Source organism: Sphaerodactylus townsendi, linkage group LG07 (assembly GCF_021028975.2).
Source record: "Sphaerodactylus townsendi isolate TG3544 linkage group LG07, MPM_Stown_v2.3, whole genome shotgun sequence".
Classification (NCBI taxonomy): Eukaryota; Metazoa; Chordata; class Lepidosauria; order Squamata; family Sphaerodactylidae; genus Sphaerodactylus; species Sphaerodactylus townsendi.
Window position 1 is genome coordinate 28303546 of NC_059431.1, and position 245283 is coordinate 28548828.

Sequence of the window (245283 nt, forward strand, 5' to 3'; positions counted from 1 at the left end):
CTTCACCACTATGTGATCTTGGAATTTTTCTGTGGACCAACTATCATTGCTTTGGGAAATGCATGGAGTTGCATGCACCCTGTTCACCAAGCTGGAGACATGCAATAGTTTTCAAGAAAGTTGCCAGAGCCAAGGCATTGTTTTCTGTTTTCATCCTAGCCTTTGTCCATGACTACTGTTCTAGATTCTGGAAACATTAATCATTCTCAATGGAGAATTAATTAAGTGCAAATTTATGGTTGCATCCAAGCCAATTAGGCCATAACATAATAAGGAATCTTGGCCAAGTTTAACTGATTTCCCCCACTCAGACTAATTTTATACCGTGCTTAGCAAATAACGCAAATGAAAAGATATGATTGAGACATGAATGACTTCCATGGTCATTGGAGAGCCAAATGTACTTTCCATTGTTCAGCCTGTGTTTTGCGAATGGCAGTGATGCATGCCCATTGTTCCCAAATGGAGCTTTTTAGTGTTATAGCCGGAATACTTAACATCGAATATTGAGTGTTCTGTTCCTTATACTTGAATCCCCTTTGTGTCTCATGCCAATGGGAGTGTGCTGTTCTTCACTAAGTCTGTCAATATGCAAACAGAAACTTGTACTGCAGTTAACAAATTTGGGTCTTTTATGGCAAGCTTACCTCACCTATTTCTTTTTATAGCGTTCCAAGTTTCGACTTCTTATGGATTTGACTTTTTCCGTGTTGCTTTATTAATTTGCTGCAAAATAAATGTGTTTAAATGCTACGTGGTGATATTATTTTTAATAGTTCTAACAGTTAGCCATGAATATTCACCAGCCAATAAATTAATATAAATAAATACATTACAGCAACCAGTTTTTGCAGGGAGCAGGGGCTGATTACAACCACGTAATTCCAATGTATTTTTGCTGTACTATTATTCTATTGTGCTGTTTTGGAGAGATGTTCTTCCACATTAAATTGCAGCAATCCGTGCACTCAAAAATATTAATTGCAGTTTTCCCAGTCAGTTGACCATGCCTCTGTGTATTGACCAGGCAGCCATCAGAAACATCATATCTACCATCTTCCAGAATGTGTAACATTATACATCCATGACATGGATGGTCTAAAGGCAAAATCATGCCCAGGAATAGTACACTTATTACAGCACAATTCAGAGGGGAGACCGTTGCAGTCAGATAGGGATGGCACAGCAACAGTGCAGCTGAGCCACCTCCTAAGCAGTTTATTGTGCAGTGACAAGCTCCAAGACAGCAGAGCAAAAAGTCAGTCTGCAGACCTGGAATGGTGGCATAGAGAGGGGGGGATGGACAGGATGGCAGCCATCAGAGAGATGGTGGGAGAGCCAATGAAGCCAGCCCAGGGGAGAGGCAAGAGTAGGCTGAGGAGTTCCCAGCCGTCATCCAAGCCCCATGCCCTGAAAGGATGAGCAGAAGGCTGAGGAACAGTCCAAAACCTAAGGAAGGGGGAACCAAGTCCCCAGAGAGAGGCACCCGTATCCCCTTGATAGCTAACCCTCCCTGTGGAGGGTCCTTTCCCACTGCACATCAATCAGTGATTTCAGAAAGGAGTGGCATTGACACAGGGAGCACCCCCCCCTCGGGGAAAAGTTCTGCCAGGCACTCATAGGCAGCCCCCCTCCCCACCCACACCAATGACAAATTCCCACCCACCTCCCTGATGGTGTGGGCACACCCACAACAGGGCAATGCGGACAGTTCCAGCATTCACATGTGAAGGAGTTCCTGAATAAAGAGAAAAGGCAGCAGCACTTCCTGTGGTTTGAACTTCTGCTTCCCATGAGAGTATTTCAGAGGTCACCAGGTGCCAGTGCAATGCACCAATCATGCACACTGCAAAAATACTACCCGGGTTGCAAATCTGATCAGATGGCAGTTCCTTCAACCATGTAGGTCCAGGGTGGATCCTCCAAGCTTGGATGACACCAAGCTCCAATATGGGATTGGATAGAGTAGACCAAGCACGCCCTGAGCCCCTGATCTGTGTTCATGTTAAGTCCCATGTTCCTCCATTCTTGTTTTTAGTAAATTGGTTGCGATGCTACTGATGCTGCCATTTTTAGCTTTGTAACGGTTAGAGATTTTAGTCACCACCTGTGTTTTAAAGTATTATTTATTATATGATTGTTGTTTTATATGTTGGAAGCTGCCCTGGCTGCATGAGGGGAAGGGTGGCATACAAATTAAATAAGGAAATAAATAGTGGTAGTGGTAGAGACAGGCAGACAGACAGATCCCCCTAGAGCTGCAAACAGTATAAAAGCAAGGAAGAGGTAATTAGTGTAAAGAGGGGCAGAAGGTCCAATTTCCCATGGTATATAGGTGCACTGCCTTAGATTTTCCTAATCAGCAGATAGGAAGAATCTAAATAGCGTACACGAACTTGAGAAAAGAGGTAATTTCTATAGTGAGCTACAGAAATTTCTATAATGATCCTTAGTCCATATTGGGTTTGATAGTAATAGCATCAAGTTGGCACATCAAACCAATTCAGAAGCAATTCCAGATCGACTGCTAAATTGAATTTGATTTGCAGATTTGATACTAATAGACTTGGATTAAATATGAACTGGAGTGAAGTTAAGTAAGCTCGGCATCATTTGTCTATGTATTATTAAATACCTGTTGATTAATTACACATAAGCAATACACTATGAAGTCTGACTGATAACACTGCAGTGTGATTTTTAAAAATCTACAAAATGATCAATTTAGAAAAGGGGGGAAAGTCAGAGGGCAATGTGACTTATTATAGATTAACAGGATTAACATTAATCTTTCACCTTTGAAGGGGAGTGTTTCTTTTAATTGTGTGCTCTTGATATTAGTCAATTATTCATGTGCGCCCAGGTGATATCAACTTAACAATGCCCTGTCCCTATTCAAGAGCTACCTGCACCTTGCAGGAAGCAAGGCCAATGAAAATATCTTTCTTATTTGTTCACTTGGCTGGAGGAAAGGAAATAACTGGAAGAAATGCAATAGTAGAGCTTTAACACAATACAATAAATTAGCCATGACATTAAACATTCTTAAATCAATAAAATTATATTCCACTGTTGCGAAAACACACCTTTGCAAGTCTTAAGAATCCAGCAAGGTTTAGTGTGGAGAAGAAAGCCCGGATTCAAGTGGTTTTAGTACAGTGCTGTTCATCTGTTGTTGCATCTTTGTATTTTTCCTCAGTTGTATCATCTGTTAGAATGGAGGGTGTCCTAGGATTATCACTGTAATTCTATAGCCTGGTCTAACTCTGCTGGAAGACAAATGCGTCTTTCAATGGTGCGTATGTGCATTGGGTGGGGGGGGGGGGAGGACGGGACTGTCCCTAGAGCAGTGATGGCAAACCTTTTCGAGATTGAGTTCCCAAATTGCAACCCAAAACCCACTTATTTATCGCAAAGTGCCAACATGGCAATTTAACCTGAATACTGAGGTTTCAGTTTGGAAAAAACGGTTTGCTCCGAAGTGCGCGTTACTCGGGAGTAAGCTTGGTGAAGCAACCGTGCAACGCTTCGAATGGGTAAATCACGACCCTAGGAAGGTTTACTCAGAAGCAAGGCCAGCCTAGATGTGTGTGAGGGTGGGGATTTTCTGTTCACCCCACATAACGAACTCTGTGCACGCGTGCCCACAGAGAGGGCTCTGAGTGCCAGCTCTGGCATGCGTGCCATAGGTTCGCCACCACTGCCCTAGAGTCTTTTCCAATTATTAAAAAAAAACTTGGACACAATGCACATACATTGTATGGAAGAATCAGCATATGGCTTAATGGAATCCTTTTCCTACCCTCTTCTCAACCCCATGTTGGTCGTCATGCACGCACACAACACTTCAAACCAGCCACAGCAGGCAATATGGCTGAAGGCTATGTGGTTGCAATGTTTCTCCCCAGGGTCCTTTCCTAGTCTGTGTATGGCAACCCCCACATGTCTCATATTAATGGGGGGGGGGGCCTAAAAACAGATTGAATCTTACATAGAATAGTAACGGGATGTGGGATGGCTGCTACATCAGGATCTATTGGAGTAGGATCATTATAGTGTAATCCTAAACAGCACTATACCTTTTCAGATCTGCTGTTGTCTTTAAAGAGGAAAAATGTTTTTTGGGATGGGACTGTAGTTTCATCTTTTGCTTAGAAATTCTTTATTATACCATCATTCATTCATTCCTCTTACCTTGATAGCTTACAGCAGTGATAGCTAACCTTTTCGAGACGAAGTGCCCAAATTACAACCCAAAACCCACTTATTTATCGCAAAGTGCCAACACGGCAATTTAACCTGAACACTGAGGTTTTAGCTTAAAAAAAATGGTTGGCTCCAAGGCGTGCGTTACTCAGGAGTAAGCTTGGTGGTAGTCAGTGGCTTTGATTTGAAGCAACCGTGCAACATGGGTGAATCACGACCCTAGGAAGGTTTACTCAGAAGCAAGCCCCATTGCCAGCAACCGAGCTTACTCCCAGGTAAAGGATCGCACTTTAGTTCTTCGCGTGAAAATCAGTGGGGTTTAACAGCGCTTAACAGGGTTACCTACACTGCTTCCCCAAAACTAAGTCTTAGGTTTAATGCTAATAATCGAGCCAGAGGCCCAGGCCAGCCTAGATGTGTGGGGGGGGGGGGGCACTCTGTTTGCACGTGCCCACAGAGAGGGCTCTGAGTGCCATCTCTGGCACCCATGCCATAGGTTTGCCACCACTGGCCTACAGGCATATTTCTTGTTTGTTGTTTGACCTGAAAGGAAAATAAATAGATTCTCACTTTGCTTCCTTTTTCCAATGATATGATCTTTCCTCATCTTCATGAGAAGACCTAGTCCAGAGATTTATCACAATGACTTAATTACATATTTGAATAAATGATTAGGGACTGTGGACTATACTCCTGTATATCTTATAGTAAGCAAGATCCCATTTATGCAGTTTCTGTACTGTTTCAGTTTCTGTACACTTTAATGTACAGTCATGTGAATACAAATGCTATAATTCAGTACAATACAGTCATGAATACAGATGCTAAGCTTCAGTTCTTTCTGGTGGTTCCAGACTTCTAAAATCCTCATGCATTGGTTATAGAATGTCCTGATTTGTCAATTGTTCTGAATCGCCACTTGCAATCTGCCTTGAGAAAGTTGCACTACAAACAAAATTAATAGAATTAATACATTAATAGGATTAGAAGTGAATCAGGCTTTCCCTTTTGCATTAGGACATGTGAACTGCCTCCCACTTGTTTCTGGGTCCTCTCCCACAGGGGGTCTGCTGAATCTATCCAGGCATGACTGCCATTGAATTAAATATTCAAACTAATGATTAAACTGAAAATGTAGGGAAAATTTGAGCTCCTAAGAATCCAGTAGAATGTCTACTAATGTCCCAGACATTCCAACAGTAGCTTTATTGAGTAAATTCAAGCAGGGCTTTCCCAGGTACTTTGATTTTGTCTGCATTTGTTATACATTTGTAGCACATCACCCAACCATCTTCCCTTGAAGTTGCATGTGTCTTACTACAAGAATATCGGTGGGCAACTTCACTGCAGAAGCACAGGGGGGAGAGAATAAGTCTTTTTACAGGAGCATTCCAGACCAACTATCCCATGGATCTTCCCTCAAGGGTTTCATCAGGCATCAGCATTTCTGCAGAAGAAGGTGGAAATAGATGTCCCTTCTTCTTCTTCTTCTTCTTCTTCTTCTTCTTCTTCTTCTTCTTCTTCTTCTTCTTCTTCTTCTTCTTCTTCTTCTTCTTCTTCTTCTTCTTCTTCTTCTTCTTCTTCTTCTTCTTCTTCTTCTTCTTCTTCTTCTTCTTCTTCTTCTTCTTCTTCTTCTTCTTCTTCTTCTTCTTCTTCTTCTTCTTCTTCTTCTTCTTCTTCTTCTTCTTCTTCTTCTTCTTCTTCTTCTTCATCATCATCATCATCATCTCCATCATGCTAAGTAGCATATTGGGCACAAGTGCTCTCCAGCATTTCCAGTCTTGAGCGAGTGTTTCAGCCTCTTCCCATGCAATAGTGAATGCATTCAGGTCTTGCTCAAATCAGTCGTCCACTTTGGTATAGGGCAGGGGTGGCCAACCTATGGCACTCCAGATGTTCATGGACTACAATTCCCATCAGCCCCTGCCAGCATGGCCAATATAGCGTCCATGTTCCAATTCTTTTAAAGTTTTTGGCAGAGGAGATTGTTTCTGACATCAGGTACCAGACACCCGTGCTCATGGACTGCAAGCACATGGCCAGTACAAAGGCTGGCCCCATCCTTTATAGGTTCAGGCAAGCCTCTTCCATGATGACGTTGCGGGGCAAGCACCACGATGCCCGTTTGCCCTGCCATGGCACCCTTACCAGGGCTGAAGCTGGGAACTCCTCCCTGCCCATCCTGAGCAGCAACTGCGGCCACACCAATTCACAACCGCTCTTTCTGTCAAATTCTTCATCCCATATGAGGCTTAGCTTTTCTAAAATCCCCACCGTTAAGACCAAGGCCAGGGCACAACTGGGTCTGAAAGTCATTCTGGCTCCTGCTATAACAAAGCCCAACTTCTCACAGCACATCAAGGCGAGACATTCTCATTTGTCCCACTGATTCTTTCACCTGTTTCTTTTCATGCGTTGGATCATGAGAATTATTTTTAGCAAAGTGAATGCTATACATTTATTGATCAGTGTACTGTGAATACAGGATGAAAATAAAATGTGATTGTTATTCTTTCCAGATTTCTCCTTTTCATAGTTACTATTTATAAGGGAGAAGGATTTTAATACAGTTTTAATGGTTGGCTCAAAGGCGCACAGTGCTGAAAAGATTAAGAACTTCTTCACTGCATGATCAGTAAGACATTTCCTTGTTTTGACACAGAAAACTGTTCCCATCATGTCTAATTTGAACAATGACTATTTTGCACAGCGCAAAATTAGTGTAGAATGGACAAAAGACGCCAGGCATGTGATTGTATGTGCGAGTGCTTGTGGGTGTGTCCCATCCCTTAAAATATAATATCCCTGCTGAATTCCAAGCTTTTGAAATGTAAATGTTTAGCCACCCAAGGAAGAACAATCCAACCACCTTCCCTTTTTGCCCAACGAAGTTTCTAAAACATAAAAGAACATAGTGTGGGCCTTTAGATAATAGTTATTTAATAAATGCACCTAGAAGTAGCATAAAAAAGCTATGTTTCTGGCATGGAGTGGGGGGAGATCTGTTGAAAAAATCAACTGTTCGCATGTCTATTTTTTTTCTCCCAGAACTGCCACGTCCAAATGACGACGCTTGAGGCTGCCATGAAAAGAACATATAGGAGAGTACATTTAAGAACTTTCAGGTGGTTGCAACAAATAGTGAAGGAGGTAACACTTTGGTTCCTTGCTTTGCCCTTGAAATAAACCAAGACATGTTTGCATTTAGGAGCACTGGAAGGAGTGACTGATACCAGACTATATGGGTAAATACTCCATCTTAAGTGTCTTGAGGCACTAGATGAAAATTGTGTGTAGGATGAAGAAATAAGAACAAGCAATGGTAAGGGGTCTGTAACAGGGAAAGATTTAAATGGTCTTCACATTTAGATTTGGTAAAAGGCGCACCTACCTTTGGAAGAGAGCAAAAATACAGAGTTGCTTTCTTTATCATGACAGGGATTTTGACTAGCCAGACTTTTCCCATTACAGCTCGACCATTTAACTGGTACCTCCATAATGCCACCAACGTTCACATTGCCATTGTCATCATTGGTGTTCTTCTTCCTCCTGAATAGAAAGTCAACAGAAGCCTGAAGTTGTTACATCTGTCCTTGTTGATGCACAATGATTTCTAAAATGTAATTTAAAAAACCACCATAGAACAGTCTTGTGCCTGCATAATGCTCTGTGATAATCTGAGAACTGTTCCATCAGAGTAAGTTTCATATAATAATAATGCTTTCTGGAGTTCAAATTTTTTTTTATCTGTTACGCAGCATTTTCTCAAACATCCTTATAATGCCTAAAGAATTAGGCTGGCAGAAGGGGGCAGAGGAGAAAACAGGGAGAATTTGAGAACACATCGGATTCAGACTAGGAGCTTCCCAATTCACAGTCTGCTACATTGTACTAGTTCTTATGGTGTATGTTAGAAATTTCAAAAGTGGGCCCTAAGAATAACACAGCCTTGTTTAGGTTGTGGATTCGTTTGTTCGTTAAACATATAAATGGTAGAACGTGAACAAGTCTTAGGAGCTGCTTCAAAAAATGGAAGGAGTATACATTCCCTATATCTGATAACATTTTATTTCACCAGATTATATAAGAAATAGCAGTATTTTGGACTTGTATTAAAAAAATCCATGGCAAGTGCAAGCTACTAGCAATGATAATTATGAATCAAAGCTGTAATTGAGATTATCTTGTAATTAATATTAGATTTAACGCCATAAGAATATTAAGCAATGTTCACAAGAACACACAGACATGGGGATTTCCAGGCTGTAAATGTTCCAGTGGTTTGTTTGATTTCCCCAATGTGTTTCGTACACACTGTAGTTTAAATGTTTCATAACTGGCGTGCTTGACCCTGGGCAATCATACCATTTTAACGAAATTGTGCGCAACAGCATAGTTTATTAATACGTGCTGATGATATAGGAAGTATTAATGCAGTGATTTCTATTACGGTTGCAGCTTTTCTTTCATTGGTTGGTCAGCTTTTTCATTCCATCTCCCCCATTTCCCCACACACTCTGCAGGCTCTTTATACCATGAGGCTTTTGTACATGATCCCCAGTGTGGTTTTCTTTAGCAGTCAAAGGGAACCATTCCTCCCTTTTTTAGCAGGAGAAAAGTTGGCTGGATCCACTGGCAAAAATGTTGTGAGAAGGAAGCACGAAACTCTTCCTTCCCCGTCACAGCATTTGAAATCACATGGGTCAATAAGTATATTTTTAAAGGTTTTTAAAGACTTATCCCTGATCTAATGCTTGACTACAAGTCCAGCCAGGCACCCTTGTCCTGACACGTGTCAAATGTAACACGCTTTGGCCCTTGTACTACAACAGCTTTGCAAACAAGTGTGGTATGAAAAAGAAAGAGATATTGCAAATATCAATTGCTTTGGACAGCGCAATTTCTCTAAAATATGTTTCTTTTCTCAGTTCCTTAAGTCTGGTGAAATAGCTTTCCTGTACATTTGCCCATACATTTGAGGAAAACCAGATTCCTAATAGTATTAAGATACATAGTCCAGTTCTATTATTAAGATCCAATTCAATTTTCCCTTTGTGTGTAGCTGTTATATCCTGGAAGAAAAGTAAATAGAAAATGAGGTGAACTTTGCTTTTTATTTAATAACTGCATGCATACCAGAGGTTGCAATTTAAACTTCAGTGCTTTGATTAAGTATGCATCCATTGTTGGAAGCGCATTCATAAACTTTCTGGGCTTATGTGGTAACTGCTGACTGAAAACAGTGTAACAATCCAGTATAGGTGAGTCTCAAGTACAGTAAACAAGTTAATCTTGGCTGAATCTCAGTTTTAGGGCTGTAACCTGATTTTTTCTAATTCTTTATTTAAACAGCTGTATATCGTTTAATAAATTGAAAGGCCTTTTTTTGCCACAGCACTTTCTATTAGCAGGCTAAATCTACAATTGCCACAAAGGATTATCCTTTATATAACCACTGACTGATCAGGACAGCCTAGCGTTGCACAGTTACCCCGTTGGTGCACAAAATCACTGTAATGAAGGACACTTGGACAGCCACATTGAACTAATATTCACACAAATGGAGGATAGCCGCTGCAAGACAAACTAAACATGATGCTCACCTGCATGTAGTTTTTCCCCTGACACTTAAAAAAAACCCCACTTCTATTTATTTAAATACTAGCAGTAGAGCCCACTGTAGGGTAAGAATTACAGTGAGCCTAGCTAGGGTGGGGGGTGAAGGTAGATAGGGCCCAGGATGGCTTGCTGGGGGTGAGGGGACGGGGCTTTTGGAGTCCCAGAGCAGCAGCGGCAAGGTGCTGCTGCTCCAGGGCACAGATGGAATGTCTGACTACGAACCCTCCACCAATAAGGACTCACTGGTCGATTCTGCACTTAAGTTATCGACCTAAGTTCGAGCTGTGTTCGACCTAAGTGCTCCACACAACCACTGGGATAGACGTGGTTTTGTACCAGCTTTGCCCCGTGTAACGGTCAAATTTCCGACTCCAGTTGGGAACTACTACTTTTTCAGGGAACCACGCTCAAACTCAAATCGATTCCAGTAAAGTGCAGAATCTCGCGTGCCAGGAGACCCCCATTCAGCCAATCACAGCTGAGTGTTTTGGGCATGCGTACAGCTGGAGAACCGCTGCGGCAAAAATCGCGCCTAATTTTTTTCACCTCTTCTTTCTTGCGTTCGAAGCAATGGCTGGTCGCACAAACGGCGCACAATTTCCGCATACCAATGTAAGCGGCCAATCAAAAAAATGCCACCTTCGTCCCTGCATTCCTGTGGCAGTTTTTTTTATATAACGTGTGTGGGGATAGACGGAACATGACCGTAGAACAGTAGCCAATCGGAACAGAGCGGCGAAGAGGCACAGGATGATCCCGCCCTCCGAGCTGGGATCAAGCTGGTTGCAGTGGGGAACAACAATGGCTTCGACCTAGGTTAGTACCCTTCTCAGGGAACTTGGTCGAACCTATTTTACTCATGTGTGGAATCACCCACTGAGTCCTGCTCCCTTATGGGTGGAGGGTTCATCATTGGACATTCCATACCTTAGTGCTTTATTATTGGCAATATTTATACTCAATTTCTTTTCCCCGTGGGGACCCATAGCAGCTTACAAGTTCATTCTTCTCTCCTTCTAGGGTTGCCAGTTTTGTGTTGGGGAAGTTCCTGGAGACTTGGGGGTAGGTCCTGGGGAAGGCAGAGTTTGGGGAGGTGGGATTCAGCAGGTTCGCACCACTTCGGCAGAACCAGTTGTTAAAATGCCTCTTGTAGGGCACTTTGGCACATGCAGAATAATGCACTTTCAATCCTTTCAATACTTCCCATGTACTTTGCAGCTGGATTTTACTGTGCAAAATAGCAAAATCCACTTGCAAACAATTGTGAAAGTGGATTGAAAGTGCATTATTCTGCATGTGCAAAAGTATACAACCAATTGTTCAATTATTTAAATCCCACCACCGGAACCAGTTGTTAAATTACTTGAATTCCACCACTGGTCTAATGCCCTAGGGACCACTCTCCAAAGCAGCCGTTTTCTCCAGGGTTATCTGGAAATCAGTTGTAATTTCAGGAGATCTCCAACTACCTAGAGGTTGGCAAGCCTCATTTGTAGTCACAAAGGCTGAAACTTTCGGCTGTAGGCTTGCAAGGGGATGAGATACGCTCCTGAATCCATGATGGAAAAGCAATTTGGGGAGGCTTTATTTCATCGGAAAATGTGATAAGGAAGCCCGCCACCCTTGCCATGGGATTATTATGCACAGCAATTTATATGGCTGCATTTGATTCATTGAATAATGCCAAACAATTGAATATGAGGTGCTGTTTGTTCCTTAGTGATAAAGTACCTGCATGCAGTCACTGATAGCCAGTTTAGGTTAGGGAAAACCTCCACCTGACAGTCTGTAAAGGCACAGTCAGTCCGCCAATGACTATCCTGAAAAAAACCTCAAAGGTCTCACTGGCCCTTTCCCCACTCACCGTTTGCTGCACGCTACTCTCGCCAAGTAGCGCGGGGTCCAGCGGCACTCCCCACTACAGGGGCGGCGACTACGCAGCCACCCCGACTCTGCCACTCTCGCACCCCCTCAGCACGCATCATTTCTGGCGCTGCTCAAAACGACGCCTTTTGATGACCCCGCGCAGAGCGCAGAGCAGTGGGGAAGCCCGAGGAACACGACCCCCGCACTAAAAAGGTCCTGCACCAGACGAAACCGACGTCATTTTGAAAGTGGGGAAACGGCCACTGTTAAGGCCTTGACATTCACTTAATGAGCAGCTGAAGAAGTTCACATCTGTAAAAGGGAATATGGCATGTTCAGTCATTTGATGGGGGAGTATATCCACATGTACAAAGAACATGTGCATTACAGAGTAACAGCAATGAAACCAGAGTTCTTGACTCTAAGCATCAAACTCAGTCCAGCCAAAATTAAGCATTTTCAATCCCACTGATTTGCATGGAAAAGATTTCAGTGCATGTTTGATTTTTTCCAAGAAAACCGATATGGCTTTCTAAGCATCTAACGTTGCCTCTATTTGTTCATTAAGATAGGGCAGGTTTGGATGCAGCACTACTGTGCTCAAAACAGTTAAAAGCTAAAAATAACAGCACAGTATTTGTAAATACCCTTTTGAGCACCTCCACTGCGCTTGTCACTGGACTTTACTTTGGCTTGGACCCAGAACCCCAGAAGGAGATGGTGTAAAGTGCTACATTTTCGAAGAACTCTAGATCCATTGGTCAACCAAAGATCTACTTATTAGCAAATATTTAATGTAAAATAAATACTTGGCTGGCTGATCCTGATTTTGAGAACACACCTGCTGTGTGATATATTTATAACTTTAAAAGGATTTTTTGTTAGGTGTTCGCGTTATGTGAAGAACTTTGAAGGGCGTTCTCCCTAACCATTGCAGAAGACAGCAGAGCAGCACTTGAGGGACTTAAACTAATATTACAGTTAGACGCTTAGATGATGTTTTTCTGCCTCGCTGGCTAAGAAGAATGAACTCACCCATGGCACCTTGGGCACACACATTGTCTCCTTTAAACTGAGAGGCTCCACATACAAAGTAGCTGACGCAGCATGAGGAACTAGTGCTGCTGCTCTGTGGAAGCAAAGATGGGAAAGAGCAAATGGAGCCCATGCTGTATACCACTACCACCCACAGAAAGCTAGTGTAGCCTCTGCTTGTGGGTTCTGTGGGGCAGAACTTGGAATGAGTTTGCAACAACAAATTTTAAAAACAAAATGGTTTACTTTCTTAACATATAACATATAACATCAACATTTAACATCACACTTCAAGGTCCTGTTCAGGTTTCACTTCAAGTCCTTCTAGTTACAGTCTACTGATACTGCCAAGTCCAATTCTTCCTGTAAGTGGGTTGGCTCCTGAAGACTCCAAGGGCTTGGTGAACAGGATTCAACATGGTGAAGGTTTCCAGGAGAACTCTCACCCATTACAACCACACCAAAAAGAAACCCTGAAACAATAAACTCCAACATTTACAACATAGCAAAAATAAACAACTATCTTCCCAGTAGTTCCCAACAATATTGCAGTTACCTTAACAAGGTGTTAAGGGCTTATAGAAATCAAGGTCGGAGTCTGGTAGCCTTGTCTCCTCCAAAGAGCTCTGCAGCCTTCTGCTGCTTTGAGTCTCCACCCCTTTCTGGGTCACCCATTCTGAGCATGGGGGTTACACTAGCAGCTACAGCAGGGGTGTCAAACCCATTTGTTACGAGGGCCAGAGATGACACAAATGTGACTAGGTTGGGCCAGGCCTAGGGTGGTGGCTCCCTTGCCAGCCTAGAGCAGCTTGGAGGGGAGAGGGGTTGCCATAACTTGCCTGATGGGGTGACTACCTTGGCTTGCAGTGAACTCACCAGCTCAGAACAGCACTGTGGGAGGTGGTCAGCACTGGGCAGGGGAGAAGCGTGCCTCAGCTGGTGAGCTCACAGCAGACTTGCCTGCCCAGATCAGCACTGGGGGAAGTAGTCAATGCTGGTGTGTGTGGCTGCCTTAGCTAGTGAGCTCACAGCAGACTTGCCAGCCCAAATTGGCATTGGGTGGGAGGTGGCGTGACTTGCCAAACCAGATTGGGAGAGGGGTGAAGGGGGTGGTGCTGGAAGGAGAGGGTGCCTGCCTCAGCTGGTGAGCCCACAGCAAGCTCACTAGCCTAGATCAATACGGTGGGGAGGGGGTGGCTGCCTCAGCAGTTGAGTCCACAGCGGGCTTGCCAGCCCAGATTGGCATGGGGAAGTGTGACTCACCATCACTTGCAGCACAGTCCAGAAGATACATCATTGTGTAGGGAATGGTGCTTTAGCATTTGCTCCAAACTATCTGGTTTAACCAAAATCTGGGGTGAATGCTACAGCCAATAGCTCAACGTGATGGTGTTACTTCCAGTTCATGCCAACTGGAATTGAATTTTGGATTGCACTACTTCAGACTGAAAGGGAAAGAGTTCACAAATGCTCTTCCGGCTAAGTGTGAAGAAAACTAGATGTCAAGGAAAAGAATTCTATCTAGGCTGAAGTGTTACTTTTCTAAGTACAGAGAAAAATGAAAAGGAAGAACATTCTATGATGTGAATCCACACCTGCAGACTGAAGTGGTATAGTCCGCCTCAGCTTTTGTCTATGACAGCCAGGCTTCTGTTTTTCACATTTGGTTCTTATACGACCATCTGAGCAAACTTTTTCTGAGCTTATGTGTACTGCGATAGTTCATATTTTAACACAGAAATTTTATCCATGAGCACAACCAAATGTAGCTTTCACTTCCACTTGAAGTAAAATATGTTGTTTCTCATTTTCTGCTAGTCTCATTCTAATACGAGGAAAGGTAATACCAGACACCATTGTTTTTCTGAAGCTGTTATAAGATCTATCCCAATAAATATTATTGCCGGTAACCATGACAATTCAATCCCTTTCTTAATACTAAAGATTCAGCTGGAGGTAGAGGAAATGGGAAAGTGTATTTTAGAAGCATTTTGTGGTGTTTGCTTTTTATGGCTTGTAATAATCAGCAATAGAAGGTCTACTGAGCAATAATCTCATGAGATCTGAAACCAGGGGAGTTTGTGGGAAGAGGGCCACTCCTTACAGGTACTCTAATAGGACTCCTGACCCTTACCTCAGTATTTGGAACAGAATGTCCCTTTGATGAACCTGAGTTCTTTTTTTTTCAAAAGACAAAATTCTCCCCCTCACTTCTATTTTCTGCTCTGTGTATTCACTTTAATCTTTGGCACAGCAAATCTGAAATCACGGGGGTGATCAGGAGGCGGTAACCAATTGTTTTGCCCCTGTGACCTCTCATGGACCTGGTATGTACTCTATTGATCTGTAGCCCTGAGGACTGAGCAAAAGCCAGTATGTTAATTCTCAATGTATAGTTAATTTCTCTTACAGAAAGTTTTCCTGTCCTGAAAAGGACCACGTTTATTTCTCAAATTCTTTCACTAGTTTGAAGAACAGCAATTAAGGATTTTAGCTGTCGAGTCAAAACATCCAAACAGACATTGGAAATCTTTTCTGTAAAACTAAAGATTATGTTCATGAACACAGGAGCATAATGCAGTCAGTGTTAAGAAATTTGAAGTCCATATATTTAAGCATATATTTGAACCCAGCTGAAGCCAATGGAATTCCCGTGTGTTTGACCTTGAGTGGACTGAATGTCTGGTTTTCCTTCTGAGTTTTTGCCAGTAATTATTGTTCTTATCATTAAACAGTGATGTTCAAAATGTGTGTGTTAAGATTATAATCTGACACTTAGTAAACATTGTTAATTGTGAACCAAAGGGGGGGGGGGTGGCTCCCTACTAAACTGAGCAAGTGGATGTAGGCTTTTCCTGACCAAGAATGGTTGAAGAAGGTTTCCCCTTCATTATCTGAGAAGAAAAAATATGACTGCAATTGCAAAATTATAAAAGTTTTCATAGAGTGACACAGAGGATATTTTCTCTATCAAAATTTTAAAACTATGTGTTGGTTGACTGAAGGAATTGGTGCAGGTTCAAAACAAACAAGAAAGCACAGTGTATAACAGACTTCTCTGTGATACACCTCTAAAGATGCCAGCCACAGATGCAGGTGAAACGTTAGGAACAAGACCTACCAGACCACGGCCACACAGCCCAGAAAACCCACAACAACCAAACAAGCAAGCATTTCATGCAACGCATAAGTGACTTACCGTCATATACAGTGATGATGTTCACTAGTTTGGATGGCTTCATAAAAAGGACTAAATAGATATGCTCCATGAATCTATCAATAGCTACTAACCAGTCTGGTGAAGAATGGAACACGCATGTTCTCAAACTGTATACCTTGACTATTAGATGCTGTGGTGGACCACTTGTAAGTATTCTAAAGGCATGTGACTGCCCACAGCAGAAGACAGAGAATTTTACTAAAAGAACATTTAGTCAATGCTTTTTTCCTTAGAATTATCATTAGAGACATTAGGAGCACCAATGCAGTTGGGTTAGAGTACTGCCAAAAACCTTCATTGGAACAAAGGTGAGGTATTGTTCTTACAGTCATATGGAAACACACACCCCATTTCCAATGCAGCAACTGCTAAGGCATGCCCTCTCTCCAGCAGAAGTATGGATTCTCTTTTATGCAAAAGAAAAACTATGCTGTCCCATTCAAACAGAGTTTTATCAGTTGCTTCAAGAATAATTGCTTCACTATTTGAATGGTATAATTCTATAGTTTTGAATGATGAAGCATTCGGGGAGCCACACTAGCTGAAAAGAGGTGCATAAACAAAATAATATCTCAGTCTACTCTCCTTTATTTCCACCTCAAAGCTCAAATGATTTTGGTTGTTACGACTGTACATTTTCAAAACATTCATTCTTCCTCTCACTTTCTGTAACCAGAGCTGGCCTTGTACTCATGGCGTTTTAGGTCTCAGCTTTAGGTATCCTCTAGGAAATGTCTAGACTCAGAAATAAAGCTGAAAGATATCAATGAAGTGACAGCAGTTTTAGCAGAATGGTAGGTGAGGAAATCAGGTCAAAGAGTGCCCAAAACATTAAACAGTGGGGATCTAGAGAATAGAAACAAAGCCTTTTACTTTTAATTATGATGACCATCAAACCCTGACTTGGATAGTCCAAGCAAGCTTGTTCTCCTCAAATCTTGGAATGTAAGTAGGGCCATCCCTGGGTAGTACTCAGATAGGAGACCACCAAGGTAAATCCAGGGCTGCCACATCTCTTGCCTTGGTAACTCTATGGGGTCATCATAAGTTGGCTCTAACTTGATGGCACTTTATATACTCATCATCAAAATTAATACTGACTATTTCCTGAAATACCCAGCTGTGTGAATAAACTTGAAGGTATTTACAAATCCTGATTTCCTCAAAGATTTCATTGAAGGGCATGAAGTAAATATTGGAAATAAGTAGGCATTAGCTAAGAGTTTGAACAGGTGTTTGGTACATGGGAGGCTTGATGGCTGTTCTAGTACACCTATAAATGGCTATGTCACCGCAAACCCCTTCTCTTCATGACCTCACTAGCTTTGGCCCTCTGTTAAGAATGCCAACGTAAATGACCGCAAATGATCGGCAGTAAGTCAATGTTTAGCAGAAATGTAAAGAACTGCTTCTGTCACATAAAATCATCTCAAGATGGTTTGCCTTTCCTTCATGGTTGGCAGCATACCCTGGGTTTTTTTTATATATAGACAGAATTCATATACAGTGGAACCTTGGTTTTCGTTGGTAATCCATCCGAAGAGAATCGATGAAAAATGAAACCGATGAAAACCGAGGCAAACTTTCCCATAGGAATCAATGTAAATCCAATTAATCTGTTCTAGGCACTCCAAAAAACATACCAAAAATACATTTTTTGGTGAATAAACATAGTGTTTAATGCTGAAAACAGTAACAAACAACAACACTAGGACCACCTTCAGAGCCAGTGGACCAATGTCGCACCAGAAAGCTGTCCAAAGAGGTCTGTTTCTGACGCCTCTTTAAGATTTGTCTAAAATGGGTCAAGACATTGTCATTAAACAAGTTGCAGACACGGCCTGCAACAGCTTTGTCCGGGTGATTTTTCCCCACAGACCCCTGCACCTTATTGCAAATCGATGAAAACCGAGGCAAATAGATGAAAACCGAGACAAAATTTTCTCTGAAAAAATAGATGAAAACCGAAACCGATGAAAACCAAGGTTCCACTGTACATGGTCGTGTAGAGTTTAGAGAATTAGTTTAGTATGTGGAAGACCCAGGTTTGAATCCCAACCCTGCCATGGAAGTTTGCTGAGTGACCTTGTGCCAGTCACACACTCTCAGCCTAGTCTACCTCACAGGGTTATCACAAGAACAAAATGGAGACAAGGAGGATGTTGTAAGCTGCCTTGGGTTCTTACTGAGGAAAAATGTTATGCATAAACAAAGTTAATAAATAAATGTCTATGGGAACAGAAAAACCAATAAGATGCCATTTACTTGCAATCAGCTCAAGGGAAAGCACCAAAGCCAACAATTTCACTTTCAATTGCAGCTTTATGTGGAACATACAGAGCATTAAAGGCAAACATAAGCTCCAGTTCACATAATCTAATGCCAAAGCTGTGTATCAGAGTAGCACACCTGGACTTTGACAGGTTCATAGAGACATCAAGAAAACAAGGCTATTTAACTCACCATCTCTCTCTCTCTCTCTCTCTCTCTCTCTCACACACACACACACACACACACACACACACACACACACACACCAAGCAACACAGAGAACAGATGCACCATAGTACAAAAGAATGTATGCTAATTTTAGCAGAAGAAAATCCTAAATCTGGATATTCAAGCAAAGGGGGGGTTTTTTATTGCTCTGATGATTGGGCGTTGTTGTGGAGGTCTGTTAAGGTATTCTAAGATTTATCCTGATGTCTCACAAACATCTGTAGTATCAAATTTGTGAGGTGATCTCGTGGCTCCAAAAGACATTGCCTAACAGCAAGGTGGCGTTTTAATTATTTTAAATTACTGACATATTCTTCTCCGCCAACTCACACACCTATTCCTCTGTACTAGTCTTGCAATCCCAGAAATAACCTTTCCAAGGGAGGTTTGGAACATATTTCAGGAGAACTTTATATCCTGTGCATGGAACGAGATGATACTGCCCACTGTATTCATACTACACACGCAGCAGTGTGCATCTTCCATGGAAAATGTCTCATCATAATACAACATCACAATTTTTATGAATAGCATTTTCCTGAAAATAGCAAAAAAAATAGAAATTCACAAACACCAAGACAACACAAACACCAAAAGAAGAGACTTTCAAAATTAGCAAAGCTTGGCTACCAATACTTAAAAACACCAAAAGCAAACCCCAAGGGCATGCTAAGTTCATGAACAATGGATTCCACCCAAACACAGGATTTGAATTCACCAGTACTGCTGCTGCTGCAGGGCATGAAAAGGGGAATCACTCCCTGGACTGATAAGCCCCACCTGCAATACAATACTATCAACCACATCTTTACATAACAAGTTCCACCCAAACACTTACTGATTGGTTCCCCACCCTGGGACATGGACAATATATACCCCAAACACTTCCTTCTCTCTGGACACAGTGTGTAACAGACTTCCCTCTGTGATACACCTCTGAAGATGCCAGCCACAGATGAAGGCGAAATGTTAGGAACAAGATCCACCAGACCACGGCCACACAGCCCGGAAAACCCACCACAACCAGCAAAAAAAATCAGTTTTTCATATTACTATGTGTCTTTATTATAAAGTGCTGCTGACATCCAGTGTTCTACATCAAATCATAGCAGAATCATAAATAAGAATCTTCAGTGTTTAAAGAATCAATATTAATTTTATTGTCACCTTCATTTTACCAATTTTTAGCAGAAAATAAAGTCCTGTTCTACAATGATTGCACAGCTGTAACATGAGAACATCCCACTTCTATATCAGGCCAGAGAATTGCAATCCCAAATGTAAACCTATAAATTTAGTCCCCATAAAATTGTTTCTCCTCCTTGATCAGATTCCAACAATGTTTAACAACTAAAATAAAAACAATTATACCATATACACACACACAAAAACCAACTAGAACATAATTATATATGCAAATGTATAAAAGCCTGGCTTTGTAAACTTTTAGGTAGTGTTAAAACTGTATTTAGCCTCAAATTTAGCCTCAAAAAGGTTCCTGCCTGTGGTCACCATCTTTCACCATGCTTTCTCAATAAATACCACTGGATACCAAACACCCCTTAAACAGGTGGCACCTGAACCAGGAAGACTCTCTTCATTCCACAAGTAAAAATGGAAAAGCAGTGGTGGGATTCAGCAAGTTTGCACCACTTCGGCAGAACCGGTTGTTAAAATGGTGCTTGTAAACAACCAGTTGTTAAATTATTTGTATCCCACCACTGCGGAAAAGGTCGACAAACCTCAGTTTGTAGACTTGGGCTCATTCCGCACATGCAGAATAATGCACTTTCAAACTGCTTTCAGTGCTATTTGAAGCTGTGCAGAATAGCAAAATCCACTTACAGTTATGAAAGCGGTTTGAAAACGCATTATTTTGCATGTGCGGAAGGGCCCTAAGATCACCTACTAAACAGATGCCTAGTCAAGATTCAGGGGACCTTGCTTGTAAAAGGAGAGCTCATCCACTGTTCCCTCCCTTGTTACTCTTGCATCTTTCCTACCACTTGATAAAAGATTCCCCAGAGGACAAACCCTCCCTACCTCCATCCATGAAGCAGCTCAAATCAATAGCAGCATTAGACCCTTCACTTATCTAAATGGATAGCTGACTCCTTTAGGGTTCTGTCAAGCTACTTAGAAAGAAGCCACATGTCATGAGACCTTTGAATCAAACATGCAATTGGGTACCCTTCCCAGGCACATGCAGGAAGGCCCAGTTCTGATTGTAAGCCTGGTGTACAAATAGAAGAAGCTTCTGACCTCTGCCCCATGCCATTTTCAAGTCCCGAAACCATGCTGAGGAGATTCTAATGGCTCTACAGTGAAAATTATGCACACCCACAGAAGTGCCATAATTTTCACAACCATCTGAGGCAGTTTCAGGACGTGAACACAACACTTGAGGAGGAAAGCTGAGACTGCAGTCCCTTCTCACTGCAACTGCAATGCCCATGGAGAGTCAGGTCCACAAAGTTCAAAACTCCAATCACGTGCCTGATATCAAGACCTTGCATATGTCATGATGACTTTTAGGTTTAAACTGGTCCTTGGACAGAAGGCAGGGACCACGATAAAGCACATTTCAAAGAAAACTGACATGTTTAGAATGTTGTTACTGACATACAAGGCACTTTAATAGTAACTGATAACTATTTACTATAAAAACAGCTATCAAATAATTTCCTATAGAAGTACTAGTCCAAATAGCTACAAATACCAATGCAAGCCGTTTGTAGCAAATCAAACAACCAGTAAAAGAACAGCACCAAAATTGGGGCAGCATGATCAGCCAATATTTACCAGTCTGCCAGTTTCTAGGATTCTGCTGTATCTTGCAAAGGTAAACCAGAAAGCTAAAGCCACTGCATTTTCATCATTCTACAGAAATGCTCCATTCAGTAGCTGTTAACAGATAGAAGAAGCTGTTTGTCATAGACAAACCTAGGTCAGAAAGGACAATGGAAATTGTTTAGGTATTTTAATATCATCACTGCTGACAGCCAGCATGTTGTAGTGTTTAAGAGCAGTGGACTCTAATTTGGAGAACCAGGCTTGATTGCCCACTCCTCTACATGAAGCCTGCTAGGTGATCCTGAACTAGTCAATCCTCTTAGGACTCTCTCAGCCCCACAAACTCACAAGGTGCTTCTTGCAGGGAGGGGAGGCTATTGTAGGCTGCTTTGAGACTCCTTATGATATAGAAAAATCAGAGTATAAACCAACGCTGCTTCTTCTGAAAACCTGAAGTCAGTAACCCCAAGTGGGTGACTGTCATTTGGAGAAGGATCATCAGGAGGCCTCAGGCAAGGATTGGGAGACACACTACAGATGTCTAAGGAAAGTCATTTCTATAGATTACGTGACTTGTACAGTTATCGGGACTGTATGTTATCGATATTGGTCTACTTCAGCAATTCAAGTGAGAAGTGGATCCAAAAGAGTTTCCACACCTTTCAATATTGTCGAAAGGAAAAGCAGCGGTTTTTCTTCATAGAATTCCTAACTTCCATCTTGGCATTACCAACTGGTTTGCATTTGTCAGTAGCAGACAACGTCTGAGGTTCCAGGAGTGCAGAAAGAAACTGTGTTTGAACCCAGGCAGTGCGCTCGGAAGCTAAGGAGAGTGTAGTTAGCTGATTGAAAAAGGAAACAATCAGCTCGGAACCCACCTAAATTTATAGCCCCCGGTGGCAGTCCTGACAGTAAATGCATTGCCTTGAGGAAAGGCCAGTGTCCGGATGTTACAGTGCTCTTTGATCGCTGTCCTAAAGGAGCCCCCTTCTTCCAGGTCACTACCACTCATGTCCAGAGAGCTGCAACTGCTCCGTGTCTGCAACCCATGAAAAGCACCGTACATGCAGACTGTATCGCTCTCTCCACGGGGACGTTTTGGACCTCTGTTTTCATCAATGGACTGCAAGGCCAGATTGCATTTTTCAGATATTTCCTGCAAAATTTCATTCACTTCTGTGTCATCCTCTTGTTCATTGTTGGATATCTGCATGAGGCTTCTCTTGTTGGGGACATTGGTAGTGGAGACGTCCGTGCTGTCTTTACACTGAGGTATGATCAGTTTCTAGAAAAGAAACACATACAAGCCCTGTAAGACTAAATTTTCACATGAAATTTTGAAGTGCATCTCAGCTACGCTCCTGCTGTTGGCGTGAATGTGTTTTAAAAAAACCTGTAGTAGGACTGAAATCTACATGCAAAGAAAGGTTGGGATACAACTGCAATTCAGTCTTCTTACACAGACCTGAAATCCACTCAGAAACCCAGTTTGAGAACATTCTAAAATTACCAGCTTTTCATATTTAACTTTTTGTTTATTTACACCCCTCCTTCCTCCACAATGAGAACTCAAAGCCATATATATCATTCTCCTGTCCTCCATTTTATACTCCTAACACCTTTGTGAGGTAGGATTAGGCTGATATTGTAAGAGTGGCCCATGTTCACTCAGCAAGCTTCCATGGATTTCCCAAATCTTAGGCTCATTCCGCACATGCAGAATAATGCACTTTCAAACTGCTTTCAGTGCTCTTTGAAGCTGTGCAGAATAGCAAAATCCACTTGCAAACAGTTGTGAAAGTGGTTTGAAAATGCATTATTTTGCGTGCGGAAGGGGCCCTAGTCTGATACACTAACCGCTACACTGACTGACGTGTTTCTGGAACTGCCTGCCATGTCTGCTTTTCCTCACACACTCATCAACAGGAAAAAGGCAGGAAAAGCAGATTTACAACCCAAACTTCCTGTACTTCACAAGGCATGTGCTATTTTGGTTTTAAATCATTCCCCAAACCTCTGGCTCGGGGACCATCCTGGAGACCCAGCAATGACTAAGCAACATGGATTTGAAACAACAGCACCCTCTACAGAGCAAACTGCTAAAAAGTTGTCAAGCCTCCACAGTGAACCACTGATTTCTAGATGATCATCCTACGGAGCACAGGCAATCCCATCATGGATCCCTCATGAGGATCCCTCCATACCTGAAGAAGAACGGGAAAATGCAAAGCAGATTTCTAGCTCTATTCTGCAACATCAATAGATCTTCAGCATTTAAGTGTCTGGAAGCTGCATCTCCTCATCTTGAAGCGAAATAAGTTAACAACTGAGAAAGTTATCCTGGCACTTACGTCCAGCACTGATGCTAGCTGCTTGGCTTGGCTGGCCAGCTCCTTGAGTTGGATGTTTCTTTCCTTCAGAGAGGCAATCTCTTCTTGCTTTTGGGTAAGTGTCACTTGGAGCTGTTGGGAGATAAATAGTTAGTTTGCGGCTCCATTAAAGGAGGAAGGCATTAAAGCAGGCCTGTAATACTTGCGAGTTATCAATTTGTATAAAGTTTTGAAAGAGCCAAGCACTTGACAGGTACTCAACGACCACTGTTTTTATAGCTGCAGGAAAACATCAAGGACAAGAAGCTTCTCCAAGTCCTCATGAGCTGTTGGACTGTACATGACTGTTGGACTATACTGATTGTATAGTTGGTCAGAAATTATACAATCAGCATAGAACTACAGAAACCTAAAGCATCCTGACCCGGATAGCCAAGGCTAGCTTGGTCTTATCAGATCTCAGAAGTTAGGTAAGGTTGACCCTGGTTAGTATTTGGAAACAGAGACCACAAAGGAAGACCAGAGCCGTGACCCAGAGGCAGGCAATGGCAAACCACCTCTGAATTCTTCAGAGGTGTATCACAGAGGGAAGTCTGTTACACACTGTAACACATCTGTGATACACCTTTGAAGATGCCAGTCACAGATGCAGGCGAAACATTAGGAACAAGATCCACCAGACCACAGCCACACAGCCCGGAAAACCCACCAGAACCAGTTGAATCAGGCCGTGAAAGCCTTCGACAATACACCTCTGAATATCTCTTGCCTTGAAAACTCCACCAAGGTTGCTATCAGTCAGATGTGACTTGATGGCAAAAACATAAAATATTAAACATGGCAAGTTAAACAATGCGGAAAGTGGTATTGCCTAACTAAAAAAACCAAAGCAGTGACTAGGACAGTACACACAGCAAAAATACTACGCACCAGTGATACAGTTCACAGTCCCACTGCTTTTATAGAAGTGTCTTCCTGAAAGGTTGTTATAGCTCTCCTGAACTACTGCCCTTCTAAACAATGCTGTCTTGCTTAGTTTGCGGAAAGACAGGAGCATGGGAGCCTTCCTGACCTCTGTATTTGTATTGCACTTTATTAGATTTGTATCCCACCCCTTCATAACAAACACCAGGCTCATGTTAGGCCAGTGGTTCGCAACCTGTGGGTCGAACGACCCTTTCACAGGGGTTGCCTAAGACTCTATGCATCAGTGTTCTCCATCTGTAAAATGGATAATTGTTAGGATTGGGGGTCTGTGTTAGGTTGACCATTCTACAAGGCAGGGGCATTGGGAAGGAGACACAACAAAATGCATATGTCATAGGCAGTTGATGATGATTCGGTCTTATTTGCTTAAAACATACACACACACACACACACACATACCTGATTGTTTTCCACAAGAGCATCCCCTAGGGCCTTCTGATTATGATCAGCCAAATCTTTCCAGTACTGCTCAGCAGAAGAGGTGCTTTCTACATTCATCTGAGACAGAAGATCCTCCTGGGCTGGTAGTGGAATACAAGGGGTGTAGGGTCTTCCATCATCCACAGGGAAAGAAAAATCAGCAGAGTCCAGCAGAGGAGGCACTAGAGAGGATGGGTCTAAGAGAGAATGAACAATAAGAATTAAATTGGATACCTGATAGGTTTCACAGCTTTTGTACACAAGGAGGGGAGTGGTAGCATATTCTGAACTGTAATACTAAAATCTAAATTGTATATATAGGTCTGTCCTACACCATGATTAACACTTTCTTTCCCTAAAGATGCTTTTTTTTTGTAACAGTTGCATAAAGATAATAAGAGCAGCTTTCTCCAGGCACAGAGGGAGAAGCTGTACCTGTTGAATTCCTGATTGTTACGCTGCCATGGCAGGCACCTGGGTTCATGGCTGTACACCAAATAAGGACACCCCTGTCTCCTAAAGTCTAAGTTAAGTTGCACACCAGTTCACACAGTTACTGCTGAGCCAGGAGTTTAAAAGCAGCTTCCTTTGAAGGATATAATACTGATGCCTGCCAACTGATGTTTATTAATATTTGTACTGGTTTTAACTTTGCCCTGTCTGTATATGTGTATTCTGTACACCGCCCTGAGCCCTCTGGGGGAGGGCAGTATATAAATCCAACAATTAAAAAAAATAAAATAAAATATGAAAGCATTTGAAAGCTTGATCAGGAAGCAAAGATGCATGAAGGCTACAATTGTTAAATCAGCCAATTATAAATATTTCGGTTTATTAAAAAGACAAACTATTGCTAATCAATAGCAAATTTTAAAAATACTGAATTGTTCAATATAAATAAGTTAAAACTTCACAGAGACATGCACTATCTTAGAAGAGGCACTCCCCCTTTTTTTTCTCACAGGTGGGTGGGGAACACTTTCTCAAAGATGGCTCCATACAGAAATTAGCTAAAAAGAAAGGCTCATTCTGCACATGCAGAATAATGCACTTTCAAACTGCTTTCAGCGCTCTTTGAAGCTGTGCGGAATAGCAACATCCACTTGCAAACAGTTGTGAAAGTGGTTTGAAAACGCATTATTTTGCGTGTGCGGAAGGGGCCAAAGAAGGATTTCGGAGCATAGAATAATTTAAGCACATGTATGAATGCGGATACAATCGCTTTCTTATCAGGCAATAGGCTTCGAGGGCTTGTCCTACTAAACTCAATGGGATTTACTTTCAAGCAATACAGCACAACATCATGAGGCTTGGCTGCTCAATGTTCAAAATCCGACCTGAACTTTCAACAACATGCAATTCTGATCTCTGACGAAACTTGCCAGATATGAAGCTATCGACGGCATCATGAAATTCCTGGAAATCAAAGTCAGGCTCCGCTTGAAAACACAGGCTCTGAAAGACACCAAAGAGACATCACTGGTGAAAAAAAAATCCCTTCCCCATCACACATTGTACCTCTTGGACTAATTATTGTTCAAGTTAACTTTATGCAGGTGGATACATCTGGGAATCCACTGGCCAAGCCGGCAAGGGCAAGTTTGCACTGCCGTTACAGATAGCAAGGGGCGCTAATAAAGCTTCTGCCACTGAACCATTCAACATGGGCACTCTCGAAAGAAAACGTCTAGCAGAAAAACCATTCTCGTGGCCTTTTAACACTCCCCCTTCACTTCTCCTCATGCAATCTGATTGGCTAAGGTCATTTTTGATGCGTGAGCTCATTGTATTGTCGAAGGCTTTCACGACCGGAATCACTGGGGTGCTGTGTGGTTTCCGGGCTGTATGGCCGTGTTCTAGCAGCATTCTCTCCTGACGTTTCGCCTGCATCTATGGCTGGCATCTTCAGAGGATCTGTTGCAACAGATCCTCTGAAGATGCCAGGCACAGATGCATGCGAAACGTCAGGAGAGAATGCTGCTAGAACATGGCCATACAGCCCGGAAACCACACAGCACCCCAGTGAGCTCATTCCTCCAAAATAGGCATTCCTTCAGTCTCGATAAAATTTTCACCAGGATTCTCACCAGGATTGTGCACTACACTGGGTGGAATCATGAAGAGTGAGTGTGAAAAGTTGATTGTGGTTGGCTCGCCACTGACACTAGAGATAGAAGGAACAGTGTCTCAGCTTAGAACAGGAAGCCCCTAGCTAAACTGCTTTCAAATGGAAGAGTGTCATTGCTGGAGATGCAAACAAACAGTCACATAACCCCTGTGGGTGGCATGCAAACCCACCTTAAGCATGTTTAATTGGAAACAAGTGTGCAACTAGGATTACTCCTCAGTTAAGTTTTGATCCAATGTACACTTACCTGGCAGTCAGCTCTGTGGAACTCTGGAGCTGGCACCCATTTATGCGCTTGGTTATGAACTTGTCCAAGTTTGTAAAGTGATGACAAACCAAGTTGTCTCGCCCACGCCCCTCTCCCTTCCCCAAAAACTGCACATATGGCATTCTATGAACTAGTGACAGATGAGCAGCAAAAGTCCAGATGACTGGCTTCATTTCCCTCTATTGGAAGGAGTGGCCCATGAAGGTCACCACTGAATTATCTCCAAAAAGCTGCGGGAAGTTCATTAAATGAAATGATTTGAAGCAAGCTTTCACATTGAGTCTCAATCCTGTCCATAAACAAATCCATCTGAGGGGTTAGAAGGCAGGACCCTCTTTTACTTTGCTCTTTAATTTGACTTCTAAGTGTGTTGTGTTTCATCTTCCAAAGACCTCAGGGTGTTGTACACTACACAGTCCTCACAGTACCCCTAGGCTGAGATCTGGTTCAATCAGCTGAAAATGGGGACCTGGGGTCCCAAACTCCTCCTCCAACATTGTGGTATTCCACATGTTTCTAAGAGTGCATTTGTGACCCTTTACAACCAGTTTTATCATTGGCTTTAAAAGGAAGCAGATTGCGCCCCAGGCAGAAGTCAACTTTTGTTAAATCACATGTTATTCCAAAACTTCCAAGATTTCAGTTACCTGCTGGGTTGGGACAGGGACTCTGGAAGGCTCTTGTTGAAAGACGGAGCTGCAGTCGCCCAAATCCTGCCAGTCGATGGTAGCAAACGCTAGAGGGGGCAGAAAACCAGTAGTCAGAAGTGTGTGTCAAAAAGTGCTGCTGGTTGCAGGTACCAGGGATAAGCCAGATTTACCGTTGTACATCTATGAGTCAGCATGCATAGGACTGCACTGCACAAAAATGATAAACTGCCTATAAAGGGGAGCAGCTAGAGGAGAAACAGTAAGCATGAAAAGACTCGCCTAAAGACAGGTATTTTATTCTAGAATTACTCCAGTTACTCTAAACCAACTATCACCCTCCAGTTCCATAAATACCAATTGCTGACACACTCCCAGTCAGCTTCTCTCTTAGTCAAGCTATTGGTCTAAAGCAGCAGTGGTGGCTTAACTCCATAGTGCATGGGTGCCATAGAGGTGGCACCCCAGAGCCCTCTCTGTGGTTATGCGCGAACTGAATCCCCACAATAACACACACACATACACACATATCTAGGGCTGGCTCCAAATACAATGGGCTTCGATTATTAGCATTTCAAAACCTAAGACCTAGTTTTGGGGAAGCAGTGTAGGTAACCCTGTTGAGCGCTGTTAAACCCCACTGATTTTCATGCGAAGAACTAAAGTGTGATCCTTTACCTGGGAGTAAGCTCGTTTGCTGGCAATGTTTGCTTCTGAGCAAACCCTCCTAGGGTAGTGATTCACCCGTTGGAAGAGTTGCACGGTTGCTTCAAAGCAAAGCCACCACTACCACCAAGCTTACTTCCCCGAAAGCAACACACTGAACCAGTAAACCATTTTTCTAAACTAAAACCCTTTCAGTATTCACGCTAAATCGCCGCGGTTGGCACTCTATGCGATAAATAAGTGGGTTTTGGGTTGCAATTTGGGCACTCGGTCTCGAAAAGGTTTGCCACCACTAGTCTAAAGATTGTGCCATGGTGGTGCGTTACAAGTTTGTGGGTGTTTGGCTCGGTCCCCAACAACTGTCATGCCATTAATACCAAACTGAACTCACCTAAATCTACAGGGTCTGGAACCGGGTCGCAATAAATGGCCACTGGAGTGCTTCTCGGGTGGATCTTCCGTGGAGCCTGACAGCGAACAAAACCAAGCAAAATGGTTAGGAATTGGCTAACAATGAGAGGCTGGGTCTTGTGTAGCATCCTAAAGTTCATTCGCTGGGGCTTACTCTCAGAAAAGTGCATTGTCAGGCTGGTCTCGTGTGCACACCTCCTTGAGAGTAAGCTATATTGAACCTCGGGGGGGGGCTTCCTTCAAAATAAGTCTGCATAGCTTCAGGGATGCTGCGCCAAGCATTGCCTTTTTTTGTGAAGAGTCAAGGCTGCAATTTCACAGCCAGAATTTAGAGGTGATTAAGATGCTGCTGAAAGTCACTGTTTGCCCCAGGATTGCTTCCCCTACTTGCAGACCGACCCATTAAGTTGTCTTTTATTGACTGGAGTATTGCCTACTCTGACTGGCAGCAAGTCTCCAAAGTCTCCCCCCCCCCCCCCCACATTTACTACCTGATGCCAGAGGTTGAGCTTGGGACTTTCCGCAAGAAAAGCAGAAACTCTCTTCCACGGGAGCTGCTAAGGGAGGGCTGGCGGCTGGTAGTCAGGAGGGCACTTTGCGCGTGCTCAGAGGCACTCCTCCCGTGACGCGACCCGTGCCGACCCCTGGCGCTCCAAACCCCACCACCGGCATTTTCCCAGCCTCCCCGGAGTAGCCAGCGCCAGACGCACCTTCCTCTCCCCCTTGCCCGGCTTTCTGGCCAGCCGCTCGGCCAGATCCTGCACCCGGTTGGGGCAGAGGTGGCCAAAGGCTCGCCGGGCGCCGCAGTCCTGCATGGCGCTTCCTCGCCCGACTCGCTGCCCGTCTGGCCCCGCTGCGGGGAGCCCTCCGGGGAGGAGAGAGCCGAGGGAAGGCGGGCCGGCGGCCGATTGAGCGCCAGAGGTGGCGCCTTCCTCGCCTGGGCTCTCTGCAGCCGGCCCCTCCTCTTGCAAGCCGCCTTCTCCCCCGGGGACGCACCGAAGCGCCGGAGCCCAAGCGCCAAATTGCGCCCTTGAGCCGCGCGTTGGCGCCGCCGCCAACCGACGGGGAGAGCTGCTGGAGCTTTCATTGTCCTGAGTCCAGCCGCCAGGATTCAGCTTTGGGTCGCGTGGGGTTGCCTCTGAACATGTGCAGGGCGCCTGCCCTTAAAACGTGGGGTTCTGTGCGTGCGTGCTTGGAACTGAACCCTAACTGCAATTCCTTCGACCCGTCCCCAGTCTGTAACCACTTGACTTGGACATTCTCGTTTGGGAATGCTTTGGGGCATGTCTCGGGCTAGCTGGGGAAGGAAATACTTTACCAGGGAGTGCAAGGCAAATGTTACAGTTTTATATGTTGGAAGGCACCCTTAGGGGAAGGGCAGCATGAAAACGGAAATTCAGAAAGAAGAAGAACATGAGAAGGTTGCTAAATAGCACGATATGGAGACGGAGATTCAGCGACTATGGCACAATCAACAAAGGTTGTCACAGTGGTAATTGGCACCTGGACACCATTCCAAAAACACTCCGGCTGCACTTAAAACACCTTCAAATTGACAGAATTACATCTGTCAGATTCAAAAGTCAGTCCTGCTGGGATCCACACAAATTCTATATCGATACATTACAATGTCTTAGGCTTTTGGGTGAGGCTCAAATTGTAATGAAAGGGCAACAACCATCTAAAGAACAGGGAGTTGCGATAGTAAACAAAAATCATTATCATTTTCATTAATAATAATGATGATGATAATGATAATAAACGACTGGTGGGACCATTGTCCAGAGAAAGCTTTGGAAAATGAGGTCACATTCTTGTCTGTGGGATTTCTGAATCCGAATGGACAAAGCGTTGGCACATAACACACCAGACATCACAGTGATCACAGACCAGAAAGTGACTATCATTAACATAGCAATACCTGATGACAGCAGGGTCGATGAAAAAGAACATGAAAAGGTCACTAAATATCATGGTTTGAAAATTATTGTAACAAAAGGCCAACAACAGCCAGCTAAAGAACTGGCAGCGATGCTGTTAAACAAAATTTAATAATAATAATAATATGAATTTATGCAAGAATTACAACATAAGAACTGCTGAGAACTGGTGGGAACATTGTCCAGAGAAAGTAATGGAAAATGAGAAGGTCAAGATCCTGTGGGACTTCCAAATCCAATTGGCAAAGTGTTGAAACACAATACACCAGACATCACCATGATCGAGGACAAGAAAGTGACCATCATCGACATAGCAGTCCCCAGTGACAGCAGAGTCACTGAAAAGAACATGAGAAGGTCACTAGATACCATGATTTGAAAATTGAGCTTCAGAGTCTATGGCACAAACCAGCTGAGGTCGTCCCAGTGGTAATCGGCATGCTGGGCGCCATCTCGAAAACTCTAGGGCAGCACTTGAAACATCTTCGAATTGACAAAATTAACATCTGTTAAATTCAGAAGGCTGCCCTGCTGGGATCTGCACAAATACTACGCCATACATTACAACTTCCTAGGCCTCTGGGTGAGGCTCGAATTGTAATGAAAGCCAACAACCAGTTAAAGATCTGGCAGCTGTGAAATCTAAAAAGTAAAATTTCCCCTTCAGTCGTGTTCGACCCTGGGGTACCACTGCAAAAAGTGAATTTATAAGCAAGCCCTTTTTTTGTGGGGTAGTTTGCCATTGCTTTCCCAGCCATACCCCTACCTATGTGCTGGCACTCATTTACCAACTAAGGGATGGATGGTTTGAGTTGACGCGAACCAGCTGCCAGAATATCTGACCCACAGGGGGCTCGAACTCCTGACCGTGTGAGTGGCAGTGCAAACACTTAACCACTACGCCACGTGGCTCCTGAAATCTGCCATAATAATAATAATAATGTGGGGCAATTAAGAAATACAAAACAAAATCTCTTTCCTGATTCATGAGACTGTGGATATGAGAAGGAATCTGGGATGTAGCAAGTCTATGCAGGGCAAAGAGAAATAACGCATGGCCTCTTAACTTCTAATTCGTCTGGTTCAGGATATGCAGGCTAGTATAATGTTAAGGCCAGAATCAAGCAAACTCCTCTGCTTTATCCATGAAGCTTGTTGAATCACTTTGATCCAGGTACTCTTTCTCAACCTAACCAACCTCGCCAGGGACTTTGTGAAGAAGAAAGGTGGAATGGAGAACCATCCGTGCTTGTACATCACTTTCCCTCCCTTCACTTGAAAGTTCATGGCACAGTCTTTACACAAAGGCCCCTTCCGCACATGCAGAATAATGCACTTTCAATCCACTTTCACAATTGTTTGCAAGTGGATTTTGCGATTCCACACAGCTGCAAAGTGCTTTGAAAGTGCATGATTCTGCATGTGCAGAAGGGGCCAAAGGGGCAGAACCCTGAGTGAACCATGCCACTGCAGAATGGAGGGGAGGCTACCATTTTTAATGCTGCCTACATAAAAACTTTAACAAAGAGCAAAAAAGTTCTATCAGAGCCTGCATCTTGCTTTGCTAAGTGGTATAGTCCTTTCTCTCCTCAGTCCTAGCTTATTCTGCTGCTTGTGTAGATCATAAGAACATAAGAACATAAGAACAAGCCAGCTGGATCAGACCAAAGTCCATCTAGTCCAGCTCTCTGCTACTCGTGAGTGGCTCCACCAGGGTGCCCTTGGGAGCTCACATGCAGGATGTGAACGCGAATGGCCTTCAAGCACTGTTGCCCCGACCACCTGGTCTGTTAAGGCATTTGCAATCTCAGATCAAAGAGGATCAAGATTGGTAGCCATAAATCGACTTCTCCTCCATAAATCTGTCCAAGCCCCTTTTAAAGCTATCCAGGTTAGTGGCCATCACCACCTCCGTGCAGCATATTCCAAACACCAATCACACGTTGCGTGGAGAAGTGTTTCCTTTTATTAGTCCTAATTCTTCCCCAGCATTTTCAATGAATGCCCCCTGGTTCTAGTATTGTGAGAAAGAGAGAAAAATTTCTCTCTGTCAACATTTTCTACCCCATGCATAATTTTGTAGACTTCAATCATATCCCCCCCCTCAGCCTCTCTCCAAACTAAAGAGTCCCAAACGCTGCAGCCTCTCCTCATAGGGAAGGTGCTCCAGTCCCTCAATCATCCTTGTTGCCCTTCTCTGCACTTTTTCTATCTCCTCAATATCCTTTTTGAGATGCGGCGACCAGAACTGGACACAGTACTCCAAGTGCGGTCGCACCACTGCTTTATATAAGGGCATGACAATCTTTGCAGATCAGGCCTGTGTAAGGTGCTGGTCTACCGTATTTCCCACGACGAAGCTGGGACCGTCCGCACGGACGGTCCTGGCAACAGCCGGGCAGCCGGCGCCGCAGAGCGCCGGCGCCCGGCTGACGGAAGATACCTGGAGGTATCGCCGAGGCCTGGGGACACGCCCCTGGTTCTGCGCGCTCGCTCCAGCGGCGCAGGGCAGGGGGGCGTGTCCCCAGGCCTCGGCGACGTGCCGGAGGCCCAGGGACAAGGTAAGTGCTGGGTGGGGGAGGCGTCCCGAAGCCGCTGCTGTTCGCTCGGCAGCGGCTTCGGGGCGGCGTTTCCCCAACAAGAGCGCTTCCGAGCGCTCTGGGGAAACGCCGGCTTCGGGCCGGGCGGGCGGCGCGAGGGCGGCGCGGCTGCGATGCAGCTGCGCCCCCTGTGCGAATGGCGGCCTGGAGACGGCATTTTTGCTGTCTCCAGGCCGCCATTAAATGCCCGTGCAGAAACGGCCTAAGACAGTGTCTTATATTAATTTTTGCTCCCAAAGATGTGCTATGTCTTATTTTCAGGGTAATGGCCCCCTACATTCAACATATTACCATAGCCAAATACCGATGGGCCTTTTCTAGAGCACGGTTTGACGCATTTCCATCATCTATGCTTATAGGCAGATTTGGGAAAACCCCTTGGCATTTGAGGAAATGTGTTTGTAACTCTGGGGACGTTGATTCTATGATACATATCTTGTTACACTGCATGCTGCATAAGGCAGAAAGAGAGCTCTTTATTTTACCTCTGCTTGTGCAACACAGCTTGATAATTGCAAAGGATCCTGACCAAGAGATTAGGAAAATGCTGTTGGAAGACAAGGATGCAACCATCTCCCAGCAGGTAGCAAAGTTCTGTGCATTGGCGTATAAAAAACGCAAGGGCCTACTTAATCAGGGATGAGCTGAAAGCCAAACATTCATGTAAATGGTTAGCTGTAATAATTGTTGTAATTTGCTGTTGTGAATGTGTGCTGTTGTTTTGTTTTGTCTTTGCTGGCCTTTGGCCGTATTAAACTATCTATTAAACTATTCCTCTATTATATTTTCAGGGGATGTCTTATTTTTCCTGTGTTCTGTTCGTCGGGCATGCTTCCAAACAAACACTTTGCTATGTCTTACTTTTGGGGGATGCCTTATATTTCGCACTTCAGCAAAACCTCTACTACGTCTTATTTTTCGGGGATGTCTTATATTAGGGGAAACAGGGTACTAAGAACATAAGAAAGAGCCTTGCTGGATCAGACCAGAGTCCATCCAGTCCAGCACTCTGCTACTTGCAGTGGTCCACCAGGTGCCCTTGGGAGCTCACATGCAGGATGTGAAAGCAATGGCCTTCTGCTGCGGCTGCTCCCGAGCACCTGGTCATTCTGTTCATTTAAATGCCAGGCCATCATTAAATGCTTCAGTTGCAAAATCACTATCACGTATTCATGGAAATCACCCTTTGAAGGATTTCTTAAGTTTCCTCTCCCACCATGTGTAGCACTAGTGTGGTATAGTGCTTAGTACCAGATTAGGGTCCAAGGGGACCTGGGTTTGCATTCACACTCTGTTCATGGAAGCTTGCTGGGTACCCTTGGGCCAGTCACACAACCTCAGCATAACCTACTCATAGGGTTGTTGTGAGAATAAAAAGGAAGAGAATAATAAGAACCACACTGGGGAGAAATAAATTTCCAGGGTGCGCTGAATCTTTATTTAGAGCTCCTTTCCCTTGCTGTTTAGAAACCAAAGACAGCTCCCAGGCACCCTGACAAATTAAGACAAGATTGGAGATAACATTTAAAGTTATTTTAAAAGTTTGATAGAGTATTAATAGTTTTCTAATGGAGTACTGAATATTTTTAAAGATTTCACTGATGGGGCAAGTTTATGGAGAGAACCACCCATGTCCTTACACAATTTTTAAAAATCTGAGCAGCATCATTAGAGAGTTTCACTACAAGCTATCAATAGATTTTACAGACTACTATGGTATATTATGATTAGAAACACAGTGAACAAGCCCTTCACTGTGTGCTATTATATACTGAAATGGGTATCACAAAAGTGACCATCTGGGTCAAAGAGAACTCTGCATAGCAACTATAAACTTTTTAAAAGTTGCCTGTGCAGCTCTGTAAATTAAAGCAGTATCATAGGATGCTCTGTGATGTGAAATCTACATAGATGTAAGAACTGTGAGTTTTACCATCGATCTCACTATATCTGTTTCACGTTTGCTTTGGAGGTAATAAATATGGGCCAATGACAATATTCTCCTGTGGGATTTCAGCTAATTCCTATCTGCTTGCCATGTTTTCTTCTGAAGCCTTTAACAGAGATGCTGAGGTGAAATCTTCACAAATCCCCCCCAAACATTTAGATTGTATTATCTCCAATGCAAGTTGGAAAGGAGTAAAGAAATTTCTGTAGTCTAATTACTTTATTTCCTTTAATATATTTCCTTCAATAAACAATCCTTCATAGCACATCTGGATAATTCCCTTTTTTGTTTTATTGTTCTCCCATGTTTGTGAGGAACACACCATCTCCCATCTCCATAGGAACTTTCTGTGCTCCTATCTCAGGTTATTGACAGGTGCTTTTCTTTTTACATTAGATAGTTCCATTCATCACCATTAAACATATTAAAGTCTCATATAGTCACTAATATAATACAATATAGTCGCTAATATAATCACTAAATGTAAACACAATTGTCACTCATAAAATAATTATGAAGATTATTTCTCATCCTATGTGTGATACGTAGCCTATTTGCATTTTTGCTAAGTGCAATGGTGTTTTGTTTCGGTGCTGTTGAGCCTTATAGCTGACTTATGTTCAGAGGTGTGTTGTCGTTGCCTGCCTCTGCATCACAACTCTGGTGTTCCTTGGAGATGCCCATCCAGATACTAACCATGGCTGACCCTACTTAGCCTCAGCGATCTGATGAGATCAATATAGCCCGGGGCTCTCCAGGTTCTATCAATTGTACCTAAGTGTACAGGCCGCTAGCCAAATCACCACAGATACTGACTGATAAGCTGGATTGGCCCTGGTTAGTACTTAGATGGGAGGCCACCAAAGAAGCCCAGGGTAACTATGCAGAGACAGGAAATCTGTCTGAACATCTGTCTGAACATCTCTTGCCTTAAATCCTTTGGTGTTACCATGACTTGGCTGTAACTTTACACTACCAACAAGTGTGCAAAACTACTTTCCTTTCCTTGCTGTGACCTACGTTTTATTCACAGAGACCAAAAGCATGACAGGGTATTTATTTTCCAAAGATGTCCTCATGCATGGAAGAAGTTGTAAGGAGGACAAGTAGGATACTGTTTCAACATTCATCTTCCTTCTTGTCTGTTGAAATTGCCCCCATGGCTTTACAGCATTTTGGCACATGCAAATACACACAAGGTCATTCACTACAAAGCATAATTATAGTTAATACAATACTAAATTGCTTCTTTTCTAAATGCTTAACAGCTGTTAAGAACAAAACAGAAGAAAGGGGAGAAAAAAAGGCCATTGCAGATATGTTACCAATAAAAGTTTTATTAGGTAAAAGTATTTACAGTACTGTTGTCTTTTCTATGGCTTAGTAATGAACTATGTTCTGAATAAATAAGTACACAGGCAATATACACCATTTACAACTTCGGTTTGTTATTAAGAATAATGTCAGTGCAACATGGGACAAATCTGATGTGCAAAACAGAATTTGAAAACTATTTTTTAAAAACTGGTTGTTGTGGGTTTTCTGGGCTGTGTGGCCGTGGTCTAGTAGATCTTGTTCCTAACATTTCGCCTGCATCTGTGGCTGGCATCTTCAGAGGTGTATCACAGAGGGAAGTCTGTTACACATTGTGTCCAGTAACAGACTTCCCTCTGTGATACACCTCTGAAGATGCCAGCCACAGATGCAGGCGAAACATTAGGAACAAGATCTACCAGACCACGGCCACACAGCCCAGAAAACCCACAACAACCAGTTGAATCCAGCCGTGAAAGCCTTCAATAATATATTTTTTAAAAAGATTAGCAATGCCACTGCTAACCAGATTTCATTCTACACTGACATCACAGCCTCCACTACGAATAAATATAAATACCATGTAAAAATCACCAATTAAAAAAAACTATCAAGAAAAAGGGCAAAATGAATACTGTTATTTTAGAGGTATTAAAACCATCAGTGAACTTTCTTTGCACTAACAAAAATTACAAGCTTCCAAATGAATGGCCACAAATTGGGCTTCAAGTATAGCTGCCCCCCTCCCCAATTTATCTCATTTATCCACAAGCAGACATTGTTCTGAAATCTCAGGGGGTAACACGAGAGGCAAAGAGTCTTCATTCAAAGACACCAGTAAATGTAGTTTGTCCAGACAATCCTGTAAAATATCTTCTGAATAGTCACTTAAATGCAGGTCCAGTGGTTTCTGGTGGTGTAACATCTGGTCAGCCAGCCCCAAGCAGCAGACGGCTAGCAAGGAAGGCATGTATTTGTTAAAAGCATAGTCAGCCAGGCTAAGTTCAGCTACACCTTTGGCCAGGATCTTGGCATTGTTGGCCTCCCAGGCATCAGCCTCACAAGCTTCCATTCGCACGTATGTGAAGTACTCCAAAAAGAAGTTAATGGTGGGGGCTGCCAAGTTGAAGTAGAGCTTGTTCAGCACGATGCACTCCAGATTGCAAAGCTGCTGGTGGGAGAAAGTGTCACAACAAAGAGCTAAGAGCTGTTTCACCTTCGGGGGGTGCACTTCTACCTGAAAGACACACATGTACAGAAAGCAACGCATGTTATAAACACGAAGTATGTCTGGGAAGCATATCAGGATGTAGTTCCAAAAGTTCTGCATTTTGCTACAAGAATACATTATAGCTGACTGTCACACTCCTAAAGGTAACATACGTCTCAGAACCTAATTGCACATTATTTTGTTCCCTGAGTTTTCCATAGGGTGGTGTAGTCCAAGGGTACTTGCCAGTTTTCCTGCTTGTAACAGTTCCTATGTGCACAGCACCCATTTCAGATTGGGACCAAGGCATTTGAGAAGGAGGGGACCTCAGCTGTTTTCTCAACTAAATCAGGGTGCTGTTTGCGCCACTGGGGCCTCCCATAATTTGCAACTCACAGGAAAACTATTTATTGAATTCATTTACAACTCACCTCATGGCAGGTGTGGGGATTCGAACCTGGGTCTCCCAGATCCTAGCCCAATACTCTTACACTACACTACACCACACAGTCAGTCTGTTAGGGGACATGTCATGGTTTCAATCTTAAATGGGCCCCATGTCCCTGAAAACTGAGTTGCTAGTCAGGAATGAACAAGCACACATACAGACTGCTCCTGAGGCAGTCTCAGAGTTCTGCCTAGGACTAGTTTCAGAGAATAGTCACGCTGGTCTGCAGTAGAAGAACTAGGGTTGAGACCAACAAGATTTTCAGGGTGTAAGCTTTCAAGAGTCAAAGCTCCTTTTGTCAATTTGACAAAGTGACTCTCAAAAGCTTATACCTCAAAAATACTGTTAGTCTCAAATGTGCTAATGCAGTGATGGCGAACCATTTTGAGACCGAGTGCCCAAACTGCAACCCAAACTCCACTTATCTATCGCAAAGTGTCAACACGGCAATTTAACCTGAATACTGAGGTTATAGTTTAGAAAAAAACAATTGGCGTGCGTTACTCAGGAGTAAGCTTGGTGGTAGTCGGTAGCTTTGCTTTGAAGCAACCGTGCATCTCTTCCAACGGATGAATCACGACGCTACCCTGTTTCCCTGAATATAAGACATCCCCGAAAAATAAGACATAGTAGAGGTTTTGCTGAAGTGCGAAATATAAGGCATCCCCCAAAAGTAAGACATAGCAAAGTGTTTGTTTGGAAGCATGCCCGACGAACAGAACACAGAAAAATAAGACATCCCCTGAAAATAAGACATAGCGCATCTTTGGGAGCAAAAATTAATATAAGACACTGTCTTATATTCGGGGAAACACGGTAGGAGGGTTTATTCAGAAGCAAGCCCCATTGCCAGCAACCGAGCTTACTCCCAGGTAAAGGATTGCGCTTTTGTTCTTTGCATGAAAACCAGTGGGGTTTAACAGCACTTAACAGGGTTACCTACACTGTTTTCCAAAACTTGGTCATAGGTTTAATGCTAATAATCGAGCCCAGCGAACCAGGCCGGCCTAGAAGTGGGGGGGGGGGGGGCACTCTGTTTGCACGTGCCCACAGAGAGGGCTCTGAGTGCCACCTCTGGCACCCGTGCTATAGGTTCGCCACCACTGTGCTAGTGGATTGGTATCTGCCAAGGACTGTGTATTGGGATGTTAGGCTTCTGATATACTTGCTGTTGCTGTCTTGGCATAGGGGGCGGGGAGGAGTGCTGACTCATAGGTAACCCTGCCCACATGCCAGCCTAAAGATTGATACTGGCGTTGCAGAGATAGGGAGCCCATTCTCTGGCAATAGCCAGGTCTATCTACAAGTAACCTACAATAATTGTTTTACTGTCCTCATGCTCTTAGCTTGCTTGCCATATCAGCACATTTTCAGATGAATAGCCAAGGAAGAATGTATCCTCAACATGATGCAGTAGCCCTGCTGAATGGATTCTCATTTCCAGCCACAAGTAGACCCCTGATGTCATTGCCTCCCCTGATTATCTTAACCCAGTAGCCCTGCTGAATGGATTCTCATTTCCAGCCACAAGTAGACCCCTGATGTCATTGCCTCCCCTGATTATCTTAACCCAGACTCTGTAACTCACTTCTTCCGACCAATGCACTCGATTGTTTCTCAAACAATCCATCCAGAGACTTCCCAGAGGTTGCTTGACACACCCAGAGGTAGTCCTTTACCCTATAAATATCCTTCCTCCCAAAGGACCAATTGTCCAGTGCCTTTCCGTCTTTGTTACTGAGCCCAACAGTTGCACGCCCCCCTCCTCCCGGAACCAAACGCTGGCCATTTGGCTCTGAACCCTTCACGTCGTCATCAGGTCATATTACCCACATACCCCATACATCTTTCTATTCCAAATCCATTTACCAACCTATCTACTTCTTAAGAACTCTGTGTGTGCATGCTTACTGCATTGAATCAAATGCTTGTGAACCCCTTATCCCTACAATAAAGATTGTCAAATTTGCATTATATCCTTCTCTGTGGATTTTCTTCCAAGAGCTGATCTTCGTATACACTGGTATTAAAGATTCCTTACTCAGCCTCTTGCAACATTAATAAGCAGTCTGCTCGAAGTTAATATTCCCCACTATATTGAGAGACTGTGTCTCCACTTTGGGTAACATTGCTATCTGGAATCCAATAAACACAATTTATGATCCTGTTACATTTAAAGTCTGGAAAAGCCCCAATTTTTAATTTTAAGATGTGATACACTATTTACAGCACAAACAAAAGAGAGGAACAAACTTAACCCTAAAAAACTAGAATTAAGTACCTAGAAGGTCAAGAAAATGTTTACAGGGGCTCTACGTGTACAACTTCTAAATGTCAAAACCACATATATACTTATTACACATTAAAATCATCTGCACAATAGCCTACCTCACACATACAAAATCACACTTACAATACACAGACGGATCCAATAGGATACTTTCTTGATCCTAACAAACAGATGCTTTTTGGCCAAATGGCCTTCCTCTGTGGTCAAAATTAATACAACAATGCAGTGTCAAGCTTCAAGACTACAAGTAACAGTTATAAAGCGTTTTTATGACTGAGACTAATTGTTGAAGAGTTTCTCAGATTGGCACCCAGGTCTTCCACACAAGGTTACACTCTTAGAAAGTGTAAAACAATGTGCCAATCATGCCCAATTCTGCTAGGGCAAAACCTTATAATGCCTCAGTCATAGGAAATCCTTCTAGTCTGGACTAAAAGGATTATAAAACAATTTTTTAAATAAAAGCTACTCTGTTACTAATGTCTTAACTAGACTAACAGCCCAATCCAGAGCCCTAGGGCTGCTAAGGACGGTGACACTTCCGCGCTGCCCCCAGGAAGTTTTTTGGTGGTGCAGGAAGGCAAAATACAACAAAGCCTCCCCGCCACCAAAAAACCATTCATTGATCTCAATGGGCTAAGTCCTCGCCCAGGGCGCTGGAGTCCTGGGAGGCATAGGCGGGGTAAAAGCCAACTAAGGTCAGCTCCACCCCCAGCCACACTCCAGAATGCTCCCACTTCATTGTTGGAGCCACAGGGGCACTGAGCAATTGCCCTTCCAGGCAAAAGTGACCCAGGAAGGACAAATTCCCTGGCGTAGGACCTCATCACCTCCACAGCTCCCTTGGGGTTCCACCCTGAATCAGGCCATTAGAAAACAGTGGGCCACTCCCCACTTACCTCTTCTAAGTGCAACGCCACAGCGACCCCGCGTAGAAAAGCCTCCGTGGCTTTTGACCACGGAGACATTTGTTCCCTACTCATTTGCCATTCAGGAAATAACGTGGGGGAGCAAGAGCAGGAGTTCCGTGGCAATCGAGCGTTCTGATTGGCTGGCACACATGTGCGTCATGGACACGTGGAAGTGGCGGCCAACCGAAGGCGGGCCTCCATTTTGATTGGCTGACACGAGAAGTTGTTTTTGATAAACTCGCACGCACCTACCCGCAGCTAATTGATTGGGCAGAAAAACGAAAGTGAAAATCAGTTTCGGTTTCACCAACCACTCCACAACCCGTCGATAAACTCAGCGGCACTTTGCCGTGAATGGGCGCTGCCAAGCCGCAAAGCCGTAAAGCTCGAGCAAAGGGAGCAATGTTGGCACGTTGCGTTGTGCACACGTCTCAATTTCCACGAGAGTGCATTGTAAAAGAGGATGTCGCCTCGTGTCTACGTCATCACGTAGCTTCATGTCGCGCACTTTCTGATGGGGAGACCCTCCCTAAACAAAATGGAGGATCCTTTTTCCTGATTGGCCAGAAAGCTGTGCGTCACAGCGAATCAACCATGCATAAACAGTCGAGGTTCCCCACCACCCCACGGCAACCGCGGGGTTTTGGAAAATGTTGCTCTTTGAAGAGGACCTAATTTGACGCGCGCCAAGGAAGTGGGAGAGCGGCAAATTCTGGGCAGCTGCGCAGTGGCCGCTGGTGATGTGGGGAACGTCCAGGATCCCCGTGTCTTATCAAGAGGTGACCCCGCGGCTTATGGTGAGTGGGGAGCGGGCCAGTGAGTAGAGAGAGTATGTGAAGTATTATCAGGCAAAAGACTACACAATTTTTGGACAGACCATATGCATTAGAACAAAATGCTAGTCTCTTTGTATCTTGATGAACTAGAATTCAGACTTCCCTGATTAGTTTTGGGGTATTCCCAGCCATCACAGTTCAAAGCAATGTCTCTTCTCTAAGTTGTAAGCTAACTCTAAATAAGCTTGCTGTTCTAAATTCTCTCTCTCTCTCCAGTAGCAAATGCTGATTTCACCACCTTAAAAGTGGAAACCTTTTGGTACCTGTTTACAAGCAATGAAGAGGGTGGTAACCCCTAGGAGTTGGAAGCAGTCAGCTGCCACTGGGGTTGTGGTGAGAAAGCGGTCTAGAGTGTTTACTGCCAGGCATAAGGACTCAAAGGAGAAGCCAAAATGTTTGTGCACTGGTATTAGCCAGCTGATCAGTTTGCACCGGGACTCTGCAGTTACCTGGGGAGCAAGGGGAAACAAGAGGTTAGGAAGCAAAAAAGGCTTTAGAAAGACCTGAAAGCAGCTATTTGCAGCATTAATACAAACAAAAATATTAACATGAAAGTACTTCAAAAAACTCTCTAGTGATATACTGTTCTTGATCCTGATTATTTCACAGTTAAGTGCTGCCTTATGAGTACATAAAGTATTTTAAGGAATAATTAAAACAAAGGAGGAATTCAATGAAGAGGAGTTTTGATTTACACCCCACTTTTCTCAACCATAAGCAGTCTCAAAGTGACTTACAAACTCCTTCCCTTCCTCTCCTCACAACAGACACCTTGTGAGGTAAATGTGGCTGAGAGAGGTCTCTGTGACTAGCCCAAGGTCACCCAGCAGGCTTCTTGTACAGCAGTGGGGAAACAAACTGGCTCACCAGATCAGAGTCTGCAACTTATGTGGAGGAATGGAGTATCAAAACTGGTTCTCTAGATTAGAGTCCACTGCTCTTAACTATTATACCACACTGCACATCTACTCCTTGTGCTTGCAATTATTTTCCTTATGCAGGTCCACTTCTGTCTCAGTGACTTCCAAGGGAAGTTGATGAAGCTTCAGTGAACGGAACAAGACATTATAGCTCCACATTCTGATTAGTTGAGAGAAGTCTATCCATCACAGCAACAAAAAGCTGAGTTTACAGTGCCAGACAGATATGAGCAAAACTGTTTCTTTGAGTGTTAACTACAACCAGAACTGACACTTATATTTAATACTGACAGCATCCAATTCTATTTTGTGTGTGTATCTATAGATTTTTGCTGACAAGTTGCAGCCAACTTATGGTTACTCCACCATAAGGCAATAGATGTTCAGAGGTGGTTTGTCATTGTCTGTCTCTGCGTAAGAAATCCTGGATTTCCTTGGTGGTCTCCCAACCAAATGCTAACCCTGCCTAGCTTCTGAGATTTGATGAGATCAGAGATCTGATGAGATCAGGCTAGCTGAGGCTATTCAGGTCAGGGCACGTTGTGTATATTGGATCCTAATTCTATTGGCCATCCCTTGTACCTCTGTACCAGTTTGTGAAAATAATTCAAAAGTCTGCTCTGCCACAGCAGCTGCCAAATGCATACACGTAGCAAAACACAGATAGAAATGTCATGTATGTTCGTTTCCCTTCATGTGTGAAGTGGATTTAAAACTGCAAGAATAATTTTTGTGGTTCATGGAATCTATCCTTGGTGTAAAAACTGTATGATCAAAGAACGATAAACTCTTTTGGGGGGCAAAAATGCTTAGGTGCCTTCAGAGCAAAAGATTTCAAAGGCATAAAACCCAACCACCCCACATTGTTCACCAGTAACCTCCATCGACCAATTTCAGGAAGCAAGTGAGACTATCTAGTAAACTATAAACAATGGGCACAAAGATTTGTAAAATGTTTAGGTACGCGTTCTCTGAAGATGTTCAGAGGAAAGCAACATGTGGGGGGAAGAAAGACATAAAACATAATGTGACAGACATATATATTACACAATACAAATATATAGTACAAATTACAAAAGAATGCACCAAAGTACAGGATGTATAATAAAAGGCTGCAGAAAAGAGAAGGGCTGTCTGGATTTTAGCATCTACAAATGATCAGATTCTATGATCAAGGGCTCTTTGCCATCTGTAACAACTGTTCCATCCTAAAAAGTCACACCATCCTAAACAGTCACACTAAGTTCAGTGGACTTAAAAGGGGGTTGCTCTACCTAGGATGGCAATTTTATCCCCAGACTGCTTCAGAGGCTCAGATTCCAACCATCAAGGATTCAACTTCCCTGCTGTTGTAAGTTTAGGACTGCAACCTCAGGCAGCAGAAATTAAAATTTCCTGGTAGTAAACTCCATTGAATCACCTGGTACTTAGTTCCACACAAGATTAGGATTGCTCCCTCTGCCTCTGACTATAACTCCCAAATGTCCTTTGTGTCTTAGAGCACTGTTTTAAACACAAGTATATATGCACATATAATTGTCACATGACAGTCAGTATACATGCAGGTTCCTGCACATGTTTTCCTTGCAATAATATATAGTGAAGAAAACCTTAAAGAGTAAAGAAAATAGCAAAACTAGTTCTGGTGGGCTTTCCAGGCTGTGTGGCCGTGGTCTGGTGGATCTCATTCCTAACGTTTCACCTGCATCTGTGGCTGGCATCTTCAGAGGTGTATCACAGAGAGAAGTCTGTTAAACACCAGACCCTGGCCACAGAGCCCGGAAAATCCACTAGAACCAGTTTAATCCAGCCATAAAAGCCTTTGAAAATAGAAAAAGTCTTTTACAAGGAGGTGTTCCTGCCATTTGGATACTGGAATGCAGTAGTTTCTCTCTAAGCTTCATCATTTCATCATTGACCACCTGCTGTCTCTCTGTGGTTTTCTTTACTGTTTCTCTGTGCTCTCTCAAAACCACCTCTGATCAGATTTTGAGAAAGAATGGAAGGACAGCAAGGAAACCACAGAAAGATAGCCCACAATGCTGTGAGGAAACTAAGGGAAAATACCCCTGCAGTTTGGCACCCTAGCCACAGAAGAAGCCAAGGGGAAAACAAGAATATAAAATCACACAGGTGAGCTGTGCACTGTCTGAAGTGAATGGATCCCACAAGGTTAACCAAGTCAGTCCAACAAAATGAAGAATCCTGTGGCACCTGAAAGACCAATATGATAATCAGAGCATAAACTTTTGAGCCCAGGAAACCTTATACAACAATAAATGTAGATCCTTTTATTGTAATAACTCCAGATGAGCAGCTGTCCGGAGCTGTGTCACAAAGTCCAAATCCAACAGCACTTTAAGGGCTAACCATGTTTATTCTGCACTGAACGTTGTCAGCTAAATCTGGCTTCACCAGATGCATCTACAACAGGTTGATGATTATATGTGAATACTAAGGCATCAATAACAGCTAGAGTGAAGATATGACTCAAGAAAGCTTATTTCCTAGCCCTTAAGGTGCCATTGAAGCCCTGTTTTATTTTGTAATAATAAACGCATGAAATGCCCCAGACCGTCTTCTGTTACAAAACTTGTCCACATTGGTATTCAACTTTTTTAAAAACCCTCTTTCGATGCCTCCCAGCTCGCAACGCAGCCGCTTTCGGAAGCCTCCTGCTTACTTGTGGCTGCCTGGCCAGCGGGTCTAGTGGGTGGAACCTGCCCTCCATCTCCTTTCGGAAGCGGTACCAGCTCTGCCCGTAGTCGCGGAAGACCTGCAGCTCCAGCGGGTGCATCTGGCAGGCGCCCGAGGAGGAGGAGGAGGAGGAGGAGGAGGAGAACCGGCCGGCAGTCCGCCTCACCGGGGGGGCCTTGCACTTCTTGACCGGCGCGCGGGGCTGGGGGCCAGCACCGGCGCCGTCCTGGGGCTCGGCCCGCTCCTCGGGGGTCACGTCTTCGGCCCGCCGCCGCTTGGCCGGAGCGCTCTGCTGTCTGCTCAGCGCCGCCTCGGCAGGGCTGGTGGTCACCATGTTGACTCCTCGGGGCAGCCGCTGCCTGCCGGGCAGGCGATGGCGGTGCGCGGAGCCGGCTATATGTAGGCGAGGGCGGCCCCGCCTACTGGAGACGCTCCGCCCCTCCGGCTCCTCGGCTTTCCCGGCGAAAGAACCGCTCTTGGCTGGCAGGGCCGGGTTTCCTCCGGTCTCTCCGCAACCAGGCTTTCGGTCCCCCCAGCAACTGGGGCGAGAGCGGCCCTTCCAGGGTTTCCTTCAACGCCTGAAAGTAGGGGGAAGCCCCCTTTCTGAAGCTGGCTTAGATTTAAAAAAACACACACAAAACAACACACTTTAAAAAGCACAAAAAAGTTCAAAACATCACACTTTAAAAAAGCACAAAACACCACACTTATCAGGGCCTGTCCCAGGGATGAAGAAGAGCCTGACATTTTGGCCTGGTTTCCTTCATCTGGGAAGTTCAGGTCGACTTTCTAGCCAAGGCAACGTGTTGGAATTACACCAGATTATTTGCCACACTTTAACTCCAATAGATATTACAAACATTTTCTGTCTTCTTTTTAAAGTTCTGGTTTCATCGTTTGTTTAGCTCAATGACAGCAGACCTACCACGACCCGTGTCAAAGGTGACATGATGCAACATTTTGGGGACATGCCACCATTCACCCAACAACAGCTATTCTCCGTTTCAGTCGGTTTTGTACTTACTTGGGGTTTCTTTATGGAATAGGCAGAGCAACACATGATTGGACTGCATTTTTTTAAAAAAATTAATGAACATGTAAAGTATTTATTCTTTTTTGTTTGCGGGGAGTTGGTGGCATGTTAGTCGAATTAAGTTAGGTATATCTGAATGCGCCCCCCACCCCCTCCAAGCAAGAGGTGAGAACAGAAAAAAGTCTCATAAACAGGTGTCACTTTAGAAAGAGGCCATCTTCTCCAAGATTAAGAAGTCAATTGTTGATATCCTAACGAACAGCATCATACCGTTGTATTCTTTCTTAAGAGTTCTTTCCAGGGTCCACACTGTAACATATATATTATATAATACTGCATCTGATCAAAGACTGCTGAGCTCCCAAAGGAACATCTCTAGCTCTGGGTTTACAGCTCCATAACATGTTGTTCTGAACTTTCATGAATTTTCTGCGCATAGGGCTTTTCACATTTTGCCATTATTCTGACAGCTGTGGCAGAAATATATTGGCCTGTTCTTTCCAACGCTGTTGCACTTTCCAATATGGAAGGAGAAACAAAGTTCCCAAAATGATGCCTGTACAATCTAGACTACCTGGTGTGAGGAAATGATTTAGGGGCATTGACCTAATTTGTTAAGAGGACTGGATGTGACAAAAATGTGACTTGGTCGACTGGACTGAGGGGGGGGGGGTGCTGGCAAGATCAATATGGAGGTGGGTGAGCCCACAGTGGGGTCACCAGCCCAGAATGGCTCTGGGGGAGGGTGGCTACTTCACCTGGCAAGCCTGCAGAAGGCTTGCCAGCCCAGATCAGCAGGGTGAGGGGGGGCTGCCTCAGCCTGCAGCGGGCTCAGCAGATCCAATTGGGAGTGTGGTGGGTGGGTGGGTGCCTGTATTGGCTCACCCACCGCAGGCTCACCAGGCCAGGTGCGGAAGGGTGTGTGTGTGTGTGCCTGAGCTGGCGAGAGCAGTGCAACAGGGTTTGGATTGTAGAAATCTGAAAACAAGGAGAAATCTGAATCAAAGGGGAAACAGAGCATTAGCATTTACACATGACACATTAACTGAAGCAGAAATTATATATTAGGAACACACTTACAGCAACAGACAATATGCACTATATACAACTGTATGCACTGTATACAATACTATAGTTCACAACCCCTGTCCCTTTACCAAAGCTTCTTTCTTATTTCATAACAATGTTGCTCTATCTTTGTAAGAAAAACCCTCTTGAATAATTCAGTTTAGTATGGTTTGCAGAAAAACAGAAGAATGGGAACCTTCTGTTACCCAGCTTAACAGTGTACAAACTTATTTTTATAGAGCAATGGGGAATTACTCGGTTTGGCAAAGCTGGAGGTAGGCTGGGAGAGGATCTTTTTAGACTATGTATACCAGAAACGGCCTGAAACGTATCCACAGAGAATTCACAAAAGACCAAATTGCAGTTTAAATATGTTTATATAAGTTGTGGTTGCAAACAACCACACAGTGAGACATTAAGGCACATACACACAGTTCCTAAGTATATAGATAGGGAGGAAAAGATAGGTGAGATGATAGAATGGGAGTTAGGGAAGCAAGGGACTTATATGTTACCAAAGATCTGCAGAGAAGTTCCAGAAGAAGGCAAGGATCTCTATGCCAGCATAGGGACCCAAGTGAAGGACGATATATCGTGTCTCACAACAACTTGACCAAGGGAGGTTCAGGTTAGATATGAGCAATGAGCTTAAGGTGAGCAGGACTTTTATAGGGTGGATCTTTGCATTAGGTTTCGTTTCTTGCCTCTATGCTGGTTGCAGGGCTGAGCTAATTAGCAGCTTTATCTATTGTCTCTACTCCCCGGGACAATGGGGACAATTGATCCTAGATTATATCAGTGAAACCTTGAATGGTTTATGCAGAGGTACTTCCTAAAGTCTCTGCCTTAGGTATTCAAATTTGGCTGAGGCTTGAGTGATTTAGGAAGGATCTTGTTGTTAGGGAGATTGTATCTAGAGGTTGAGGAAATGCATGGAAGAAGCAATTGTTTGGAGAAATGGTTTCTCAAAAGCACACTATCAGGAAGTTTCCAAAAAGCATCTTAGCGAGGTGTGGTGCTCAGGAGTTCTACAGACTCCATTATATTAAAGGAGTATTCTGGCAGGACGGGATAATCAAAGATTCATGTCCTCGTTATGAGATGTTCAGATAGTATTGCCTGGAGTAACTCATAAATTTGCAAACAGATTGTTTTGCCTGAGGCTTGCTCTCAGCTTGGACACTCTGCTATCCACCCACACAAACATGGAAACTGGCATTTTGCAGCACACAGTGTAGGGAATAATATGAAATTCAATATTTCATGAGGCAGGGGATGAAGGCCATGCTAATACTCCCTAACCTACTGTTGTCAGCCAAGCTACAAGGTGGGAGAACAAAACAAATGCATGCATCCAGGCAGTTGTTGATTATGCCCTTTTTCAGCATGGCACCCAGAGGTGGGATCCAACCAGTTCTCACCACTTCTCTAGAAGTGGTTACTAATTTTTTCTGAGCACCGAGAAGGGGTTACTAAAGCAACCTCCCTGCCCAATAGGGACTGGAGGTGCGTGTGTGCGGCGGCGCCACTGTTTGAATCCCACCACCATTGGAACCTGTTACTAAAATTTTTGGATCCCACCACTGGTGGCACCTGCAGGAAGCCTTGCTTGGATTATTGACATTATTGTGGAGGAGCATAGAAGAAGGGGTGGCTGTGTAGATTTGAGTGAACTAGGTGATTAAAGGAGTTTGTATGTGATAGCCCATACCTTAAATTTAGCCTGGTGACTGACAGGCAGCCAGGGGGGTTATTACAGAATGAAAGTAATGCATCTGCTCTGCCTGGCTCCTGATAATAAACGAGCTTGTTCCAAGTGTAGCTATAATGACTAATGTTCCTAATCAATTATTGTGAGGAGATGCACACACTGCCAATCCTAAACTTGTAGATGCAAATGTATTACTTTTCCTTGTATTTAAATAAAAAGCAAAATGTAGTAATTATTTATAGCAATGATAAAGAAAAACAAATGAACCTGAACCCCAAAATTGCTTGTATTCAATGTGTTGCTTGAAAGGTCGTTTTCAAGCGTTTTATCCAATTAAAATCTATCAGACTTATCTCTACTTAACAGCTTTTCCTTCTCTTGCTGACAGGTATTCTGGCCCCAGTTGACCCTGGTAAATATAAACTCAGCTCGCTCCTATATGCATAGCCCTGCCCCTTTATTTTGACCACCTAATCTTGACTTCTTTTCTTGGTTACACAAATATATCAAAATTAACAAAATGTAGTAATTAATTATAGCGATGATAAAGAAAAACAGGGCAGCAGTTAGCTGATAGGCGGGCAGCTGACAGGCGTGGCGTTGATGGTAAAACACTGTCTTTGCTACCCTGGACACATTTTTGTCCAGGAAAAGAGAAGAATCAAGCCACACACATAAGCTCCTAATTGAGTCCACTGCAGAGAGCCAGCCACCCCTGGGCCCCAGACCTACCTAACCACATGATCTTAATTTTTCAAGGATTTATTCAGCCAACTCTCACCTAATCAATCCACTATTGAGTCCAAGCACAAGGAAAGAAAGAAAGAAAATACCTCAATTCTGATTCAAAAATCATCATTCTACCAGCAGACAAAGGAAATGCCACGGTAATAATGGAAACAGAACAATACAAAGAAAAAATCAGACAACTTTTGGACCCAACCAACAAAATCACCAGAAAAACCAATACCTTGATTAAGAACTCTCAATTGATCCAATCATATGCCAATGTCTCTGCAAATCTGAAGCTCACCCTCCCAGACTTTATGGACTCCCAAAAATCCACAAGGACTCCACTCCACTCAGACCCATTGTGAGTGCAATCAGATCCCCTACATATGATTTGGCAAAATTCCTAGCTGCACAACTACAAATCCATATTGGACTTACTACACATTACATTAAGGACTCAGCACACTTCATTGAAAAAAATCAGCAATCTTAAACTCAACCCCAATGACAAACTGATCAGCTTTGATGTGGTTTCCCTATTCACCAAGGTCCCCATAGCAGACACCATGGCACTCATCAACCAGAAATTCCCAAAAGACATCACAGCCCTGTTTCAACATTGCCTCACTAGTAGCTACTTCCAGTGGGATAATGAATTCTATGAACAGAAAGATGGGGTAGCCCTCTTAGCCCTGTAATAGCAAATTTTTATATGGAACACTTTGAGGAGCAAGCCCTGGAAACAGCACCAAAAAAGCCCACCATATGGTTCTGTTATGTGGATGACACATTCACCATTTGGAGCCATGGAGAAGAAGAACTAAACAAGTTCCTGGACCATATCAACAAGATCCACCCAAACATCCAATTTACTATGGAAAAAGAAAATGAAGGAAAACTGCCATTTCTAGAAGTCCTAGTCAGCCGCAAACCAAACCAACAATTGGGCCACAGTGTATACAGAAAACCTACACACAGAGATAGATATCTACACAAAAACTCCAATCATCACCCAGGATAAAAAAGGAGAACCATAAAAACGTTGGTAGATCGCGCAAACAGAATCTGTGTACCCCACCTCCTTCAAGATGAATTGAACCACCTAAACCAGGCTCTACAGGCTAATGGTTACTCTTCTACAGACATCAGAAGAGCTGCAAGACCAAGAACAAGCCATATGAACAAAGATAAAGAGCTATCTAGAGGGAAAGTGTTCTTACCATAAATCAAGGGAACCACTGACCGCATAGGAAAACTGATGAAGAAGCATAACCTACAAACAATCTACAGACCCACTAAGAAAATTCAACAAATGCTACGTTCAGCAAAGGATAAGAGGGATCCTCTAGCTACAGTTGGAAACCACACCGCACCCCAATCCTACAGAACTTACAGTATCATAAAAAGCATCTTCTATATGTGAACAAGAATATCCTAAACTAACATTAATAAACCTTGAATCGACTGGAAAACCTTCCTAAGACATAAGCATAAACGTTGGGCAAACAATAAATCCAACACTGAGGGGTGTATACTAAGTCTTAAAAGAAATAAAAGCAAGAAGAAAATCATGTGAAACATTGGCCCAACTACATGTACACGTCCTTTCCAGGCCCTATGGAGACTTTTGGGTAACACTGGTCTCTTTGCTCTGGTCCTTAGCCAGTGCAGTCAGGCGATAGGCTTAGGAAAATATTTTTCATATTTTCCTGGCAGTAACAGAATGAACAAGAAGAGATCAAAGGAAAGGAAAATTAGTTCCCTGCAAAAACATTGCAAAGCAATGATGGCAAAGGGATGAAGATCCAGTTGGTAAAAAGTATGAAATGAAATCACTCCTAAACATGAGGAAATACATGAAAGATTTATCTTCAGAGAAACTAATATTGAGAAATCATTAAAACGTAAGGGAAGCCAGCTAGCAAGATTGAAATGTTCCACTATGGCTCTGCATCTTAAAAGATAATAGACAAAAGCTTTATGTCTTGGTGGTGATATGACCATTCCTGCTTCAATTTCATAGATGGCAATCTGGCAAATTGCTCCCTCTGCTGGATTAGCAAAGCAGATTTACAGATTAGTTCTGTGCATTATGTAATTGGGGGAGGCGCCATCAGATCTCTGAAGCTAAGCAGGGTCAGTATTTGAATGGGAGGCCACCAAAGAAGACTCTGGAGAGGAAGGCAGTGGCAAACTACCTCTACTAATTCACTTGACACCACATGTATTGGGGCAAAATGATCTCATGGTATTTAATCAAATGGGCTTTAATGTGAGTTATGATGATGCTTCAGAAAGGGGAAGAAGAGAAGAAGAAGAGTTTGGATTTATATCCCCCCTTTCTCTCCTGTAGGAGACTCAAAGGGGCTTACAATCTCCTTCCCCCCCCCCCACAACAAACACCCTGTGAGGTGGGTGGGGCTGAGAGAGCTCCAAAGAACTGTGACTAGCCCAAGGTCACCCAGCTGGCGTGTGTGGGAGTGCACAGGCTAATCTGAATTCCTCAGATAAGCCTCCACAACTCAAGCGGCAGAGCTGGGAATCAAACCCGGTTCCTCCAGATTAGAGTGCACCTGCTCTTAGCCACTACGCCACTGCTGCTGGGAGGGGGTCATCTTATATTTGCATACAAGTTACAGTTAACTCCACTAATAATGTACCTTGTATAAAATCACATTGCTTCACAATTCCGGAGTAAATATAGGGAAATCACTTGAACAGCAAGGATGCAAAACACAGCTTATTGCTCCATAAATTGAAATTATTTATTTATTTAGTGCACTTCTCCCCCTGTCCTTTGTCCAAGGAGGTTAGGGTAGTATACATCATTCTCCCCTTCCCCATTTTATCTTCTCAACACTCTGTGAAGCTGAGAGAGGGGGACTTGCCCACGGTCACCTAGCAAGCTTCACAGGGGTTGGGATTTCATTTGGGTTCCATAGGCCCAATTCCAATACTCTAGCCACTACACCACACTGCTATTTAGTCCCTCCTTGCTGCCATATATCTGTTTTGCACTCATCTCTGCACCTCCCTCAACTCAACAGCTCCCTGTGCACCTTGGTCAGTCACCCTGAAGACATGCACAGAGGAAGGCCAGAAATAGTTGGGAGTCTCTGACCATCTGCACATGCTCAGATACAGCCTTAAGTAGAGCTCCTCAAGGCACCGGTAACATGGAAGGCTGGGTTTTAATTTGGGATGGTGGCACAGAGCTCAAAAGAACATGCTTACATGGACATAAACACACTACGTACATGCAAACACACATAGACCTTGGGCATATTTATGACAGCCGCAGGGTTATGGAATGGACTGTCCAAAGAGGTACAAAAAGCACATTCTCTGTCTACACTTTAAAACTCCTGCGGAGCAGTTTTATTTCAACGGCTTCAGTTGATTATTTAAAAGAGACTGATCAGGGCGGTGGCAAGTTCGGCATTGTGCTTTGACTTTTAAATGGATGCAGTACTGCACTGTGGGTTTTAACTGTGCTGAATTCTAAGTCACCTCGAACTGTTAGGAAAGGCAAGGTAGAAAAATTTAAAGCAAACAGATTGTGAAGAATTGCTGAAACCTGAGAGCTGTGGTTGTACATGTCAAACAATCTGAACTGTTTGTTCAGCTCAAGCCTCACAGCCAGCATCCAACCCATTCTTTCAAGAACTTATTCATCATTTCAGGATTAAGATCAAGAATGGCCCATCCAATTAATAGGTTGCATGCTTCAGGGTGACCTTAGGACTCATGGGGCAGGCAAGCACAGCTGTAGCTAAGGGTTAATCAGGATCAGGAAGAGACATGGTTGGAGCAGGCAAACCCCAGGCAGTACCAGAACCAGAGGCATCCCTCCCTGAAAGCAGTGTCTGGCTGATGGGGCACGATCATACAGGCCCTTCCACACCCTGAGGACCAGCTAATGCGGTAAGCCTCTAACAGGGAAGACACCAATAGTGCCCAGCAGGAAGCAGCAGAGGACTGGAACATTCTCCTTCTAAGTCATCTCACGGAAGATGAGAAGTTGCTGTTTCCATTTTTCCCCATCCTGGCAAAGCTTGAAATGCACTTTTCACCCTTCACTTTTCACCCACATATCACGGGAAGAACATTATAACCTAGCTGGGAATTTACGACAGCAGAAGATAAAGACTATGCTTCATGTGAGGGAAAAACTGTGCTGCACGTGAGGGAAAAACTAGGCAAGAGGAACTACTGTATCTATATTAGGCCATCAAACAAGACTGGGCCTTGAGGGATCTGTCTCAGTTGCACAAGGTCTGTAAGACACTTATTCTGCCAAGACTATGGTTGAGGACTGCAGCAGCCCTTTCCATCATCACTGGCCTCCTTTTCCTCATCCCTATTCCACTTTCCTTTCCCATTTTTGTCTTGTTTCTCTTCATTTCCCTAGCTAGAGTGGAATTTTAATTGGGTTTTAACAGGTTTTTCTGTGAGCAGCCCTCAACCTGCCATAGGGAGGGGTGGCATATGAATCAAATAATACATTAAAAAAGGGTAAAGAAGGACGTCTCAAATACTGGTTGCTTCCTTAAGAGTGGAGCACAGAGGGAGCTCTCTCCATGGCTAGCAAGCCTGAATTTTGTATATCCAAAGTCATTATTGCCACCTGGGAGTTTCAAAGATTGTCATGCCCTTATATAAAGCAGTGGTGCGACCGCACTTGGAGTACTGTGTCCAGTTCTGGTCGCCGCATCTCAAAAAGGATATTGAGGAGATAGAAAAAGTGCAGAGAAGGGCAACAAGGATGATTGAGGGACTGGAGCACCTTCCCTATGAGGAGAGGCTGCAGCGTTTGGGACTCTTTAGTTTGGAGAGGAGGCGGCTGAGGGGGGATATGATTGAAGTCTACAAAATTATGCATGGGGTAGAAAATGTTGACAGAGAGAAATTTTTCTCTCTTTCTCACAATACTAGAACCAGGGGGCATTAACTGAAAATGTTGGGGGGGAGAATTAGTACTAATAAAAGGAAACACTTCTTCACACAACGTGTGATTGGTGTTTGGAATATGCTGCCACAGGAGGTGGTGATGGCCACTAACCTGGATAGCTTTAAAAGGGGCTTGGACAGATTTATGGAGGAGAAGTCGATTTATGGCTACCAATCTTGATCCTCTTTGATCTGAGATTGCAAATGCCTTAACAGACCAGGTGATCGGGAGCAACAGCCGCAGAAGGCCATTGCGTTCACATCCTACATGTGAGCTCCCAAAGGCACCTGGTGGGCCACTGCGAGTAGCAGAGAGCTGGACTAGATGGACTTTGGTCTGATTCAGCTGGCTTGTTCTTATGTTCAAAAGCCTCTCTCTTTTCCCCTCTCTCTCTCTTTCTCTCTCTCACACACACCTGCTGTTAAGAGGAAAGCTGGAGTGGAAAAGAAGCTCTCTTATAAATATGTAGGCATGTCTGTGTATCTATGATCTCTAGATTGTGGACTAGAACCTTTTAGTGGTTTAGATCAACAATGAAAAAAATATCTTCACACAATATCTTGTTTATTCAGCTTTACAAATTCCTCATTACTTGTGTTTAATTCCACTTTCTTTAAAGAGTTTCTCCCCTCACAGAACTGAAGGAGGTTTACAGATATGTGGTTATCCCATTCCTCCTCTCCCCACCCCGCACAACAACAGCGTGAGGTAGCTTAGATTCAGAAAGAAAGACAGCGCAAGCAAATGACTGATCATGGCCCTGGCAGGGATTCAAATGTGTCAAGCATAATCCAACATTCTAACCCCTACACCATGCTGTCTCTGTGTTTTAGATGTCCTTGTGCAAGGAATACGTATAACAGATTTCTGCAAGATGATTTCCTAAAGTTGTAGCAATTCATTTAGTGAAGCAACAAACATTTAATTAAGCTCTTCGCTATTATATAGGTTTTTTAAAGAAACCTGTCTGGCTTTGTGTATTGCCGCCTTCCTTCCAGAGTAGAAAACAGTTGTACCTTCTTGTTCTATAATGTTAAACATTTCAGGAACTCATGTTACATCTTCACCAAGGTTTAGTATGTATTAATTTCAGACACAGAAGTGCAATTCTGAAGATGATGGGGCCAAATTTCTGAAACAAAATAGCTTTTGTTCATCTGTAGTTTGTTAACTTAGGTGCTAGTATTTAATGTTCACAAAAAAAACCCCAGTTTCTTAAAATGCAAAGCTTAAAATCACCATGATGAAGATAAAATTCATCTCATAAGAGATTAACACTGTAAAAAAATATTTTGGCAAGTAAAATAACCAAACTCCTCTTATTCCTGCTCATATCTTCATGAAACCAGCTCAAAACAATTCCAGACGGATCTGAATTCTGATGTTGAAAACATCAAGATATTAAATGCATGCAGCGCGCAATGATTATTATCATACCCAAATCTTTCAATTGCTGTCATTTAGACCATTCTAACAAGCGGCACCAAAATGTATTGTAAAATTTTATAATATATTTCCCCCATCATGAAACAGAAAACACACTTATATCCCTATTCAAGCAGTTCCCTCATGATGGCTGATGTAACATCCCTTTCATGAATAATTTTCTTCTTCCTGTTATTGTGGCTTGGTAGACCTTGCTAAATTTGTGTTTCAAACAATGTTTTCTGTTTTTATCAGTTCTTTGATGATGTTCAAAATCTTGTCATCTGAAAGAGAAAATGACAATATCAGAGAAATGCAACCCCATAGTACATCTCAAAGACCTGACTTACAGAGTTTCCCCCCAAATTTTAATGCTCTGCAAACGGTCATACTTCCCTTAGGCTGTTTCCGCACGGGCAGAAAATGACGGCCTGGAGACGGTAAAAACACTGTCTCCAGGCCGCCATTCGCACGAGGGGCGCAGCTGCAGCGCAGCCGCGCCGCCCTCGCTACTACCAGTTTGGTCGGCGCGTTTCCTGCATGCCTAGCGCTCTTTTTGGGGAAATGCTGGCAGTGAAGCCGCTGCCGGAGCGAACGGCAGCCGCTTCACTTCGACTTCACTCCGCATTCACGCTTGGTTCGCTGGGCCTCCGGCGCGTCTCCGAGGCCTGGGGACACGCCCCCCTGCCCTGCGCCGCTCGAGCAGGCGCGATGAAATGAAGCGTGTCCTCAGGCCTCCTCGCGACGCCAGCCGAGGGAGGCCCAGGGACAAGCCGGGTCGTGCAGGCGCCGGCACTCCGCGGGGCCGGCTGCCCGCCTCTTCCCGGGACCGTCCGTGTGGACGGTCCCAGCGTCTTCGGGTCGGTGCGAGAAGCGCCGACCCAGCCGTTTCCGCTGCCATGCGGAAACGGCCTTAGTCTCCTAAAAGCAACAAGCGTAATTGTGAAGCTGGAAACCAACAGGAAGTAAACTTCAGCTCCTCAAAGGTTAGGAAAAGTAACCAACATTTGGTGCATTTTCGTTGGTATTTTTCTAGTTAAAAATTGGAACACAACTGAAAATATCAGCCAGCGTAACCAAGACTGCTTCTGGTGTTATGATTTAATCACTCATCACTGCCAGACACTAATACATCTAAAACTACAAATAAAATAGACCACTGAGAACATATGAGCTGCAGTCTCTAGAGGAGAATTCACGCATTCAGCCCATACATTCAGTTGCTGAAGAGTGTCTCTAACAGCCTCGTTCAAAAGTGGGGGAGGGGAATCTGACTGTGGGAGCGCCACTGCACTGCACCAGTGGATTTGACCTCCCCAGGACACTTACCCTGGCAGAGGGGCAATTTCACCAGTGTGCAAACACTGCAGCTCTTAATAGATGGGGCGAATAAATATAATCAACTAGGCTTCAATAAGAATGTATGCAACACTATCAACTTTGCTATCACAGATACTCACTTAAGCAGCTAAATTTGACTTCATATTAAATTAGCGTTCCCTGCAGGTTCTGTGCCTTCAAAGTGCTTGTTGCAGCTGTGTAAAGTGATTAACTTTTGTGTTTCTTAGGATAACAGAGTGGGAGGGCCATTAGTAGATAGGTTCCCTTTCCCCTCCCCCTAGAGTGGGTGGGTCATGGCCAGATGACAGACCCCATTCGCCTCCTCCCGTGTGGGTGGGCCACGACCAGATGATGGGCCCCCTCCCCCTCTATTTCACATGTGTGTTTTATGTACAACATTGTGAAGATGAAGCTACCAACAACATTACCTTCAAGTGTCATTTTAGGGTTTTCAAGCTTTTGTCTTAAAACAGACTCGATGAGTGCTCTCAGTTGCTTGAAAATGACCGCAATTTTTACAGGGGCCTGTAGAAGTAAATATATTAAACTTTACAAAAATATAAGCTTTTTTTCTTCACCTCCCCGTGTCAAATAGTTTGTTACTGAGATACTACTATTTAAAAACCACATTCCACAGAAAAAGAGCAAAAGAAATCAAGGCCTCAATTCTGTAAGATGTTATATACAGTTCTTTGCATTTTAGCTCTTGAACTGGAAAATACCATTCGGAAGGACAGCATAATTCTTCCTGTCTGGCAAACTCTATATAGTAAAGACACCTTTCATAACTTCCTCATTTTCTCACAAGTATCCTGTACTAATGCTTAGGTATTTAGGCAATGAACAAAAAACACTAGAACAGAACGATGGTTTCCCAGGTGTGTGGTATAAGGTGCATGAAATGCCTACCAGAACCTAAATATACCTGAAAATGGATCCAGCCATCAACAGACAAGAGGCGTTCACGATGCAAAACCTCTATGTCACCCCCAAAAAGTAAAATTGGAAAGGGGGAAATTAAAGTAGACTCCTTCAAGTACACCTTGGCATATCTAACCTGCATGCAAAACACAAAGATAAGTTTATTCAATTACAATACCAAGCTGTTAGTTTTATGAAAAAGTATGCTATTTTTCTGTTTCGCAACTAATGCATGCCCTCTTTAGCCAAGTAGATAAATTCTGGCCTTAAACAGAATTTTTATAAGAATACATCCCACTGTGTATATTACCTTTTCTTGATATAGCAGCCAGCCATAGGTCTGCAGATCCCTGTTCACGGAAGAAGGGTGCACTTGGGCTCTACCCTGAGCAGTCTCCACCATACACGCCAATTTCTCGGTAATATCTACAGACTTGGTGCACATTATCTTCCCCACATTGTCATACAGCCCTGCAGTCAGCACTGCTTTAAGAAGGGCCGTTTCTTGAAGGGAAAGAGAGGGTACATCTCCATGGTGACACGAGGGTGCTGCAAATCCTGCTAACCGCACCACCTTGACTAGCTCTTGTTTCATGTCCTGGAACAGATGCAAGTGATTCGTTTTTTTAATCATCCATTCACTGCTCAAAATAAGACTTAAAAAGGGAAAAAAGAGAAGGAATTCCACTGATCTAGACTTAAGAAACCAACTATGTCAGCTCTTTATTTTTCTAGCTTCTGAATCACACACACTCAAATTCTGAGCCTGTTTACCAAAAAATGTCCATTAATATCTGGAGGGCCAGAGTTGGACACCCCTGCTCTACAGACAATAAAGTTGCACATGCTCTACGATATCTTTGCTATGGGGCACAGATCCTCACCCATTTCTAGACCCCCATAAGCACAACAAACCAATTTCTTTGCAAGATTTTGCTCCATTGGAAATAATACCATGGAAAAACTTCAAGTGTTGCAACTATATTTAAAATTAAAAACACAAAAACCAAATAACTATTGGTTCATTCTATGGAGGGATATACTGAAAACTAAGCCATAAAATGTGTTCCTGCAACACAAAAATAGTGTAAATTGTTGCTGGTACCTCCAGAGTTAATAGGGATGTCCTGTTGAGAAAATTTCTCCTACAGTATGTCATTTCAGCACGGTAACCTCCTTCCAAACGGGCTTTCTTCCACCTAGAAAAAGGATGATCTGTTTTAACAAAAACTCTGAATGATAACTATTGACAAACACAGAGCAACATTATTAACAAGTCCTCCAAAGACCTATTGACAAATGCTATCAGAATGGGAATGTCAGAATTAAGCCAGTTTCAACAACTTTTAAAATATAAATGCCTGTGTACTTCTTCAGAGGGTAACCAGAAGTCTGCAGTAGAAGAGATAGATTTGAGTCCATTAGGACAGGATTTGTGTAAATTGTTTTATATCTTATTGTCAGCATTGTTTTTAATTTTGTAATCCTAGCCTGATAATATTTTTTTATAAATTTGTAACCTGCTTTAACTCTTGGTGAGAAAGGCAGGCCACAAATAAAAATAAATTTTTCCATTACCCTAGATACGCCTTGTAGATTGTCAAATGGTCAGAGCTGGCCAACGCCAGGGAAGATTTGGCAAGGTCTGCTTCGTCTTTCCTTCCAATAGGGGTCGTAAACGGAGATTTTTCTGTCATGACTGCAGCAAGAATGGCCTATGACAGATCAAGGAACATATATTAAGTCTGAACAATGTTATTTTTGGATCAACAAAGTCTGCTTTACAATACAACGATGGACAAAGCGAACTGCCAATATAAGGTGCATACAAACTGAGGAGTGTTTCAAAATCGGCAACTAGTTATTTTAACAGCTGTTTTAACAGGGTTTCTCAGCTTTCATCTTGTTTTTTAAAAGATAAGTGTTTTGCCCCTTTTGTGGAGGAGAAATGTTTTTCTCATTACCTCTCCACAATAACAAGGGCTAGAGACTTGCTTTTTAAATGAAAGCTAGGGATTCAGAGGAACTGATAACACCATTAAGTTTATAAGAATTGCTGATTTAAAAAACAAAAACAAAACCCAAACTGCTCCTCAGAGGTGGAGGAGGAAGTGTGCCCACGGCAGCAGAGGAAATGGTTGCTATGTGGACAAGACCAGAAAACTCAGACTTTTCCCAGCCATGTGGCAGCTATTCAGGGTGTGCAGAGACCTTTCCCAAAACTTTGCAGCAAAGAACGTTTGGAAAAGAACAGAGAAAAGCCTGAGAAACTCTGGGAGGTGAATGAATACACCACAATGCTGCAAGAAAGCAAGAAATAAATCTCATTTTCCAACAGCATCAAACTCAGGACAAATAAACAACATGGAAAAGTCTCAGGCTCATTCTGCACATGCAGAATAATGCACTTTCAAACTGCTTTCAGTGTTCTTTGAAGCCGTGCGGAATGGCAAAATCCACTTGCAAACAGTTGTGAAAGTGGTTTGAAAACGCATTATTTTGCGTGTGCAGAAGGGGCCTCAGTCTCAGGAGTCTCTGCTCCTAGTGTATAAAATCAATTTGCACTGCATTAGCATTTAAAAAAGTGGTGCCCACTACTCTACCCTAGACACTCAATATATTAAAACAAGTTCAGTAATGAAATAATTGGGCTGGCAAAAAAATATTTTAAAATTAAATGAAAAGTTACATCAAACAAGAAAATGTCTAGAAAATAGTGATGTTAATAATACTAATTATATACTAAAGTATTTTTTTGAATTATTATCTTTCTGCTAATTATCTCACTTGTTATATAATTATATTGGCTTTTTACGTTTCTGGAATTGTAATCAAGCTTAGATCCATTCTCTGTTCTTATTGCTCTTATTTTTGTTTCATATTATCTCATACAGATGTTTCTATTTGTTATGAAAAATAAAATAATATTTTTTTAAAAAAATCACTTCATAAATATCAGCATTGCCGAACAGCCCAGGTCGCTGACAGCTTTTGGGACTCCTAGCCATCAATAAAAACATGCTGACACATCAGAACAGAATAATGCCCCCCAAAAGAATGAGACATATTGAATAGTTTTTAGGCCTTTGTTTTGCCTGGGAACGAGGATTCTGTCCCGTGCCCCTCCCCCCCACCTTTGGTCCTAACACTGCCTTATGATAAGGTGGCTTAGACGGAATGTGCGGTGGTTGTTAACTTACCGCTGGATCCAAGCAGCCAAATATAGCACCAAATATGAGCATTTTACCAATCTTTACGTTGACTGGCAACGCTGCGAGGTGTTGGCCTAAAGGAGTCAGTTTGGGCTCACTCAGTTCACAAGCCCCGATCTTCCGTAGAAGGTTCATGGCATTGCCAACTACTTGAGGCTGAGGTGGGTCCAGGGCTTTGGAGAGGAAATCTTCAGGAGAGCCAAGATTGCATTTCTGTAGATGTACAGATAAATGCGCTTAACAAACATAACCTAGAAATGCAGGCTATAAATGCAGTGGAGGATCTTTTCACCAAACTGTCTTCTCCATACCTACGTAGTATTCCAGCAGGCAATCTGATGCTTCTAGTTGAAATTCTGTTTTTTGACGCTCAATGAAAAAGTTACTTTTTTCTGCTTTCAGTAAAACCCAGTCTCAGATATTGTTTACGTCCCGTCAACTATAGGAACTCATTTCTCTTGGAGTTGTAACTGTTCCACCCTGGTCTCGTCGCCCTTCAAAACAGCTCAGCTGCTAGAACAGCTTTTCTTTACATAACTTACGGCCTAATCAGACACAAATGCCCTACACAAATCTCACTGGTACTTTAAAGACACAAACAGCCTACTCTTTGCAACTCTGGCTAAGAGGCTACAGCATTTTTCAAAACCCCAGAAATTCAGAGACCATAGGCTCAGTCAGCTACTGATGCCTTTCTGGCAAGTGTGAGTAATTAAAGCAGAAAGAGCTTACCATTATGTGAAGACACAGTTCTTCCAAGGGCACACGCAGTATTTCGGGAACTGAGTATTCTAAGAAACTTTCAAATCTGTAGAGATCACAATAAAGTCAGACTAAAGCCCACTCCATGCTTCTAAAATTCTTCATATACACAGCTATGTGTTTTGCTTATTGTTGCTACTGGAAAAGAGTGTAGAAGCTAAGGCCCCTTCCGCACACGCAAAATAATGCGTTTTCAAACCACTTTCACAACCGTTTGCAAGTGGATTTTGTCATTCCGCACAGCTTCAAAGAGCACTGAAAGCAGTTTCAAAGTGCCTTATTCTGCATGTGCGGAATGAGCCTAAGAAACACAGAACTATGATTCAGGAAAATGGTTCTATTCATTCTTCCTGAAGAAATGCAAGGAAATATTTCTGGAGAAGAATACACTTACACCATTTAAAAGCTAAGAGAACTAGCAGAATAAATGCTTGCAAGTACCATACTGCACTTCTGCTGATGGCTCTATGTAAAAGAGAAACACACAACGTTTGTTTAGCCTCCAAAATCCTGATGGTCAACATCATCTCACCTGTCTCTGGTGTACATTCGAAAGCAGAAACCATCCCTAACACGCCCAGCTCTCCCTTGACGTTGTAATGCACTCGCTTTGCTCACAAAAGTCTCCTCCAACGAGCTCATCTGACTGCTTTCACGGTACCTGGAAAAAAGACATTTCATCAGGAGGTTTGGAAAATAAGCCACATTTTACCCTTCCTCACACATGCATAATCTGCCATCAAATTGGGTGCGCAGGTCTCAAATAGCTGCTTTTTTCCTCAGATCTAAACACCTATTGAAGCTGCATTCTGGAAAGGACGTTCTGATGTATCTGGCATGGTTATCTCTGCAACCTATTTAACATAACAACATGCTCACACCAAATCTGCCATCTCAGGGTCTCACCAATCTATTTCAACATTACACCACCACCACCCCACTTTACCATATGGTATCAAGCTGGTGAAAAAAGGAAATTTCTTATGGTTAATATTAGACACGTCCCAAAAAATCCTGACTGGGCCCAAAGCAACCGGCAAATCCCATATTGTAAATCACAAGGGAGATATATGGGGCAATTCTGTCACCATTAAGCTGATGTGGGCTTTAAATGGCCATTTGATTAACCAGCCTGCCTATATGTTTGGTGCCTTTCTTTTGATAGTGGGGCAATACCAAACAATATTCCAAAAAAACCTTTTTTTTTTCAGTGCTCAAGAGGAAAATGCACAAAAGCAATTATTTTTGAAGTTCAGAAGTGGAGGTTCCCTATAACAAGTTCGGCTTTGTCACCAAAGTTGTGACAAAGTAGAGACAAATGTTTAAAATTGTATAATCAACAGCAAAAACATACAAACACACATAATTTATTCCAATGGAAGAATCTGTGTTTGTTGAAACCAACATTTTATGCCCCCTGCTATCATTCTTTTCACGTCTTTTTAAAGGTTTAGGCCGCTCCCTTAAAATTATTATTAAGACAGTTCGTGGGGTGTTAGACTGCAATTTACACAGGGATGTACTTTCAGCACTATCTGGACACAGCCAAAGCACAAAAACATTTCAGAACCAACTCAGAAAGTATACATGATAGTAAGTGAACATTACCTGTTTTCCTTTGTTCTCCCAGTGTCAATTACAAAGACAACATCTGGTATAGTGATACCTGTCTCAGCAATATTGGTAGCCAAAACAATCTATCAACAAATCAAAAATATGTTTTAAATGCAAATATTATCAGTCAGTCTCCAAAAGTCCATTTTGGAGCAAAGTTAATCAAGCAGTGGGAGCAAGCCATCTCTGAGGAATTTCAGCTATTATACCAATCTTTTTGGAGCTGAAACTATCTTAGTCTCCCTCTTGGATAGTCTAAGCTGGGAGAAACACAAGGGGAGGGTGACACTGTTGATTCTTTTCAATATTTTAGTGGCTTGTGGTAACAGTGACAATTGTATCCTTCTGGATCACCAGGCAAGGCTGGGGGCATGTGCTGTTTTTACCTGCCCACGAGGACTCAAAACTAAGGCCCCTTCCACACACGCAAAATAATGCGTTTTCAAACCACTTTCACAATTGTTTGCAAGTGGATTTTGCCATTCCGCACAGCTTCAAAGAGCATTGAAAGCAGTTTGAAAGTGCATTATTCTGCATGTGCGGAATGAGCCATAGACTGCTACTCTACATAGCTTGAACACAGAATCTCCCATATTGTACCACACTAGTACAATACAATACAGACTACAGTTCCTCCATAATCTGGTTTTCCACATTATGGGAGTGGGGAAAACTGATCAGTCTCTGTTTTCATACTACTCCTTCAGTGATAACCACAGTGATCGCTACATGAAACCAGACACATCAGCAGGCATATTAAAAAGGATTCAGGCTGGTTTAGGAAGAGGAATTAAAGTTTTTCAAAGGCGGCAACAAGAAATGGGGGCGGGGAGTGGAAAGAACCAACTTTGGGATATTCAAGAAAAATTGAAGTTCCATAGCAGCCATCCCAATACATTTTTAAGAGATCTGAAAAGTTCACATTGGTAAAGCAGTATGTAAGGAAACAAAATCTGCACAAAATGTTAATCAGAGAGAGGCAAGGAGCAGGCATCAATACATGACATATTAATACCTTCCTAATACCAGGAGGAGGTAGTGTAAATGCTGCTGCTTGGTCTTGAGTCGATAGAACAGAGTGTAGAGCAATCAACTGATGCCTGAAAGAAATAAGTACGATACAGTTGAGACAACGGATTTGTTTGGTACCCCTGGGTATTGCCATTTGTGTGCAAACAATCTATATTACATTAATTTATTCAGAACTTGCTGATTTTACAGGCCAAGTTACATCTGGAATGGTCACCTCCCAATCCCTGAATTGTTAAGCAATAAAACTACCTTGCAGTGATGTTAAGTATAAAATTTTTAATGGGGTGGGTTCGGTGACTGAGGGCTTTCCGGCTGTACCATTCCATGCATTGTTTCAAGCAAGCCGAACATGTAATGGGAGGGGTTTGAACCCAAGAACCCCCCCTTACCTACGTCCCAGAGGTAGCCATGTTGGTCTGCATTAGGACAGCCAGATATGAGTAAATAAAGGCAAAAAAGATTTTTGGGATAAAAAGGTAAAGTTTCCCCTTCAGTCGTATTCGACCCTGGGGTACGACTGCAAGCAGTGATTTCATAGGCAAGCCGTTTTTGTGGGGTAGTTTGCCATTGCTTTCCCTGGCTATTCTTTACTCCCTAGTTATGTGCTAGGTACTCATTTACCGACCAAGGAATGGATGGATGGATGGCTGAGTTGACCATGAGCCAGCTGCCAGGATATCTGGCCCACAGGGGGTTTGAACTCCTGACCGTGTGAGTGGCAGTGCAAGCACTTAACCACTACGCCACGCAGCTCCTTTTTTGGGGTACAAGCTTTCAAAATGCTATCACAGATGTCTATCCAAGCAAGTTTAACTGTATCTCACTGTTTGACTTCCAAACCCAACAGCCCATACTAATTACAAAGGGAAACCCAACAAGCTTTCAGATCAGCAAGAAGTGCCCTCTCTCCCAACCAGCCTCTACAAAGCCTTACCATAATCTGAACCACACACAGAGAGTCCTGAAAAGCCACAGTCCCGTGCTCAATGACATGTCTGCCTTCTGGTGTCATCCTAATGGTCTCCTCAGGTACCACCTTAGCAGTGGTACTGGGGAGCTACCCAGGGCTAGAAGCCCAGCCTGATGTCCAACTATGGCCTGGAGGATCATCTTGTTTCCAGAGGGAAGGGACAGGTCTAATTTCCCTCATCCTTGACTAATCACACAAAGCCACCCTCCCTTGCAAGACCGAGTGTGCCCAAAGGTGGAAAAGCCCTCCAATTCTTCTTCACCAATGGATGGATGGTCTTCTATAGGCAAGCCCATTGGTGATGGAAAGTGCTGTTGAGTTGCAGTCAACTTATTGTGACCCTAGAGGATTTTCAAGGCAAGAGACACAGATTGTTTGCCATTGTCTGCCTCTGCCTAGCAACCTTGGGTTTCCTTGATGGCCCCCCGTCCAAATGCTAACTGGGGCTAGCCCTGCTTAGCTTCCAAAATCTGATGAGGTTGGGCTCCCCTGGGCCATCCAGGTCAGGGAAGGAACGCCTGTTAGCCTCCTAATTTTGCACAAATTCTACACACACAAAATACATTTCCCACATTTATCCACATGCAGTTTTCCCAAAAATTATTATTTACCTCTCCCTTAGATTAAACCTTCGGTCAGTTGAAATGAGATCATACAACTGTTGAATGTGAGCAAGCCCAGGCAGAAAAATTAAAACGGCTCCTTCCATGTTTTTGAACTGAGGACTTCTATCTGTAAATGTATGAAAGGAAGCAATTTACAAGACGACTGTAAAGCTTCATGATTTTTTTTTTAAAAAGATGGCAATCACATGCAAATCCTCTCCCCAAATACATTTTTCAGCACTATCCACTGAAAAAGAAAACCAGCAGCTTGTTCCAAATTAAGATTTAAAATCAAATCAAACAAAAACCTAAACATGAAGAAAACCAGAGGGTGTGTTTTTTTTTTAAAAAGAAGCCACATACCTAAAAATGCAAGCAACTCCAATATGAGATCAAAGTTGATCTTATAGGGATTCATGTAGAAGATGGCCTGCTGAGTTCGACTGCTGTATTTTTGGTAGTAGGGACCTAAATCGATTCCTGAGGCAACTTGAACCGGGACATTTTCCTAAAAAGTACAGGGGAAAAAACCCCACTGAGAATAAACTATGAAGAGGATGAAGGAGAGATCTATGTCATTTCATTTTCACAGTGTCACCTTAAACATTTCATGCTGGGTATGAAAAAACATTTACAAACACTTCGTTCCAAGTACTGAGTGAAACAAACGTCAAATGGAAATCAAATGGGCTCGCTTAAAAAAAAATCACAATTTAATTAACAATCAAAATGCTTGATGGCTTTTTGAATTGTACATCCATAATATTTAAGGGAAGGGAAACCACCTAGCATTAAACTTGTCTCACTCAACTTGAATTTTGTGGGCTGGGAGAGGGCAGATAGTGAACTCTAACGCAGCGTTTTCTTGTTGAATTCTCTCTTTAAAATTAGTTTGTAGGAGAACAGTAAATTTTATATGAGCAGAAGAATACCCAGGCAGATTAAAATACTCCTCCCACTGGTCTCTGGATGTTTATTAGTTAAGAAAAACCTTTATACGTATTTTAATTAGATTAATTTTGTTTACCCTATCCCAGTGTAGGGTTGTTGACAGCTAGAATGATATAGCAGTGAGAGTATTGGACTTTGGTTTGGGAGATGCAAGTTCTAATCCCCAAGCTTCCCCAGAATCTTCCTGAGTTATCTTGGGCAGTCGCTCTCTCTCAGCCTTAGTTTTTTTCATAGGGTGATTATTATGAGCATAATCCCCCCACCAAATAAAATAAATAAATAAGGATAAAAAGGGGAAAACCAAACCAACTTTGAGGAAAGATGAGACACAACTGTAATAAATTATAGTTTCATAGTATCTCCAGCTCCCATATACTTGGCTTTCATCTGATAAAGCCTGGATAAGCCATTTATCAGGTTCTTAAAGCAGACTAGGAATCTATTTCCAATCAGTTCTGGTGGGCTTTCTGGGCTGTGTGGCTGTGGTCTGGTGGATCTTGTTCCTAACGTTTCAGCTGCATCTGTGGCTGGCATCTTCAGAGGTGTATCACAGAGGGAAGGCTGTTGCACACTGTATCCAGAGAGAAGGAAATGTTTGGGGTATATATTGTCCATGTCCCAGGGTGGGGAACCAATCAGTAAGTGTTTGGGTGGAACTTGTTATGCAAAGATGTGGTTGATAGTATTGTATTGCAGGTGGGGCTTACTGATTGGTTCCCCACCCTGGGACATGGACAATATATACCTCAAACATTTCCTATATACCCGGAAAACCCACCAGAACCAGTTGGATCCGGCCATGAAAGCCTTCAACAATATATTTCCAATCAATTCTCCTCAGGGTTTCAGAGTTCCAGAACAGGTTTAAGGTATTGACCTTTAAGGCCATAAGCGGCCTGGGACCTGCAAACCTTTGAAACCGCATTACCCCCAAGCAAACTTGAGGTCAGCAACTGCAAACCTCTTTGTGGTCTCTGGTCCTACTACTGTTAAATTGGCCTCAACCAGGACTAGGGCTTTTTCAACTCTGGCTCCCACCTGGTGGAACACTCTGCCACCTAACACTAGGCCCCTGCAGGATTTCATGCAATTCCGCAGGGCCTACAAGGCAGAGTTGTTCCGACAAGCTTTTGATTGAGGCCAAAAACTAGACACTGAAATCGAAGTGCAACTCTATTAGTAACTGCATTTGTTGCTTGCCCAAATTTTAGTTCCCTATCTGCTTAACAGCATCTGTTGCCAGTCTTATTTTAACTTTGATCTGAAATCAACTTTTATTTGATTTTAATTTAAATGCATTTTAATCAGATCGGATTAGGTTTTAATTATTATAACTGTTTAACTGGTTTTAACTGTTTGACTGTGTTTATTGTTTCAATTGTTTAAGTGTTTTAGTTGTTTACTGGTTTTTTAAACAGATTTTATGTACTGTTTACTGCTGCGAGCCGCTCTGATCCCTTGTGGAGAGAGCAATATACAAATTGAACTAACTAACTAAATAAATAAATACATACATACATAAAAGAGACTCTAATAATTCTGTGTTTTTGAAAATAAATTAAACGAACTTTCAAAATAATAGCTGCTTTTGTTTCATTAACTGCCCATATCATTTGTGGAGAAAAATCTCTTACCCGATATTTTGTAATTCCTCCACCTTTGTTGGTGACATTAATTGTTACTTCCTCCTCTTCTTCTAAGAATTTCTGACAATATTCAGAATCTTTTTCCAAAACAAAACCAATTTCCTCTATGACATCTTCAACATGGAAAATCTAAACACATGCAAAATGAATGACACTTCAAATATTATTTTAAATAAACCTGAACAAGGACAGCATATTTCTGAGTAACAAAGAATTAACTTTGCTATGAAGAAAGGTATTTATAAGGCTCAGCTGAAATCCTGACCTTGGCCTTCGTCATGTTAGATTTCTATGAAATCTAACATGAAAGATTTCTACGTATGTAAGTGCATGTACAAGCTGAAGTGCTACAATTTCTCCTCGCCATCTGCCTGAACAAAGTGAAGCACATGGTACCCCACTATCGTTTCCATACGTGCGAGGCATGAACTATTCATTGCTCTTTCTATTGCTCAATATGCAGACTGTTGCTTTGTTAAAAATTACACTTATGTGCTCCGAGTTGCTGTAGCTGTTGTGCTATGGCTTCTGCCAAGTGGAACTCCATGAAGTACATTTTCTTCTGGGCTTACATGTCACTAGATCTGACCTGTTGTGCTGGCAGCCACATCCAATTCCAGCTTCAGGTCAGCAGTCAAGTGCTCTGACATGCCCCTCACTTCCAACTCTATCTCAACCATGAGGAACTGCTTTGTCACCTGTAGCGACCACCTGGCAATTTGGATGCTGAAACAGGCCTGTTATTGTGTTCAAGAGGTAGTAACGACCTTAAGATTTTAAGGGTAAACCCCCTCAAATGACCAGAAAAGAGGTCATGTGGCTTTCACAGTCATGGAGCCAAAATTGTGAAACTCCTTTCCAGGGACATCCGTTTGTTCCGTTCTATCACTGACTTCCACAGTGAAAACTTTTTTCTGTTCTGTCCAGTGCTCCCTTGATGATCTCTCCTACCACCCATATATTTTAATTGTTGGTTTTGTGCTCCTATATATGTATGTTATTTTTATGACGCATTTTAATTCTCTGGTTTCAATTGTATCCCTCAGTATCCCTGATGGAGCAACAAGATGAATTATGAATTTGTTAAGAAAATAAGCCCCAAGTGATTGGGGGTTACGATCCGTTAAGACAATATCTTGCTATATGGTCTACCCCCACAATTTAAGACAGGGGTAGGGAACCTGCGGCTCTCCAGATGTTCAGGAACTACAATTCCCATCAGCCCCTACCAGCATGGCCAATTGGCCATGCTGACAGAGGCTGATGGTGTAGTCGACCCACGTGGTCAGCGCAAGAACGAGACGAGACGCGGAGATAACATCTGGTGGAGATCGCCAGCAGCGGGAGCGCGGAGGTCCGTGTTCCTAGCGAATCTCCCGCGTGCTGGTTCCTGGCACCTTTTATTATGATTCTAATGGGGGCGTGTAGAGGGGCGGGATGGGAGAGTCCGGGAGAGCGGGAGAGCGGGAGATCATCATGTGATGCATGATCTCACCTGGCTGCTACGTGCGGAGAAGAGCCGCAAGCCGCCTGGGCCTAATCCTCACCTGGGGCAGATCATTGTCCCTTTGTCTGGGGCCTTCCGGTGACTATGAGCCAGATAGTTTCATGACCATTCGCGACTCATACGGGTTGAGGTAGAAGTGGGGCGCAAGCGACTAGAAGGCCGTGAGGTCGTCCAGGTGCCAACGTTTCTACGCACGGTGCTGCTGGGTCAGCAGTGCATTACTACACTTCCTCCTTTTACGATTTTAGAAGAGTAATCGAAAATGCTAGGGGTGATTTAAAGGACGCTTATCTCCTCCGCCCGTCTGGCCTAAGTTTCGACCGAGCTGCTTGTGTAACATTAGAACTTGGCTGCGGGGTAAGTGGAAATTGAGGGGCTTCTTTACAATACTACAGGCAATACAGACACACACTGAACGTAAACAGAGATCCATAATCCAGGCATACAATTAAAACCAATGCAGAGCTGCACAATAGCACTCAACTATCCTCCCGGCGAAAATAATAGCCAGCTCCAGAGTGGTCACCACCAATAAGGGCAAAACATCATATTTCAGATTAGATACCACAACTTCTTGCAGCTCACGCATTACTTTCATACTTATGAATCAATTGGGAATTGTCACTGAGAGGTTAAAGCAGCACATACATGTACATTTCACAACCTTGGTGATGCAACAAACAGCAAGTAATCAATAAGCTGAAGTAACGATTATCTAAGGTGAAACGGCTGGATCTGTTCCTGCTGCTCGGAGGCCAGGGCATCCAGAGCGGTGGAGGTAGCAGTAGACGGATGCAACAACAACAAATAACATAACTTCTAAGATTAAAGCATGCAATAACTTCCATGATCAGCTGGGTTACAGTACTCAATAATTCCCTTTGGAGGTCGGGGCCCAAAGGGCATCATGTAGATGGAAACAATAATCATAGCTAAAAACAATACAAAGGCTAGGTGGATGAAAGGAAAAGGGGCAGCCCATGGCTGCATAAATGTCCACAATGCACCTACTCTTGTTGTTTGGCCACCAGCCTATTTAGAGCCGCATGGTAGGCAGAGTCCATGGATTTCTCAAGAACGAGAAGAGTTACTGGATAGTCCTTAGCATTGCAAGTTCAGTGACTCTCACTTAGCAAGGCCATGGTGGGAAGGCATGTCTCGGATAACAATCAGGTGGCTGGAAACAGAGGAGAGTTCCAGCGTTAGCTTATCAAGGAATGTTCCTTGGCATGCAACTTCAAACTTCAGCCAGGGGCCGCAGAGGGAGAGAGAATGGCGGCTGTAGATAGAAGATCCTGCAGGGGTGACCCGATTGCACACCGGGCGGGGGGTAGATTGTTATTGAGTAGCTGCTGATGGCTGTGGAATCTGCAGCGGTAGCACGCGAAGAGGTTGCAACTTTGGGGTTCTTAGGTGTCCTGAGGCGGGCCGGCTGCCGCGGAGCCTTCGGTTATTGATCGTAGCTCTGGCTTTGGCGGATCCTCTGGATCTTCAGGTCGCTCCGGAGCGTTGATTGTGGTCTGCTGAAGCTATGGGACGGCAATTCGGCCTTCGCCCAGCATCGCTCCTCGAGCTGGTCGGACATCGGGCTGGGATCCATAGAGGGCCTGTGGGGAGAGTGACTGAAGCATACCCCCCTTCCCCAGGTTATATGAGGGGGGGCCGTCCCCGCCAGGTTCGGTTCGGGGAGCTGGCGTAGTAGACCTTGGCGCGGGGGGAGGGTCTGACTGCCTGGAAGTGTCTTTCACGGGGTGATCTGTTGCCCTGATGGTAGGGCTTAAAGTTTAAATGATTGATGGTGAAGAGTACTTTTGATACCGTCTGTTGCATGTGGCCTAAATGGGGCTACCCCTTCTTTGGTTTGTTTTGGCTAGAATTTCCTTTGAAGTTAGCGATTTGCTCTCTCAACGCATTGCTTGCCCGGGTGCTGTTGTAGGGAATTCGCAGGTTAGCACGATTCCCAGTTGGTGCAAAACTGGAGCATGGCTGCGGAGGAATATGGGCGATTGTCCGCATGAGGGGCCCTATAACGCTAAGTGCATGCAAAGAGGTGCTGGATGACGGATTGCGGTTTCGCCGGAGTGGGTGGCCCAGACGCACTCGGTGCAGGTGGTATCTATAGCCACGGTGCTTCCAGGGGGCCAGTATGGGTGGATCAGGGTTACGCCCATTTGCCATTGAAGTCGAGTTTGCCAGGCCCCTCGGATTTTACCCGGTCTGACGAGGGGCTAAGGCGGAGCATTGAGCACAAGATTAACGATAGATTTCAGCCCGCCGAGGGATGCCAGGATCAAGAAAGTGCCTTTGCCCCCTGGTGGAAGAAATCGTGGTGGACAGCAATGGAAAAAGAGGGTGGAGATGTGGGTAGCTGCCATATGCTGGCTGGTTCCCTCGGGCTGAGGGGGGCCTGGAAGCGTGTGTGGCTGGCGATGTGGCCCACGGCGCATTGGAGAGGTTCTGGATGCTAGTAGGTTCCGTAATGTCAGGAAGAGACTCATGAGGTTTGAGCTCCATTCGGGGCGACGAGGCTCCCGGTAGGTAATGCATCACGGCGCCACGACAGGGGAATCACCGTGCTGAAAGGTTGAGGGAAGGTTTGAAAGGCCAGAATGGCTGGCGCGAAGTTCCGCCCAAGAGCGGAGGCTTAGCGGCGCGGTAAGCCGGGTCTGCCATTGGCCATTTTGTTGAAAGGTAATGGCGCCGACGCTTGCCTGGCCGGGCGATGGTGGGGGCGCCTTGGAGTGGGACAGAGGCTGCTAAAGGCCGAACGGACAGGGGGCAGAGTGGGAGGAGAGTGAGGCGAGGATCCGGGGAGGTGGAAGAGGATCTCCCCACCTAAACCTCCTCCAGGCCAGCTGAGGGGTGAAGAAGCCGCTCAAGAGATGCTGGAATTCTGCTCTGTTTAGGAGGCATGATTTTTTTCGGGGTCCCACCTCACCATTACCATGGTGCTGACGCCTTGGTTGATGAGATTCATGAAAGCTGGCCCGGAGTGGAGAGATTCTTTCATGGCGGCACGTGAGGTAGGTGGTTTTATCCATTCAACCAAGAAGGTTTAGCGGCGGTCGGGTGTAATCTCCCTAGGGACCTCGCTGGGAGAGGGGGGGGTGTCTGGCAAGAGGAAGAGGAGAGAGGTTGATCTTTGAGGGGGGACCCGGATCCACCCATCGGGCGGGCTAGGGACCTCCCTTTACTGCCCTCGAAGGCGCCTTTTGTGCTTCTGGGTGAGTTGGATCCTGTCCCCTGGGTTTTTAGCGAGTGGGAGTAGCGAGAACAGTGGGCTGAGCAAAGGGGTAGTGAGGGCAAAGAAAGCACTAACCCAGTTGAGGGTTCCCGGCAGCCGCTGCAGCTGGAGGAGGGTGGGTGTGTCTGGGATCTGCATCTCTGGTATGACAGGGGCGGAGTAGGAATGGAGGAGTCTATGCCCCAGATACAAGAATGGCTCGCTCCTTTGCACCTTCTCGAGCCATGTATAGGCCTGACTGTTTTAATGTGCCGCCAGCATGCTATCCACCGCGGGGGATGGTCGGTGCGGTTGAGTTAGGATGGACAATCATCCATGTAATGGATGATTATGTAACCGGGCGCTTTACGTAAACGGGCTAGGGGCTGATGGATAAAAAAACTGACACATTGGCACTGTTTCGAGCATCTCCTTGGGGCAATTTTCCTCCATTGGTATCTGGCCGGGCTGATGATGATTAAGCACCGCAATCGCGGAAAGCCGTTAACGTACTCGGCCTTCGGGAGAGAGGGAACGCTAAAGAAACAATCTTTCAGTGGTCAACAACCAGGACCTGGTAGTCCGAGGGGATGAGGTTGGGGTTGTGGGTAAACCGCGATTGAAGAGGGGCCCATGGGTTGATGTGCAGGCATTTCATCACTGCTCTGGAGATCCTGTAGCAACGCCATCGCCACTCTTCTTTTATCACAAAGACAGAAGCGGTTCCATGGTGATGTTGAGGCCTCAATGTGGCCCTCGCCAAAGAGCCAGCCGTTCCCTCCAACGAAGTTGGTACGGCAGTCAATTTTCTCTGGGCAGTGGCCACTGTTCTACCCATACGCTGGGGTCTTGGCGGCCCAAGTGGAGTGGGAGGGCAGGGGCGGCCTGGCTATTCGCTCCTCGAGCTCTCCCATGGCTTATGGGGAGGCCTGGCTGAGTTGCCGTCCGAAGTTCTGGGGGGGTTTCCGTGGCCCCGCCTCCTTCCTCTTCCCAGGCGCTTAAATGTGCCCCCCCAGCCGTACCGATCAGGCCACCCGGTCACTTCGGCTGGCGATCGCCGGAGCCTTCTGCACCCCTGGGGTTTACCTGGGCCCTTCTTTGAACTGTGTGAGCGGGGCGGCGGATGCCTTTGGGGCGAGGAGCCCTGGCTGCAGCTGCCGCCCTCGCGGAGGTTGTTCTGCAGGACACCGCTACCACATTAGGGTGTGCTGGCCCTGCAATGCCGGTGGTCAGCAGCCCCCGCAATAAGTGGGATAGTTCCTGCTTTAGCGTGGAAAGGGACTCCGGGATCGGACTCCTGGGGGGGTCTTCTCCCTTAGGGGAGACTCCCCGGTGCGGGTTGCAGGCCCCCTACTGGGTAGCCTGGGTAATCTCACGGAGGTGTCCGGACTGGTGGCAACCGAAACACCCGCCTTGTGGGTTGTTTCTCAGCAATGGTGAGAGGGCTGGCGGCTAGGAGGTCCGTGGTAGTGGGCGAAAGACCATATCCCGGCGTTTTTAAGCATGTCGGCCAGTTCAGGTTCTACTCTAGACCGGTGGATTGCTTTATGGCGGCACTCAGCGAGGCGCGCTTCTTGGCAAGATCTTTATGGAGTCCCGCCTGGGCCTCCTGTCAACCTGCCTTTTTTGCAGAGCTTCCTGGAGCCTGCTCTACAAACTCCTAAGCGTAGGGTTCCTGGGTTTTTTAGCCGGATGGTGGAGAAGCTCTGGAGTGGGCTGGCTGGCCGGCATTGGGAACTTTGACAAACGCCTTTAGAAGCGACTCGGAGGCCGCAAGGATGGCCTCAGGTAGATAATCTGATTGTTGGGCTAGTTACTGAAGCGCATCGGGCTGCAAAGCCGCGGTTGTATGGGCGGTGTAGGCGCCGCCGAGGCGTGCTGCCTTGCTGGAAGCACCGCCTGAAGCGGAACTCGCTTCCCAGATCGCAGAATTCGCGTGAGGGGCCTCAGGTGCATGCGAAGGTGGTCTTCCAGCCGTCCGAACTGGTTATGATTCCTCAGCGACTGCCTCTAGCATGCCTCTCACGAGGGGCTGGGTGACTCCTACATCCCGCGACGCTTATGGAGCTCAGTGAGGATGTTATAGCCTATAGGGGCGTACTGACAACCTCGCTTCAACAATGCCACCCTCCCCCTTCGGGTATCTGTGGAAATGGACGGGCAATAACGCCGAATATCGACATCACTCTTCCGCCAGGGTTTCTTTCTTTTGCAGATCGTGGCTAATACGCTTCCATGGCGTAGAGTTTTGAAACCCGCGCCGCATTATTGCATATGCTGACGGAGGTGCGGTGGCTTCCGAAAATGAAGGGCGGGCAGTGGGGAGGGCGGAAGCGGACAAGGAGAATTTGAAATGGGCGGAGGAGCAAGGGGGGTAAAGGAGTGACAGGCGTCCAATTTAGCGTGGATAGAGAAAATTCGGGTTGAAATTGAAGGTGAAAAGATCGGAAAAAGGAGGGCGGCCTACAGCAAGTGGAGCCATAGGGTCTGCAGGCTGATGGCGACATAACATTGTCTCCATCGCCAGTAGCAGTGACATCGCAGCGCAAGCAAGGCGCTCTGCAGCGTAAGAGTGCTCCGATGTTTTCCCATAAGCAGTCCTTAAGATTCAATGTCCCCCCCTTCTGGGTACCATGGACATTGAGCTTCAATCTCTCAAACCAATTTAAGCAGCTCCCTCTTTATGGAGCATTCCCACGCATTTCGCTAATCGCCAGTTCGTTAACGCTTTTGTCATAAGCCCCGCTTTTGGCAAGCTCCCATACTTCACCGGGTGTTCCGGCCGATCGAAAGAGAGCGTGTCCTAGGACGCGCGTAGTCTCTGACGCGCCGATCTAGAGGACAGTAGCTATGTCAAACGGTGGTCCCTGGATGCTACCGATCCAGCTGACTTCTCGGCATCGCTGCCCTTCCCAGGCGACGTGAGCAGGGTGGAGTTCGAGGATTCTCGGTTTCGGCACCAGCTTGTAGCTTCCACTCCACGCGGGTCAGCTTAAGAACGAGACGAGACGCCGAGATAACATCTGGTGGAGATCGCCAGCAGCGGGAGCGCTGGAGGTCCGCGGTTCCTAGCTTAATCTCCCTGCTGGTTCCCGGGCACCTTTATTATGATTCTTAATGGGGCGCAGGTGAGGGCGGGATGGGAGAGTCTCGAGAGCGGGAGATCATCATGTGATGCATGATCTCACCTGGCTGCCACGCGGCGGAGCAGTTAGCGTTGCCGCCTGGGCCTAATCCTCACCTGGGGCAGATCATTGTCCTCTGCCCGGGGACGCACTTGACCGAGCCAGATAGTTCATGACCCGTGACTCATACGGGGTTGAGGAGTGGGGGTGCGGTGCGACCAGAAGGCCGTAGGTCCGTTGGTGTGCCAACGTTCTACCACGGTGCTGCTGGGTCAGCAGTGCATTACTACAGATGGGAATTGTAGTTCCTGAACATCTGGAGAGCCGCAGGTTCCCTACCCCGATCTAAGATTTAGAATCAATTGTCTGATTCCCTTTATTTAGAGCATTCAAAAACTTTGTGTGACGGTTCCTATTCAATAAATGTTTTGGTACTTTTCCTCAGAAGCAGAAAAGTATGTACAAGTCTCAGAATCTCAAGGTCATTCTTGTCAACAAATTGTGATTCCTCATGATGTCTGAATGCATCCACAAAAATCAATGAAGTCATAAGATTTTAGCTTTTTAAAAATAAAAGGATGAAATATTATCTTCGTTTCACTAAAGTATCAAGATTATACAGCATTGTAAGTATCAACATAACTGGATGCTATCTTCAAGTAATTTTTAGCAGCAATTCAACTGCATTAATACAATTGCAAACTTACCTCTACTGGATAGCTCCTTCCTGAAATTCTTAGTATGGGACAGTGAGTGAAATAGCTGGAGAATTTCTCGCTATCTACAGTGGCACTCATTAAAACAAGATGCAGATCTGAACGTTTGTGCAAGATCTCCCGCAGGATAACTAACAAGAAGTCTGATTGGACGGTTCTTTCATGAACCTTGGGGAAAGAACAAAGACACAGAAAATGAGTTACAAACAAGAGCCATTTATAAAATAGGAGCCCAGTCACACCTTGGTAGGTCAACAAGATTTTCCATGTTAGAAATGTCTGACGAAGGGAGCATTGACTGCTGAAAACTTATAACCCTGGAAAATGTTGTTGGACTCCAACTCCCAGACTCCAATTTTGTTCTGTTTCTACAGACCAACACATTTGTCCACCCAAAAGGGTTTATAAAATACGTTGCTCACCTAACTCTAACCACCCGCAACACCTGTGAAAATGTTGCTAACCTCATCTACTATAACGTGAGACACGTTTGAAAGAAGAACATCTTCTTGCAGTTTCCGAAGGAGGACTCCGGTTGTACAGTAAAGCAGTCTAGTGGCCTCGCCTGTTCTGGACTCCATACGGATTTGATAGCCACACAAGGAATTCTAAATGTAACATTGGGAAGAAAAGACAAATTAGTCATCAAAAAGGTGCATAAGATTGAAATTGATTCGTTTTCTTCATGCTCTAGTTAGAATGGAAAGTCTTGCTCCTGGCGTGCTCGTGAAGGCCCCAATTCAAAGGTGTGGTTCAATCTAATCTATTTATCGCAAGGATTTCCTCTACCTTTCAGGGGAGGGTGGTATATAAATTAAATGCACCATACCATGTACCATACCATACCTCCTTCCCAATCAACTTCAGCACAATGCAGGTAAGTACAAACAGTTTTACAGCAAGAACCAGTTTTTGCTCCTAATGTTTTGCCTGGATCTATGGCTGGCATCTTCAGAGGAATATCACAGCCTGGAAAACCCACAACAGCCAGGTGGAAAAGCCTTCAACAATTGTGTATTTGTTTTATTATAAACTGGAAATGGCTAGAGTTTTCATTGTGTCTATTATAGCCTCTAAAAGGCAGGCTTGGTCCACAAAGCCAAATACAGGGTAACCAAAAATAACAACAAAAGATTAAAAAGTCTTACCCTTCCTCCGGGCCCACTTTCACAGCCGAGCTCTTCGCACACTCTGGTTGCCAAACTGACTGCAGAGATTCGTCGAGGCTGGGTACAGACAATATTGCATTTGCTTGAATTTCGCTCGCCGGACAGCAAGTCCTCCAGCAAAAAGTGTGGGACCTGGGTACTTTTCCCACTGCCCGTTTCACCAGCCACGACCACAACGCGATGCTTTTTAAGAGTTTCTACAATGGAATGTCTGTGCTTGAACACGGGAAGCTGTTCTCGCTCCTTCAAAAGCCTCTGGTATCTGGGGGTGCTCTGCAGTTTTTTAAAGAGGGCCCTGGCAGGTTCCAAGTCATCTGAGGCTGGGATCTCGAGAGAATGTCCACTGAATTCCTCTTCTGAAAGTAAGTTCTCCCAAGAGTCCTCAGCGTCTTCTGGTACTTTGGGCTTGCTTTCAAGCTGCTGTTGGGGTTGCTGCTGTTTGAGCTTGTTCAACAGTTTGGCAATGAATTGGTCACGGGGTTTGTTGGTCTCCATCTTGTTTTCTTCCGTTTTTTTCTTTTCAGCATCGCTCCATTCTAGCCAAACCTCTCTGTATGTAGGAGGAAGCAACTGATGGACTGACTGGAGAAGAGAAGACAAATACAACATCAGCTGCAAACAAGGGTTGAAAATATGTTTTGGATCTCAAGACTGAATGGCCCTAGGAAAACTAGTGAAGAGAAGTGTTGGGTTTTTTTGCTGCTATCACTGGGCCAAAAATTCAGCCATATGATGGGTTCTACCTGGTGTCCAAATGGACTTTCTCTACCTGCCCTCTTTATTCCTGTTGCTTGGTTTAGATCCCAATCAGCCCTTGGAGTTTCACTGCCAAAGCTTACAACGATATCAAGTTGCTGATTGGGATCTAAACCAAGCAACAGGAATCTAGGAGATCTCAAGATCAACCAAGGTATCAAAGGAACTGTCAAAGACACCAGGAGAAAAGTCTCCAAACTGCTTCTTAAAATTGATCAGACCCATCAGCCTGCCAAGAAGGACCATAACGGCTCACACTTACAAGTCAACATGTGATGCTTCAGGCGATTAACATACACATACGAACATGCACTTAATGAAGTGATACTCAGGAGCTTGAGAGCCACTTGTGGCTTTTTGAAATGCCACCTGTGGCTATTCTGAGCCCTGTTCTCCAATATGGCACCTGTACCATGTGCAGGAAAGTGGACAAGGCCTTTACCCGAGGGGGGTGGGGGTTCTGGATGGCAGATGGTTCCCACTTTAAAACACCCACCCAAAGAACATAAACCTTTGACCCTCCCTGAGGTGCAGACTTCATGCCAGAAATGAAAGTAAATGCTACTCTTTTGGTTGATGGTAATTGCAAATGCAACTCTCTGCTAGCCATGACCTACTGAAACAATGCATGGTTGGCTTTTCACTCAGGGAAGTGTTTTGGGGGTTCATTGTATGTTAAATCTTACCTGTCCTTTGGTTAAATGATAGAGTGCTAACGTTGCAGCCAGATGTTGAGCCTGCATGCTGTCCTCCGTAAGGATTGTCGGACACACGGCCATGGTGTCCTCGGCTGATTTGATGACTCTTGCCCTTAACAAAACATTACAGCAGATCTATATAAGTACTTTCACCCATAAAGTGGACATTTCTACTTAACAGTAAAAAAAGAAAAATACTGGTACCCTAACAGATCCCAAAGGAGTATAACCTCCCCCTGCCGCCCAATTCAATACTATCAAAGTCTGCTGTTTGTCTATTTCAATGTTTAAAGTTTCATTAAGTCATGGTAAAAGCACAATACTATTTAACACACTAGCTGCCTCAGGGTGATGCTACAATTAAAATTAGTGACAATCGATAACCTTGCTGTATTAAAATCTTTCCCAGTTTGCACTTAGAGAAAACTAAGGATTCTGCAAGATAAAACCAATAATTACAAAATAGTTATCATGCTTTGGTTTTGTTTTTTTATACCATGGATTCAGAGCAGAATTATATATAATGATCAAAGTTCAAACGTTTTAAAACAAGAGGAAAATTAACTTTACTAGTAGTACATACCTACATTTCCAATACCTCCCCACTTGGACTTTTTCAAATGAAGGATTTGGGCACTTAGAATAATGTTTCCTGCACCAATCAATCAAAAACTGTTTGGGAGATTTACCAGTCCAGCTTCTAGCAGTATAATCAAAATTCCTCACATCTGGAGGTTCTTTCTTCTTCACTACAGTTTTCAAAAACAAATATTCACATTGATTTAAAATCAAAGAAAAAAACAAGCACACAGCACACTGTAAAAACTGAACACTGTCTGGAAATTATAAGACTGCAAGGAAGCTTTTGTGGCCCAGCAGGGTTTAAACAAAAGAAAGAGATTTCAGAACAATCAATCTGAAGTTGCATCATCTCTTCTGTAAGATGTATGAAAAAGACTTGGGTATGCAAATGCCTGGTAAAGCCAGAGGGCTACATTTATCTTCCCACTCCCTCCCTTTTGAAAAAAAGTATATTCTTGTGAGGATGAAAAAGTTGGCAGAAACAAAGGAAAATACTTCTGAATATTCCAAAGCACTCAAAAAACACAAGGAAGAAATTATAGTAGGCAAATAGATAAGATTATGGATTCATTTCGGAATGTTGCTCACAGAGAACTGGCATCACTTCCCTGGTCCTGTTAATGTACTTACAGAGTAAGCTTGAGTTCACAGAAGGTTTTATTGTAATCGAAACTAGTTGTGCCATACCTTTCTGTTCCTCGGGAGCTGCCAGAGGTTTTTCAAGCGTCTTCAGATTCAAAGCACCATCAGCTTCAAGGGGGATAGAAACCTTTTTCTTTTCACTTGGTTGGTTTGAAATTTTTATAGCAGGATTGAATACAGGATGTTCTTCCAATGCTGACATTTCTGCCAAGAAGGAATTCGTGATTGGTTATTCAAGGATTCTGAGGGGTCTGAGTAGACAATATTAACCTTGATGACAGTTGGTCTGAGTCAGTATAAGGCAGCTTCATGTGTTCACGTGCATGTAAGTAACAGTGCGATCCACTAGGCCAGTGGTGGCAAACCTTTGGCACTCCAGGTGTTATGGACTACAATTCCCATCAGCCCCTGCCAGCATAGCCAATTGGCCATGCTGGCAGGGGCTGGTGGGAATTGTAGTCCATAACATCTGGAATGCCAAAGGTTCGCCACCACGGCACTAGGCAGAATTACTTCAGACTAATGCAATTGAAATTAGCATGCTTAGAGTGGAATAAACCCACAGAGGATTTCACTATAAAGCAAGTACTAGAGGGGAAACGGGCTATATATTGTGCTAGGGTTACAATACTGGATCAAAGTTCTATTTCTGACATACACTATTATTCTTTACCTTCACCATGAACCTGGACTACACCCAAATACTTTGATATTGCAATTTCAGCTGCAGCTGAGGGTATGTATGGTCTGCGCTACTATTGTTGGTGTGGCAAGAAAACTATGGGAGTTAGTTCCAAGGAATCCTTCAGGAAGGTTGCATAGGAAATAGTCTACCCTGAACGCAAAATGCAGGAAGTCAGGAAGAAGTTACTATTTGGGCTGCACTGACTTACTACAGATGGCTTATCACCCAGTCAATGTAGCTGAGCCCTGAACCACTAGAAATCCTGGTTTTGCCCAGACAAATGGTCCTCTATACTTAAGCAGAGAAAGAGATATACACAGGAAAGGCATTCATTGATACAGCCTGTAAGAAGCGAATGGCTTGGGAGCCATCATCCATACCTGTGAGAAGGTTGACCTGCAGAGGAAAGATACTTATTTAGCTGAATGAGAAAACAATAAAGCCGCAACTATTCTGTATTCTATCTGGCGGAATCTGGGTTTTTGTATTGGTGGGGAAAGGAAGGGAAGCAGAGCAAATTGGCTGCTGGAGGCTGTTCCTGAACTATTTCTTTGTTTGTATTATGGCTCTTTGGAGGGGCAGTCCCTTATCTCAGGTTCTCTCTGCCATAATATCCAAAGTGTCTGATATGACTGATCTTGTCAGCCTCCTGGGACTTCACAATAGAGGACATCTTGTTGGCTGTTCTGTCACTTTGGACCACTTTCTAAGATGAAACTCAAGGCAACATACATGGAATTCTCAGGAGTTTAGGCACTGGTATGTTTCAGACTTGCTCTACTTGTGCAAAATTGACCCACCATGTGCCTTTAGGCCATATTCTGAGCCAAGGCATTTGTGAATGGCTATGGAATCGGAGTTTGAGAGAGCTGTGCATGAAGAAGTCCATTCCCAGTCTACAAAATGGAATATAGATATTGCGTCCTTGGCACATAAGACTATCCCAATTCTACAATGAGAATTTTCAAAAATCACATTAGAGCATATGGTACATGCTGAATATCAGCAGCATTGACTTCATTAGGATTTCCAGAGTTAAGAATTGTAATATTGCTTCTCCTACCTTGCTGAATGCGCCTGATTTTTTCTTGTGCCACCTTTTGGCCTTGCTTGTTTTTCTCTTGCTTGGATGAACTTGCTTGTTCTTTGGCTTCTGAGAGTTTGCCAGCTAGGTGTAGATATCTTTCATTCTGTTCCAGATCAAGTAATTCGTTAGTAAATTTTGCAAGTGTAAATACGTATTTTAGACATGGTGCTATCAAAACAGGTTGAGGATCACTAATATTTTTAAATGGCACTGATTTTTAGGGACATGTGAATCAACCTTGGCTTAGGGCTTTTGGGACATACTGTGGGCTCGTCTCCATGACAGTAGAGATGTTTTGAACCTGTCACTTTCTCTCAGTCTAATCAACATCACAGGCTTTTTGTGGGAGCAAAATGGACCCCCTCCCCCCAAACCTCCTTGGGGAAAAAAGCAAGATAACAAGGGGGCAAGATTCTTACTAATTTCTAGCACCACTTAGCAATGCCCTAACAACAATCCCATGCCATCAAAGGAGGCACTTGCTTTGCCATCTTATGAACGATGCAGAATTCTTTCACTTAAGCGAGTAAAGGAGCTTTACCTGTAAATCTTGCTTAAGGAGTTACACTGTGCATTTATTTATTTACAAAAGTTATATCCTGCCATTTGGCTAACAATTAAAAAATACATATGGCCGAGCAGAGAGTCCATTGGCACTCTTTTATCAAGGTCACATACATAGGTGGAAGTCTTCTCCCTCATAATAAGATATGCTCCGCTATAATAAGATCTTGTTGCAATTACAGAATTATAGAAACAGTAGAGCGTAGCTATTGTAGAAATGAAAAGCAGGTAAAAGAGAAAGACTTCACAGTACTTTTATCAAGGAAAAGATACTCTTTTAATCTATGTTAGCAGGCTTAATGCAGTCAAGACAGTATTCATCTTAGAAATTTTTTTCCAGCTTTAGCTAGTTCTAGTCTTTACAGGTATACAGCACGCTCCCCTTCAGTGCCATTATCTCAAAGACAAGTTCCCAGGCAAGCTTAATTAGATCATGCAATGCAACTCAGGGTCTCCAATGGGAGGAGGTTTTTTGTTCATTCTCCAGAAGATTCCATGAAGGCACCTATATGATTGGCTGTGAGGGATCAGCAGGCTATCCAATAGAGTAACTGTTGCAATGAATTGCCTAGTTCTTTCTCTGCTTCTTCTCCCTTCCCTGCTGCCAGAAAGAAACTCATGCTAAGCTCTAGAAAGTTTAGACTTTATGAAACCAACTACAGTGTCCATAGAATTCCAATCCAATCCAAAAACCTTTATTAGGCATATAATTGAGAAAATGTCAAACATTTCCAGATGCATTAAAAATGGATTCCAGTAAGTAGTTAGCGGGTTAGCTCTGTCAATTTCTTTGCATCCTGTCATTACCAAACTGTGTTCTTTTGTTTTTAAACTTCTTTCTAAATGTGGCTAATAATGCCTTATTGTGCTTGAACGTTGGTATGAATCTACTGGCCAAACCAAAAATGCTTGATTGTATTACTGTACAGTGCCTGGCCTAATGCTACAAAGACTAAATAAAATAAAAATTGCTATTTGTTAGACCTGGGATAACATAACAAGCGCCTTGAACTATGGCAGCTGCTCTAACTGATGGAAGAACTCCTTCCCATGGGAGGACTCTCAGCAGACAATATTTAACCATCTGAAATGACAAAAGTTTAACCTTGGATGACATCTGTTAAAACTTCGTTATAAATGTCAAGTGAACCAGAACAAACTTACTGGGTCAAATTGTTCCTCATCTTCTGAATTTTTTACGGATTCATTTTTTTCTTCATCACTCTGCTGCTCAGCATACTGCAAGATCCATTCCTTCATGCTGATGTCTTTCTTTATTCCTGTGTTAGCCTTTTAGATATTGAAAGAATACATAAATGATGGTAAATTTTCTATACAAATGTGACCAGTAAATAATAATTCAACAGCACAATGCATTAGATGCTTCAGTAAAAGATATTTGTGCCTTCTTTATTGGTAACAGTAGATGGCATATGGGTGTCATTTGAAAGATTCTGGAACCTATTTGTTTCACCCACAAAACAAAAGGATCTATCGAGTACAAAGTCCTCTGTTTTACTTCCTTTGCCTTTTTACTTCCTTTGCTTTGTGAAGTTGTATTATCCTTAGAATGGCATCTTCCTCTCTTACCCAGCCTGAATATAATACATTATAATTAATATATTGCCAGCTACAACACCACACAGCTGGGGGGGCTACAATGGGATTTCTCCCCCCATTCGCCTGGCTCAAGTGTTGCAGTGGCGTAGTGGCTAAGAGCAGGTGCACTCTGATCTGGAGGAACCGGGTTTGATTCCCAGCTCTGCCGTTTGAGTTGTGGAGGCTTATCTGGGGAATTCAGATTAGCCTGTGCACTCCCACACATGCCAGCTGGGTGACCTTGGGCTAGTCACAGTTTTTCCGAGCTCTCTCAGCCCCACCCACCTCACAGGGTGTTTGTTGTGAGGGGGGAAGGGCAAGGAGATTGTAAGCTCCTTTGAGTCTCCTACAGGAGAGAAAAGGGGGATATAAATCCAAACTCTTCTTCTTCTATGTAAAATGGTAGCTGGTTAGTTGAACAATAAATATATATAATTAATCCTAGTTGATTTAAATTGCTTAAAAACCCCTAAAATTAAACTAAAATGAACTACACAAAAACAATTAAAAATGCTAAAACCAATAGCACTACATGGCTGTTGAAGCTTCACAACCAGCTGCCCGATGCCTTCATAAACCCAGCATACAGCTAGTAGCTTTTTATCTGCTTAAATTTAACAGATACAACCGCAAGTAAAATAGCAAGACCAAGCAGACAACAAGCAAAATGCTTTCTCAAAGCAATACCAAAATATACTAAGTTACTTCTCTCCTGTGACGGCCTCTCCTGCCAAAACAAGCCAAAAAACAACAGCTGGTTGGAGAAAACTCCTTTATAGCACACTCATTATCTACCTACAAAGAGTTCTCTCTGCCTCAAAGGAAAAACTCAAAAGCCAGAAAAAGGAATTAAAACAAAAGAAATAAATAGCAAGAACATGCTGCCAACAAATGCCTAGCCCAGCCAACCAGAACTGGAAGTCAGTGGTAGTGATACTGCAGGTAAGGGGCAATGAACCTCCGTCATCCCTTGCAACATTTGAGCCAGGTGAATGGGGGGAGAGATCCCACTGTAGCACCCCCAGCTGTGTGGTGGTGTAGCTGGGAAGGCTGGCCAGCAAGTGAACAGCCCACTGAGTGGAGAGAGAAGGATGACATTTCCATCCTCTATAAATCTTGTTGAGTCCCGTTAGTAACATAAATTACGTAAAGTGTTCATTAAAACGAACAGTTTATATTAGTACTGTGAAGAAAATGCTAACAGAGCAAGAAACAATACAATTAATTCTAAAGTAGAAAAACACAATGGCTTAAAACACACAGAAATTAAAAGATTGTTAGTTCTAAGAGAAAATTTGTTGATTCTGTTCCTGCAAGGAAATTGTTCCGAAGCTTCAAAAACATCTTAAAAAATCACAGACTCATTATGGTCTGTTTTTTTACTTTCTGACAATTGACAACATTAAAATAATAAATGTCCTTTCTGTATGAAAAAGTAACTTTAAAAATACCTTTTGTTCACAGTCACCTTCCTTCTTTTTATTATTTGGCACCTGTGGAGTTTCACATGGTGGAGCAGGAGAATAAAATTTTGCTCTAGTTTTCTGTTGTTCTTCACCAAATTGCTGGCTGAAACCTTCTGGCAGTGCATCTTTTAAAAAAGTCACAACACAGTTCAAAACATGCTTCATATATCAACTGACTCAAAGGAAGAAATAGATAATGTCCTATGTGTTTTGAATCTGACCATAATGCATTCTGAAGACACACATACCAAGACATAAGGTAACATGTAAAAATAAAATCCGGAAGGAGGCAGGCAATGGCAAGCCACCTCAGTCCATTTCTTGCCATGAAAACCCAACTGGTTTGCAAGACAAGATTTGGCTGTGACTTGATAGCACTTTTCTCACACACATTTGAAGTACCACCTGGCAGTGGCAGGTGTACTAGTGTCAAGTAGTTAGCTAGTAGCAAGGGACTAATTTGAAGTCAGAGTTCTATAAACTTTTAAATTAAAACTAACTATACGAAGGAATGATAGATAAAAATATGGGGGAAAAAACAGTTTTCGTTCAAAGTCACTTTACTGAATTTCAAAGTCTCAGTTTGCCTTTGTATTTACCATCTGAAAGGTTTAAGCACAACCAGTCAAGAGCTGAATGCAGATCGCCACCATACAAAATAGTATTTTTCATAGCTTCTTCAATATCTTCAGTCTTAAAAGAAAATCCTTGCAAAGCCATGTATACATCCTGTAAGGAACAGCAGAACAATGTCTGAGATATAGAAGAGATTTTTTTTGTCTCATCGAGAGGCTTTTTCTACATCCGAGAACTCAGAGCAGTCACCATTCATTACTATGTAAGAACAACTGTGTTCCTATCACACTGCATGTGGAGAACCATATCTGATTTTGCAGCAAACAGCAAAATCTACAATCACTAGGAGCGAACTGTGCATCAGAATGCCTCCAGAACTTTGGATCAATTCCAGAGCCCACGAGACAAGTTTGTAAACTACTATTTCAGAGAAAACACAGTACTAAGATGTTGCGTTAACCAGGTACATCCATCAAAAAGAATCGGACTCTATAGTTCTATGCCATAGAATCAGTGAGTTTTCCTCAGATACTCAGGAATTCATATTCCTATCAAGCCTACCAGCATGGCCAATTGGCCATGCTGACAGAGGCTGATGGGAATTGTAGTTCCTGAACATCTGGAGAGCCGCAGGTTCCCTACCCCTGGTCTATGCAAACAAAATATCTCCTTCCATAAACACAGTAAGCATTGAGGTAATCAAGGTATTATTATATACTTTTCCTGAAACCCTTCAAATGCTTAAGCTAAATTCCTCTCCCCAAGATTAAGGTTACATCAGCACCAAGGTTGATCATAATGGGACATGCTAATCGAGATTACTTTCTGGTTAAGATGGAAAACTGACTGACATTTTTCCCAGTTAAAGCTGATACAGAAAACAATGGCTAGAAAAGATAACTTTGTCTTAATAAGGTAGAGATCATTTGCTATCAGTCCTGCCTCTAATCCCTAATGCGTGCAATAAGTCTGAATCAACCCAAAGTTTAATTCAATCACAAAAAAATATGCATCATGGCTTCAAGAAATACCATATGAAGAATGTTCACCCAGTGACAGGAATACTACAAGACATTTAACTTTTTTAATGTATTGTTGACGCCATGAAGCCTTTCATGGCCAAATTCAACTGGCTGTTGTGGGCTTTCTGGGCTGTGTGGCCGTGGTCTGGTAGATCTTGTTCCTAACGTTTCACCAGCATCTGTGGCTGGCATCTTCAGAGGTGAATATGCCAGCCACAGATGCAGGCGAAACGTTAGGAACAAGTTCTAACAGACCATGGGCACACAGTCCGGAAAGGCCACAACAACTAATTTTTTTTTACCTAACTGGATCTCTTCCAGTACATTTTATTTTACAGAAATTCTGTGAAACAGCCAAGCCATATAAAAAACTCCTTCCCCAATTTAGTAAGACCAGTTTTATTTTGCAGGCATGCTGAACTGTAAACAAACAAACAAAGAACCTTTAATGGCATTACAACATTATATACATAGATCCACTTAACCCAATAGAGGGAAGCTAAAATAAATGGACAGGTAGAGAAGGCTGATGTTCAGGATCTGCTCCTAAAGCGTTGTTTTATATACAGGTCCAAAAATTTGGTGACTGCATCGTTTACATCACTACTGGAGCTGTCCAGCAGAAAGGTGATCTTTTGCAAGTCAAAGATGCATACTCTTTTGAGTGGAAGGTAGCAGGAGGTGACAGGTAAGTTTTGACTCTAGGTCCTGTGTAAAGTGGGACAATAAAGTAGAATATGGCATCTATAGAGTTCTACACCGGAAGGTTCTCCATTGCATATGCATAGCCTTAGGTGGTAAGGGGTTTTAATGTATCTCTCCTGTCGACACGGGCTGATGGAAGGAGCATTTACCAGCAGACGGGTTGTAGCATCATTGCTCCTACGGAGCTCTAGTAACGGGTTATCTGGTTACTGCAGGTATTGAGCCCCACCTTATTACCAGTGTAGGTGATGCCTAGAAGCTAAAAGGAGAGCCAGAGTCCTGGAAGCCGCTTTTCGAATGAGAGGTCTGAAAGCGTTCCTGAGATCCAAACAACCTTCTCCTCAGAAGCTGGAAAGTCTCTTTAGAAGGTAGCATGGCCAAGATAATCCAAAGAAATGTAGCCTAATTTGTTGATTTTTGTTTCCTATAATGCCCCACCATTCCGAGTGACAAGAAGTCTTGAGGGCTTTATATGACAAGGAGGCTGCATCGCGGTTGAAACAGATGCGCAGCCAATATTTGAGCGTGGCAAGCCATGCTCTTGTCTCTAAGAGATGTTGCCCGGTTTCGAGGCACAGGGTGGCGTAAGGCACGCAGTGAGGCATGCCCAAAAGTTTAAATAAGAAGTTTAGGATTGTACTTTCGCCTTCAAGCTGTGTTGGACCAGGAGCCTATCCAAAGTGGGACTCCATATAATAGTTGCTGGGCCACCTTGGTGTTAAAGACTTTTAATGCTGCAGGCACAAATTGATGAACTGTAAAAATAAACTTGATACATGAGAATATTTTGAAGTGGCCATCCTTCTCTCTACATATATATTACTGCTGGGGCATTGTGCAGAGGTAAGGGAAAATTTTACATTACCTGTAATTTCTTAGTAGTAAGTCTTCTAGAAATCATCCCCTTGTCACCAGTTTGTTTTTTATGCTCATTAATCACACCAATAATTCTTTTTTCCAAATTATTGTTAATCATCACCTGTGATATAAAAAGTGACAATCAGTTAAAGTTGGCTTAAGTACTTCAACATCTGAACAAAGATGCAATTTATAAGAAAAGAATGCTATATTATATTGGTATGCACATGAGAGAAACGCTTAGCTGGATTTTTTATTCATTCCTCTCACAAACATGCAGCTAAATGCTACTCCTATGGACCACTTCCAGTTAAAAGTAACGATGATGTTGCTTCCTCTCCTTCATGCTTATAGACACACCTACCTTGAGAATGGATTTATCCGCATTCGCAGAGGCACCAGAGTCAGCTGCAGAACCAAAGCTGTAGGTTTTTGGACCTGCATGTTTAAAAAAAAGACTTGAACAATTCCATAAATAGATCGAATTGGCAAAACACTACAGTCATATCTGGCATATGAAATCAATGTGCTAAGACTACAGCAAAGCTGCACAAGACTACTAGCATATGTCATGGAACAACATGGTGAAGAATGTTAACAAAACAGTACAAGTTACAGTGCACAACAACACATGCAATTCCCTAGTGACTACTAGGTATGCCAGAACTGCTCCCCCAGAAAAAAATGTATGCTTTGGAGAATGAAAGCCATGGCATTATACTCCAGTGAGTTCCCTGCTCTGCCTAGGCTCTATCACCAAATCTCCAGGAGTGTCCCAACCTAGATCTGGCAACCCTACCTCCCATCCCTCATCAGTGGCCAACCAGGACCTGACAACCCTGTGTGAAACTGTCTGCCATGAATCTCATTTTAAAGCCCTCTGTGCCATTGGTTGTCACTGTTTACTGATGCCAGCTCTTAGGTGGCACCAGGATATTGACACTGCTTAGTTTCCAATTACTATCAACGTCTTGAGGCTGGAAGATGTCCCCACCCAACTCTTGACGATATCTGGCCGAGCCACGTCAATCAGGTCTGGAGCACCAGCAAACTCGAGGAGCTTGACTCCCGGGCGAGCGGCCCCCCCGGCAAAGCCTCCGTACCTTGTTTCAGGCGCGGCTCTTTGACGGCGGGGCTCGGCCGAGGCGCCGCAGGTTTCTTGCCCGCAGCTTCGCCGGCGGCTCCGGTCTCAGCCGGGGTGGCGCCCACCACCTTGGCTCGCGCCGCGGCCACGGTGGCGGGATGGACCGCGCCAGCCCCCGCCGCACCGCTGCCGCCCTTGTGCTTTTTATTCTTGCCGCCCATGACCGGAGACGCGCGACAAGAGCCGCACAGAGCCGCCGCTGGGTGCTCACTTCCGTGCTTCGGCGGCGGCCACCGTGACAGCGCCTCTCATTGGGCAGCCAAGAGGCATGCGCAACAGGAACAATGAAACCCGAGGTCGAATACTTCCGCCCAAACTACAGAGCCTGAGTTTCCGGTTCCGTTTCATCCCCGCCCCCGCTTATAGAAGAGGCTGCAGTGTCAATAGTGGCTTTAAGCGGGACTTTCGATTTCCGAGTGTAATTCTCTATGCGTGGGGACAAGGAACGAGTGTAAATTCAAAGGAACGAGTGTAATAATGCCATTGAACAAGTCAGAGGAAGGAAATTGTATGTTTTACCGCCCTAGGGCGGGGTATAAATGGACTAAATAAATATACTTTGTCCAGAAACTATGGAAAGCTGGGCAGGATTTTTCCCTCATTACATGGCTTACACCCTTTTGGGGGGAGGCGGAGTGAAACCAACACTCAAGTTTTTAATTATCCTATAAAAAGGAGGAATTGAATAGACTGGGGTGCAATGATGAGAAAGATTTCTTCCGTGCGTGATTTCCCCCCTTTTACATCTGGTTTCTACACACAAGACAAGAGTGAAATGATTATTTTGGGGTAGCGCCCTCTCCCCTTTCTTAAAATCCCCCAAGTGACTCAAGGAGAGCTCTGAACGTTGCTCCGGACAAAGCTGGCGTTATGATGATCTTTACATTATAGTAATTCTGAGTATTTACTGCTATAAATGTGTAACCCATGCCATTTTAGTATTTGCGTTTTGGTTGGGCCCTGGGACAAGAGCTCAATGAGCATGTGCAGTTGGTAAGCTTGCTTACATACCAACTGCAAGAGCCCCATTCTCCTGAGGTGATCCAGCCAGCAACAGAAGGAAGGCCCACAGCTCAACTGAGAATTGCTTACTTTTTTACAGACCCAAGTTGAAGAAAGACCTTGTGTATAATTGAGTTGTGCTATAAATGTAAATGAACATAGAGAAATATTATGCATGTTTTGTCCTCCCTAACGTATCAGCTTTTTCTTCTTTTTTGGAACTCTAAATAGCCAAACTACCTTTTTCCCCCCCACGCTCGCCAACACCCTTACACACACACACCATTTTTGTATAACTCTCTTCCTCCGCCAACCAATGACAGAAGTATTTCAAATTATCCTCTTGAAATGAATCAAAGAGTTGGAAGAGACCCCAAGGGCCATCAAGTCCAACCCCCTGCAATGCAGGAACACACAATCAAAGCACTCCCGACAGATAATTTCAAATCAGGAAGGAAGTTTCCAACCACGTCAGTTTTATCGACATCGCTTGTACTCCTTTTTCCCGTGGCAAATACAGGATTAGGAACCGGAAGTATGAATGGCGAGGGACGCTTGTCCTCTTTGCTCCCAGGAACTGCCATAGAGTCCCGCTCTATGTATTAGATCCTAGACGGCCCACGCTGCGTCCCTCGTTCTGCGGCACGGCGTTACGCGCCTCGAAGGCCTGTGCGCAGTGCATTGTGGGAACGGCCGGCGTGCGCTTGGCGGGGAAACATGGCGGACGCTTTCGGTGACGAGCTGTTCAGCGTGTTCGAGGAAGACTCTTCCGCCGCTGCACCGTCGGACTCGAAGAAAACAAAGGGAGCGGCCGCGGCCTCCGCCGCTGCGGGCAAGGCTGGGTGAGGAAGCGTAGGGAAGGCTGGTTGATTTTTTCTTTAGGGTCCAGCAGGAAGGTCACCGCGGAGGTGGCCGCAGATCGGGGTTTTCTCCTGGGTCCGCAGAAAACGAGCAGTACGGTGGCGTCTCTGGTTGCTGGGTCGTTAATGGGTGTACCTTTGGCTTCTTTGGTAACCTTTACATCAGCGGACCTTCTGGAAGTTTATAGATGGCGCCTTTATTTTTGGCTTATTTTATTTTTGTGTTCAATTGTAAAGTAGGTGGTTGATCACAAAAACAGCTTAAGACTCACCCACACCCACAAAAAGTCCATGTACTTAAGATTCCTCTGGCCTCCTGAACATGTGCCTTCAAATTAACCAAAAGTGTGTGGGGGAGGAACCTATAATTAAAAAAAAATTGGAGATGCATAGAAAGTTGATGGTGTTTTCATTGGTTGTAAATTCTGACCTTTCCCTAAGGAATTCATAATGGCTTAGGTGGTTGTCTGTTCCTATGCTGGGTTTTTTTCTTGATCAAGAACCCTGGGAGGCAGATTTATTTGAGACAGTTTAGGTTTGGTTTCTTTGGTAACTTTTGCATCAGCGGACCTTATTTTATTGTTGTAAAGTAGGTGGTTGATCACAAGACAAAAGTTATTTAAACATTGTTAGGCCACTTTTCCACTCAATATAAGGTTTGCCAGATTGCAAACATTAAAAAGCATTTGGAAAACACAAGCAGGGAGGTGGGCTTGTGTGATTTCATGAAGGAATGCGAAAGTCTTCAGGAGGGCTGTGTTTTACAAGTTGTTGTACATGTAGCCTCAGATACTGAGGGCACCCTAACAGCAGCCACATGAGGCAGCTTAAGATGTGCACACCCGCACAGAATGTCCATGTAGTTAAGCTTATGATATCTGGTTTTTGAAGCACCACAAGTCTCCTTGTTTTTGCTGCAGCAAAGTAAAATCAGCTACCCTTTTGGAATTAACAATGCACAGCATCTTGTAAAGCGAAGCTAGGGGGAACGTACTTTACCATTTATTTCCTGACTTACATGTGGCATTAACATCATTCCCTGCCTAAAGGAATTTACAACTAGGCAGAGAGATACTTCCTAAGATTGTCGCATAACTTTGTAAATTTGTGGGCGCGGACATACCTCCAGAAGAGAGAAGCAGTTCATAAAAAATGTTAAAGAGCCAAATAGAAGCTAAAAGGTATCAGGAAACAATGGATTCATGTGAATGTGCGGTAGTTTCACAGTGTTTGCAAACTGATAATTGGTGTAAGGCAGTTAACCTTTTTTTCAGGTTGCTACACATGAGAATGCTTTGTGTGAGTGGAGTGTGTGATGGACACTGGAAGAGCCATCAGTTTTTCCCTTCTTGAATCTTATTCATGAATAGTGTCGGTAGACCCTATTGTGTGGTGGTATCTGTAGCAATTATAGGCATCAGTGTTTATCAGAGGGATCACTGCACTGTTGTAATTCTACCTGAAGTGTCTTTTAACAGCTTGTGTTGATAAAAAGAAACAGATCCTATCCACAAGATTACCAAGTTGGTGCATAGAATGGAAGGGATGTAGTAGGAGAAGTTGCAGGGAGATCAATTTTACAGAATTTCACAGAACTATGCTGGACCCTGGCAATGATCTCTTACTTGGAAGTGCCCTTATTCTACAGATTAGTAACCGAGTGGGCAGTGTGTGATCCTCTTCAGTTATGCAATTCACAGTTCGCCCTGTCTGATTTTTTTTCTCTATTTCAGGAAACAATCAGATGGCAAACCTCAATCGTCTGTTAAAACTCTCACAAAAGCAAAGAGAGATGCAGAAACCGATAATACAGATATTATCATTTTGGAAAAAAAGCCCAAGCTGGAGGATTTTACTACAGATGATCTCAAGTAAGGAAGAAAAAAACTAGTGTTTTATGTCTGAGAATAGGTACGAGGGTGGTAGTGTGTGCTTGGATTGCTAGGCGGTAAAGGATGAGGTTTTGGAGGTCATTGATTCATTGCATTGTTATAAATCAGAAGTAACAGGACAGCACTCTACACACACAGGTAATATATAGTAGCTGAACAATACAGCAGGGAAGATTTTTATTCAAATCTTGTTCTTGTGGATAGAAGCTGCACAGGAATATTACTTCGCTCTTGTGCTTTTCTGCTTATTTCAGTGAGACTTATGCAAGAGACTTTCCTACTGGATTGTTATCAGAATCTGTACCTTGTTTCCTAGAAGCAGAAACTGTATTCCTTTGATAGCAACGGGCAGATGTTTTTTGTGCAATTACCTTGAGTGTTTTTCAACAGTATCAAAAAGTTTGACTGATTAAATACAATAATTCCACTTTGTCTGCTCAGTTCATGCATTGTACCAGAACCTTACTAATTTTTAAGTATTAGTTTTAAATGTACCAAGAAAAGAGTTATTTATTTACCCATTGTTATGCCACCTTTTCACTCAATTTAGAGTCCGCCAGACTGCAAACATTAAAAAGCATTTAAAAAACATTAATAGTGTTTTTGAGTTAGTGAGGGAATGCCAAAGTCTTTAGGAGATTTCTTTTACAGGTTGCTGCCCATCTGACTTTAGATACTGAGGGCACCCTAACAACCTCTGAAGATGACTGCAGTGGTTAGGCAGGTTCATATAGAAGTAGGTGATCCTTTAGGTATGCTGTCTCTAGTCAATATCAGCACCTTGAGTTGGGCTAACCTGGATACAAATGATGGTCCTCTAGTCCAGAGGTTACCTCAGCAAGGGTAATGTTAAAGTCCAAATCAACAGGTGCCCGACCATGCTAATCTATCCAGGTCAAAAGCTAGTTGCATTCCAAGAAAAGGGCAAAACTGGATTGAAGATTCTTTCCTTTATGCTGAAAGAGGCAGTGGTATTACTTGAAAAAGCCATCATTAGATCCATCTAACTACTGCCTGGTTTCACACTTGCCATTTCTGGATAAGGTAACTGAGAGAGTGGTCATGGAATAACTCCTGACATTTCCTGGAGGACACATCACTGGATTCCTTTCAGTACGGCTTCCAACTTGGCCATGGGGTGGAGATGGTTGTTCTCATGGACAGTTTCTGGAGGCTACTGGAGCTGGGTGGGTCAGCGCTGCTGGTTTTGTTGGATCTAACAGCAGCATTTGGCACAGTTGATTATGATCTCGCAACTCACTGGCTCACCAGCCAACACTGGGATTTGGGGACAGCCTTACAGTGGCTGTGCCATTTTTTCAGGGTTGGGGCAGAAGGAGAGCATTAGGAGAGAGGATTTCACCACAGTATTCTTGGATGTGTGGAATCCCACAAAAGTCAGTCCTCTGTCCAGTCCTCTCCAATGTTACTAACATTTATATGCGCCCTCTTGTCCAGTTAATCTGGAGGCTTGGGCTAAGTTGTTACCAGTACGCTGATGAAACCCAGCTGTATCTTTTAATGGGCAGCCATCTGGATGTTGCCCCCAGATTACTTGGAGGCTGTAGTGAAATGTATGAAGCAGAGTTAATTGAAATTAAATTAATTAAAGACAGAGGCCCTGTGGCTAGTCTAGGAAGATTTGGGTTTAGAATACCAGCGTCTGGCTTTTGATGGTGTGTAGTTGACACCTATGCCAACCATCAGGAGCCTGTGTATAATTCTGGATGCCTTCTTTATTATGGAGGTGCAAATGATGCATGCAGCTAGACTGGCATTTTTCCATCTATGCCAGGCTGAGCAGCTGGCACCCTAACTGTCTCATCCCAACCTAGCCACAGTGATCAACGCAATGGTGACCTCCAGATTAGATTTCTGTAACTCTCTCTGTGCAGGGCTAACCTAGAGACTAATCTGGAAACTTCAGCTGGTTCAGAATGCAGCTACATGGGTCCTCACAGGGACAGTGTGGAGAGGCCATGTCCAGCTGGTGCTCCATCAGCTGCATTGCTTCAAAGTGGAACTCTGACTCAAGTTCAAGGTTCTGGTATTAACCTTTAGAGCTCTAAATGATCTCGGGCTGTCATACCTGTGAGACTACCTCTGCCATTATATCTTCCTGAGAACATTGCACTCTACAAGCAACAACCTACTAGCGGTTCCTAACCTGAAATGTATCCGGCTGTCCTGGACCAGAGCCTGGGTTTTCTTAGCTTTGGGTCCAACCTTTTGGAATGCTCTGACCAGTGAGATCAGAGCACTGTAGGAGTTATCTCAGATATTCTGCCGGGCTTATGGTTGAGGACAGCAATGGTGTTACATTCCACTCTTTTTCTTCTGTCTCTTCTTTCCTTTCCTTTCCTTTTTTTTAATTTTGCTTTTTTGCTTTTTCTAGTTATTTAGCCTTGTTAATAAGTTCCCTCCCTCACTGGGTCTGTGTATAAGGAGTGGTGCCATAATATCAAATTCAGTGTGATGTATGCAGTTGTTTTTGTTGTACATTTGAATGGTCTGAGAGCAGTCAATAAATACGTCAAATAAAATATACCTCACTGTGTACACTGGCATTAGTCTGGCTAACCAATCAAATGTAAGCCCAATGATGTAACCCATCTAGCCATTGGTGTTACCAGATGATATATCCAATCAGATAACGTTGCCTCTCTGATGCCCTGCAGCTGCATCAAATCCAATTAACAAACACCACACATCTTTGTGCTAACCAGATGGAATGTGTAGACCAGAGGTCTGCAACCTGTGGCTCTGCAGATGTTCATGGACTACAACTCCCATCAGCCCCTGCCAGCATGGCCAATTGGCCATGGTGGCAGGGGCTTGTGGGAATTGTAGTCCATGAACATCTGGAGAGCTGCAGGTTGCAGACCCCTAGTGTAGACCCACTTAGGTGGCCTTGAAACCATTGGGGCAGATGATGTATTGAGTACCTATCTTCCCTTATCTGTCCTTCTGAGTTATAATCAACTTGACCTTGGTTCTCAGAGAACAGATACATTTCCTTGTTCTGTAAACCTCAAACCTGAATCACTGTTTCAGTTATGAACAAGAGTCTATGGAAGGAGGTTAGTTTCTTCGAAGTGTATTGCCTTAGGATTCTATAAGTTGCCTCTTCACTTAGTAGCTACATGTAGTGTTTTATAATGATGACGCTTAGATGAAGTAGTTGTAATTGACTAAAATTATTGTAATTGACAGGTAAATCAATAGTATACCAATATATCAGATCTATATTCATAATTCTTTGGTAGCAATCATTACATTTGTGTTTTCAGTTTGGCTGACCTGATGCCAAAAATAAAGGTGCAAGCTGTTGACACTGTTGAAGGTTGTACGCATGAGGTGAGTATTGTGTGAGCATCAGTATTTAATTGTGTATGCTACTACTACTTGAATGGATTTCTTATTTTCTGTAAGATTTTTAAAACTTTGCTGAAATTAAACTTTATGCTGGAAATTTTAAGAAAAAGGAAGAGTTTGGATTTATACTCTGCTCTTCTGTCTTTATTAGACGACTCAAGGTGGCTTACAAACTCCTTTCTTCTCCCCTCCCCACAACAGACACCTTGTGAAGCAGGTGGGGTTAAGAGAGTTCTGTGACAACTGTAACTAGCTCAAGGTAACCAGGCAGGCATCATATGTAGGAGCAGGGAAACAAATCTAGTTCACCAGATAAGAGGACACTGCTCATGTGGAGGAGTTCGGAATGAAACCCTGTTCTCCAGATTAGAGTCCACTGCTGTTAACCACTACACCACACTGGCTTTCAGGTCTAGATTGAAATTTTAGTTTTTTTCCTTAGGATCATATAACATAACTAAGTTTGTGGTGGTCAGGAAAGCCCCCCAATAGGGAAATATTTGAGGGTGGAGTTCCCCATTTTGTCTGAGGTTTGTGTAGTACTGGGAGAAAAACTGAAATATTTTGACTTAAGATATTGTTTTCACATTGAAATACATGTTGTGTGAGAAAGTCTGAGGACTTTGACCAGTTTTTTCCAATGAAGAATTCTGGTATTAAAGGTATTGTTTTAAAAAGTTCCTTGATATTTTTCAGTGAAAAAACCTTGTCTTCAAAGGCTTTTCACTCATTCCAAATGTACAGTAGGAGAAACTGAGGACTTTCCTAATTTTTTTCCAGTCGAAAAATTGGAAAATTTGGGCGGGACACTGGAAGAAACACCAGTATAAAGTACACACATATATTATTTTTTTAAAAAAATGCTTACATGGAAATAAGCTATTTGTACTTTTAAATTCCATAAATATGCCAAGTAGTACAATTTTATATGTGAAGTTATAAATTATACAATTCCATTTTTCCCAAAGTTTGGTTTTTTTTTCAAAATTTCTGGAGCTTATGCAGCTTGTTGAGAATTAAATCACCCCCTTCCCTATATCTATATATCCTTGCCCTGCTTTCTGTTTCTTGACTATACTAGGATATGGCAGAATTGAGGAAGTTACATGAAAAGTAACTAAAGTCCATATAATTGTGGTGGATAATATGTTGATATTCCCCCACCCCTTTCGCTGTGAAAGAAACAACCCTAAATATTTGAACAATAAATCTGTTTTTATTAGGTTGCTCTTCCTGTAGACGATGATTTCATTGCCCTAAAACCAAGAACTGGAAAAGCGGCAAAGGTTGGTAACTTGAAAGTCTTGTCCAATTAATTGTTTAATGCATACAGAGTATTATAGTGGGCGGTCTGGGTGGGAGTAATGAATGGAAGTAGTAAAAGACGGTAAGCTTTTAGCAATGTGGCTTTGTCCTAATCCTTGGGCATATTAGGTCTTGCCATGATTTGAAGGCTACCAGGACTTTTACTTAATAGGAAATTTTTTGGTATCTTTTTGTCAAAAATATGTATTAATAAAAACATTTGCCCCCTTCTTGTTTTCTCCTCAAGTTGGCTTATAGCATCCATCATCTTAAAATAGTGCAATATAAAAAATATAGCAATTTAATAAATAATTACCGTTTTTCCCCAAGAACCTATTGCCTTATACAGAGAAGGCAGTGTCAATCCTGAAGCCAAAGAAAATTGGTAACTGCCTCAAAAAATAAATTGTTTTGCATCTTTTCTTAAATATGAGTAAAGAATTGGCTTTGCAGGATTTTTTTGAGAACAGTCTTCCGCAAAAGAGGATTAAGTGTTAGCAGAGAAAGTTTGACTCCTTGTGTTTGTCAAATTAGTCCCCAATGAAGATTGTGCCTGGAATTTCCACATAGTTTGTTATTTTAAACAATGGAAAGGGCATTATCTGAATGGTTGGGTCGGCTGAACTCAGTTGAGATCCATAGGTGAATGAGTCCCTGGAGTTGATCTTCTGGTTTTGAAAGTTTGAGTTGCTTTGTTTGTGGTTGAGTGCACTATTTTTTATATTGCTGTTAGGTTGTTTAAAGATTGCTGTTATAGTTTAAAGTTGAAACTCTGTTCTGCACAGAAATGGACAAAATATAAACTTCACATGTTGTATTTTTCCCCATTCAGGAATATCCATTCATCCTTGATGCTTTCCAAAGAGAAGCTATTTTATGCGTGGATAATAATCAGTCAGTTTTAGTGTCTGCTCATACATCAGCGGGGAAGACAGTTTGTGCCGAGTAAGTTATTCTGCTGGAGCAATAAAAAATAAATGCAGTGCCTTCATTGTTTACTTTTGCAATCCTTATCGTAACAAAAGTTCATCTGCTTGACTATTGGGAGTAAAATAATCACCTCTAGCAGGACAGATGATCTATAGTTGCTCTTTATTTTTAAAATGTATATACTTTTCAATAGCATTGCCCACAATGGTCAATTTTTTGGTCACTGCACAAAGGAGGAGCATGGTCTGTGTTCAGTGAAATATCAGTGGAGTTCCTCTCCAACTAAGCAATATTTGGTTAATGCAATTATTATAGTGCAAGGGTAGTTTTAAATATAGCAGGATTCTCAGGGATTCTCGTATAGTTATTGGCAGACACTGTAGAAATGCAAGGTTAAAGCTTTTTTAATTATGATGTATACCCAATTATATATCTGTTCTAGATACGCCATTGCCTTGGCTTTGAGGGAAAAGCAGCGTGTGATATTTACCAGTCCTATTAAAGCTCTGAGTAACCAAAAATACCGCGAAATGTATGAAGAATTTCAGGATGTCGGCTTGATGACTGGGGATGTGACCATCAACCCTACAGCATCCTGTCTTGTAATGACAACAGAGGTAAGTTGGGCATTTGTGCAACCTGCCCTTGCACTGACTCTTTGTGCTAAGGCCCTTGTTGTGGATGGGGAAACAAAATGTTCAAATTTGGGCATTAAAAAGTAGTAGTTTTAGGCCTCAGTCCAACCTGCTTTCTTCCATGGACTTAGGAGCTTGTCTCTGAAAGACTTCTGCCTGAACTCAAATTTAACAGCTGGTATGTGTCATTTATGTGATTTCTTTTCCTTTTAGATTTTAAGAAGTATGCTTTACAGAGGCTCCGAAGTCATGCGGGAAGTTGCTTGGGTTATATTTGATGAGATCCACTATATGAGAGACTCAGGTATTGTGTTTTTATTATTTCTGTATTTAGGTTTCTGTAGAAATCTTGTCTCGGAGCTTTAACTGAAGGGGAGAGTGGGCTATAAATAAACAATCCAGTGGCAGAAATGTGTGACGGGGTGCTTGTTCAGTGAAAATGATTCTGGTAACTAGAAGATACCGCTAGAATCAGAGTAACCAAAAGCTGCTGAGAATAACATTAGGCGTTTCTGTACTATTGCTTGCTAATCTGGGTTTGTTGGTCAAATAACAAAAACTGTCTTGACACTTGCAGCGCATTATTTTGCTTACTTGGCTTTGTTCTTCAAGTTGCGACTAACATCTGTAAGTTTCTTCATGTGGGCAATGTGGGCAGTTCTGGGAAGCATTCCTTCTCTCAGTTGTCAGTAAAATAGTGTGATGCTGCCTTTTTAACTTGCTGTGTGAAATTTCTGTTTGTAGAGCGTGGTGTGGTATGGGAAGAAACCATTATTTTGCTCCCAGACAACGTTCACTATGTGTTTCTTTCTGCCACTATTCCAAATGCTCGCCAGTTTGCTGAATGGATATGCCATCTTCACAAACAGGTAGAATTGTTTTTCACTATCAAAGTGCACCTGTAAAATGTGCTGGAGGTCATCCCCCCTGTTTGTTCTAATACTTATAATATTATAACAATATAATATCTAATAATTAAGTAATATAATAATTAAAAAGTAGTACACGTAAAGTCTAATATTAAATAATAAATATGCACAGGTACCTCCTACATCCCACACAATTGTTTTAGTTCTCCAGTGTAGATCTGTCATTGGCCCCACTTGAATGACTGGCAGCATTTCACTGCTATCCATTCTTTTTCCGTAAAGCATCTCCAAGCAGCTATTTAGTCCTTTAAAAGCAAACATTTATATGGAGTCAAGTCCGAATGACTTCATTAGGTCTTATTGTCAAGTAACTGCACCTAGGTTTGCACCCTTAATATGCCAGAGACAGTGAAAATAAGCTCTTGACTTTTAGGTTTCAGCTGATTAAAGGGAGCAAAGTTCAAGGTTTCTGGAAGGATAAATAAAGGCGTTCAGAATTGTAAATACTGTGCATTATGTGAAGAAGACAATACAGGTGCTATAAATGATGGTGTGTCTTTCTCTTCCAGCCTTGTCATGTGATTTACACTGATTATCGACCCACTCCTCTGCAGCATTATATTTTCCCAGCAGGGGGAGATGGACTTCACCTTGTGGTGGATGAAAACGTAAGGGATTTTTTGTTGAGTTTGGGCAATATATGTTAAGTAGCTGAGCGTTCCAGGTGGGTTTGAAGAATAAGGGTCAGGATCGAAATAACCGGTTGAGAGTGATAACTGGTTTAGGTGGAACAAGCAGGTCCTTGTGCCCTGTTAAAAGCTGGTTTGTAAAGTGTCTTTTGTTGGAAAAGTTGATCCCCATGCTTCATAGAGAGGCTGCTGTTGGAAAAAACAAAAATGCAGGTTTTTGTTATTAGTAGCATTTCAAATCCAAGTCAAGGCAATTGCTTCTTTGGCAAAAAAAAAAACCAAACTTTATTTTGGTATGAAACAGCCGTGTCTGTCAGTCATAGCAAAAGACTTCTGCTGTACAGTCCTCTAAAATACCGGATCCTTTTCACATTACCATGTTCAAAAATTTAATGTAAGAAACCTTTGTGAGTTAGGGTCTATGATGCATCCTTAACTTAGCTGTTGTACGGATGTTTCTGGCATTGACTTCAGAATGCAGAGTTTGTAGTTTTCCATAGAAAAGCATGAATGAGAGATCTACTTTTCTCTCTCTATCCACTAAGTTCCCAATCTTCGTGGTTTTACTGAGACAAATTACAAAAATTTGAGGATGTTTCTGTTTCAGCACTTTCAGACAGAATAAATTCCATTGTTTAGAATAGGTGTAGATCCATGTCAGTATAGACCCTCGTTCCCATGTCATTCTGCCTTGAGCAGTAGCGGAGCAAATCAGTCTGAAAAGTCTTAATTTAGTTTGAATCAGCTGTGAAATAAAAAAATAACCACACGGAGATTAAATATGTTACTTAATATGTTAATACTTCCCACCCAGGGTGATTTTAGAGAAGATAATTTTAATACAGCTATGCAAGTACTTCGAGATGCAGGTGACTTAGCTAAAGGCGACCCGAAAGGCAGAAAAGGAGGAACAAAAGGTATGGTCTAACTTTCCCAAGTATAATGTACTGTTAAGTAAACGTATGTGTTCTGATTATGACAGCGGTCAGACACCTCTCACTGTCTTTACAGGTCCCTCAAACGTGTTCAAGATTGTAAAGATGATCATGGAGAGAAACTTCCAACCAGTAATAATATTCAGCTTCAGTAAGAAAGACTGTGAAGCATATGCTCTTCAGATGACAAAACTAGACTTCAACACAGGTCTGTGCTAACCACTGGTTTAGCAGCTTTTAATAGCCAGCTTATCTATTTACTTACATGAGTTATAGTCTGCTTTTCTCATCAAGACTTAAGGTGGATTACAAAGGACAAGTTAATACATTCAACAGGGTGGGACATCCAGTAGATAATGCAATAGGCTTTTTTTTTTTTTGCCATCAAGTCAGAGCTGACCTATTGTGACCCCATAGAGTTTTCAAGGCAAGAGACCTTCCGAGGTGGTTTGCCACTCGTTGCCTGTTTCTATGTCACAACCCTGGTATTCCTTGGAGGTCTCCCATCCAAAGAAGAAGAAGAAGAGTTGGATGTATATCCCCTCCTTTCTCTTCTGTAGGAGACTCAAAGGGACTTACAATCTGTTTGCCCTTCCCCCCTCACAACAAACACCCTGTGAGGTAAGTGTGGCTGAGAGAGCTCAGAAGAACTGTGACTAGCCCAAGGTCACCTAGCTGGTATGTGTTGGAGTGCACAGGCTAATCTGAATTCCCCAGATAAGCCTCCACAGCTCAAGCAGCAGAGCGGGGAATCAAACCCGGTTCTTCCAGATTAGAATGCACCTGTTCTTAACCACTACGCCACTGCTGTAGCTGGGGTCAGGTCTAAGAGTGTGTGGCTCGCCCAGGGTCACCCAACATGTTTCCATGGCAGAAAGGGAATTGAACCAGGGTTTTTCCACATCCTAGTCTGACACTTTAACCATTCCACCACATTAGCTCTCTTTCTTCCCTACTCCTGTTTGTTTAAAGAGATGGGAGTTTTCATCATGAATTGGCTGTCCTTGTTTTCATAATTTTACTTCTTTCAAACCGCCTAGAGCCCTTTGGGGATGAGGCGGTCTATGAAATCCAATATGATGATGATGGTGATGTGATGATGATGATGAAGGCCAACAACCAGCTAAAGATCTGGCAGCTGTGAAATCAATAATAATAATAATAATAATAATAATAATAATAATAATAATAATAATAATAATAATAATAATAAATAGGCAGCATTTGAAACATCTTCGAATTGACAAAATCAACATTGGTCAAATTCAGAAGGCAGCCCTGCTGGGATCTGCACAAATACTACGCCGATACATTACAACTTCCTAGGCCTCTAAGTGAGGCTCGAATTGTAATGAAGGCCAGCAACCAGCTAAAGATCTGGCAGCTATGAAATCTACAATAATAATAAAAAGATCTTTTAATTTCTGTATTGTGCATGATTATCCAGTAAGGGCATTCCAGTTAGAAGGTGTTTAAATAGTTCAGTCATTTACAAAAGTGGTCTCTCCTTCCCACAGTGCAGCAGTTTTATTTGTCATGCCTCCAGGAAAGCTCTAATCTGAAAGCATAATACTACGTCAGAAGAGAACGTGCCAGATGTTTCAGTGACTGCTTTAACAATCCATTTTGTAACGGGAGAAAAACTTGCTGGAATTAGAATTTGATATTGCTCTTTGCATAGAGTTAATGTTTAATTCGTTGTTTCAAAACCTGGTTACAGTCATAGGATCATAGATGCCGGAACTTGATTCTGCATTGTGAGTCTGTCATGAAATGATCCCAGAATAGCACTGAAGCTGCCTGTGGGTTGAAGGTCATCCTATTAGCCTGTATTTGTATCCTGTTTCTGTATGTGTTTATTTTGGGCTGGGTCTTACCAGCCTTTTTGCTGGCACAAGCGGGGAAGGGAAACCTCTTTTGACCCCTGACGCAGTTGTGCTGGGGCACATGAGACCTGTGGGGACAACCAGACCCACAGGTCAGGATTGGTTGAGGTGAGGAGATGAAACAGGTATGATTTCCTCTCCTCCCTCTTTCTCCAGGGGTGAAGCTGGTTGGACCTAACCCTTTGTACTCTCAGACCCACGTGTCCCACCTTTTCTGTTTAAGGCCACTTACAGAATCAAAAGAAAATCACTTCCAATGATGAAATGTAAACAGTTTAATAAAATTATTTCTAGTGTTTTGGCACAGTGGTTAAAAATGAGGTAGTTTTTGTAAAGGAAAGTCTGTTCATTTTTTTCAGACGAAGAAAAAAGGATGGTTGAAGAAGTTTTTAACAATGCAATTGACTGTTTGTCTGATGAAGACAAAAAACTTCCTCAAGTGAGTATTTGTGATATGAAATAGTACTTCTTCACGCATCTTAATGATATAATTTGTTTTCTCGTCTATGAAGTAACCATGGAGCATCAGCTCCTACCTTGTGCTGTAAAAATTGTGCTGAGCACCATCTTTGCTTCAAGTACTGTGATTTGCTTCTAGGAAGTCAGCAGTAATAGAAGAACTTCAATGTCATTATGATGTAAAGCTTAGCTTTTAAACATTCATTGTCTTATAAACAGAGGCTTTCATATATTCCGAGAAGAAGAAAAAAGAATGGAATGGTTTTAATACGGCAGTAAGCCAGCTATTCACAAACAATATACAATATAAATTTACAAATATAAACATATTACAAAATATGTATAAAACACAAGTCAAAATATTACGTTACAAATGAATAAATCTCATAATAGTTTGGGCACATTAATACTTACTCAGCTTCCTTTTTTAACAAACTCTTGCGCTTTTTATATACTATCGCGCAACACTTTGCTACCTGATGGGTGACATAAGCGTCTTTATTGTCTAGCAGAAATTGCCTGACTTCCTGCTCATGATCTTTAATTGCTGAGTTACAATATTCCAGCAATAAAAGTTGAATTAGTAGACTACTTTCTGTTATAAGTGAGAAGAAAACATAAATACCGTAGATACGCGTGTATAAGTCGACCCACATATAAGTCGAGGCACCTAATTTTACCACAAAAAACTGGGAAAACTTATTGACTCGCGTATAAGTCGAGGGTGGGAAATGCAGCAGCTACTGGTAAATTTCAAAAATAAAAATAGATACCAATAAAATTGCATTAATTGAGGCATCAGTAGGTTAAATGTTTTTGAATATTTATTTCAAAGAAAACCAGTAAACTAGCTCTGTAAAAGTGGGAAAAGAGGGGTCCAACAAAAAAACAATATGAGAGTCTCAACAATAACTTTCCAAAAATTTTACAAAAGCACTCCCTTAGCTCAACCAGCAACAAGAGTTAAAATCCTTCAAAACTGGATTTTTGGTCAGGGGAGGAATGTTTATGTTAGCAGTACCAACATTTCAGAGTATCTTTAGGAGGCCGTCCTGATGATGAAGTTTGGTTCAGTGGGTCCAAAGTTATAGACCCTCAAAATGTAGCCCCATCTACTATTAGCTCCCATTGGAAACAGTGGGGGATGGGGACACCCCCTTTGGGGGTCTATAACCCCCTGAACTAAACTTTACCAAACTTGTGTGGTATCATCAGGGGAGTCACTTGAAAAATCCCTGAAATTTTGGTGCTGCTAGCCTAAAAACTGCGCCCCCTGGCGGCCGACAAAGTAAAAACCCTAAAATATTTTTAAAAATACACCTGACTCACATATAAGTTGAGGGGGGCTTTTTCTTTTTTTTTCTTTTTTTTTAAATTTTTTATTGTATCATTTGAATATTACATTTATATTAATGCTTTTCTTCATTTGTTTTCAAACAATACATTTTCCCCTTTTTCTCCTCCCCCCTATATTTTTCATATTTTTGTCAAACAGCAGTAAGTTCATTCTTTGTAATCTTTTCTCCCATTTCTCCTCATTGACTCCAGCTTCTTTCATCCAGTCCTCATATATGGTCCATATCTTCAAGATTTCACTCTGTTTATCTTGCCACAGTTTATTCTTTGTTATTATGTAGAAAATGTCCAGTGTCACTTGTTCCCAGATGTAATCGAACCATTTCTGGATTGTCCATTTTTTCTTTTCTTTCCAGCCTAAAGCTATTGTTGCATGTGCTGCTTTGATCATTATTTTGTACATATAGCTATATTTTTTATCTACCCTTCTATCCTCCATTACACCCATGAACATGAAGTCGTTATTTATCCCAATATTAATCTTCACTATTTTCTCGATATATAACATTACAGTTGTCCAAAATTTTTTCACTTCTATACATTCCATCCACATATGGCTATACATATGCCTCCCTGATCTCCCACAATGCCAGCATTTAGGGCTGAGTCCTTTTAATCATATATATGCTAGTTGTTTTGAGGTGTTTCTATACCACTTCAATATCACTTTTCTGTTCCAATTCCATATATTTCTCTCTAATCTTTATATTTTTTTCCAACTGTCAGATTCTAGATTTTCAGTTTTCACAGGGTGTCCTAGAGAACCTTCAGCCTTTCTCCCATTTTTTGTTTCAATGTTTCTTATCATTAAAAGTTCTTTATCATCAACCATATGCCTATATATGTCCCAAGAATTTTCCGCTTTACCATTTTTTCATATAGTTCTAAACATTTAGCCATTATACATTTCCTCCCCTTATTCATTGAAACAGCGCTTTTATCCTTTCCCAGATGCCCTCAAGGACCGTAAGCCAGTTCTCATTTACCTCCTAACTCTATAAAATTTTGTACAGTCATAATTTCTCCACCTCCTTCTCTGTATCAGATTTGGCAACAGTCCTGAATCCCTTGTCTTTTCAATATTTTATATCGCTTTTTTTCCCACATCTTTTCCAGCCACACTCTGCGCAATGGTGCCTTACATCCAGTGTACCGGGCATCCATTTTCCTCTCCATTTTTTCCCATATATCTAATAACTTGCACCTTTTCTTGGCCCTATTGCCGTGTTTGGTTCCCTCTCTTTCAACTCATTTATTAAAATATTCCATAGGCTCCAATCCAGCTATCATTTTATTTCATTTTCAAATTTAAACCCCATCCTTCACTATTTTCTTCATTTTAGCATGTTCTGCATCAGATTTTTAATCTGGAATGCTTCATAATCACTCTTGCGTGTTTCAGGTAATCCCCATCCTAAATAATTTTTTTTTAGATCATGTAAGAATTATCTTGTTCATAATTCTAGGATTTTTTTTATTAAACACCCAATGCTTTTCAGCTTTCATCTGTCCCATTCCTCAAATTTAGCCTTCTTCTTAATTTCTAAAGGTGAGAGTTAGAAATAGATAAAACATTTTTTGGCATTATACACATTTTTAGTGCTTTGATTTTCCCTGTAATCGATAGTTTTTCTTATCCCATTTCTTTTTTTAATTGTTTTAATATTTTTGTTTCCATCTTTTCCTGCGTAATTTGCTCATATTTAAGAAACATCTTCTCCTTTCTCTCTGTGTTATTATAATACCTAAATATTTGAATTTTCTTTTTTACTAGTTTTTCTATCTAATTTTTCTTTTTTTCCATCTATTAACCCCCCTTACATTATTTCCTGTTTTTTTTCCATGTTTACTTTTAATCCAGAGTATTTTTGAAAATCTTCTAGAATAATTTTTAGTTCTTTTATTGTATCTACTGGGTTCACTGTTATTATTAATATATCATCTGCAAATAAGTTCAATCTTATCTCTTAATGTTTTACTTTATATCCTTTTATCCTTCCATTATTATTAATCCTTTCTGCCAGGAATTCCATTGCCATTATAAACAAATGTGGCGAAAGTGGGCATCCTTGCTTTACCCCTCTTTCAATATTTATTATTCCTGTCCATCCATCATTTATTCTTATCTTTGCCTTTCCTCTTTGATATAACTCTCGTAGAGTATTTATAAATTGTTTTCCAAAGCCAAAATTTTCCAAAGTTTGAAATAGATAATTGTGACTAACTATCAAACGCTTTATATACATCTAACTTTATCATTGCATATTTTTTATTCTTACCATGTTCTATTACGTTTAATACATTCCTTAGTGGGTTGCTTATGTCTCTACCTCTTATAAACCCATGTTGCTCTTGTCCTATTAATTTCGGAAGAACATTTTTTAATCTGTTTGCTAATACTTTCGCAAAGATCTTATAATCTTGATTTAATAGACTTATTGGTCTATATGACTCCACTTGTTCTGGATTCCGTCCTGGTTTTGCAATAGTTATTATTTCCATTTCTCTCCATGTCTCTGGCACCTTCTGTCCTTTTAGAATTTGATTAAACAATATTTGCATCTCAGGAATTATTACTTCTGGAGGGGGGCTTTTTCAGCACAAAAAATGTCCTGGAAAAGTTCGACTTATATGTGAGTATATACAGTAAAACACCCTCGTATCTTTTGAGAGGCGTCTTAAATTCCAAGTAATGTTCAGTGGCTACTGAAGACAAAAAGACAAAAATGGGTTGCCTTTTGAAGGCAAGGGTTCTGACTTGTTCAACAAATCTTAACAGCTGACTGTCACGTTGTTCATTAGTTGATTTAAATTAGCCTTGAATGTAAATTGACACATTTTAGTGGTCCATTTACCCACATATAACTGTAGTAAAAGGGATTAAAGTGAAAGAACCCAGGCTGATTCCGCATGGGCCAAAAACAGCAGTGTGAAAATGGTGTAAAAAGGTTTAAAACAGTGTAAAAGGGTTTATATTGTTTTCACACTGCTGTTTTTGGCCCGTGCGGAATCAGCCTGGGTTCTTTCACACTTTCACACTGTTTTCACACAGCTGTTTTTGGCCCATGCGGAATCAGCCCCAGTTTTTGTAAGCTTTCCTGCTTGATAACCCAGAGAAAATTCTTGTTTGCTGTAGAGACTCTCATGAATGAAAAACTGATTTATATGGTGATCTGTATTTTCATGTTGGCTTTCTCAGGTTGAGCATGTGCTTCCACTTCTGAAGCGAGGCATTGGAATCCATCATGGGGGCTTGCTTCCTATTTTAAAGGAAACGATAGAAATCCTTTTCTCTGAAGGACTCATAAAAGTATGTACTATTCGGCTTATACTGGGTTTGGGTTGGATCTTATAAGATTTTGGCCTGATGTGAAGTGATCTTGACCTCCACAAAAGGCTATGCCAGAGATTACAAGAACTGCTTGGCTAAAAAGCCTTGTTGGGCTGGGCTGCAGCAAGGGGGGGAAATTGGGGCAAGATAGTGCCTCCTGCCTCTGACACTAATGGAAAATCTGAGTGGTCTGATCTGTTCCCTTCACTATGTAATTCTCCTTACACCATCAGGTTTTCATTACCACACAATATACTTTGATAAACTGTAAGGCACTCTTCACCATATGCTGCATTGTGGGATGTAAACTTAGTACCATTCTCTTGTTTGATACTGTTAAATAATTGGCTTTTGGGGAGTTTTATAGATAATGTAACTGGCTAGCTTGCTTTTAGAATATAGTCCGTGTGGGTGGAATGTTCATCTTTGATTTATACTGATTTGTGTTTCATCTGGATACTACCGTAAAGCCCAGTAACATCTTTTTAACAGGCCCTGTTTTGGGAATTGAGGCAAAACTGAAGGGTCAGCGCCTGGGCTCTTCCAACTCACTTCCATAGTAAACAAGACTCTATCAAAGACCTCTTTTTTAAAAAAATAACTGCATTCTCAATGTGAAGAGCAGCAGAGGCTTTGGCTGAGCAGTTCCCTTTGGCCATTTTCGCCATTGTAAACCAAGCAACAAGGTTTCTCCTACTTTATTCCAAGGCTTTGTTGCCTTCACTCTGGCCCAGAGGCTCTTTTTCTTATAACTTGGCTTGGGCGGAAGAACCAGATGAGTAATACGACATGTCAGATCAGAAACTATGCTGCAGACCTGCCTTCATGGTTTTAAGGATCCAGATTGGATCCCTGTCCCCTCCAGTCTTTGCTGCAAAGTCAGATTTTACAGTCAAAAAGAGAAAATGTAGTGGAAATTAACCATATACACAAAATGAGTGCAACGTCAATATCAACTATCTTCGGGTGTTTTATTGGAGATAATGGAAATTAACCAGACAGATTATTTCAGTGGAACTTAACAGTTTTTTTTTTCTGCTCTTAAATCATTGCTGCGTTTACTTAGGCCTTGTTTGCAACAGAGACTTTTGCTATGGGAATTAACATGCCGGCTCGAACAGTGCTGTTCACAAGCGCCCGGAAATTTGATGGGAAGGATTTCCGATGGGTAAGCTAATTTCTACGTCCTGTATGTGAGCCATACCCAGAAGGCAAGAGAGCCAGATAATATAAGGGGAGATCATATACAGATGCTTCTGCATGTTGTCAGTGGTTTGACTACTAAAAGCTAACATTAAAAAAGCCAAAATAAAAAAAATCCCAAAATACAAAGGGTTGAATCTCAACTTTCACTTCCCATTTTAAAAACATAGACAGATTCTCAACACTTATCTTTCTTTAGCAAGTCTTTTACACTGATAATTTAGTTATTAGAGCTACTTTTCAGCTTCTCAAGAGCCAGTCATTTATGGATAGAAATTGTTTTGATTTCCAGTATGACACTACGCTCTGTAGGTCAGGGGTTAACTGTCTTGGTTTATGCTGCAGACAGAGAATGTAAGTAAGTTAACATAGGATACCATGGCAGGTTACTTCTAGTAAGCTTTGGGATACTGGTTGCCAGAAACATTCAATAAGCCCAGTTCAGGTTTAATTGTGTTTGTTTCCTATTATTGGTGCTTCAGAGACTTTGCCGTAATTCACTCATGGTGGCAGTCTGTGGTTTCTGTAACGAAAATGAACCACGGGTTTCTAGGTTCACCTTGTTCCTCCACACAGCATATTTGCCTGTAGAAAGTGGATAAACACAATAACAGTAATATTTACTACTACATTTCATTATATGGTCAGATCTCCTCAGGTGAATACATTCAAATGTCTGGTCGAGCTGGACGTCGAGGCATGGATGACCGGGGAATAGTCATTCTTATGGTGGATGAGAAAATGAGCCCAACAGTTGGAAAACAGCTTCTAAAGGTTAGTGTATAAATACCACGTAGAGCAGGGGTAGGGAACCTGCGGCTCGAGAGCCGCATGCGGCTCTTCTGCCCTTGCACTGTGGCTCCACGAGCCGAGCCGCCAGCCCCATCCTTGCCTGCCCTGCAGGCAGCAGGGTGGGCACACCAACTGCCCGTGGTTGGTTGGGCTGCGCCGCCGGCTTCCCCTCTCACCTACCCCATTGGAGCGGGGCGGGCGCTTTTTTCAGCGGCCGGCAAGGCCGAGCCGCTGGCTTCATCCTTGCCCGCCCTGCAGGCAGCAGGGCGGGCGCATCCATGCGCTTCTCAGAATGAGCGGAGTAAAAGGTAAAAAAACCCCAATATATATAGTGTTATCTTTATTTTAAATGTCAAAAATTATTTGCGGCTCCAAGTGTTTTCTTTTCCTGTGGAAAACGGGTCCAAATGGCTCTTTGAGTGTTAAAGGTTCCCTACCCCTGACGTAGAGTGTGGTTCTTATATGCAACATAAAATGGAATAGTGCTCACTAGTACTAATTTAGGACTTTAGATGTGTGACAGAACGTGAAAGGTTTTCCCCTTAATCAGCTAAATGCATGTTGAGAGTTGGCTTTATCCTTTATTTTTCTTATTGCAAGGTATTCAGTTTGATGTAAAGGACGGAACTCTGTTGCAACTCTTGGGTTACTTTGCAGTACTACATTAACTGAAAATGTTGAACATAAGAACATAAGAAAGAGACTGCTGGATCAGACCAGAGTCCATCTAGTCCAGCTCTCTGCTATTCACAGTGGCCCACCAGGTGCCTTTGGGAGCTCACATGCAGGATATGAAAGCAATGGCCTTCTGTTGCTGCTGCTCCCGAGCACCTGGTCTGCTAAGGCATTTGCAATCTCAGATCAAAGAGGATCAAGATTGGTAGCCATAGATTGACTTCTCCATAAATCTGAGTTGTATATATTCATTTTGCCTGGACCTGGATTGCCCAGACTAGTCTGATCTCATCAGATCTCAGAAGCTAAGTTGGGGTTGACTTGGCAAGTACTTGAATGGGAGATCACCAAGAAAAACCAGGCGGTAGCTTCAAATGTGGAGGCAGTGAATGGCAAATGCTCTCTGATTGTCTTGTGCCTTGAAAACCGCACTAGGGGTCACCATAAGTCAGATATGACTTAGTGGCAAAAAACATTAATTTGTCGGATAGGTATGAAAAGAACCCTGGCGTTGCATCCCATGAACTGTGAGTTTGAGAAGCTTGTGCAAGTGCCTCAGCCTGTTCCTCTCCCAGAAATCCCTGAGGAAGGGGTGATGGTGCCCTTCCTGGACAAAATGACCTTCATCCCCTAACCTTCCTTGACAAAATGCTTTGCAGCACAGGAGAGTTGTAGGAAGGAGGTAGAATTCCTCCTCTGTTTTTTCTGGCCTCACGTCCCCCATTCATAATTTTTCTCCAAAGTGATCATCACCTCCCCAGCATCTCTTTTGGGGGAGTTTCATGGGGCTGCTGGAGGATAGATAAAGGATAAGGGAGGGGATAGATAAAGGTAGAGGAGATTGATATTTTAAGTTACCTTCAATACAGTGCCAGTTAAGATGAGTGATAAAAAAATAGGCAATCAGATACCCTTCCTAGCACTCCACGATAGTGATTTTGGCCAAATTGATTTGAAGCCCATTGAATGATCTTGGTCTAATCACTTTCTTTTGCCTTGGGTTTGTTGTGAGAATAAAATGGAGAAGGGAGGGTTTTGAACTTTGTGGATGAAGAAGGGATAAAACGTAATGGTGTATTCTAGCATAGTTTTACTGCCATCATTGGGATGTGCTAGTAAGTGATCAGTACTTTCAATGGCATGTGTTCAGAACAACTAGTGCAGATCAGTTAGCCTTCAATACATGGGAACCACCCACTAGAACTTAAAATCAGTCTGGTTTAACACTGGTATCGTGTGGCTTCCCCCCTTCTGCTTTAATTCTATTCTTCTGAAGTATGCTATCATCGTAAATATTCAAAGATGTAAAGTTTGGAAATAGGCGGTAGCTTCAAATTTTAATTACAGTAGGATAATTAAAACGGTGTAAGTGTGATCTTGAATTTGTAGGATTAGATAGCAAACAATACAAAGAGCCGGTACTTTATCTTGTAACATAACCAACGTCCATCACAAATCCAAGCTGGAGTTAATGTACTCCAGATCCAAGAAGCAGCAGCACTATCTTTGTTTAACTGACTGCATTTCTAGAGAAAGAAGCCATCTGGAGGGTTTAATTTGTAGTGCTGGATTGCTGTTGGGTCTTGAACTATGTGCTGTAAAGATTTCAACCAAACTAAAAAACATGTCTATACCTCCCTGTTATACCCACCATCCAGAGATCTGGAGTCCAGAAAGGCATGTGCACACATGTGTAATGTTTCCACAGGAGAAGTGGGTTTGTGTGACAGGGGGCCTACTTTTCACTGTGGCAGCAGCTCTTTGCATCACATTGAAAGTTTCTCAGCCTTCAGGAGTGGCTCTGTGGGGGCCACGAGGGCCGGAAGTAGGAACAGTGAGCCTGTGGAGGTTGAATTCACACATAAAGCTGTTTGGATCCTAGCAGTAACCTGTAAACCTTTCTGTGAATTTCCCCCCAGATTTTCCTTTGCAGTAGCTTTATTTTTTTAAAAAAAATGATTTAGGCTGGCATCCTGGACATTATTTCTGTGTGAACTCCTTGGAACCTGGGGGAGTGGAACCTGTTAGTGTGCTCTCAATGATTTCAAGGTACTGTGTGGTTTCCGGGCTGTATGGCCGTGTTCTAGCAGCATTCTCTCCTGACGTTTCGCCTGCATCTGTGGCTGGCATCTTCAGAGGATCCTCTGAAGATGCCAGCCACAAGCATCTGCGTCAGGCGTAAACGCCAGAGAGAATGCTGCTAGAACACGCCATACAGCCCGAAACTCAATACAACAAATGATTCCGACGCCGTGAAAGCCTTCTCGATATCACGTATGCATTTCGCAAAGGTAACTTGCCCGTCGTACCCTTGTGACCAAAACACAGTATCCCCTTTGCCAGCGTACTTGAATCACCAGCTTTTACTATCCGAGGTAAGTCCCTGCCAAGCTCGAGAAGTACTACATCATCCCTCTCTCTCAGGGTCTCTTGAGGCAAAACAACATTCTGCGCTTGTTCACTGGTAGCACTGAGCGCCTTTAAACTTCGGAGAGATTCTTCGGGTCATGTATATGGGACGTTCTGAGGTCCTGTTCACATGTGCAGCAGCTGCTCCTGCCACAGCCGTATTGCTCTCTTGTGTGGAGAGGCTGGGGCTTTCGTGAACCCTTTATGATGAAAGCAACTTTCTGGCTTCCTATTCGGTTTTCCTTTGTTTTACTGCAGTTGGGCTTTCTTTTTTTTCTTAGAAAGAGACCCTGTAATTTCCCATTATTTACCCCTAAAGCTAATTTTTCATCAGAAGCCATCCTGTGACCTCACTGTTTATAACCAGGCAGAGAGACAACCCTTCAAGCAAGCTGCTGGAATGGAATTTGTCCAGCTGCTTGGAGTCTGTGTATAAACATCAGCTGAACAGACCAACTTAATTGCAGGCTTGTTGTCGAGTTTTACATCAAGCTCGTTCACTTGCCTTTCCAGGCATCCACATGTGTGGGCAGGTTTTGGAAAACTTAATGGACTGTCTGTTAAACCTGGCAGCCAGAGTATGCAGCACAAAAGGATTCAAGCTAGGAATGTCTGCAGAGGAATTCAGTAACGATCAGGGTGTTCAGTACATTGGCACTGCTCAGAGCTACACAAGTAGAGAAACTTCAGTTAAAAATAAAACACTTCAAAATAGACAGGCTTCACCTGAAATTCTGCCTGTTGGTATTTAAAACTTCGATTTGGGAAGGTATACAGGTATCTTGTTAGACCTGCAAATAAGTCCTCTGTAGCACAATGACAAATCAAGGCTAGCGGGTCTAAAATCCAGGCCATCTGTCAAATTCAAGGTCCCCAATATCTGGTGAGGCAAGAGCTAAGAAAAAAACTTGCTCTGCAGCCGGCAAAGTAGCCCCTATCAGCAGTATTCAGTCTGGGAGCTCTCAAAGGCTCACCAACTTGAAACACCGTTCCACTGGAAGTTGGGTCTTTGATTCTTATTAAAAATATTCGTATTTTCCAGAGATGTTCATGAGGTAGCTACTAAGCATAGCACTTTTAGAAGAAATATATTTCTGAATATTATTTGGTAGGTTTACATCTCAACCTTGTTCCAGGTTTTTCAGAGTAGCATACTGAGGCAGTGTTCCATCCAAGTACTTGACAGGATCAAGAATCTGTTTACCTCTGCGATTGTTTTCAGGGGCCAAGCATAAATCAGATTACCAGTGCTGAACTTCAAAGAATAAATCCAGACTAATTCAGACATGTTACATGGCTAATCACGCAAGTCTGGTGTTTTGCACAATAGAGATGATGGAAAAAAGATTAACTGTCCTTCACCTGTGCTGATCCATCTTGCTGCCAGCTGGCCTGATTCTTGCTAGATCAGACCAAGACTAGATCAGTGCATAGAAAAGAATCACTGAGCACAATTGATTGGACAATTGTTGTAGAATTCTGGGCATTTACTCTTTTGCTGATGATGTAATGGTGAAAGCATCAGACTAGGACGTGGGAGACGCAGGTTTGAGTACCAAGCCCTGCCACAGATGCTCAGTGGTTAACCTTGGGTCTGTTGGCTCTCTCACCTGACTTCCCTCACAAGATTGAAGTTGTTAAGCTAAAATGCTGCTGAGGGGAGCAATGCTACAAGCAGCTTTGGGTCGCTACTAGGGAGAATTGCAGGGTACAAAATAAACTCATTTAAATATGTTTGTGGGATCTAGAAAAGACAAGAAGTGGGATTACACAAGAGCAATGAAAGCTTGTCTCCGTCTTACAGTCTGTACCTTAAATAGTAACACCTGACTTTGCTTCTTGTGTTGGGAGTACATTGAGCTATTGCTGTTTTTCCTTTTGTTCCCCTTGCCCACTCTGTTCAGGTGTCACCCAAAATGCTGGGGTCACTGTCTGCCCCTTTTAGAGTAGGGGAGGTAGTGAGGGCAGATCTTGCTTAAAAAGAGGCTGGGTAAACTTGAGATCTTCATCATTAGCATTTACAGAGATATGCCTCCACAAGAAATCTGCAGGAGAATGGAGTAAAAGTTTAACAGTTTTGTTAGGAAAAAGTAAAATAATAAAAATACAAGCACATAGTAATCACAGCACACAGAGAATTTACACAGACCTAGGATGTATATAGAGTTGGGGGATAGGTTTGGAACAGCAAGGGAGTTGGGAAATAAAGGCAATAATTACCTTATTTATTTATTCTGCTTTTATACCACCCTCCCCCGAAGGGCTCAGGGCGGTTTACAACATAAATACAAAACAGGTGGTTAAACAAAATAAAGTGCTAAAAAGTTAATACCAATTAAAATTTAGGAGAAAAATGGTCAGTTTAAGCAGAGTCCAGCAACCCGCGCTGCGCTCTGTAGAAGAAGAGAGACAACATTTTGGGGGCACTATTAACAAGACAAAGAGATGTTCAGGAGCATACTGAACACTGGCTGAGGGGGGCTAGTTACAGGGAGGAATGAGCTCTCAAGTTATCCTAAATGACCCAAGATCACACTTTCACTAAGGAACACTTAAGAGTTTGGATACTTAAGTGGTAGATAGTTTGACTGGACAGTTGACTTAATGTTCTAAGCCAGGGAATGTCTGGAGGTAGGAGGAAGCTGACTCAATCACAGCTTCTAGACAATGCCTAATGTAAATCAAGATGGTTTTGGGAAAGATTTGTCAGAACATTGACCCTTTCAGTCTGTTTGGTCTATGATACTAGTAGTAGCCAGGGTTGCTAATGATGGTGACTTGTTAGTTTCTGAAATCTTGTTTGATTTGAGAAGTGTCATTCCTTTTTTGTCAATTGAAGTTGCAACTTGATTTCAGTAGTCTGTTCTTCTTTGAAAATATACTTAAGCCTGAGCTTCTGTTTGTAGATGAAGCACTCATCATTTGTAACTCTGAATGCAGAGGTAGAACAGGAATATATTTTCTTTTTACAAAACTGTATTTGAACTAATTAAAATAAAGCAAGTCTGTAGCACTCTGAAGACTGAAATTTATTTTAAGTACAGCGAGTCCTCTCATATGGTAGTCATGACCCCTTTAGGGGTTGAGCGACCCTTTCACAGAAGTGCGCCCTAAGACCATCGGAAAACTTATATTTCCAGTGGTCTTAGGAACTGAGACACAAATAATTTTATGGTTGGGGGTCATCACAACACGAGGAACTGTATTAAAGGGTCACAGGTTGAGAACCACTGTTTTAGTATGAGCTTTTTGTGGTTCAGAGCTCACTTCAAATACATAAAGAGAAAATCATTGTCAGAATTCTTATAGGGAAAATTGCAGAAGGGGAGGTAGAAGACTTGAGGCTGAGAATTCGGGTGTGAAAGAGTGAGATCTGACTTATGAAAGTTCATACTGAAATGACTGTGCCACTGGATTTTTCCAGTTAGTGCCACAAACTAACATGGCTGCCCCTCCGCAGTTTGAACAGAGTGGTCCATTAGAAATATATAAACTTGGGAGATGGGATATCGGAGTTCTGTTTGGGATCCAAAGTTTAATTATTTTAAGAATGTGGTGCTCGGTGTTTCCTGATCTTACAGAGTTTGTTCTCTGTTGCAGGGATCCGCTGACCCTCTAAACAGTGCATTCCATTTGACATACAACATGGTACTGAATTTGCTGCGTGTTGAAGAGATTAACCCTGAATATATGTTAGAGAAATCTTTTTATCAGTTCCAGCATTACAGAGCTATTCCAGGAGTGGTTGAAAGTAAGTGTTATGCAAATATGTAACCATTTGGCAGTATGCCCACAATGTTGTAGAATCCCAATGACTTACATTTGTGTGGTATTTTCCATGGATTTAGTTAGCCTATTACTAGTTAATGACTGATTAGTTGGCAAGAACTTCAGGAGGAGTTGGGTAAAACAAAAGTGTTAGGGTTTCCCATTTTGATCAGCCTTTCCTTTTACCAAACCACAAACTACTGTTGAAAATGAGGGGACTTTCAAAAAGGGTTTGCTGTGTGGTATGGAGGGGGCTTCTTGCAAAAACACAAGCCAAAAACTTCCTTGGACAAGCAGAGCCAGCCACATTATTCTTGGGGTCTCAGCCACTGAACATAATGGAGTGATTGCAGTGGATTTTCCGGGCTGTGTGACCATGGTCTGGTGGATCTTGTTCCTAACGTTTTGCCTCCATCTGTGACTGTCACCTTCAGAGGTGTATCACAGAGGGAAGTCTGTTACACACTGTGTCTTCTGTAACAGACTTCCCTCTGTGATACCTCTAGACTCTAACCAGATGCAAACGAAAATGTTAGGAACAAGATCCACCAGATCCTCAACCACCTAACAAGCTTCCACCACAACCAGTTGAATCTGGCCGTGAAAGCCTTCGACAATAATGGAGTGAGTTCTTCATCTCTTTTGCTGCTGACTGCCAGCTTACTCCACAGTTATTGCACCAACATTCAAAGCAGTGGCAAATGGGTCAAACCTTGGCTCTCCCAACAGTTCCATCTATCTCTGCTGTTTGTGCCAAATGTAGTGGAAGTTGGGGCTCTTCAGATGGGTCTTTTTCAGCGATTGGTAGGATCTTTGCCTCCCTTCACATGAGCATGCAGATCCCACCTGGTGGAGGCATGATTAGAGAGCCAGAAATGCTAAGGCTGTGCCATTTTGCTGCAAGTTAGGGGCGAGGTCCATGTTTCCAGCAAGGAAAGGTGCTAAGATTCCATATGAGCAGCTGAGGTACTTCTGAAGCTCACGCACGAGGATGACTGTCTTGAAATAAAAGCTTTTTAAAGCCCAGGCTTTTTGCACTAGAGAGCCATGGATTTATTTCTTACACGTTTAAGGAAGCGAAGAGTTATTTCGAACTGAAATTCCGCGACCATTTTGCACAACAGCAAACCTGGATTTAAATCCAAATGTCCTCTGCAGGTGGAAGTGCAGCAGATCCAAAGTGCAGTGGTCTTCAGTGTTTTGAGAGATGGGACCCAAGCTTAATACCCAAGTGATGGCATGGGATTCACTAAGCTGCAAGCTCACAACAGGAAGCTATGTGAGAGGAAGAGACAGAAGTGTGACCTTACTAGTGGGAAAGGGCAGCTCCGTCCTATAAGTATGCGTAGAGCACTGGGCAAGTGAATGGTGATGGGATTTTGGGACGAGGCCGGAGGAGAAGATAGTTGCAGGAAGCAAGCGCAGCTGAAAACATCTGCTAAAAGAATCGCCTTCCACCTCTGGAAGTGACCTCACCTTGCTGTTCTGATAGTCCTTTCAGTGAAGGTTACAATGGAAGCCTACTATGGTATGGCACCGTACGGTGTCTATATGTGCACTACCACCAAAGGTGCTGAAAAAACGGCAGAAATGATATGGCTGCTATTGGTGAAATGCCCACAGCTTTAAGGAATTCGGGCGCTCCACAACCCATCTGAATGTCCCAACCCATCAACTGAAGACCACTCACTGTCTTAGAGTACATGTAAAAATGTTGTATGTGAACAGATCTTTAGAGCTGGTCCTATTCATCAACCAAAATTACTCTTAACGCTTTATGGCATCACCCTTCCATGCATGGGTAAAGTATCCAGAAGAATAACACTTAGGCACTCTTTGGTGTTTGTGGAAGCATTGTGCCATGGTTATTCCTCATCCACCTGGTATGCTGAATGCCCACGCCATGGGCGAGTATGTGGAACCAACATTTTGTTGTGCCTGCGGTGGTTCCTCTGTGGTGTATGTTCTTCTTGAGGGAAGTGACCATAGGTTGATTTACTGTAAATTATCACACCAGAAGACTTAGATCTGTCGGTTTACTTCACCTGAAACATTTGTGTTTGCAGAGGAGTAAATAAGCTTCTGAAACGCGGCAATTTTTAGCGAGATTGAGAATCCCCAATGAGAAGGAGTGTGGTCATTTACTATAAAGATGGGCAACAGCGCTGGGTGGGAGAGGAAATTGAAGAGTACATTCACAAGCCAAAGTACTGCTTGCCGTTTTTGCAACCAGGCAGGCTGGTAAAAGTAAGTAGCTTTCTTTTCATCAGGTTTGTGTTTGAAATCTATATTTTGATAACTGAAAATAGACACTTTTAAATTAGATCCTCATGGTCTCTGCAGTGCCATTGTTTGGTTTCTGAGCCTGTGTTTTTAATATATAGCTATTAATAATAGCAACCAAGATTAATTAGCCTTTTTATATTGAAAACTGCACCACTATCCTTTAAAATAGTTCTCTGTTCAGCATCAGAGTACATGGCTCTGTAGGCTGTCTAGTATTTGTGGTTCTTAGTAAATTAGTGGCAGTTTGTCTCTAAACCAGGGGTCTTCAACCTGCGGCTCTCCAGATGTTCATGGACTACAAATCCCACCAGCCCCTGCCAGCATGGCCATGGGCTGATGAGGTATTAGTCCATGAATTTATCTGGAAAACTTAGGATAACCTAAACAAATGTTCGTTATTTGACAACCACTTTAGCACAAAGTGGTGAGTCAGGATTTCCCTTTGATTGCGGAACTGATTTTATAAAGTATATAGTCAAGAAAGAACTTCAGCTTCCCTAGAATTGTAAGTACTAGATTTGTTCTCATGCCACACCGGCAGCCAGTCGCACCTGGCCACTGTTGCCAGAGACTTCCCAGTGGCGTGGGAAGGCTCAAAAAGTGAGAAAGTCTCTCCGCTTCCAAGAAACCTCCATAGGGCTCAATAGACTTACTCTGCCCAAAAGGGCGGCGTAATCTGAATTCCTGGCCGTTATACCTCAGGCTCAGTTTTATATTTGGGTGTCATGTTCTGTTGTTTTTTTAGGTGAAAAATGAAGATGATTATTTTGGCTGGGGCGTGGTGGTCAACTTCTCCAAGAAATCCAATGTTAAGGTAAAACAATATCCAGTCGCTTCTCCACTGGGACATAAACATATGCTTGAACTTTTTTTTCAAATTGATAATTTGTAATCACATTCTGGTTCTTTTCAAGGTGATCACTCACTCTTATATTCTGAAGTCCTTGTTTCTTAATGACCTTTTATAATTCAAGTTATGTCGCCTGCTCTAGAAACTAAGTCTTACTAAATGTAGTAGGGTTTACTTCTGACTAGGTGTACCAAGGATGGCAGTTCTTGAGTTCCAGGTTGTGGTTTTGTTCATAGTATGTACTAGTTTAGGTCTAACCTGGAACTCAAGCAGTACATATATGAACAAACAACCTGAAGGCTTATCCTGTACATGCCTTCAGTTACTAAACTTAGATTGCTGCGGTGAATTTCTGACTCATCTGAGACCTCCTAAGAATGGTAACATCCAAGGTCCTGAGCACAGCTATTGCAGCTCGATGCAGTAAACTCTGGGGCATGCAGAGTTTAGGAAGAGAACACCGGTGGTTAAGATTGCAAAGAGATGAGAAGAGATGCTCTTCGGATTTAAGAGGCAGATTAATCTTTGTTTTTTCTACTTCAAATAAATGACTTTGATGTAAAAGCAAATACTTCCCATAAGTGAATTTGGGATTTCCTTGAACTACTTATACTTTTACTGTTAAATGCTGATAGACCCTTGAGAAGGAAAGGGGTGAGAATCCTTATTTTACCATGCGTATGCCATTGTTAGCTCTTGGCACTGACATCAACGAGACTGGATCAGCAGGGATCACTAATTCTTGATCTCCTAGACAGCATTTCATTTCATTTCATTTATGTCTTCATCTGGAGTAGGGGTCCCCAAACTACTGCCCGGCGGCCAAATGTGGCCCCCTGAAGGCATTTATCTGGCCCGCCAGGCATGGTGGCGATGGCTCCATTCATGTGCAGTGGGGGCTCGAGGGAGAGGAGGAACCGGCCCCAACGGCTGTTGATTGCAGTTACATGATGGCACCCCCAAATCTCCATGAATTTTCTGACCCAGAGTTGGAAACCTTACATGTGGCAATGCCTGCTCCACCCTTCCCTCTCAGCTACTCCATGTGTTGCTCTCAGGCTTTCTGTTCCGCCTCACTCCCATTGACATCAGCCAGGCTGGCGAATCGCTCGCTGGCTGCTAGGGAGGAAAGAACCCAGGAAGATACCTGATCCTGGGTTAGATGGAATGTTTCAATGGGAAAGTTCTGCTTTTTTTTTTTTTTTTTACAGGGGAAGGTATTCCACAGCCTCCCCAACAATATTTGGAGCCCACCCTGTACTTGACATACTTTGGTCACTATTCTAAAAACAGACCATGACAAAAAGGCTGAGAGGTGAAATCAAACATTTTACAATCATTTGTGCATAGGAATTTGTTCATAGTTTTTTTTAGTCCGCCCCTCCAACAGTCTGAGGGACAGTGAACTGGCCCCCTGTTTAAAAAGTTTGGGGACCCCTGATCTTGAGTGTTTATGGGCGGAAGGCAAGGAGTATATTGAGATAGTATTTTAATGCAGGGATTTCATAGCAGAGGAATCTCCCTTTACCTGGAACATTATCCGTTCTTCCCTAGAAGAGCAAAACACCTGTAGAATTTTTGTATTCATATTTCAAGTCAATGGTGTTGCGTGTTAAGTGCTGTCAAATACCTTCCAACTCGTGGCGACCCTGTGAACCAGTGTCTTCCAAAATATCAGTAACAGCCTTGCTGAGGTCTTGCAAACTGAGGACTGTGGCTTCCTTTGTAGAGTCAATCCATCTGATATTGGGTCTTCATCTTTTCCTGCTGCCTTCAACCTTTCCTAGAATTATTAACTTTTCCAGTGTCTCTTCCCGTGCAAGTCAAAACCCCATGATTTCCAAATGGCCTGTATTTATTTTTCTTCTGCACTCTGGTCAACTTATATAGAGTACCTCCATCTCTTCAGCCCCACCCCCCTTCCCAAGAAAAATTACTGTGTGTGTATGTCTTTTTTATGTCTTTTTTGTGCTGTCTGCCCTAGACAGCAAAGAGGATCTGTGCTTCTGTCAAATATAGTGCATTCTGGCTGTCTTGAAATCCTGCTCCAGCTATTTTTTTTAATATAAATCCTGTTACTGAGCACTTAAGTTCCTATCCCATAGGGTAGACATGACCTCATTCATGTTTTTACCTTTTTCTGTTTTTTGTAAGTACTTCCTTTTACAGCCCCTTTGAGGACTTTGTCAACTGTTGGTTGGCTCTGGAGCTAGGAAAGCAGGCCGTCTTTGTCAGCAGAAGAGCTTTCTGTGTGGAAAGACAGAATCCCAGTCTCCTGGACACGTTCAGTTTTCTCTTCATATAGGAAGTTGCCTTCTCGATGCCCAGAGTTCACAGCCAGTAGAGCTTGCAAGAACTCAGGTGGCTTTTGGCTTTGAACATTTTTGCAATGATTGGGATTTGCCAAAAGGACTTTTGAAACCATAGAAGTTTGGAGCATCCGTTCTGGTATCCCAGTGTTGCCAGGAAGATTGAGAGGCACTCCTCTTTCCCCAGCCTCTGTTTCCTTTGCCAGTTTTAGAACTCACTTAATATCTAATGTAAATTATAACCTGGCGCTAAAATTCAGGTTTGTGTTTTACTTGCCACCATGGGGATTGATCTTCCATTCTGACCTTTTACGCTAACACTTTTGCCCAGATTACTGATTTTTTCTTTTTTAATGAGAAAATGAAGATGCCTGTGCTTTGATGTCTTGGTGATTAGGAGAGTCACGGAAGACCACTGATTTTGTAAATCTTGGCCCTAGCCTTGGTGGGAACTAGTTGCTGTGCCAGGTCAAGGTGAAAATACCCTGCAGGCCCTCCTTCCGGCAACAGTGACAATTCGTCAATGTGACATATATTCGGGGAATTTTTTTTTTACTCCCTCAACTTGTCTACCTGTTGTAGCATGCGGCTGGTGTAGATGATGTAATCCAGCACGGCTTGTTTTGTGTGCCCTTAGAGTATTTTATGCGTATGTCAGCCTGTTTCAGGTTTGAGTAAACAGCACGTGTTTTGAAATGTTGGCTCAAAGCTTCTTTTCCACATATGGATATCATTTTCAAATGTAGTTCATATGACACAAGTAAACAGAAATCTTTAAACCTAAATTAAAACAGCTGCTGTAAATATTTTTTTTAATACAGTATAGAGCAGTATTTCTTGCAACTGTGTTTCATGAATAAATACTTGGATTATTGGGTAATCTAACAATGACCAAGCCATGTGTTTCGGTTTACAGTTGGGCATCTTAAAAATATCTGATACGGTTTCAGCTTTTTGCAGTGTCTTCAGTATTTTGCTTCAAGTCCTGTGTTCTGTAAAGCAATATCATTTTTTTTGCTTCAAAGCAAAGTATAAGAGCACCCCCCCTCCCCCCAAAAAATAGTGGTGTAATAAGAAAAAAACATTTTATCCAGTTATACTGCCTGTGCACATTCTGCATACACTTCTTCTGAGGGATCTGGAAAACTGTGTAGTGAAAGCCGTTCCCACAGTGTCTCTGCGACTGTGGGGATTGCTTTGGCTATGGAATTTTATAGATTCCCCCTGAAGAAGCATATGCAGGATGTGTGAGGCAATGCAGAATAAAACTTCCTGCCACTACGTTGCTGCTGTTTTGCGAGGAGGGGTTTGCTGTGTCTTTATTGTGGCAGTCTTCTCCTGTATCAAAACAAAGTATGCCACAAACGGCCTAAAATAATGCCACTTTATTATATTTCTCTGATCTTGGCTTCTTGAATCTGGACCTACCACCATGAAGCTCTTACTCTATCCCCTACTCAATTGCCATGCACCACTGGGTATCTAGGTGGCTACTGGTGACCACCCGTCTTTCTGGTGCCCCCTCGCCTACCCTGTTCCCCAGCGCAAATGCGAGCTTCTTCTCCCTGAATATTTCCTTCACTGTGTTGGGTGGTAGTGCCAAATTCAATTCTTCTCCTCATGTTCTGGAAGATGAGTAGGGGGCGTCAGCAAAGTAAAATGCAAGTGGGGGAGAGCACCGGGTTTAATTCTCCCCTGTTACTTGCTTGTTCTTTTGTTTAAAACAAATGTAACACACACACACACCCTTTCCTCCAGTTGAGATATGAGGAGGCAGGGCCTGTGTATAATAAAGACTCTTGGACAGGCACAAAGCGAACAATCTCTTTGACTCTCGGAATCAAGAAGGAGGGGTCTCATTGTTTGAGTGCCTCCCAAGCTTGGAATGAAGTGAGAGTGTGACTAATCTGCTGAGATTTCTGCTCATGTCAGTGGACCCGGGGCGGGCAGTAGTGAGGGGGGAACCATAAATAATTGCTGGCTATTGAGGCCAGCCAAACTATGTGGATCGCTGTTGGATCATTTTAGGAAAAGCGGCCAAGTTCTGGCCTGCCTGTTTTCTTTCTCCAGTTCCCTCTCTGCCTGTCTCCCATCTAAACAAACAAACAAAAAGAGCAACTGTCCATTTATATCAAGAGAAAAGCTGCTTAAGAAAAAGCAAACCTCCAGATTTCCAGTGGTGTGCCCCCTCCCTCAACTTGGTTTCTTTTGCTACATTAAATCAGAATATGAGGGTTGCCACAAGTCTGCTTCACTGGGTTTGGTCCTTCCGCTCCAAGACTGGTAAATGCCACACATTTATGAGAGAGTGGCTAGAAGCTCAAAGCTGCTCTGGCAGGAGGGTGGGGGAGAGTACAAGCTGTGTGGTCTGCATAACAATGCCACATACCCTGAGGCTCCAACTGTGTGCACGCTGAGCTTGGGAGTAGCATTGTAGTGTGAGAATCAAGTCAATAACTTTTTTTAATACCAGCCCACTGCCCCTCAACCCATTGTTAGGGTAAAAGCCACATGGAAGCAGTATTCAGATGTTGCACAAAATCTGTATTGATTCATGAGAAGAACTAAGCAAATTTGTCCTGGGACATGTGCACGCTCTTCATTTTCTCCTGCTGTGTGCATGGTGCACAGATTGAACACTTCCTGTTTGAAACAGTATGTTTGTTATATCCTCATCTGGTGAATTGTAAACCAGGATTAAACTGAAATTTAGGGTCCCAATTTGTCAGCAAGAGAAAGAACCACCGTTCTTATTTTCACCTGATTTGCGTGTCGGAACAAGCTGTGGTTGGTTCCAAACCAGGAAGTCTTTGGTCTGAGCTGTGCATGGCAGAAGGGGAATGAGCGTGCAAACCCAAGGACTTCCTAGGACTTGGGTTGGCATGTTCTTGTCACAAGGACTAGGGCTGACTTGTTCTTGTCGCAAACAAGGTTTGCTCATTATGTTTAAATGAAACCATAGAACTTAAAGACCTATCTGAAGACCTAGTGGGGAACTACATTAAATGGTTTAATTCTGTGTAGGAAAGAAAGATATGAATACAAAGATACAGAGGGTAATACCGTGTTTCCTCAAAAATAAGACAGGGCCTTATGTTAATTTTTGCTCCGAAAGATGTGTTAGGGCTTATTTTCAAGGGATGTCTTATTTTTTCCCCCATGATTTTGCGCCCCCCATGTGACCAGATCAGCTGCGCTGGGAAATCTGTAACTAGGGCTTATTTTTCAAGCATCCTCCAAAAATCCCGAAAAATCATGCTAGGGCCTATTTTCGGGGTAGGTCTTGTTTTCAGGGAAACAGGGTATGCTTTGGTCTGGGATTTCACCATGCTTTGTCAAAAGAAGCACATTGGGACCCCAGTTTCATACTTTTCACTGAAAAAAAAAACGGTTCTTACTGAGCTGTTTTGTTTTGGGATTTTATTTTTGTTTTGTTCTTTGCTACCCTTGCAGCCTAACTCTGGTGAGCTGGATCCACTCTACGTCGTAGAAGTCCTCCTGTACTGTAGCAAAGAAAGTTTGAAGAATTCTGCTACCGAGGCTGCCAAGCCAGCCAAGGCTGACGAGAAAGGAGAGATGCAGGTGAATATCTTTTTTTTTCAATTCGTTTTCTTTTCAAGAGCCGAAAACATACGAGAGTATAAGCGTGTCTTGAATATATTGGCGGAAGTACGGCTTTTTAGCTCACTTAAGGATGTGGAAACAGATGAATGGATAAGTACAGTTCACATTCTTGCGCAGCTGGCAGTTCTCAGCTCGAGGGTGTGTTCTTTTCATTGATACATGATTTGTAAAGCTAATTTATGGCAGAGTCCAATGGTCCGGAAAGCGTTTGGAAGTCTTGTGGTTGAAAGGCACTTTCGGTAAGCTCAGTGAATATATTTTGCGGCATTTTATATATGTGCTGCATGCGCAAAGAATAGCCAGAATGAAGGTCACGCGTTTTCTCAGGGAGAAAATCCTCCCCTCTTTCAAGACCGGCTATTCAGCTCTTGCAGTGAGGTGCGATAGCAGCAGGATCGATCTCGGCTAACGATGGAAGAATGTGTTGAGGCCTTTAGCTTGTCCGGTTTGAGTAGCGAAGTCATGAGAAACATTAGGAGCAGCACAGCCAGACATTTATACATGCACCGTGTGCTTTGCTGCACTTTGGCCTGGGAACGAAGAAGACCTGATAAAAATGAGGTCATTTAAGATCAGGCCTAAGGATTGGGAGAACTGAACTGCCGCCAGCCGTCATTGTTGATCTTTCAGTAGGAACCAAGTAGCAGTTGGATGACAGAAGAATGTTGGGGCTCCTTCTTAGCTCCCCCTGCTCACGCAAGCTGGGTGACCTTGGGCTAGTCACAGTTCTTCTGAGCTCTCTCAGCCACACCTACCTCACAGGGTGTTTGTAGTGGGGGGAAGGAAGGGAAAGGAGTTTGTCAGCCCCTTTGAGTCTCCTTACCAAGAGAGAAAGGGGGGATATAAATCCAATTCTTCCTCCTCTTCCTCCTCCTCTTCCTGTGCTAGTGCAGGGCTCTTCCTGGGGACTCCCAGTGTCTGGAACGTTGGTCTTTATCTGATAGCTTAAAACTGAGTTGTACCTGCAGTTCCCTCAGTTTCCTGGTATGAGGTGGCAGGGAAGAGAGTGAGTGTCGCTCACACAGGGGAAGAAAGAAGATGTATGAGGGAGCCAGAGGAGCATTGGCAGCCCATCTGCAGAGGTGACAAGTGGCCAAATCATATCTGCAGTGCAGATGGGAAAGGATTGCTAACTGGTAAGAGTAGTAGGTAGTCAAGACTTACCTATGAGTGAGACAAGGAGGCGGGAAGCAGGCATGGCTGCCAAGCAGTAGAGAAGAAGGAAGAGCAGGGAAGGGCCAACCTGGTGGCAATTGGACCTGTAGGAAAGCAGCAATCAAGGTCAGGGGGCTTTACAAGCCCAGGACTATGGCCTAGAGCCATGGTGGCGAACCTTTGGCACTCCAGATGTTATGGACTACAATTCCCATCAGCTCCTGCCAGCATGGCCAATTCGCCATGCTGGCAGGGGCTGATGGAAATTGTAGTCCATAACATCTGGAGTGCCAAAGGTTCGCCACCACTGGCCTAGAGTAAGGGTGGCCAACCGATGGCGCTTCAGATAGTTATGGACTACAATTCCCATCAGCCCCTGAATTGTAGTCCATGAAAATCTAGAGCTCCATAGGTTGGCCACCCAATGGTCAATGACAGGGTGAACCACCTGGGGCAGTTAATGGGGAGCCCCCACATCCCAGCTTTGGAATATGACACCCCACTTCTAGGTGGATATAAAAATTCCGGAAGACACCCCCCTCTCCGTGCAAGCTATCCTGGTAGTTAAATGTAGTGAAATGTAATTATTCTTCACAAATGTAGTGAAATGTAGTGAAATGTAATTATTCTTCACAAAGGAGTATCAAATACTATCTCTAGCTAGCATGTGGGGCCTATGAACTCTTCAACAAATAACAAATGAAGAAGAGGCTAAACTACCCCCTCATACCATGTTTGACATTATTTTGGGTGAAGGAGGATGGAGCTCTTTAGAGAAGCATTGCCCCGGGAGAGTGGAGACTTTACAGTGAATGTGGAAGAAAAATTAATTTGCCAGCTATACATAGAAAATGATTCCATAATCTCAGGTCCCAGCTGAGTTAGGAGAAAGTCAGTATATGTCTGAGTTATGAAACATTTGACCCACTCACTTTGCACAATTACACGTCTGGGTTTACCCAACTGTCGGCACATGCATCTGTCCTTTGAGGAATGCAATATCGCACCAGTCCTTTGGGGAATGCAATATCAATGTGCGTTTGTGAAAGAGCTATTACAAAGCAAAAACCACTCACCCTTCTTACTTTCTCCACCAAATGCTTTTTCTGTGGAAGCATTTGGCTTCAAATAATTGAGTAAATAGATATTAGCAGCTTCAATGATCAATGTGCATGCATCTGTTCCTGCTTTAAGAATGGTCCAGACATGGATGAGGCTTATGAGTTGTTTTTATGGTCATGGTGCACAGCCAACTAGGGAAACTAGTGTAAACCCTGCCGTGCACGTGCCAAGTGAGGTCTAAAAACGGCTAGACCGCCCATCCAAGAACCTTCTCTAAAAAGCAGCAAAGCGGCATGCAGTGAAATGCAAACAGAATAAAACATAGAAGGTTAGTTGCTGTTTTATATAATATAGAACAATTTGGCTTAACTTTAAGGTGAACCTAGAAATATTTGTGACTAAGTAGCTCGAATCTATACCCTGGTTTATTTTATTCAATTGAATATCAGTTTTGATTAAATACCACTGAACATTCAGGTACTGAGTATCTAGGTCAGGGGTAGGGAACCTTTAACACTCAAAGAGCCATTTGGACCCGTTTTCCACGGGAAAAGAAAACACTTGGAGCCGCAAATAATTTTTGACATTTAAAATAAAGATAACACTATATATATAGGGGTTTTTTTACCTTTTACTCCGCTCATTCTGAGAAGCGCATGGATGTGCCCGCCCTGCTGCCTGCAGGGCGGGCAAGGATGAAGCCGGCGGCTCGGCCTCACTGGCCGCCGGGAAAGCACCCGCCCCGCTCCAATGGGGCAGGTGAGATGGGAAGCCCACGCCGTGGCCCAGCCGACCGTGGGCAGTTGGTGCGCCCGGCCTGCTGCCTGCAGGGTGGGCAAGGATGGGGCCGGCGGCTCGGCTCGTGGAGCCACAGTGCAAGGGCAGAAGAGCCGCATGCGGCTCTCGAGCCACAGGTTCCCTACCCCTGATCTAGGTGGATTCTTCTGCATCCACAAGTAGATCTGTCTCATTTGCCTTTTCTTTGCTTTAGTCATTAATGGGGGGAGGGAGGGTTGCCCTTGGGGAAAACGCATAAAGGAGATGTATAAACAATGTGATTTAGGACTCTGGCTGTAGCTGTCTAGCTACAAAAATTCCCGAGATTATTCAAGCTTAGAGCAGCATTTATCATTAAATCCCAGATCGGCCTTTCACAATTCTGTTTACCCCATTTTCAAGCAGTTTCTAAGAGTCTGTTAAACTATTTCTTGGAGTAACTGGAGAAAGTTCATATTTTCCCCCTACATTCAGCCATTAAATATTAAAGATGTTATCCCTTTTTTTCATTCTTGTACACAGCTGACAACTTCTTCTGAGAGCTTTTTTAAAAAGTGGGGTGTTTTTTTTTTTGCTATAACTAAACTGTTCCAGTTGGCCATATGTTAGGCACATTCTGTCATTCAACGTTACTGGAAGACAGTAGCTAAGTTTGGGCCCACTGGAGACTTCAGTCTGTGAGGCCACGGTTATAAATATTAAGTAATTTTCTAGAATTCATAATTTATCTAAAGTATCTCCAACTGAATGGACTTGCCTGTACACTGCCATTTTTTTCTCCAACCCATGAACCCCAGCATTCATGGGGTTATTTCAGTTACTTTCACAGTAGACCTTTGAGGTAGGTTAATCTGGGAAAAAAAATGTGATTTCCTAAAAGCAGCATAGTGATTTTAGGTCCAAGACCTGTAGCATCTGAGACACCAACAACATTTTCAGGGTATGAACTTTTGGGAGTCAGGGCTCCCTTCTTTTGTCCTCTGAAGTTCTCTTCGTGGCAGTGATTTTCGTTTATAATAAACTAGACACTCCTTATTTACTTGCACAAATGCATAATGGGCATTAAACCTAACTTTGGGTAGAAAAGAACAATGAGTATTGTTATTTGGGGTGGGGGTTACATAACATCTTGTACTCTTGAAAGGTCTTCAGCGACTTAGGACATGTTTAGCAAATCAGTGGGAAATGAGTTTTGCAGAAATTTGGATTTAGCAATCCAGCAGCAAGCATTCTCTCGCACTGGAGAGAAACAGCCTTACTCCTTAAGTGATTTTAATTTCTGATGGATGAGTTGCTTTGGTAAACTCATTCCACTTCATCTGTGTAATGCAGTTTAATGCCACTGCTGCGTTGTTGCAGATTCCTAACAGACGTAGAGGATGGGTGTGTAAAGCGGGCTCTTGGGAGCCTGGTGCTGAGATGCCTTTCGGCTTATTGTAATAAATTTAAGACAGGCTCCAGGGCAGAAGTTTAAGAAGTAGAGTTCGTAGGGTCCAAAGAATACACTTTAAAGGACTTAGTACAGGCAATAGCTGGCCTGGGCAGAAACCTTGTTAAGAGAGTAGTGGGAATCTCTTCTTTGTGAGATGCAGACCTAATGAAATGGAACTTGTTTGTTTAGATTCTTGTAGTCTGTTTTTCTCCCCCATGGAGACACAAAGCAGAGATTCAAACCTTGGTCCTTCATATCGCTTGTCTTCCAAGCATTCCACAGTACTTTTTTTCCAGTAAGAAAATATTATGCCAACTAGCTGAAGTTAAAGCTGGTTGCTGAAGATTTTCTACATTGAAGATTAGCTTTGTGGGAAAAGCTCTTTGCAAAGCCAGTCATTACTGAGAAATAGGCTGTCGTCTGTTTCACCAAGAGATTCCAAGAGATTTCTGAATTAATCCGCCACTTCTTTCTGGATCTCCTGTGCAGTGGAATGCTGTGCTGTGGTCCTAGTGCCTACCTAGTTCTTCCCCTCCCCCTTCTGATCCTCTAAAAGCATTAAAGAATCTTTTTTAAGCCCTGCTGTTGTCAAAATCATTATTCTGTGCACTATGAAACATTGAACTTTGATAAAAGAGCATTTATAGTGCATTGGACGACTTCCAGAAAGACTTGCCTTTTTGTATAGTAGGGATTGCCATTTTCTACCCCATTCTGGAACCTCTGTGCTGCCGTGGCCATTTTAAGAATCTTCCCAGTAGTTTCCCCTTCTTGCAACTCATCTGATGGGCAGTTCCATGTAAAAATTAGGTAAAGTTTTGTCAAAGGCTTTCACAGCCGGATTCAACTGGTTGTGGTGGGTTTTCCGGGCTGTGTGGCCGTGGTCTGGTAGATCTTGTTCACTTCTCTGTGATATACCTCTGAAGATGCCAGCCACAGATGCAGGCAAAATGTTAGGAACAAGATCTACCAGACCACAGCCACATAGCCTGGAAAACCTACCACAACCAGTAGATAGTTTGTTCATCGTGGTCGGTCGGTCGGTCGGTCGGTCGGTCGGTCGGTCGGTCCGTTCTTTCTTTCTTTCTTTCTTTCTTTCTTTCTTTCTTTCTTTCTTTCTTTCTTTCTTTCTTTCTTTCTTTCTTTCTTTCTTTCTTTCTTTCTTTCTTTCTTTCTTTCTTTCTTTCTTTCTTTCTTTCTTTCTTTCTTTCTCTCTAATTAGCAATATTCAAAGCTTCGCAAATCATGTATTAGAATAGCAACCACTTGGAGGACTGCTCTACCTCTTGTGAAAAAGCCCTGGTAGAAGCCAGGTCTACCTGCGATTGAAAGTAATGAGGCAGAGTATAGTAAGTGGCTATGCTTTTGTGACCACAAAATAATCACTAAACGGTGCTTATATATAACCTAATACCTTTAAGTATTCTCAGTGTTCAGCAAAGGTCTGGAAGGTTAATTTCTTTGGCAAGAATATTAAAAAAAAACTTTGCTCCTTCTTAGAAAATCTGTAATAGAGCAGTGAACTTTTAAGGCCACTCTTGCAGGAAATAACTAACAATGACCATAAAGCAGTCCCCAGATTTACAAACATGTTTTTAACCTGCTCATTTGTGTCTGTTTTGATAGGTTGTTCCTGTTCTGGTGCATCTTCTGTCTGCAATCAGCAGTGTTCGACTTTATATACCAAAAGATCTGAGGCCTCTTGACAATAGGCAGAGTGTACTGAAGTCAATACAGGTAGGGTATTTCTACTTTGACTATTTTTAAAAGGCAGGTAGCACAGAGCTTCTTCCTTAGCCATATAAAATTCATTATTTTTAACTTTTGCATAAAGTTGGTCTTTCTCTGCAATATAGGGATGTGAGGGTCACTCCAGAAACTGGTGAGGCATTGCCATTTACAGGAGCTGAATGCTGAAGTTTTTATTTCCAACTCTGTCATTTTGCCTGGCAAGCTGCTTTAAAAAAATGCACATATATTTTTTCTTTCTCTTAAGGAAGTACAAAAACGTTTTCCTGACGGCGTTCCATTGCTAGATCCCATTGATGATATGGGCATCAAAGATCCAGGTCTGAAAAAAGTAATCCAGAAGATTGAGGCCTTTGAGCACCGTATGTATTCTCATCCGCTTCACAACGATTCTAATTTGGAAACTGTGTACAAACTTTGTGAAAGAAAAGCACAGGTAAGAAATGGCTAGTCTAGTGCTTAAGGTAAAATTGGTTAACAGTGGGTTGGATCTTACGGAGGAGGTTGGCTCTTTCTGTAGCAGAAGGCAGTGGTAGGATCCAGCCTAGATTGTCATTCCTATGGACACTTTCCCATAGGCTTTTTTCTCTCTATAGAATTTGTTTTCCTGGTTGATTTGTCTATATATTTTCTTTGACAAGTGTAGTGGCCTGTTAGAAAATCTTCAGATGGTTTTTGGCAGGCAGGTCATTTGATCAAATGCAGCTGGTTTTTTTAAATTTTTTGACTTTGTTAATCTGCTTCATTGTATTGCATTTACGGGGGGTTAGACTTGATGGCCCTTGGGGTCTCTTCCAACTCTATGATTTTATGCCTTGCCTCATGCTCTGGACTCTATGGTAACTAAGCCTTGTTAGACCAGAAAGATCTTATTCAAAATCCCATGAACTGTGCATTGACTTTCATATTGCCAGTTTTGGCTTCTATTAATTGCACAGTGTTCTCAAATGCTGCAGTGGAAACTGCTTTTGAAACTACTAGGAATTCCAAGTATTGGGCAGGGTGGGAGGAGTCTATTCCAGTCCTGTACACTCTTAGTACAGAAATATCTTCAACATTTTCTCATTTACAAAACAGTTTTTCTTCTTGTTTCCCAGACATGCCAGTGGCCATGTAGTTTATGCCTGTACTGTAATGGGAATAATTTTTTTTGTAATTTGAAACCAGCTCCTTTTTTAGAAGGCGATGAGGTAACCACCATCCCGGTGTCTGATACCATAAACACAAGCGCTTGTGCACCTTTATGTCTTTAGATTGCGGTAGATATTAAAGCAGCAAAGCGGGAACTGAAGAAAGCCAGGACTGTTCTACAGATGGACGAACTGAAGTGCCGTAAACGAGTTCTAAGAAGGTTGGGTTTTGCGACCTCTTCCGATGTCATCGAGATGAAAGGACGAGTCGCGTGTGAAATCAGCAGGTAATAGATGTCGTGGCTGTTATAGAAGCATCCTGATAAAACATTCAGATAGTTTTCAAGGTTTTCTTTATTAGAAGTATTTTTCCTCTCCCTACAGAATCAAGGAAGAGAAGGAAAAACGGTGGTGCAGTGGGAAAAGAAATTTAACTGTATTTCACTCAGAGATTTTTGAGTGAAACACAATTAAAATTTCTCATGGCACAGTCATTTTTTCTTCTCTTATCTCATGATGTTGGACACATAAGAAATGTTACATTTCACTCATGTCAGAAAAAAGACTAAAGGGTTCATCCCTAATAGCCTGACAGGTATAACACAGAACATGATTGGGATTATCAGAGAACATGGAGACTGAATCCCAGAAGGACAGTCGTGTTGATCTGTTGCAGTAAAAAAAAGAAAAAGTTGCACGCTTTCACAAGATAATGTTTTGTAGCTTACACTTTCTTAAATTGTAGCATATTTTGTCAGATGCTTGATTAAGTTCAGGATCCAAAGACTGTTTTTGTATGTCAAAGGAAGTTTTGTAATGGCTCCCTATTGTCAAATCTTCAATATATTATTGGGTTATTTTAATGTTATTTTTATTGTTGTTTTAATGGTTACATTTTATTTGTGATGTTTTTATTGATTTTAACATGTCCAAGCCAACTAGAGATGCTATTATGTGGCGCGGTATAAATATTTATAAACAATTAATTTGCCTCCCAATGGAGTCATAAACAAAGTGAGAATTTAGAATCATTTTATGAGCAGAAAGTTGTTTAATATATGGGTTTATGTATTACTGGGAATCCTCTAAGACCTTTTAATATATGTCTTATGGAACTATTTTAGGCGAGTGATTTGTGAGTTTTTTTAAATTGGAAGATCTGTAGAGTGTCCATCTTTGATTGTTATTTTTAAGTTAATCATAGGGCTAAATTATTAATGCTACATCGCACAAAAGGCATCTTAGTGGCTGAAAGTGCAGTCAAGTTGCAGCCAACTTCTGGTGACCCCAGAGGGTTTTCAAGGCAAGAGATGAACCATGGTCGTTTACCATTGCCTGCCTCTTCATTGCAACCTTGACTTCCCTGGTGGCCTCCCATCCAAAAACTGACTGGGGCTGCCCCCTGCTTAGCTTCTAAGAGATTGGCCTACCCTGGGCCATCCAGGACAGGCCACTTTTGTTGAGCCCTGCAGAATGAAGCAATATACGTCACACACTGGTGATAGCAAGCATCAGAGGCCTAGCTAGTGAGCTTGATATGGTCTTCTGTGTGACATAACTGGGACTGGTTTTATTTCCCAAAGTACAAGCTCAGTTAAGCTTGTGTCATTACCTTTAGTCTCCTTAAATATATTGAGCCTGTCCATTTTTTAATTAAACTGCCTCCTTGGAAACTACTTTACAAATCGAAAGCTGTCCCAAGATTTCTAATGCCGTCCGCTCTTTAATTTTTCTCTTCTTTCAGTGCAGATGAGCTGTTGCTGACAGAAATGATGTTCAATGGACTTTTCAATGACTTGTCTGCTGAACAAGCTACTGCTTTGCTAAGCTGCTTTGTGTTTCAAGAAAATGTGAGTTGAATTGTGTGTCCGAGGGGAGGATCCTAACCTTGATCCATTAAATTTCTTTTTCCAAGTTAGAGAAAGCAATAGAGCTAGAATACTGTGAATTAATTCAATCCTAGATCTTAATTACATCCCAGATAAACATGTCACAGCCAACATCCCCTTTTACTTTTACGAGGTGTTTGTGGAGGAGAGAGGGACAAGATAGTCTTAAGACTTTGTGAGCTGGAACTTGTCCCCAGCAAGTAGCACGGGAAAGTGGATAGAGAGGACTTTCTCCCCTCTCCCGTAACACTGGAATGAGGGTTTAAATTGTGGGACTCACTAGCACAGAGCTTTTTCCATAAGGGCTTAGACATATTCTTGAGAGACAGGCCTGTTTTAACAAGTGTAAAGGGGTACAATTAGCAAGCTTGATTTGCATGTGTTGAGCAAGCTTGATTTGCAAGCTTGCAAATTACAACCTTTACATTTGTTAAACAGGCAAATGGTTCTTTCTCCTACCCTGGACATTCCACAGGTACATATACTCCACTTGCTTTTCTACCATCAGATCCTCTGAAGATGCCAGCCACAGATGCTGGTGAAAACGTCAGGAGAAAATGCTGCTAGTACGCGGCCACATAGCTTGGAAACCACACAACACCCCAGTGTTTAATCATTATCTGGGGCAGGGTACTAGACCAGATGGTTTCAGAGAGTACCCTTGTTAGTTTGCAGTAGAAGAGCTAGATTTTGAGTCTGGTAGCACCTCAGAGGCCAATGAGGTGTAAGCTTTCAAGAGTCAAAGCTCTGATGAAGGGAGCCTCGGCCCTTGAAAGCTTATCCCCTAAACAAATAGCTGGTCTCAAAGGTGCTGTCAGACTAAATGGACTGCTTTTGTTCTTACCTGAGAAGGCCCCAAAGTACGCGATCGCTTGGAAAGCAGACTGAATAGAATCTGGTAGTGCAGGGAAATGGATGATGCTCATAATAGTCGCGATAGAAGTGCATATTTAGTTGCTACTTTTAAAATGAATCATCCCCCCCCCCCCCCCCCGGTCTAACTGAACCAAGTGTGAACTTTTTGAGAATATCAAATGCCTTGTTTCTCAGCTTGAAAAACTTGTCATTGGCTTGGATCCAAACAGCCATATGCACTAATGGAAGGCATTTTCCTTTCACATGGGGAGCCCTCCCCATTTCCCTTTGATTTTCTCTAGGGTTCGATTGTGGAAGGTTCCCCTTCTCTTGAGAATAATTCTTCAGCTGATACAAAAGGCTGAAGCATTTTTTTTGTTTGTTTTCTATTCATTTTTCTCTTTCAGAGAACTTATGGCTTAAAAGCAGGCTTTAGTGAGAAGCTTTCATCTATAGCCATTGACTACTTTGAACCATGCCTAGAAAGCTTCTTAAATTCAGTTATGCAATAGTTGCCATAAGGTTTAATTGATGTGTAATAAGACCAGCCAGAGACTGAAATTTCACTGAAAGGGATTCCAGTCTGCACTGCATTATGTCATTGTAGTGCTAGCCTTTATTTCAAAGATGGGAACATTCAAGAGTGAATGAGCACAATCCTTCAAGCACGGTAGACCTCTGCTTGTCTCATTCAGGCTTTATAGATCAGTTTGGAACTTGTGATAGTTGAGGAATAATTCAGAATTGTAGTTCTGTAATCCTAAAGGACATGACTGGCATTCCCTTCTTTTCTCCAGTCCAGCGAAATGCCCAAGCTGACAGAACAATTGGCAGGCCCCCTTCGCCAAATGCAGGTAAACTTTTTCATCACTAAGTTAGTTGAATGAATGCGCAACTCTTTCTTAGAACTGAGTGTGTGCCTTACCAATTTTGATGAAATGTGTTATGGATAGTTTCAGTGCGGTAGGCAATACACTTTCTGTTCAATAAAACCTGTTACTGGAAGAAGAGGAGGAGGAGGAGTTTGGATTTATGTCCCCCCTTTCTCTCCTGCAGGAGACTCAAAGGGGCTTACAATCTCCTTGCCCTTCCCCCTCACAACAAACACCCTGTGAGGTAGGTGGGGCTGAGAGAGCTCCGAGAAGCTGTGACTAGCCCAAGGTCACCCAGCTGGCGTGTGTGGGAGTGCCCAGGCTAATCTGAATTCCCCAGATAAGCCTCCACAGCTCAGGCGGCAGAGCTGGGGATCAAACCTGGTTCCTCCAGATTAGATACACGAGCTCTTAACCTCCTGCACCACTGCTGCTCCTTTCTTGCTCCTCACTATAATCATGTGTTCTTCAGTTATAATGTATGCAGCACTGTGATGACATAGACCATGATATGTCTACTCTAAGCACTTAATGTAATGGTGTGATTTCACCTAATGATCTTGAAGCATTTGTCATCTTTCAGAGTTGGTCTTCAGCTATCAATGCAGTTAGTTAGGGGACAGGGAGGTGGCTGTCGGGAAGATTTTGTCTTATTTGAAAGAAAATCTAGCCAGTTGGATCCAAAGGCACGTACGCTTGGGTAGGATCTCAGTCCACAATTCCTGTGGGCTTCCCACTCAAGCTGCAACCCCCTGAACACTCTTCCCCCCCCCAGTTTGAGCTCAATATTGGCTGATTTGGAGCTCATATTGGCTGATTTGGAGTGTTAAAAAGTGAGGCATCATTTATATTCAGTCTCCCTCTTACTCATTAGATTATCAGCACTGGAAGAGTAGCGTTTTTTAAATACATATTAAATGAAGACTTGTCTTGTTTTAAAGGAATGTGCAAAAAGAATTGCTAAAGTCTCCGCAGAAGCTAAATTGGAAATTGATGAGGAAAATTATCTCAATTCCTTCAGGCCGAACTTGATGGATGTGGTACATACCTGGGCCAACGGAGCCACTTTTGCTCACATATGCAAAATGACTGATGTCTTTGAAGGTATGTGTGATTGTTTCACTTGAGCCGCATGATCGAATGCCAATCCGTGGCCTAAGAGTGTCTTTTCACAATTCTGAGGGAAAGGAAGGAAATAACTTGCATTCCATTCTATTGTGGTTGGCTGTTTGCTTTTTTTTGAGAACTGCAAGAATCTTCACGGGATCTAAAGTCGGCATCAGATTATTTTAATGCACCTCCCTCCCTTCCCAACCACGGATCTTCAGCATTTATGATGAAGCCATTTGTCACTTGCTTTGGCAGCAGCCACCTTCAGAGTAGCTGCTATCAAGAGTACGTGGCAGGTGGATTTCTGGACAGGGTGCTGCTGCAGTCACCGGGTTGCTTTTCTTCCTCAAAAGGGAACAATATGGGTCAAAATGATCTTGCCCACAGCTGCACAAGAAGCGGCACTACTGAACTTAGCAGGGCTCACTTCTGTGTAAACCTGTACAGGATCATGTAGCAATGAAGATGTTGCCTTCCCTCCAGGCAGTGTTTGTAGCAAGATTTTGCTTTGTTTCCACAGATATATGACACTAACCACCACGAAAAAAGCAGCTTCAAACACAGCAGAGATCAGGACCGTTTCTGCTGCGGGTAGAGTTCTGTGTTGAAAGGATTTTTTAAGAACCTTTCCTAGCACTGCAGCCTTGACCCAGTCCAGGCCTCTCTGTGGCTCATCGTAGCTTTGCTACAAAATAGCCCGACTAGGGAAGATTCCTTGTGGTCTGCATCTATCTAAGAATATGCCCACTGATTAATTACAGAGCAATATCTGTATAAGTCTGTGGCAACAAAACCAAAAATGAGTGTGTTGCACTCTAATGACTGACAGACTTATTGTAAACACTAATCTGTGAAAAATTGTCATAATAAAGCTGTTACTTATTTTATTTATACAGTCATAGATAAGGCCATAAAGACATTAAAAATATACAACCTATCAAATTCTATGATGTCCAGACTGGTTAAGACTAAAATGAACCTTTGTAAAATCATATAAAATATCAGTTCATAGTACAAAATATAATAAAATCTGATCTTTGTAAAAACTGTTGAAAAATAATTTAATTAACCTAAACCATTATGATAACAATCAGCTCCAAGTGGCTTTCATCCTTCTCCTTTGTCTTTATCCCCTTAAACCTTTTAGACAAGAATCGTAGAATTGGGTGTTGAATGAAAAGAAACTTGAATCTGCATTTATCATTTATAGTTTATTGGCTGTGGTGAAGCAGGAAATCAATTCAGTTGATAGCTGCATTTACAAATAACTGTATGAAGGCTGTCCCCCCCCCCCCCCCCCCCCACAAAAGTGGGTGATAATAGGTCTTGTGAGTGAACTCTGTGCTGCCGCTTGGTTCACCTGACCAGTATAGCGTAATCCCAAACCACCACGGTACCCATTTTTGGCACATCCTTGTATTCGCATGGCAGATAAGCAGTCCTTTCCACAGCTTTGGATGCAGCTTTTGGGAGCAGTGAGGCGCATCGGTGAAAGTAAGGCACTTTAAAATTCCATGCTGAAGTGCATATCATTGATACTCTAGTGGATGCAGCTGTGGGGTGTGTGCTGGAGGATAACAGGCTTTAGCGCTGCAAAAGCTGATATGACTTGCATGCAAGAAGTCTTGACTTCAGCCTTAGATTAAATTGGGGGGGGGCTGCATTTTTGGCTTGCCTTGCATTTTTATAATGGACTTTTTGAGCAGAGGGCAGCAGACTCTTCTCCCAGTTCTTGCCTGCCCAGAATAAAGCATGACCTATATTTGGAAGATACACTCCGGCTTCTTTTGGCTCAGACTTGTGTCTTTTTTGTAATTGACTCCAGGTGGCTTTTAACTGGCTGCTGGATCCAGCATGGAGATCAAATTTAATTTCAAACTGACACTCTGGCTGAGCAAAATTGATGTCACTGCCTTCATGTACTTTATAAACGGAGTAGCAAATGGCCTTCAGCTCTTCTACAGTGTACTTCCTGTTTATGGAGCCTGTTGTGGGTCCGGCTAAAACCCAACCTAGCCAGCTCAACAAGCTTTCCTCCTTCCCTTCCTGTACAGTTCAGTGGAGAAGGCTCAGCCAGGACACCAACATGACACTCGAGTCACTATCTGGGGTAGGAGGGGGTGTGGCTTTGTGAGAGTTTATTCTTTTAAATACCTGCATGTGCACTGGGCTGCAAGGAACTAAGAAATCTAGCAGACTCCAGTCGTTATCAGGGTTTTTTAAAGTCTCTGCCATGTTATGTTTGAATATCCTCTCATCTCTTCTGGGTGGGATGCAGGAAGCCACTTACCCGTGCCCAATTAAGGCAAATAACATTTGACATAGGAGGGAACGGGGTCCCTTTTCCTTGGCTAAGGGCTCTTTGTTGGATGTATAAACCCAAGAGTGTAGGGCCAGCCCCGCAGCTGAAATGTAGACTACAGGGAATAATCCTGCAAATACACCATATATACGGAATATAATCAGATGGTGGTTTTGTATTCTGTAATGTGGATTAGGAACATGTAGGCTTGTATCTTCTCTGTGTAAACTGTTCCGGCATGGTGTAGTGCAAGGGTCTGCAACCTGTGGCTCTCTAGATGTTCATGGACTACAATTCCCATCAGCCAATTGGCCATGCTGGCAGGGGCTGATAGGATTTGTAGTCCATGATCATCTGGAGAGCCGCAGGTTGCAGACCCCTGGTATAGTGGTTAAGAATGGCAGACTCTTAATTTAGAGAACTGGGTTTAACTCCCCACTCCTCAACATGAGCAGTGGCCTCTAATCTGGTGAGTCGGATTGATTTCCCCACTCCTCCATAGGAATCCTGCTGGGCTAGTCACAGTTCTCTCAGCCCTACCTGCCTCACGAAGTGTCTGTTGTGGAGGGGGGCGGAGATGAAAGGGGATTATAAGGCCACTTTGAGACTCCTTACAGGTAGAGGAAAGCGAGGTATAAAAGCCAGCTGTTTTCTTCTAGTCCTATGACTTGAAGGTATAACCAACTTATTTTGTGTTTAAAAGACGCTAATCATAAAACGCCTGCTTAAAACCAAAGCCTTTTTTTTAAAGGGAGTATAATTCGCTGTATGAGGCGGCTAGAAGAATTGCTTCGACAGATGTGCCAAGCAGCAAAAGCCATTGGAAATACAGAGCTGGAAAATAAATTTGCAGAAGGTATGCTTATATATATATGTACACACACAGCATCTTATAAATACAAATCTTCCCCCCAAAAAGTGTTAAACCATTTTAAACTGCTTGTAAACACAAGTGTTTCACTGTCTTTTCTGATACTTCAGCTTGTATCTTTATCAGCTGCTCTCCACTTTAGAGGAAATAATGTAACCAAAAACCCACAGTGTCATCAAAACAACTTTTAATTAAGAACTGGGAAAATAAAACGAGCAGTTGGGACACTCGATCGGGACACTGGATCTCAATGGCCAGCCACTGCCGAACATGCTTGCTAAATGCAAATTATTTTTCTGTCACTGGCAATAGCCAGGTGCAACCTGCCTTTTAGATTTACTAGTGATAATTTTGTTTCCTTCTCATTCACAGGTATTACAAAGATCAAGAGAGATATTGTGTTTGCTGCAAGCCTTTACCTATAACAAGCCCAGGGATAATACGGAACGGGCACCACCCATCTCTTCTGCTGTTGAGATTTCACAAAATAATCCCCTGGGAACAAAAAAATTGACTGCACAGGCTGCCCGTCCCCAGCAAGACAGATGCTTTACAGTGTTCCTAATGTGTTGTATGTATTTCACCATAAGCAACATGCTAGCAGGGCGTATTGCCATACACCACTGCTCTTTGTACATAAGTGTTACCATATTATTTTAATTAAAAAAATAGCCCAAATAATGTGTCTTTAAAGCACAAGCTTGAACCAACAGAAACGCTTTTAGATACATAGGTCTTAAATGTTACTATATACATGTAAAGTGAGCATCCGAGAGATATAGCAGCAGCAGTCCCTTCAAAAGGCATTTTAATTTATTTTTTTTACACAGGCCAGAAAGACTTGCAAAGCTTTCCTTTTGGAGAGCAGGAGATTCCACAGGGTAGTAGCTCTTGAGCTGGTCACGGCTGGTGATTACTGCCAAAGTGATTTCCATTGGTAGGTGTCGTCTCATGTAAAGTTGTGTGTGAGTCTTCTTCCTCTTTCTGTTTAAAAGTCGGACCTCTCTCTTTGAAGAAATCTGATACGTATGCAACCTAGATGAACATAATGGAAAGCATTAGATAAAGCAAATGGCACTAGCAGTGGGCTATCCTACTGGTTCTGCTTCTAGTGTGAGCACAATAACAGCAGAGTCCACAAGAAGTTAAGAAGCATCTGTAGATAGAGATGGGAAGTTGCATCCCACTATCCTAACTTCAGAGTAATCCTCCTGAGATTTTGTTTTTGGAAAAATTGTGGCCCCTTCTTTTGAAGACTTAGTGAGTACAGAAGGGTGGAAGAGTATACCTTATATACTCACGTATAAGTCTACTTTTTCAGCACATTTTTTGTGCTAAAAAGCCCCCCCCCCTCGACTTATACGCGAGTGAGGGCCCCACTTAATTTTTGTGTGGTGTTCCCCCTCTCCTGTCTTCGCTCTCTCCTGCCTTCTTCTCTGCCTTCCCCCTTTCAGCTGCTTTCTCTGCCTCTGCTTCGCTCTCCTCTGCCTTCTTCTCTGCCTCCCCCTTTTCAGCCTCCTTCTCTGCTTCGCTATCCTCTGCCTTCCCCCTTTCAGCCGCTTTCGCTGCCTTCTTCTTGGCAGCAGCCAGCTCCTGGCTTTCAGCGGGTGACAGCCAGTTGACCTGGGTGAGCTGGACAAGCTGCCGGATGGAGAGGTCGGTGTCAGAGACCTTGGGATTGGTGAGATGGAGGGTCAGTGGCAGAGATCCCCAAATAGCGTCCGGCTGTACCTATTTTTATTTTTGAAATTTACCAGTAGCTGCTGCATTTCCCACCCTAGACTTATACTCGAGTCAATAAGTTTTCCTAGTTTTTTGTGGTAAAATTAGGTGCCTCGACTTATATTTGCGTCGACTTATATTTATTTATTGGATTTATAGGCCACCTCACCCCCGAAGGGCTCGAGGCGGCTCACAGTACAACTGTTCTCAATAACAGCACATAAAATACATAAATAAAGCTTAACCCCATTAAAACAAATTTTCAACAGCAGTAATTATATCACTGCAGAATAATTATATACCACTTCAACATTATACCACTTCAACTTCAATTATATACCACTTCAACAGCAGCAATTATACCAATCTATTATACACGCGTATATACGGTAATTCCACTTCGCACAGTATTGCAAGTCTATGACATTGTTACAAGCCATATTCTCTTCCCTTTTCCTCACTCTTTCATAGAAGTGGCAAATATCACAAGAAGGGGGTCTAGGTGAATAATTTGTGTTCCTGCTTCCTTTGGTTGAAACCGCCTATGCTTTGGAAGTGGCAAAACAGTGGCAGGCAATTGAGCCACAATCCCAAGACATCAGCTGTACTTTCTGGCAAAGTAACTCAGTCTGCAGACTTACGATAAGAATGGCTACCAGTGCTCCTTGGACCAGTCCAGTCAGTACATCGCTCCAATGATGCTTGTAGTCAGAAACACGGGACAGGCCCACGTAGATCGATGCCGCAACGAGGCCAAACTGTATTGTCGGACGCAGAAGTCTTGCCCAGTCACCTCTCATTCTGGCCTGAAGGTAAAGCTAAAGGTAAAGGACACACACGTTCAGGAGATGGCTGCTTTAAAAATCAGTTCAAATTAAAACAAACAAAAAACCCCAACTAGACGTATAGGTAGAAATCTATGGAAGCTTTCAATCAATTGGAATGGTGTAAATGGTAACCTGAGTACCTTTTCAGTCACTGGGTGACATATTTATAGCCACTCTATTGAAAGAAATAGGCTTAACAGGACTTTGTAGCACTGAGATTCATTAGAGACTTCACTATAGATTTTGACAGTACACAGAGGGTAAAATCTGGCCACTCATCTGGGCAGCTGCAGCCTTAACCAGTTAATTCAGTGGTTCTCAACCTTCCTAATGCCACGACCCTTTAATACAGTGCCTCATGTTGTGGTGACCCCCAACCATAACATTTATCCATTTTACAGATGGAGAACACTGATGCAGAGAGTCTTAGGTGACCCCTGTGAAAGGGTCGTTTGACCCCCAAAGGGGTCGCGACCCACAGGTTGAAAACCACTGAGTTAATTACTTCAGTGGCAGCTATGAGCAGGGACAGTATTACTTAACACACTGGCATTCTGGACCCAGTACCCTTAAGTCTGAACTAAACTCATAATCCTGTCAAAAATCAGGAGTGCCGACAGCTAAACTTCATGGGAGGCAAGTTGTGATTAGGACTTCCACGGACAACTTCTAAAGCCCCCATGTACCTGCTGGAACATTTGGTTTGTGTAAGTGGGCAAACACAGCTTACTCTGTGCATAGTAGGTGCAACTTTCCAAAATTAAATTTTTGGGAATGTTGAGAATTTTTTTTTCAAAGAAGCCATTACATCAGAGTGTTGGCATCCAGCTCTTTCAGTCTATAAAAAGACTGTCCAGAGTTTAATTCTGTATGAAGCAATTCCTTAGAAATCCTACTCAAAGAAGCTTTGGCCCTGATGAAGATGTGCCCCAGGCATGTTTTGTTAACCTTCAGTTGCAACAGCTCTTAAGGCACTTAACAGGGCATGTCTCAAAGATGCACTCAGTGTCCACAGCTAGGATTTTTGCTGCAGTTGAATCAACTGAAGTAACTTCATCGTGCAGTTCTGAGCCAAATGCAGTGTTTTCACAAGGAGTTGTTTGTGACAACTCCTACATCACTGCAACACCACTTAGCCCTGGTGTGAATCGCTGCCAGGAATCGTGCTGGTGGTCTGAAGAGAGCAGGCTGGTGGATCGGCGCTGGCCTGCTCTCCCCTTTCTCACTGAGGAATTCTTCTGAAAATACTGAAAAGTGCAACGCTTTGCTCAACGTTCTTCCCACACGCAAGCAGTTTTTGCTATTGGCAGGTCGTGAGGAAAGCTGGAGGAAAGGTAGACTGAGTGGGTGAGGTGGGAAGGTAGCCCTTCAGAAGACTGTGGTTAAAGGCAAAAGGGGGCTGAATGCCTGGAGCTCCAGGGTGGTAAGATTTCATGCCTGCTGCCAGCCTGCCAAAAACTGAACTAGTTATTAATATGCTGTCCGTGAACCTCCCTGAAGCAGAATTATTCGGAGCACCGAGCTCTCTACACAGCTCAGACAGCAAAACAGGAAACTTGGGTTTTATATGTACTCATGAGATTTTCCCCCCACATTAAGAGAGCAGCTACTAAGCTCCAGCTGTTTTAAGATATGAAGATAAGCACATGTTTGAGCTAGGTTTGTTTTACCACCCCAAGTGATTGGTGTGTTAGTTCCACAGAAGAATAAGGGGGAAGCTCCCCTTTTATGGCATCAGATCTAGTGGCAACCTGGCTCAGGGAGTGTCCAAAGCCCAGACAGATCTATCACTCACAAGCACCTCAGGGAGGCCAAGCAAGTTCACTGCCCTCCAAACTGGCCCTTCAAAGAAGTAGATTTCCTTTTCAAACAAGCAGCAGCTGCTCCTGGGTGCTACACATACATGCTCTGGTTTTACATGCCAAGACCGTTAAGGGATAGCCATAGGCCATCGAAGTACATTATCTGCCCTCCATTCTGAATTTAGACTTAACAGTCTGTGCTGCCCAGTAACAGAAACGGCAGCAAAGAGTTTCAGAGCAGTGGCTCCAAGCAATCAGAAACCCCAGAAGAGATTATACCCTAGCACATAGCCACTTTCAGAGGTAGTTCTCATCACTTCCAAATTTAGTTCTCTTGCATCCTTTATTAGTGACCTGACAGCTTCAAAGATTTGGAAAGATTTTAGCTGTCGTTGTATGAACCCAAGCTGAGTGCGTTTTATGCACACAAACAGGCGGCTGCCTTTAAGTCATTGTGCTGATTTAAACTGGTCTCACATCCCAACCTAGTATCCAGGAAGCCACTGCTAGTGAAAAGCCTTTCTGCAGACCAGGCTACTTACATTACAGCGGCCCCTGTTTTCCACCTTCCAATCTAAAATTTAATAGCACTCACCCCAGGAACTAGGGCAGTGATAGCGAACCCTTTTAGAGACCAGGGGAACAGCAAGGGGAAACTGCATCCGGGGCACACGTGCGCCCTGTGCCCCTGCTACGCCCCCCGTCTGCCCCCGCCCTGCCCTGGGACGACCCTGGGATGCCACCAGGACGTCTTCACCATGCCCCCACAGGGGTGTGCACCCAGTGTGTTGCGCACACCTCGCCCCCTTGGCGCTATGCCACTGCCAAGTGCCCAAACGGGGGTGATGGCACACGTGCCCACAAAGAGGGCTCTGAGTGCCACCTCTGGCACACGTGCCATAGGTTTGCCACCACTGAACTAGGGGAACAGTCCAAGTGTCTAGCTACCTAAGGCCAAATAGAAGTGGCAAAATGTATGACAAGTGGTGAGTAAACACAGACAACACTGATGCTGATTCAATACAAGAGACGCAGACAAACAATGTTAAGTTTATAAGGAACACTGAACAGTGAAGCATACTTTTGGCTCTGAAAGCTGTAATTTACCTTGAAGCTATCAGAAAACTTTGCCTTTGGTGGTCCCCTTTTTTGAAAGCACATTTATTAAACTCAAATATGCCACAGATCCCTTTGAGATGTTGTTTATGGAAAGTGGTTAAAATCTCAGCCATAACTAAAACACACTCTCTTCACCACATCCATCCTGCGTACCATTTCTCCCGTTGAAAGTTCAACATGTAGCCCCTTCAAAAGAAGCCACAGACACAAGTGGAAACATCTTTTCAAGCTAGAGGAAGATTTGCTCTTGTAAAACTAGAAGGGTCTCAGAAAAAAAATCCTCTCTCAACTCTGGCTTCAGAAATCTTTAGAAGACCTGACCAAATAAGGAAGAGCTGTAGGCAGTTTTTATTAGCGCGGGGGGGGGGGGGGGGGGGCTTTTTATTCTGACAGATATGATGCAACGCTGGTCTCAAAGCAAAATCTCAGCTATGTTCAAAACTACCTTATCTGCCATATAACATCTAAACACAGCCTGAAAGGAAAATGTAGAGCATTTCCTCATTAACACAGCGTACCTTCTGCCATCAAACTTCTATTTAACTGGCATCTTCCCAATGTAAGAATCCCAAGTAAGCTATTCAATGGAACAGTCTGATGGGGAGTGAGCCACCCAACTTTACTAAAACATCAAAAAGGAACTTTATAGTTTCTACTTATAATATTTTGTGAAACCTAAACCCCTCCAGTCCAGACTTAAGACTATTAGATTACAGCTTCGTTTCCTGCATCAGACAGGACTACTGAAAAAAAGGGAGGAAATTGTAGCTAAACTAGAAATGTACCAAGGGCAGGGACCAGGGTCAGGGGAAGTTTAGGCTGTGTGTGCTGAAAAAGTTGGCTTATACGCGAGTATATACGGTAGCTCCCATTGGAAACAATGGGGGCACCCTCTTTGGGGGTCCATAACTTTGGACCCCTTGAACCAAACTTTACCAAACTTGGGTGGTATCATCAGGAGTGTCAACTGATGATATCCTGAAATTTTGGTGCCACTAGCCAAAAAACTGCGCCCCCTGGTGGCCGACAAGTAATTGATTGGGATGAGACAAGACTGAGGTCTCCGACTGTGAAAGACAGGCAGCTGTATGCTCCATTCTTTGGATGAATTATTAATGGTTGGACATGTCTCAACAGGGACCCTTCAGCAAGATCATTTCCAATTCAAGTATGTCCTTATGCTCTTCTTTCTTCTCTGACCAGTTCACCCCCATTCTGCCATCCTTTTTTTCAATTTATGTGGAGAAGGCTTGCTATGGCTGAGGAGGAAGAAGAGGAAGAGGAAGAAGAGGAAGGAGAAGATGAAGAGTTACAGTTTGGATTTATGTCCCCCCTTTCTCTCCTGTAGGAGACTCAAAGGGGCTTACAATATTCTTGCCCGTCCCCCCTAACAACAAACACCCTGTGAGGTAGGTGGGGCTGAGAGAGCCCTGGAAAGCTGTGACTAGCCCAAGGTCACTCAGCTGGTGTGTGTGGGAGTGCACAGGCTAATCTGAATTCCCCAGATAAGCCTCCACAGCTCAAGCGGCAGATCAGGGAATCAAACCCGGTTCTTCCAGATTAGAATTCACCTGCTCTTAACCACTACGCCACTGCTGCTCTTAGAGCAGAGCAAAGGAAACAACCTGTAACTGCTTACATGCAATGCTCACGGCGACGTGAAGATCTCCTACCGCCCCCCTCTCCAAACCCTAATAGCAGCTTTTAACAAAAGATGGGTAAAGAGTTATATGAAAACCAGGAAACGTAATCCTCTTAGTTCTACTGTCACTATATTTATAGAGAAAACATTAAGCACTTTCATTCTAAATCCATGCTCCGTTCCAACACTTGAATACAGCATGCTTGTCAAGTTTAAAACAATCACATTGTTTTGCTGTAATATTTTGTTTGGTACCACAACAGCCAGTGTTAGTTAGCTGGCGCCATACACATTTTAATTAGGCTGTTCTGCAGACGGAGCAGCCTAAAATATAATTTTCTCAAGCAATTAAGGAAAATACACTACATAACGGGCTAAAAAGCCAGAATGGTATGGTATGGCGGTGAAAGCACAGGACTAGAGAGCAGGATTCAAATTTCATAACATCAGGGCAGCCGTGTGGGATCAGATCAGAACGTCCACCTAGTGCTGCATCTTGTTTCCAGCAGATCCCAGGCAGATGCCATAGAGAGGCCCACAGAAAATGGCATATCTACCACAGTCCCTTTTTCTCGGCCTGTCACCACCAGCTGATAGGCGTGTATGTGTGAAATGAATGCGGGGGGAGAGGGTGTTGCCCCTAAATGTAATACTTCTTCTAATTGCACCAGTGACCAATCCAGGGAAGGATGCATCCATCTAGACCAGTGTTTCCCAACCTTTTCGATGTCACGGTATCCTTGAACTCGCTCTTCATATCTCAGGGTACCCTTGAGGTTCGTTTGATTTTTTTTTTTTGCCTTTTTAAGGGTTTTTTTCCATTTTTGGCCTGCAGGTGGGGGGAGTGGCAAGCAAGGGGAGGGAAAGCAGCTTAGACAGCCGCATTGTTTGTTTGCCTAAAAGGGCAGTTTCTATATGTTTGATTCAGCATTTGGGGCCTGCTATCGAACGAGAAGAGATGGAAATGGCAGTGGCCAAGACATAAATCTGCTGCCATGAATAAAGTAACTCTCCCAACCCTGTTTTGCTGGCAGAAGGAAAGGTCTAATTAACCCCACTTTCAGGCATTAAATAAGAATGGGATAGAGGAAGGAAGGAAGAGAGGAAGGAAGGAAGGGAGGGAGAAAGGGGTTAATTCCATGTACCTGCTGGTTCCATGTACCCATGTACAAAGCTTTGGTTAAAATGCCAACCCAAATTTAGGTAACAAAATTGCTTTACAGATTTAGAGACTTTTTGCTTTCTCTTATGATCACGCCACCTTTCCTGTTATATCCACTGTTTAGTTCCCACAGCTGATCCACTCCACTGTCAAGTCCTCTCCTGCCGCCTCAGTTATGTAAAGCAAACAGCACAAGATAAATGTTTTAAAGGTAGCGGCCTTCAAGTCTGCTGTCTCCATAGACTTTGCACCATCCAGCTTTTTTAGGCAAAGCACACTTCACTGGTAGTCTTGCTAGTAACCTAGAAGTTCACAGGAAAAAAAACCCTTTCCTACAGCGGGTATAGGTGCTAAAAACACACGCGAAAACTTCATAAATTTGTGACACATACAAGCTTTTTTCTACACCCTTCCATGCAGAAACATTCACAGGTTGGATTCCAGACAACACTTTCCAGTAGCTGAACAAAATTCTTCTGCCTCTCCCTTCCTGCTGATCTCCAAGACGTGCTGTTAAAGAGGGACAGAGGTCCTGAGAAAATACTTGCTGCTGGGGGTTAGGGGGGGAGGTGTCTGCCACAGGAAGGGAAAATAAGTGGCAACTGCCCGCATTTAGTGCGGTTCCAGACCATTAGTTTGTGATTTGCCAACAGTTCCTTCCGACAAATGATTTTGAAACACCAGGTCTGTAGAGCAGGTGCAGCCTTACAGTACAGGTAATTTAAAAGGAAAGGTTTTAAGGGGAAGAGCTGAATTTTGTGCCAGCCGCTTGAGGCAGGTCATGCTCCAAACCATCCCTTGCTTTCAAGGAAGTATGAATCATCAAAGCATCGAAATGCCATCTGTTATTAGATTGGCAGTTGAGGTGTCTCTCTTTAAAAAAAAGAACCAATGAACCATGATGTTGTTTACAAGTGTTTTTATTGGCGTTTGCCCACACCTTTCCATCTCCTCAGCCCCATCAGAGCCAGGAGGGTTGTGAGAACAAGTTTTTATGCAATATTCCCTCAAACGATACTAATGAATACAAGCTGCATCGAAAGTGGCCTCAGGCTTGATTTGTAATGATGAAAAAGCAAGGAGACCAAACTAGTTTACTACCATTTTCTTTGCTGATGAGAAGGGAGAGTTTTGCCATTGTGTCAATTAGGTAACACAGAGCTTTTTAGAGATGGAGCAGAAAACTATAGTGATTGCTTTCAGTTAGAAGGAGAAAAGAAGAATTTGGATTTATACCCTTCCTTTCTCTCTGCTAAGGAATCTCAAAGCGGCTTATAAGCTTCTTCCCCTCCCCAGAACAGACACCTTCTGAGGTAGGTGGGGCTAAGAGAATTCTGAGAGAACTGTGACTAGGCCAAGGTCACTCCGCAGGTTTCATGTGTAGGAGTGGGGAAATAAATCTAGTTCACTAGATTAGCATCCACCACTCATGTGAAAGAGTGCGGAATCAAGCCCGGTTTCTCCAAATTAAAGTTCACCTGCTCTTAACCACTACACCACTCTGGGTCTCCTCTCACAATAGATCAGTTATACTTCTTCTCCACAGCAGATCAGCTTTTCAACATCAGCAATACCAGGACTTGTGATTCCAACAGGAAAAAAATAATAAAGACAGTACATTGATGCTCACAAAAGAGAAAGTGCAACAGGACAGACTTGCTTCTACACCCTGTAGGGCAGTTTTAGACAGGTAGGAAAGCAGAGACTCGAAAAAGAAGTGAAAGCACTTGTGACACACACAGTCAAACATATTCCTACCTTTTTCAATGTCATATAAGGCTGTACATGTTAGCAAGAAGCCCATGTGTGCAGTCAACGCTTTCAGATAATTTTCCACATATACTTTTATGAGAAAGCCCTGACTTCTTAAGAGGCCCTGACGTACACACAATGTAGTACATTTCAAAAAAGTATATTTCAAAAAACCCAACTAGTTCTTGGGTTCGTCATTGGCTTGCCTTGAACCAACAGCCAGCAGAAAACATCCTTTATGATATAAGTAACCTCAAGGACTTCAAATGTGACTAAAGTCCTTGGCTTTATAAGCTTTGTGAGGAAACAACAAAGACTGGTAGGGAAACTGATCTAGATCTAAGTTTCACTTAGAATAAGAAAACAGAGCAACACTTCATAGCTGGATCCATTGGGAAGAAATGGTGGCCTGTCTCTTTGCACTAACAGACTATCTCCGCGGTGGCAAGCCTTTGGCACTCCAGATGTTATGGACTACAATTCCCATCAGCCCCTGCCAGCATGGCCAATCTGATCAATCCTTCTCGGCAAGGAAGTCCAAAGAATATTCATATACATAACATTGCATATTCAATAGACTGAGGGGGTATCCCCAACAACCAGAAGAAAGGTATCTTCTTCCTGAACAACTTCCTTGTATGAAGCCACCAATCAAATGATGAACTGAATATACCAGTTTCTCTCTAATGGGCAACCTTGCATTGAGCAAGAGTGAAACCTGCCTGTTAGAGACAATCACACTTTATATCTGAAGGAAAGATCAGCATTTATTTTGTCTGAAGAAGATAATTTGAACTGTCCTGCTAATAGCTTTCACCTTTTTGATTTGTGGCTAACTATACAATGAGGTCACATGGTTGTTCTTGAGCAACTTTCTTATATACATTTGCTTGCAAGTAGCCACTGGATCTCTCTAATGTTCCTAATATATCAATTTCTTTGATGAAATTGTACTTGTGTTGCTCTGCACTTGTATAAGTTTTACAAACTAGGTTTTTGTGCTGCTGCACTTTTTTGTAGGCTGCACTCTAGTAAGAACATGGCACAAAGAATGCCTTGCCGGATCAGACCACTATACAGCGAGCGTTGTCAACAGCAGCCAGCCAGATACCTCCGGGCCCTCTGCAAGGAGGAGGGAGGGAGGGAGGGGAGAGGATAGAGGGAGAAAGGGAGAAAGGGAGAAAGGGAGAAAGAAAGAAAGAAAGAAAGAAAGAAAGAAAGAAAGAAAGAAAGAAAGAAAGAAAGAAAGAAAGAAAGAAAGAAAGAAAGAAAGAAAGAAAGAAAGAAAGAAAGAAAGAAAGAAAGAAAGAAAGAAAGAAAGAAAGAAAGAAAGAGGAGGAGGAGTAGTTTGGATTTATACCCCACTTTTCTCTCCTGTAAGGAGGTTCAAGGAGGCTTACAAACTCCTTTCCCTTCCTCTCCCCACAACAGACACCTTGGCTAATATCTAATAGGCTAATATCTGCATTCTGCCCGTTTCAAAAGCTCACCTAAGTTTTAAGCACATGTGCAGTTAGCTGCCCTCTGGAGCAACAGGTCTAACACAAGACAGGATTCTGGGTACAGTCAATTGCCAGCGTCTCTGTCAGATTCGCAGTCCCCTCTCCCGGGATACTCGACAAGAACAGTTTAAGGCATGAATCACCTCTACAGACTCTTTCATTTTTCCATGCTGGGAGGGCGAGGGAGGGAGTCACTTATGGCAATCAATGCAAATGCTACAGAAAAGATGACAGCTACAATTTCATAGGCAGGGACATGTCCAATTTCCATATCAAGCAAATCTTTCCACTCCTGAGTCACTCAGGACAGCTTCCCAGCTAACTTTAGAAGAAGAACCAAAGTCCACATCTTAAAACCATGTTTTATACACCTTAGAATTTTATTATAAAATTTTATTTCGGATTTTATTTAGATTTTATTATAAAACATCATTTTTGGAAAAAGCTAAAGGGTAGGGCTTTCCAAAAGCCTTGTTTCCATCTTCCCGCTACCCCGTTCCAAGTCCTAGCACTTTTTATGCCAGCCAAATAATAGACAAATGCCTGAGTATGAATCACTCCCTTCATTCAGAAACCCAGGAAACAGATGCAAACCTCTTGCAGTCAGAAAGGAAAAGGAAAAGTGGGTGGAGGTAACTTTTTATAATCTCACCCGGTTAAAACACCCTCTACCCTTTGCTAGCAATGTGCATTTCAACTGAGTTACTTTTGCAACTATTCTGTTTCAGGGAAAAAAACTTCTGTTTCAATCTACAGCCCACAGCAAAAACATGAACCGTTAATACTTATTTGCTTGCTAGTTTCTTCACTATATCACAGATGCATTTCAGAACACCAAGAAGGTTCTTCTGTTCTAAAGTTGTCAGTATCTCCAGCATTGTTCAGTGTTCACCAAGTATCACCTTAATTTCTCTAAGTAAATGCTGTGGCCAGCAAAAGATTATGTCAAACATTACATAAAGATTACCCCACAGCTGTAGATGTATCACTAAATACTCTAAGTCAGTGGTCTCCATCCTGTAGACCTGGAGCTCTGGCGGGAGGGCGTTACCCAAAGTAATAGGAATCTATCCACTTTTTAGTTGGGGAATTAGCGAGAGCAGATCTTTGGCTTAGTGAGCGGCTGGGCAAGCTCGGAATCTTGGTTGCCAACTTTTACAGAGAGTTGTTTAAACAAGAAATCCGCAGGAGAGTGAATTAAAGTTTAACAATTTTATTAAAAGAAAATAATAATTGCACAGCACATAATGATCAAAGCAGCAGAGTACAACTAACAGTCCTAGGATATAAGCAGTGTTGAGGGGACAGGTTTGGAGATAGATGGATGGAAGTTTGGGGGATGGGGGAGTTTGGGGGATAATACTTTGCCAGATTCTGAAGCGGCTTCAAGTCTAAGAAGCAGAGTCCAGGGCCCACCTGGGCTCCAAGGAAGCAGGGGAGAAAGCAGATGGTGTGCAGTGCAACTGAACCCAAAGGCAGGCTCAGAAGTACTGGGCACTGAGTGCTGGGAGCGGGGTTATTTTACAGGGAAGGTTGGGCCCTCAGACCCTCACTCATCCAGGACAAAGGGAAGCCTTTCCTTTCCTGGGAAAGACAAGGGGAAGGTGATCAATTTGAACGATGATGCTCAAGTTGATGGGTATAGTACTTGAAATTAATGTTTGGGTATTTGGCATTAATGGGCTAAGCCAGGGAATGCTGACTCAATCACAGCTGAAAAACAATGGGAATGTAAATAAGGTGGTCTTTAGAGAGAAATTAGTCAGAGGAAGAAGCTAAAATTAGCACTGGGACACTAGAAGCAAATACATTAGCATGTTCTTTGTCTTTAATGTGGTAGATAGTCCAGGACTGGAGGTGGCAAGCAGGCTTCTATAGCAGAAGTATGGTCTTTGTTTTTATCCATTTAGTAAGGGAGTGGCAGACTATTATGGAAGGCAGATATTGGACAAAGATAAGTCCAGACAAGGAGCTGCTGTTCAGACAGTGACTTCCTTGTGGGCAGGTCACTTAGCTTTCCTGCCCACCCCACATTTCCAGCAGCCCAGGAAGGCCCAGAGCTGCATACTATCAAGGGCCGGGACCATCACTGGAACATGACATCTCTCTCTTGAGAACTCCAAGGGAGCCTGGTGATTGCAGAGTAGGAGAGATCATTGCCCTCCCTTCAATAGTTCATACATCTGAAGTGACTTCTGACTCCAGAAAAGCCTATGCTGAATAAGTTTTGTTGTGTGTTAAGGTGCCCCTGGACTTCTCCTTTATTTTGCCACTTAGATTAGCAATCCCTACATCATCACCCCTGGAGCTCAGAATATGCCCACAGATATGACTGTATTCTGGAGATGTGGTTCCCTTTTTCTCCAACCAAAGAGCCATAGCAGGGGGTGGGGGGAGGAACCAGGCAACCCTTGATTACACTTAGACCCAGCACAATTGAACATTCCTTCCAATGGAACACTTTGTATCGCACATTAATTATTATTCGTGTTAGATTCTGACACCTGTGAACTCCTTTGGGAGCCAACTTACTACTGAGAAGCAGGGCTGAATTCTAAAGAAGCATCCACCAATTGTTTCATCAAAAACTGAAAAGTGAATGAGTACACACTGTGCTGTTTTAGCAAAAGGGTCATTCCAGGCAGCTACACCTACAACTCCAAACTATACAACTATGTGAAGTTTCCTTATACTATGTCGAGTCCTTGGTCTCACAATACTAGAACCAGGGGTCATTCATTGAAAATGCTGGGGGGGAAGAATTAGGACTAATAAAAGGAAACACTTCTTCACACAGCGTGTGATTGGTGTTTGGAATATGCTGCCACAGGAGGTGGTGATGGCCACTAACCTGGATAGCTTTAAAAGGGGCTTGGACAGATTTATGGAGGGGAAGTCGATCTATGGCTACCAATCTTGATCCTCCTTGATCTGAGATTGCAAATACCTTAGCAGACCAGGTGCTCAGGAGCAGCAGCAGCAGAAGGCCATTGCTTTCACATCCTGTACATGAGCCCCCAAAGGCACCTGGTGGGCCACTGCGAGTAGCAGAGTGCTGGACTAGATGGACTCTGGTCTGATCCAGCAGGCTAGTTCTTATGTTCTCATGATCTTAAGTCTGCAGTGTCTACCAGACTTCCAATCTCAGACAGTCACAAAACAGTGCCAGCCATCTCATTAAATGATTTAAGTATAATAAATAAGCAAACACACCTTCCTGGGCTGAAAAAATAATATGTCTCATACATATATGTATTATTATTTTTCAAATTCATGTGGACTCTACTGTGATTATTTATTTATTTGTTTGTTTAATTTGATATACTGCCCTATCCCCAAAGGGTTCTGGGCAATGTTCAGCACAAATCATCATAAATAAAATCATCATAAAACACAGGAATACCAAGAGGAGCGAATAAATAACTGACCAATAAATAAATACCTAAAGTTAATAACTCAAGCTCCATGAACTATAAAATACTAATTTCCATTAAAACAGCGATTACTACACTAAATTGGCGTCCTGCGAAAAACCCTTACTTAAACCCAACTAAAGAGGAAGAGGAAGAGGGAACGGTAGGTCCCAATGATATTAAGGGACCCTTAGAACAGGAGAACAGAGGGGGCACATCACTCAGCAACTGGTCTCTTCATTTAAACGCATTACGTATTTTCTCAATCAAAGGGTCCTAACAGCACAACAACTATCATGTGCAAATCCAGAAAAAAAAATTTTTGACTTAAAAAGGGGTCCTCATATTCAAAGTCATGGCCTTCCCTAATCCACCTGTGAATAATGTGTTGATAATCAAACCAATCTGAAATTCCAAACACAGGTTTAGAGACATTATTTGTACTACCCTGTTTCCAAATTATTTGTACTACCCTGTTTCCAAATTTCTCCAAATTTGGAGAAAGACATGATTCTTCAACCCAGAAAAATTGATTGCCAGTGAGATTAGGGATAATTCCAGTCTGTTCCAGAGGAGGTTTGTTCTCTCCCTGTCCTTGCACAAAAAGTGAAATCCCCAACATCCTCTTATGTTTAGTGTGTCATCCTGTTAGGTCTCGCAACCTTAAGCCAACAAACGGACTCTGAAGTATTGATCAGTAGCGTTTATTGAAAAGGCATCAAAACACCATACTTGGCAAAGCCAATTCTGATGAAGCTGGCGTTCACAGTGCCCTTTATCCCACAGTGAAAGCTCCCCTCCCATTTTCCTGAGAGGTTGCGAAAAAACAGTCTCTGGAGCTAAGGCGCCCCAAGGTCAGCGGTAGATAGCACAAGAAAGCCACCTGGCTTCCTGCCCTACAAGATAACAGATGTAATACAGTTCTGATGGGGCAGAGGCACAAGGGAAGCCTAGTCGTCTACAAAGCGTGTGAAGCCATAAAGTGGAGATCAAGGAAAGACTGCACAGATGGCTGTGGATACATATAGCAGGATGGTTACATATATCTTTCTAGCAGCATCAATTTGTTATTTTAAGCAGTTACATTGACTTAGGAATGTATCTCAATCACCTAGACAGCATCATCCCCTGAAATCAGAAATAAGCAACACGATGTAAAATAAGTTAATGCATACAAGTCTTTTCTAAAACCTCAGCGTAAGTCTACTGGAGCATTTCCATAGGGTCACTGGGGAAAAAAAATAACAAGAACATTGGTCCTTATAATCCTATGTCTGTGGTACAGCAAGCTTCTTTAAAGAAACTGACAAACTGTGGTGTCTGCTCCCACGCCAGAGCAAACACTTCCTCTGAAACGAGCATTCTGGAGAAAGTTGAAACAGTTTGAAACAAACTCTGTAAAGGATTGAGGGGAGACTGGGGCTCCACTGGTTTCCCAAAGCCTGCAGAGCCCCTAATTTACTTGTCAGTGTGGCTCATAACTACCATATCCTTTCCGATCTGGGCTGGAGGTTGCTGCTTCCCCCCACTGTTGTTTTTTTTTTGCAGTCAATCACAGTATCATACATCAGATTCCTCCAGCCCTCAGGAGGCTGACATTGCAAGAAGTCTGGCTCCGATTAACACAAAACTGTGAGTAATGCCACATGTTAAGGACTGGAGAGTCACGAGCAGCGCAAAAGTACAGCTGAAGCAGAGCGTGCAAACGGCAAGATGAAGCCAGCCCGAGAGTACATTGGAAACAGGTTATCGGGCCCACCAGACTTGACGTGGGGCCGGTGGCAGAGCTCTTGGACTGCCACGTGGGAAAGTTCAGAGTCCTGAAATGTCAGCACAAAGAAGTGACTGCATCTGCATCGCGTAAGCTGCTACAACAGGCAGCACCGAGTCCTGTAGTGCTGCACAAAACTTTGCCTTGAAAGTTTGTGAAACAAAACGAGTCCACGGAAATTATGGCACTTTCTAGCCTTTTTTATTTGTTTGTTTGTTTGTTTGTTTATATTGGATTTCATAGACCGCCTCATCCCCAAAGGGCTCTAGGCGGTTCACAGTACAGTAAGGACCAATAAATTACTTTAAAAACATCTAAAAACATTTAAAATTCAATACGCAGCAATAATAAAAAACTAAACCCATATTTGTGGCACCCAGTCTTAAGGCTGGTCTTATGGCCAGGGAGGGGCTTGCAGCGCCCAAAGATGTAACCCGTATGGGCACTGCCGGATGACAAACCATGGCGGGGGCTCATTTTTCATTTTATTCCATTTTTATCCCACCAATCCCCCAATTTAATGCCATGGGCCGGGGTGGGGGTGGGGAACAGAAGACAGCAGAACATCTTCATTTACTACTTATTTACTAAGCCATCATTGAAGTGATCATGAGTATAATGCTATCGCCATAAGTAAATGAAACTCAGCAAGAGTACAGCCAGCTATCCTGCTGTCCTGATATTTATTTTATTTTATTATTTGATTTAGACCTGCCCTTTCCCAGCAAACCAGGCTCAAGGCAGTTTGGTACTAAAGGCAAGAATGATATAGGATGAAAGGGTTTTTTTTAGTAAGCAAACAGATAAGATGTGGAAGATACAGCAGAGCAGTGCGTCTCTACCTATCCTTGGTACGCCAGAACAAACAGAACACTTTGCCAACTTCCTGATAGTGCCAGGGGAATGTACCCTATTTAACGGAAGACACTATTGTGACCCCAAGGTCTCTAAATTGCCAGCTTTACTGGCATAAAGCCAATCAGTTTTATCTGGTAAAGAAAACGGTTAGAGGTCTCAGTGTCGCAATCTCAACCTATTTTAAACGAGTAAGAAACCCAGGGTGTTGACGTGGAGTCTGGCAGAGTTTTATCTGGTGAAGTGACAAAATGCTCAAGGGCCACAGAATTCCAAGATTCCAAGCCATGCAGACATGTCAATGGCTACCTTACACCCTATAATAAGGTACTGAAGGCACTGTACATGCATAGTAAGGTATTTCACTTATTAACGCCATTCAATACAGTGAGGCACAGGCATTATTACACCAAAATGGGAATGAAGAACAAATCCCTAGGGCCATTTTTAAAAACGAGATGAAGTGAGCATGAGTGAGCTTTTCCCATTAGTCTCACCCACAAGTCAAGCATAGTACTAGGTCCCTCCTTCTAAAGCGACTATTTGCTGTGCGAGTGCATTTGCTTCCAGCCAGTTGCTTCAGAAAGGGGGATGCTTGGCTTTAAAAAGGAATATGACATAGGAGGAGAGGGTGTTTTTTTTTAAATAAATCCTTATCTAGTACTTCTGAGATGACAGCTGCCTTACCAGCGTGATGTAGTGGTTAAGAGCAGGTGGATTCTAATCTGGAGAACTGGGTTAAGAGCAGGTGGATTCTAATCTGGAGGACCGAGTTTGATTCCCCCGTTCCTCCACTCGAGTAGCAGAGCCTTATTTGGTGAACCAGAAGTGTTTCTGCACTCCCACATTCCTGCTGAGTGACCCTGGGCTAGTCACAGTTCTTTGGAACTCTCTCAGCCCCACCCACCTCACAAGGTGTCTGTTGTGGGGAGAGGAAGGGAGAGGAGCTTGTAAGCCACCTTGAATTTTCCTTATAGGAGAGAAAGGTGGGGTATAAATCCAAACTGTTCTTCTTCTACCATATTGACCAACATGGCCCTCAGTGAGGCTTCTTGTACCGAAGTCCTTATTCATTCATTCATTCATTCATTCATTTTCTACCCACCCTCCTCTGAGGGGGCTCATTGATGGCAAACCAGACAGAATCAGAGACATTGTTAAAAGAAATATCCCACTTTCCATAGTATTGGCACTATTGACAAAAGCTTTCATACCATGTACTGTAAAGGACGCGTGCCTCTGACCTTTATAAATGATCTGAACAAATAAACTGCCCCCCACCCAAAGCCTAATTTCAGAAAGGTCTCAGTCAAGCCCTTAAGAGTTGCTGCCAACAAAACAAGAATGCAAATTGTGTCTTCAGGCCCATAATTAAGAAAGCTTATGATAATACTGGGAATCAAAGAACTCTTACAGTTTATCAGAGAAACAAAACTCCACTTTTGGAAGTGATGACTTGGTGAATGAGCAAAAAAAAAAAGAATTTCCCCCTATAGTCGTACTATAGGAAACATTTTTATGCAAAATTTTAAAATGCAGGTGCATTTTTTTTAAAAAAATCTGAATAATCAATCTACAATCTACAATAATCAATCTACAAGATAGCATCAAAGCAAGGTTGGGAATAATTTATGAGATCCTGTCCGACATGCCTCGCTGAAACAACTTCAGGCTTTGTTAATTATTATTTGCTACAATAGACTTGCATTAAAGATGATGCCTTCGTTTTGAAAGATTTTGTGTAGGCCACTTACTGGCAACAAGTCATGCTAGAGTTAGTGACATTCATTTGAAAATAAAGACTTGCATCCATCTGATTTTCTTTTGCATTTCTAAATAATTTTTTTAAAAGAATGCTTGAAAAAATTAGATGTGCAGGAAAACTTAGATATGCATCTTGAGACATCTACTGTTGAAGGGAGTTTGTCTAAAGTAGGACTTACTGGGCTATATGGCCGGCAAGCACATGGGGACAACATTCCAGGGGCATACCAACCAGGGGGACATATGGGGTCAAATGTCCCCAGGCCATTTAGTCATGTGGGGAGCGGAAAATCACTCCCCACACCCCTCCTCCTTCCCCCCGGGTCCACACACTGAGTTCAAGACCTGGTGCAAAAAAAGTTGTTAAAACAACCCACAAACACCACATTACTCTAGAATGGAGAGGAGGGAGGCACAGAAAACTCAGATTTTCCACTGGGCTACATTTTCCCTAGATACACCTCGCACTCCCTATGTGTTGGGCGGCATCCAACTCATTCCAAGCTATTATATGACACGAGGGGGAGATGTTGCTGGGGCTCAGCAACTCTTGGCACAATCTTTTGCAGAAAAGTAAACAAGGTGTGAAAAAATGTTGTAAAAATAAACAAATTGAAGGAAAATAGCACAAATAAACCACAGGATAAACCGTATTTAACAGAAAGCCAAGGTAAACAAAAGTATGTTGGCTCTGGCACCAAGCAAATGGCTGGAAGGAAGGAAGGAAGGAAGGAAGGAAGGAAGGAAGGAAGGAAGGAAGGAAGGAAGGAAGGAAGGAAGGAAGGAAGGAAGGAAGGAAGGAAGGAAGGAAGGAAGGAAGGAAGGAAGGAAGGAAGGAAGGAAGGAAGGAAGGAAGGAAGGAGAATGAACAGACGAAACCAAAGGAGAAAAGACAGAAGTCAGAAAAGGAGAATAAACAGATGAAAGAACACATGAACAGAAAGAAAGAAAGAAAGAAAGAAAGAAAGAAAGAAAGAAAGAAAGAAAGAAAGAAAGAAAGAAAGAAAGAAAGAAAGAAAGAAAGAAAGAAAGAAAGAAAGAAAGAAAGAAAGAAAGGCCACAGCTCCAATCTTTCTGTATCATCATGCCACAACTGATGGGGTATTCCTTGATTTCCATTTAGCAGCAACACACATTCTTGCAATCAATTCCTTACCATGGGATCTTTACAAAGCCTGACAAGGGGACCTTAGGAGTCACTGGAATTCACACCCTGTAATTTCTTTAGTCAATAACCACTTGCTCCTCAAAAGGTACATTTAATGACACCAATGAATCATGTAGGACAACAACCAAATGTTATGTTAACTTTATTAGCATTGAATGGGGCATACTTCCTCCCATTCTATTCTCACAGTGGAGGCCAGCGTATTGGAGGCAACCCTGTCCCCTTCCCCAAGCTTTGAGTTGGGGAAAAGAAGGAATGGATCACTTAGAGCAAAGGAGACTTTTCTTCCTGCCCACGCCTGTTTGGATCATTTCTGTTGCAACATTCAGACATGCTGATGCTCCTTATAAATTTGGCCCATTGTCAGAGGAAAATGAGCCTAACTGCACGGCTTGTGCGTCTATACCAGGGGTCTGCAACCTGCAGCTCTCCAGATGTTTGTGGACTACAATTCCCATCAGCCCTGTGAAGGGCTGATGGGAATTGTAGTTCATAAACATCTGGAGAGCCACAGGTTGCAGACCCCTGATCTATACTATTAAAGGCAGATCAGGCAGCAACCAAGGGTGATAATCCAAGGTGGTCCCTGATGGTTCCTGAGCCCATAAGGGAAAGGGTGGCATCCGCATCCAATAAAGCAAAATAAACAAGGCATGCCTTTACCAAACAGAAGCTTTGTGTGAGCCCACTCCTGTGTTTCTGTGGGGATGCCTGGCTGCCCACACTCACCAATCACTTCCCAACACCTTCTACCATGTCACAAATCACTCCAATACATCTAAAGTGGCAGCAAAGCCTTACGTCGGCCCCTCTACTTCCACACCACTGCAGAATTAGTCAAACTACCAAGTTAGAACATTCAAGAAACAGAAGTTAGGAGTTTACACAGGCACCAATTTTGTTACTATTTGCTGTTACCGGCATACTCTCTGAGGACCTTGTTAGCAGGCACAGGATATAAAAAGGGAAAATACAGCCAGACAGTTTCTTTTCCCTCTTGACTCCACGTGCTTCTAAGCTGACAGCTACTTTGCATGATTCTGAGGGAGCTCACCTAGAACGCAGTGCCCAACACTTACCAGCCTTCAGTGAAACAGTTTCACGGCACGTGTAGTGCCTGCACACCCACATTTTTCGTCATCTGAATGCTTCTCTTGCATGCACACGCCCCAAGGAAATTTTTAAGCAATGTGAGAAAACTTTTTAAAAGCACACACCCTTACAGCTGGCAGCTGAACAATATACTTACCGCGAGGAACAGCATGCAATACATGGAGAACGAAGAATGTCCAGAATAAAATGACAATCTGAAAAACAAGAGAGAAAGCCATGTGTTGGTTGGTTTTTACTGTGCACAATGACATGAAACATTACACCCATCAATGTATTGTCGAAGTTCGTTTGGAAGGTCAGTCACGGCGCCCATACTACGGTCTTTTATCACTGCTAATGCCCCCCTTCAGAGGAAAGTATATTTCGTGGGCTTTTAGCAGCAAAAGAAAAGAATAGCAAGGATTTATGCCACCTGAAACAGACGCGTGCAGCCTCGTTCACTCTCCACCGCTGCCAAGTGGAAGTCAAAGAAGGTCCCATCTCTAGATGAATGGTTGGAAAAAAATTATATTCTTATGGATATGGACTGTACTGCATTATCTTTGCAGGAAGAAGATACGAAGAAGAGAGAAAACATATGGACACCTCTAAAAATATTTTTTTTAAAGATGGAATTTGAGATAGACAAATTTAACATTCAATGTCATAAAGTTAGCATCATAGTGTTATCTAAGAGAAGCTCTGTTTTGTCAATTTTCCGTTAATTTGTTTACATGTTAGGTTTGCTAACTAGGAAGATAAGCCCTGTTTAGCTACTCGGCATTTATTTACTCCCATTTGGGAGAAACAAACCAAATACTATAGGAATTATGCCGATAAACTAAAAGGAGAAAATTTATGTACAACATATATGATTTACTGTTGTAATATATTTGTATTTTTTATTTATTTATTTATTTATTTATTTATTTATTTATTTATTTATTTATTTATTTATTTATTAAACTTTTATACCGCCCCATCCCCGAAGGGCTCTGGGCGGTGTACAACACAAAAATATAAATACAGTTAATTAAATTACTAAAACCATTAAAACAGCGATAACAGTAAAAGAGGCGTCCGCCAACCCCAATTTTAAAATTCTCCCCGGGGAAAAGAGAGGGGGAGGCGGCGAGTCATGTTAGATTATAGGCCCAGGTATAAAAGCCAACTAGGGGCCAACTGGGGCCAAAAGCCAACTAGGGGCCAACCCATATTCAATAAAACTATATTTTAAAAATGTATTGTCGAAGGCTTTCACGGCCAGAATCACTGGGGTGCTGTGTGGCTTCCGGGCTGTATGGCTGTGTTCTAGCAGCATTCTCTTCTGACGTTTCGCCTGCCAGACACAGATGCAGGCGAAACGTCAGGAGAGAATGCTGCTAGAACACAGCCATACAGCCCGGAAACCACACAGCACCCCAGTTATAACGCAGAACTTCTGACAAACTTCATGATCCCAGCTCTGCTCCAATGGAGATTTTTCAATTGCCAAGTGTAGATTTAGAACTATGACTAGGGAAAACGGAGTCAAGACAGCGCCCAGCACTCGCCATGCTGGCAGGGGCTGATGGGAATTGTAGTCCATTAACACCTGGAGTGCCATAGGTTCGCCACCACGGGGCTAGACACTCTGTAAGCTGTAAGATTCCTTTGACTAGAGAAAAAGTAGTCCTTTATAGAGTATATTTCACAAAGCAATAATATGCCTGTGGTCTTCCAGTCCTCCCAAAACTTTTTAAACAGCTTATCTAGTGAGTAACCCCTCTGCCAGGATTCACTGTATGCAGCAGACAACTCTGGGATGCAGGCTCTCATATGTGCTGTCAGTCTTATACTGGCCTGTAGTCGTTGCTACTGGTCTTGGCAGTCTGAGTTCCTAAGAATGTACTCAGCACCCCTCTGAGGATCAGTGCATCTGACAAATAGGAAGGTCCCTCACAGCATCTGAAACCACCTCTGTTCACAGACAGACACGTCTATCTGGGGAGAGCGTTCCAAAGTTTTGGCACTCGGGAGCAAGATGACTTCTTCTTGAGCCACACCCATCTAATTAGTTTTATTCCTTTATTTCTGTTCTTTATGCCCGCAGACCAGTAAGTCATAAGCGAAGCAAAATCTGAAGGTTTATTAATACAGAAATAGCCAAACATACAGAAAAACAAAACCTGAAATACACAGTTAGAAAGAAGTATAATTAGAACCCATAGATAATTTTTTTTTGCCACAGTGAGAATTACATTCGGAGCAGTATCAACCAATATCTTTGTAACTATGTTTTGCTTTAGGGCAGCTCCCCACTTCTGGATATATACGGTGATTAATTTATCTCAGATGAGATCCTACTGACAAATAGTGCCCAAATTGTTGAAGGCTTTTCATGGCCAAAATCACTGGAATGTTGTGGGGTTTCCGGGCTGTATGGCCGTGTTCCAGTAGCATTTTCTCCCGACGTTTCGCCTGCATCTGTAGCTGACATCTTCAGAGGATCTTCCATTCAGGCACCAAGCAGACCAAGACAAGCTTAGGTTTGAATGCTATATTACGGTATGTGCTTAAAACGCTTTACAGAATCTCATCCTCACAGTAGTTCTATAAGAGAAGATCAGTTTTGTTATCCCAATTGTATAGATAAGAGGGAGATAATGAGATGGGAGAGATGGCTTCCCTCTGACAAGGTATGACAGCAGAAGGAGAATCTGAACACTGTGATGACATGCAGACAGATTTCAGTCCTCAGACACAGCTTTGCCACAAGATATAGCTCACACTGCTGATCAGGTGTCTGGAAACACTGCTGCCAGAAGAGGGGGAGACACTAATGCATGCACCCCTGTCCTACCACTTGACTCCCCTTACCAAAGTCTGAAAGCTGATCTTGCATTGAGCAGGGAGTTGGACTAGATGACTTGCATGGCCCCTTGAAAATCTATGATTCTAGAATCCACTCCACTGACTGCAGGGTACAGCCTAAAATGCAGCAAACAGAAGCCAAATCTTCCAACTTCAGGAGAGCCACTGATGGTGTCAAAGTTCCATCTGGAAATTTGTTCTACCCCTTTTCAACCTGCCAGCCACACACATTTGTTTTCTTTTTGTCCCTCTCTCCCTGCCCTTTTCTATTTTAATATCTTAAACAGCAATAGAGGCAGAGAGAGAGAATAGAATTAATGGCTTGCTGAACATTCCTCCCCAGGCAGCAACGGAGGGGCGGCCCTTCTTCCAAAAGCAGCTCTTGGAACATTCCGTCTCTCCTGCCAGCCAAAGACATGAGTCTTCCAGACTCCATTGCTACACTAGCAGATGCAAACCCTTATCCTTTGCAATACTGCCTTTCTCACCCAAACAAATAAGCTGTGCCCAAAGCGAAAGTATCCTATCACTGGAAATATCAAGCTGTGACAATCCCTCTTTTCCTATTGAGGGGGGAACACAGCCGCCTAAGATTTTTGGGATCTAGGTTTGTGATAAACAAGAAATGTGTTTTCTACTTGGACTGAGATGAGTCATAAGGGTGGATTCTTGTGGCAGGACCAGATAAGACCGCTGGCTGACTAGGCTGAACGGCAAGGCTTGAATCTGATTGTACGTATTGAACATGCTTAATAGGCTTATGTATATTAACTTCTCCTCCTGCTCTGACAACAAACTGTATTATAATGAACATACAGGAAGAATATGGGAGGGGGCACATATTATGGAGTAACATGTAAATAGGCAGACCGGAAAGTTGTGACTCTAAGTACCCTTAGCCAGTGGGGGAACAGAGAGGGTATGGCAAATTCGGGAGATGGGAATAAACATGCTGTGGATATACTGTTTTGGCAGAGTGTGCCCAGGTGGGGACAGTTCCCCTTTTTTTGCAAAAAAAAAAGCTACTTAAAACTCTCTTCTGTTGGCTTGATATTTGGCAAAGAAATATTGGGCGCCAAAGGTTCATTTTGATCTATAAACCTTCCCCTCTGTAGGCAGCAAGTAGGGTGTGTTTGGTTTGGTCCTGTGAGTTAAGTTTTGTTGTGCACAAGGAGATTGCTGAGATCACTGAAGGTTGGATTAATACATAAACAACTAAGAAGACTGGTTTATTTGCAGACTGGTTTTAAAGGAGCAACCAGCAGCAGAGGTCTCCGGGTAGGGAAAGAAGAAACCTGGTGGAGGCACAACAATTTTAACTGGTTATGGTTTCAGAGAGTAGTTAGACTTTCCTACAATGCTTTCAGGCATAGACTTTTACTAACTAGCTGCTAGGTTGGATCCTCTCACCACAGGATTCAATCCCAACCAGCCTGCTCTTTCCCCAGAGTCAGACTAAACTGAACAAGGTCTGCTCATCGCCAGAGTCAGGCCTAGCAATCAAGCACTCCCTTGTCTCCTAGAGACAGAGCTGAACCACTCTGCCATACTACTAGGCAGCAGTGCTGTATTAAGCTAAAGCAGCATGTGCTATGGGCCCCGGATTTTTGAGGGCCCCACACTAAACATTTGCAAGCTGTCCGGTAAAATCGGCATCTCATTGTATTCTCACAATCTGGCAACCCTGTTGTTCATGCGATGGGGGAGCTACGTGCTGAATGGTACATGCCGTGGGTTCTGCATGTGAGCAGACAAGTATTGGCTCCTTGCTATGTTGTATGCACAGGCATGGTGCAGGAAATAGTATTACCGAAGCGTCAAACATTTTGTCATTATTATCTGGCTGTCTTGCAAATTTGAAAAAAGGAATTACTTTACTATGCAAGTAAATTATTTATGTTTTAATATTTGTGTGATTTTTTTTCTTTAATTAGGCCTCTTTTCTAACATGTGCAGAAGGTCCTACACTAGCCCTGCCAGGAAGATTTACCCTTTACTCTGCTCTTTTTCCTGAGTCAGACCTGAGCCATCCTCAGGGACAGAGACAGAACTAACTCCTCCTTCTCCTATCTTCTTTCAACACCTGATCCCCCTTCCTGATGGTGATGGAATGCTGGAGCAGAACATCTATGGGTTACTCTGACTGGCTGCTTTTCCCTTCAGGGGCAGGACGGCCTCCTCTGTTTTTTCCTCCCCACCCCCACCATCACCACCTTCAATTCCTAAAAAAAATTCAGTCCAATCACACAGCAGTTCATACATCAGGCTTCAGAGATGTCAGAGTGCATATTATTGTTTCATGACAACTAGTTTCACATATTTTTCTCTTGGAAAGGTTTATTTCAGCAAGTCTGATAAATGCGGGTTCTGAGTTTGCACTGTTTCCAGGTTCTCACCGTGGCCACCAACGGCACACTTCTTTTTCTTTTCTTTTCTCGAGAACAAACCACTTAACTTGCAAAAGAGCTCCTAGCACTCAAGCCTCTTATGGAGGAAGAAGGATCACCAGTGTGATAGATGAAAATGTTGCTTTTACATATGCCAAAGAGGTGTTACTTTTATAAAGTATACACGGGACAATGACAATGATTGCCTTATAAGTTATAAAAGAAGGTAGCTTTAGGTGTTTTCATAAGGTGTAAGATTATATTGAGTTATCTACACACATAAACATATTTTAGTGCACAAATATGGGATTTAGAAGTCACAAAGAATATACCCTTCACAGAATCACAAGATTTAGTAGGTGAACTCTGAATATAAAGTCCATGTATAGTATCTACACTTGAATAAAGCCTGTTAAGTTGGATGGAATTCAAAGAGAGATGGGAGTATGATGCTTAGTATATTCCATTTGACCTGTGTATTTCTTATTATATCCCAATTAAAAGCACACCTGCTTTAAAATAATGAGCTAGCAGAAGAAGAAAGGTCAAGGGTTAGAGGGGAATAATAGGTGATGTGGTGATGTAGTAGTTTATAATCATGTTTGTATATTTGAATGCTTTTATATTGTAGCTAAATAATGAAACTTAAAGAATATGTTAATCTCCCCTGTTCAATATATGTATCCTAATGCTTCATGTGTAATGAATCCTTCTATAAATGTTATTCTCTCAGTTTAAAGTGTAAAATAGCTAAAACAGCTTGCTTCTCTAGATCCTAATCAGTAAGTGCTATTAAGCAGAAACTCCATTCAGAAGTTTCTTAAGGCCTCTAGCTAAAGTCTTTTTCTAAGATGCTTCTGAAGCCTGGTTTCAATAGTCATAAACAGTAATGGAACATGAGTTCTTGTGCCAAACAGACACCTGCTGATAAGAGGGCCCCTAGCAAGCTTGGGATCATGGTGTCTTCAAAGCAGGGGAGTGGGTCAGGAAGACCTAGGTTCTTGTGCCAAGAGGTACCCGCTTATAGGAGGCTAAGATCCTGTGCCAAGGTAGAAGGCCTTTGGATGAAGGGGTAAAATATGATGGTGTCTTCACAGTAAGATAAGGGAACCAAAGACGTGGCAGGTGCATGGATATATATCATGAAGACACTAACGAAGGGTTGACAGCTAAGAACCAAATATTAATTACAGGAAATGACCATATAGAGATGTATTAATTGGAGGAGATACCACCTGGTATATGACATAGTATGCCTAGATGAATTGTAATAGGCTATGGCCCTCATCTCCTAGCCAATGGAGAAGTGAGGGAGGGATTGGGTGGTCCTGAAAAAGTATTATAAACTGTTGTAGAACAAAGGAAGGGTGTGCCTACTACTGGGTGGACACCCGATCTTGCAAGACCGTAAACCAATAAAAGCTTTGTTACCTGCTTCACCAATTTTGTCCAGATTATTTTGAGGGTCCTTGGACCCACGTTTCTAACAACCAGCAAGAGGCCATCTGGCGTGGATCCTTGCCGTGTGTACAAAGCACATGTTTAAATATATCTGATGGTATCTATCTGGAAAGCACAGTGGAAAACTAGCCTTCTAACGCTTTCTGAAAGAGTTAACAGAATAGTTTGCATACTACATTTTACATGTATGAACCATAATGGTTTGTACCATGACTGTACCATCTGAAGTGTCAAGTTTGCACAAAGCAGTAAAAAACAATAATGACACCATAAAATGCCACAAGTTTCAAATTTATTTTTTTTAAAAATCAAGACTTTGACAGTAATTATATGACCCAATTATGTTTAAATGCTTCAGTCTGGGAGTCCTTATTTTTCATATCAATCCAATCTGACCATGTAAAAACAAAATAACTTGGAAGACTGGAACTTAACAATGTTTAAGGTATAATAAATGGACTAGTAAAAATGCTTAAACGTACATAAATGATAAAGATTTTAAAACCTTGTAAAGACTCTCTAATAAATAAAAAATGTTATATGGGGATCCATTATATAATATGTACTTAATATACTGAGGGGTAGAGTTCTTTTTCTTTGATGTAATCATGTCTGTTTTTTACTATTTCCTTTACCTTTTTTCTTCTTGTATGTTTAATAAATGTTGGGAAACAATCAAAAGATTATTTTTTAAAAGTGGGTCAGCCTGTTAAAACAAGCCTCATATTTCATATAATTGAGAAAGAAACAGGGTTAACTAGATGAAATGTGTGTGCGGGGGTGGGGGATAAGCTCTTATGAACAGAGCTGGAGCGAGGGGGGACGTGTGCTCTGCACCCCTGCCACGCCCCCAGTGCATCGTGCCCCCCCCGCCCCACTTGGCTCTATGCCACTACTTATGAATGATGTAGATGTTAACCCCCTGGACTAGAATATGGGAGATCCCTGTTTGACTCCTCACTGCGGTATGGAAAGCTTGCTGGGTGACCTTGGGCCACCCATACAAGCTCAGCCTAACCTACCTCACAGGGTTGTTGTGAAGATAAAATGAAGAAGGCTGCTTTGGACCCTTGGGGAGAAAAGTGGAATATAAAAGTAGCAAATAAATACATATATAATCGAATAAAAAATTGGGAGAAGCTGGCATAGGGGCTTGAAAGAAAGAAAACACCGAACAAACAGCAATATAGACATCAGATGTGTGGTAGACTGATCCTGTATGTGCAAAGTGCTGTCAAGTCGTAATTTCACTGCTGTGGAAAGGATCAGCACAAAGGAATTGTGACCCCCACCTCCAGATGAAACATACAGAGAAAACATGTAGAGACTTTACAAGACAATAAAGCTGACATCTCTTCCCCTCCTTTTTTTTTTTTGTTCAGTGGAATGTTGCTAGGTATAATCCTATTTTTTTCTTTTCTCACATAGACTGCTCTTAAAATATATATACAAAGGAGTGGATAGAACAGACAAGCAGGAGCCATCTCACATATTATTGGGGGGAAGTGAGGGGGAGAGCACATACCTGGTGGCTACATCCATACAAAAACTTATTTAAAAATTGAAACGTCGGTGTCAAAAGGCAACGAGATACGCAGGAGGATATTCTGGAAAAAAGCTCTAGAAAATGAGCAACTGGCAATAATTTCCACAGCCACAGCTGCAGTTTCTTCCTCCAGCACAACAATGGCCTGTTTATTGACTGCATTCGTAACGACGCATTTCACATATTATCCATATTAAGTGCCTGCCCAAGGATGGCCAAGGCTACTACTACTTGCCTAAATGCATTGTGCAAACCAGATTCAATACTATAAACAACCAAAGCAGCATTAGTGAAAAGATAATTAAAGAATTTCTGATCTGTCCAGTGCCTTTGTCCAAATATTTCAATACAAGTCCCTTTGTGCTAAAGTATAAGACAACTGGCAATTTAACAAAACAGGCCAAACTAGCCTAAACTGAGCAGGCTCTTATAGTATGAAGATGAAACCAGTATTAAAGGAAACCAGACATGCTCTGGACTGGGAGTCATGCCAAACTAATCTTATCACTTTTTTTTTTTTGATAGAGTGAGAAGCTTAGGAGATGAAGGGAATGCTGTGGATGTAGCACACCTTGATTTCAGTAAGGCCTTTGGTGGGGTCCCCCATGATATTCTTGCAAAAAGAAGCTAGTAAAAGCTAGACAATGCTACTGTTATGTGAATTTGTAATTGGTTGACCACACCAATGGCATATCTTCATCCTGGAGATTCTATCCTGGCCCCAGTGCTAATGAACAGAGGCGTTCCTCCCATTGGGCAAAGTGGGCAGCTGCCCAGGGCGCCACCTTGTTTTAGTCAGCTGTACAAGGTAACATGAGCCTACAAAACTTCCCTAGGGCCACTGGTCTATCCAGGCCAGTATTGTCTACTGACAGGAAGCAAATCTCTAGGCACCACAAGGCAGACAAAGGTCTTTCCTAACGCCTCTATAATGTACTTTTATTCTGCCCTTCCTCCAAACCTGGGGTGGCATGCATTATTCTGTCCTCCACTCCCCCTACCAGAGCTCCTTAACTGAAAGTGTCAGGGATTGAACCTGGGAAATTTTTTTGCATGCAGCTTGCAAGACCAAAGCTTTACCACTGAGCCACAGTTCCCTCATGGTAAAGACGGGTCTTGAGCCTTACAGGTTAAATGGTGTCACTTCCTAAATACACAAGTTTTATGAACTGTTTCCTACTCGCATGTGTTCCGAAATTGAGGAGGGCCTTAAGTTGGGACATGCAGGGTACCAATTCTGTGGCATATTTAAGCACCGCAACTGTCCAGACAATCCGACGAGACACTTAACTTTGTTTAGCAAAGTTACGGATGTAATCATTTCTTAAGCCAAGCATGAAAGATAAGGAGATAACCACGTGTTTGTTATTCTTCATGTTTTCTCACAGCATGTCTTAGCAAGTTACGCATTCGACACAAGAACAAACTGCACAGAATATTCTCTTCTTAGATCATTAATAGTTAGAGCATAAAACAATTTGTACAGCCAGACAAAAAAAAACTCTTAGAACGATTATGGCATCCATTCTCAATTAATGTTCTATGTCTTTCCAAGGCTTGAACTCTATGTCATGTTCTGGGAACAGTGAGATCCAAGCAAATACCCCTTGGGTACAAAAATGGAGTCTTTCTCTGTAGCTAAATACGTACATTCTAAACTAAATGAACAGCAAACAAGTTAACTTTCTTCCATCCCTAATATAGTAACATTTCACAAAGATGCTCAGAGAAACTATAGCCAAATAAATACAAGTGGGGGTGGAGGGACTAGCCCCCCCCCCCCCCCGGTACGGAAATTAGAAATCTGGAAGAAAGCCAGAATTAGAGTTCACATGGAAAGGAAACTGAAAAATCCAACTAGGCTTGTTGTAAACTAAATAAATTTTGCAGAGCTATTTGCAAACAACCAAGAGAGAAAGAAAGCAAATCCATCTTGGCATGCCTCTTTAAGAAACTTTCATCTATTTTGTTTTTTACATGTGCTATGCCCATTAAGAGACAAAAAAATATTCAGTTACTCGCCCAAGGTCATAGCAGAACAAAAATATCTAGTAATGGCCATAAGGGGCTTTCTAACTGGGTTCTTCCTTCCTTTGCCCCCCTTTCCCTCTTTCAAGGAAAAAAAAGTGCATCTTGAAGAAAATATTCTAATATTTCACAATTACGTGGCGACTGTTTTATATCAGTATCATAGAACAACATACAGTCCGGCTAAAAGCATCATCCGTTTTCAACCACAACATTTCAGTAGGGTTTTTTTTTGTTTTGAGAAATATTCAGTTACAGCAGTTGCTCAAGAGAATTTCCCATTTCTCTTCACTGGTGAGCAAGCACCTGCTTTTAAGGATTTTTTAAAGCAAACATGTGCACCAATGTCAACCCTTGGGGTTCCTCCTCCATGCACTGTTTTCAGACAGTTGCCAGAAGTCTGTCTGCTGGTTCACAAATACTATTTTCACATCCCCCGAAAAAAGATTAACTGGTATTTATGAGAACCCAAGAGGTTTATAATTCAGTCTGTATCATGCACATGTTTCAGCAGATTTGCCATTAGCAGCTGCACTAAAATGGAAATCCCGTGGCTTATCAAATGATGCAACTGTTAATAAGAGCAGCAACATGTGTTCTTTTCTATGGTTTATATTAGTTTTTTTAATTTAATTTACAAAATTTCTACTCTGCCAGGACTTATGTGGAATCCATTTTCCTATGGTTTAGAAATATATCATGTGCATATGTGAGCATAGGCCTTAAGAGATCGAGACAGAGAGACTACATGAAGTTCAGAGCGGATGTGTAGATTCAACCTTAGATCTATCAGAATACTCCAAAGCAACAGAACTTTAAGTATGATACTGTTTACCTACTAGGCTCATCTGCTTACACAACAATGCTGGAAATAAAATGAAATAACAAGAAAATTGCATCTCTGAAAAAGGATCTCTACAATCGTGGAAAGTCAAAGAAAACGGAACACACTTTTATCTTGTCGAAGGCTCTCCCGGCCGGATTCAACTGGTTGCGGTGGGTTTTCCGGGCTGTGCGGCTGTGGTCTGATGGATCTTGTTCCTAGCATTTCGTCTGCATCTGTGATCTGCCTCTGAAGATGGCAGCCACAAATGCAGACGAAACGTTAGGAACAAGATCCACCAGACCACGGCCACACAGCCCAGAAAACCCACCACAACCAACACTTTTATCTTTTCCTAAACACTTGCAAATACGTGAACATACTTATCATTGATCCACAGGATAACTAATGTAACAGAGAAGGTACAGGCTCTGGCCAGGAAGAAAAAAATGTCAAAAAGTACCCACTGTGCAGGTCTTAGCAATGCAAAAAACATTACCAGTTCAGTAAACTGTCCTAAGACAGATTTTTTTGTTGCCGTTGGCTTTTAAAAGAGCTAACGTTATATATCTACTCTCTCCTAGTAATCAAAGGATTATATGCAGAATCTAAAATAGTACTGTTTAAATGAAGTGGTACATATACCTCAGAGACTATCTGTTGCCTGATATTCCATTAAAACCAACAGAAAGCACCTCTTCGGCTCCTTCCACACATGCAGAATAATGCACTTTCAATCCACTTTCACAATTGTTTGCAAGTGGATTTTGCTATTCTGCACAGCAAAATCCAGCTGCAAAGTGCACTGAAAGTGGATTGAAAGTGCATTATTCTGCATGAGCGGAAGGGGCCTTAATTTGACCAAGACCAAACTACAATGCCTACAACAGAGCTTATTTCACTCGCTGTCCTCTGACATGTTCCCTTTCAAGACTCACAGTCTTTTTCTGCTGTGCTGTACGTCTCGCCCTCAATGTTAACCATCTAATAGTGCTAATTTTGCTTGCATTTGACTGAACATTGTTTTTTAAGATTGGCAATATGCATGCTTCGTTGGCCAAACCAGCAAGAAACCTTGCTGCGGCAGTTGGTACTAACTGAAGTTTCGAAACAATCTTCAACGGTGGTCCTATGTAGAAAGAGCCCTATAGTAATCCAACCACAATAGGATTACAGCATGTGTGACAGCGGCCAGATCATGTTTCTTCAGGTAGGGCTGTGGCTGTTAACAGGCAGTTTATATCACTGAGGAGACCTGTGGCTCTATCTGAAGACATGGATCGAACAGCACACCCAGCGCTGTGAACATGCCCCGTCAGGGAGAATAAGCCTTCTCCTTGACAGGGTGACTTTTCATTCTCAAGCTCAACCAAGATAATAGCATTTGTTTAAGCTCCATTTATTAGCCTTTATCCAGTCATTAGTGTCCCAGGCCCTAATTCAGGACATCTGCTGACTCACCTGACTTTGGCGAAAAGGGGAAGCAGAACTGCAAGTCATAAGCATACTGTGAACACTTCACTCCGTGTTTCCAAATGACCTTATAGAAGTTTCACATAGATGTGAAACAGCATGGAGTGAGTCCTTCGTCACCAGAAATCTCTCCACTGCAGAACCACACAGAATTTGTTCAGAAGAAACACCCTCAAGCATATGACCGACCAACATGTATTAGGACAGTTTGCCTTGAAAGACACTGAAATGAAGGCTCAGTTTTTTTTAAATTACTGATCCATCTAGAATTTGGCATTTGGGGTGAGGTCCTTAAAAGCATGGCATCCTATGGGGCCATTTCTTCCTGGTATGTTCCCCAAAGATTCTGTTGTTCAGCAAATAGTAATTTGCTAGTGGTCCCTGGCCTAAATAAAAGAAGTCCAGCTGGCCTCAACCAGGGCCAGGGCCTTTTTGGCGCTGGCCCCAGTCTGGTTGAATGCTTTGTCGAATGAGACCAGGGCCCTGAAGGATCTTATGCAATTCTGCAGGGCCTGTAAGACAGCATATGGCTGAGGAAGCTATGCTATCACCTGGCCTCCCCCTCTTCCATCAACTCCATTGCTAACCTTCAATGGTTTTGTTCAATTGTTTAACCACCACTTTGGAGATAACTGTAACTGTAAATTATTTGTGATATTTTAAATGTTTTAATTGTTATATGAAACTTTGTAAACTGCCTCAAGCCTGAAAGGGGAAGAGCAGCATATTAAATCTAATTAAATAAACAAAATAAATGAATTGTGAAGGTGGGGCACTAGATGTAACTACCTAGGTCCCTGCTTGGACATGGAATGGAAGCTATTTTGGGTGACTTACTGTATGAACTGTGATGGTCAGTTTAGACTTTCCAGTGAAATCTTCCAACAATTTATCACTTTTGCAAGACTTGCAAAACAAACCCATGCAGAGCTGTTCTTTTAACTCATCTTAGACCGCTGAAAATATGTTCTGAATTGATTCTGAATTTTGGCATTTTAACCTTGCTGCTCTGAGCTCTACGGCTTTATGAACTTTTGTAGCTTTAATGAGACAGGCTTCTTTTCTATTTTAACCCACTACCTCCTATTCATTGTTTAAATACAGTATTCATTGCTTTTAGATTTTTATGTTGCCACTTACAGTTCTAATCCTACATGAGCCACAATTAGTGCATTTTTGTGTACGATGTAAATTCACAAAACAAAGAAACTCAGTGTTTTTAGGTCAACATCAGTTCTAGCAGCTCAGCCAAACTTAAGCTGGTGATACACTGAGAAACCTGGGTGGGATTATTTGTGGAAAAGCTACTCTCGTTATCACCCTGCCAACTTTCAGTAATTCATACCAGATCACTCCTTCCATCCAGCCTTAGATCTTGTACGATTGATCCTTTCTACAGATTGGGCCTGATTTTCAGAATCAGCGCTCATGGATAAATGGCATTCTAGCCAGACTATGAAAGCTTCACTAGATGAGACAGGAATTGGAACAAGGAATAGAAACAGATGCTAATTGTCCTTATTTCTTCTGCTACCCTGTTTCCCCGAATATAAGACATCCTCAAAAAATCAGACATAGTAGAGGTTTTGCTGAAGTGCAAAATATAAGGCATCCCCCGAAAGTAAGACATAGCAAAGTTTTTGTTTGGAAGTATGCCCGACGAACAGAACATAGAAAAATAAGACATCCCCTGAAAATAAGACGTAGCGCATCTTTGGGAGCAAAAATTAATATAAGACACTGTCTTATATTCGGGGAAACACGGTAGCAAAAACTGAAGTGCAAAACAGCCAGATCTTTCTAGTGAGCGCTAGACAGGCTTCCACTTGTACTCTCCACCTTTTTTTGGCCGTCAAGTTGCAGCAAACATATGGTGACCCAGTAGGGGTTTCAAGGCAAGAGAAATTCAGAGGCGGTTTGCCATTCCCTGCTTCCGCGTAGCAACGCTGGCACTTCTTTGTGGTCAACCATCCAAACAGTGATCAGTGCTTTCATCAGTGCCGTGCTATGCATTGTTTGATGTTTCCTCCAAATGAAAAGAAACATTAGAATGCACTGAATACTTTCAATAGCAATCTGACAAGGAAAAAAACCTGACAGGGAAGAGTAAGCGCAAGTTTTAAAGGTCGGCACGAGTTTATAATGCTCCGCATGCTATAAAAGAAGTATTTGGAAAGATTTCCTTAGGAACTCATTCCAAACAGAGAATAGCAGAGAAACAAGCTCCCCTTATCCCCCACAACGCCTCTGATTGTAAATTCAGAAATGACACTAAGACAAGAATGACTGTTTCTCTCAGATCACTCTGGCTGTGAACTTCAGGAGCAAAGCAGCTCTGAGTAAGCCCTGCAAGTGGTTCTGAGATGGAACCAAACTCCAGTGCTGGAACACATTGGAGAATAATAATAGAACATGAGTAGAGGTCATTGTGGAGATTGGCTCTTTCCCCCCTGCCCTACTGCCAGAGAGCACGGCTGAGCGATGAAGCTCCTGGCTGACTCTCCAGCTGCGTGCCGTATGCTGGCCTTCAGCCTTCCCTACACAGCATCTGGGTTCTAAAGGGCCATCTGGCTTCTAAGTCTGATAGGGTCCTCTCCATTCACAGTGAGTTTTCTCTGTCATGTCTGCTTTGAAAATTACAGTTTATTAGAGAAGCTTAATGTGCAGGATTAAGGAAATGTTACTCCTCCTTTTCAGTGCTCTGAATCTTGTTCCAATTTCTTTCTTTTATTATGACCTAAGTTGCTTTATTTTTTCTATTTTTCCTCCCATTTTCCACCTTCATTCTTTTTCTCTCCTTGCCCCTTTCCACGTGGAATGGTTTTTCCTCTGGCCTTCTAAACATCTCTTCTACCTACATTTCTTTCCCATTGCTAATCAGTAACTCTCTTCTAATTTCAGTGCAAATGACATTCAATGAAGAATATGAGTGGTGTGAATCAGTAGTACCTTAGGAACCAACATGATTTTTGGGTTACGGATTTTTGAGAGTAAAGGAAGCTTTAACTATCATGAACTCATTCCCCCAAAATCTTGTCATGGACTTAAATCTAGCTCTTCTGTTGCAGATCAACATAGTTACCCCCTGAAATTATGAATTACATGTATTTTTTTAAACTTACTACACAAAATGAGCACATCTGCATTGCTGTAAATCTGATTCCTTCTCCCTCCCTTTCTCTTAGACAATAAATAGGTTTGGCAGAAATGTACCATACTTCACATACTTCTAAGCACTTAATAACAAATACTAAGAAAAAGTTTGCAGGGAGAAAAGAACTGGAAAACTGCCTGAAGTCAAAGGGCCATAGGCACACTTTGGCGTTCAAGGCAAGTGTGTCATCCCGTTCAATGGAAAACGTGACAAAATAAATAAATCTCAGAGCATTTTGTTAAGAAATGGCAAGTTTAGAAGCCCTACATCATAGACTTCAGTAAGCCAAAAGAAAGAAAATTTCCACTAAGCATCAACCTTCTGCCTTGGAGACACAAAAACATAGATCTAATCACTGAACATTTCTACGGTGGTGGTAGAAAGTGAAAACAAGTCACAGCAGACTTATGGTGATGCCGCAGGGTTTTCAGAGACATTCTGACATAGCGACCCTAGGCATCCTTTGTAATTTCCCATCCAAGTACCAAACAGGGTCAACCATCCATACAGATAGAAATATTTCTACAAGCTGAATACTTTGAGGCTGTGGTTAATAATTATTGGATATGTTGGAATCCATGCAAGCAACAGGCATCTTTAACATTTACTTTATGAATAAGGAATGATAACATTTAAATTATTTTATATAAAGTATGTTTTCTAACTAATCGAGCACCTATCTGATTCATGATTTGGTAATGTGCTAGAACAGGGGTCGGGAACCTTTTCCCCTCAAAGAGCCATTTGGCTCACCACCAAATTTGGCTCACAACCAAAGAGCCATTTGGCTCACACACACCCCACCCACTCGCTTGCCCCCCCGTCCGCTCCCCCCGCCGACTTGCTTGCTTGCTCGCCCTCCCTCCCCCCGCCCGCTCAACCCCCCCCGCTAGAGATGTGCCCACCCTGCTTCGTGCAGGGCGGGCGAAGAGGGGCCCAGCGGCTCGGCCTGCCCGGCCACCGGGAGAGCGCCCGCCCCGCGAGCAGCGAGGCGGGCAGGAGCCACAGCCCGCGGCGCAGCCTTGCCGGCCGCAGGCTAGAGATGTGCCCGCCCTGCTTTGTGCAGGGCGGGCGAAGAGGGGCCCGGCGGCTCGGCCTGCCCGGCCGCCGGGAGAGCGCCCGCCCCGCGAGCAGCGAGGCGGGCAGGAGCCACAGCCCGCGGCGCGGCCTTGCCGGCCGCGGGCTAGAGATGTGCCCGCCCTGCTTCCTGCAGGGCGGGCGAAGAGGGGCCCGGCGGCTCCACTCATGGAGCCGCAGAACAGCGGCGGAAGAGCCGCATGCGGCTCGCGAGCCGCGGGTTCCCGACCCCTGTGCTAGAACAATATATAACAAGGACGTGAACAAATGACAGAATTGTTTGAAGAATACAAGGAAAGTGTGTGTGAGAAAGTCTAGTAATGCCTTTGTAAATGTTATGATCATAAGATTTTAATTAATTTTCTGTGTTCATTTTAATTAGTTTTATTATGACAGGTATGATTATTTGTATTTTATTCCTTTTTATGCCAACTGTCACTGCTGTTCTGTTATTATTGGTCACTGACCATAATAAAGTATCCATCTACCTGTTTGAAAGGCACTATTGTACTGACATTACCTACTTCCTCCTCAGTAGAGCAAAGCAGTACCATACAAGGCCATTTCACATGGGATAATAAAAAAGCGGAAACAGTGATGAAGAATCTTTCTAGGCCCACTGGGCTTTTGTTGGTACTTGGCAAGTGCCAGTCACACAATCCGGTAATGAAGGAGTTAATGTCGTGCATGCTAATTAGTTAGTGAGGTCAGAAGTCAGTGACCAGGTAATTGACTCCTATTGGTCAAGCAGACCCAGCATCAGATACATGCAGGTCTGCATGTAGGCAATAAGTATATATCCTTTGTTACTCTCTGCACATGCTCTTCAGTAGCTTATTAGACATGTGATAGCCAAGGCACAAGCTAGCTAAAGGAGCTAGCCAGTTAGAAAGATATTTTCTTGTTTTGTATTCAAGTTTATCCTTCCCTGTTTTATAGTCAGTAAACTTTATTTACAGCAAACTTTATTTACAGCCTCTGCCTCTTTATTGAGCAAACTCTGCATTTATAAGAAGTGTGATATAATAATCACAAATGAGATTCACATCAGTTTTGAAAGACCAAAACAATCAGATTATGCCTGGCAAAATCTCTGGCCCATCTCTCCTTTCTAGGATGCTGGTTTGGTGAATCAATGCCAGATCTAAACATTCAGATCTAGAAATTCATAAGCAGGAAATGTCAGCAACACCTATCCGCCAACGTCTGCCCAAATTATCTGGTACCATAGGATTGTTAGATTAAATACAGATTTTGTTTGTTTACAGCTACCAGCAAAATTTTGTATCTCTACCAATGAATGGACAAATTATTTGCCCCGCCACCAAAACTGAACGCACATACCTAATGCTAATACCAACATAGCAATAAAGCACTGTCTGGTACTGTGAATTATTGAGCCATGATTTTTTTTAAAGCTAGCACAAATAAATTTATCCAGTTAGACCTGTAAAATAAAGTTGCCCACCAAACATCCAATAAGAATTAGATTTTTTGCAAATTTATAGTAAACTTTTTTTCTTTTGTAACTAAGGAAGATATGTACACCAAGAAAACATTGAACTATTTAATTAACCAAAGGTTTTGTCAAGACAGATGCCGCCCCCCCCCCCCCATTTGAAAGAAGCTTGATTTGCAGCCACCGCTTGCAATACAATGCTATAAAACAGCAGGGATACACACATGCCCTGTATTTGCAAATTGACAAAGTACATTGGAATAAAAACAAGTAAATAAAGGCAAAGCGAGTGGCATCTGTGTTTGTCTTCAATGCTATACTTACCATACTGAGAAACCAGAATAGCCTGTACAGGAGTGTTTGTCTCAGTATATTTGGCCTTTCTACAAAAGAACTGTGATGCATCCACCGGTAAAATAAATAAAGCTGGCAGCACAAGCGCTATTTCTAACGAAATTGTCACTTGTTTATAGCAGTATTACAGAGTTACATTTAGCTTCCTGCCAGCTTCCATTTTAGCATTCTGTTCACAGAAATAGAACAGTATTCTCTAATTAAGCACTTAATTTGAGCCTTTGGGAAATAAGCCCCCCCACCCAAAAAACCCTGTACCAGTAAAAAGGCAGATGTACACACTAAGTCACTTACTCCTTCCACTCACAGCCAAACTGTATATTACCACTTATTTCATCTGTAGTCTACCTTTCCCCCTGAGACTCAAGGCAGATTACAATATTTAAAAAGCAGAGCCCACCCGGATTTCTAATAGCATTGCAATTTTGCCCCAGTCTCTTTTGCTTCCCTCTGTCCCAATGGCAAAGAAACATGGTGCTCGAAACTCATATTGCCCTTGTAAGGCAGATATGGGGGACTGGAGACACAACATATCTATAGGGGGAGGGGCAAGAACGCTGTACTGGGTAGAATGTTATTCTACAAGCCTTCCTTCTCAAACTTTTTTTATCCAGACATGTGCCTAAAGCCACTGAGTAATGCCATTTTAAATCCAAAAGAGGAAGAATTAATAAAAATAGCACAATAAATAGGCAAGCAATACTATCAAAGAAAATTGGCCAGGGGAGGGGTGAGGATTTAAAAATGAGAACTGACATGTACGGGAAAGTTTAACACCTTCCCTCACCCCTTCCCCTTGCTATCTCTTTATTATCATATTCAAAGATTATGGGACATTTTTAAATTGAATATGCAGTTCCTAGTTCCTTCCTGGGTATTAAGATCACATGGATAGGCCCTCCTGACTTAGGATGAACACCAACTATTTTTATCAGTAAAGGTTGCATTTGGGATTTTTAACCCAGAAATTTTCGGTAAAGCTAAATAAAGCCAGTATCAATCAGCTCCATTTGGTCGTTACTAAAAAATTTCAGGTTGAGGAAAAAGAACCCAAAATTTGTCGGTTCTTACCTCCCCCCCTTCCCCCTTGGGAGGGAGGGGAAGGCAGGCAGGCAGGCAGGCAGGCAAGCAGGCAGAAAGACAGAGGATAAGTAGTAGTTTGGATTTATATTCCCCCTTTCTCTCCTGTAAAGAGACTCAAAGGGGCTTACAATCTCCTTGCCCTTCCCACCACAACAACAAACACCCTATGAGGTGGGTGGGCCTGAGAGAGCTCCAAAAGCTGTGACTAGCCCAAGGTCACCCAGCTGGCATGTGTTGGAGTACACAAGCTAATCTGGTTCACCAGATAAGTCTCCACAGCTCAAATGGCAGAGCAGGGAATCAAAGCCAGTTCTCCAAATTAGAGTGCACCTGCTCTTAACCACTACACCGCTGAATCCACTGATGCTTTCCAAGCCCTAGAGCAGGGGTCTTCAAACTATGGCCCTCCAGATGTTCATGGACTACAATTCCCACCAGCCCCTGCCAGCATGGCTAAGTGGCAGGGCTGATGGGAATTGTAGTTCATGAACATCTGGGAGGCCATAGTTTGAAGACCCCTGCCCTAGAGGGAAAGTTCCATGCCCATGGAGTCCTCTCTTTCCCTCCCCTGCTGGAGCTTTCGAAGCCCCAGAGGTCTGGAAAGCATTGGCAAGGAACAGAACTCAAGGCAATGCAGCGCCTGCCCAGCACAGCATGAAGTCCTCTCCCTCTGCTGGCTCTTAAGTCCACATGAGCTTGGGAAATGGCGGTGGGCAGGGCAGATCTGAAAAACTGAAAAAGCCAGATACTATTCGGCTTTTTTGGGGCCCAGATGTATTCGGCTTTTTAAATGCACCTGGTGTTTTTGATTAATAAATTAAAAATGCAAACAAAAAAAAAAGCCGATATAGCTTCTTGGGTTTTTTTCTGTAATTAGGGTTTACTAAATCACAAATCCTACTCCTAAAAGTCCCATCAATCAAAGAAGCTCATTTGATGAGTACATGAGAGAGGGCCACTTCAGTGACAGCCCTCTGATTGTGGTACAATCTCCTCATGGAGTTGTACTTGGCCACTTCATCTTCAATCTTTAGGCGACAATTAGAAGACAGTTTTATATAGGACCGCATTTGATTAAGTGACTAGCAGTCATAAACTGTGAACTTAAATTTTTTTTTAATGTATTTTACATATGTTATTGTAAGCCGCCTTGAGTTGTACAAAGAAGAAATGCATTTAATAATTTTTTTAAAATAAGTAAATATCCAAGAACCTGCACACTTACCCCCTGCCAGTTAGTTCTAAAAACAAGGTTAGCAGCAGTACAAACATTATAAAACAAGCTACATAACTAGGAACACATTTTATTTAAAAAACATGTTTTCTTTCTTTAGGAAAATGCCCTTGTTTGGCTTCTCAGCTCCTATTTTTGTTCTTTCAGTTTAAAAATACCAACTATCCTTCCGTAGGCTAAACAAAGACCATTTAAAATTAGATGTGAGTCTTTATTTACGTAGAACTGTGGGAACGGTGCTTTCAGTAAGGTTTAAAGTTGTAAATGAACAGTAGTAGGACAGCTCACGTCATAACATATACTTAAAAAAACACAGACCAATGATTTTGAGTATAATGAAGCTGACACCAATTTTCAAACTCTGTGTACACTGAAAAGCAGTCTCCGTTTTTGCCAAGCCATCTTGACGTATCCTAGCCACTCAAAATGCTTATCAGGCTGCTTCTAACACAGTTCCAGCCCCACATAAAACTGTTCATTTTTCCTTTAACAAGTCATTTTTTTCCATTCGCAATTGTTGGATGACCCAGCCAAACTTACGGTATATATGTTCACGTTCAATTATTTATACTCTTTTCCACTGACAGATTAAAGTAAAGCTGAATATTCATCTGCCACATGCTGGACTTTCTTTGTTGTAGAATGCTCCACTTGGGTCCTAGTGCCTACCTAGTTCTACTCCCCCCATATTCACTCTTTTGCTGTTCTTAAGAGACTGGGTTTGGGTCATCACCCAACTCTGGCGTAGGGCTAGCTGTGGGCAAATTTGGCCATCTGCGACCCCTTGCCTCCTGCTCCCCGCCCCCCACCAGACAATCCTTGCTGCCGCAACCACCTTCAACCTCGTCAGCAAGGCAGCCTGAAGATTCCTCCTCCTGAGGCGATTCCTGCTCCCCCTGCCTGCTGAGCCTCACTGCTGCTGCCACCTTCCATCTCATCAGCAAGGCGGCCTGAAGATTCATCCCCTCAAGAGGTTCCTGCCCCCCCCAGCCACCAACCCTCACTATCTCTGCCTGCCTTGTCGGCAAAGCAGCCAGAAGATTCTTCCCCCCAGTAGGTTCCTGCTCCCCACCAGCTGCCGAGCCATGTTTAAATACGCACAGAATAATGGTTTTGATAAAGACAGCATTTAAAAATTAATGATAATTCTCATGTTCATTTGGAACTATTTTCTAATGCAAAGCATACTATTTCCTCTTCTGCCACACCACAACTGACTACACTTTAATATTTCAGTGGGAAAGAGTATAGATGGGAGATAAATAGGGGCTTGAAGTGTCTACCATAGAACAAAGGGGACTTTATCACTAAAATAACATTTATAGCTCACCTTTCTCACTGAGACTCAAAACGGACTATGGAATATGAAAAATAATTTAACCAGCAAAGATCTCTAAGAAACCAAACAATGCAATACGGTAGGATTAAGGGCCTAGAAAACAGTGCAAACAAATAAGCTGTATAAAGGACTAAAACTGTCAACATGGGCAAAGAACTAAGGCAACAAAAAGTTCTTAGTAGAGGTTGGATAATAACTGGTCCCATAAAGCTTTAACTGATGTGCAATTGCAACCATGAACAAAAATTTGAAGTGAAAAATATACACCTATTTAAAAATATCCATCAGATCCAGCCCCCAGTCATTAATAATATATAATAAGGGGAAAGCTCTGTGAATGATAAAGACATGCATACACTAATAAAGGTACATACAGCAGAACCTTGGTTTTCGTTGTCGTCAGTTTTCGTTGGTTTCGTCAATTAATTCCCCAAAACTTTTGTCTCAGTTTTCGTCATTTGTTTCGGTTTTCGTCAGATTTCGTCGGCAGGCAGGCGCTAATTTTGCAACAACAAACGGCAACCCATGCAGTTCCATTGCTGTCCAGTGTTTGCCTCAGTTTTCATCGGTTTCAGATTTCACCAAGGTTTTCCAAATGGATTATCAATGAAAACCGAGGTTCCACTGTACTATACTGTGGAATTAAATTTAGCACAAATATTATCTACAGCTATTCTTGACAAGGAACCAATCTGTCTGTACTTTTCAACTGAGTTCATATGAATGTGGTTTGTGTATTTATAGCAAAATAAACTCTTGCTATGCCTCATGGGACTGTGGATCCACAATATCCCTACACACAGATAATCTTCACATAAGAAGAATTATGAGCAATCGGTTTAGAAAGATAATGAGCTGGTAGCCGACAAGTTAAAACCAAAGCAAATTATCAAGTCTCTAATGCCTCTACTCAATTTTAGCCTAGCATTGGGTGCACTAATAAAAAACAAGTTTCGTTTCATTTTAAATAAAACTTGTATGCCATCCCATCAGTGCTTATACTTTTAAAAAATTAATGAATTACTGACAAAAACAGGGGGGAAACGAACAACTATATATTATACTGGCATCCATTTTGTCACTCACTCTTCATTTAGCCACCATGAGCCATGAAGAAAGCAGAATATCAGTATTTTAATAATCACAAAAATTTGTGGGAATGCCTGAATATACTAAGGAGTCCAAGCTCTCTTGATTGCCATATGTTACCTAATGCAAAGATGTCAAAGTAGTGTGAGGCTCCTGTCCCTTGGTCAACAGGGGAGGAAGACGTTCCACTACTCTTCATGTGCGCCCCAGTGTCTCAGAAGCAGTAGGAAAGAGGTTGCCGCCTCCTGGTCCCCTTCGCTCCCAATTAGCACCTCCTACAGCCTAGAGACATTCAGTCTGATCCACCCTGACTTGGCTTCCCTTTCACTGACCTCCCGGTTTGAATACACTCACTCCATGGGTGGCTTTAAGCTTTTCCTTCAGCCCACAGACCTCACCTGTGCTGAACCACTCCCTCAACTTAAACAGGGCTGGCAAGTTTTTTGTCTTACTCTTCCCTTTGGGATATTGTGTTGTAGCTTCTCTAGTCCCTCCTCTCAGCTTTTCCTCTTCCAGTGGTTGGTGTTACTCCCCCCAACCCCATGACCTTATAGTCAGTGATAAGTAATTTAGGGCTTCCACAGCTGCTCAGCTAGCCAGTCAGAGACCTAGCCCATGCTTTCTCAGGGGTGCTGGGAGTGACCCAGGACCTGGTGGTGGTAGCTAGTGAACTGGCAAATCAAGGGCTGATGCTTGACAGTATCTGAAGATAATAATGTTTCAGAATTAACAGAAGGCTGTAATGATCTAAATGCTAGCAAACAGTAGCAGCCTGACAGTAACAGTTCCATCTTTCAGTCCTCATTTTGCCTGAACTGGCTCAAGCTTTTCTCCAAACCATGGTTTACAGTAGTCACCATTTAAAACCCAAGCCATGGTTTTGAGCTGACACATGGCTAAAGTTTATGCCTGTTTTTATTTTACAGCTGGTCAGCACTCACACTTCTCTAGGAGAGAAGCTTCTGGAAGCAGAGCAATAACTATAAATATGGTTTTTCCATTCAGACTTCCTACCCAGATATGGTTAAGTATAACGCAGGGTTTGCCAATGTACTTCAAACGACGCTTTCACAGTTTGTAAGTTCAGAAGACTTAATGCCAAACCACCATTAAAACACCCCAACACCTAGAATAGGTGTTGGCTCTACCAACACCTAGAGCTTGCTTCTCTGATAAAGGATTCCTCTCAAACCCAGTATCTGGTCAATACTTCCTAGGTTATGTAGCAACTGGTAAAACAACAGCGCATAGAGTCAGGTAAAACAGTGAATAGCCTTCCCCTATGAATTTCCAGCCAATGTGGTGTAGTGGTTAAAAGCGGCTGACTCTAATCTGGATGTTACACAGCTTTGGATATCAGGATTGGGTCCTTGGTGCCACACACTTCCAAAAATCCATGCCAAGGATGACAGGTTTAAATCCTTTAATTGGCAGCTGCCAAACAGGCTCCAACGACAGGAAGAAAAACAAGGTTTCCTTCATTCTCTTGCATCATATTTTGATTGCAAGGCACCTGACATCATATTTTGATTACAAGGCTGCAGTTATGTTGAAGCAAATGGCACTTCAAGCACTACCTTCAACATTTCAAAATTAGTAAGGCAGTTAGGGGCTAACCACAATGAAGTCTAAGAACTGCAACCAAAATTCCACAGAACTGGGCTTGTCTACCCCACTGCGCCCTCTCCCCCCGCCCCGCAGTGATGCAAGGATGTGATAGAGGAGACTGCAGCTAGAGGTGGGACTTGGCAGAACTCCTCACTGGGGTGCCAACTGGCCCAGAAAAAAAGCGTCTTCTTATCGTTTTAACAAAGGTTTGATGCGTGGAAATGGACAGGCCAGTTGACACGTTTCATGGCAGGAAGGTAAACAATACAAACTTAATAAATCCGATTTAGCCTCTAAGAGACAAGACATTCTTCTCCAGTCTAGTTGGAGACCGCAGCCCTTCACCCAGGACTAGAAAAAGTTTCCCATTTGTGCAAGAAGATGTTTGGATCCCACGTCATGTTTTCTCAAATATTCAAAGTTTAACACATTGTACCAGCATAATTCTGCAGTGCCCCTCATTAGGAAAAAAGGTTCCTCTGATTTGTGTTAGATTTTCTATTTAAAGAAGCTATTAGTTCTCTTCCATTCTGCAAAACTGCCACATTTAAACAAAAACTATTGAGAACAGTTTTATTGCTATTTTGCTATTTATTAGAACAGGATATGATATGGTTTCTTCTTCAATAATCATCTACTTCATTCCATTTGAAAAGCTGACTATTTTAAACAGACTGGTGAAGTAAACTTCTTGATGCCCTGAGTTGGCTCTACCAGAGACAGAATAGTTTTTTCTAGGTAACTAAAATTATAAACGAACTTGGAAGTTCCAGGGCAGAGCAAATATTACAATGGCATCTTTTCAATGGAGGGCAGGGACTGAAGATTAGATGTATCACAGCTAACTGATACTCTTCAAAGAACAACTTTGATTGGTTGATTTTGATTGATTTGATTTCCAGTCTGCTCCTGTCAGATGGGCTCAGAGCAGTGAACAAGATAAATAATACAATTAAAACCAACATTATTTGCTTATTTATTTATCTGTGAACTAGTTTCCCGCCTAACACTGAATTCCCTGGGCGGGTAGTAATGGCGTTGCACCCACGGGAGGGGGGTGCAACATCCCAGGCAGGGACACAGGAGAGGCTTGGCCGGGCCATGGCGGGGGCATTCCAGGGTGGGTGGCGCTGCGACAAGGACACAGGGTGTGTGCGCCCCGGACATAGTTTCCCCTCACTCGGCTTCTGCAAGGTACAGTTACAAAACCGTCATAAAATCTACTTTGAAAACCATCACTATCCCCCACCCCAATCCTCTTGAAATATATATATAATCATCCCTCCCTCATAATGCTCCCGCAACACACTTCAACAATTGGGCTGGGGCTTCACCAATAGAGTGCCAGTACAGAGACAGCAGGTACCAAGGAAACAAGGGAAGTATTGGTAGGGGTGGGGGGGACGCATGGCCCAGGGGCATAACACCCTTATGCCCAGGAACAGAGGGAGGTCTTGTCCAGGTGCCTAAACTCTTGTATTCAATAATGTTAGATAAAAACCTGATTCTCACAAAAGGAAAGCCTTTCCCATGTATACCAAGGAGGGTGGGCATAACCTCAATAACTAACATATAATCAATAAGCCCATAAAAAGAAAAACGAAAAAAGAAGAAAGTAGAAGAGGAGCTGCCCTCAATCATATGTCTGATGAACCAAAGGCTCAACCACGTCTGATGGAATCTCTCACTTGGAGCTACAGAACCAGAAATTGAACTACACTTGCAAATTTCATTTGCAAATTTTCATTTACAGATTTCATAATAATCTGAATATGATACGCAGACTGAAAGCAAACTGCAGCAGCTTGCAATCATTTAATATTAATTAACATATTCCTGAAAAGCGAGAGCTGTATTCACAAAAAACATTATTTCCAGCATATGCAATACATTCTACATGCTGATGGAGGAAAACTCCAAGTCTATGCTTTGAGGTAAACCAAGTCTACCCAAGCTGCTGGCACTGCAATACCATTCACAAAGCAATGAGAATTCTCACTTACTTCATAAAATGCAATCAGAAAGAAATTAAAGCCGTCACAGTCAATGACATTAGGTTAGCATACATACCGTCCCTCATTAACCTTGACTGGGTCTCCAAGGCAGTGAATGTTCTCAATGTAGCCTGAACTGCAGTTGATTTGTCGCCAGTCTGGTCTACAGATATCCATAAAGTGAGGTCTTGGTCTGCCTATCGAGTATTTGGCAATGTCTGTCAGAGATTGGCTCACAGCTGCGCCAAAAAGGAATGTCCCAATGGCTTTGTAAATAGTGGCAATATAGTTGTTTCGGACAAATGAGCTGGAGTGCAAACGGCTGCAATACACAGAAAGGGCTTCTCCCACGATTATCTGGGGAGAAAGGGGGGAAAAAAACCACAGAAAGACACAAGTTAAAGAAACACACGTGGATTTGGCAAAAAAAGAGAATATCAGGTTGTATTGCTAGAGCAGTTTTTGTGGGTATAAATCTGGTTTTCAATTAACAATGTGAAAATGAAGCTACAATAGACAGTGAACAATTTCTGGAAACCCATTTCAGTGTTCGTGTGAACTGGCTGTGCCAAAACACATTGAAGTAAACAGGAAGCTCCGTTGTTGTTTTTATCTGATTACAAGGTTAAGGTTTAATAAAGTAACAATGTAAGTACTAGGAACCTTCACCTTTCCCACATCAACCCCCAGAAGATCCTGAAATAGCACCCTCAATATGCAACACATTCCAATTCTGCATCCTTTATACTCATTCTTTGCCAAGAACATGATGATTCTGGAAAGTCAGGAACCAGGTTAGAGGGCTAGACAAGAGCACTGTTGTCAGAGGCATTTTTTAAATACTGGAATCTCCTATAGTTTAATAAAATTGAATTACTATTTTTTGTTAATCATCTAAGAAGCTTTATTGAAATAATAAAAATGCTGGAAGTAAAATGCTGAGACATTGGGAAAACAGCTTTGAAGCTGTGGGAGAGAAATTGGAGTGTTTGGGGTTTTTTGTTTCTTTTGTTTTCATTTTAGTAATTTAGCAAAACATGCTTTTAGATGCTGAATATTCATAATTAAAGCTCATTACAGTTTCTTCTTTTACTTCATTTCCTACTGATGACAATGCAAGACACTAGCTAGGGGTCTGAAAAAGAGAATGACTTCATTTTAAGTGTAGCTCGTTCAAAAGAAAAGATACAGACAGGTAAGTCTGTGTATTTTGAGTTGACGAGAGTAGTGCCTGGAAGATTTTTTTTTTAATTCACAGACTAAATATTATCCTATCATTAAAGAAATGCAGCATATACTTGGCAAAAATACATTTCTCAAAATATGCTGTAAAATTCTCATTGGCTCATTCACGTGAATACAATTTTCACTGCGTCTTAAAGTCTTGAAAAATAATACAAATGTTCAGAGTTGGGGTCAATTTCAGCTGTGCTTATAATGAACATCTGTTGCAAAAGAATTATTAGATAGGAACAACACTGAAAAGAACATGCATTTTTTTTATCAACCTATATTTTACAGATGGGCTATGTTGGTCCATTAAGTGTTTGAAAGTCCTTAATGGGTTTAAAAATGCAGCCACAATTCACAAGGCAAGCACACAAACTATTGAAGCTTTTCAGCTCTTCCCATTTCCCTCTGTTGACCCTTGCAACAAAAACCACTTGCAGATATCAGGAGACCCTCTAAAATAGATCTGATGCTGCATGAAAAGCTGTAATAGAAAGGAAAAGTTGGCAACCCTGAGCCCATTCAGTCACTTGAGCGGAGGGGTCTTTGAATCACAGACAGTAACAAAAAGTCTCTTGACAATATTTACATTCCGTAGACTCTATTTCTATTTTGAGCTCATCCATACAACTCACACTTCTACTTCCTTCATTCCAAATGTGTAGCCCATCATGAATAAACCTGGAACTCCACAGTTTTATCTTGGAGTATTATGCGGACCCAGGACACATCACCAAGATAATCCTGAAGGCCCACCTTTGTCCATAGCACAGTCTCAGGGCCTAGAATTCAACCAGACACAATGGGGTAAGATATTTCTTCTATCCTGCCTGCAATATACAAATGGCCTAATTTGGAGATGTAACCTTCCAAATACAGTAGGTGGTCCATTTGTTATGAGACCTTCTGGTAACGAGGGATCTGGCAGAAAGTTCATTAGAGTTTGTTAGAATGGGATCCTAGAACGCGTTGTCCTTGGGAATTTACATGAGCTTATAAGAAAGGGTTCCTCACTAAATTTCTTACAATCAACTGAGGAGATTATAAGGCTTGGTCCTTGAGGGAGGTTTCATTTGGTTGTACTTGTTTGGTGACTTGATTTCCAAATTGTGAGTTTCAGGGTGAGTGCCATCCTACTCAGATGTCATCATCACAAACAATTTATTATTCTGCAGGTTCTGACAGCTCAAACTAATGGAGTTCAGTAGTTCATGGCTGAACGCTTGAATCACTCTATGCTTCTCACCAATAACTGATAATAATGATGGCTTTCAACATTTTAGTTCCTTATAGAATACTAGCCTTTGCCACAAAACCACATCAGAATTGAGCCAAAGACACCAAGCAGAGATAAGGAAGCTTAAGGATAGACAGAGATTTCAATATTCATCCTGCATGTATAAACTTACTACATTCAAGTATTAGGATACTGATACCTTCATTGATACCCCTTTATTAAGGAAAGGTGCTAGCATTTCACAAGATTCACTCTTTCTCAAGAAATCATTTAGTACTGGAGTGCTTGATAATCATTGGTTTGAAAAACTGAAAATACTCTGGTTGTGATACCTCAGCAGATTCAGGCCTTTCTAGGCAGTAGGACCAGAACTCACCAAGTTACTAAATCTACTGAATGGAGGACAGCTGGACAAGCTGGACAAGCCATACCTTGCAAGTGTGGTTTCAACAAGACCTACAAGATTGGGGTTAATTTACTTGTGATGAGATCTTCATCCTTGAAAGACTTCAGAGGGAGTGTCCCTTAATGTTGATCAATATGTACAAACAGGAAGAACAGAGTTCAGTACCATCAGTGTGCTGTTGAGATGCAGATTATGCGTCTCTCGCCTCACAACTTGCCACAATTTCCATGGGGAAAAAAAACCGAATCAAACTTTTTCGATACTCAATCCAGACAAAATGACAATAATGTCAATTCAAAAAGGTAGCCAACAAGAAAATATCTTCATATATTGAAAGATTACAGGTTGAAGTAGTAGATGGAACAGTAAAAGAACCTTGGAGATACTGACTGTTCCTTTTCCATGAGATCCTAGTATTCAATAATGTAAATTTGTTAATTTCAGCTGTATCCTTTATATGCAACTGAAACTTATTTGTAACCCAAACATAGCTCATTAATAAAATCTCCAGCATAAGAACTGGGGGCTGGGGTAGGGAGTTATTAAGAAATGGACTGAGCACAGCCAATACTGTGACTACCCTATATAGTTCTATGGTGTGGCTTCATTTGAACCAATACGTTCAGTGCTGGTTACTGTATCTCAAAAAAGACATTGCTGAATGGTAAGAGTGCAGTGGCCAAGGTGACGAAGGGATGGAGAAGATTTGCTGTGAGGAAAAGCTAAAGAATTAAGGGTTTCCCACTTCGGGGAAAAAAGTGACCAGGGGGGTGAAAAAAAGGAAAGGTTTAAAAATTATGCACATGATGGAGAAAGGCTAAAGACAACTGTCACGTCCCTTTCTCACAATTTCAGAACTCGGGAGCACCTAATAAAGTTGATGGCCAACAGGAGAAGAAAAAAAGTACTTTTTACTCAATGGATAATTAAACTGTAGAATTCATTGTCAATAGACACCACAATAGTCACTAGCATAGATGGCTTTAAAGAGACTTTTATTCATAAAAGACAGATCCAAAGGTAGTCATGGAGACTAAAGGGAACCTTCACATTCAGAGACTGTGAACCTTTGATTACCAATGATAGTAGGCAGTTTCAGAAAGTGATATCTGAACACTGTTCGTTGGCTCTCCAGGACAACAGGTTGGCTACTGTGCAAAAAAGTATGTTGGGCCTGGATGTTTCAGATGGACAACTCCACATTCTATGTGCTTCTTACAGTTCTTCTTCATTGCTTGCATCTTGTTCAGAACATCACAGTACACTTAGTCTTTTGACTAACAAACAAAAATTAAACTATACTTGAACAGCATTTTTTTTACACTGTGTCTTATAGTGTGCCATTAATTTTAAGTACATTGTCTTGGTCATATTTGACACCTCACTCCTGAAATCCTCTTCTGAAGGCCACATGGACTCAGATAGCACCTGATGGCAGTCAACGCCATCCAAAGTAGAGTCATACCCTTTTAAATCCATTGAGCTTAGAAGGACATAACTCTTATTTAGGATTGGTCTGAGCATCGTGCAATCATAACATAAGCTGGCAGGTAAATGTGCCTTTGCTGTGGCAGAAACTGCTCCAGATTTCCCAGCTGACAATGTGTACTCAAGGGTGACCCAGTCCAGCCCAATCTCATCAGATCTTAGAAGTTACGGAGACTTCGCCCTGGTTAGTACTTGGATGAGAGATTACCAAGGAATCCCAGGGGTGCCATGCAGAGGCAAGCAATGGCAAACCACCTACTCTGTTCGCCTCTTGCCTAAAAAACCCTACTTGGTCATAATAAGTCAGATGTGACTCAATGGTACTCTCTACCACCATCACTCAAGGTCAGATAACCAACAACAATAACTGGTTCTGGTGGGTTTTCTGGGCTGTATGGCCATGATCTGATGGATCTTGTTCCTAATGTTTCGCCTGCATCTATGGCTGGCATCTTCAGAGTTGTATCCACAGAGGTGTGTCCAGTGTGTAACAGACTTCCCTCTGTGATACACCTCTGAAGATGCCAGCCACAGATGTAGGCAAAACGTTAGGATCAAGATCCACCAGACCACGGCCACACAGCCCGGAAAACCCACCAGAACCAGTTGAATCTGGCCGTGAAAGTCTTTGACAATACAACAACAGTAAGATCAGAAAGAGAAGCTATCCAGATTGCAGCTAATCTGTATTGTCACTGAACACCTTCTGGTTTCTTCAGCTATCAATATCTGTCTTCCAGATTTCACTAAAATCTACAGATGTTGGAAATTTAGAATTTTAGTGGAAACAAAAAGCAGCCACATGGCTTAGAACTTTAGGCTGGATTCCTCTATGCAAAGGGGAATTCCGGACTTCAGCCCAGTCAAGGAACATTTCTGGTCAGAGGTCATAGTCATTTTTAATCAGATTCAGACCTGTTAGTAGTCTAGTTTTTTTACAACCTCAAGGCTGGATTGCTGTAACATGCTTTACTGTACTTTATTAGTGAATGGTTCACAATTTCAGAATCCTCCCCTCATTGGGCAATTCGCCAACTTAAAAAAATACTGCAAGATCTTTCTATATAGGCTGGTTGTTGAAGGCTATTACTAAAGCAGGCAATGGCTCTGGCATTTAGTTTACTCAAATTACAAATACAATACCTTTAATGGCATATAAAAAGTGGTAAAATGCAAATTATGTTAAAACCAATTGACTAAAATTTACACAAAGGTTTCACCCTTGATCCAAGTGCCTTTGTTAAAAACCTGGCAACTGATTCAGTAGTGTGGGGATGATGGTCACTAAGCAAGTATGAAACTATTTCCTTGTCTGATCTCACTGAATATTTCTTCAAGATGGCCTTGAGAAAAAGCAACCGATAGACTGCCAAATCTTTACAATGAAGGAGCACATGTTCAGTTGTTTCGGGTAGGCCCGCTGCGCAGGAACAAGTCCTGTTCTCCTGTGGGATGCCATGATATCTGCCTCTTGTTTGGGCAGTCGGTAGCACATTAAGCCGAGCAAGCATAAAATATCTACGGAGATGTGGATTGATTAAATTACTCATTGGGCAATTCGCCAACTTAAAAAAATACTGCAAGATCTTTCTATATAGGCTGGTTGTTGAAGGCTATTACTAAAGCAGGCAATGGCTCTGGCATTTAGTTTACTCAATGTTTTGGATTCCTACCTAGAATCTAAACCTGCAGGATTTTAAATATGTATTTTAAAACCAAGCATTAGCTACTATGAGCTTTTAGAATACAAGTGAGCAGCCTTTTTTTTAAAGCTAGGACATATTATGTACTAATGTTTCTAAATGTACACAACCCTTCTCAATAAGGTAGTTATGCCTCCTGGGGTGGAAATATTATTTTCATTGCTCAAATGTTGCCTTCTCCAAGGATTGTGGCTTTTTTCTACTGACAGTAAAAATGCTTTCCATGGCCATCTACCGGAATAGTCAACAAAATGTGACAATGTCTAAAATACAATGAAATGGAGGAAAATGAGGTGTAAACTTACGACAATAACATCCAAAGGAACAATTATTCCCGCTAATAACTGATATGAAATGGTGTCCTCTTTGTAAGGATACTGGATGGATTCATCACTACAGAACACTCCTCGTTTGTAGGGAGCATGCCTTGCAGTCAGAATTGCAAAAGGCAAGCCAGCTAGCAAAAAGAATGAGATAATTATATTACACAAGGTATATAAAAAAGTTTTATTCCCCCAAGCATCTTCTGTGCACAGCAGATAAGCAAGAATGCAGAGAACACGAGCAGAAAATTAGAACACTTCTGCCTCTTTTCAATAAATGCTGGTACAAGACAAGCTTACAGTTTTCCAGCTGAGTAAGCTTCAAAGGAAACTTGAAGAGTTTTCATGATTCCTTTCCACTCCCATAACCATGCTGAATGTTCCATTTGTACACATCATTTCCTTAAAATGCATATTTGTGACATCTCTGGTTACCCTCTAGATCCACTTATCACCTTGAACCAAACCAGCTTTGCGTTTCACATGCAAGGCAACTTCTGCTACTCTGTGGACATAAGACTCCACTCTACACAATCACACACATACCACAAAAGCAGGAAGAGGAAGGGAGAAGAAGTCACACAGAGGAACTTGGGAAAACTTGGTCACTGCTTGTTCTGCAAAGCATCAGACATTAATCTCCTGTCTCCCCTGCCTCCAACTCACAGGCGCGACGTGTGTGGCAAGCAAGTTCTGGATCTTTCAGTAGTATATATCTTTGCCTTCAGGCATTCCCGACAAAGCCTTTCGCACTGTAAACTGCTTTGCATACTCAAAGGCAGCTTATGTTGCAACACCGAGAAAGCATTGTAATGATTTTGGGGGGTTACTGTATGCCAAGATATAAAGTCATGATTTACCAGACTGTAATCCTAACCTTTATTTTCCAGTGCTTTTCTATGGCATGGGTGGGGTTCAGAATATTCAGCAGACAATTTATTCTACTACTTGTAGTCACATGTAAGAACAATTCCCTAAGAAATGTCAAGCCCTACTATTTGACCACTGAATATCCTACTGTGTCCCCACCACCACTCAGCACTCAGAATTCGCCCCCACATTTAACTTGTTTTTCTTTTCTTTTGTCAAATTCTGAATCCATGGGGAAGGTTCCATGGATGTAGCAATGTCTAATGTGCAAAGGAACTGCCGGGGGAAAGTAAGTGGCTAGCTAGAGAGGGCTATAAAGTTAGTGACCCCTCCATCCTTTTGTGTCATCTCTTGTCTGTCCTTAGACAGATACTCTCAGATCTAACTTCTTCTTCGAAGTTAGTTGCAGAGACACTTCCAAGCTAGCAAGATAGCAGCATGCTATCTTTCCCTCTCTCCCAACCTAAATGTAGCTCCTAATAAACATTTACCTTTTACCCTTTTAATCAGTGTGTTAACTGCTTCTTTCTGTGGTAAACTCCAACAGGTTCTTTGAACAAGTGCCCTAAATTTGGGGGATGCCCAACAGGGATCACAGTAAATTACTTAATTCAGAAATAACCATGAACACTAAAGGGTCCCAATTCTAAAGGACTAGTAGACTACTTCATCTAGTATTAAGGCCTTATTTCCCAGCCTCTTTAAAACATTTCTTATTTACGGACCAAAATTCTGTTGAATGTGTAGGCTAATGTTTCCATTCTTTAATAAAAATATGTTTTGACAGGAAAACTGGCACTATTCGTTAATGTATTTGCATTCTGTCCCTCAACCTAGTGTTTCAGCTTCATAAACAGTTCTATGATGTGGGCTGGGCTGAGAGACAGTGACTTGCTTGAAGGTATGAAGTGCGTTGGAGACTGAAACCAAATGTTTCACATCCAAACCCAAATACTAAGAACTGCACCATGCTGTTCTTCTAGTCACACTGGTTATCTAAGAATCTCTTCATGAAGACCAGACAGATTTGTGCCGGAAAGATATATGAAAGATAATGTACAGTTTGTAATTAATGCTATGGAGTTTGTTAAAGCGCAGACACACACAAAAAGAGGCATTTCTATTTTTAGACGTGGAAAAAGCATTTGATAATGTCTCCTAGACTTTTATATCAAAGACACTGGAAAGCTGAAAATGTGGCTCAACATTTTTTGTTTGGATACAAAGTATTTATACCAAGTAGAGTGAGGGTATTAATAGATGGTATTCTTAAGAAGGAATTACAAAGGGAATGCATCAAGGTTGTCCAATATCGCCAATGCTGTTTATTCTTGGATTAGAAAGATTAGAAAAGATCACAGAATCAAAGTGTAGATGGAGTAGACTATAAGACTAAAAGTTACGTAGATGATGTAATATTAACTATAATCAATCCACAACCATCGAACACTTGATGGAACAAAGAGTACAATCTGGTCTTTTTTCAGGATATAATTTTTTTTAAAGTTTGTAACAGAACAGGAAGGGATTGACACTGGTAAGATTACAAGATGCGATATTACTTCAAAGAAAGTTAAATATCTTGGAATTAATTTGAATGAACAAAATGATACATTATTTAAAAATAATTATGTAATGATAAGGAATAAAATACAAGAAGACTTACAAAGAAGGACTAAATTAAAAATTTCATTGCTGGGAAGAATTGCTGCTGTTAATGTCTTACCAAAACTTAGTTTCTTGTTTCAGACGCTTCCAATGTTCATAAAAGACCAAACTTTGAAATAATGGCAAACCCAGATAACTAAATTTATCGGGAATGGCAAGAAACCCAGAATTAGATTCAAAGTTTTCAACGTGAAAAACAAAATAGGAGGACTGACTGGCTGTGCTCACTATTAAATTATATTACCAGGTGGCAAGATTGATCGACGGAAGGTCGCAGGGAAGGTAAGTCGTTTGGGAAAGGGGGGGATGGCGCCTTCCAGCCACTGCCGTTCGCACGGCAGCGGCTGGAAACCGCTGTTTTCCAAAAACCTCGCTCGGGGAGCGAGGTGGGAAAATGGCTGCTTCGCACCGCTGGAGGGGAGTGAGGGCGGCGCGGCTGCGATGCAGCTGCGCCCCCCATACTTTATCGTATCCTTGGGTTTCCACCCTGCTGTAAAATAGTCAGATATTTTTGTCTGTTTATCAGCTGATGAACAAACAGCATCGTTTCTTTCCTTCTTTCTTTCCTTTCTTTTCTTATTATTATCGTCATCATCCATTCTCCTTCTTTTACAGCCACCCATTGCAGTAAATACGAGAGCTAAAAATGTTTCAAGTTGTATTTCTTTCGTTTACGATATAATTGCCTTCCTTATCCTTGGCTTGTTAGCTAGACTGATAGTGTATCAGGCACCAGCAACAACACTCAGTCAAAACAGCTTCTACAAAGCCCTTCTCACAATTAAAAATCCTCTGTATCAACTGTGCTTAATAAAATCCGAAATAAAAAAAATATTTAAACATTAAAAGATAAAAGCATGTAGGAGTAAAAGAGCATACGGGCTTACGCTCATCACCGGAACCAGAAACCTCTGCGCCTCCCATACGAACAGCTCCCTAGGGACGGCGTTTTTGCCATCCCTAGGGCGCTGTTATTGGCCCGTGCGGAAAGGGCCTTAGAAAACAAATATCAACATTCATTTTTATATAGATATAATTTTGGCTATTTTTTTTGTAAAGGTCTATTCTTATATTTACTTTTATATTATGGTTCTCTTTTTAATATAAAATCAATATAAATATTAAACATCTCTTCAAGCTTATTTTTTATCTCCAAGCTCCATTATTTTAAGTTTTCCAGGCTTTCCTTTAAGATCCTTTACACAGCGTCATTAATGCACACTTCAACTGAATTACAGTTACCATAAGGAACCATTTCACACATTACTTTACAAATAACCCTAGGCTTGCCTTTTAATGTGGAACTACAGCCAGTCCAGACTCCATGAATAAAGCATGTGCTTGAACAAACTTGTTTACTGCATTCATACTTCACATTTTTAGGTATACATTTAGCATATTCAAACACACACCTAAAAGAGTAATATATGAAACGGCCATAATGTCAGAAAGTAATTTATTGGTTTAATTCCTAGTCTACATGAGGGACGAGAGAAGGTGGAAGGAGAGAGACCACCTAGAAAGATGCTGTAGGAGTTGGTAAGGATACACAAAAAGTGTGTGTGGGGTGAGGGGGTTGTTTGTTATTTGTAGGTTTTTAAAGTCTTAATAATAAAAAAAATCATGATAAAGAAGGTGTCAGGATTCAGTTCATGAGAAGTACAATTATAAACACAGTTGACATCAGCCAACTCAGAAAAGTATAATTCTATTTAGGCATCTGAAACCTGATCTTTCCAGTCCATTATTCTATCTATTGACTGCAACAGATCCAGTTTGCTAAAAGAAAGGGGAAGCAAGAGCAGAAAACACAAGTAGTAAAAATATTTCTGGAGTGTGGCGATATCACCAAGTCAGACAGAAGAGAGGTCAGTGTTCTGTATGCATCCCGCTTCTTCCACTCCCACAAAACCTGCTTCTGCTCCCATGAATCCAGCTCCCATTTCCACTTGCAGTAATGTTTACACTCTGGCACAGTCCTGAAACAGGTTCTAAATACATTGCCCGAATTCCTCAGGAAACGGCTGTACAAGGGAATTTTGTGCAGTGCACATTCAAGGTTTTTTTTTTAAAAGAAGCTTTATATACAGGAATAAGAGTTCATAAATTAAAGGCGGTCCTAAAATAGTAAGCATCTTGATTGTGCTATTCCTGAAAGCCGACATCACAGCACTGAACTTAGACTGATAACACAGGGAGGTAAACACAGCAAAAAGCAAAATGCATAAACTTGTGTGGAAAGCAGCACGTACCCAGAAATTTATTTTAAAAACCCTTCCTGTTTATAGATCATACTAAGGGGTACATATGATAGAAAACTGAACAACTAGCATTATTCTTTCAGCTTAATAGATACAGGAGAACTGTTAACATTTATTTGTTCTTCACAATTACAAACGTCAGACTACAAAAGTTAATTCGAGCAGAAGAAGGGTGAATACTCCACTCCAGAAGAAGGGTGAACACTCCATTTAAACTGACCAGTCAAGACAAAATCAAGTTATACTGACTCACAGCATGCAATCTAATATTTTGTGCTCATGAACTTTAAGTTGATGCTTCAGCTGTTCAAACTCTTAATGAATAATGGCCAAATGACTCATTTTGTACTGTACAATAGTGAAAAGAGGAGCAACCACAGAGAACTGACTGACCAACTTCCCTGCCTTTGTGCCTGCTTTTTTTCAATTGGTGTTTTCATACACAATGCTTGCTAAACACAGACTGGAGTTCCACGGTATTTACTGAACAATCACTGAGACCTCTCCTAGCTGCTTACTATCAAAGGTAACTGTCAGCAGCCCCTGACAATGGTTGCATCAAAAGCGGCAGAATAAAAAGTCAGCGTTGGTGGCTACTCAGCATGGGACTAATTCCTGGATTAAAACAAAGGCTAATTTTAGTTTATGATCCCTGCTGCTGTCTAGATTTATCCAGGACACCGGATTCAGTTTTGTTTGTTTTGTTTTCAATTTAGCCCCGTCCCCTCAAATCCTCACATGGTGCAATATAAATGCACATTAGCTAGCAGCACGCCTCACGGAGTGACTTCCGATAAGCTACATGCAGAATTAGGGGTCAGCATGGTGTAACGGTTAAGAGTGGCAGACTCTAATCCGGAGAACAGGATTCAATTTCCCACTCCTCCACATGAAATCCGCTGGGTGAATTGGGCCAGTCACAGTTCTCTCAGAATGCTCTCACCCCACACAGAGACAGGCAATGGCAAACCACCTCTGAATGTCTTCGCGTGGAAAACCCTTCGGGGTCGCTATAAGTCAGCTGACTTGGCAGAACAATCCACCACAACCTGCAGAACTGGGCTACACTGCCACATTTGAAAAGTGACAAGGGCCAAAGATCAAGGGGGAAACGTATTCGCTACAGAGCATAAGCAACCTCAAGAGCAGGCTCTCCGGGTCACTGACATGAAGTCACAGCCATTCCCTCATTGTCTTAGACCAGGTGGTGTGCTGAGTAGCCTCGTTTCTCGATTCAAAGAGACCAAAACTAGGAGGTAAAACAAATGCTGACTGTTTTAAAGAGGTGCCAAGACTCACAACTATTTGGAAGCCCTGGCCCCTGCTGCTTCTTAACACCCTGTGCAAGCGACTGGCCATAATTTTTTAACAGTAAGGAAAGCAAGTTCTGAACATGCTCTGAAGGTCTCCCTTGTGGACCAAACTAAACCTTGTGAACAGAGGTTCCAGAGTTGAATTCTGAGAGAAAAAACAGCAACGTGATTTCATAGAAAAAAGAATTCTTGAAGGCCTGTAAATGCAACTTGGCTGCTGCGTGGATAGGTCTCATCCTAGCTCTCAAGCAACACAGTTCACTGGGATGTCCAAAATCGCTTTCAAAGTTAAAGCAACATTTCTACACTCTGCCCTGTCTAAAGAGTCATGTTTGTTACCCTCATAATTGTTTGTCTGCAAACTGGAACGTTTGGGTAGAATGTAGGGGAAGGAATGTAGCATTTCTTTAATTCAGTCCCCATCTCTCCTCTCTTGCCTCTATCTGCCCACTGATCCTTCCCAAGAAGTCCTCCTTTCCTACTCTCAGAAATCCCTCCCCATATCAAGTATTTCCCAAAAAAGCAAGTCAGCAGACTGTACTAAATAATTACAAAGACTGATGTACTTTTAAGTAGGTCACATAATTTTATATCAACAACAGCATTCAAACTTTTAGAACCCCAGGCTACTGGCATCACTTCATTTTTGGGAGCAGGGGGAAGAAAAGGAGGTGGAGGGTGCTACTTCAGATAAAGCGTGCCCCAGAATCCATGTTGTGGTATAACTGGCACTGTTGTCTTTGAAGCTGTACACTTACCCTTGGAAAGAACCCCCCCCCCCTTGAACAGCAGCCAGTCCAGGAGGGTTGTACTATTATTTCTCTTTCATGGTTTATGATCATGATTATAATATATAAGCAATGTTAAATCCTCTCATAGCCTGTTTTTCAAGATGTGCTCCCATGAAATCCTAAGATCCACCCCCCACCACCACCTTTTTTCATTCATTTCTACAATTACCAACTCCAGGTTGGGAAATTCCTAGAAATTTGGAAGTGGAGCCTGGGGAGGGTAGTGTTTGTGGAGCGGGAACTTCAATGAAGGATCACACCACAGAGGCCACCATCCAAAGCAATCATTCTCTTTATGGAAATGGATCTCTGTATTCTGAGGAATCAGTTTAAATTCTGAGTAAATCCAGAGCCAGTTTGGACATCGGCAACCCTGTTTGTTTCAGACTACAGTGGAACCTTGGTTTTCATTATCGTTGGTTTTCGTTGGTTTCAGTTTTCGTAGATTCGTTCCCCGAAAATGTTCTCCCATTTTTTGTCATTTGCTTCGGTTTTCGTTGGATTTTGTTGGTGCACACGATAATTTTGTGACAACGAACGGCAACCCATGCAGTTCCATTGCTTTCCAGTGTTTGTCTCGATTTTTGTCAGTTTCAGATTTTGCCGAGGTTTCCCGGATGGATTATCGACGAAAACCGAGGTTCCACTGTATTTGATGCAGCAATCAGTTATAAAAATATTTTCTTGACAAACAAGTTTCCTAATTTTCTTATTTTACTCATGACAAAGAAGCAGCTTTATACACAGCAGTGTTGGTAAATCATGCTTTTAATCCATACTAATGTGTATCTAAAATCTTAGCACCTTCCTTCATAGGAAGTTAAAAAACAAATGACTCTTCTCCACTTAAACGGTTTCACAGCTGACATAATTAGGAGGACATTAAGTATTTGGCTTGCATGAGCTTCCAAAAAGTAAATATTACTGTTTGCTTTTAGCAAGCTATGGAGTACTAACACTCTAATGCTGTGTGTGAAGCGAAGAGCAAACCTATAAGAACTACTGACATCGGGCAATGCAGATTGAAAATGAAATATTTCTTCCAAAGAGAAGCTAACTATAGTGGAATGAATGTTAACCAAAATTAGATTCACCTTGCACATCAAAAAGTCACTAATGATTGCTACGGCTGCCATCTTATGCACATTTACTTGTGAGGTAACACTACGGAATTCAGTAGGGCCCATTCAAATAAATGCCACAGGACCACGGTGTACATCTTATATTTACACAGACATTCTGATGAAGCTTCCAATGATACTTTTTGCTGTATGTCTTTCAGTGCAAAGAAAAGCCAACTCCCTCCAAATTCACATGACAGTACCATACTAGCCCACTGACATTCAATCACCCAGTAGCTCTTCCTACATATAAACAGAGGTTTTCAACTGATTGCCATACTACACCAATAAGGCACAACTTCACTTTTTGTCTTGCCAAACCCTGCCTTTTCTTATGCTACAGCCGTGGTGGCAAACCTTTGGTACTCCAGATGTTATGGACTACAATTCCCATCAGCCCCTGCCAATTGGCCATGCTGGCAGGGGCTGATGGGAATTGTAGTCCATAACATCTGGAGTGCCAAAGGTTCGCCACCACTGTGCTACAGTAATGTTCACAATATGTTTGCCAAGGAAGGAAGATGGGTGACCAGGGAGGAGTTAACCTAGGCCACCAAAAGTACCTTGAGTCAACCCTAGATGGGGTCAACAATATGAAGTAAATTTGGATTTGTGGGTCACCATACCAAAAAGGTTGGAAACCGGTGGTCTAGGTGCCTAGCATCACTAGGCAAGGAGTTCTTCAAAGACAATCCTAAGCCTTACTGTTCCTTGGCCATACTTTGGATAGTATACAGAACAAAACCTCATCAGATGATCATAATTAATCTCATGTTTGATGTAGCAATGTGCAAAGGAACTGAGATGAAGACTCAACGGTGTTGGGCAAGTGGCTAGCTAGAGAAGGCTGTAAAGTCAGTGACTCCTCTATCTTTCTGTGTCACCTTTTGTCTTTCCTGAGACCGATATTCTTAGATCTAATATCCCGCTTCTTCTCGGAAGTTAATTGCAGAGACTCTTCCTAGCTAGCAAGGTAGCAGCATGGTATCCTGCTATCTTTCCCGCTTTCCTATCCTAAATGCAGTTCCCAATAAACATTTGCCTTTTACCCTTTTAATCAGTGTGCTAGTCACTTCTGTGTGGTAAACTCCAACAACTAAATAGATTCAAATATCTGTACCCCACAACGTGGTTTTCAGAACCCAAACACACAATTTCTGAGAAGAGTGTGAAACTTCACGTCAGTTTACAAAAAGCTATTGTAAGGGGAACACTAATAAAGACTTATTGTACTGAATGGATTAAGAGAGCTAGCATGCTGAGGTGATTAGAGTGTTGGAGTAGGACCTGCCCCACCCAAGTCTGAGCCCCCCATCTGCCACATAAGATCAGTGGGTAAACTCTCTAAGCCTAATCTGCCTCTCAGGGAGGTTGTTATGAGGATAAAATGGAGAAGGGGTTGTAAGCCATTTTGTTCCCCTTTGACAGGAAAAGTGGGATATAAATATATAAACAAATTGCTGCACAACTCACATGTCAAAACAATAAGGGAACTGATGATATCAGATGAAACTCCCAAAATTACAGAAAAAAAATATTTTGCAATATTTCTGCCCAACTATTACATTCTTGGAAGAATCTTATTAGCAGCACTGCGATCCTATGGAGTGCTCTCCCCTAGACCACCTAAGACAATTTATCGCGTCCAGATAAGTGAAGGCCTTGTTAGTACAAATGTTAACTTCGTGGGTAAAGCCTCTTCTAGACTGCAAGTGGTTAAATCACAAGGTTGAATGCTTCCCACAGAAGTATTCCTTATATATACAAACCTACCAAAAGGAGGAGAAATTATCTCCCAAACATCTAGTCTTGTTTATTGTGAGTTTTTATACGGCGTGCTGAAGCACTTCCTACACACAGTCAGGGATATGATCTAGGAAAAATGTAGCACCTCATCAGTTGTTTGAGAATACCAAACTGCAGATATGCTATTTTGTGAAAGTAAACAGTTATAAAGACAGACTTCATTCCCACCAGTTCCGGGTAAAAGGGTGCACAGCTTCTCAGAAATCGTAAAACATAAATGCATATTTAAACCCTTTTGCTTCAGTTGTATAGGAAGAAGGTGCTAAAATGTACAGCTCTAAGACTAACCTGATAACCAATTAACTCTGATTCAGATAAGACTGCATCAAATCTGACACAGACAAGTAATATTGAAGGAAGAAAAATATCCTGTTATTGCCCCTTTTTTTATCTCTACACAGGTCAGTTAATAGACAGAAAAAAGGTCTTGCATCTTGTAAACAAACTTAGCTAGAGAAAAAAAGATTAAATAAACCAAGCAACACCAGTATGATCAACTTTTCCAAGCTACAACTTGTTCAATTATGCATCAATATCATCTGGCTGTTTCACATTTTTTAACATGGTGTCTCACCACAGTGCAAATACAGAAGAACTTTTTTCAAGTGCTCTGAGAGAAAGCCTGTAATAATCGACGGGTTTAATTTCCAACAGGAAAGAGGAATTTTCTCTTATGATGAGCCCCACCGCCACAGTAAGCAGAATCTTATATCGCAATGGTTCCCAACTTTTTTCACTCGCATCACCCTTAGCAACTTATTTCTTTAAAGTTGTACCCCCACACAAATAAACCCATTAAGTAATTTTTTCGCATTCCCCCAAACGCTCTGGCATATACCCCTGGGCTGTCCGTATCCCAGGTTAGAACCACTAATTCTGAACCTGGCCTCGAGCATTATTATTATTATTATTATTATTATTATTATTATTATTATTATTATTATTATTATTATTATTATTATTATTTATTTGACTTTATATACCGCCCAATCCCCGAAGAGCATGCAGATCAAAACCTCTGCTTGGAGCCAGGTATAATCAGTGGAGATGTTTCTACAGATCCGGGGGAATCCCTGTGTTTGTAGAAAAAAACAAACAGATTTTTTTTAATTGGAGGGTTTAAAATCTCCCCCAAATGGAAAATGCAAATCAAGATCTCATAAAACTGCACAATGGCTTTTTTCCGCACACTGTGCAAACCTTTTAAAAAGAACCATTTTGGGAGGTTTTTGTCCACATGGCACCGAAAAATAAAGCATTCCAGGCAAAAATTGTTCCTTCCTTTAAAAAAAAAAGCTGTTGTATCTTCGAAGCTATGGAGACCTGAAGCTTTGCCGATTCTCATATCATGTCTATGTAGCTTCAAAGACACAAAATTTAAAAAATGGAAAAATGATACGTTTGTGTAATTTGCAGGAAATACTGACTTTATTAGTGCATAGCAATGACAGAAATGGTGGGCAGCCATGATGCTAGATGAGGAAACATCCATAGGACACTTCAGCAAATGGCAGACAGCACGGAAAAGTGGTAGAAAAATGGTGGGCGGCAAGCAGCGGAGAAATGAAAGTGAGATCTTTAAAATCAGGTGAGAGAAATAAAAAATGTCCTGATCTCCAACATTATGAAACCGTTTTGGGGGGAAAGATCATTCATTTACTGTTTTGGGCTGAAATAAAACTTTTCCTAAAAAAGTTTTTGGCAAAAAGCTGTGCGGAATTCATGCAGGAAATGTTTTATATTCCAGCCTCAAGATGGTTGTGTCGTGTGGGAAGGGCCACTATCACTGTTATCATTATGGAGTTGTCGAGCTACTCATCAATACAGGAAGCTTTCAGACTGGAACAGCAAGTAATGCTCAGACCAGGAAGGGACAGGGTGGGGTGGAAACTGAAACTGAAAGAATCAGAAAGAAGAGAGCAAAAGCAGCACCATGTGGTCAGGGGAGAGAAATGGAAAGAGCAGAGGAATGGAGCAGGAAAGGAGATAGGCATCAAGGGGGTATGGCGGGGTTGCCCTTCCCCACGGATCTCACAGGACTGTACCTGTGTCTATTATATTTTCTCTCTCATCTCCATTTTAACAGTACCTTCAATGGGGTTAAGACAAAGTCATGTTCTGCAGCTTTATACAAATGCAAAGTTACCACCTGGAAATTTCCATAAATTCCTGGAAACCGATTAGTTACTTTAGACAGATGATCAAATATTTAAAACATTGTTTACATAGGTGTTGGTTTCTTGCTAACATTGGTTAGACTGTTTGTTGGAAGACCTGATCACAAAGAAGAACTTTCAACACACACAAGACTTTTCCCCCACGCAGCTGCCCAGATAGTAATCTACTTACAGAGCAAATGGGCAGGGTGAACCCCACTGTGTAGAGGACAGTGGATGTGACGGTACTGTCATGGAACGGATACTTGATGGTCTCATCATTACAGAAAAAGCCTCTCTGATAAGGCTTTACTTTTGCCAAGTTTAGAACACCAAGAGGTAAGCCAGCTGTTGGGGGAAGGGAAAAATACAATTACAAATATATTTTACCAAGAAAGGAGAAAACTACTGTGCAGCATGCAAAACTGAAGGGACTTCGTTAGTACTGTGTATTACATATTCTACAACACACATGGTTATTACAGATGTACCTCCAATGATTTAAGAAATTAGGAAGGTGCATAGTTCAGAATCCCCAGATAGCTTATAATGCTCGAGACTGTCCCGGATGGTCCAGGCTAGACCAATCTAGTCACATCTTGGGTGCTATGAAGGTTTGGTCTCCTAACTAGAGACCAAACTTGGATTAAATACCATCCACGTCCAGGGTTGCTACTTAGAGGCAGGCTAGGCAAACCAACATATTTTGCCTTGAAAGTCCTATAAGCCATTGTAAATCCACTGCAATGGTACTTTCTACACCACCCTAGACTGAATTGTTTAGATGCTAGCTTTACTTGGTCTGATGATGTGGGAATGGTAGTAATCAAAGGGAAGAATTTGAAACCTAGACCACATTCAGTTGTGAAACAAACCTCAATTTGATATTAATCAGAATGGATCTCGTGCACGTACTCCTCCCCAGTGTTGGGATTCAGTTAATTTAACAACCGGTTCCAGTGGTGGGATTCAAATAATTTAACAACTGGTTGTTTACAAGCACCATTTTAACAACCGGTTCTGCCAAAGTGGTGCGAACCTGCTGAATCCCACCATTCAAATTCCCCACTCCTGCCATGGAAGCTTGCTGTGTGACCTTGGGTCAGACAAACCCTCTCAGCCTAACCTCCTTCACAAGGTAGTGGTGAGGACAAAATGGGAAGATGAGTACAATGTAAACTATTGTGGGTCCCCATTGAGGAGAAACACAGGGCATAAATGAAACAAATGAAAGGTGGAGTCTGAGTTTCTCCTGAGGAACATTCTGCTTCTTTTCAGACCGCTTCCACACCCCTCCCAACCTCTTTTGAAAGTTTTGAGAATGAACATCTCTGCAGATGGAAGAGAAGAGAGGAAGGCAGAAAGTGCAGCAGGCCTGGGGGAGGGGGGACAGTGAATAAGCGGGGGGGGGGGGAGGGAAGTTAAGATAATAGCATTTTCTTAAAGCAAGCATGTGCAGTGAGGCATGCCACTTCATTCTTTGCCCAGGACCCCAACAGTTCGTTAAAGAAACTCTGCATGCAGCTCAGTGCTCTGTTGCCACAACTCTCACATTCATTCATGGGAGGACTCCTGGTTCTAGCAACTGAGACAGTGTCCCAAATCCAGCATCTGACTCATGTCTTTTCCCTCCATGGCAGATTTCTCATTTTGATCAACCTGGGAAATTTATCCTACCCACCACCAGGGTAGGACAAATGTTGGCTCCTTGATGCCCTTTTAATTATGAGACTAATAGATGATCCCTAAACCAGAGAAAAATCTTCTACAAATGAACCAGAGAAAAATCTTCTACAAAATCTTCTATGCTGTTGCTATGGTGAAGCACAAAATAAGTCTTATTGGGACAGCTACACATTAGGTGTCAATCGACAGCAACCATTTGCAAATGGATTTTCCTGTGTGGATAAGCTGATCCTGTGACAAATTACTGTGATAGTGAAATGAAAGCATAATATCCAACGATGTGCAGATTCAGCCCTGTCAGGTTATCCCTGGTCCCCACTTCTATGAGCTCTGTGCAAGTTGTGGATGGGCTATTCTTATGTCCTCTGGGCTCCCTGGCCCTTGTAACTAAATTTACAAACTGCTACATTTAAAAAAACTGAATCAGAGAAGAAGAAAACAAAGAAAAAAACCTAATCTGTGATATTTGGATCTATGAGGTCTAATCCAAAAGAAAGTCTCTACAATGCTGTATTAAATGACGAATGTGTGAATAAATATTAACTTAGAGGTTCTAGTCCAAGGCAAGAAACAGCCCATTAATACAAAAGGAAAAAGCCTTTAGAGCATCAATCCACAAAAATATTCCAAAAGATAACAAACTCTAGCAAGAACACACCATAGAACTGAGCTGCCAATTTCTCACCCCTTTCTGCTCTGCCCCTTATGCAGAGAATAGGGATCCCTGCCACATATGTCCTTGTCATGACAGGATGACCACAGCGAAGCCATCACCCCCTGTATCCTACTACTGGCACACAAGCAGTACCATGACCCACAGAGAGACTCTAGAGGGAGGGGGGGTTTAGCCTGGAGAAAGAAGACACAGAAGGTGTCACATTAAACCCATGATAAAAGGATAAAGACCTCTTTCAGCTTGAACTCCTGGAAAACCACTGCCAATCAGAGTCAACAGTCTCAAGGAATAGGTCTTATGACTCAGAAGGTTAAAGGGACAGTCTGAACCAGTGGTTCTCAACCTGGGGGTCAGGACCCCTTTGGGGGTCGAATGACCTTTTCACAGGGGTCGCCTAAGACTCTGCATCAGTGTTCTCCATCTGTAAAATGGATAAATGTTAGGGTCGAGGGTCACCACAACATGAGGAACTGTATTAAAGGGTCACGGCATTAGGAAGGTTGAGAACCACTGGTCTAAAAAGTATTGTACCTCCAAACTCTTCTCACACCTTCTAGCGCCAGGTTTTTATTTATTTCAGAGAGGAGAGAGAGGGGGAGAGGGAGAGGGAGAGAGAGAGAGAGAGAGAGAGAGAGAGAGAGAGAGAGAGAGAGAGAGAGAGAGAATTCAATGCTGTTGTCACTTCCGACTCATAGCATCCCTATTAATCAATGTAGGGCCCCAGAGTTCCCCAGCTTTTTAACATGCTCGGCTTTGTTATCTGGCTCAGTATTATTCCTTGTTCACCCACTGTACAATCACCTTCTTGGAAGACTCCAGCCTTGGACTGGTGATTCAAATGAGCACGTCATGTGAACAGACAGCTCAGGCCTTAAAAGCGAAAAAGGAAATGAATCACTATATAACACAATAGTTTAGAAAATCGTTACCTTCAATTAATCCTTCCTGTGTATGTGGACTTGTGTGCCAAGGAGCCTCAACGTGCCTGCCATGAAACTCTGTGCATTGCAAAAAATTCTAATGCATGTTTTAAGGAATATGCTCAGCTCACACAAAACAGAAACACTGTGCCTCATTATTGTTTTTAGTGTGGACTGAGAATGTACTCAGCAGCATAGGATAAGCTTAACATTCCTCCCATGCCACACAGCAGGGGAAGTAGTGGGCAGTAATGGAATCAGATTCACCTTTATCTCTCTCCAGTGGGAAACTTGTGATAAAGTTTGGAGGAATTCCAGGGTTCCCTGGAACACAGCTTGAAAACCATTGTATTCAAGGAATACAAGTCTTCTGAACTATGTTTATTCAGGCACCATAAACTTATTTTCCATCAAAGCAATGCCAGCATTTTTATATCAAAGCACAGAATTGTTACCAGAGAATCTGTAGTATAACATCAACTACAAAGATAAACAGAAAAATACTCCTGAGAAAAGAGGTGAATGTCAAAATGTTACAAAGCAGATAGAGAAGGCAAGGAGTAATAAAATGTAGGCAGCACAGATTAAACACATAGAGATGAATATACAGATCAAGTACAGGTACATATGTACCTGTTACTCCACTCTGTTTTCCAGATTTGGCTACAGTTTGCAGTTATAGCAATTCCAGAATAAGCAATTCAAACCAAAAGGGGCCATGCATACCCTTTATATCTTGTTTAAAACTTTGCAGAAGATGTTGATTCTCTAAAGCAATTCAACAGAGAAGTTGTGCCAAGATGACAAGGCATATGGCTACAAGATCAACACAAAACTTCAAGACCAAACAGAACAACTGTCTTCTGTCATACTTATAAACTGAAAGTTCTGTTTCACTTTAAAGAATCAATGTTAATCCCACTCTGGTTAAAGTGAAAGCTTAGAATCACAGAAACTGATTAAAGTTATGTAAAACTCCCTGGGTGATACAAATATGGTCACTGGAACCAACCTCACAGGGCTGCTGTGAGTATTCTAAAAAAGAAGTAAAAGAGAATTTTGCATGCTGCCCTGAGCTAACTGGAGAGTGAATAAAACAAACATATATATTTTTAATTAAAGTTCTACAGAGACTGTTTTCCCCTTATTTGGTATGAAACATAGCAGCATGATTACTGCTTAGCACGTGGTCAGAGAGATCACACCTTAATAGTCTTACTGGCTGCTTTTGTTTCAGGATCAAAGATCAATTCGTTAAACCCACAGACCCAACAGTGTGGGGCTATGGAGTCAATCCTTCCCTATGGTGACAAATTCCCTTCCAAGGAGACCCATCTGACATGTCAGACTGATTCACGTGGTACAAAGTCGCAAGGACTTTGGATCAGGTGTGTGCCTGGAGTTCCATGTCAGGAACTCTAGTTCCAGGTGACTTTTTGACTCAAATTGGTACCACAATACAGAGGATGAAAGGATTTAATATTCCCCTCCCTGGCACCATTTTTCCCACCTGAAAAGAACCCAGGGAGCAGTTATTCACCCCATGCTGATGTCTACACTCAAGTTTCCCTTCTGAGGCAAACAGCAGCTCACATAAGGCTGCTTCAGGTGGGGAAAACGGAGCTGGGGGAAAGGTTTTAAGAACTATCTGTCTGCCTCCTCCTCCTGTTCTTTCTAAAAAGGTACTATTTAGTCACTATCGTCCATTAATTGCCTCATTCCCTTTTAAAGTAGATTGGACTAGTGGCCACCCTTGCCGCAGGGCATCTGACAAGTTAGTCACTTATTGAATATAGTGCTACTTCCTTGAAGCCATTACTCATCAACATCACTGAGTGCCCACAAGATCTAGTATGCTAGAGGGAGAAAGTCTTTATTTTATCCATTCCATCCACAACTGTATACCCTTATCAAGTCACTCAGCCTTTTTCTAGCCCCCAAAGTCCCAAAATCATTCGCTTTGCCTCATTTAGACGATGTTCCAACCCCTGGAACATGTCGGTCACTAATTTCTTTTTACGATGCGACAACCAGGACAGTACACAGTATCACAAATGCAAACAAAAGTCTGACTTCAAGGACATTATGTTGCTGGCCATGTATTTTAAATCTCTTTTCTAAATCCCTAGTTTTGAATTTAGAATACTTAATTTAGAATTTAAAGCAGCAACTGGCAGTATAAGGAACCCATTTTGATTAATGAAACAGAGCCTTACTTGAAGGTATACATCTTTACCCATCCCATGTGGTCCCAATCCTCACTACTTCTGTAGCCATTTACTTTTTATAGACTGACAGAGATGAGGGATCTTTATCATGTCTGTTCTGATCTTAGTTGAACCTGCCAAGTAGTAGAGCATTGATAGCCTTGGGCAGATACTTTCCACAGCTTTACTGTCATTCAGGGAACTAGAATTAAAACTGGCCAAGGGGCTCAAATTCACCAATGGAAGGAGCTTCCTATAGGAGATGTGGAACCTTCCTTAGCTTTTTCAACAGCTGGAGGGGCAGCCTCTGGTAAATGTTTGAGTGTCTTGTGCTACAAAGTGAAATATTTCACTTGCTTCATTTCCCAACCTCAGTAAAAGTTCATTATTCTCATTTACAAATTATGCTTTTCCAGCTTGAAATGCAAATCTTTCAGCTACTACAGGAGATGTTCCTCTCACATGTTTACCCTCTAGGGGAGGTCCCACATTTTCTGCTACAAGACTTAGATACCCTCCATAAAACCCTGCCTAACTCTACCTTCAACATCATCTACAGCCTCTCCTTTGTTCCAGTAGACAAAGCAACTGCCTTTTATATAAGGCTAGAGTTCTTTTAAATTTTACTTCTCTACTATTCTCCACTAGGAAATTGTTGTTTCCATCACCAGCCAAGGCACAAAAATAATCAGAAATTCACCACCCACCCACTCCTCAGAAACAATAAAAGGGTTTAGATCTGAATGTAAGACTTTGGCCACATAAAACACTGGGTAAGAAACCGTTCTGGGGAAGTGACAGAGATATTCACCAAACAAAACGAGTTTTTTTGGTCAGATGATCTACTCACATAATGGAAGTCATGGCTTGACATTAAAGAACTTTCTGCACACAGGCTTACAAAGCTACTTCCTTTTGGTAACCAGCCAGCTAAACTGCACATACACAAAAACCCTCATTTTACATTCCAACCCAGAGAAGAATACCTAGGGAAAGTGATGATCAATTTGTAATACAGTCATACACCATTTGTGTCCTGGAACAAGCAGTTATGAACACTGCCAACATTACTGTAGACTAATATTAAATAGGTTTACAGCTTATAGACAGGCATTATTCCAAAAATTCTGAAACCTTGAAAAAAAGTTAAAATTTGGAGGAAACCTGAAATAGGTGCAGTTTTTCAACCAATCCTAATTTTTTTACTTTCCTTCTTATGCCAAGTTTCGTACTGTGGATTATGTTTATCCAGAGCAGAATACTTATTCAGAATTTTTGAGATTTCAAATGTTGTTATTTCATTTGCATATCTGGACAATGTCTGTATTAATGAATAACGTAACATAATCAATTCCTAAATTTACTTTAATGCTTTGACATTAAAACTTAGTATATTAAACTGTACTATAACATGTTTATGAAGTCTAAAAGTACATGAGGAAAATTGGGACTATAGCGCATAAAACAGGGAAAACTGCAAATGACTACACCCTATGCTGCATTAGCGCACATACGTTATTTTTTGCCATCTGAGGAAAAAAAGAGAACCGAAAATAGAAAAACAACTTTTCAGCAAAGAAAAAGTCTCATATGCTCATAATAGGGCTAGCAGCATATTGATTGAAAATACTGAACTCCTCCATACACATTATAATGGGGTCTCCAAACATTCTGATCCAGAAAGAACCTTTGGAATTCTGATACAGCGGGGGGGGGGGGGGGGGGGGGGGGGCACAGGAAAATGCAGGAAAATTGGAATTGTATTGAAAATGTACCTTCCTGTACACTGAAAGGCAAGTACATGGGAAAACTCAAGTTCTGACTTTCAAATATGCATACCAATAGAAAGGGAAGAACCTCAAATGTAATTTAAGTAGCATATGTTACCTAAATCTGTATTGTATAAAATAATTTAAAGGTCTTTCCGGCTCCATAAATCTATGCATTTTTTCTCAGCATCTTTTTAATTAAAAAATACAGAATTACACAAACATCTAAAAAACACTGACCAGAATGTTTTTATTTAGAGATGCCGTAAAAACTAATATTCCCCAGCAGACAGTAGCAGATTTGGGAGAAGTCTGGAATACCAATTTACCAACAAATTCACTACTTGCATGGAAGTTCTGTAAATAATGCCTTACAATGTTGTGAACTGCATACATGCTTGAGATGGAGTATGATTGAGATGGAATACAGTGGAAAGGTGAAGAGAAAACAGGAAAGAATAAGTACGGGTTTTAGAAAACAAGATCATCATAGGAAGGGTCAGACCAGATATGCAAGAATTTGTAAAAGGATTAAGAAGGATTGGGTTTATTGTTGTGCCTTCAGTCAATATTCTTTTGACTGATTCATGTATTCCAGTATTAATCCAGATGTTGAGAGAAGTGGTTGAATATTTTTGACTCCACATGAATCTTGAAACAAAATCGTACTTTTCTTATAACATAAATTAATTTAAAAAATTTATAAATATTGTATCCTCAACACTTCACCTAAGATTAATGGTTTCGGGGTAAAATGCTTGGCAGCCTTTGTTACCAAAAAGAGATTTTTAAAGAGTCAAGATCCAGAGTGATCCTGGTGGCAAGGTGATTTACTGGTATTGAAAAAGGAAGGAAAAACCACAATTTCCTTCAGTGTAGGTAGGCATGACAGAGTAATTATGCTTGTGCTTCCTTTAACAGAAGGTTGCTAGAACACAGGTGATGTTCCATTTAAGCAATCACAGGGTTAGTTCATCAAAACAAAAACTGCTTTGGTTTTAATGCAAGATTACAGACACACCATACCGATTGGCTTTGCTGCCTTCAAGGAAGGAAAGGAAGGAAATACAAGCAGGGAGGGGAATCCCAGAGGAAATCCTTAGTTTCAAGTCCAAAGGAAAAGGAGTGCCAACATGTTAATCTCTATAGAGGTGAGAAATGTGCTTCTCTTGGCAGAAAATTGTTAGCTTTCTCATTAATCTGAATCTGTTGATGTTAGGAACATATCCCAGTTAAGGGTAGAGATTTTAAGTCCTGAACTAAGCAAAAAAATCAAGCGTACTGTATAAATAACTAAATGTTTCTGGTTGAGAAAACAAGGGGTCCATCTCCCTCCATAATTTCTTACCCAGGCAGGGAGTACAGTATTCAACCTCATGTCACTTTACTGTGTTACCATTTTTGGTGGTGGAAAGTCCTGTGAAGTCTCAGCTGATTTACAGGAATCCCATAGGGATTTCCAAGAGGTGTTCGAAGGTGATTTATCATTGCCTGCCTCTGCATGGGCTGAGAGAGTTCTGAGAGAACTGTGACTGGCCCAAGATTATTCAGAAGTCTTCATGTGGAGGAATGGGGAATCAAACCCAGTTCTCCAGAGTACAGCTCCCCTCCCACCCTCTCAACAACTACACCACACTAGCTCTTTTGCTACTGTTTTGAAAAGGTCATTATTAACAGCTTCAGATTCTCCTGGGTGAACAGATTTACATTTCCTCTTCTAGGCACTGAGCAAAATGAAAAGGACAGAGGTTCAATCACTATTAACATATGAATGGAGTATGGAAAAGAATTTGCATGAAATCACAAGGGTTTCTGGCAGAAAGAACAGAAGAATTGGTATAATTTGTCATTCCACAGAACAGCTTCCAGAACAACAGGATAAAACAGTAATTAATTCTAGTATCTAAAAATATGGAGCTCAAACAGTAAATTATTTGTGGAAGAAACAGCATCCGGTTCCGGCAATACAGAGCCGCACCACTGCTCCTTGGGGATTTGTTTTGGTGAGATACAAAGTAATCATTCATTCCAGAAGAATTTTGCAGGTAAACACATCTTCCTAGCACAAATGAGAAAAGGAAAATGGAAGAAATAGGTTATAAAGGTTATAAAGAATTAGGTTATAGGTTATGAAGGTTGCCCGCGGCAGAAGATGGTAACACTATAGTCCGTTATGCATGGAGTGCTTTCTGCAGCGCTCCTTGTCTTGCAGTCTCTCTGCAGTGGGGCCACCTCACATTTCCCTATTTAAACATGACGAGCTGCCTCACTGTCTGCCACACGACTCACGATCGCCTGTCCCTACACTGCTCTAGTCAAAACTCTCACCTGCCCCCACTTTCTGTCTTACCTCCAGTCAAAAGGAAAGATTGATATTACCCTTTAAAGGTCATATCGATATTGCTTGTATTGATGTCGTGGAGGCTGCTTTCATAGCTTTTGCATTTTAAGGGAAAAGTCAGTTATTAATCCCTGAGAGGAGCAGTGGGGGGACACGTCCCCCCCCCCCCACTCCTCTCAGGGATTGACAGCAGGCGTTTCCCTTAAAATGTAAACACCATGAAAGCAGCCTTCACAATCTATATATATAAAAAGCTAACCGTGTATTTGTTGATGATAGTATACTTCAGTAACTGCTGGGCCAATTCCTCTGAAAATTCCCAGCCACTATAGTCAGCCAGGTGAGATGTTCACATACATGAAATTTCACACCTGGCCCAGGTAAAATGCCTTTTCCTGGCGCTCCATGGTGAAGGACATGCAGCTGCCTGTGTGTAACTGTCACCCTTAGAATGTTCGTGCAGCTTAGAATGTTCACTCAGATGGCCAGATATGAGCAGTGAAAACAGTACATAGGTAATGACTCGAGTAGAAGTGAAACACATACACACACATACACATGAGGGAGAGGGAAGGGAGGGAGAGGGAGGGAGGGGTGGCATGCAAGGGAAGAGAGGGAGGGAGAGGAAAGGGATTGAGGGGGAGGCATGCAAGGGAAGAGAAGTGAGAGAGGGGAGAGAGTGAGGGGTGGCATGCAAGGGAAGGGAGGCAGGGGGCCCAGCATCTTGATATGACCCACCCACCCAAACGGAGGGAGAGGGGGGAGGGGTGGCATGCAAGGGAAGAGAAGTGAGGGAGGGAAGAGAGTGAGGGGCGACATGCAAGGGATGGGAGGGAGGGGCCAGGCACCCCAGATTCCCTGAATACTGCAGTTACAGTTAAGAAAACCAAGCACGTATTACTCAGTACAATCAGCTCGGTACAGCAACCGTGACATACTTTGAATGGCTGCGTCGCGCCATTCAGAGGGTTTCCTCAGAAGCGACACCCAGGTAAAGGATCATGACCAGCCAGCCTAGATGTGTGGGAGGGGTGCCTTTCCATTCCCCCCCCCCCCAGGAATGTGAACACACATCACTGACATCGCACAGTATCAGGCTGCGTGTTTGCATGAGCACGTACTGCTGGCCTCTGCAATTGATTTGCTGCTACTGTTCCTTTCCCATTTCACCACAATAAGCCACAGCAACGTGTGGCCGGGCCCCGCTAGTATCTCTATAAATATCGATATCACCTTTAAAGGGCTTAGAATCATAGAACTGGAAGAGACCACAAGGGCCATCAAGTCCAAGCCCCTGGCATGCAGGAACTCACAATCAAAGCACTTCTGACAGATGGCCATCGAGCTTCTGTTTAAAAACTTCCAAAGAAGGAGACTCCACATTTTAAAAAGCCAAAATAGGCAACATTTGATCTTGCTTGTGAAGCCACCTGGAAGGAGGGAAGCTCGAAGGGAGAATGAAACCATATGGTTTCCCAACTCTTGCTAATTGTGGAGCACCAGGGATCTCCGCCAAAGCAACTTTAATGGTGTCAGATCAAGAATCTCTGCCCCACAGGAACCTTATACTCGATGTGAAAGAGTGTACAATCAAATCACGACCAATGAGTTAATTACTAGCACTTCGATGTAGGTGAATTTTTTTGGATAAAGAAATTTGTGGTCAGAAAAGTCATCTTTAATATTTAGTACAGAATGTTTTAAAAGCCTTCTGGGTCAGACAGGAGCTAACCTGCTGCCCTGGAGCGCTCAAACAATCAAAACATGGAGGTGGAGGCCCTACCCTGCTGCTGCCTCCCAGCATTGGTATTCTGTACTTTGCTGCTTCTGTGATGGAGGCTTCCCACAGTCACCATTACTAGTAAGGCACTGATGTACCTCTTATCCAGCGGAAAAAGAGGGAGGGGTGGCATGCAAAAGAAGGGGAGAGATGAGTGAAGGAGCGGGCTTGGCATCTGAACCTGGCCCACCCACCCTAGCAGAGGGAGGGGGAGGGAGGGGTGGCATGCAAAGGAGGGGAGGGAAGGGGGCCCGGCATCTGGACATGGCCCACCCACCCTTGTGGAGGGAGGGGAGGGGTGGCATGCAAGGGAGGGGCGGGAGGGGGCCCAGCATCTGGACATGGCCCACCCACCCACCCTAGCCTGGCCCGGCCCACCCACCTATTCCTCCTTTAAAGCCACCTATCCTTACAGCCATCACTTCTCTCCACTGGCAGTGAATCCCAGAGTTTAATTATTCACTAAGTATGGAGTGTTTCTTTTTGACTGTCTTGAAGAATACCTCCCAACAATTTCATTGGGTGCTCCTGAATTCTTGTTTTATGGAAGAGGGAGGAAAACCTCCACTTTCCTCACTCCATGCATACTTTTATAAAATCTCCATCATGTCTCCCAATAGTTGTCTTTTTTCTAGACTGAAAAGTCCCAGACTCTCCAGCCTTTCCTGATAGGAAACGTGTTCCAGCCTTTAATTGCTGTGGCTGCCCTTTGTACTTTTCCTAGTTCTGTAATATCCTTTTTGAGATTCGGCAACCAAAACAGCACTTAGAATTGCAAATGAGTTTGCACCATACCTTTAATACAAGGGCACTCTGATATTGGCTTGTTTTATTTTTCAACATCCTTCCTAATGGGAAATCTTGGGAGGAGGGGGAGGGCAGAAAGGGATGACTTGGTATTCAGCTCTCCTGGACTTTTCTTATATGCCAGGGTAATGCCAATCACCAGTCTGAGGTCATGAAGAAATTTTCCTCCTGGTCAAATGGGCCAAGGGATCCTGGACGGTCTTTTTTTATAAGCGGCCGTACAACTTCCTCTCTAATTGCCTCAATTTATTTTATTTTTATTTTATTTTATTGGATTTATATCCCGCCCTACCCCAGGAGGGCTTATTTTAACTCAGTTCTTCAGCCATCCTTCCTAAAAACTGTGGCTTCACTATGTGTACATGGTCCACAATTTCCACAGTGAAAATAGACGAAAGGAATTCATTCAGACCCTTTGTCATCTCACCATCGTCCTTAAGCAATCATTTCATTCATACTTCCGTTCCAGACTAGAAATAAAGCAGCCCCTCACCAATAAAAATGCGTCTTGAAATCTACCATCAGTTAATGCTTGCTTTCACCAATTATATCAAGGTTCATAAAACACCCGGTTGCTCTGGTAGTTGATCTGGATACATTTCAATGGTGGCAATGACAAATGGCAACTTCCAGGTCACAATCCAGTCTGCAGCACCCTCCACATTGCCTGACTTTGGATGGCTTCATGGGAATCTGCGCAGTGTAGAGGGTAAGAGTGGTGGACACTAATCTGGTGAACCGGTATGATTCCCTATTCCTCCACATGCAGCCTGCTGGGTGACCTTGGGCTAATCACAGTTCTCTCAGAACACTCTCAGGGGTGCCTGTGGGGGAGAGAGATTATTGTAAGTTGCTTTGAGACTCCTTACAGTAGAGAAAGTTGGGGTATGAAAACCAACTCTTCTTCCACTACTTGGTATTACTTAGATCACTGGACTGGAATGGTGACACAGATGTCCAAATTTACTTGGTATGGTGGCTCACTTTAAAAAACAACAACAACAGAGCATACACAAATCAATAAAATCTGCAGAAGCCTGGGACCCATAGATTGGGAAACACTGGCTTTGAGGGAGACTTGAATTTATAACATTGTTTTACCTGCAACCTTATTAAAGCAAATGTTTAGCAAACAACAGCACTACTGCGTCTATATCAAGGCAGAACAGGTCCCGCACGTAACACTGAAGATTTTAATTGCACAAAAAGCTTGTTTGTGATCTTTGAGTGTCTCATGGAGCAAGAAGAATTACACAATGCTAAGTGGTTTTAGTATGTTTTGGGTTCTTTTAGTGATTATTTATCTTTCTTATCTAAACAACTATTATAAACATCAAAATAAGCATAACATTTTTCTAAGTACTAAGTAAATCCACTGTGTGTGTGTGTGTGTGTGTGTGTGTGTGTGTGTGTGTGTGTGTGTGTGGTGTGTGTGTGTGTGTGTGTGTGTGTGTGTGTGTGTGTGTGTGTGTGTGTGTGTGTGTGTGTGTGTGTGTGTGTGTGTGTGAAGTGCCATCAGCTCACTTAGAACTATGAATCACTCAAATTTGATAGCCCAGGCTGATCGTGTCAAATCTCTAAGCAGGGTTGGCCATGGGTAATTCTTAGATGAGTGACCACCAAGGAAATCCAGAGTTGCTACCAAGAGAGAACTATGAATCAGTGTACTCCAAAAAGTCCTATTGTGAACAGCCTTGCTAAGGCCCATGGCTTGCTTGATTGAGTAAATCGATCTCACGTTGCGTCTTTCTCTTTCCCTGCTGCCTTCAACCTTTTCTAGCGTTATTGTCTATTCCAGCGACCTCTGTCTTCTCATTATCTGACCAAGCACAACAGACTCCGTTTACTCACTTCAGCTTCCAAGAATAGTTCAGGCTTAATTTGATCTAGAACACACTTATTTCTTTTGTGGGCCGGGGGGCAGTCCACGGTATCCATTAAACACTCAGCAAATCTAATGTAGTAATCTTTCTCTTATCCTCTCATTCCCCTGCACATTATAACTTTCAGGAAACAGATTTAGGGTCATTTCAAAACATGATAAATTTCCTGTACGGAAAGCACCGAGTATAAAGAATAGGAACATTTAGCTCCTGAAACAATGCTATTTCGCCATCTGTACATGGGCAAGAAAAGAGCCACAGGCCATGGACATCCATATACAACATTTTAGTGCTGCCATTTTAGCAAAGATAAAAACAAACACAATCAATGCAATCCCTTTTATTTAAACCAACCAAAATGACCCAAACATTGTGCAAGCTTTCATGCTCACTAGAATACTTTATCAGACTGACTCATCACCTGAAAAATCTGCTTACTCCCACCGATTTAAAAAAAAAAAATGTTGTAGAGTCCAGCCTAATGAAAGTTCTGGTAAGCCAGACAGCTTGTACAATGTTTTGGGTCAGATTGGCTAGTCCTAATTACATTGATGTTCTACCTGCTTTTAAATTTTAGGTGGATTACTATGGCCATTCGCAGCTTTTTTTTTTCCAGCGAAGAGTTCAGGGCAATATCCCCACCCTTGTCCCTTTTACGGCCACAACCACCATGTGGGGAAGAGTTAGGCCAAGAATAGAAAGTGACTGGCCAAAGTTCATTCACGGATAAACCAGACGAGACACAGTGAGTTCCGTGATCAGACTGCCTGGCATTTTTCAAAATCAAATTATCTCATGAGAAGGTCCAATCTGGATCAGGATCACAGTGGAAGGGGAGAAGCTTAAGCCTTCACCTCGTACCATTTTCCTGACCCAAAATGGTCTAGAAGAGCTGCTTTCTGTTGCACTTTCTGTTGAAAGGTGTACAGTGGCATATCTGCCAGAGGGACATTTGACACTGAGAGCCACCCATTAGATCACTTGGGGGGTGCCTGGCGGGCTGTCAGGCTGGGAGTTTGCTGCAGGCCCGCCGGGCACCCCTTGGCCCAGCCCCGCCAGGCTGCCCGGGACCACCACCGCCCTCCTCCGCCAGCTAAGGTAAGTGAGGCGCAAGGGGGCAGGGAGGCGTCGGGTGCCATTTTACCCCGGTATGCCTCTGAAGGTGTATATCCCAATGAGACAAATAGAAGCTCCACGACACCATCTCAGATTAGATCACAAAACTCATAGTGTCTCATCTGGTTTGAATCCCCACTGAGCTGAATGGAAATATGAAACACTGTCTCCTGATCCGGACTTTATAGCTTCTATACCACACTCAGTCTCTAGTTTATAACTGTACCCTACATATGGTTTGCACACTTCTTTCTGCACAGAAGTGCTTCCTGTGCAGGAAATTAGGTTTGTTTGAAGTGGCCCTGAAGCTCAAACTAACATTCAAAGGGAGAAAACAGTTTGCTTTTGTTAGCATGCTCTTCCAGACCTTCTCCAAGTACTCAATACAGTTTTGCAAAACTAATCAAGTACCTGTCTCAGGTGCCAAGCCTACACTTGAGTCCCATCAACTTGCTTAAATAGGTGGACTGAATGCCTCAACACTAAACAATTAATAAATCCACTTTAACCTGCAGAGAGACTAATTGTAGGTTGCACTGCAAGAGCCAAAGCAATTTCTAATCTAAGTGAGGAAGCAGAAACACCAAACTCTGCCACCTTTGACCTCCTATGACTAATAGTAATAATAATAGGGGAAGGTCCCTTTATAAAACAATTCACTGTTTGATGCATATTAGGAATGAATCTGCAACCACAGTTGCTAATTGTTTAAACACTGGGCAGTGCAATCCGGGGGCGGGGGAGGGCAAATCCCGCTCTGGATGTGGTGAGGGTTTCTCTCCAGGGCACTACGCTGGCAGGGGACCAAATTCACCAGCGCCCGACTGCTGTGATGCCCATGTCACCTGGCTGTAAAGCCTGGCCTCGAGCCAGCACCTGCTGACCACCCCCAGTTATGCTGGTGTTCCGGTGACTTCTGGGGGCGTTCCAGGAGGCAGGCCCTATGGGGGAGTTGGAGGGGGGCGTTAACTTTTTTGAGCTTCCCGCGCCACAGAACAGCATTCAAGCAGAGCTATCCCCATCTGAATTGAGCTGTAAAAGTAATTTCGTGTTTCAGTTTTCAACCTGGAAACTCATTTTTTCAACCTGGAAACTCAAGACAATTTTTCAACCTGGAAACTCATTTTTCAACCTAGAAACTTAAGACAATATTATTAACTGTGATGTAAACCAGGATCAGGACCCAACTTCCTCACAAGTCGGACTGTCACGCTTTCTGGTGAGGCTTCAAAGAAAATTAATGGAAGATCTGTGACTTTCTCATGTCCCACAGAAATTATAAACAAATTAACATCACAATCTTATAAATTATGAATTAACCAGAGTCATTTTCAGTCCAGAAATCTCTGCCTACTTGGAATATCTTCCTTAAATAAATGAAATAAATCTGTTTTCAAAAAATTCCTAGCTGGAGAAAATCAATATGGGCCTAGGTTTGCCAAAAGACCAGGAGAAAAATGTGCTATCGCTTGAACTGAGACTTAATACCTAGAAACAGGCAGCTACAACTTCTCAAGGCACTGAGGTAAATAACTCTATTAAAGGGAATGGGCTTTTCTCCAGCCAGTTGGCAACCCTAGAAGGTCACACCCTGGCTAGAGGCACCCAGACGAAACTAATGTTGACAACAAGGGTTAGGTACCCATTCTCTAATGAATGACTTCCCTAACAATCTAGTAGTTTTCCACTGCACGTGACGCTTCTGAACTCAGCCAGTTATTAAAAACCTCTCCCCACTATTAGGTGATTTGCACATACTCTATACGAACAGAGCAGTTCGGAGTGAATCACCCTGAAGTCCACATGCACAAAGAGGTGGATAAGTAAGAAAAAGATAAACAACCAGAGCTGACGTATTTTCTGAAACTACAACAGCCATAATAAAATGAAACAAAGTAATGAATATGAATCGTCTCTGCGTGTAATCAGAACCATTCCCTCTCTTGGCACCCTGGAGTTTCCACAGCACGCAGAACTGGAAACAGTTCCAGACCTTTCATGCTCTGTCTTTAAAACTGTATCATGATTACATTTGGGGACATTTACGGAGCACGCTTTAAGTGGCAATGTATTTTAATAGACGATATCTAGGTACTATGTAAATAAGACAAATTCTAACAGCAACAGGCATCCTAGAAATAATATAAACAGATATGGAAGCCTTTAGAAGGGAGTGAACGTTACTGAGTTGAATGGTAACTCATCCTCTTTTCCATCAAAGTTTAAGATTGAGTTAAAAAATTAGTGTCTTAAACAACTGGGCAAAACAAACGCCAAGCACTTTGAAGGTAGATCAGTCTCACACAGGAACAAAAATGTCCTATACTTAACAGTCATCACATTTCTACTGTACCCTTCCTCTGAAGGAACTCAGGAAAGCGCATATCACTCCACCCTCCATTTTAACCTTACCACAACCCTGTGAGGGAGGTTAGGCTGAGAGAGTAACTAGCCTAAGGTCACCCCATGAGTTTGAGTTCTTAGCCTCAATCCATGTCATCATACTATCATAGCAAATCTGATTGCAGGGCTTAAAATTTTATGAGGAACTGCTAAAAGAAGAAGAGTTTGGATTTATATCCCCCCTTTCTCTCCTATAGGAGACTCAAAGGGGTTTACAATCTCCTTGCCCTTCCCCCCTCACAACAAACACCCTGTGAGGTAGGTGGGGCTGAGAGAGCTCAGAAGAATTGTGACTAGCCCAAGGTCACCCAGCTGGCATGTGTGGGAGTGCACAGGCTAATCTGAATTCCCCAGATAAGCCTCCACAGCTCAGGTGGCAGAGCTGGGAATCAAACCCGGTTCCTCCAGAATAGAGTACACGAGCTCTTAACCTCCTACGCCACTGCTGCTCTGTGAGAGCACAATTTCCCTCTTCCTAAAGAATCGCACAGGCACATTCATGTGACAGCTATTTCAGGGATGTGTGCATTCAACAACTCTCCTGTCAGTCAAGACCATATGAGAACAGGTAGCAGTACAGATCACATACTATAGAAACCTTATCATCTCAATCGTGTCGACCTGGGTGTCGACCTGGGTCAAAAGAAACTTGATGGTATTTAACACACAGAGACAGTGTTGTAACTAGCCTGATCTCGTCGGATCTCACAAACTAAGCAGGACTGGCCCTGGTTAGTATATGGAAATGGAGACAACCAGGAAGTCCAGAATTGCAACAGAGAAACAGGCAACAGCAAAACGCCTCTGAACATCTCTTGCCTTGAAAACCCTCCGATGCAGTCACCATAAGTCAGCTGCGACTTGACCTCATTCACCACCACTGTTGTAACTCACATGTCACACACATGCAGCCGTTTGTGATATGATGCTGCAGTGTATCACTTGATGGCAGTTGCTTAAATTGATCCTACAAGGCAGAAGGGGGGGGGGGGATCCAAACCAAAAAAAAATGTATTTGGCTTAACTTAAAACCCACACAAAATTAGTAAACCAGCCAACTTCTCTAATATGTATTTAATGTTTATCCCATCAGTATGGTTTGGCAAAAGGCAGTAACCACATTGGGCTCGCATGCACAAAAAAGAGGAGGGAGGGATTAGAGTTTTTGTCAACAGTTTGTCAGTTTATACTTTGTTTTTAATAGATAAAACCTTTTAGGCAGTACATTGAAAGAGTTGCTGGCAACAGGAAAAGGCCAGACTGCGTACTAATGGTGTAGATCAGGGGTAGGGAACCTGCGGCTCTCCAGATGTTCAGGAACTACAATTCCCATCAGCCCCTACCAGCATGGCCAATTGGCCATGCTGACTGGCGTTATGGTCCCTGGTATCTGGAGCAGGTCTGGTGTAGATTAAGGCACACAAAAAAATGTACTAGAGACAAAGCTAAATCCTACTTCCCATATGATTGAACCTGCTGAAAACTGTTTCTTATTCAGCTGTGACTGACTCATTAATTGCTCTGGGAACCTGTTTTAGCAGCCATTTCCCCCACCCTTTTCTCCATGAATTATTTCCACATAAGAGGGGCACATATGTTTACGTAGCAACTCGACTGCCCAACCATGCCTCTAAACAGCATGCCAGAAACTGGAGCGCAGTTACAAGCCCTGAAAATTTAATGTGTCAGCGAGAGCTGAAAATAAGAACTACAACACACTCCTCAAGCATTACGGCCAAAACGTGCAGGCTTTCCTGAAACACTGCTGCAGTAGGTGAACATGAAGTCGTTTAGCTTGAAATAATCAAACCCTATATTGTTCTTGTACTACTGAAAAGTAGACCAGATGGAGAATTAAAACTAAATTGGTCACCCTGCAACTTACTAAAACCCAAGAATGTGGTTGCTGTTGTCGCAAAAAGGCGAATTATGTTGGAGCTGACTGCCTCTGGGTGGGGCAGGTTAATATTATGCATATGCTTCTTAGTGTGTTTCTTGGCAGAGAGACTGCATCGCAGGCACAGACAAGCAGTGAGAAATTACATCAAACCAACAAGGGGAAGATGGCTTACAATGTAGGCCTTTCATCCTTGGTTCTATAAACCTGTTTGAGAATCTAAACGACTTTTGCTTAGTAAAGTTTACAGCTTTTAACTATCATAACAAGCTTCTCCAAAGACCACCCCCCAAACATAATCCACCAGTCATCAGCATTTTGTGCTGGATCCTCACTAAATCAGCAATTTCCATCAATGCCCCTTTCCCCCAACAGACCCCTCCCCCTTATGTCACTCCGCAAGTATTTCCCAATCCCCCGGTAGCCACAGTTTACGGAGATCGGTAGGCTGCTGTAGGCGGAAGGCAGGAACGTTCCACTCCACCAATGGAAAATTTAGTCTGGATCCAACCTGTTACCAAAAAGCCCATTATATTTATTTCAGTGAAATCAGTTTCACAGAAGGATGTCTTCAGTGTCTGGAATTTGTTTCAGATGGGATATCTATTTAAATCCTAGGAACAATGGAAGCCCTCAGCACCTTCTATCACAAACAAGAGGACAAACAATCATCCCAAGCAGGAGGGAAAGGTCCAGCGTAAATCTTTAGAAGGAACAGTGCCTTTAAGCAGGTGCAGATTTACCCAACACTGAACTCACTGATGGTAAAATGCTGCACCTATTGAATTTCTGCCCTTTATCCAGAGATCAGAGCCACAATAACACTCATGGAAGTTAAAAAACAACAACTCATGGCTAATTTGTGTTCTACAAACCGGCTAACAGGTTTACAGTACAATGCTGCAAAGAATCACTTCCATTTAGGGAACCCTTATGGTGAAGTGGTTAAGAATAGCAGACTATAATCCGGAGAACAAGGTTTGATTTCCCATGAAGATGCTGGGTGACCTTTGGCCAGTCACAGTTCTCTCAGATCTCTCTCAGTTCACACGGAGTCAGGCAATGGCAAACCATCTCCAACCATCTCTTGCTCTGAAAACCCTACATGGCCACACAATAAGTCAGCTGTGACTTGACTGCAAAAATCACACACACAAATCCATTTAAATCAATAGGTTTAGACTTCTGTAACTCTGTATTGCAGGCCTTGACTAATTTTCTTCAGCTTTATGAACCACTCAAAGAATTTAGGAACGAGACTTATTTTTCAGCCTTCAGAAGTTTATATTTTAATAAACACTTTTTCTAATTATTGCTACCATGAAACCTGATCCTAAACTCTCCATTCACAGTTTCTTGTCATTGTTTTAAGAGCTACAACATAAATGTTGTAGTGTATAAAAAAATATGGGGTTGGTTGTTATTACAACAAAAAGCTAGCCTCCCTATCCTACACCTACCGTAGATAAGCTTTTTACTTTTGCTGAGAACCACTAAGAGGCACTTAAAATAAATGGATAGATTTGAGTCCAGTAGCACCTTAGAAACCAACAAGATAGAATGGTATAATATTGGTATAATACCAATACTACCAACAAAATATAATGTTGGTATAATATAATGGTATAATATAATGAGGTTTTTGAGAGTTAAGGTTCCTTTCACCAGATATAAGTCAGGTCTAGCGAAGGCAGCTTTGACTGTCAAAAGCTAATACCCTCCAAAATATGGTTGGTCTCTAAGGTGTTACTGAATTCAAATCTAGCTATTCTACTGCAGACCAACACAGCTACCTTCTGAAACTATCTGCTGAGAACACTAGGTGCCACAATGAAATTTCTGGGCACCCTGGTGGCTGAGATTTGCCAAGCCCATTAGAATAGGATCATACTGAAAGACTCACTCTTAGCAGCACTTCAACTTGTCCTCCTAGATCATTTTGACCAATCTTACCAATTGGTGTGACCATCAATGTTCAAAAGCAGCAATGTTTTTTATTCCACAAATTTTATCACAGCGATGATTTTATGGAACAAGGAATTATGCAGAGATTTGTGACTCATACATTACAAGGACGGTGCTTGTCTGTGTGTGCAACAAATGCAGTAAAGGATTGAGGATCTGCGAGCCGACAGAGGAACAGGCCAAGCTCAGTTCTGCATTACATCACGTTGTGTTTCAGACTGCAAACCTCAAACCACAGAAAACAAACCAAAAAAAAAAAAAAGTTAAACAGCCTGAGAATTAAAATGGCTAAAAAGGGGGAGGGAATGGGGGGAGCACCTTTGCAGGGTGCTGCCAGTTGTAATCTGAAGTTCAGCTTTGGTTTGCCATTCTGGTCTCTAGGTATGAAGTTTGGGTGTCACTACAGGAACAGTGAAAGGGTCACCTTGCCCGGGTCGCCTCGTGCGCACTCTCCCGCTTGAGTGGGGAGCGCTGGATGCCCGCTGATGCGCCCTGCCCCCTGCCACAGTGGCCTTTTCGCAACATGGAAAATGAGATTGATTCGGTCAAAGGGCTCTTAGCTTTAGATGAGCTGCCCCACTGTAACTAAGATGTACCTGGGGTTTTGTTTTGTTTGTTTTATTTAAACTGTATGTTCCCCACTGAATTGTTATTGTACTTGTTGTTTCTTGTTGTAAGTTAATGTGGGTCCCGTCAAGGAAAAGGTTTTGGGGGGGGAGGGGAGGAGACAGAGATTGTAAGAAAAAGAAAAAGAAAGCCTGAAAACACATTTTATGAGCTCCAATGATTTTCTGCATATTTAACCCAGTACCTAACTCAATCCAGTACTCACTGCTTGTTCAGTTGCTGCTTAAGAACTTTTAACAATGAATGTTAATTTACTCCTACGAGTAAATCCTACACATATTTCAATTATAACATTACTTGTTCCGTTGCGTTCCATTTAGACAACAGGATGAGCCCCGCCCCACCTGCAAATTCAACAGAGGCTAGCGGAGATGGTTTCTGCTATCTGGTATGTGGTCCAAACCACATACAGTAACGTGAGAAAACAAATGGCAAGAGTCCAAAGGCCTGTTTGGTTAATGAAGAACCACTTCTGGTGAAGACAAATGGGAAGCACAGAAGAAGCTGGAAAGAGTCATCAAATCCTTTCATCACCTACTATTTACTTGCTTTTCACCCAATGGTGCTTCAACCCATGAAAGAAAAGTCATGGACAGGGAACACTGCAGGCAAAGAAAGGGTTATGTGCCCCCTTCCCCTGCCAGTTCTCAACCATTGGAAGTAGCTCCTCCTCATTTGCATAGCCTTGATGGACTACCATTATATCCTCATACACTCACCTATATAGTTTGGGCCTGTGCACTGTTTTAATCACTCTTCAGCAATACTACAGGAAGTAGCAATCAACCTGAACTGTAATAGAACTTAAATTACTCACAGCTTTGGAAACAATCATAATTCAAGTCAAATGTTAACCCAATGTCAGAAGCATTTCATCTGTTGCAATAGGAAAGTAATAATTTAGAGCAGGAAAAAGGAATCTTTAAAAAAAATCCTCACACCAATTTTTTCTCTGTGCCATAAAATGAATGACCTAACCTGGATAGACCAGGCTAGCATGATCTGGTCAGATTTCAGAAGGTATGCAAGGTCAACCCTGGCAAATATTTGGACAGGCAATCTCCAAGGTATGCCAGGGCCATGATGCAGAGGCAGGCAATGGCAAACCACCTCTGAATGTCCATTGAAAATCCTACCAGAGGTTGGTGGAAATTGTAGTCCATGAACATCTGGAGCGCCATAGGTTGGCCGCCCCTGTATAGACCATAAACAAATGTAAAGTATACACACAAGCCTATGACATGGAGCTGTGCGGGAATTGCTGCCCTGTCATCCTGAGCCCATTCCTAGTTGCCACTGCTCCAGGTTACGAGGACAGCAGGCATCTTGCTCACCCCAACAGGGGAATATCTTGCTCACCCCAACAGGGGGGGGGGGTTGCAGTAGTGCAGCCACTGGGTCCAGCTGCTTGCTCAGGCTGAAAGAAACCAAATGGTCTTACTTCCTGTGTTTATGTGAAAGTAAATAATGTGGCCAGGATGTGGCTTTCTGTGGCTGCTTCCTCATCCTGAGCAAATGACAGGTATAATGGTAGCAGCCAGGCCAGGAGACTCTCCAGTTAACAGGTACAATTGGCATTAAGAGCTTGTACCCCTACAATTATGCATTAACTGCTTCATCTTAAATCAAGATTATACCATTGGGGAAAAGAAGTAGGGATGTGCATTCAGATATATCTGTGCTGAAAGAATACTGTACTTTTCCCAGATGAAGGCACATTAGAGAATCTCCCAGGCTTGGCAGTTATCCCAATCCTACCCCCTGCAAATAAAAATCTGAAAAAAATCAGGTTTATTCAGGAGTGATGAATACGAGCAGTTAAGGCTCTCCGAGGCTGCACTTTTCCTGCCTTGAAGGCTTCCAAGACAATATGAGGGAGGGAGGATTGCACTGTGCAGGGGGGCAGTTACTGCCATTGTTTTACAGGACAGTTTAGCTTTAAATGTGGAATCTGATCACCTTGTTTTCCCCTCCTCCATTTGCAGGTTTCCCAGTGAACAGTAGGAAGAGGAGAAGGAGGCAGTTGTCACAAGCAAACAGCAGTTGTTTCATAGTCTGGTTTTCTTTCAAATTCTTCTGAGAATGGGCCAAGAGCATAAAATCAGGCCCCAGATACAGCCCAATGAGATTTCTGGAGTGAGGCATTATAAGCGTCTACTGCTGCTCCGTAGGTCTGCTGCTGACTGTGACTCGAGATGGATTTGAACCTGAGGATACTTCTGCCTATCGGCCTGCCTGCTGTGCTGCTTGCATTCTGTCATGATTGAACTTGATTTTTCCCCTAATTTTTTGGGCCTAGCAGGAGGGTTTGGGTGGTTATTGTTTGGGTGGTTATTGTTTTTAACTTTGGTGTTTTTCCCCCTTACCATACTTATCCTGGGCTATTTTTGTCTTTTCTTTCTTGGGTCTGGTGAGAGGGGGCTTTGTTTGCTCCGCTTTCTGGTTCTTTTATACATTTTCCCTCCTTACAACTTTATTTTCTGCTGGTTTTATTTGTCAAAAGGCTTGTAGTCTACCTTTGTAGGGATTTTGACTCTGTTATTTTTGTCTTTTATCATGCATGGATTTTTATAGAGTTGGGGATGGGTTCGGGGGGGGGGGGGGGTTGTTCTTTTCCTCTTCGAAGTTTCCAGAAGACAGTGTTGTGTTTCTGGTTAGCTTAACGTGCTGCACTCTCGTTGGTTTGAGCCTTTTAATTGTTGAGAAAGAAATTATTATAAGGCTTTAAAAAGAGGTTACTTTTAATAAATAGCAATAAGCATTTATTAACTGTTTAAAAATCTTTTTAGTGTCTGCTTTGAGCATCAAAACAATTGAAACAGATGGTTTTAGAAAAATAATGCTCTAGGCTGTTCTTCGGATCCGCTTTTCAGAAGGCAGCTCCTAAATTCCTAAAAAAGAATTAGCTACTCTTTGCAGGAGAGGTAGGAAAAGGAGGGAACAGAAAATCTACCCCAGTCTCCCAGATAGGTTTCCGGTAGTCTGCAGTGGAGCTGAATAATTTTAGATTCCCAAATAAAACCCAGACCCAAATACCATAGTGGTATTAAGATCCTGAAAATTTGAGAATGTCAATATCTTTTGGCTCCAATCTACCCAAATCCAAAAAATACAATTTTTTTTAAATGCACACTCCTAAACAGAAGCTTATGAATGGAATAAAACACTTGGGAATATCGGAACACCTGCATAGTTAGAATCACATGAATTAAGGTCAATGGGAACGAGCTTGCACAACTCGAGAATGGGAGAACAGGTCTTCACAAAGGCAAGCACTCTTCAGCATGAGTTGGGTGGAAACAACACACCAAAAAGCACTCTAATTCATGTCCCAAGGGAAATTATTAAGATGTCAGCAATACTACCATGCTCTTGTGAATCTCCCATTTATATCTCTGTCCTAGACCTCTTCTGCATATAAAAAGTAAAGCTGCTATGAGTATACTTATAAAACACTGCTTATAAAATATGTGTAAGGGTGTTCCATCAGCAACAAGTAAAATAAAGGAAACTTGGCCAGAAGGCAGAAAAGTAACCATTCACAGATCAGGTCAAAACAGGACGGGCAAAACTGTTTGTGCTGGATGGGCAAAACTGTTTCCTAGCATATGGAAAATGAACATAAAAAGTTTCCACAAATCTAGACACACAACAGCATGTGGTGTTCAAGATTATGTCAAATTTAGGGGAGGGGAGGGTGTTCTTTCAAACACAAAAATCTATCTAATCCGCAGTTTAAGGCCAATTTTCTGTACAACCTGCCCATTTGGGGCGGGTGGGGGGGGATGGCAACTATCAGAAAAGGATGTATTTCATTATTCAGCTACACAAAAACTATGTAAATAATTGTTTACATCTTTTCCCAGCAGGAAAAAAACTATGCTACACAAAACAAACAAAAAGCGCAGGAAAACTGTGCTCCATACAAGTTCTGCAGCGAGAAATCCTGTGTCTGGGTGATGTTCACTAACCATTGTCTAGATCAGGGGTCTGCAACCCACGGCTCCAGAGCCGCATGCGGCCTTATACTGCAGCTCCACGTGGCCTGGAGGTCGGACGGTAGCGTGGCCGTGTCCCTCCAGAGTGCTCCAGCACTGCTCTGGAGGGTTTGAGGGACATGCCCATGCTGCCCTCCGATACCCTGGAGATCAGAGGGTAGCGTGGCAGTGTCCCTCCAGAGCAGCCACCATCCCCCCTCTGCCATCCCCACAGCTGCCATCCCCCCTCTGCCCCACAGAGCAGGCGGCTGCCTGCTCTGTCAGGCAGGATGGGTTTCCCTGCCCGGCACCTCCGCCTCCCAGCGCTGGAAGGAAAGGTGAGTGGAGGGGCCGAACTGGAGGCAGCTCCATGTGGAGCCGCCTCTCCAGCTCGGTAGATCTTCAGGGCCGTGGCAAATGGGTCCAAATGGCTCTTTGGGTGGTAAAGGTTGCCGACCCCTTGTCTAGATTCTAGTGTTTTAGAGTGATCACCACCCAGACACAGGATTTCTCTCTGCAGGAAGCAATTAAATGGATTAAAATGCCAGGCAACTACTATGCAGATGCCCTCACTAACTGATTATGCAACTTCAGTGTTACATACATATGCTAAAATGGGTGGATTCCACTTAACACATGCAAATTACACTTGCAAACTGCACCCTTTACACTTTTAACCAATGCAAATGGTTCTTTCTCACACTCTGGACATTTCACAGATATATATGTCCACTTGCTTTACTACCATCAGATCCTCTGAAGATGCCAATCACAGATGCAGGTGAAAGTTCAGAAGAAATTTCAGAAGAAAATGCTACTGAAACATGGCCATACAACCCAGAAAACCCACAACACTCTACCCACAATATATTTCACACTCAAAAATAGATATAAGAACATTAAATCCGTGCTTCAAAATCTATGTATAGAGTCATATACATAGAGTGGGAGTATAGAGTCATATACATATACATACAGAGTGGGAGAAAGAACCATATGGCAGTTAAGACAACTCAGTTGACCATTTTTGTTTTAGGAATCCAACCAAAATGTTGGACTGAGAGAGAAGCAATACCCCTTCAATAATGTCATATGACTACAGTGCCTATTAAAACCTGAATGACTGGTTGAAAACAGTATTCACAAGGACTGTAAGAAACATTCAGTACTCTTGTCTCTTATAATTGGAAAGCTGTTTTTGATCTCCCTTTCATAAATATTTTGGATGTAAGAATAAGCTTGTCCTCATGTTTATTTTTATTAATTATACTTAATTAGTTATCTCTCACATTTGGAGGGGGGCCCCAAAGACGTTTACAACACTAAAAACTGAAGAGAGAAGGCGGTGTGGGGCAGGATTCTAAATATAAAGTAGTCTTCCTTTGTCTCTGTGCCAAGAGGATCTTCCACCCAGCACCTGGTTCTGGCCTGTTGCCCTTTGGCTCCTACCTCTGAGCAAGCCCAGGCTTTAATTACCTGTTCCTGTTTCAAAATCAGAGCTCCTACACACCTTAAAGTATCTTGGTGAAACTCACAAAAGCCCCGCTAACACTCATCCCCAGGGATTGTAGTACAGGTGTAACTGAAACGTCACCTTCCTACTTCATTTATATTGTGATATGCAACAATCTTATACGGTTCCACATCATCTCCATATTACCATCAGGGAGCCAGTGTGGTATAGTGGTTAAGAACAGCAGACTTTACGCTGGAAAATCAAGTTTGATTTGTCGCTCCTCTGCAGGAAGCTTGCTGGGTGACTTTGGGCCAGTCGCAGTTCTCTCAGAACTCTCAGCCCATGCAGAGGCAGGCAATGGCAGACCCCCTCCAATCATCTCTTGCCTTGAAAACCCAATGGGGTCGCTGTGACTCTATGGCATATTCTATCACCATTACCAACTGGGGCCTGACGTTAGGAGTCAGTGACTTGTCCAAAGCAACCTAGTGAATTTATTAAAAAGACAAGATTTTAATTAAAGCCTTGGTCTTAGCAATTAGAAAAAATCTTGCAGCTCGTGTAACACAGTAATGATCTGAAAAACAGGATAACCACTGCTTGCTTTTTCCTCCCAAGGCAGCCGCCTTCAAAACATAGATTTTTCATTCCAAGGTAATATTTTTCCACATGCTTTCAACCATGTAAGAGAAACATTATAGTGAAATTGCCCTACTTCCTTTGACTTTTCGATCTGCCAAAATCAGAAGAGGCCTGTACGAGGTAAGGTAAATAAGAGACCTATAGGAGCTTTCCACACAGCAGAGGCGACCTAGGTTCGACTCGTGTCTGCGGAAATCGTTACCTGAGCTCAACTTTTCTGTTATTCCACACAGCAGCCAGGTCATCTCTCCGGACTCAAGTTCAGAGGGCAGGGTTACCTCCTCGCGTCTTTTGCTCCTCATTCCCAATTGGCTGCCATTCTATGGCGGGAAACGTGTGTGTGCGTCCCCTTTTTTTTGTTTTGCTTCATAGGAGCTACGTTGTGACAACGTAACAAAGCACTGATTTCCTGCCTGTCACAAACTGGCGGGAATCTGCATTTTCGCGAGCCTTCTCTGCCGGAGCAGAATGTGCAGAGCTGAGCCATTGCTTCGTGCACGAGAAGGGGTTTTTTTTTAGTGGCTTTGCGCCACTACTAGTCTCCTGTTTTGCGCATGGCCAAAATAGTGCACTGTGATTGGGTGGCCGGGAGAGTCGAGGCGAGGGAGATTCCGTACTGTGCCGGCTTTGGCTTGCGTGCCACCTGGGTTCGGCAAAAAGTCATACCTCCCAGAAAATTTGTTGGGGGGGGGAGCAGAGACAAACATGAGTCGAACTCTATGGCTGTGCGGAGTACCCAGGTCAAACCTACTTCAAACTAAGGTCAAATCCTACAGTGCAGAAGGTGTTGTCCTACGCAGTGTTGTCCTACGCAGTTACTCCAGCAGTTACTATGCAGTTACTCACTGATGTCAATGTATGGAGAAACTCTGCTCAGGATTACACAGTTAAAATCTTATGCTATCTTGGAACAGGAAATTATCTCAGAGCAGATCTCTAAGGTCTGGTTTACACACGCCAGGTAATGTAGCAGCAGAATATTGAGATGATAGAATAGAATATACTTATTTGGACTACATGTGATGAACTCTAGCTTTAAACGGTTCCTTCAAACTCCATAGACACAGAAAATTTACACCGCAGGGGAGAAAGCTTCTCTGCCTTCTCTTTGCTTTCTGCTATGGATTTATTTTCATAGGAAAGAGCGGAACTCTTCAAAACATGGACCTCCATGACTCAAAGTGAAGTTGTACGGTCCATTCTATCATCTCAACATTCAACCACCTTAGGCTAAACCTCATTCTTCAGAATGTGTGAGCCAGACCTCATTTTCTGAAACATAAATGCCAAAATTTGTGGTTTTGATCCCTTGCAGAATGTAACGTTTTCAAATTTCAAGTGACCATTTATTAATTGCCAGTAACCATCAAGCAGTGATATCAGATTTCGTTGCTAGCGATTAAATAGTGAGCATGCAGCCTTGTGAAACAATACAGATCTCAACTAATTCCTAGAACTGACAGGTGTCAATATCACAGCACAAAAGTGATACTGGTTCACCTTTAATAAACCGCCATTATCAGATCTAACACTGAAAACATTCAACTGTAGAGAGGAGGCACCCCTTTAATCCAACATGTACAACTCTAACAAAAGAAAACCATCCCAAAGCCAGATAATGAATCACAGCGAGGTCCATGATGAACAGCAAACCAAATCCTTCTTCAAAACAGGATACTGCATTCACACACATACTGTTTGCCACCTAGCCCTTACATGAAGCAAAACAGAACGGAAAATAGCATTGACAAGATAAATCTTGCCATGCCCTACAATCAAAATAGGAACCTAATTTTTTGCCTGACTGAACACTCCAGACAACAAACTCAAGCAACGGACAGAAAGGGGGGTGGGGAGTGTCAGTTGCTGAGAAAATCTATTTAAGAACGGCACTTTGGGACACCAACATCTAACTTGGCTACCTGCTCTTTCTTAGTCTTGACACATGATTCTGTCACTGAAAAAGATAGCCACCACTTTCCTTTTGGTGTCAGTTTCATGACAATAAATCCTTCCAACACATTTCCATCTAGTACAGGTGCACATAGGAGGGAGCAAGTCAATGTATACATCCTGTGTTATGATATGAAACAGAAGAATCACAGTGACCAAGTTCCTCCAGGTGAGTTTGGGAAGAAGGGGGAAATCATCTCCCATTTTTTTCTAGGTGAACTAATGGATGGTGAGTTGTCCAGATGGAGGGAAGTGACAGGAGGAACAAACAAAATCAAAATGTATACGGGAGGGAGAGGGTGAGTTAAGAAAAGAAATTCTGTTTAACCTTCCCCCAAAGCCACTGTGAGGGGAGAAGGGAAAAGTCAAAGATTAACTAAGCAACATGCCACAGCAGCTAGGTTGCAACACATACACACTCCACGTAAGGTGCCACAAAGTTCCCAGACATTTTTACAGCAGCAGACAACAGGGCTATCCCTTCAGAACTACTGCCATAGGCAGCTGTGCAGGTGAATGCACACTTAATATATATGACTCTACACATGCACAAAGTATATCTTGAACATTCCACACAGATCTATCTATATATTAAAGATGTGTATATACAGTAGATAGTGTATATTCAGCAGACACGCTAATCTAATCTACAGTGCATAACCTGCAGAGATCTATTAAAGGAATGTGTATGCATGTGTGTCTATGCTCAAATTGTACACAAATTTTAGCCATAAAATAATGCTGTACACATCTGTGTTCATATTTTGTTTGTTTACCTATTTCATTCACAGCCTGCCTCACTCACTGAGACTGGAGGTGCATTACAAAACGCATAAAATTTAACCAGACAGCACAAGACAGGCAGCAACGCTGCAACAGATAACATTTGTGTAAGACGTGAGCATATATGCACATGCACACGACAGAAAGTATGAGATAGGTATGCACACATACATATCTATCCAGGTACCTTTAATGCCAATAAATGAGGTACGATAAGGGAGTGCCACACATAATGGACACACACGGATGAGGATGCACTCCCTACATCAGCAGGTTTGGGCAAAGTTTGCGCAGCAGCCCGCATTAGCAAAGGGGAAAGTGGCAGCAAAGCAAAGCAGCGAAGGAGCATCCCCGCCACAGCTGCCCCCCCCCCCCGCCCTCGCAACCCCTCCACCGCTGCCCTCCCCCTTAGACGGGGGCCGAGACGTACCCAGCACCACACAGATCACATCCAGCACCACATAGGGGAGCCGCGACTTGTCAAACATCGTAGCGCCGCCCGGCTCCTCCCGGGGACTCGGGCTAGGCTAGCGGCGGCGTGAGGGCGACGCGAAAGAGAGAGGCGAGCGCGGCCGCATCCAGGTGCGGGGCCGGCGGAGGGAGAAGCAGGAGGACCGCGACCCAACTGCGCCTGCCGACACTCCAGGCGCCGCCACTAGTGAGGCTCGCCCGGAGGACTGGCTGGTTCTTTAAGGAGGGGGAGGAGCGCTGCAAGGTAGGGGGCGGGGATCCCTTAGACTCCGCCCACAACCGGTGTACGCATGTGCACATATATTGCTGCTCCCTCCCTCCGCTTTCCAAATGCGGTTAACTCCTTTCCGTCGCAAAACGCCACCGGGCAGTTCGCTCCGCCCACTCCCATTCCTGCCGGAGAGCCCACAGCCAATCGCTGCTCTTCTCCTTCTCCCGAACACGCCCGACCGGGCTGCCCTCTGATTGGAAGCGTCAACAGTCGGGTTTTGCGTCTGTGTACATATAACTCGCCTCCTTTTTTTCCCCTCGAATTCGATTGGCTGGTGTTGGCCACGTGGTTTAAGTCGAGGCTGTGATTTTTTTGTTTGTTGTTAATAATATTCTCACAAGTGTTTTGTTATCTTCAGTGAGTCCCCTGTGGGCTGTTAGTGTAACCTCAGCTTGTGGGTTCTGTGGGGCAGTACTTGGAATGAGTTGCAACAACAATTTTTAAACAACAAAATGGTTTACTTTTCTTTACAATTAACACTTTTAAAACATCAACATTTAACGTTACAATTCAAGGTCCTGTTAAGGTTGCATTTCAAGTCCTTCTATTTACAGTCTACTGATATTGCCAAGTCCAAATCTTCTTTGCAAGTTGGCTGGCTCCTGAAGACTCCAAGGGCTTGATGAACAGGTTGCAACATGATGAAGGTCTCCAGGAGAACTCTCACCCATTACAACCACAAAAGAAAACCCTGAAACAATAAACTCCAACATTTACAACACAGCAAAACAACAACTACCTTCCCAGTAGTTCCCAACAATATTGAAATTACCTTAACAAGGTGTTAAGGGCTTATAGAAATCAAGGTCCGAGTCTGGTAGCCTTGTTCTTCTGCAAAAGAGCTCTTTCAGCCTCTCTGCTGCTCCGAGTCTCCACCCCTTACTGGGTCAACCCATTCTGGGCCAACCCATTCTGGGCATGGGGGTTACATTAGTGCTGGCCAAGAGGAGGTGACATATCACCTAGTCACTTTCTGCACAGTAGTAGGATGCTCTAAACTACTAAAATGTTTTATAAACCTAATTTTTCGAGTGAAAATAATGCAGTCGGGTGTTGGAGTTTTTAAAATCAAAATTGAACATACCGTTTTCTAATATAACTGCTTCTATCAGATATGTACTTTATGCTGCATCTATGAGAAGGATGCATTTCAGTACTGTCGCTCTGTGGAATCCTACATATGAAACCTGCTGGGTGACCTTGGGCTAGTCACAGTTCTCTCAGAACTCTCTCAGCCTCACCTGCCTCACAAGGTGTCTCAGGGACAGGAAGGGAAGGAATGTGTAAGCTCTTTGAGAGTCAGTATGGTTAAGAAAAGCGGAGTATAAATCCAAACTCTTCTTCTAATAGCAAGTGAAGTTTTAAACCTGAGCGCTGTGATTACAAAATGGGTTGGACAGTCCAGTGACATTTGTGGTTATAATAAATGGAGAAGCTGACCATTGACACTGTGATGTTATTTTATCTTCCCCTGAGTCATGTCACTGGGGTGGTCATCTGAAATGGTATCTTCTTGGAGCATCAGCAAGCAATTTGCAATCTTTCTGTGATACACTTCTGAAGATGCCAGCCACAGATGCAGGCAAAACATTAGGAACAAGATCCGCCAAACCACAGTCACACAGTCCGGAAAACCCACCATAACCAGAAAAAGAGAAGGTAATAACATGAACCAACTGTTTAAAAATGCACAGTGTTATGACAGGCATCTATAATTTTCATTGCTGCATGCTCTGCATTTCTCGGAGCAGTGAGAAGGCCATAGAGTACAACTGT

General features: G+C 42.6%; 6 protein-coding genes across 7 annotated transcripts; 1 reads left to right on the forward strand and 5 right to left on the reverse strand.

Moving 5' to 3' along the window:
- Positions 1 to 20947: 20947 nt before the first annotated feature.
- Positions 20948 to 27883, reverse strand: LOC125436965 (multicilin-like). Its single transcript, XM_048504346.1, has 5 exons — positions 27800 to 27883; positions 26268 to 26430; positions 24955 to 25172; positions 23590 to 23700; positions 20948 to 22523 (listed from the first exon to the last, which is right to left on the reverse strand). Exons 1-5 carry the CDS (start codon positions 27881 to 27883, stop codon positions 22101 to 22103), a joined length of 999 nt encoding a protein of 332 aa, XP_048360303.1. The 3' UTR covers positions 20948 to 22100.
- A 105-nt stretch (positions 27884 to 27988) lies between these two features.
- LOC125436966 (multicilin-like) lies at positions 27989 to 29919 on the reverse strand. Its single transcript, XM_048504347.1, has 3 exons — positions 29806 to 29919; positions 29076 to 29151; positions 27989 to 28107 (listed from the first exon to the last, which is right to left on the reverse strand). Exons 1-3 carry the CDS (start codon positions 29908 to 29910, stop codon positions 27989 to 27991), a joined length of 300 nt encoding a protein of 99 aa, XP_048360304.1. The 5' UTR covers positions 29911 to 29919.
- A 7430-nt stretch (positions 29920 to 37349) lies between these two features.
- On the reverse strand, positions 37350 to 46563 carry CCNO (cyclin O). The gene is made up of 3 exons (XM_048504036.1): positions 46196 to 46563; positions 42856 to 43041; positions 37350 to 38134 (listed from the first exon to the last, which is right to left on the reverse strand). Exons 1-3 carry the CDS (start codon positions 46541 to 46543, stop codon positions 37655 to 37657), a joined length of 1014 nt encoding a protein of 337 aa, XP_048359993.1. The 5' UTR covers positions 46544 to 46563; the 3' UTR covers positions 37350 to 37654.
- Positions 46564 to 56251: 9688 nt separating this feature from the next.
- Positions 56252 to 92532, reverse strand: DHX29 (DExH-box helicase 29). The gene is made up of 27 exons (XM_048503983.1): positions 92267 to 92532; positions 91528 to 91601; positions 91171 to 91284; positions 88602 to 88731; positions 87988 to 88127; positions 86102 to 86227; positions 84350 to 84476; positions 82647 to 82805; positions 81961 to 82126; positions 81366 to 81489; positions 79903 to 80505; positions 79219 to 79362; positions 78746 to 78922; positions 70172 to 70312; positions 67950 to 68094; positions 67593 to 67713; positions 65995 to 66079; positions 64974 to 65062; positions 63898 to 64026; positions 63336 to 63411; positions 62592 to 62816; positions 60970 to 61106; positions 60497 to 60590; positions 59702 to 59989; positions 59396 to 59527; positions 58899 to 58995; positions 56252 to 57413 (listed from the first exon to the last, which is right to left on the reverse strand). Exons 1-27 carry the CDS (start codon positions 92466 to 92468, stop codon positions 57358 to 57360), a joined length of 4101 nt encoding a protein of 1366 aa, XP_048359940.1. The 5' UTR covers positions 92469 to 92532; the 3' UTR covers positions 56252 to 57357.
- A 1473-nt stretch (positions 92533 to 94005) lies between these two features.
- Positions 94006 to 145629, forward strand: MTREX (Mtr4 exosome RNA helicase). The gene is given in 27 exon segments (XM_048503094.1): positions 94006 to 94151; positions 95903 to 96040; positions 99352 to 99418; positions 100660 to 100722; positions 101574 to 101686; positions 102114 to 102288; positions 102520 to 102610; positions 103051 to 103175; positions 103745 to 103843; positions 104679 to 104781; positions 104876 to 105007; positions 107045 to 107124; positions 111700 to 111810; positions 112898 to 112999; positions 113683 to 113808; positions 120511 to 120661; positions 122747 to 122925; positions 123710 to 123778; positions 129577 to 129705; positions 135800 to 135910; positions 136170 to 136358; positions 137176 to 137339; positions 138797 to 138902; positions 140594 to 140650; positions 141610 to 141772; positions 144832 to 144936; positions 145324 to 145629. Coding segments are annotated over 27 exon segments (3126 nt in total). The 5' UTR covers positions 94006 to 94026; the 3' UTR covers positions 145377 to 145629.
- On the reverse strand, positions 145122 to 243465 carry PLPP1 (phospholipid phosphatase 1). 2 transcript variants are annotated; one of them, XM_048503092.1, is made up of 6 exons: positions 243196 to 243465; positions 212071 to 212225; positions 193581 to 193861; positions 166700 to 166757; positions 147315 to 147491; positions 145122 to 145986 (listed from the first exon to the last, which is right to left on the reverse strand). In XM_048503092.1, the coding sequence occupies exons 1-6, from the start codon at positions 243251 to 243253 to the stop codon at positions 145852 to 145854; spliced, it is 864 nt and encodes a 287-aa protein (XP_048359049.1). In that variant the 5' UTR covers positions 243254 to 243465; the 3' UTR covers positions 145122 to 145851. The 2 variants fall into 2 exon arrangements, with proteins under 2 accessions (XP_048359049.1, XP_048359050.1); XM_048503093.1 differs by lacking the exon at positions 212071 to 212225 and adding an exon at positions 199874 to 200025 and having other exon boundaries at positions 243196 to 243463.
- Between the last annotated feature and the right edge of the window lie 1818 nt (positions 243466 to 245283).

Bases quoted from the DNA above. Each gene is read 5' to 3' on its own strand.
- LOC125436965 (XM_048504346.1), bottom strand. From the start codon at position 27,883: ATGTGGAATACCACAATGTTGGAGGAGGAGTTTGGGACCCCAGGTCCC. The intron at 26,431-27,799 runs GTACTGTGAGGA...GGTGTCTTTCAG, and splicing joins AACCAGATCTCAGCCTAGGG to AGCCTGTGTTTTCAAGCGGA. The intron at 25,173-26,267 runs GTATTGCTTGAA...ATTCTCTCTTAG, and splicing joins AAGCCTCATGATGTTGTGCT to ACCCATCCTCTCTAGTGCCT.
- LOC125436966 (XM_048504347.1), bottom strand. From the start codon at position 29,910: ATGCAGGACTGCGGCGCCCGGCGAGCCTTTGGCCACCTCTGCCCCAAC. The intron at 29,152-29,805 runs GTGCGTCTGGCG...GTTCGCTGTCAG, and splicing joins CGGGCAAGGGGGAGAGGAAG to GCTCCACGGAAGATCCACCC. The intron at 28,108-29,075 runs GTGAGTTCAGTT...TGCCCCCTCTAG, and splicing joins TCCAGACCCTGTAGATTTAG to CGTTTGCTACCATCGACTGG.
- CCNO (XM_048504036.1), bottom strand. From the start codon at position 46,543: ATGGTGACCACCAGCCCTGCCGAGGCGGCGCTGAGCAGACAGCAGAGC. The intron at 43,042-46,195 runs GTAAGCAGGAGG...CTTGCTCCCCAG, and splicing joins CGCTGGCCAGGCAGCCACAA to GTAACTGCAGAGTCCCGGTG. The intron at 38,135-42,855 runs GTACCAAAAGGT...TGTGTCTTTCAG, and splicing joins TCTTCATTGCTTGTAAACAG to GTAGAAGTGCACCCCCCGAA.
- DHX29 (XM_048503983.1), bottom strand. From the start codon at position 92,468: ATGGGCGGCAAGAATAAAAAGCACAAGGGCGGCAGCGGTGCGGCGGGG. The intron at 91,602-92,266 runs GTACGGAGGCTT...TTAAACATGCAG, and splicing joins AGAGCCGCGCCTGAAACAAG to GTCCAAAAACCTACAGCTTT. The intron at 60,591-60,969 runs GTAATGGAAAAA...TCCTTTTTCTAG, and splicing joins ATCTACAAGGCGTATCTAGG to GTGGAAGAAAGCCCGTTTGG.
- PLPP1 (XM_048503092.1), bottom strand. From the start codon at position 243,253: ATGTTTGACAAGTCGCGGCTCCCCTATGTGGTGCTGGATGTGATCTGT. The intron at 166,758-193,580 runs GTATGTATGCTA...CTTGTTTTTCAG, and splicing joins GTCAAGGTTAATGAGGGACG to ATTGTCATTTTATTCTGGAC. The intron at 145,987-147,314 runs GTAAGTCTGCAG...ATGTTCATCTAG, and splicing joins CACTGGTAGCCATTCTTATC to GTTGCATACGTATCAGATTT.